Genomic DNA, 288,358 nt, shown 5'->3' on the forward strand with positions numbered 1-288,358 from the left:
GTTCCCTGAGAACAAAACCCTGGGGAATATAAATATCTGAGGGTGGGGCCGGGCAAGAGGGGTCAGGACAAGGACTGAACAGGTGTCTAGTGTCTGGCAAGTACCTGGCACATAGCAGTCCCTCAGCAAATACTGTTAAAGATATGAATATGTGACCTGGCCATCAGGGCCTGCAATGGATTGGGTGAGTAAACAGGCTCAACCCAAGCTCACCTTTCGGTCAGGGCTGAGTCCACCTCATAGGCCCTTCCTCCTTGATCTCATTCACACTTTCCTCTTCCTCATTTCTCCAAGATTCTGGCTCAGCTCAGCTCAGTGATCTATGCCCACCTGCCTTCATCAACATTCTCTTCAGAGTGGAGCACCTACAAAATAAAGCTCCTTTTACCAGTATAGATTGTCTCTCATGGCATAATTGGGTTTATTATTGTTCTAAAAGACCCGCTTCCTGCAGAGGGGTTGGGGATAAGACAAAGGAGATTTAGAGGATGGAGAACCCCAGTGAGAATGGGGTCGAATTAAAAGATGAAAGGGAAGGCAACCCCATTCTGTGACAAATAAAAGAGCAGTCTGAGAGGTAGAAAGAGAACCCTGAGGGAATGGCCTCATCAATACCAAAAAGCTGGATGCTTTAAAAATAGTTGTTGGTCAGCTATGCTAAATGCCACATGGAGGACAAATAAGAGAGGGGATAAAAAGTAAGCAGTGGATATGGTCATCAGTAGCTCCTTGATGCCTTTAGCAACAAGAATTCCCATTGGAAGGAAATGAGAGTGAAATCCAGGCTGCACTGGGCAGGGAGTCCGTGGGATATGAATGAGGTCATTGTGCCTTTCTCATCCACAAACATGGCGTCACCATCTACCCATAACTCAAACAAAAACCCAGCAGCCGTCCCTGGTTCTGCTCTTTCCCTTACTTCACAATCCAATCTTGTCTCCAGAAGAAACCCCAAATCTGACCACTTCTCACTCTGCCCAAGAATCCACCATTGTCTCTATCTGGTGACAAAAACAGCTTCCCTCCTACCTTACTGTCCTATAATCCGTTCTTCATACAGCAGCCGCAGTGGTCTTTCAAAGCCAGCAACCAGATCATATTCTTGCCCTTTGTAAAATCCTCCACAATGATCCCGTCCACTTTTTAAAAAAATTATTAGTTTCTTACCCTGCCATACTGCATGGTCTGTAGTTTTCTGCCTCTTCACCTAATATCATACTTTTCCTTCCTGTCATTGCACTCTACCACATTGGCCTCTATTCTGTTCCTTAGAATAGAATAGTTTGTTCCTACCCTTGCACTTGCTATTCTGTCTCTCAGGCAGGGCCAGCTTCATGCATGTGTGACCTATGCCCCATGCTTTGAAGGACTTCATGATTGGTTTAATGCTCTGTGCTTGTCATCTTGAAAGCCTTAAAAATTTCTGAACAAAGGGCTCTGCCATTTCCTTTTGCACTGGGCCCTGCAAATTATGTAGCCAGGTCTGCTTTCAGGTGTAGTGTTAGCTAGAGGTCCCCTGCTCAGAGAGGCCTTCTTTGGCCACCCAACCTTCCAAAGTAAACCCTCCCCTTCCAAATTACCTCCCGCTCACTGGAATGCAACAAGAGCTCCCAAAGAGCAGGGTGCAAGTATCTGTTTGGTTTCTGCCACATCCTCAGTGTATGGAACATAATAGGTGCCAAATATACACTCACTGAATAAGCTACTGGAAGCAAGAGAAGTAGTATTTGGGTGTAATGAAAATTTTAGTATCTATTTGGTATTTATATGCATTCTGATCAATAATTAAATTTATGTGATGCTGGTCTATACAAATAAATTCTGATTTCATGATGAGGCTAAGTAGGATATAAATTCCTCATATTGTATTCAAGCCACATCTTTTTCATGAAAAATTCTGAAGTCTGAATTCAATGCCTACTTTTGCTGCCTATGTTATATGAGCCTAAAATAATAATTTTAGTTTAGTCTGAATTTTTTAAAGAGGTTGTTGGTCTACCTTCCAATTACATTATGCTCTGTGGCTCAATAAAACATTTTCATTTGTATTAACTAAACTGACCTGTTCAGCAACGCTATAAAAGAGATAAGGTATCTGTAATATTTTATTTTACAGATCAATTCAACTCATTTACTACTATACTTAAACTATGATGAAAGTTGCTGGGAATAAGCAAATTATTATCACAGAACTTTAGAGCTGGGAGTAACAGTTGAGATTATTTCTTCCAATTATTTCTCATTTTTAAATGAGGGCACAGTACCATAGTGCACAGCATGGCAGGGATTTTTACGGAACCTGATCTCTTAAATTAGTGATCTTTATATTTCACCATTGGTCCTCTTTCTATCAGTGTGTTAGCCAACTTGGGCCTACAAAGGGGACACTTTTTATAAGAGAATTAACATTCCACTTCTAAAATTTTGCTTTTTAAGGTGAATCATGTCCTTCAAGTTTGTTAACTGAATGGCTGAATGAATAAAAATAAAGAATAAAGGAAGGAAGGAGGGAAGGAAAGATGAAAGGGAAGGAGATCTAATGAAATGAATTACTATTATAATCTACATGAATAATTTATTGGAGTCTTTAAGCTTTTGTCTTTTATTTTACTTCTCTTATGTGTTCCCTCCTTGATTTTCATTTTTTATTTTTTGGGGTGGGGATGCCACCCCATACTGTGGAGGGACTTCTGCCAGGATAGCACTCCTGTCTCTCACCCTCCCAAGCAGCAGTAAGTTATTTGACTCATGGGAGACTCCATTAGTCCATGGATCTCAACTGTTGTGGAGAATTTATTAGGGATTTTCTCTCTTTCCTTCCTTCTCTGACCTTACTGGTGCAAAACAGCAAACCCCAACTTATCTACAGGACATACGCAGGGCTCCTGGGCTGTACAACTCCCAGGGACCACTGACATTGTGTCCTGGAGTTGGGCTCCATGTAGGAAACAGCACAAATGGTAAAAGCGTCCTGGTCTGCTCTCTGCCAAGCAAGTGTTCCAATGGGAAGCCCAGAGATTCTCTGGCTAGGCCAGTGGTGGAAGGGGTAGGCGGTGGAAGGGAATCAGGGGTGACTTATTAGCAAGTCAATTATGCCACACGTCTAAGAAAGTCTGGTCAAAACTGAACTTAGCAACTTAACCTGACATTTTGAAGTCCATTTGCCTGACTCCTCTATTTCTCAATTGATAGCGAATGCATCTTCTTGCTGCCTTTCTTAACTAAGATGATTTTGCTTCTGGGTCTCCTTAGTTACCAACTAGATATTTATGATATTTTATAATCCACTTAAATCTTGAACATAATGATGTCATAATTATGAAAGTAACTGGATTTTTATGAAGTATTGCTTAATCTTAAGAACAAAATGGCAGCTGTGAAAATAGATGAAATAATTAGAGGAAAAAATTATTTCTTTTTGGAAGCTTCAAGATATTTTAAAAGTAATTAGTATTAGTTAGCAATAAAGTTCTGTTCTCAGAAATTACGCTTAAAGGGTAAACATGGGGTACAGAAAAAATCATCCTGCCACTAGAGGATGAGCCACTGGACTTCCTAAACAATTGGTTCCACTTTCAATGACATTTGGGTTTGTTGAAAAACAGCATGCAGATGTCAGCCATGAATGACCTCAAATGGGCCCAAACTTGGACAACAGCCAACTATTTAGCAAGGGTTGTCAGGATCAGAGACGTGCTGGACAATTTCCTATGACTGACTTTTTCAGAACAGTGTTCTCTCTTCCTGAGAAAAATACCTAAAATGCTGCTTCCTCCATTGGCCATCTCGTCACTTCTCAGTATAGGACTTATCTGTTTATAAGTGTGGATGGTAGTTGCTCAGAAGTGATGGTAGGCTACTTAAAATAATAGTTCAAGTTTTGCTTTGAGCTGATCTGTTTTCCAACAGCACCAAGTGGATTCCAATTAAAACAGAATTAGTGGGTAATCAAGAAAGCTGAAATGGGGTGTGGGCTAGACTTTGAACATGTCCTGTAATTGCCCATCCCAGTGCCCAAGTGGAGCAGACATATACTCCAGACTACTGGTTGCTCAAACACAAGGACCAACTTCTAAGGGCCCTTGAAAAGCAGGTGGACCAGTTCAGAACTGTCAATCTGACTTGCTTCGGAAGTACTGAGCGCATACTAAGTATTGACTGGCTAGTCTTTCCAAACCTTCAAAGGGGGCCCCAGATGGTCTTCAGATTTCAGTAGCCAGAGAGAACCATCACTGTAGATGCTATACCTGACTATGGTGACTAATAGCTAAGTTGTTTTTTTGTTGTTCTTCTTTTTGCTTTTATTGATTTCAGGTCTATAAAACAATGTAATAATTAGACATTTCACCCCTCAAAAGTGATAAGCCCCTTCCCCCAATCTACTACCCCTCTGGCATCATATATATATGTATTACAATTCCATTGACTCTATTCCTTATGCTGTACTCCATATCCTGTGACTATATATATATATTAAATTATAGTTGACATACAATATTATTCAGCTTCCAGCTAAGTTGTTTTTAAACGAATCATTGGGGAGCCACATTTTCAGTTCAACTAATAAATTATCAAATTTTAGTGAGCCTGAAATATTCATCTATTGCATTTCTATATGCTAAATTTTATCACTTTATCTAGTGAAAATGTGTTTGCATATAGTAAAACTACAATGCCAAACTATGCAGTCTTCAAAATGTTTTATCTAAGAGTTTACATACTCTATTTCATATTGTTACTTATGTTTCCAATCAAAGAAATTTTTGCCTATATAGGAATATACATATCATACATTTCAAATTGAAAAACTATTTTAAGGCTGTAACGAGTCCTATCAAAACATATTTCCATAAAATAAAGTAACCCGAGGTCATTGTTCCTGATCATGTGCACCGCCCGCCCTCTAGTGTTTCTTTCGAAACCCTGTCAAATTCTAAACCACACTCTTTAATCTCAAAATGTTAGGAGGTTAATAGGATTAAGAGCTGTGTCATGAAATTAACAGAACAAGGCTAATTCCCTGACACGGATGAAAATTAAATCAGAGAAAAGTGAAGGTCCTTTCAGAAGCTGCTGGTAACCTCACTGGAGACATACTGCAAAGTTAGTGGTAAATATATTAAAAAGTTTCATTTGGGAAATAGCGTCTGAATAAAAAGACAGGAGTTAGCTCAAATGATAGATGTATGTAAAATGTGATACCTTTGTACCTACTAGTGCCAATGTTATTTTATTATATTAAAAAGACATTCCAAATGTTGATTAAACAATGGAATTTGCCCCCCCCCCCAAGATAGCAAATTACATAAAGTAGATAAATTTGCTCTTTGGGAGGAGCGAAGATAATCTAACATTTTATAGATTTAATTTTATTAAAGCATACAGTTGTTTGAATTCATCTGACTTTTCTTAGTAGAGTTTTAAACGTTTTCATTTGGAATGTTTATAGCTAATATATATCAAATTAAATTTAAAAGGAAATTCATTATCTGAGAGGAAAAAATTTAATGGTTCATTATTCCTATATCTTGATGGGAGAAAATCGTGTGAGGTTGTTTGTTCTCATAAAAAAAAAATAAGTTGTAAAAATATAAGTAGTTAACTATCTAGGTGAAAAGTCACTTAAGGATTCAAAATTGGAGGGGAAGATATCCCTCTTGATATATTTTAACTAATTCTGTGTTGAGGGATTTTAGTGTTGACAAGGAAATAAAATGAAGTTTGGATTCTAGGGGGTTGTGAGCCACACTATTTGTTAACTCATATTTCAAGTACTTCAGCTGATGACCTTATTTAACTGTCATAAAGCATGTAAACAAAATAGAGACTTGGGTTGTCTTCTTTAAAAAAATTATATTCCAGGTTTCCTTATGTCTCAGGCCTATTAGCATGAATTGTTGAAAGTCATAAAGAAAAATTGACAGAAAAATGCTTGGGATCACCATGTGTTTTCGATTGGTGCCAACAGAAACTAACCTAATGGCAGGCATTTGATGCAGGTTTATTTTTCCTTTGCAGTAACAGCGGGAACATGAAGCTGCCACTCTTGGTGTTTATTGTGTATCTGCTATGGTTGAAAGATTGTCATTGTGCACCTACTTGGAAAGACAAAACTGCTATCCACGGAAATCTGAAGGGTATGTTTAGTTTCTTTATCTGTGCCATGTCCTGTTTGCATGTTTGCATGTCCTGCTGGCATTTACAGTGATTTACAGTTGAGAGATAACCACATTCATTATGGCCCTCTTGTTTCACGGTGAGACATTCTCTAGGCACTTAAACCAAGTAGACGTGACGCCAAACATCTGGGTAAAAATAGAAAATTCCAATCGAGTATCTGAGAATGTTCGCATATCCAGATGTTTGCTATCACACAGATAAAACTTGCCAACTTTTTCACTGCATTTCTTGGTATCATCCAGATGTTTGGTGTCCTCTGAGCACAATTTTAATGAACAGTGAAATTCTTTTCTAGCATTTGAAAAATTTAAACAATTAAAGTAATCTGTGCAGTTTCTTGAGATAGTGAAAGAATAGGTTATAATGACATTGAATCTGGTTGGTCTGTGCTCATTAACTGCTGACCTTGGCTTGATAGTATATATTTTGGGTACTTAATACTTAGAAAAATAAGTTAGTTAAAATGTTGCTTTGAGGGTCTATAATTAAATTTGGAGGCAAGAATAAGCTCCTTAGGAAGCCACACTGGCTATTGTGAAGAGAGAATGACAATACATTTTATACTCACTGAGGGCTTATTAAAGGTGTGTAAGAGATGTCCAGTAGGTTATTAAAGAATCTTGCGTTGTATGAGATTCTTTTTAGGTTTGATGCCTCCTGGGAAGATATTAAAGCTGAAAGAAAGGAAAATTGTTCGCTGTGTTTGATGTTCTCAGTTGGGCATTTAACATAAATTGTGAAGAAAATTCCAAATTTTCTCTAACATAAACACACTTAAAATTAGATAAATGAAAACAGGCCTTGAGGAAAATGGCAAGAATGAGGTCAAATGAACTCTAACTTGTCTAGGAGCTCGGCAGTGAGGAACAGAAGGTATCGTCCTTGTGGCAGCTGGGTTCATGTCACAGCTGACAGCTAATTCATTATGATCTGGTTTCAGAGTTTGATGCTATAAAAGAACAATTAAGCCTCTAGTTAGTAGACATGAAAAATCGGTGAACTCCTTGTCTTCTGATGCAGATGCAGATACATTGTAATCTGGTCAGATCTCAAAGACAAAAACTGCAACATATCTTTTAGGTTTTTCCAAGGCTGGGGAGATAGATATAGATGAAGAGGTGAAGAAGGCTTTAATTGGTATGAAGCAGATGAAAATCATGATGGGAAGGAGAGAGGAGGAACATACGAATCTAATGAAAACCCTGAAGAAATGCAGAGAAGAAAAGCAGGTACAGTAATTGAAAATAATGTCTGTTCTTAAACATATTTGATCCATAAGTATTGTACTTGTTAAGGCAATTGATGAATTATTTATTTTCCCTAATACTAGATTTTCTGGAGAGCAGCCCTCATTGGAAGAAAAATTTGAAGGAAATTGAAAATTTCTTCAAAGAACATATTCCTTGTAAAATAGGCCTTTGCAGGACTCCAAACCCAGGCATTTCAGGGATTCATTTCTGTTTGGGAAGTACTTCTTTCTTAAAAATACTGTATCCTTAGTCTCTTCTGAGTTAGGATATTGAGTTTAAAGTGTTCGGGGAGTTTTGGGCTAGATCAGTGGTCTCCAAAGTTTCTTGATCTCCTATCCCTATTACTAAAATATTTATTACTATTCACTCCTAAATGTATGCATGTTAATTTATTTATAAACTGGAAACATGAATTCTACCCCTAATAGCGCAAGGCACAAAATGCACTTAGGGTGAGGTTCGTGGTTAGCGAGGGTGGATGCAAGTCTATATTTCAAATCATCTAGGTATTTTGAAATTTTTTTAGCCAACTTGCCAGGTCTGATTAGATCATCATATTTTTACTCTGTCACCTGGCCAATAAAGAGCTCAGAATGACAAAGTGCTAGCTCTGCTGTTTGCTTCTTGTCTTCCTGAGCTGAAATTATTCATATTTTTCTAATCTGCTGGGGTTTTTTCCCAAGAATCTTTTTATCCTCCTATTTGGTGAAGGCTAGTTTAGTTAAAACTAGATAATAAAAGCAATCACCTAACCCAGTCCTCTTAAATGGCAATTCGTTGCAATCTCTGTAAGTGAACAGAGAGGGAGAGGCAGCCAGTGTCAATGCTTGTGGAATGTGGAGGGCCCCTCCCCCAGGGTCCCCATGTGCACTGGCCATGTGCAATGAACTGACACAAGCACAATAGAGCACCAGTGTGTAAGGAATAGTACATCAGCCTAATCACTTATTTTTTTAAATTCAAATACCTTTACTTAATAGCTGTAGTTCAAACTATGTATCTTACCAATGGAGAATACACATCATATTCAAATGTCCATGGAAGATGTTAAAAGTTGTTTATGTGTTATAATTATAAAGCTCAATACATTTCAAAATTACAGACATTTCATGGCTCATAGTTTAACAGCATTAACCATTAACATAACACTCAAAACAATAAAATTTTTTAAAATTATTTTCCAGTTTTACCCTTAAAGAGGAAATAAAACTGTAACAAAAATAACTTGGAAAATACTTTAAATTTTAACATTGAGAGTAAATTATTTTTAAAATTTATTTTCATTTAAAAATGTTTTAGTTGTGGTAAAATACACTTAAAATTTACCATGTTAATCATTTTTATGTGTACGGTTCACTAGTATTTTAAGTACATTCGCATTATTGGGCAACCAATCTCCAGAATTCTTTCCATCTTACAAAACTGAAACTCTATACCCATTAAACAACTCCCAATTTATCCTCCCCAAAGTCAATTTTTAAATTAAAAAATACAAATAGAAGTTCTAATATTTCCTCCCTATACCTATAAAGTTGGGGGCCACTGAGTTCCAAAAAGCTACTGGAATTCTCTTCACTTCTGAGTCCTGTGGCCTCTGAGCGTCCAGTAAGCAATTGGAGCAGACCTGTGTGACAGACTCACCACAAAGCTGTAGTAAGCCTGTCACCAGACTGTTTGATGTTACAATCACACCTACACTCTTCATAATGCAGGGTCCCTGGCACGGAGACGAGATTGCCTGACCAGCAACTGAAAGCCCTCCTCCCTTTGGGAGCAATCGAAAGAATTTCAGGAAATTAAAAATAAGCCTCATGGGGAAAATGTGGAAGGCCTTGAACTGGATTCTTCCCTGATGGGCTTGTCAGCCTGGCCACTGGGAATAATGACACCAAATATCATTTACAGGCCCTTATAAAACACATTATCACATGTAATCCTTCCAACATCTGGGTAAACCATTACTTTCATTTACAGCTAAGAAAACTGAAGCTCAAGATGCTAATTAACATGTTAACCCAACCAAGTCTGTAAAGAATGACCAGGGGGAGAGTCAGCTGGTGTGGTGCCTGTGGGACCCAGTGACTGTGTTTTCCTCACTTTCCCCAGCTACCTGCCAAGCCCCAGGTATAGTACTATGAAAAGAAGTCTCCAGTTAGGGGTGGGTCAAGTAAGCAAGTGTTGGTTTCAGCTCTGGCCCTGAAGAATCCTAGAACTTGTAAAATTTTTATTTTCCTTAAGAACCTACTTATTGTATAAAAATTCATTGAATCATACTCTTCAGGTCTGGATACTCAATTAAAAAGTTAATTAAAAAAAAGAAAAACCTAAGTCTCCCTCCCTAAAATTATTTTAAACCTAGAATAAAGGATACTTTAGACAAATTATCAAGTGGCAAATACAGGGTTGGCACACCCAATCTCCCAGTACAGAGCACCTCCCATCCTCAGTTGACCTGGTGTCATGATTGTCCCCCTCATGAGCCGTCCCTATTAATATTTAGTGAAAGCATCTGAAACTTTCTTAAATGGGAAACCCAAGAATGGCTTAACGTGATTTGCCCCAGTTCAGGTCTGTATGGCACTTTGATAACATGTAAACTATAGGAACAGATGTGGATGACTGTCAGTGGGTGGGATATTTAGGGGGAACTGTAAGGAATGGACAAAGCATTCCTAAACCGGAGACCTACTTCCTCCTTGGCAACATTTCATTACCAAACTTGGGATGCTTGATTTGGTAATGTTTTTTGTTATGGTCTGGAGGCCAGGGGAAGGAAATCGGAGATACTAATAATAATGTTAAGTGTCTTGCTTGCTTACCTTATTTAATACAAAACCTTAAAAAGTAGATCCTATTGTTATTCCTATTTGCTAAGGAAGAGACCGAGGCAAAGAGATGTTAGTAATTTGCCCAAGAGTACACAGTAAGTGTAGTTTGGAATTGGAAATATTGGGATTTAGTTATAATGTTGGATTTAATATAATATTGGATTTAAGTTAACAATGAGCAGAATATTTAAAACTGAGACTTGAGAAAATCTGGGTGGTATTGTTGCCTGCCAAAGTGAGGCAAACTTTCTTGAGAAGTTATAGGATTCCAGAATTGTTGTGCAAAACCTAAAGAGACAAGAACATTCTGTCTGGGTCACAAAGTGCATTTGGTAGGCTCGGGCCCTACCAGTTTTCTCACGTGGGTCATAGCAAACGCCACCTGGATTCTGCCATGAAGGCAGCTGAGCAATGCAAACCCAGAAAAGGAAATACAGAAGACTGTCAGTGCCCAGGTGTTTCTTTGGACTTAATATGACAAAAAGGGTGAATTATGTTTCTTTCACTAGGTGGAAATGCACACTAAATTGTTTTCAGAGAAACTTTGATCCCTCATGTAGTTTTCACTTAAGCGAGTGGCCACTAGCTCTGAGGCTGTCCTATGTCTGGGTCCATCATACCTTGTAGTTCCCCCGAACTACATCTCAGGCATGGAGGGAGCCTGTCTTCAGAAGTCCACACTTGCAGGGAGGCCAAGGGTCTAGGCAGGGGTTCCAGCCAGGAGCTCAGGTGACAGGGTTTAGGGATGGGTGTCACTTCTGTGGGGCTCCTTACCACAGATGGGAGTGGGACCTGGCCAAGTACAGCAAGGCACCACAAGGGGGAGTGCTTAGAATATGGACAGGAATAATGACGAGGCTCAAAAATACAGCATCTCTATAATTAGAATTAACCCAATGGGAAGATCTGATTTCATATATAAGAACTACACTTTCTTGCAATGTTAAAAACATTCAAAAATTAAAGTCAGCATAAATAAAAGAAACAAATGTGTCAACTTTCAAAGCCTTAAAACTACTTTCCACATCCCTTCAGGACTAGAAGTAAACAGGACAGACAAGGAACCAGGTTAATTATAGTCGTTTTCCAGAGTAGGGACTACCTCTGCATTGTTGGTTCACCCACGTCTAGTGTAATGTCTGTCTCACAGCAAGCACTCAATAAATACCTAGTGAATGAATAAATGAATGGATGGAGAAGATTTGCACAGTCTTCAATAGGGATCAATCAGTCCTCTTTTCTTAATAAAAGAGAAAGCTTTGGGATAGATCTATCAGCTGCTAGAGGCCTAAAAGAGCAATGAAGAAGTTGTTTAGAATATATGTATTTTTTAAAGAGTGAAATCAACTAAGGTACACATAGACTCATAGAATGGAAATGCGATGTTTTTTTCTACTTTTTAATTAGGAAGCCCTGAAACTTATGAATGAAGTTCAAGGACATCTGGAAGAGGAAGAACGGCTATGCCAGGAGTCTTTGACAGATTCCTGGGATGAACGCAAGTCTTGCCTGGAAAGTGACTGCATGAGATTTTATATAACCTGCCAACCTAGTCAGTCCTCTATAAAAAATATGGTAAGGGGAAAATAGAGCTCAAGATTTCAGAGTTCTTAAGGTACCCACTTCAGCGTACTTTCTAAAAAATTAGTTTATATTAATATTTAGAATTGAGGTACCTGGTCTGATATTGGCCTTTTGCAAACTAGAATCTAACATTCGTTCATGCTTATGTATGATTCATCTGTGTATATACAATTAATAAGTTAGAAGAGCCATTCAGTGTTTGTCCCTCCTTTTAATGCTATATGTATCTCTCTTATAAACACCCTGACTCTTTCTGCCTTGTATTTGTTATTTGTGAACATGTCCTCACTACATTGTAAGCTCTTTGAAGGCAAGGACCATATCTTATGTATCTCCATTAAAGCATTATAGCTATCCAATAAATGTTTGATGAATTGCATTCTGAATAATAGTATTATAGTCTCTGATTTCAACATGCTTTAACTTTTGTCTCTGGAAGCCAAACATTTGAAGACATTCTCTGCTTCCTAAAGCTCTCCTTCAGCAGGCTTGCCCTCTTATGGCAGCATGCACTTGCACTGCACACACACACACACATACACACACACACTCATGTCCCCTTTAGCCCTACCCATGCATGTCCTGTAGGACTAGCATGTTTTCTTTTTTTGCCCCCTTTGGCTATCTTCTGGGTGGAAGGAATCACAAAGAGAGGTGACCTGAATAGAATGAGCTCTGCCCTATAAAAGTCTCCTACTCTATTGGCCTGAATTTCCCTTCCCCTTTTAGAAGTGAACTGAGTATGAAATGGAGTGAAAATGTCCTCTCCACATTAGAGCACACACTGATTAGAGTATGCTCCTGGCTTGGCACTGCCATACCCAATTACAGAGAGACCAACCCTTAGGATGATTCATACGCCAAGTTAATTTGTCTCCACTGTTAATTGCATCTGCTCTATTTTTATAGCCACTGTCACTCTTTAATATACAAGTATATGGTGGAATAAGCACTGGCTGGAATTCAGGAGATTTGGAGACAACTCCTATCTGTGCCAATTTTGTGGCCTTATGAAAATATCTTGGGGCTTTAAAGTTTTGTTTTTGTAAATGGAATCAGGTAAACATAAGCTGTCATGGGGAGAGGCAGACAATCCACCCAGATTACTTTTGGAGAAAGGCATGAGTCCTCTAAAAATTCCTACAGAATTCTTTGAACAGCAGTGGGATGGTAGAGCAGTGATGTTCAGTAGTCATGTTTCTTAACACACAACATGGGCATATCCCTATCATATAACGATAATTATGTTCTGGCACAAACTTCAGTGTCACATAGATGAAATAGAGCATGGTGTGAGTGCTGCAAAGTCTTCTCCCAAATGAGTGGGGAATTCTGTAATTACAGCTTCATTCCTTTCACTAAATCCAAGAAGGGTTTTAAGTACTACAAATAAGTAGCCTATATAACTGTCTTAGGCATCTATAGTTCAGTGTGAAAATGTTGATGAGATGAGAAAGAGGAGAGCATAGAGGCACTAATTACATTCCACCGAAGGAAAACAAGAGAAGAGCGAGCTAAGACACTAAGACAAAGGTGAAAGACAAGAGCCTTACTTACCCTTTTCAGGCAATCTACACAGTGCCCTTTAGACCATGGCATGTCAACCACCACCACTAAATCAGACTGTGGCTTGTCAACAATACTGGAAATTTGGCCTTTTTAGGCGTTTGATAGGCAAACATACACCAGGAGGAATTTCAGATCCTATTTCCATAGTCAATGTCAAAGCCAGTACGAGAGTGTTCATAAATTATCTTAAATTGAATCACCTTTTCTTAGTTTGCCCAGAATTGTTCTTGATTTAGAGTGACTACTGTAAATTGACTTTAAAATTAACAATAAAATAGTCCAGACAGAAAATAAATTTGTCACTCCATTTCTGTCCCCCACTCCACAGATTGAACAGTTTTTTAGGAAGATATATCAATTTCTGTTTCCTTTCCATGAAGATAATGAAAAAGATCTCCCCGTCGGAGAAAAGGTCCTGGAAGAAGATGCACAACTGAGCCAACTAGAGCGTGTGTTCAGACAGCTGAGTGGGGATGTGGGATTGCTCTTTAACAGGAGTTACAACAGCTTCAAACAGATGCAACAAGAATTTGACAAGGCTTTTCAGTCATATTTCATGTCAGATACAGACTTACTAGAGCCTTATTTTTTTCCAGCTTTCTTCAAAGAGCCAACAAAAAAAGTAGATCTTGTGCAAAGTTGGGACATTCCCAGCTTCTTCCAGCTGTTTTGTAATTTCAGTCTCTCAATTTATCAAAGTGTCAGTGCAACAATTGCTGAGACGCTGAATGCAATGGAGGATTTACCAAAACAAGACAAAGGCAAGTATTAAAAGATCATTTTTACTTAGATGTCTACACTAAAGTCAAGTTTTATTTAGCTCTGGGAATGGTAGACATTTCCAAGTCATTGTACGATGCTTCTGAGAACGACACGTTATGGATAATCAAAGTTTCAGACCTTAGCGCCCAGTTTGGGAAGAAGCCTGGTGTCACGTAGAACCAGGTCACATTCAGTGCCCTTCACGGCCTCCTCTCGCAGCATCACTGTAATTCCTTAAATTATAACGTTTATGCACAAAACCATAGAAAATACTCATAGGCAAACACAAAACTATAGAAGCAGGAATTTCTGTAAAGCATAAGAATTGCCTTCTACCAATACCACTCATACCTATGCTGCTTCATGTTTTAAAGCAGAAGGAGAAACCTTCTTCGGGCTTCTGTGGAGTGGTTGGGACACAGCATCGCAGAAATGAGTGGCCATGTGGGTCAACTCTAGGATCTATGTTTCCTTGGACTTATTTCTTATTGACCACTAGGCCAGTGAAAGGCTGCTCCCCTCTGACATGAAAAGTAAAATGGGCTCCTTCTAAAATCCTGTCATTTGTGACATGGATGAACCTGGAGGGCATTGTGCCAAGTGAAATAAGCCAGTCGCAGAAGGACGAATACTACACTTATATGAGGAATCTAAACTAGTCAGACTCATAGAAGCAGAGAGTGGAATGGTGGTTGCCAGGTGCAGAGGAGAGGGGTAAATGGGGAGGTATTGGTCAAAAGGTACAGAGTTATACAAAATGAATAAGTCCTAGAAATCTACTGTATAGCACAGTGCTCAGAGTTAACAATACTATATTAGATACTTAAAAGTTTGCTAAGAGGGTAGGTTTCATGTTAAAGTTCTTGTCAATAATAATAATAATAATAATAATAATAATGGCAGTAGGGCATTTTTGGAGGTGATGGATAGTTTTATGGTATAGATTGTGAGGATGAGTTCATGGGTGTATACTTATTTCCAGACTCATCAAGTTGTATATACTAATTATATACAGATTTTTGTATGTAGGAAAAAAGAAAGACTCCTTCTAGCTGACTATATTCCAATTATACCAGTTCTAGTTGGCAACATCTGAATCAAATTCTCAAAATTGCTACAACATTGCATAACAGGCCTTTATATAGGAGGGGCTTACTTCGCGCTATCAGAAAATGAAGCCAGGAAACAATGCATTACATCCTTCCCGTCCCATTGTTTCATGAGCAGAACAGCCATCATCATTACTGGAATTGTCGTTAGGTTCTATTTCAGGGTCCGGTGGACTTTTCTTGTAAGTGAGGTGTTTTGTCTGGTATTCAGTTCTGAGATTTCAAATTCACCAAATAGTCAGGAAAAACATCAAGGCAGTAGACTAAATATATCAATGCTGGAATGATGTTGAATAATCTTTGTCTGATGCTTTAAACAGATATCAGTGTCTTGGAATAATATTCAGAACATGTTCATTAAAACAAAATTATGCCTCCTCCCACCCTATCTTTCACAATGTGTAGCAATCTTACACGCTCAAATGTGCATAGGAGTATTAGTGATTCAGACAGTTGAAATCTAACCAATTTCCCAACCATTGCAACTCCCTCTGACACCACCAACCACCAACTCAGAATACGTTGTTTTCACCAGTATACCTGAGGTTGCTCCCCATTCACACACCCCAGGACCCGCCCCTCATGCTCTGAGCTGGATCATGGTCCCCCTCTCCCTGTCCTCTCACCACCTTCACCTTGGTGATGACTTGGACACACATGGTCCCCAATAACTGCAAAAATTAAAAACAAACCAACAAACAAAAAAGTATGCAGGAAGCTCAACGGAGGAGAATTTCTCTTCCCAGATAAGCAGAAAAGGACTATTTATCAAAAATAAAGGGGCTCCAGGCAGGGGCTGGAGGATATTTGCATGTGGTTTCCATTACTTTTCTGTACAGGTGGTAGGTGAGGAATAAACCTACTGCCTCTAGAAAATCCACCTAATGAGAAGACATTTTGAGCTTTGCCTCTTGCGGTAGGCAGCATGATAGCATTCCAAAGATGTCCACATCCTAATCTCCAGAACCTGTGACTGTTAGGTTACACAGCAAGGGGAAAGTAAGGTTGTAGATGGGATTCAGGTTGCTAATGAGCTGACCTTAAAATCCAGAGATTATTCTGGATTATTCAGGTGGGCCCAATGTAATCACAAGGTTTCTTAAAAGTAGAAAAAGGAGGCAAAAAAGAATCAACAGAAATGGCAGCATAAGGAAAAAGAAATGACATTGTGTCTACTCCTTCAAAGTGCAGACTTCATGGCATTGGTATGTAAATCTGTGTTCCACAGATGCTTACCCTGTGCAGAACGAAGGACTGAGCGGAGAACTTGGCCGGAATTTCTCGGAATGTTTCCAATTTCATTCAAGATGCCAAGCCTGTCAGAATTACCTGTGGGAAGGTAAATAATTATTAGTTTTTCAGGGCTTCAGAGGTCAGAGGTCAAAATTACAAGCATTGTGGATCCCTTTGCTTCCCTTCAAGCACTTTTTCTGCGAGCTTATTTCCATCTGGGGGTACTCAGTGTAGGTTTATAAACTTTTATTATTTAAAAGCAGGTGAACTCACGTTCCCTTTCTTTAAAATTCCCTCCTTGTTCCTGTGAATTTGTTATGGTTAAAGGCCAAACAAACACTAACGTGTGCAAAAAAGAACCATGAACAAATTAGGGTCACTCTTCTTACTGCAAAGAAAAAGAAAACCCACCAATGAAGGCAATCTTCCTATTGTGTAAGCAAATTTTTAGCCAAGTGAGTTTTTGTTGTTGTTTCTTTAAATGGCAGTAACACTTTCCAGTTGGTTGGTTAATTACTAACTGGTATTTAAATAGGAAAAGTAGCTTCCTGTTGCAAGCTCCAAGCAGACTTTGTCCTCCCAGATCTGACCAAGAGCGGCCTTTCTGTTCTTTCCCCTGGTGAGAAATCTTTTCTCTCCACCAATCTCTTAGCCCTTTTCTAGCTCCCTCCCCTCAACTTCCCATAACTAAAGTTATTCCTTCCACCCGCTAGGGCCTGAAAGCACATTTTCTTACAAAAGCCAGGAAGAGCTGTTGATTTGGTGCCCTAAAGAAAGAAAATTCTTAAAAGTGTGGCTAAGGGCTTGGAGTAGGCGGTCCAATATAACCTGGACCTTTTAGTTAGAGTGGAAGGGGGTCTTATGTCTACTGAATGGTTAACTAGTTGGCTCCCTGCACCAGTTTCATTATTTCAAAAATGGGGTTAATATATCTACTTCTATAGGTGTCCTGAAGACTAAATGAAATGTCTGAAGTATTGATTCTCATTATTCAAATATTTGTCTTTTAAGTCACAGTTGTAAGGTGGCATACAAAAACAGAAGCTTTTATAAGAGAAAAATATACATTATTGTAACAATCACTTGTAAAAATAGTCCCACTTAGAATCTAAAAAACAAAATAAACGAACAAACAAAACAGAAACAAATTCATAGATACAGAGAACATTTTGATTGTTGTCCGATGGTAGGGGGGTTGGGGAGGTGAGTGAGAAAGGGGAAGGGATTAAGATGTATAAATTGCCTGTTGTAAAAGCAATCATGAGATGTTAAGCACTGCATAGGGAATATAGTCAATAATATTGTAATAAGAATGAATGGTGTCAGATGGGTACTAGATATATCAAGGTGATTACTTTGTAAGGTATATGAATGTTTAATCACCGTGTTATATATCTGAAACTAATATATAGTGTATGTCAACTGCAATTGAAAAATAATAAAATTGTTAAAAAATTGTCCCACTCAAACATCTCATCATCAACTTCCTTTCATCCAGTGAGAAGCTTTAATGAATAATCTCTCATTGATCATCATAATACAGGAGATGAGGGGAGAGGGAATCAGAGGAAGGTGGTCAAAAGTTACAAACTTCCAGTTATTAGATAAATAACTACTAGGGATACATTAGTACAGCATGGTAATTATAGTTCACATTGCTATATGGTATACATAAAAGTTGTTAAGAGAGTAAATCCTAAGAGTTCTCACCACAAAGAAAAAATTTTTTCTTTTCTTTTTATTGTATCTATATGAGATGATGAATGTTAACTACACTTATTGTGGGAATCATTTCACAATATATGCAAATTAAGCTATCATGCTGTACACCTTAAACTTATACAGTAATGTATGTAAATTATTTCCAAATAAAACTGGAAAAAGATAATACAGAAATAAAATCACATAATACAGTATAATCCATAGACATCAGATAATGCATCAGATACAGTATATGGCAGATAGCACAGTATTCATGCAATGTAAATTGTTTGCTGCAAAAGTAAAACGTAAAGGAAAAGATGTCCTAATATGCTCCCATACAATTTAAAACTTTTATTATAAAATGCATTTTCTTGTGAATATGTAAAGAATAAAATAATTTTAAAAACCATGTGCCTACTGCCTAGATTAAAAAATAAAAATATTACCAAAATAAATGAAGTCCCCACTGCGTCCCTTCCACATGACACTCTATCTCTAAAAGGAAACTGCTATTTTGAATTTGGTGTTTATTATTTCCTTGCATTTCTTTATCTTTTTATCATGTATGTTTACATACAGCACATACCATACATAGCAATGTTTTACGCTTTTTATTTTTATGTTGTCAAAGTACAATGTTTAAGCTTAAAAATATGACTCATACAAATATAAAATGAGCACATATTAAGATTAATTTATCCAATTAATGAGGGAACCAGCAAAGTGTTCAAGATGTTTCAGAAGAGTATAGGAGAGACCAAAGTATTTATAGCCAAAGATAGACAGAATGTTGAAGTGTGATTGCAAAATTAGATGCAAAATTAGTTAATGTACTAAAGGGTAATAAAACTGTAACTTTTGCAGTTATGTTTCCATCAGACCAAAATAATTTACATCTCCACTGGGCAAAACTCATTTGCAACTATCTGATCTATAATTTACATGGAACTGCATAAAGTCTGGTCCTAATCAACAGTAAATAGTGAATCCAAAAAGAATCATTTCCCTAGGGAATTAAGTAATTTTGGGGTGGACCTCTTAGCCAATGCTTTATAAGACATTGTAAGGACACACAGCCATTCTTTTGCCTTATTTCCAAGTTTTGGATAGTTTTTCTTAGCAACATAAATGTTAGTGCTTATGAATTGTTTGCAACTTGGCTTTTTATGCAGTACAGTTTATGAAATTTAGTCATGTGAATACCTGTTGTTCTAATTCCTTAATTTACTGTCATATGTTAGCTATGTAAGCCTATTACAATTTATTTATGCATTCTTCTGCTGAAGTATGTGTTGCTTCCAATGTTTTGCTATTACAAACAACTCCCATACATTTCGTCAAGCAATGATTTTGCCTCTTCATATAAACATCTCATTCCTTTTTTGTTTTAAGACTAAGCACATTATTAATTATAATCTTATATTTGGTAAATATAAGGTAAATGAATTATTTTCCAAAACATTATAAATCATTTTTTTCATTATTTACCATACATTTTTGATCCCTGTTTTAAGTGGATTCAATATAAGTGGCTCTTTTTTTCTTTTCCATACCAATTACTGGTCCTGGCTGTATTTACCCAAATTCAAAATAGTAGGGGTTTTTTGAGGGGATAAAAGGGTTGTGATGTGGAAGGGGCAAAGTGGGGGCTTCATCTGTTTGGGTAATATTTTATTTTGTAATATAGGTGGTAGGCACGTGGGATTTATTCTGAGGAATTTCTGTCTCTGGCCCAGTTTCTGTTATATAAGACCATGTAATTATCAATTGAACTGGATCTCTTAGGAAAGTGATGCAGGCAATATTTATAATTACTTGAGAACAACAGGCATAAACGGGTAGCTCACACAAGCAGAAGGGGACATATGCACAGAAGATTAAAAACAAAATGACCACAATATTTTGGAGCTCCTCCCATCAAGAGGTGGAGTCTGTTTTTTCTGTACTGAATCTGGTCTTGGCTGTGGGTCTGGCCTTAGCCAATGAGATATTGGCAAATGTGACCAAAGTGGAGCTTTGAAATGTGCTTATAAATCAAGGCTTGTCCTCTCTTGCTGTATATACCCAAGAAAGTCCAGGCTAGGCTTCTGGAAGATGAGAGGCCTCAGCAATCCCAGCTGAGGCCCCCAAATCTGAAAGAAGCCATCGTAGACCATCCAGCCCTAATGGAGCTGGCTCAGAAATAAAAATAGTCCAACCAAAGCACAGAAACATGAGAAATAATAAATATTTGTTTATTATGCAGCAACAGCTAATGGATACATATTGTCACTCTTCATAAGAGACACCTGCTAAGTGTGAGTTTTCTTTCTTCTCTTGACACACTCGTTCTTACATCTATGTGGTGACTAAAAAATGCCTTAAGGTGCCGTGGGTCCCACTGATCATATTAGTGTATTTTGAAAAATAACAGCTTTGATAGGCTTGATATACCATAAAAGCTCACCCTTTTAAAGTATATAATTCAGTGATTTTTAATGTCTTCACAAAGTTGAATAACCATCACAACTATCACATTCCAGAATATTTTCACCCCAAAAGAAACTCCATAACCATTAGCTATCACCTACCTTTCCCCCCAGCCCCTTGTCCTAGCCAGCCTCTGGCAACCACACAGCTTTATGCCTCTATTTTCTTCTACGAGGTTAATAGATTTAGTTTTTACATTTAGGTCTGACACATCCTTTTTTTTTTAATTAAAGTTTATTGGGGTGACAATTGTTAGTAAAGTTACATAGATTTCAGGTGTACAATTCTGTAATACATTATCATCTATGTCTCACATTATGTGTTCACCACCCAGAGTCAGTTCTTCCATCACTATATATTTGATCCCTTTTACCCTCATCTACTAACCCCCTCCCCCCTTACCCTCTGGTAACCACTAAACAATTGTCTGTGTCTATGAGTTTTTGTTTCTTCATTTGTTTGTCTTGTTCTTTTGTTGTTTTCAGTTTTATATACCACATATCAGTGAAATCATGTTTCTCGACTTTTTCTGACTTATTTCGCTTAGCATTATAACCTCAAGATCCATCCATGTTGTCGCAAATGGTATTATTTCATCTTTTCTTATGGCAGATTAGTATTCCATTCTGTATATGTACCACTACTTCTTTATCCATTCGTCTATCAAAGGACACATTGGTTGTTTCCATGACTTGGCCACCGTAAATAAAGCTGCAGTGAACATTGGAGCACATATGTCTTTATGGATAAATGTTTTCAGATTTTTTTGGTAAATACCCAGGAGAAGGATTGCTGGGTCATATGGTAATTCTATTTCTAATTTTTTGAGGAACCTCCACACTGCCTTCCATAGTGGCTGCACCAATCTGCATTCCCACCAACAGTGTCTGAGGGTTCCTTTTTCTCCACAGCCTCTCCAACGCTTGTTACTATTTGTCTTGTTGATGACAGCCATTCTAACTGGTGTAAGGTGATACCACATTGTGGGTTTTATTTGCATTTCTCTGATGATTAGTGATGTTGAGCATTTTACATATGTCTATTTGCCATTTGTATGTCCTCTTTGGAGAAATGTCTCTTTAGGTCCTCTACCCATTTTTTAATTGGATTGTTCATTTTCTTTTTGTTGTTGAGTTGTATGAGTTCCTCATGTATTTTGGATATTAGCCCCTTATCGGAGACGTTGTTTACAAAAATCTCCCATTCGGTCGGTTGCCTCTTTATTTTGTCGATGATTTCTTTTGCTGTACAGAAGGTTTTTAGTTTGACATAGTCCCTTTGATTTATTTTAGCTTTTACTTCCTTTGCCTTTGTAATCACATTCATAAAATGTTCTTTGAACCCCAGGTCCATAAGTTTAGTACCTATGTTTTCTTCTATGCAGTTTATTCTTTCAGGTCTTATGTTTAGGTCTTTGATCCATTTTGAGTTAATTTTGGTACATGGTGACAGATAACAGTCCAGTTTCATTATTTTGCACATGGCTTTCCAATTCTCCCAGCACCATTTATTGAAGAGGCTGTCTTTTCTCCATTGTATGTTTTTGGATTCTTTATCAAAAATAATATGTCCATGTTTATGTGGTTTTATTTCTGGGTTCTCAATTCTATTCCATTGGTCTGTCTATTTTTCTGCCAATACCATGCTGTTTTGATTGTTGTTGTCCTGTAGTACGGATGAGGTCAGGGAGCGTGATACCTCCAGCATTGTTCTTTTTTCTTAGGAGTACTTTGCCTATTCAGGGTCTTTTGCGGTTCCATGCAAATCTGATGATTTTTTGTTCTATTTCTTTAAAAAATGCCATTGGGATTTTGATGGGGATTGCATTAAATCTGTATATTGCTTTGGGTAATATGGCCATTTTAACTATGTTGATTCTTCCAATCCATGAGCATGGAATGTCTTTCCATTTCTTTTTGTCTTCTTCAATTTCTTTTAAAAATGTCTTATAGTTTTCAGTACGTAGGTCTTTCACATCCTTGGTTAAGTTTATTCCTAGGTATTTTATTTTTTTTGTTGCAATTGCAAAAGGAATTGGTGTTTTTATTTCTTTTTCTGAGATTTCATTGTTAGTATATAGGAATGCAATGGACATTTGTACATTGACTTTGTAGCCAGCAACTTTACTGTATTCATTGATTGTCTCTAATAGCTTTTTGGTTGAGTCTTTAGGGTTTTCTATATATAGCATCATATCATATGCAAAAAGTGGAATTTGACTTCTTTATTCACAATTTGGATGCCTTTTATTTCTTTCTCTTGCCTGATTGCTCTGGCTAGGACCATGTTGAAAAGCAGAGGTGATAGGGGACAGCCCTGTCGTGTTCCTGAACGTAGAGCAAAGGGCTTTATTTTTTTCACCATTAATTATGATATTAGCTGAGGGTTTGTTTTATATGGCCTTTATTATCTTAAGGTATTTTCCTTTTATACCCGTTTTATTAAGCTTTTAATCATTAATGAATGTTGTTCTTGTTAAACGCTTTTTCTGCATCAATTGATATTATCGTATGATTCTTGTCCTTTATTTTTTCTATGTGGTGTATCACATTGATGGATTTGCGTATGTTGAACCATCCTTGTGCTCCTGGGATAAACCCCACTTGGTCGTGACGTATAATCTTTTTTACTGCATTGTTGCATTTGATTTGCTTGAATTTTGTTGAGAGTTTTTGCATCTGTATTCATCAGAGATTGGTCTGTAATTTTCTTTTTTTGTGTTATATTTACCATGATTTGGTATCAGGGTAATATTGGCCTCATAAAATGAGTTAGGGAGCATTGTCTCTTCTTCAATTTTTTTGGGAGAGTTTGAGTAGGACAGATATTAGATCCTCTTTGAATGTTTGGTGGAATTCACTAGTGAAGCCATCTGGTCCTAGACTTTTCTTTTGGAAAGGTTTCAGATGACTGATTCAATTTCGTTACTGGTGATCGGTCTGTTTAGATTTTCCAGTTCTTCATGGTTCAGCCTTGGAAGGCTATATGTTTCTAAGAACTTGTCCATTTCTTCTAGGTTATTGAATTTGGTAGTATATAGTCCTTCATAGTATTCTTGGATGATCCTTTGTATTTCTGTGGTGTCCGTGATAACTTCCCCTCTTTGATTTCTGATTTTGCTTATTTGTGTCTTTTCCTTTTTTATCTTAGTGAATCTAGCCAAGGGTTTGTCAATTTTTAAAATCTTTTCAAAGAACTAGCTCTTTGTCACATTAATTTTTTCTATTGTTTTTTTCGTTTTGTGTTTCATTTCGTTTTTCTCTGATTTTTATTATTCCCTTCCTTCTGCTGAATTTGGGTTTCATTTGTTCTTCTTTTTCTAGTTTTTGAAGGTGTAATGTGAAGTTATTTATCTGAGATTTTTCTTGTTTCTTGAGATAGACCTGTAATGATATAAATTTCTTTCTTAAAATTGCTTTTGCTACATCCCCAAAATTTTGGTAGGATGTATTTTCATTCTCAATTGTTTCTATGTATTTTTTTATCTTGCCTCTTATTTCTTCTTTGACCCAGTCATTCTTTAAAAGTATGTTGTTTACCTCCACATATTTGTGGTTTTTCCTGCTTTCTTTTTTCAATTTCAAAGCCTTGTAATCAGAGTATGTGCTTGGGATGATTTCACTCTTCTTAAATTTGTTGAGGCTAGTTTTATGTCCCAATATATGGTCTATCCTTGAGAATGTTCCATGTACACTAGAAAAGAATGTATAGTCTGATGTCTAGGATGAAGTGCTCTATAAATGTCAATTATGTCCATTTCATCTAATGTGTCATTTAGGACTGCTATTTCATTATTTATTTTCTGTTTGGATGATCTATCCATAGTTGTCAATGATGTATTTAGATCCCCTACTACAATTGTGTTTTGGTCAATTTCTCCCTTTAATTCTGTTAGTAGTTGCTTGGTATATTTCGGTGCTCCGTGATTGGGGGCATAGATATTGATGACTGTTATGTCTTCTTGTTGTATAGTCCTCTTTATCATTATCAAATGTACATGTTTGTCTCTTGTTACCTTTTTTATCCTGAAGTCTGTTTCATCTGATATCATTATGGCTACACCTGGTTTTCTCTGGATACCATTTGCTTGGAGTATCAATTTCCACCCTTTTACTTTGAGTCTATATTTTTCCTTGTAGCTGAGATGTGTCTCTTGGAGGCAGCATATGGTTGGGTTTAGTTTTTTGATTCAATCTGCTACTCTGTTCCTTTTTATTGGTGAGTTCAGTCCATTTACATTTAGGGTGATTATTGATATATGAAGATTTCCTATCATTCTGTCTTTAGTTTTCTGGTAAGACCGTGTCTCCATTGTTTCTTTGCCTTTTTGTTGCTGTCTATTATTTCAGCGTGGTGGTATTCTATGATTTTTCTCTCTATTTCTTCTTTTATTATGTTATGTATTTCAGTTCTGGATTTTTTTTTGAGTGGTTACCATTAAGTTTAGGTAAAAGAAAGTTTCATATTTAGAGTATTCCATTTTCTTCAGCATGCTTACTTTCTCCATTCCCTTATACCAGCTCAGACCCTTACTCTTCCCCCTTTTATGTTTTTGTTGTTGCAAATTATCCCTATTTATGCTGTGAGTTGATTCCTGGGCAGCAGTAGCAAGTTGTCTTTTTCCTTTTCCTTTAAGTGTTTTTTTGTCTTCTTCTTTATTCTGTACGTTATGTTTACGTGTATAGTGTCTTATTTGGTGTAGGGTTGCCATTTCCTGCTTCTGTTTGTTCGTAATACTACGCATGTTTTGTATTCTTTTGCTTTTTTGTTTCAGGTCTAATAGCCTCCTTCAGTATTCCTTGTAGTGTAGGTCTTGTGTTAGAAAATTCCCTCAGCTTCTGTATGTCTGGAAAGGTCTTTATTTTTCCTTCATATGTAAAGGATATTTTTGCTGGATATATTATTCTTGGCTCATAATATCTCTCTTTCAATAGTTTGACTATTTGATTCCACTCCCTCTTGGCTTGTAGAGATTCTGCTGAAAAATCTGATGATAACCTAATGGGCTTTCCTTTGTAGGTTACCATCTTCTTTTCCCTGGCTTCTTTGTTGTTAATTTTTGACAGCTTCAATACAATGTGCCTTGGAGAAGGCCTGTTGGGGTTAAGGTAATTAGGTGTTCTATTTACTTCTTGGATTTGAGGATCCAGTTCTTTCCACAAGTTTGGGAAGTTCTTGTCAACTGTTTGTTTGAATACACTCTCTGTTCCCTTCTCTCTTTCTTCTCCTTCTGGTATGCCCATTGTTCTTATATTATTCTTTCTGATGGAGTCAGAAAGTTCTTGTAGAGTTATTTTATTTCTTTTAACTCTCAGATCTCTCTCTTCTTTGATCTGTGTCATTTCCACATTTCTATCTTCGATGTCACTGATTCTTTTCTCCATCTGGTCAGCTCTATTACCTAAGCTGGTTATTTCATTCTTCATTTCTTTTATTGTGTTCTTAATCTCCAGAAATTCTGTTTGGTTTTTTTAAAATTTCAATCTCTTTGGTAAAATGTTCATTTTGTTCTTTGATTGTGTTTCTGAGTTCATCAAACTGCCTGCATTTTCTTGCATCTTGTTGAGTATTTTCAGAACTACAATCTTTAGTTCTCTGTCATTTAAGTCACATATCTCCATGTCTTTTAGTTCATTTTCTGGAGACTTTTTATTTTCTTTCTGAGCTGCCTTGTTACCTTGGTTATTTATGGCAATTAGTGAGTTGTTATTTCTGTTCCTAGACATCTAAAGGAGTGGCTTCTGCAATAGGTTGGTAGGAAGAGGTCTTTCCTTTGCTCTCCAGTAGGTGTTGGTAGAATGCTTTATTTTCTTTCCATCTGCAGCCTTTAATTCTCTCTCACACTGTAATATTATATTTTCTGTGTACTGTTCTTGCTCGTCACACAATGGGTGGATTCCCTAGAAGGCAGGCTTCTCCTTTGTGAACAGGACTCCTTGGTCACAGGGCACTACCTCGTAGGGGGATGTGGAGAGCTTCTGAAGTTCCGAAGCTCTTCCTGCACCACTTTCAGGCCCTGTGTGTTTCAGTGGCTCTGTTTACTCCTGCAGGGATCCACCCAGATAGGTGGGGGCAGGGGCAGGGCCCAGTGGGTTGTGAGAGGCTGCTGTGAGCAATGGCAGCGACCACAACCCCAGCCAGGCCTGCACCCAGGGCTCTCTCCCCTTTGCCAGAACTAGTTGGGCTGCAAGTATGTTGCTGTGGGCTGCAGCTCTCAGAATTGCAAATATTCTGTTCTTTTGATGTGATACTGCTACTCTTCCACTTCTAGCACTGGGCCGGTGGGGGTGGGGCGAGCTCTGAGAGGATGGCAAGGGGGCAGCTAGGCTCCATGCCTATACCTCCCATCCTCTACTGGGCAGTGAGGGCTTAAACTGCTGTTTTCACCCTTCTTCCCTCAGTCTTTGCTCTGAGGTCTCTTCCGTGGGCATTGGGTTCAGCTGTATTTTATGCTGCTCCCTCAGGCGGAACTGTGGGCCATAAGCAGAGCATTAGGAATCTGAGTTCTTCCCTCTCTCACAGCTGCGGTAGCGCTGGAATGCAGAGAGCTCAGAGCTCAGAGCTCTAAGTTCTGGTCTGCATCCTGTGCCCCCGCAGCCCGCGTGTCCTCATTTCCTGCTTCCTTCCTCCCCCACTTGCCCAATTTGCCCACCTTTAGATGATTTCAGTTGCATGTCTGCTGCACAGGGAGGTCTTTGTGGAATTATAGTTGTTCAATTTGTTGTAAATTCCAGGGGAGATTTCAAGAGGCTTACCTCACGCCGCCATTTCTATGTAGTCTAATTCTGATACATCTTGCATTAGTTTTTGTATATGGTGTGAAGTAGGGGTCCAAAGTCTTTATTTTGCAATTGTCTATCCAGTTGTCTTAGTTCTACTTATTAAAGACTAGTTTTTTCTCTCATAGAATTTTCTTGCCACTCATGTTGAAAATCATTGACAGCAAATGTAAGGGCTTATTTTTGGACTCTCAATTCTATTCCATTTATCTATATGTCTGTCCTGTGCCAATACCAGACTGTCTTGATTGTTGTACTTTTTAATAAGTTTTGAAATTGGGACGTGTGAGTGCTCCAACTTTGTTCTTTGTATTCAAGATTGTTTAGGCTATTCTGGGTCCCCTGCACCTCCATGAATTTTGGGATCAGCTGGCTGATTTCTGCATAAAAAGCATTTGAAATTTTATTAGAGATTAAATCTGTAGATCAATTTGTAGAGTATTGCCATCTTAACAATATTAAGTCTTCCAACCCATGAACGTAGGTGTTTTTCCATTTATTTAACTCACCATTAGTTTCTTTCAAAGTTTAGTTTTCAGTGTACAAGTCTGGCACTTCTTTTTAAAAAAATTGTTCATACGCATTTTTTTCTTTTTGATGCTATGGAATTGTTTTCTTAATTTTATTTTTGGTTTCTTCATTGTTAGTGTATAGAAATACTATATTTGATTCATTTTTATATATCAATCGAGTGTTCTGCAACGCTGCTGAACTTTTTATTCGTTTTAATAATTTTTTTGTGTATATGTACTCCTTAAGACTTTCTATATACAATATCATGTCATCTGTGAATAGACATAGTATAGTTTTTCCTTTCCCATATGGTTGTGTTTTGCATGATGTTTTACCTTTGTTCTAGGGAAATCTTTTTCCTGGATGGCACTCTCAAGAGTAAATGAGTATCCCTTGTAGAATTCTGCTTGCCTAAGATCATGAGGGAAATCACCATCGTTTTCCTCCATAATTTAAAAAAAACAACTTTATATCATTATTCTAAAAGTTGACAACTGTGAAGTTGCAAATGAAGACATTTTAAAAGAATATCTGCACCTCCTTTCAAATATATGTTCTATCTTGTTAACTGTGACTCGCTTTGTTTTCAAAATGTTTTCTTGAATTACTTTTCAAACATATACTATTGCAAATTTGTTTACAAAGTTCTCCCTCTCCTGAAGATTCCAAAACAACAGAGTGTGAGGTGTCAGGAAACTTTGTATTATATCTATACATAAAAAGAACCAATAAATAATGTTTAAGACCCGAGATGAGGTAGTCACCTGGCTTCCTGTTGGTGGATTCTTCCCCACCCTTATCTTGCTGAAGGCATGTTTTTTTAGTAAACAGCAAAAGATATAATTTAGAGAGTCTGTGGTCTTTTTCCACAACAATCTCATGATTCTGGGTGCCCTAGCACATAGACATTTCCATAGTGTACAGATAGTCTTTACATAATATCAAGCTGCTTGTCAGCATAGCTATGTATGTTCCTGTAACCCTGTTTCAGTTTGATGGACTGTACAATAATAACAAAGAACTGCAGAATTTTAGTGGCTTGTAAACACAAAGGTTTATTTTCCACTCTACAACATGTCAGTTACAGTTTGAGTGAAGACTCTGCTACACATCTCCTCACTCAGGATGATGGAGCCTCCACCACATAGAGTAAAACTAGTTCCACTCTGAGGGGAAGGGAGCATGATAAATCCCAAACTGTTCTTAAAGGCTTCCTCCAGAAGTGAGACATATCACTTTGAAAAAGATCATGCTCAACTTCAAGATGGCAGGGAATTGTCATCCCCAATGTATCCAGATCAGAATATCAGTAAGTAGCTCTTCAGAGGCACCATAGAAAGGAGAAAAAGGAAAAAAAATGAAAAGTAACACTTGCTAAGTCTGTAACGTGTGCCGATCCTGTGATCAGGCACTTTCTATTATTTCATTCACATCCATTTTATCTAGTTGAAAACTCACTCAAGGTCAAAAGGCTGGAAATAGAAAGTTTTTTTTTTTTTAATTAATTTTATTGGGGTGACAATTGTTAGTAAATTTACATAGATTTCAGGTGTACAATTCTGTATTACATCGTCTATAAATCCCATTGTGTGTTCACCACCCAGAGTCAGTTCTCCTTCCATCACCATATATTTGATCCCCTTTACCCTCATCACCCACCCCCCACCCCCTTACCCTCTGGTAACCACTAAATTATTGTCTGTGTCTATGAGTTTTTGTTTCTCATTTGTTTGTCTTGTTCTTTTTGGTTTATATACCACATATCAGTGAAATCATAGGGTTCTCTGCTTTTTCTGTCTGACTTATTTCACTTAGCATTATTCTCTCGAGATCCATCCATGTTGTCACAAATGCTCCTATATCATCTTTCCTTAACGCCGAATAGTATTCCATTGTGTATATGTACCACAACTTCTTTATCCATTCATCCATCGAAGGACATTTTGGTTGTTTCCATGTCTTGGCCACCGTAAACAAAGCTGCAATGAACATTGGAGTACACGTGTCTCTGTAGAGAAATGCTTTTATATTTTTGGGGTAGATACCCAGGAGAGCGATTGCTGGGTCATATGGTAATTCTATTCGTAATTTCTTGAGGAACCTCCACACTGCCTTCCATAGCGGCTGCACCAGTCTGCATTCCCACCAACAGTGTATGAGAGTTCCTTTTTCTCCACAGCCTCTCCAACACTTGTTACTATTTGTTTTGTTGATGAAAGCCATTCTGACTGGGGTGAGGTGATATCTCATTGTGGTTTTCATTTGCATTTCTCTGATGATTAGCGATGTTGAGCATTTTTTCATATGTCTATTTGCCATTTGTATATCCTCTTTGGAGAAATGTCTCTTCAGGTCCTCTGTCCATTTTTCAATTGGGTTGTTTGTTTTTTTGTTGTTGAGTTTCATGAGTTCCTTGTATATTTTGGATATTAGCCCCTTATCAGAGGAACTGTTTGCGAAAATCTTCTCCCATTCAGTTGGTTGCCTCATTATTTTGTCAATAGTTTCTTTTGCTGTGCAGAAGCTTTTCAGTTTCATATAATCCCATTTGTTTATTTTAGTTTTTACTTCCATTGCCTTTGGAGTCAAATTCATAAAATGCTCTTTGAACCCAAGGTCCATAAGTTTAGTACCTATGTTTTCTTCAATGCAGTTTATTGTGTCAGGTCTTATGCTTAAGTCTTTGATCCATTTTGAATTAATTTTGGTACATGGTGACAGATAGCAGTCCAGTTTCATTCTTTTGCACGTGGCTATCCAATTCTGCCAGCACCATTTATTGAAGAGGCTGTCTTTTCTCCATTGTATGTTTTTAGCTTCTTTGTCAAAAATTATCTGTCCATATTTATGTGGTTTTATTTCTGGGTTCTCAATTCTATTCCATTGGTCTATGAGTCTGTTTTTCCGCCAATACCAAGCTGTTTTGATTATTGTAGCCCTGTAGTACAAGCAAAAATCAGGGAGTGTGATACCTCCAGTATTGTTCTTTTTTTTTAATATTGCTTTGGCTATTCGGGGTCTTTTGTGGTTCCAAATAAATCTGATGATTTTTTGTTCTATTTCTTTAAAAAATGCCATTGGGATTTTAATGGGGATTGCATTAAATCTGTATATGGCTTTGGGTAATATGGCCATTTTAACGATGTTGATTCTTCCAATCCATGAGCACGGAATGTCTTTCCATTTCTTTGTGTCTTCTTCAATTTCTTTCAAAAATGTCTTATAGTTTTCAGCATATAAATCCTTCACATCCTTGGTTAAGTTTATTCCTAGGTATTTTATTCTTTTTGCTGCAATTGCAAAAGGAATTGTTTTTTCTATCTCTTTTTCTGAGATTTCATTGTTGGTATATAGGAAAGCAATGGACTTTTGTACGTTGATTTTGTAGCCAGCAACTTTACTATATTCATTGATTGTTTCTAATAGCTTTTTGGTGGAGTCTTTAGGGTTTTCTATGTATAGCATCATGTCATCTGCAAAGAGTGACAATTTAACTTCTTCATTCCCAATTTGGATGCCTTTTATTTCTTTCTCTTGCCTGATAGCTCTGGCGAGGACTTCCAACACTATGTTGAAAAGCAGAGGTGATAGGGGACAACCTTGTCGTGTTCCTGAACGTAGAGCAAAGGGCTTCAGCTTTTCACCATTAATTATGAGGTTAGCTGAGGGCTTGTCGTATATGGCCTTTATTATGTTGAGGTATTTTCCTTCTATACCAATTTTAGTAAGTGTTTTAATCATAAATGGATGTTGTATCTTATCAAATGCTTTTTCTGCATCAATTGATAGAATCATATGGTTTTTGTCCTTTATTTTGTTTATGTGATGTATCACATTGATGGATTTGCGAATGTTGAACCATCCTTGTGCCCCGGGGATGAACCCCACTTGGTCGTGATGAATAATCTTTTTAATGCATTGTTGTATTCGATTTGCTAGAATTTTGTTTAGGATTTTTGCATCTGTATTCATCAGAGATATAGGTCTGTAGTTTTCTTTTTTTGTGTTGTCCTTACCAGGTTTTGGTATCAGGGTAATGTTGGCCTCATAAAATGAGTTAGGGAGTACTGACTCTTCTTCAATTTTTTGGAAGAGTTTGAGCAGGATTGGTATTAGATCCTCTTTGAAGGTTTGGTAGAATTCACTGGTGAAGCCATCTGGTCCAGGAGTTTTGCTTTTGGGAAGGTTTTTGATGACTGATTCAATTTCGTTACTGGTGATCGGCCTGTTTAGATTTTCCACTTCTTCTTGGTTCAGCCTTGGAAGGCTATATGTTTCTAAGAACTTGTCCATTTCTTCTAAGTTATTAAATTTGGTGGCATATAGTCCTTCATAGTATTCTTGGATAATCCTTTGTATTTCTGTGGTGTCCGTGATAACTTCCCCTTTTTCATTTCTGATTTTGTTAATTAGTGTCTTCTCTCTTTTTATCTTAGTGAGTCTAGCCAAGGGTTTGTCGATTTTGTTAATCTTTTCAAAGAACCAGCTTTTTGTCACATTAATTTTTTCTATTGTCTTTTTGTTCTCTATTTCATTTAGTTCTGCTCTGATTTTTGTTATTTCCTTTCTTCTGCTGACCTTGGGTTTCGCTTGTTCTTCTTTTTCCAGTTTTTTAAGGTGTAACATGAGGTTATTTATTTGGGATTTTTCTTGTTTCTTGAGATAGGCCTGTAATGATATAAATTTCCCTCTTAAAACTGCTTTCGCGGCATCCCAAAAATTTTGGTAGGATGTATTTTCATTGTCATTTGTTTCTATGTATCTTTTGAGCTCTCCTCTAATTTCTTCTTTGACCCAGTCGTTCTTTAAAAGTATGTTGTTTAATCTCCATGTATTTGTGTTTTTTCCTGCTTTCTTTTTGCAGTTGATATCCAATTTCAAAGCTTTGTGATCAGAGAATATGCTTGGTATGATTTCAATCTTCTTAAATTTGCTGAGGCTGATTTTGTGTCCCAATATATGGTCTATCCTTGAGAATGTTCCATGTACACTAGAAAAGAATGTATAGTCTGATGTTTTAGGATGAAGTGCTCTATATATGTCAATTATGTCCAATTCATCTAATGTGTCATTTAGGGCTGCGATTTCGTTATTTATCTTCTGTTTGGATGATCTATCCATAGCTGTCAATGATGTATTTAAGTCCCCTAGTATAATTGTGTTTTGGTCAATTTCTCCCTTTAGTTCTGTTAGTAGTTGCTTGGTATATTTCGGTGCTCCCTGATTGGGGGCATAAATATTGATGACTGTTATGTCTTCTTGTTGTATAGTCCCCTTTACCATTATGAAATGTCCATCTTTGTCTCTTGTTATCTTTTTCACCCTGAAGTCTGTTTCATCGGAAATCATTATGGCTACACCTGATTTTTTCTGGGTACCATTTGCTTGAAGTGTCAATTTCCACCCTTTCACTTTGAGTCTATGCTTGTCCTTGTAGCTGAGATGTGTCTCTTGTAGGCAGCATATGGTTGGGTTTAGTTTTTTGATCCAATCTGCTACTCTGTGTCTCTTTATTGGTGAGTTCAGTCCATTTACATTTAGGGTGATTATTGATATGTGAGGATTTCCTGTCATTCTGTCTTTAGTTTTCTGGTAAGGCTGTGTCTCCATTGTTTCTTTGCCTTTTTGTTGTTGTCTGTTATTTCTGTGTGGTAGTATTCTATGATGTTTTCCTCCGTTTCTTCTTTTATTACAGTATATATGGAAATAGAAAGTTTAACGGCTAGGATTTAAACCCACATCACCCAACTCCAAATTCCATGGATCTTTTCCTTTATCACATTACTTTCTTCTTTGCTAGACTGTCCTGATATACCTGAACTACACACAAAAGTAGATGAAGCCCTAAAATTGGTCAACATATCTAATCAGCAATACATCCAGATTCTCCAGGTGACCCAGCATCACTTGGAGGACACCACATATTTGATGGAGAAGATGAAAGAGCAATTTGGCTGGGTGACCGAACTGGCAAACCACACCCTGGGAACTGAGAACATCTTCAATTCCATAAAGGTAACGGAAAGACTCAAGAGCAGTTGAGATTACATGTGCATACACTGGTTTTTCTGCTAAGTTACTTAATAATTACATCTGAATTTGAAAACAAGCTGTAGGAAGATATTTATATTTCCAATTGTGATTGTGTTCAGGCTAACTCATTATAATGTATTAGGTTGGTACAACAGTAATTGAGGGTTTTGCAATTTTTAAACTTTTAAACCATAATTTAAAAGGTTAAAAACTTTTGCACCAACCTAATAGTTATGTGGTCTTTAAAGAACAAAAAACTCTCTAAAGAAAACCAATTTAAAACACAAAATACTTTCTAATCCAGAGATAGTTAATTCTGCTTAGTTATAGGGCTGTAACTGATACAGGTAAACTTGAAGAAGCCTGGCCAATGTAGTTTTTAAGAAAGAACAATTTCAGGTAAAGCAACTTGAGTTCAAAACCTGACTCTGAAACTTACCAGCTGAGTAAGCTTGCGAAAATTCCTTAACCTTTCTAGGCCTCAGTTAATCTTGGGAAATGGGAATAATAATAGCTGCTCTAAAGTATGCGAGTATATCTGTAAAGCAATTAGTGTAGGTTCCTTATACAAAGCAAGAGCTCTGTAAATCATAGCTCTTGATAGTTTTTGACACAATCAGCTGATTTACCTTCAGATTTAAACATACTTGTATATTAATCAATAAAAACATATTGCTGTCTTAAGTTGAACTTATACCATGTCTCTTACTTTCAATCAATAGCTCCTTTTGTGTAACGAAACTGACTGAATTTCCTTCCTGACCTCCTCCCCCGCCACACATATTACATTGATTGATATACAAATACTCCAGGCTAATGATTCCTGATGAGGTTAGTACTGGTGGGTTCCTAAAAAGACCTGACTACAAAAATCACTGGGCAGAGCAATTGAAGATGCAATATTTTGGGCAACATGTAATGTTGGCAGCCTACCCCGATCCCTGGGGATCCCATTACCATCTCCAGCTGCTGCTGGTGCTAACTGTTCAGCCCTCAATCTTTTCCAAAGGGTTGTCATTGGGACCACTTATGCTCCAGAGCTCTCAGCAAGATTAGGCTGAAGCTAGAGGTCACCCGAAGCCACATCCTCAGTTGGCTTCTCCTTCTTCTCTATTTTACTTGCCTCATGCCCTAAAAGTTTCCCCGGAAGTCACCCTTAATCAATCACTTGGGTCAGAATCAGGCTCTGCTTCTAGGGAATCTGACCTCTGACATTCTGTAACCTAGTTTTTCACCCTGTTACAAACTGCAAAGTTGTGGCCCCTGGTTTGACAAATACGTTTAGAGTCAGAACCAGCACATGAAAACAAAACAAACAAATAAACAAAATATGTGTCATGCAGGGTCTCAGCTCCCACTCCCCGCACCAGGACGCAGGATATGGGGAGACCAAAAACAGAACAACAGCAGAGCCATAGATATGGGAGTCATACCACTATGCTCTCGATGGCAGCCAGGCTGAAAACACAGGAAACAGCAGCACACGATCGGCAATCCGCCACCCACTTCTTTGCCAACCAACTAACCACCCAACCCCCTAGCCTAGCCACCACAGTTATATTAGTGGCTAATGGCTAACTGGTAACAGCTGATGGTCATCTACTACCAGAGCCAGCACCTTCCCACATGAGGCCAAGAGCCTGGAAACTGCTCTCTGGGACTCTGTCCTCAGACAGACTACACGAGAAAATATTAGAGGTCATTGTATTTAACATCATATGCATATGTCATGAAATTTTCATTTCCATTATGTGTGCATTTATATGTGTATATAAATATGTGTGTATTGGAAGACCCTCCCTACCCACCTTATCTGGCCCCCAAAGATTTCTTTCTTTATCTGAAGATAAGGGAAATATTGACATATGAGTGTTTTGAGTCTTGATGTGAAATGTATTTGCTACTGCAGACTACAGTCAAAAGGTTTTGAAAACCACTTCTCCAATCTGTGCTGTCTGATTCTATTACTCTATTAAATTATACCCTAGAAGGGCAAAATAATTCAATATAATTTATCATCCTCACAAATACAGACTTTTAGTTTAATGAGGAAAAGTTCTTATCTTGAAGAATAACATTTTAAGAAAAATTTTAGCATGCTTTTAATCTTTAGAAAGATATAGCTAATATCTAATTGTTTTTATCATAGTATTTTCCATTCTACGCTTCAATTTGCTTTCATTGTAGTGTCTCTGAGTAACACTAACATATTTATCTCAAATTCTTTATATTAATAACAAAGTCACTTCGGTATAAAAACCTCCATATAAAATAAAATTATGGTTTTCAATGATACATTTTTATAATAATCAACACTAAAGAGCACTTACTATGTGTCAGGCAATGTTCTAAGAACTTTTCATAAATCAGATCATTTAATACCCTCCATGATCCTATAAAGTAAGTATTATTGTTTTCCAAAATTTTCAGATGAGGCACAGAGAAGTTAAACAACTTGTCTGAGGTCACAAAGCTACTAAATGGTAGAACTGGGATTCAAACCCCAGTAGTATTTCTCCATAACCAATGGCTTACCCACTTTGCTGAACTGGCTATAAAAGTTATTTTTATCAAAACAACTCTTATTTCATCATGTAAAGAAGAGTGCAAAGCCATATGACAATAAATACTAAAGAGGAAACTTGTGTAAAAAAATATACAAATTCCAGCAGGTGGTAAAAGTTATGCTCCTTGGGTTGTAGTTACACAGGTGTTAGTTATATAATTATTTATTAAACTAGACATAAATGCTTTAGGCAGTTTTATATGTGTTATATTCACATATATATGAAAGGTGGACAAGTAATGTGAGCTATTCCTTTATAAACAGGAAATGAGAAATCACCAGTTTTTATTTGTGTTAATATTTTGGTTTAGTTTTTTTGATAAGGGAATTTATTTAAAACATTTTCAAAAGAGTTACCTTAAGGTTACGTCAAGTTTCACATCAGTAGTTACATTTAAAGTATAAAAAATCAAAGTATTTGCACTTGAGAATTCATTAAGAGTAACGTGCCTGTCAGATAACTGTCTCTTTCTTTACAAAAAAATCACGCACACAATCATAAATTGTAACTTTCCTAGGAAAACTCAGTGTAAAGCTTGGCGTGTCGCATTAGTATGTCTGGCATAAGCAGTAGCCCTCACCAAGTATTCCATCTGCTCACTCAGACCTTCCAGCTCCTCTTGCAATTAAGTGGTGCCATGTGGCAAGTTCTGGCCAATAAAATGTGAACAAAAACAAGGATTATTTCTAGACTGAGATAGTGAAGAATCTGTATGTAGTTATCCATGCTCTTTCTTTACTGAGGGCACAAAGAAAGCCATTGTGTTCCATAAGCTACAGCCATGAGATGATGTCCCTCATCAGCAAGGATCCTGAGTGTCTAGGTGGTACGGAGCCCATAAAGGACATGTAACATGAGTAAGAAATAAACTTTTCTTGTAGGAAACCACTGGAATATTGGAGCAAATTAGTTACCGCAGTAAACCTAATCTTGACTAATGTGATATTAAATTAATCTTTAGTGTGCACTGGGGTTTAGTAATCTTTTACTGTATGATCCTTCCTAGGTAGTCCCAGGTGTTCTTGACGGAAATTTTTCCAAACAAGATGAAACGATGATAGACTTCAACATCTTGCCTTCCCCCAATTTCACACTCAAGATCCCTCCTGAAGAAAATGCTGATGGTTCTAACTTCGTTAGCTGCATTCTGGCAAAAGCTGTACAGTATTTTAAGGAGCATTTTAAAAATTGGTAAGCAGAGTGCCTGGTTAGGAATGCTTTGTTGACACGTGTAGATGATTCATAAAAGGAGAAAGCAACAAAAACTGGTTTTAAAATATCTGGAAAATATGTTCAACCTCATTAATAATCAAAGACATGGAAACTAAGACAACATAGCATTTTTGCCGATCAAATTTGCAAATCAGAAAAAAATACAAAGGTCTGATAGGAGTGTGATGAAATGGGAATTCTTGTTATTATTGGTGGGGATATGAACTGTTTCTGTCTTTGAAAATCTACTTGATTATGTGTGTCAAGAGCCATAAAATTTCTTTTTGATAAAATAATTCCTGGAATAAATCTTAAGAAATAAATCTAAATTTGATTAAAAATCCCCGTATCCCAAGATCTACAAGTTTGCAAAAAGATTTACGATAGTAAAATACCAAAAAAAAATCTTAATGTCTAAAAACAAGAGAATGGCTAAGTGGATTATGGCTAAATATCTTCTCAATTAGTGGTACAATTAAAACTATATATATTCTCCTTTGGTAATATGGTCAATGCTAAAGAATAATTACATTTTAATTCTCAGTTATTACCATGTTTCCCTGAAAATAAGACCTAGCTGGACCATCAGCTCTAATGCGTCTTTTGGAGCAAAAATTAATATAAGAGCTAGTCTTATTTTACTATAAGACCTGATATAATATAACACAATGCAATGCAATACAATACAATACAATACAATACAATACAATACAATATAACATAATACCGATCTTATATTAATTTTTGCTCCAAAAAACTCATTCGAGCTGATTATCTGACTAGGTCTTATTTTTGGAGAAACACGCTATTCATAAGGGACCTTGTTAGTGGGTTACCATCAATGTATAATTAAGCTAGATATTACTGGATTTGCTGGCTCTCTCTTTACCTCTGAGTTTTGGAGAACTTTTTTCAACTTGTATCAAACAACCAATATGTTTTTGGCATCTCCTAAGGGAAGACACAGGACCCCAGGCACTGTGAAGGAGAAAATAATGAATTCAACAAGATCCTTTCCCAAACGAGCTTTCTATCAAGTGGGAGATGGAAGGAGTGTAAAAGGCATACACAAAGAATAGTAACACCAAGAGGAATTTAGTGAGTACTCAAGCGTGGAGGCCTCTGGAAGCTGAGGGGAGAGAGAGTCTTTCATTTTGCTGAAGGAGAGAAACTTCTCAGCTGGATATATTTCCCCTTTTCTTTGCCTTTGCCACTGGCTTTCTATCTCCTCTCTTTTGATTTTTCCCTTCCCTCCCACTTTCCCCACCCTGTCTTCTCCCTACCTTTCTTTAAAAAATAAAAAAATTATATATACATACAAGGTCAATTAAGTTTGTGAACTCATCCTAGAAAAAGTGCTACATACCCCACTGCTGAATATCACCTTCGGAGTCCTCCCCTTGAGAAGCTGTGCACTGATGCCAGTGCCTAGTCCACCCTTCAAAGCAATTTTGGAACTCTGTTTCTGAAATGGCCATCAGAGCTGTCGTCATATTACCCTTGATGTCCTGAATGTCATCAAAATGTCTTCCTTTCAATATTTCCTTTATCTTCAGTTAGAGAAATAAGTCATTGGGGGCCAGGTCAGGTGAGTAGGAAGGGTGTTCCAATACAGTTATTTGTTTACTGGCTAAAAACTCCCTCACAGACAGTGCCGTGTGAACTGGTGCATTGTCGTGATGCAAGAGCCATGAAGTGTTGGTGAAAAGTTCAGGTCATCTAACTTTTTCAGGCAGCCTTTTCAGCACTTCTAAATAGTAAACTTAGTTAACTGTTTGTCCAGTTGGTACAAATTCATAATGAATAATCCCTCTGATATCAAAAAAAGGTTAGCAACATCGTTGCAACAAGTTCACGAACTTAATTGTCCTACCTTCGTATGTGTACTACGTACTCTATCCATTCACCCACTGACGGACACCCAGGCTGCCGCCACATCTTGGCCATTGTAAACAATGCTACAGTGGATGCACACATCCCCCCGAAGCAGCATTTTGGGTTTTTTTGGATAAATACCCAGAAGTGAGATTAGGTCCTTCTTTTGCCTCTTGTCATAGCCTTTGTTTTAAAATGTATTTTGTCTGATGTACGTATTGCTGCTGTAGCTTTTTTTATTGTTTGTTACCATTTTCATGAAATATCTTTTTCCATCCCCTTTACTTTCAGTCTGTGTGTGTCTTTTAATCTGAAGTGAGTCTATTGTTGGCAGCATGTGTATGGGTCTTGTTTTCTCAGCCATTCAGCAATCCTATCTTTTAAATGGAGCATTTAATTTAATCCTATCTTTTAAATGGAGGATTCACATTTAAAATAATTATTAATAGATATGTAGTTATTGCCATTTTGTCATTCATATTTTTTACCTTGTTTTTTTTTGTGTGTGTGTTTTTTTTTAAATTTTTTTGTCTTAAAGTCCCTCTAGGAATCCTTGTAATACTGGTTTATTGGTGAGGAATTCCTTTAACTTTTTTTTCATCTGGGAAGCTCTTTATCTGTCTTTCAATTCTAAATGATAGCTTTGCTGGGTAGAGTAATCTTAGTTGTAGTTCTTTGCTTTTGATTACTTGGAATATTTCCTACCAGCCCCTTCTGGCCTGCAAAATTTCTGTTGAGAAATCAGCTGACAATCTTATGGGAGCTCCCTTGTAGGTAACTAACTGCTTTTCTCTTGCTGCTTCTAAGATTCTTTCTTTGTCTTTAACCTTTGGCATTTTAATTATGATGTATCTTGGTGTGGGCCTATTTGGGTTCATCTTTTTGCAACTCTCTATGCTTCTGAGGCTTGTGCATCTATTTTCTTCCTAGGTTAGGGAAGTTTTCCATCATTATTTCTTCAAATAGGTTTTCAATTCCTCTCTCTCTCTCTCTCTCTCTCTCCCCCTGGCCCCCCATGGTGCAAATGTTGCTATTCTTGATGTTGTCCCAGAAGCACTTTATACTCTCCCCATATTCTATGGACTTTTTTTTCTGTTTTGATTGGGTGTTTTTTGGTACCTTATCTTCTAAATTGCTGATTTTGATCCTATGCTTCATCTAAGCTACTGTTGATTCCTTCTAATGTATTCTTCATTTCAGTTATTGTACTCTTTATTTCTGACTGGTTCTTTATATTTTCTGTCTCCATTTTTATGGTTCCTATCTCTTTGTTGAAGTTCTCCCTGAGATCACTGAGCATCCTTATAACCAGTGTTTTGGACTCTGTATCTGGTAGATTGCTTGCCTCTATATTGTATAGTTCTTTTTCTGGAGCTTTGTTCTGTTCTTTTACTTGGGAAATGTTTCCTTGTCACCACATGTTGGCACCTCCTTTATGTTTGTTTCTGTGTATTAAATAGGGCTGCTATGGCTCCCAGTCTTAGAGCAGCCTTATGTAGTATGTGTCCTGTGGGGCCCAGTGACACAGTCTCCCTGGTCATTTGAGCTGGTGCTCTGGGTGTGTTCATTCTGTGAATTGTGTGTGCCCTCTTGTTGTAGTTAAGCCTTGGTTGCTGTTTGCAAGTCAATGGGAAGGATTCACTGTCAGGCTGATTGGTTGTGAAGACGCTGTGACTGTAGTAAAGGAGTTGTGGTGCAGAGGCTGACCCTATGGAGCAGAATTCACTTTAGCAACGTTCTGGTGCCTGCCCACTCTGCCCTTTGGGTGTGTCATCCTTGGAAGTGGCTGGGTGATGCTCCAGTTCAGTCTGAAGCTAGCCACTGGGTGTGCCAGCCCGGATGGTCCCTGTTAGGGGTCCTGCGACAGGCCAAGTTCAACTGCAGCCTGTGCTCTGCCTAGTACCACCTGGCATGAGTCACAAAGCAATCTGTAGATGGCTGCCACTCACACTGGGCTTGGAGGTACCTCAAGAGGCTAAGCTGGGAACCAAGGGTGGCTCCTGCTAGTGCTGGGCTTAGGGCTGCTCAGCCAGAAGTACAGGACATGCCAAAGCCAGATGCTGCTTGTTATCATTTTGTGAACCTTTGAGAGATTTTAGGAAAGTCTGCAGCATGAACCAAGGCTGGCCATTTGAAGCAGCTTGGATAGGCCCAAAAGTTGAAGGGGCAGTGTCTCAGGGAATCACCAACAAACGGTGTTAGTCAGGTTGATGGAGACCGCCTGTGTTTGCACACTGGGAGCAGGGAGGGCTCAACCAAGAAACAATGGCTTCGGGGCCCCTGGATAGCTCAGGCTGTTGGAGCTCCGTGCTCCTAACTCCTAAGGCTGCCGGTTCGATTCCCACATGGGCCAGTGGGCTCTCAACCACAAGGTTGCCAGTTCAACTACTGGAGTCCCGCAAGGGATGGTGGGCCCCGCCCCCTGCAACTAAAGATTGAACACGGCACCTTGAGCTGAGCTTCTGCTGAGCTCCTGGATGGCTCAGTGGTTGGAGCGCATCCTCTCAACCACAAGGTTGCCGGTTGGACTCCCTCAAGGGATGGTGGGCTGTGCCCCCTGCAACTAGCAACGGCAACCGGACCTGGAGCTGAGCTGCGCCCTCCACAACTAAGACTGAAGGGACAGCAACTTGACTTGGAAAAAAGTCCTGGAAGTATACACTGTTCCCCAATAAAGTCCTGTTCCCTTTCCCCAATAAAAATCTTTAAAAAAAAAGAAAAGAAAAGAAACAATGGCTTCCACCAGCTACTCCATCTGAGAGAAAACTGCCCCTCCATCCCACGCCACGCCCTGAAGACAGACAATTTGTTCCTCCCCATATGTCCCTGGTGCCTTTCAAGCTGCTGCCTCAGTGCTGGAACTGAGAGTGAGTCTGTCAGTGAGTAAGTTGTGTAGTTCCTTTAAGAGGAGCACCTGGGACTCCAGCACCCTTCTTCAGTTTAATTGAGCTCAAAATAACAAAAGGAAAATAAACACAGAAGGTAACTTGTAAATGGAAAATATGGGATATTTTCAGCCTGGGATCCTCCCATGGTTGGAAATGTGTGGAGACCACTTTTTGGTAGGTGTGGAGTTGGGGGAATACCTGCATTTAGTTGGTTTTCCTGCAGGCATGCTAAAACATTGAAATAATATGCAGGACAATTCCGTCCCTTTCCCACCCCTGTCCCACACCCCCGCCCCCCGCCCCCGTAAAGAACCATGCAGTTCCTGACCCACTCAGAGCTGCCCCTCCAGGTGACATTTTTGTTTCTTACACCCAGGGTCACTCTCAAACTAGTGCAAACACAAGTCCCCATTCCTGTCTAAAGCCTGCTTTTTGAGTTCAGGTTTTCTGACTCAGCGTCTGGAGACAGCCCACCTTATCCAAACAGTACAACACGATACTGGAGGGCCATCATTCCCAAAGGAGATACAGGTGACTTTTAAAATCTATTATTACACTAGCATGGGAGTGGGGAAGAGTGAATCTACATTGATCTGGGAAAGACCAGCCTAGTATTGTGATGGGTTAAATCTAAAATATCTGCTATCCTATAGCCCAATGTACTTCGGTGTACTGTGGCATTTGTGAGCACTCATACAACCAAACAGCAAGAACATGGACTTTCCAACTATGAGGTTTGTGACATGTTCCCTGAAACACTTCCTTAGTCTGTTCTTAGGGTTTTTCCCCCTTCAATTAACCCAAAAGGCCAGTTATTTTGTAAATTTTCTTTGATTCCATTTATCTTGTGTAATCTTTGTGCCATATAAAGGCATGCAACATTGTTTTTGCTGAGCAGATTAGGCAGAGCTGCAGATGAAAGGTATTACTTCCTCCCAGAATCAGTTTTTGTTACAAAAATGTTAACCTTGAGTTTGAGAGGTACTCTTTAGCAGAATGAATCCAGCAACTTGAACAGAGAATAAACATGAGATAACAAGGAAAATAAACTGACTTTATTGAATGGCAAGAAATAATGTTTCATATGTTTCAGACAGAGCCCACATCTTCTGCTTCATAACCCCAGACGTAGCAACAAAATATTTATTGAGCATCTACTATGCGCTCAATAAACAGTTGTTGATTCAAAAGACTGCTTGTTGTCTATACATTCGTACATTTTAAATTCATTATCAAATAGTTCCACCCACCAGTGTTTATATTCTAAACATTTCATTAAAATTGAAATTTTTGCTTTTAAAAACTTGAAAACGTCTGTTTGTCAATCATTTTAAAAAGCTGCCTTATTCCACCTGCTCCAGCTGCCGGCCTTCAGTGAGGATGGAGAGAAAATGGAAATGCAAATCAGTAGTTAGCAAGCACCCCTCCGCTGCAGGAAAACGTAGCTCAAACGACAGGGTTTTGTTTGTTTTTAGATTTTAGAAACACGTGGCGACTGCTCCAGGCTCTGCTTGCTTGATCAGCGAATGGCGCAGTCGATCCCGAAACTTTCCAACTAGAGCAGCCTTTCTTACCCAATGCACCAAGATACAGGCTTTAGGACTGCTTTCTAAAACAAAGGCTCTTCACTTTCTAAACGGGGTCAATGGGACCGGACTCAGGAGGCTAGTGCGCTCTTCCCGGAGCGCAGAGCGGCCACCCCCGCGGCGCCGCGCGTTTCCAGGACACGAGGGGGCGCGAGTGCCCGCGGGCTCCCGCGTACCCGACGTCTCCGAGCAGGAAGAGGCGGAGTCGCCGACCAGGCGGCGGGAAAAGAGGAGCTGAGAAAGTCCTTAACTGTCTTCCCACCGCGGTCCTGGTTCCTGCGACCGCGCTGGCGCCATGCCTGCCGCCGGCTCCGAGTTGTCGAGCTTGCCGTCGCCGCCCGCGGCGCAGGAGTGGGGCGTTGAGCCGCGGCCCCACGGGGAGCTGCAGTACCTGGGGCAGGTCGAGCACATCCTCCGTTGCGGGTTCAGGAAGGATGACCGCACCGGCACCGGCACCCTGTCGGTGTTCGGCATGCAGGCGCGCTACAGCCTGAGAGGTGACCGCGGCGGGGCCAGGGGCAGGGGAGGGCGCGCGCCCCGGTGGGCTCCGAGCTGCCGCTGGAGAGAGGGCGGACCTGCGGTGAGCCTTGCGCCCTAACCTCAGTAATGCCCAGAGATGGAGGACGCAGCCTTGGTCTTTCGTAACTGACCCCGAAGCCGAGACTCGGATTAGAGAGCTGATTTGCCTCGGGTCACACGGGCAAGAGTGACAGAACTGGGAGGTAAAATCACTCAGGTCCTTCTGGCTCTGAGAACTGCTCTTAATCACCCCATTATGCTGTCTTCCCCACAGCGGGCAAGACCCAATAGTGTTTGCCTCCTACTGGAGTGGGAGAGGATCTGCCTGCGCTTGACCCAGCATTTGGTCGGAGGTCCGGTTGTCGCCCCTCCCCTCCCCTCCCCCTGTTGGCGCGTTCTGCTTCGCAGTTATTTTCAAAATTGGAGGCAAGATTATGTGGGCGGGGCAACCCCGGCGGGAAGAGAAAGAACTGAGAGGGAACGGCGGGAACTTGTGGTTCATGACATCTACTGTCATGAACCAGCTTTCCTCTTAAACCTTGAAACAGGAGCTGGAGAGTCCGAGTAGAAGTTCTCGTCTTTTACTTTTAAAATAGATGGCTCCTGGGAAGAAGTGTCTCTTGGGGGTTGTTCCCGGCAAGCTTTCACAAGACAAAGGGGCAGGGTAGGGGTGGCCACAAGACATGCAGAGGGTGCCAAGAAAATGTATGCACATTTTAAGAAAAGAAAAAACTATTAAAGTTGTAATACTCAAAATATACTGATAACAAAAGATGAATACAAGTCACATTTGACTTCTACAATTACAAGAGGTGCTCAAAGTGGTTACCATCAGCGTTCAGACACTTCTGATTATGGCAAACTATTGCTTGAGCAATATTGGCCAAAGTGTGCACTTGTACACATTTTTTTGGTCCCCTGGCGCCCCCCCCCCCATATCCTTGACACAGGTTTGGAGGGTGGTTTTGAGTGGGCAGAACCACTATTGGTGAAGCAGGTGAAATGTGGTCAGGGGAGAAAGCCTCCACCTCCACCCTTTCTGGAGACTGGAAATTACCCGCCTGCAGCAGGTAAACTGCTTGGGACAACCTGCTGAGGCCTCCAATGAGCCACAGGCCTAGTTTTTACTCCAGCCCTTCTGCTTAGACCCTGTTACTTAATCTCTAGTCTTCAGACTTCCTATGTGCTCAAAATGGAGGAAATAATGTTCAGGCAATACTGATACAAGTAGGTGCTTGAAAAATCTATCCTTGTTACATGAATAGCAACTATTCTACTGAATAGGTGCCGAATTTAGAGATAAGTTTTTTCATTTATACTTCTCTATTGCTTGAAGCAAACTTCTGTATTCCCTCATGGTGTCTGTAAAGGAGATTGTAAAGGTGTCTCAAGGAGGGTTGTTTTGAGGATTAAATAGGATCATGCATATAAAGTGTTGAAACAGTTACTATTGTTGGTACACTTAAAACACAGAGGTTAATTTGCTTTGCAAATCTTCAAAAACTATTCTTCAGTTTTGTTAATGTGATATCTACCCCCAGGTCCTGAGCAAGTTTTACCTGGCAGGATAATCGTGGAATAGCCCTGGGAGCTTTCAGACTTTGTCCCGGGTACACTTTGTGTGTTATTTTCACACCTCTGCAAAGGGGGTGTAGTTCACTAACAGGATAGTTGATGGTCTCTGTTTCCCTGACCCCATGGGCATCCCTGCCTGGCCCCTGCCCCCTCCACTGTGTGGAATTCCTGTGTCCGGTGGGTGAGGGGCTCAAGAGGGTAGTTTCCTTCAGAATTGTATCGCTGACTTATCCTGCGGCTTGAGGGTTCCTCCCTCATCCAGGTTGCCCACTTGGCAGGAGTTTCCGGTTGTTCCTGTGGTCACTCCAGGACATAACATCCTGGGAAGTTTTCTTCCACAGAGAAAGTTGGATGGCATGTTCTATTTTCCCATTTGAAATTATATGGCAAACTATTTTTCAGATGAATTTCCTCTGTTGACAACCAAACGTGTATTCTGGAAGGGTGTTTTGGAGGAGTTGCTGTGGTTTATCAAGGTAAAAAAGGGAGGTTAGAGGATAGGCGCAAAGCCCAGGTTGTGTGGCACCATCGCCTGGCTTGTTACCATTATGGCGCATCAGACCTGAAGGCGCTAGAGGCCGATGGGGGTCTGTCCTTGACCTGGATACACAGTCAGGATACAGGTTACAATGACAACGGCCAAATCTAATAAGTTGAAATATGAGAAATAAACGTAAGGCTTGTCTGTGGCAAAAGAAAAACCAACCAACAACACCTTGACTGTGCAAGTATAGGTTGGGGTAAACACTTAATAGTGGCACATAAAAGATAATGTGACTGATCCATTTCCCAGAGAGCTAGTGCTGATTTGGCCAATCAGAAACATCCTTTATACCAGATCTAAGTAACACCAAACATCACACGTGAGGCACATTCACTCTGCGTATCACACTTGGACACAGAACACATTTGGTTAAGAATTATAAAACCACTAGATTGTGTGGGAATAGTTAAAGGGCTTAGAGGTGTTTAGTCTAGAAAATTTAGTTGAGGGGAACAGGAAAAAAGATTTGAGAGGGTAGTTCCACAGAAGGGATCAGATTGTCCTGGAGGACCTCCACAGTTTGGGCTGGGACAAGCCTGCTTAAAGACAGGACGTGTTAAGTGCCTGTCGCCAGTGTGTCAGCACAGTCCAGAAGCGGGTTTGGTGGGAGGCTCTGGGGGGAGGAGCCCTAATGACTCAGAAGTCTCCTGGATGAGTGAGTTCACCTGCGCTGCTCTCCCATGTCTTCTAGGGATCCACAAATGCTAAAGAACTGTCATCCAAGGGAGTGAGAATCTGGGATGCCAACGGGTCCCGTGACTTCCTGGACAGCCTGGGATTCTCCAACAGAGAAGAAGGGGATTTAGGCCCAGTTTATGGCTTTCAGTGGAGGCATTTTGGAGCAGAATACAAAGATATGGATTCAGGTGAGGAAACAGTGTTGCCTCACGTTCCTTAGCACCTGTCTTACTTTGCTCCATGGTTTCAAGCGAAGTGTGGAGGATAAAAAGGCAGTGTCTGAGGGGCTGGTGTATAACTTTGACCTTGTGAGAGGCTATTTCAGATTCAGGAGCCACAACTACACCTCATGGAGGTCAGGTCACACTCTTGGTGATTAGCATTATTGTGTGCTTGGTACTTTCCATGCCTTGTTTTGTTAGCACACACTGACACAGCTGGTCGTTATGTTGGGCAATAAGGTGAGAACGTCATCTAGGAGATGAGACGCCCAGGGATTGCCCTGCAAAGGCTTTGCTCTCCCTTTCCTTTTTAAGACCGAGCCACCCAGCACACTGTAGGTGGTGCTGCTGTGATAGCGCAGTTCTTAGTTCATCCTCCCCTCCCCCACCCTGCTGGATGGAGGAAGATGAAACATCTCGTTCCTGGATATCCACCTTCCTCTGTCACTCAGTGGCACCACTTGCTGAATGTCACAGAGCCTGGCCCTGGTCCTTTGACCCTTCCTGTCCCATCTGTCTGTAGGTCAAGGATTATAAAAGCAAATTTGTACCTTGGTTTTGTGTGTGTGTGTACGCGTGTACGTGCGCGCACACACACACAGGAAGTAACAGTTTGATGGCTGGGCAGAGACTAGCGACCAGAAGAGCACGAGTCTCATCTAAAGGGACAGTCACATCTTACCTCCATCCAGCTAGATGGATGTGGGGCTAATATCAGAATTCTTCAATAAAAGCCTAAAAACCTGCATGTTATGTGCAATCTTGAGATCTTTTGAATGTTGGTAACTTCATTCGGTTTTAAAATGCTGTGCAGACCTGGAATCGGCACAAATTCAGAGAGACAGAAAGTAGAATGGTGGATCAGGCACTGGGGAGGGGAAATGGGGCGTTGTTTAATGGGTACAGAGTTCCAGTTTAGGAAGATGAAAAAGATCTGGAGATGAATGGTGGTGATGGCTGCACAGCACTGGGAATGTGCTTAATGCCACTGACCGCACGCACATTTAAAAATGGTTAAAACGGTAAATTTTATGTTATGTAAACTTTACTGTAATCTTTAAAAAAATACTGTGTAGTCCAAACTATTTCTGCACGTAAATGTTCTGTCGGTTGTTAGTATTCAGCCTGACCTAGGACCTCCTCAGAATGTGAGGTTACTCCCTGCCTTGACTGTACCTTAAAGCCTGCCTAGAGTTCAAGTATTTGTTCTCCCTAAGGTGCCTAATTAAATCATGTCCTTAATTTAATGTATGACTGCTCAGCCGTCGGACTTCAATAGGAGAGGGGTTTTTGTTCATTTTTAAATTTTAATCTTTAGATAATTATAGGTTTACAGGAAAATGCAAAAACAAAAACAAAAAAGTAGAGAGGTCCGCTACCCTTCACTCAGTTTTGTCCAACTTATAACAACTTGTATAAGTCGACACTGGCAAAATCCACGGAGCTGACTCAGATTTCTCCCGTTTCACATGTATTCATTAGCATGCGTGTGTACGCAATTTCAGAGCATGTATAAAAGAGCTATATAACCACCACAATCAGGATACAGAACGGTTCCACCACAGTTCGTTTTTTAAAAAATTTTTTAATATTACCTTTTTTGGGAACTGATTGTGGCAAGTCTTTCCTCCAAAAAAATTAAGAAGTACTGGACTAGGACGCAGCCTGACACCAAAACCAGAGGAGAAGATGAAGCTCCACACTTCTCAGCTTCCAGTTCAGAAGGAAAGCAAAGAATTCAAGTTCAGAGACCAGGAACGGGAGAAACGTTCAAGTGGTGTAATAATTATAGAAGTTGCCTGATATTTACAAATCAATAGGGGTTTACCTGCTAAATTGTCATTTTAGGTGGGAGTGTTGGAAAGATAGTGTCAAGGTCCTAGAAAGGAATCCACAATCGTGTTAGTCGTAAACATGTATGGAATGGTATGTTCTATGTAAGACCTAGTACTTTCTGTGGGACGTGGGTAAACTAGATCATGTCAGTGAAGTATGACAAGAATGGTTGATGGGTATAGAGACTAAATCCTTTGTGGACCACTGAAAGAAACGGGTTGTTGAGATTGGGGAGGGGGAGGAGGTGACACCACGACTGACGACGGACTATTTAAAGGACTCTTATGTGGAAAAGAAAATAGACTTTGTTGTGGCTCCAGAGGACAGACCTAAGAACCTAGACCAGGCATTGATCTCAACATAACTCAACAAGATGTGAGAAGCACCTTGGATATCCTGTAACCACGAGCCAGAGGGGGTTGTGGAAAACAGTGTGATAGATAAGCTCTAAGGCCTCTGGAATTAATGTGTACATGTGTTCTCTCTTTTTGATAATTCCGTAGATTATTCAGGTCAAGGAGTAGACCAACTGCAAAAGGTGATTGACACCATCAAAACGAACGCTGATGACAGAAGAATTATCCTCTGCGCGTGGAATCCGAAAGGTTGAAAACACCCCAGTCATCCTCTGGTGTCCTAACTGTAGCACAAAGGGAAGCATCGTCCCTTTGTGGAGGGGCCTCCAGTGTGGGGCAGGCCCCGGGAACTGTCCCCAGCCTCGTGGCTGGTTGGGTGACCCTGGGCAGGTCACACTTGGCCACATTTTCACCTTCAGAGGATGGGATTGGACCCAGATGATCTTAACTTGTATGTTTGTACTTATTCTTACTCCAAAAAGGGCTTTTAAGTTGCTTGTAAAAATACATACAAGATTTTAACATTTTAAATTGGGGCCAATAAAGTTTCAGATCACTTCTACCTCGATGTTAACATTTAAACAACTATTATAAAAATTAAACTTACCAAGGTGTAGTAAACACCCAGAGAGGAATATGTGCATCTGTAAGAGAGACTTTGAATCCAGGAAGGTGTGCCTGAGACGTGAGTTTCCTGTGGTCCCTGCAAATGAATTCTTCCTGTACTTGTAGTTTGGTGCCATGAAGGTAGCACCGGTAACTAATTTCAGCTCAGGTTGGAGAGCGCTGTTTCAATTGTAAATGTGCATCACAGAAGCCTCCTGTTGGGGACAGCCCTCCGTCGGCTTTGTGCCACCCCTGGGACTGGAATGGTCTGCTTTTGCTGTGAGGGGAAGGTGTGGCTCATTCTCATGATCTCCACCGGATGACTTGGCTTCTGTGTCTCTCTGTTGTACTTTGCCTATATAGCTGTGTTCTTTAAAACCACCAGCCCTCATTTTCTTCTGTGCTGGCTCCTCAGATCTGCCTCTCATGGCCCTACCTCCGTGCCATGCCCTTTGCCAGTTCTACGTGGTGAACGGTGAGCTGTCCTGCCAGCTGTATCAGAGGTCAGCAGACATGGGCCTGGGGGTGCCCTTCAACATCGCCAGCTACTCCCTGCTCACCTACATGATCGCACACATCACTGGCTTGAAGGTGGGCTGCTCTCGGGAAGGGACAGTTGTTGCCACCTGAAAGCTCTGAACTCTTAGATTCTTTAACATGAGAAAGCTAACTGCAGAAAATTCTGATCCTTGTGGTCTATATAAACAGGTTTATATAGATTGTTTATAATACAAGCTAACTTTTATGAGTAAACTTTTCTTAAAACCAATGCTAGTTTAATTTTCTGAAAAGCTCTGAGATGTCTACATACTTTATGTAATGTTTTTACATGATGTGTTGTTTTAAAGGGATTGAAACTAAAACTGGTTTGCTTCCTCCCTTGTGATTTAGCCAGGTGACTTTGTACATACTTTGGGAGATGCACACATTTACCTGAATCACATTGAGCCGCTGAAAATGCAGGTGAGAATTCTGTTACACTTTGAAGTTTGGTCCCTTCTCTTGATAAAAGGTTGATTTATAGGACATCCCTCCTGTAATAGCATTCTTGACAGAAGATGAACTGTTCCAGCTGCAGGGCTTCACGTTAGGGACGGCTGGTGGTGGGTAGGGGCAAGGAGTCACGTGCTTCAACAACCATAGGCACCCAGTATGACAGGTGCTGTGGGGTACTAAGTAGCAGTACCACAGAGGGACAGCCACATTCAGAACAGGGCTTATGGGAACTTCCCAGAATATAAGAGTGTCTGTGTCACAAGAATAAAAATTTGGACCAATACTTCAAGATTAGACCCAGGTTTGGAAAGTTTCTCTTTTGATGGAGTTTGTCTGCTTTACTAGAGTGACGTCAGGGCTTATCCAGATGCTTCTCTCTGGCTACCTGCTCCAGTCATGGTGGTCAGAATAATTGGAGGCTGTCCATTGCCACTGGCCGCTCATCCCAGGAATCCTGTCTTGCGTCCCTTTGTGTTAATTGCGCTTTCTGACAGGAACAGTTGGGATAAGGATTATGGGGCTCACATAACCATTCTGAGTGCCTACTATGAGTTACAGATACAAAAGTAAAAAGACTGTGTCATGTCCTTAACAAATTTACCAAGAGCAATCAGTTATAAAAACATATCAGCTTGGTGAGCCACCAGGCTCCTGACACTGATTCCACAAAATACCCTTCCTTCTCCACATGTGTGACAGAATCAGTCAGTTATGCTCCAACAGTATTGCATAACCAGCAACAAGGTAGCTACAGTATTACACCCCTGTAAAATACTTCGTTGATCAAATACTGTGTACTTGTTTCATGAAGGGACACAGGGAGCAGAATTAAAGTAGGTTATACAGATATGGCAATATAATGGTCTTACATTGTTTTTAGCTTCAGCGGAAACCAAAGCCTTTTCCAAAGCTCAAAATCCTGCGCAAAGTTGAGACAATCGATGACTTCAAGGCTGAAGACTTTCAGATTGAAGGGTACAATCCTCACCCGACTATTAAAATGGAAATGGCCGTTTAGAGTGATTTTAAAGGAGTTGTTTGAAGAATACTGTCAGTCCTGAAGGGGTTAGACTGGATGCTCAGGTGAAAGTTCTTTGCTCTAAAGGAAGAAGGAACTAGGTCAAAACTCTTGGTGACTTATCAATTATTAACTCTTAACGCTGTGTTACCATTGGCAAGTATAACTGTTGGTTATCTTAGTAATAAAAGGCCCTGAGTTTTGTTCACACACTGAAAACGTATGAAAATGCTGAGATTATAAAGTCAGGAGATTAAGAATTTATATACTCTTAACAAAAACATGTACATGGTATTTCAATCCCATGTTTTTATGAAGGTTAGTGAATTTCAAGACGTATGTAAGCTATTCCGTAAATTTGAATAAGCTGAATAACATCAGTCATAATGATAATGTGTAGCTGATGTGGTTGTGAACATTTAAAGTTATATTTGTTTTATATGTTGCTTTAATAAAGACGTGTTCAGCATTCATCTGGTTTTTGTTTTTAATTCTCTATTGCCATTCTGCACAATTCCTGCCTAAAATAGATTAACTGAACTCTCCTAAATAAACGCGCTATATTCTTGTTTGGATACTGCCTCAGCCTCTGACCAAACTAAATTTTTCCCTGCTTTTGATTCATCTACTTCTGGCTGCATTTTATCATTAAAATATATTTGGGAAAAATGATTTTTTAAAGGGTTATAAAAAATAGTCTGAAGTAGCATTTTGCCCTTGTTAGTTTCAGTATGGTATGAATTCTGTAATAACGTACTTAGATTGAGCAGGAAAAGAGATGCTAAACCACTTCAGGGTTAACCGGTGGAATCTTTTTATCTTTGTTGCATACCAGATACCCCATGGTGCTGCAGAACTATTTTTATTCTGCTAATTTATGACAAGTTAAATAGAATAAGGAATTGTTCCAACAAATTATGCAACATGCTGCTTATTTTCAAAGTAGAGTTTAATGACTAGGTACCAGCACTTGATAGAAATTTTAACATCTTCCTGGACTTGGAATTAGTTCAATCTAAATTTAAGGATTAAGTAGGAGAATGTATGCTTATTTGCTAAAAGAATCAAGTAATAATGATTACTGAGCTGATTGCTAAGTTTAATGACTTACAGCTGAATTTGTTTTGATTGGTAGGGTGATTTTTTTACTATTTTTGTAAAGCCATACTCTCCAAATTTTAAGCCTGTTCACTTAAAAAAGAAAAGGGTGTTAGGACTGAACACTTAACTCCCTTGAGCAGCAAGAAGTTTCTTCCACACTTCACCATCTGGATATTGGTTTTTCTTTACAGATTCCTCCTTCATGTCTGTGGAATAACCAGCATCCTTTCAGAGACACACACACACACACACACTAAAGTGTTAACCCCTGAAACAACAACAAAAACATTTATTTAATGTATTTCTGTTGCTCCTAGAAATGCTTTGAAATCTAAGTCAGAGGCAACTAAGTATTTTTTAAATAAGTTTTCAGATTGTTGAAATGGAGAAGGGGGACACATTAGTGGCTATTTCCCAGGATTAGTTAACTAATCAAACTTCCTCTGATAGTTTCACCTCTGTGAAGATGAGCCCGATCTCTTGACCATGATGACGATAAATGGCCCACGTAGCACCACTATAGTCAAAACTTGTCAGTTGATTAATCTGCTAGATGGTCCCAGGTGTTTTTTTTTTGTTGGTTTTTGTTTTGTTTTGCACAAGGAGTGCACATTTTAGGGTCTCAACTGGTGAGAAAATGCTGGCATTTGAGACTTGTCAGGCAATTTCATCCCAACACCCTGACCTTCAGGCCTTGGGAATTTGAGGTGTACGAACTGAAGAGCCATTTGTTTCTAGATAGGAAAACAAACTCTAAGGAGTCAAAGCTCTGTGCTTGGTTCCAGCTCAAGAGAACAGGTACAAGGGCGGGCAGTGCTTGCTCGGGGAGGCCTCCCTGGTCAGGGTCACCTGAGGCCGCATGTAGGAAGCATTCCTGATGATCACGGTGTACTTGAAATGTTCATGCAGGTCGTTGACATATTCACACATTCTAAGAGGAAGGAATTAGGTGGGCAAGAATGTCTTAAGTCAGATAATTCATGTGGTGCTATTGAAGCAGAAGGGGTACCACTGTGAAGAAAGGGTGGTCTTGGTCAAGGCTTGGCTGATGCAACTTGTTTGCCAATCCTCAATCTCTGTGCTTCAAGTTCTTGTCACCTATAAAATAAAGAGATGCTAAACAATGTGGGGTCTTGGATGAAATGAACCATGAAGTCTTAGCTAAAGGTTTTATGACCCTAAAAGGCATTAATTTAGTATCTGGGATTATTTGGGTGCCTTGAGCCAAGTTAGATGGATAACTTAAAATCATCAAATGAGTTCCCTTGCAGCTATACGAATGATTCAGGAGAGCACAGATTTTAGGATCAGACCAACCTGTGTTTAAATCGGGTGTCAGCCACTTTCTAGTTTTGTGACTTGTGGCAAGTACCCAACTACTACCTTACTTAAATCATCAACTAATGAACTACTGCTGTGAGGGGCAGGCCCCGTGCCCCCTGCTGGGGATACACAAAGGAACTGGCAGGAGAGGGTCTTGTGGTTTCAGTGGATGTGGGTTCTAAGTCATTGATTATAATGTGGTGCTGTGTATAATCTATAAAGAACCAGGCCCAAGGGGGAGGACAGTTAGGCCTCAGAATGAACAGAACTGGCGTTCAATGCAGACAATTAAAAAGCAGATGAGGCACTGTGGTGTGACAGCACAGTGTCTGGTGGTTTTACTTGCAGAATGGCATTCCTGAGCAGTGAGGTCTGCTTTCAGGAGGGTGGCATGAGGCACTTTCACCCACCCCTGGGTGGTCATAGTGCACAGTGGGTCAGGGCTGACCTCATCCCTCAAGACCTGCAGGACCTTTCAAGGTTGTTTGGAACCCTCCTTTGGTGCTGCCTTCAGGAACTGAAATGAGGGGCAAAAGCAGAAAAACTTAGCAATGTTCATTTTTCATAGTTTAAAATATTTCGGGCATATGAAAAGGCAGTATGTGTCTACTCACTATCCAGCTTGGGAAAGAAACCAGTGCTTTACAATTGAAGGCCCCTATGTGCCCTTAACAGGTCCCATCTCTCTCATAGTCCTGATGTGTTGTTTACCCTTCCAATGCATGTTTTTATACTTTCATTATATACTTCTAGTGATCTTTCTGTGATACCACATTTAATTCCAGCAGGATAGAAAGCATAATAAAGCCGTATATGTGCAGACAACTGGAAGGAGATTGTCGTAATTTAAAGCTTACTTGGGGCTTATTGAGAAATAAGATGGAACTAAATAGTAATGATATAGCCAGATCAGGATAGATTCCAGTGTTACGAAGAGGAGTTTGGACAAAGCAGAAAATATACCTGTGATGGAAGCAGGGCTTTAGAAAGTCGAAACAGATGCTGGTTGACGAAGGAGTTCTGGTTTCCATCTGGTTGAAAAGTAACACACGTCCCCCTGCCACACACCCCCATGTACTTACAAAACAAAGTGAGTCAGAGACCAAGAACCTAGCCCTCCAAAAGAAAAAGGACTGTTATTCACTCCTGGGTCTCCTTGTTACTGCCCCATATGGAGAAGAGGAAGCAAAACGAAGCGGGCCTTTGAGTTACAGAATGTGCCAATGTGCAGGGTTCTTCATGCCTCTGGTCACAAGAGCCAAATTAAAAGGCCTGGCCTGAATTGAGAGACACTATTGAAGTTAATGCCACATTACTCAACTGTTTTCAAGGCTTGCAGAGATTGATACAAAGTCAAATATAATCAGGTGCTGCACCAATTCACAGAGGCCAACCCCACCAGCATGGGGGCAAACAGGAGCTAAGAATGAAGACAGGCTTCCATTGATTGCCAAGAGGAGGGCAGAGAGGGAGAGGTGAGAGAATGTGTGGCTTTTCTTATTACCCACAGGTGATTAAATTATGCATTAATGGGACGAGATTCCAGGATGAAAATCGTCAAAAATTCCCTGATTAATCCTAAAAGTCAGAAAAAAATAAAAATGGCAAATGACAGAGGGAACCCCAGGTATCTGATGGTCAGGGGAAGTGGAAGTTTGGTTTGCACGCTGCTGTGCCCTTACTTTCAAACTTTTTGGCCATCAGCAACACTGAGAGGTTTTCATTGACACTTCCCAGCCTGCAGCTGTCAATCTGGAGAAACTTCAAGGCTTTCGCCTGTAGGAGCTGCTTCAATATCCCTCTATTGTGGCACTAGAAATAGAATTAAAATAAAACCAACAGAAGAATCAGCTTTGGCCTTCAGGATCTCTAAACCTGTCAATGTGAGAATTCCAAGTCATTCATCAGTGACCCTCATGAATCCTGGATTCTATTTTATTCTTCATTGTCACTTGGCATAAGGCAAGTCCTGATAGTCTAGGCAGGGACGTTCCACTCACTTCTTTACAAATCTGCGGGCAGAATAGTGTGAGTCATGTAGAGTCACACCTCTCGCCATCTATTCAGAAGTAACTGTCATAGTGAAGCACAGCATCAGGATGAAATACGGTGCTGGCGATGAGCAGATGGCATGGACAACAAAACAACCACAGCCGAGCAGCGCTGCTCCTTTTGCTGGGGAAGCTGATAATCTGTTCCTTCTCACTGTTCTGCTCGTGGGCTGACTGCCGCAGGCTTTGGCAGGAACTTGTGCTTCGTTTGTAAGCACAAAAAGTGAACGCGGTAATGTTTACTCAATTTGGAAGCTGGCTTTCTTAAAACCACATAGTGCATTTTATGCCCTTGCAAAAGCAACTTTAAGTTGCTGCCTTATAAATTTCCATTAGCCACTTTGAAAACAATTAATGACTTTAGTCATATGAATTGTAGAAAAAGACAAACTTTTGACTATATCTGACTGCAGACCCTAATGAAGTGCTGTAAAACGGTCCAATTTCTAAGACTAAGTGTCATGCAGGGTATCAGGTGGGGTCTCAGCTCCCGCTCCCCACATAAAAACGCAGGACATGGTGAGGCCAAAAAGGAACACCCACGGAGCCATAGACAGGGGAGTCATACCACTATAGTCTCACTGGAGGCTGGGTTGGAGACACAGGAAACAGGATCCACATGATCTGCAACCTGCCGTCTGCTTCTCTGCCAACCAACCAACCCCACTTGCTAGCTGCAATCTGCCATGCTAACTGCAATGCGCTCTTGCAGGCTCAGCCACCATCTTCTTGCTAGCCCCCATTTTCTCTGCTAACGTAGCCACGGCAGTTATATTAGTGGTCAATAGCTCACTGGTTACAGCTGACAGCCAACTAGCCACAGCTGATGGACATCCAATCACAGTTGATGGCCATTTACTATCTGAGCCAGCACCTTTCCACGTGAGGCCGAGAGCCTGGAAACGGTACTCCTGGCTCTGTCCCCACACTATGAAAACCTTGTAACTCAAAATACAACAGGTGATGTAGCCTGACATCTGATGATGTTCTCAGTCAGTGTGGCCAGTGTATACTGACCCCAAGGCGATGTCACTTACCTGTTCTCCCGTGGCAATACCAATTTCTAATAGGACCAATGCCTATAAAATATAAGGCAACCTGGTGTTACTTTCCAAAGTTTTTGAACTGAAACTCCCAGTGTGTAATAATTCAGAGCTGCTTAACTATGTAATGTTTAACTATTTAGAGCTGAAGAAAGACACATCCCTGCTGTGGAGCCCTGTAAAGTTTCAGGATTGGTAGAAGGTGGGCGGTCAGGGGATCTGTGTGCTCGTGTCTGCAGAGGAGAAAGCCAGTGCTTGTTCATCCTGCTGCCATTAGCTTCCTTCCTGGCTATGGCTGCGGACTCTGTCTGGAGCCTGAGCAGGGTTGTGGGACTGGGAGAAGACACAGCCACTCAACAGTGGTTCATCAGACTTTCAGGGTCCAGCCTCCACCTGCCACCTTCCTATATAGGTCATCACTCCCTTTATTCCCGTCTTGTTGTCTCCCTGATGAGCCCCCTTCAGTGGTTATTCTAGAATCCTCTCCCCTCAAGCTCAGTGGGTGGCCTTAAATCCTACTTTACAGGTTGGGCTAGCTAGTGAGGTGCTAGAATCTTCTCCTTAACACAGTTCTGCTGCTCTCTGTCCTCCCACCTGAAGCTACTTCACTCCCCTCCCGTGTGGGCGTTAGGCCTCGCCCCTCCAGCCCTCAACACTCCAGCTCCTTTCCCTCCCTGGACTGTAGTGCCACACACACCCTTCAGGCATCTTTGGTTTCTCCCCTCTTGCCTTCCCATTGTTTAGGGAACAGTATCAATGACACTTTCTGGGCTCTTAATACCTGTGTGGCCTGTTCAAAACCCTGAGTGAACTGCCCCTCATCACAACTCACTGGGATAGGAGCCATCATTATCCCCATTTCACAGATGAGAAAAGATGCACAGCGTGAATAATTGTCCTGGATCACAACTCTAGAAAGGAGTGGAGCCCGGGCTTGAACTCTAGGCCAACTCCAGAGCCAGAGAGGCATCTGAATAACTAGAACAACTTCCCTGAAAAAAACACTTTAATTTAGGAGCCAGGTGTCCTCAGTTCCACTACTTGTCCAGCTTCTAACAGGATGCATGGAGTGGACCACCCAAAGCCCCGCCTTCTCGCCTGCAGGTCAGGAGTTAGAGCCAGTGGTCGGATGGTTGCTGAGGAGCCATCTAACACTAACAGCCTATGTTTCCTGAAACTTCTAATTTAAGTATGCTTCGTTCTTTATCTCAAAAGAAAATGGGTTGGGGAAGGAGGAATGTTGGAGAGATAAAGCCATTTGATTTACTCATTCTACTATTAAAGCATATAAATTTCTGGCACTTAACAGGTACCAAATTTTATTTTCTCCTTTTAAAAATTTCCTGAATCTGCTCTGCCCTATTCTCGCTACCCTCTACCTTCACATCCTCCACGCCCCCAGTACTGTGAAAGCCTCCCAGCTCCCATCCTAGCTTCCACTTTCTTTCTGCCCATTCCTGACACCTCTGTGTCCACATGTCAACCCATCCTACATGTTGCTACCAGTCAAATCATTTTTATTCCCATTCTCTCATTCAAGAACCTACAGTGGTTCACTGAGTTCAGCTGCATCTTCTGAGTAGGTGGACCCCAAAACTTGGCCCCAGGTGCCTGCCTTGCCCACAAACTCCACCATGCATGGCATTCTGTCTGGCACCTCCACAACCCCGCTGTGCTTGCTCTCTCAGCTTCCCCCTGCCTTGGTTCCTCTGTCCCCTCCCTCAGATGCCTCCGGAGGGGATGGCCGCCCCCATATAAACAAAACCTTGCAGGACTGAAGCCCAGAGGAGCTTCTGAGGAGATTCTCCAAGTCCCTGTTTGGACAAGTTGGCAGCCATTATAGCATGGCTACACCACAAGAACCCCAAGACAAAAAGTCTTGTTTAACCATGGCCCCTCACCAGGTTCTCATTTGCAATGATTACTCAAAAGGTTTCTGTTATGTTTAAATCAAAGGCTGTGGCTACTCCACGGCTCCTGTGGTTACTCCACACTGCAGCTATCCTGACAGAGTCAGGTCTGTCCGAGCTCACAGCCATCTGTCATGCAGGGCCTCTGGTCCATCTCCCTGCACAAGAACGCAGGATTTGGTGAGTCCAAAAAGCAACACTCATGGAGCCATGGATAGGGGGTTCATACCACTGTAGTCTCGCTGGTGGCTGGGTTGGAGATACAGGAAGCATGTTCCACATGATGTGCAATCCACCATCCACATCTCTGCCAACCAACCCACCACCGAACGTAGCCATGGCAGTTTTATTAGTGGCTAATGGCTAACCAGTAATAGCTGATGGCCATCTACTACCTTAGCCAGCACCTTTCCAGGTGAGGCCAAGAGCCTGGAAACTGCTCTCTGGGACTCTGTCCCCACATCATCTCTGCCTTCAATGACCTCCTTTCTACTGCCCTCAGCACTCAGGATCCCGGCCCCACATTCTACCTATGTATGTTTCACATATCTTAGTTTCTTTAGCAAGGCTGTAAAGTGCGGAGAGTGAAGGGCATTCCTTAAACGTGGGCTTTTGTAGAGTGTCCGACATAAAGAGATTACATGTTGATTGAGAGAAATGGACCCCACATCATAGTAGGATCTTTGACTTCATGTGGGACACATGAAGGTGTACCTCCTAGAACTTGGGACTAAGAACATCCTCACAGGGAAAATTTTAAGAGCAATACACAATGGGGGGGGGCGAGGAATGGTGGGGGGTAGTAGAGCAATGCCAAGTCACATCAAGGAGAAAAAAAGAGTTCCTAAGCTCCTAGGCAGGTGGGACCTGCCTCTAATCCAATTGAATGGACTAACCCAATGGCACAGTGTAGTGGGAAAGAGTTATCAGATGAAAACATAAAATGGGGGTGAGAGGCGTCTGTTGGCGGGGCCTGCACAAGCACTGACCAAGAAGGGATGAGGCTTAAGACTCGATATGGCTGGGGCCAGAGGCAGGTATATCTGCGCTAAGGAGATGGGTGCATTGGGTCATCTTGGTCTGATGCCATCACATGTTCAAATCCTATAACCAGTTTCTGCTCTGATTCTCACTCATCCAGCAGCCTTTGGTTTAATATGGTTACTCATGGAGGCTGCTCTGGTCAAAGGATACAAAAATCTAGCACTCTCACAAGTTACAGTTCTCCTTCTAACCTAACCAGCTGGCATTCTGGTTTTACATATCAGTGTTGTAAGCTGGGCTAACGGGAAACTCTCCCTGAGAAGTACAATATTTTTCAGATGTTCTGACAAATCACGTTCTTCCTAAACCTGAAAGGGAGAGAGATTGGCCCCCAGTTCAGATGGATTTGCAGAAGAGCCCTGGTGCAAGGCCTTTAGGGAAAGAGATAAGCAGCCTTCTCTTGGGGGGGCCTGACCTTGACAGTAGCTAAGCAAGCCTTTTCTTTCAGGTCATCCAGAGGAATCAACACTTTTTTGTTTCATTCAGGGTGAGTAAAATATTTTAATATCAGTCAAATTTCTATATTTACAAAGTATGAGAACCATGTTGTAGGGAAAGAATCCCAGAGAGCAGTTTCCAGGCTCTCAGCCTCATGTGGAGAGGTGCTGGCTCGGGTAGTAGTTGTCCGTCAGCTGTAACCAGTTAGCCAATTAGCCACTGATATAACTGCCCCGGCTGCGTTGGTTGGTTAGTTGGTTGGTTGGCAGGCAGAGAAGTGGACAGCAGGTTGCAGGTCCTGTGGAACCAGCCTCCAGTGAGACTATAGTGGTATGACTGCTCTATCTATGGCTCCGTGGGTGTTCCTTTTTGGCCTAGCCATATCCTGCGTTCTTATTTGGGGAGCGGGAGCAGAGACCCCGCAGGCCACCCCACATGACAAATGGCTGAGCGAGCAGGGTCTCCCGCATGACATGTCTATTAACCTTTGGATGATTGGTAGCCTTCCAGTTTTTAGCCATTTACTGTCTCTAAAATAAATAGAAATAAGAGCAATAGATAAGCTGAAGTGAGAAAAAAGGTGTCAGGTCTGCAATTCTAATACTTGTTACAAGTTACAATTATTTCAGCTACTTCATCAGGAAACATAAAGAGGAATAAGCAAAGGAATTTTAGAATCTGTCATGACCACTCTGTAAAACCAAACAAAAAACATATGGTAGTGGCAGCAGCAGCAGCAGTTTTTCTACTTTGGAGCTGGTGCATGTCCCAAAATGTCATCAGGGGAGGTTGGCTCCTCAATCCACAGTGGCCTGAACTCAGCCAGGTTTGACATCCACTCCACTGCCTCAGGCACATGCCAGCACTGGTTGGCATCCATCATCTGGAAGGAGAGACCCTTTGTGGTGAGGTCTGCCTGGTGCTGACCTTGCTGCAGGGCTGTGGCTCCCAGGGTGGAAATGCTGTCACTCAGTGCCACTGACTGCTGAGCAAGACTCCCATTTCTTCTTTGGCAGCCCAGCACACAGCCGTACAGCCATAACAAAAGGAGCCAAAGAGCAGCCACTGAGACCAGAACTTTGCCTCCAGATACAGCAGGTCCTCAAATAACATCATTTCATTAGAACACTGATGATCTGATGCCGTAGGAACTTAACTCTTGTTTATATCACTTAGCCTGTGGTAAAACTGGTTTCATTATACATCGTTTTGTTTAAAGCCACAGCACCTATCTACAATGTTAAGTGAGAACTTACTGTACTGTCTTTGGAGGAGATGGCAGTCATTCAAGGAGCTGCTGTCATGTCCAGAAGTGCCCTGGGCTAAGCCCGTGACAAGTGCTCACTACCCCAGGAGCTCTGGCCCAATCTGTATTTAGATGCCACCCAAATATATTTGTGTTGTAGTGTTCATTGTTTGTAGGAACCCTTTTGTCACATTCTGAATCACGCACAGCCAATATTGAGTTTGTTCAATGGTCGTTTATTGCCTACTGCCTACTATGTGTCTAGCACAATAATAAATAACCCAAACTCCACCATTAAATAAGCACCTATGCCACTAGGCATTTCAAGCATTCTGTCCCATTTAATATTTAGAATAACTCTATGAGGCAGATCATATCAACCCACTTTACAGATAAGAAAACCGACACACAGAGAAGTTAAGTAACTTACCTATGAATAATAAGTCAAGTAAATGGTGAGTTCAAATCTAGGCCTCACTCCAAGGCCCTGGCTCTCTGGATGCAGTGATCCTGCCTGGAAGCCAGAGGCCAGGCGTGCAGAAATTAACGGAGGGCCCTTTTATCCTGACATCACCACGCTTCGAGAAGACAGACACAGAGATGGCTATCTCTAGTAGAATGTGCTAAGTGGTAAGAGCCCTCGTGGGATGCTATGAGAACCAGAGCCCCAAATCAATTATTATCATAAATAATTTGGATGAGGATGACCTCATAAGACAAAAGTAGCATTAACTCATGTATAAATAATGGGACATCTGATCCTAGATCAAGGACTCAAAACTTTTATTTTAACTTAAGAAACAAATCTCTAAAATTTCATAAAAGCATCTATTGTGTCTTCCTTTTATGAAAATATTTTAGACATGATAAGAAATGTTTTCAAAATTACACAGTCAGGAATAACTGATTTTCATTTATCTCAAAGTTCCATCATTTCTTCACCAATGGCTCCTTGAGAGCCACCTTCCTGATGAGCTACAAGTCACTTGCAAATAACCCTGCAAACAATATCTCTTTACTCACATCAGGGTGATGACTGTAGATTACCTGCTGACTGAAGTTAAGGAACTAAAGAGAGCAGTTAGATCTTTAATAACATTAACTGAGTTGTGGCTGTGTCATACAAAAGTCAAGAATGAAAAAGTCACAGACTTGAAGAGTGGGGCTGGGAAGGGGAGCTGAGCTACTGGGGGGTGGGCGGGTGGTGGAAGGGAGGATTTGTTAAGAAGGGAGATTAAATGATTGACATACCAGGGTACCAATGGGAGACCTGTTTGCTCAGGTGTGTCCATATTAGCAAGAAGGAACTATACCTAATTCTGATCTTAACTAGTTCTGCAGAATACAAAAAATTAAGCCCCCTCAGTTGTGTGTGTGTGTTTTTTTAAGAGTTTGCCCACTACAAGACCATGAAGCTGTACTTCCTCTGACATTCAGGTTTTAAATTCGCAGTGTTCTTTAATCCTTGCTTGAAATGACTTGTAGTTTGGCCCTGGACAAAGGCTTCCTGTGAAGCTGCTTATGTCTCATTGGGAGGACAGGATATTTACCAAGGTCTTCTCAGGTCCAATTATGTTTCTGATGAATTGGCATCTACAGATGTCATCCTGGAGCTCAGCACCGACTTTTACCTTAAACTTATAAAATCAATTTGTTTTGAGAGTTTAGATCTGTCCCCTGACTTGGCAAAGATACTTGGATTTTCTGCAGAAGTGATAATCTTTGTCTATAATTCACAGATCACATGTTCTAGTAACTTCTTGCTCTTTCCCAATCAATCTTCAGACACGTCATTTGAAAATAACCTTGCAAACGGTATCTCTTTACTCACTATCAGGGCAATGATTGTAAATTTTCTGCTGACCTGAAGTTAGGAAATGGAGAGAGCAATTACATCTTTAATAACATTAGCTGAGTTTCTGCTGTGCTATGAAAAGGAGTCAAGAATGAAAAAGTCACAGACTTGAAGAAGAGAGTGTGGCTGGGAAGGGGGCCATCCTATATTATATCCTGAATGAAAAGAGTACAGTTGATAAAATACCTTCATCTGCATGATCCTTTACAAGAGGGATTCATCCTAAATCAACTCAGTGAGGGGTAAGCCACAGGGACCCTGGAGGAGTCTGAGGTTTGGGGATTAAAACGACTTGGTCACATAACTCGGGGGGGGGGGGGCAGCAGAGGTCTCCTTTGCATCACAGCTGGTCACTTGCAGGAGCTCCCTTAATCCTTTGTGGACCCAACTATTCTCCAGGCCCCTGTCTCTACACTATTCCCCAGGACTCTGTTGAAACTTTTCTTTTGTTTGTCAGGAGAAGCCTGGTTGCCCTGAGTGTGACACTGCCATGTGGAGGAGGCGACACCACACCATCGCTGGTGAGGCTGGCATTCTCTTCCTTGCTCACCAGCCTCATCACCATGCACACTTGACATTGAAGCTGTTGCTCCAGACGGAGCCTGAGGTCCTTCCTCTGCTTTCCACAATGCTCACCCTCTGTGCCAACTAAAAGCCCTGTTGCAGAATACGACGCACATTCAGGTACCCACTGCTGTTCTCTTCCCTTCGCTCAGTACTAAACACACTAAAGACGACATTTCTATCCCGGATGAGAGCTTCAGCTTCTGGATGCCGGGTTTCCTGTGCTGGAAGGCCTATGCAATCTCCCCTCAGACTTCTCTGACTCACCAGTTAGGACTGCTCCCGCCTTTCCTGGGTATTCAGAGAGGGAAGGTGCCAGCATTTACCGAGCACCTGCTATAAATGCTGACTATGCTGCTCCTTTTTAGATATGGCAACTTTGAAGAGAATCAGGAGTTAATATTATTCCCATTTTATAGACAGAGAAAATGAAGTTCAGAGAGGTTGAGCATTGTGATCATGACGACACAACAAGCACTTGCAGGGAAAAGAGGAAGATTTGATTCTGAACCCATCACGTCCCTCAGCCTCTTTCCACCTTTTCATGGTGCCTCCTTCAAGTTCTCAGTCCTCCACCCTTTATTTAGCTGAGGAATTCACAAGAATTCAGCCCACTCAGATGTAAGTGGCCACACCCCTCACCCCAGGGTCTTGTTAAAACGCAGATTCCAATGCAGCAGTTCTGGGGAGAGGCCCCAGATTCTGCTTTGCTCCAGGGACCACACTTTGAGCAGCAGGAAGTTGGGTGGCCAGAATAAGTAAGAGTCACATAGAAAGCAGGGTGATTTGAAAAGCTGGGCAAATATGCCACCTTGAGCTGCACTGATGGACTCACAGTGACCAGATCAAGAGATGATGGCCCCTCTCTGTCCTGCACTGCATCGGGATTCAGGGCCACTGAGAACCAGTTTATCCAGAGGAAGACCCTAGGAAGCCCAGGGTTTCATACCACACAGGAGGGAGACATGAAAATGGTTAGTTTGGAGAGGAGAGGGCCCAAGGGAAGAGAAGGGCCTGGAAGAGAAGAAGTGGAAGGGGAGCCTGGCTCTTGGGAACTCTACAGAGAAAAGCTGGGACCAGTGGCTGGAAGTTATAGGGAAACAAAGGGTTCACAACACTGAAGCTCTTTTTAACACCTGGAGCCCTCCAACAATGCAACAGTGCCTTACAAAGTTAAGCTCATTGCCTCCGGAAGTTTTCAAGAAGCTGAATCAGTGCTTGTTACTGATGGTAGAGTGGATTTCTAGTCCAGATTCATGCTTGAAATTGATGATTTCCACGATCTCTTTCAACTCTGATGTTCTGAGATTCTAGTGAGGACTCACATGTCATCTTTGGAAAAAGTCTGGCCTAGGCTGAAACTTCTCTTAGGTGTCCCTACACACCAGACTGCTCCTGGATGAATCCTGGCACCCTTGGGGACTTTTGGATCCTGGCTCCTCTCCACTGCTGAGCCTCTCATCTGCTGACTGGGAGAGTCAAGTTCATTATCATACAAAGAAGTTACCTGGTCCAGCTGTCTTTCAGTGCCTTCGTGCAGAGCTGCGGGGAGAGTGGCATGGTCATGACCATACATTGAAAAGCTCTCCCTCATCTAATGAACACCTCAGTCATTTCTGATTTGGTTTCACAAATGGCACGGCTGTAGCAGGCACCAGAAGAACAGCCATGTGTTGTTGAAATTCAGTGCAGAAACAGCTTAGCCAACAAACATAACTCTTTGTACTTGTCGGGTGACTGTCTACCCTCGTCTCTATGGGAACCAATTCTTTAATTGTCACAATACTCCTGGAGGGGAAATTTATATCCTTCTTTTCAAAGCTAGGATATTCTGGGACACCCACAGGACTAATGGATGTAAGAAACAAACAGAAACTAGGCTCTCTTTCTCTCAGCTGTGGGTGAGTACAGTATGATGGGAAAGCGTCATATGTCAGCCATACTCTGATTACCTGCCACGTGCCAGCCACTGTACTGCGAGCATTCCACAACTTCACTGCATTTATCTGGATCCTCAAAACCACCCACGAGATAGAGGTTATTTCCCCGTTTCATAGTGAGGAAACTGAGGATCAGCGCGGCTACCTGTAACATCGTACAAGGTTACGCTGTTGCCTCTGCCTGGGAACCAAATCCTTCCAGAACCCAATGTGGGGATCACTGGGCCCAGAGCCCTGTGTCCACAATGTGAATGCCTTTACTTTTGCTTGAGTATGAATACTTCCAGAATGAGGTCTTGGCGCCAGAATGACTTAGAAAGGTTAACAAAAAATATTAAATCTCTTCCAGGAAGCCAGGAACATAAAACCTGTCTACCAAACCAGGTTCAAATGCCCACCTGCTTCAGGGGGTCATCCAAGTACACCAGCCAGGCACATGACATGGTGTAGGCAGGGTAGCCATGCACCAGCATTTGCCCTTCTGTGGAAACACAACTCTTGTCAACACTGCGCTTTTCACGGACCTTCAGAATTAGAATTGCCTGTAGTTAAGCTGCTGCACCACAGAGAATCTCCTCTGATCCACTCTTCACATGCACCCAGCCCCTAGGATCGTGCAAATTCTGAGAATGTCAAATGGGGGTGGGGAGATGGTCAGGACACCCTCTAGGACTGGCCCACTAGCCTTCCTGTGTAGTCACACCCAGGAGACTTCTTTATCCAGACTCAACTGGCTGTGAGCCCCCAAAGTGCAGGACCACTCAAAAGTGGATGATGGGGGCCCGCCTAGTGGCTCAGGTGGTTGGAGCTCTGTGCTCCTAACTCCGAAGGCTGCTGGTTTGATTCCCGCATGGGCCAGTGGGCTCTCAACCACAAGGTTGCAGTTCGATTCCTCGATTCCCGAAAGGGATGGTGGGCTCTACCCCCTGCAACTAAGATTGAACATGGCACCTTAAGCTGAACAGCCGCTGAGCTCCCGGATGGCTCAGTTGGTTGGAGCAAGTCCTCTCAGCCACAAGGTTGTAGGTTCGACTCCTGCAAGGGATGGTGGGCTGCGCCCCCTGCAACTAGCAACGGCAACTGGACCTGGAGCTGCGCTGCGCCCTCTACAACTAAGACTGAAAGGACAACAACTTGACTTGGAAAAAGATCTGGAAGTACACACTGTTCCCCAATAAAGTCCTGTTCCACTTCCCCAATAAAATCTAAAAGATAAAATAAAAATAAAAGTGGCTGATGATGACAAAAATAGTGAAGGAAGTTTCCTCACAACCACCTCTCTCTTTTTTAACCAACTTGACCTTTCTGCAGTATTTCTGGAAAAATAAAAAGCATCACTCTTTTAGACAACAAAGTACACCACCACATTGTTTACACATCAGCATGTACCGGAAAGCTTCCAGTCCCATCACTTTCATGACTCACCTTAGGCTTCCTCCTCAGTCAGGACATCAGTGATGTACCTGAAATCTACGCAGGATAACAGCATCCTGGCGGCCTGGCAGGGCGACAGGAGTAGGGAAAGGCCCGAATCAATTCACAAGCAGATTATGTTTCTAAGTATCTGCTTACACTGATACATGGTGCTTATCCTTTCTGGGAAAGGACCTTTGGGATTTGTGTTACGTTGTGTGATTCCAGCATTCCTTGGTGTAGAGTCCTTCATCAGAGTGTCATGGCGGTCTCCTGCTGAAGTCCTCAGGCTATCCCTCATGCTCCGACCCCTCAATTCCTCCCTATCTCTCCCCTCCCTTGAAACGGAGGCTCCTCATTCCAGGCTTCTGGAAAGAGGGCCTGGTGTGAGGCAAGCACTCAGCACAAATTAAATGGATAGGTGAGCACCTGGTTTCACCTCCAGCTCACTGCTCTACACCTCAGAGCTGACTGGGATACTGAAGCAGCGTAGCAGAGGAGGAAAGAAGGCTGGTCTCAGAACCCGGACACTCAGGGTCAACCTGTGCCCACTGTTTATTAGCAGCATAACTTTGGGCAATTTCCTGTCCTGTCAAATAGGCACAATTCACTTCACTGACAGGAACAGAGTGGATTAAACGTGAGCGTGCCCAGCGTGCCAACTCCGGGATCATCACTGGCTGTACTCTCCCCGCCTCTTCCCACCCATGCTCGGTGCTCAGTCCTCTGGCTGAGACCTCCCCCACCCCAATCTAACAGGCACTTGGGAAGAAACTGGTAGCTCCATTCCCACTCAGGTTTTACTGTGACTCCATTCCCACTCAGGTTTTACTATATACTCCACTATAACTATTAAAAATTATAAAAGCTCTCTCAATGCTGAGATTCTGCTTCTTTTAAGGGTCCTGGCATTGAAATAGGAAACAGAATCCAAAAGAATAAAAAGTCCACAGGTGGGATTTCAGGCACCTTCCTAGTGGCCCTCAGATCATCCAAGTTATGGGGGCCACCTCCTGCTCCTTCTGAAAGGCTAGCCTTGAGCCTGAAGGTGGCTCAAGAGGTCCACGTCCTTCCCTTTCAGATGGTGCCCTCATGCCACCTGCAACCATGTCAGAGAAATGGTGTGATATCCACCTGTCTTCACTTTGCTCCAGAGAAGGGTCAATGTCTACTCGCTCAACAGTCTTCAAGGCCATGGTGTTCTTTGTTTTTCCTTAGTTGTGATGCCAAATAATAACAAGCGCCTTCATTTGTTGACCATCAGAATTTTAACAACCATTCAGGGCGTCACCCTGGGGCAGCTGACACTCAGAGAAGTTAAGTGACATGTCCAAGGACACCAGCCAGTAAGTGGTGGAGCCCAGATACAAAGCCAGGTCTTCCTAGGTCTGAAGTTCACTGCCCTTAACTTGCCCAGAGTTTTTTCCTCCTCAGCTGCCAGGTGTTCATCCTGGCTGTAAACAGGTCAAGGAGAAAGGAGACAGAAAGGTGGGTATCTTTAGACTTCTGTGTTTGGCTCCTTCCCTTATGGAATCGTACAGACTGATCCATCACGTCGAATCCGCATGGCTTTTGGGGTCAAAGTGACCATATAATATCTTAATAATAACATCTTGCTCTTCAGAGTTTTCTTTTCTCATTTGATCTTTAAACCAATTCGTTGAGGTTCCTAGAGAAGTTTTGATCATCCAATTTACATAGTTAGGAAACTGGAGGCTCCAAAAATTTGCATTACATATGAAAGCTCCAGTGGGGGAGGCGCGCCGGCCCTGCCTGTGGGAGCACAGCTACTGTTACTTCAAATATCAGACAAGGCAAATCTGACAAATATCAAAAACATATCAGACAAATATCAAAAACATTTCACTGGTGTTTTGCTTTTTCATCACTACAGCTATCCATAGGCAGTCCTGAGTATATTTACTCACCATCAAACAACAGGCCATTTATGAAATCTATTTCAGTTACAGAAACAATTATAACGTTAAAGAATTTACTTATCATGTCAACAGGTAACTTCCACAGAGGCTCAGAAAAAAAAAACACAAAACATTTTAAGAAACATTATGTGCAAAGTATGAAACTAAATGCAAACTCCCTCTATCAAACACTGGCCCACCTGCCCACCCGTCTCTAACGCTGCCTCCTAACCCCTCACCTTTACTGCCCACCCCCTTTCTCAGCTCTTTCTAACCTAATACAATTTCCGAACTACTGCTAGTATCGCTAAGGGAGGAAACAAAAATCAAACAATTGCCTGTATTTCCTTTGGGAGCCTGCTGTGTATTTGTCTTTCAGGCTGCTCGCAGGGAAGTGTTTCTTCCTCTGCACATGTTGTGTTGTTCCACAGAAGTGCTCCTGAGTCCATTACTTTTCCCTACTGCGTGGCCACAGGTCACACACAGCATTGAGGATGGCTGCTGCGGCCAGCTGCACACCACCTTTCTGGGGACCTATCTGATTAGGAAGCAGAACACACCACTTCTTAGAAATGAGAAAGATATTTAGGTCTCCTAGCCAGGGGCACATTTCAAGAATTAAAAGGTGGCAAAGGAAATTCACTTAAAGGCTAAGTTTTTTTTTTTTTTAATAGTTTCTAATCTACAGAAGAGTTGCATGAATAATACAAAAAGAATTGCTGTATATATACTTCCTTTCTGTGTCTCTCTCTCTCTCTCTTACTGTCTCTCTCTCTAATATATATATGAAAGTAAATGTAAAGTCCTGCTATCAAACACCTGCCTATCCATGTCTAACGCTGCCTCCTAACCCCTCACCTTTGCTCCCCCCTGTTCTCATTCCTTTCTAACCCTACTTCTACAATTTCCTAACTACTGCCAGTATTTCTAAGGAAGGAAAAAGTCAATATAAATAATAATTTATAAAAATAATATAAACAAAATTTATTTTACTGAATCATTTGAGAGTAAGTTGCAGATGCCATGTCCCTAAATACTTCAATGTGTAGTTCCTAAAAACAAGAACGTTTCTCTTACATTATCATAGTATGAGGGTCAAATTCAGGCACTAGAACACTGATAGAGTTCTATTAGCTAAACGGCAGTCCATAATCAAATTTCACCCACTGTCCCAATAACGTACTTTATTCACATGTTGCATTTAGTTGTCATGTCATTTTTGTCTCTTTTTATCTGGAAAAATTCTTTTTTGAAAAATATACATTTTTAAAGTGTACAGGCCAGGTGACCTGCATAGTGTCCCTCTATTTGGGTTGAGCTGCAGTTTCTTCATGATTAAATTCAGGTTACATATTTTTGGCACAAATTCTACGTAAGTGATATTATCACTTGTTTTTTTGTTAAGGCTTTTAACTTTCAGCACTTGGGTAAGTTAGTGTACATTAGGCTGCTGCACTGTGAGGTTACCATTTCTTCTTTCTAAGTAAGGAGATTAATATTGCCCCCACATTTTAGCATCCATTGATAATTATTGCCTCAAACAATTATTGCTACGATGATTACAATATGTTGATTGTCTAATGTTATCATTCCTTTTATATCAGTTTGTATTCTATTGTAATGACAATCTTTCCCTTGTTGTTTATTTGTTCACTCTTTGAATGGACTTATGGATGCTGATGTTAGTCAATGAGTTATAAGCCATTACGACCATATTTATTATTTTGCTGCTTGATTTGTCCCAGATCTGGCTGCTGGGAGCTTCTTCAAGAGGATGCTTTTAAAAGCAAATTTAACTTGCTTTGCAGAAGTTAAAAATGAAATCTGAGGCCGTGTGGAAGGGGCATTCTCTTGTACCTTTCTCAGAGCATGGATGGGAGCAGAGTTAGGAAAAGACAGAGCTGGTGTCAGGGAGCAAAGCCAAGGTCCTGGGTACTGGACTGATCTTACTTGATAGAATCCTTTCTCTAGGAACTCATTTTTTTTTCATGCCTTGAATTTAAGGTTCAGATAAGATCTACGCACATGAAAGGTGCTCTAGTCTCTATCTTCTTAATTTTGCTCTTATCTTCTGTTTCTGTCCTTAATCCAAAACTACTCTCATTATCTCTCCCCCAGAGACGTTGCCCATTCAGCACTTAATCGTCTGGAAAGTCTAGACCACTTCTTCCCATTCAAGGAGCTGAGATGAGGTCCAGAAGGGCAGAGACAGCTCTCAGCATCTAAATATGTCCAGATTCAAGTCTTACAGAAGGAATCAATAAAACACTGATTGTCTAAATGGTTCAAGTCCTAATTTATCTGAATAAAATGTTTTACCTCAAAATTGCCTATTTTCATGTGTTACAATCAAAGGACACCATAGACCTTAGAATCATTATTTATAGAAGCATTTTACAAAATAGATCCCTTACCCATCTGAGCTGCCCATCACTCGTGAGCTGCTTATAGAAGCCTCTGAAGCTGCCAACAATGTCCCTGAGGTCCTTGTTCAGCACGTGATGGCCCAGGGCATTCATAGCACAGACAACTGTTAAAAGAGGATTTAATTCTTATGTATGTTTTGGTATGAAGTCTATACAAGAAGACATGCAAGCACCACAAACAAACTAATGCTGGCATTTTATAATTTTAAATACAAAAGGTATATGCTTTTAAAACTCTTCCCACATATATCTTCTGTAGTTGTCATAGTAATAGCACCCAAGTAGAACCTCTGTTAATACAGACACTGAGCTTAATTTCTGAGTCGAACAAACACAGTTGGATTGGTTGCCATGGACTATAGATCTGCAAACTTAAATCATGTTCCCAAATTACTTTCTTGTTCATTTTGTAAAGTGTCTAGACAGTCAGATTCAAAACCAAACCTTGCTAGTTCATTGTTCCAAAGGAATAAGAAGACCAATTTATAGAATTAAAAAAGAGAAATGTCTTTTCACTATTGTTAAGTATGGAAAATAACTTGAATTCACTATTAAAGATGAAATGAAATGAATTTGCAATTAGCTTAATACATGTAAAATGTTAAAGTACATGAAAATAGTAGTCATAAACATTAAGTTGCTTACTATTGACATAATACACTACATTTTTCGTAAGTAATTTGAAGTTAAACTTAATTTGGGTAAGCATTACCACTGATTATTTATTTTTGGTGTTTTACTTAAAAAGTAAATAATACTATTGTATTATTTCAGATGAAGAACAAGTAACAAATCGAATGAGAATTTCTATTTCTTCTATCATTTGCTCAGTTACTATAAAACACTTAGTCTATATGCAAATAGCTGAAATAATCAGCTATGGGGGATGCAGAAGTAAAAAAACAAGTCTATCTCTAGAAATTTCTCAAACAGTTGGGAGAAAAAGCCAACACACAAGAACCAGGTGAGAACCACTAGGACAGTACAAAGTCACGTTCTGATGTGTGATTCATTAGAAGTGCTATAGAAGTTCAAGGAAGCAGAGCAAAGAAATAGGGGATCAGGACATTGGAATGGGCAAAGGGGCAGGTGAAGGCATGCAGGTAAGACAGCGATATGAAACTCGGAGTTCTTGTGAGACAAAGAAGTAAAAGGCCCATGAGGGTACTGGTTTGCAAGTGAATGAAGACAAGATTGGATGGGGGGTGGGGTGGGGGCAGATAGTGGAGACTCCAAAAAACCAGGCAGAAGATCTGAATGCATCAATAAGGAATATTGAAGAATTTTGCATAGGGCTATGACAATTTATTACTATTTTTGTTGTTATATAATATTTATTGTTCTGAGCACACTATTCTAAGAGCTTTACATGATTTAACCTAATCCTCATGACAAGAGTATAAAGTGCTATCTTCCCTCTCTTACAGATGAGGAAACTGGGTTTAAAGAGGCAGAATTTAAATCCCCGTGTTCAGAGTGAGGGAGGAGATGCATGTGATGGACAGGAGGTGTCAAGGCCCAGCGGAGGGCATTTGGTGTGATGCATTGCTGAGTATCAGCTGCACATCAGGACTGCAGGTTGCTGAGGGGCACAGACATGTCTGTCCTTGAGAAAGTTCCAGTTTAGAAGCCACGGTTACAGAAACTCTAATACTATGAGGAGAACATGGTAAGTCTCTGGGAGAAATGCAAGTGATGAAAGCCAGGCAGAGAGCACTATTAGCTGAATGCACTCAAAGCTGGGGGAGCTTTACGATGAAAGTAGAGTCTGAGCTGGTTGGTTGAGGATGGGGAGCTCTGCAGCAGTGGGGAAGGGGCATGGAGGATCTGGGAGGAAAGAATATCTCAGGTCAGGCGAAGGCAGTGAAGGGACAGAAAAGGGAAAGAATGGAGTGTATTTAAGGATTGGTGGCCATCCTGATTTGGCCTAACCATTTGGTTTCTGAGGGGGAAGTTGGGACTTAAGACTCAGAGGGAGAGTCCAAGAATTAAAGACCCATGGACATTTCTGGGCTATGTGGAGAAGAAGCAATGGAAAAAGAAAAGCTTTCACTGATGCCTTCTGTGAGGGTCAAAAGAGGAGATGCGCCGAGAGTGACTTGAAGCTTTTGAGACCTTGTGACTGGCAGAATGATCCCAGAAGGATCAGGATGGAGCGTGGGACAGAGAATGGAAGATGATGAGTTCATATTTTGATGGATGGTGTGAAGGTGAAAAACCCAATGGGAAGTGCCCAGATGGCTGCTGGACTTGAGGGGAGAGGTGAAGGACTTAAGGTGAAGTTCCAGAAATGGGATCTGGGCATCTTTGGCATAAAAGTGACACTGAAACCATGAATATGGAGGAGGTCTTAATGGGAAAGGCTTGAGGCCCGAGCCTTGGGGAGGGCAGAGGGAGTCAGTACAGGAAGAAAGTGCAGCCAGAGAGGCAGGAGGCCAGCAGGCAGAGACGGCAGAAAGAGGGGCAGCAGAGAGGGTGAATGAAGGACACTGGAAGCAGAAATAACAAGGGGATTCCAAGAGAAGGAAGGAGACAGAAGGCAACTTCAGATTAAGAGGAAGTAGATGTACAGGACAGAGGCAACAGGCATAGATCAGTAATTTAGTGTTTGGTGGGGCAAGGGGAGAAACAAAAGGGAGTAGAGAGGTGTTGAGGTCAAGTAAAGATTACTCCACAAGTGGGAAGCCCTGTCCAAATAGGATGGAGAAGGAACCACTGGAGAAGGAAAGCCTGAAGATGAAAATGCTAGAGATGGAGGGGATAAGAATGGGGGCCGGAAGGTCAAGAAGGATAGAAATGGGGACACAGAATACATTAGTTTGGGAGGATACGACTTACAGAATAAAAGAGGACAGGGTTGGTGTGGAGACTGGTATATGGAGACGGGGCACTTGTCTTCAGTCTTCTCGGGGATGCAGCAGGCAATGTCTTCTAACTGCTGCAGGTGCAGGAGTGGGGGCAGGAGGATGGAGAGAATGGTCTGGAACAGCTACTGCTCAGCAGACAATGAAGAAAGGAGCGGCTAAGAAATCATAGGAGGAACCCTTTGCTTGATTAGATTTGGGGGACAGTTTCAGGGCTCCTTCATGAAAATATCCTACTTGTGATCAGGAAGGCTCACTCTGCTGCGAAGTGCTGAATATAGCTGAATTGCCAGGTCCAGCATGTTGTGACGGCTTGGGAAGCAATCATGACAGTTATGGCTGTGCCACCAAGAACTGCAAAGTAGCTCATTCTATTAAGAAGGCACTTGAGAATCAGCACACAACACACACCATATCTCTGGGAGAGAAATACTTAAGTATTTACAAACTTGCAATACAGGTGTCAGACGTCATAAACCACTGAGCCCAGAGACAAATTCCATTCTTTGTTCTACAGTAATCCAGGCTAATTTTAACACTTCACAGATTAAAAATGGAGGAAAGTCTAGGTGAGAGCCCCTCTGCTTCAGTTTCCTCATACATAAATAGGAATTATAGCCAACACTTATTGATGGCCTTCTCTGTGTCAGGTTCTTCACAGGCATCTCGTCTACATGTATGAAGTAGATAGCATTATACCCATTTTACAGATGAGAAAACCTAGGCTTGGAGAGATTGGAGTGGTTTCTCCACAGCTGCAGCCTCTCAGAAGGGCAAAGGCAGTTGTACTAGATCAGGTGCTTGGATTTTACAAACCAGGACAATTTCAAACATTTATTTGGAAATCCACAAAGGATTGCCAGCTGGATGTTTTTTAAAGTGATTTGCCATGATATCATATAAGAAAAAACACATAAGGATTTTAAAAAGCAGGAAGAACTAATCTCAGAATAAAGGACATTCTTTTAAATGTAATAACTTTGTTTAGTTAGCATTTTTTAACAAGAGGCCTATTTTTATAAAATATTTCAGGTACACAAAGAGCAGAGGTAAGGTAACGAACATCAGTGTGGCCTCTACCCACTTAAGAAGCATATTACAATGTGAATTACAGCCCTCGGGGACCCATTCTCTTCCCTCCACATAGGTGACAGGTCACCATTATTCTAACATAGATGTTTCTCACTTCCCAGCACCTGTTCATACACTCATGGCATACCCATACAATTTTGTTTTTCTCGTGTGGCCACCTTGTGGGTGGACTGAGCAGAGCAGTGAGGATCCATTGGGTGACAGGCCTCACGAAGACCCTGCACAGAACTCATGTACTTGGATTGAAGGAACCATTGAACTAGACGATGGAGGTGGTGGGGTGTTCCTCTAACATTCTCTGTAAGCAAAATGCCTTTCAAGATATAGGTAGGAGTCCAAGTCTGTGCCTTTACTGCATCTCCAAAGACTGATAATTGCATAACTCTTCACCACTGTGAAGAGTTAGTCTTCTCTAACTACATTTTCAGGTAATTTCATGAGAGCCTCCTCTCACATGACCCAGAGGTACTACGAGCTTATTTGTCTGGTTTCCCTGCCAGACTATGTGACTCCTTCATTTCATAGGTGGCCCAAGAGGTCCAGAGAAGTTAGGTAGCGTCTTCTCAAGGTCACACAGTGAGTTGTGGCATAGGCAAGATCACCTCCCAAAACGCTGCCCAGCCGGGGCTTCCTGGTCTCCATCATCCAGAACTCCATCAACTTCTCAACACAGTAAGCCAGTGTTGTGTTCTAGGGTTGAGTTGGTGGGGTTCCCAACAAAACCATTTTGCTGTTGTTATGGATTATGCATCGTACCATTTCCAGCAAAGTGCGGATCATAAATGTAAAAAACAGGAAATATTAAATGCCAGCAAAAAAAAAAAAAAAAAGAAAGAAAAGAAAAAAGAGGGACGGCCAGATGGCTCAGTTGGTTAGAGTGGGAGCTCTCAACAGCAAGATTGCCAGTTCAATTCCCGCATGGGATAGTGGGCTGCGCCCCCAACAACTAAAGATTGCAAACGGTGACTGGACTTGGAGCTGAGCTGCGCCCTCCACAACTAGATTGAAGAACAAGGACTTCGAGCTGATGGGCCCTGGAGAAACACGCAGTTCCCCAATATTCCCCAATAAAATTTATTTAAAAAAGAAAGAAAGAAAGAAAGGCAGAAAGAAAGAAAAGAACAAGCCCCAGGAGGGTGGAAAGTTTCTGGATACTATTAGTCCCCTTCCCAGCCTCCTCCTCGACAAAACTCTCGCAAAGTTGGGAAGCACCCCGGGACCTGCCAGGGTCCTCACGGCTAAGCGGGCCTTGGCACCCGCGAGGCGGGAGGGCACCCGGAGGCCAGCGCTTTCCAAGGCGTCCGACCTGTGGCCCCCCGAGCGACGTGGAGAAGCGCACGTCGCCGACCAAGAGCCAGGAGATCCTGCCACACCACGTCGCAGCGCTCCCTGGAGCCGCCCTAGCTGCCAGCTCGGGTCTGCACCCTGCGCTTCCAGCAGGACGGAGACGGGAAGGGGGCCGGGCCGGCACAGCGGGCTCTGATTGGCCGCGCGGTCCGGGGGCGTGGCCGCACACGAGAATATGGCGGGACCCCAGCTGCAGGTCAGGCTCCCAGCTCCCGGGAGCCACCAGCCTTCCTGCCTCATTTCCGCCCGGCACTGGCCGGCGTTTCCCCGCGCGAACCGCTCAGGGTCGCGGCGGACCCCCGGTACAAGGAGGCCCCGCGCCTTGTCAGCGCCCCCGCAGGACCCTGCTCCGCCCGGGACTGGAAACTCACCGAGTGACCTTCCCGGGAGCTGCGCCCAGGAGGAAGAAGCCGGTTCTGACCAGAGTGTGATCTCCTGGAAGCAGATTCGGGCCACAGGCTCCGCTGTGAGTCCGCAGATCGAGGCCGGCGCAGCCAGGATAGCCGTGGGCTTGAAAATCCTAGGTGTGTTTAAGTGACTTGAGCCTCAGTTTGCCACCTGATTAATTAAGAGGCAAGTCACCACTTAATACACCCCTGCTAATGCAAAGTGCTTTCAATACATTAACTCTTATTTGACCAACCCTGAAAGTCATTTTCATTTTATTAGTGAAAAAAATGGGGATTCAAAGAGATCAAGTGATTTAAATGACTCGCTCGAGGCCACACAGCCAAGTGGCAAAGTGTCTTCCTGTAAACCCTGGGCTCTGTCCTCCAGATTGCAAGGACTTATTTTCGGAGCTATAGGATCCCTCTGAGAACATGGTAAAAGCTATGGACACTCCCCCCAGCCCCCAGCCCCCAGCGTTTGCACACGCGTTTAGTTTTTAATACCGTTTTAGAGGGTTCACTGAGCCTTTGCCTTGCAGTACAGCACACCACCTTTCAGTTCCTACCTCTGGGAAATGGTTTGAAGATTAAATGTTTGGGAAGCAATGCTACATACTATCCTATTACCATGTGTTCCTGTGGGTATTTTCAGGGACACCCGAGTCACCTCTGCTGCTCCAGGATGCATATAACCCTGTTGAATGAATTCTTTTGGCTTAAGGCTGACATGGGCAACTCAAATGCCTACAGAGGCTAGGCAAGCACCAGGAAGCAAAGGACTGAGGCAATAGGCAGCTGTGACTGGGGGTAAGGGCCTTTGCTCTTTGAAAGCGGTAGCCAGTTAGCTACCATTGTGGTCCTGTGGAAATTAGAGCCCTCGGTTGCTGCATCTTCTCATTTTCCAAGAGAAGTCTGAAATGCAAATGTTAACTTTTACTTTACTTCCCTAAATGCCACTGACACAAAGCTGTGTAAAGCAGGTTTGAAGGAAGGTTTGTGGTCACAGGAGAGCTGAGCAAGCATTTTACAGTATCAGATGTTTCTTAAAGATCTGTGGGCCATTCTTGCTACTAAGGAATTTTCACATTGTCTAACTCAGCTCTCATTGTTTTACTAATTTTTTGGATACTTTTTCTTCCATTTTCTCTTTTTCTTAGCTGAACACTCCCACCACCTCATTCCTATTCATTTATCCAATTCATGAATTGATTCATTCAGTTTTTGAATTGGGATGTAACAAGTAATCATTCTGTTTAATGGAGTTTTACCACATATGGTTTACCAATTTTTGAAAAATATAAATTTAATTGAAAAACTCAAAAGATTCCAGTTTTGAAATTGGGAGTATTAAATATGCTTAAAATTTGCTCTTCTCTCCAGTTAATAAGATCTTATGGTAATTTTACATTTAATACAATATTGTATGTTGCTATTATAAATTTTTAGTTTTGTATCAACTGTCACTTTGATGTAATGATGTAAATTTTCTATTTTCTACTGATACAGCTATTGGTAGTATGACAAACATCAGGGTCCCAACTAGAAACAGGTGGCACACTCAAATTAAGACAAATCAAGGATACTTAAAAAGGGACCACCAGCAAGACAGGGGTACCACAAGAATTAATGCAGTAACCAGTTAGAAGTACCCCTAAGGCAGAAGAGATAAGGGATGGGAGCTGTTATCAATCCCCAGAAAGAGAGGCCATATTGAAAGGAATCTGACTGAAGGACACAGCCAGCCCAACCTCACAATGGAACCAGGGGGATGGATATTTTGATCTCTTTTTCAAGATCTTTTGTTAGAGTTCCTCATTGGCTTAACCCAACAGGAAACCAGAGAGGGAACTCACAGTAAGTGCAGGTCAGCCTTCCAGCAGTATGGATGTGGAGCGGCAAATGGATGATGCCCAGCACCTGCTGCTTATTTTAATCAGAAGTATTCCTTTCTGTATTGGCAGTTTGAATGTTAATCAGGACTCTGGTTGTTGGTGATAGAAACTTAACTTGATGTCATTTAAACAAAAAAAGGAGAAAATGGAGAAAGGTAGGGGAGGTGTTGGTTTTAAGGAAATAAATGCTGTTGGGGCCCACTGTTTTCCTCATCTCTGCACTTTGGTTTCTTTTGTAACAAAGTGGGGACCTGCTCTCCAGCAGCTGGGATGGCATCTTTACAGCAGTTATCATCAGACAAGAGATGAGATTCATCTTCCAATGCTATAGACAAAAGTCTTGGAGAACTTTACTAAGAGATATAAATGAAGATTTGCATAAATGGGGTGGGAAGACATTTGAAATGTTAATTCTTACCAAATTAATTTATAAGAATAATGTAATCCTAACCAAAATCTCACATGAACTTTTTGGGAATATGAAAAATAAAGTCTAAACTTCATGAAGAATTTGCAGGAATAACAAGATTTAAAAATATATGTATCAAAGATAACTTGCTTAATTATTAAAATGCATTATCAAGTGATTAGTAATTAACCGTTATGTTGACGGAAGAATGGACAAAACAGATGTGTGTAGATATATGCATAAATAAAGAACCCAAACCAGTGAATGGGAATGAATTAACCAATAAATGGTGCTGGGAAAATTAACTATATGGAAACAAAAACCAGGCTAGACCCATAAGTCACATTTTATAACCAAAAACTTCAAAATGAATTAAAGAGAAATGTAAAAAATGAAAAGTATAAAATATAACAGATGAGACGAATATTTAATCTTGGGATGCAAAGGACTTTTTCAGCATTAAAAAGGAGATTTGACAATATACAAATGTACAAACTTAAATTTCAAAAATTACATGCAAAATTAAGAGCAACTAGCAAACTAGGAAAATATTGAGGAACTATTACTATACTGTATAAAAATATTTAATAAATGTTTACTAAATTATGTGTTTGATTAAATGTTACTCTGCAATCATTAGGGAACAACAAAGTTAATAATTTTAGATAATATAGTAAAAGGTAACTAATATTAATATCTTATTGAAAATAACAAATGCTTTTGATTGGCCATTCATAATTTAGTATAACTTTATTTTCATTATACTTATAGAAGGTAAAACACACACAGAAATAAGGCTCATGTATTTTTCATTGTTATAAAATTAAATCCCTCATGATGAAAAGTTATTCTATTTTATATTCTTCAACACAGATTCTCTATGAATAGCTTAACTCAAATCACTTATGTTTCTCTGTACAATCATTAACTGTAGTTGCTAGTATAATTTAAAAAAAACAAAACAAAAAAACTTGTAAAAATAATGTCACTCACCTGACAAGGAAAATTAACCACATAGAATGAGTTCAATGTTTTGGACTTGAGCAGAATTAAATCAATTCTTTATTAAGAGTTGTAAGTGAACACTTTTTTCCCCCCCAATGAAAGAACAAATTCAGAACATACTTTACTTTAAATACCAATTCAAAAAAATGGATGCGAAATTATGAATAGTAGCTAAAAAGATAAATGGGTACATTCAATGAGAATTTTTATTTCAATTATCCACAAAACAATATAATACTTTATAAAAATATTAAGTTTTAGGCTACCATTACTTATTTGAAAAGTGTGCTAGAAGATCATTTTTGCCAACTTTTTTTTGGGTAAGGGTTAAAGTCCACATTAAGATATTGAAGATGAAAAGCTGTTGGAAACGAATCTTCAAATGTACAAAGTTGTCTATTTTTCTTGGAAATTTAAAAATAACCATTTAAATTGAATACACATTGAGTTAGTGTTACTCCCTTACTATACAACTGATATTATAAGGAACAGCTCCATTCAGTTAAAACCTAATAAATACCATCAACTTTTTCTGGCTTATTTTTTTTGAACAAAATTAGTACATAAACATATAATTTTATTATCCTTTTTTAAATGATAGAAAAATTGTATCATAGTTCACATGAAGCCCTTTAAAAATCTGATGTCACAGGTTGCAGACGTTAAGGGTAAATGATGATGGCAGTCTTCGTAGGAAGATCCTCTTTGAAGAGGGAGTCAATACTAAGCAGGTTATGTAAACATAAGAAACCACAATAATTTTTAGTACCAGAACTGTTGCCAACTTACATGAAGTTTATCTGTCACATTTTAAAATGGTTTGAGTTTCAACGTAGATAAAATGGCACAGAATTTTAAACTTAATGATTAAATCAGGTAAGTGATGGTAGGTAAAAATTATATTCCTAAAATATGGGGACCTGATATATTGCTTTAGTTAAAGTGTGACTATAAGAGTATTTTAAAACAAATACTAGACTTATTTTATCAGATTCAGTTCCTTTGCTAAATCCTTAAGCCGGTAATGCTATTCAAATTCACATTTTAGAATGTCTTTCTGAGTTAGTCATAAAAATCAGTCTTATTTTGTATGTTTAACTTCTGTACTTTAAAAGGGCAAAAACTGTCCCCTCTTTTTACCCCCGTTATCATTCTGAATAAGTTTTACGCTCCATATCAACTAAATTCTATAAGGGAAAAAAAATTTATCACCATTAAGTATATTTAAAAAGTAAATGTAGATTCAACACAGATTTGAAAACTGGAATTTTAAAAATGTTTGGCATAAAAGCTGTATCACTGGAATTAGCGGAGAGCCTTAACTTATTTTAAGGCTATAACATTCATTTAGTGTTTATTGTAAGATTTGTCTTATAGTCATACCTTGTAACTCTTAAAATTTCACAAAATAGGTTAAGTGAGGAACTACTGACTGCCAGCAAAGCCACTTTGTCACTCCGTAACACCAACATTAAACAACATTCCATCCCTCTATCTGTAAAACTTTCACATTTTCTTTTTTCATATTTCTTTTAAATACATTTTCCTCTCTGTTAGTGTATCTGCAATAAGAGCAAAAGTGCATTCAAGTCCCTGACCTCGTGATATTTTACATTTGTGGCAACTATCACCGTAAGTTCATACTTAGCAATATCTTACACCACCAGTCTATTTTTTTAAAAAGGACTACTTAAACATGGGGACTTTACCCCCGTAGATTGGATAGTACAAATTCAATTATATATTGCCTTTAAAAAAAAATCAATGCAACCTTATAAAAGATTAAATCACTTTCTAGTTACCTTCATTATTCGAAACTGAGCTTTTCAGAAATGACTAAAGTGAAAAGTTTCTTCTTCTATTTTCCAGTTCCATGAGTTTGAGTGTTAACATAGTGCATTATACTTTCAAATCCCACTGTCATTAACATTTAATCAAGTTTTAGATGTTGTTTGTATTCCTTTCTGCTGCTAAAACCTTGCTAATTTCCATGCAAGGGAGGCATATATTAAGATTGCATATTAACTGTTCAACATATAAAAAAAACTTTTGAGAATAATGAATTGAAGAAAATTTTAGAAATGGAATGGAATTGTTTGGTCCCATGAAGTTCCTTGATTTTAGATTTTATTATGGTATTGTTTTGATCTCCCCAATTTTTTCTATAATGGTAAATAATTTTGTTAACAATTTTGAGTTTGGGGAACAAAAGAAAGAAGTGATTTATAAACAGTAGCCTTGTTGCTCTTCATTGTCATGCTATCGAACTATCATCAATACCTTAGCTATATTTTTCTTTGGACCCTGAAATAAGTTGAAAATTCATCATTGGTACTTTACAGTTTAACACTTGGAAAAAAAAAAGTGGTTTTGTGCAACCATATCTGGAATTCCAGTTTACCATTAAAAACATGCAGAGTGAAGATTTTCTTCTTTCGATTCTTATACGTAAGTGAAGAAGTCTACGTAAGTTTTTACATTTTGGCAGGTTTGTGCATATAAAATAGGTGACTTGGATTATAAATTTTCCCCTGGCTGGTACTGTGGCTCTGTAGCAGTGAAGTAGTCTTCCAAGAAGGACTGGGCATATTCAAATGTTGGTCTTTCATCAGGGTCCTTCTTCCAACAATTATTCATTAAATCATGTAGGGATTCTGGACAGCCCTGAGGGCAAGGCATCCTATATCCTCGTTCCACCTGTTCCAGCACTTCACGGTTTACCATACCTAACACACGAGATTCAAACATTAAACAATAACAATGCCAAACACCACTAGTATACAATGAACTTACTGTGGTAAATTTCACAACATATATGTAACTCAAACCATCATGCTATACTCCTTACTTATACAGTGATGTATGTCAATCATTTCTCAAAACTAGAAAAAAAAAGAACAGAATAAATCCCCTAGCCATGAACTGATTCAAAGTACAGTAAGTTTACTTAGTAAAAGGTTATTTTAATGAAGACATAAAGTAAATTTTCAATGTCAAAGTGTATCAAGAACTTAGAAAATGCTAGCCTCTTTCAACATGTCTAATTTTTTCCTTCCACCTAAACCCTTTCTTTTAACACTAATGCCTTCAAAAGCCAACTCCATTTGATTAATGAAACTTTAGGACGCTACTCTGAGGTACTGATACTTTCTGATAGTACCAGTTATTAATGACCAAACTTAGGCTACTGAGGAACAGTGACAAGATAGTGTCTAAAATGACATTAAAACAGAATTCAGAAGAAAGAGTTCTAGTCCTGGTTTTGCCAAATATCCCTACTATGTAACGTCATGTCAAATCACTCTCCTGAAACAGTTTCCTGATCTAATATCACCTGTTTGATTTTCTTCAAGTTATGACACAGTTCCTTTCTGGTGTTTCTTTGTAACCCCCTGACCCCACCTGCAGGTCACCTGTGTTAGTTATCACAGGCTGGGGTTTATCATCTGAGAGAATAGCAGAGGTAAATGGCTCTTTTGGAAAATGCCCTACGGGAAAAAGCTGAGATGAATGTGGGGCACACCTCAGGTGCTTGCCCTAACTCAAGGATTGTGACTCTCAAAGGCTGCTGTCCACCCAACGCCAAAATAAAAAGAGAAAGGAAGGGCAGAAAAGAGACAGACAGAAACAAGAAATGAAGGCCTTTCTCTCTCCTCTTGCATTTCTGCTCCTAACAAACTCGAGTTAAAGTCACTGATGGGATAACCAAGAGCTAATGAAATGAAGCTTACCTGGATATGGCACTCTGCCCTTTGTTACCAGCTCTGTCAGTAGAATTCCAAATGACCATACATCGGATTTTATGGTAAATCGACCATATAGTGCAGCCTCAGGAGCTGTCCATTTGATTGGAAATTTTGCACCTAAAACAGTATTGACAATCTCGCTTAAGTAAATTGTTTTTAAAAATCTATTTGTGTAAATATGGCATAAGGAGGGCTAATTTTTTTTGTCAATATCTTTATTGTATGTGTCATCAGTGTTACATTTTTCAAAAGTATAAGATATATGGAAAATATTTTATTATTTAAAATTTGTATTAAAATAAATCACATTTATTCCTGGTAAGATATTCAGTGATATAAAAAAAAGTATTGTTGGTGGGGACAGAAAACCATTAAAAGAAAAAACAGAAATAGAAACTGTAATAACAAGCAACCAAAAACATGGATTATAGAACCTTTAGCTTTTAAGTAAATCATCTAGTAGCTATAACTAACCTTTGGGTGAAGAAGGCATATTCTGTTGGGTTCTAATGTCTACTGTTTTTTGACCATAATCTCTTTTATTATACTATTTTTGAAAGTCTATATTATTTATTCAAATATTTAGTATATGCTTTTTATGTACAAGACATTATGCTCATTGTTATGGCGGAAGACAGCCTTTGTGAAGCTTATATACTTAAAGTGGCGATTACAGGTGTCTCACATACTTCAAGTTATTTCTATGTGTACGTATACAGTGCTGTAAAATAGTTCTTTAGATGTTCTAACAGAAAATCAATTTTCACTAGTACAATCACAAAAGGTTTCATTAGAAAAGGGGCTAAGTTAAGCTAAGTTAAGTCTTAAAAACTGGTTAGGCTTTTTAAAGGTAAAGATTATAGTAGAAGAATAGAAAGATATTCTAGCTGGAGGGAACTGCACAAAGGTATGGAGGTTGAAAAGAAAGCACTGCTGAAGGCAGGGTCTCTCAACCTGGCACTACTGGCATTTGGGGCACGATTATTCTTTGTTTGGTGGGGGACTAGTTTCCACATCGTAGGATGTCCAGCAGTACATCTGGTCTGTACCCACCAGATGCCAGGAGCAGCCTCCCACTTGTAACCACCAAAAAGTCTCAAGACACTGATATTAATATTACCAAATGTCCCTTAGGAGACAAAATCCCCCCGATTGGCACCTGCGGTTTAAGACAACAGTTCCCAATGGTTTGTGTACCAATGTAGTCCCTGTCTGATAAAAACAAACAAAAAATCAGTCTGATTAAAAAAAAAGAGAGGAAAAGGATTACATTTCAATTCAGAAAGTTAAAATTATTAATTTATATGTATGTCCTTTATTCTGAGATTACGTCCTTCCTACTTGTGTAGTGCTAAAATGCTTTTATGCAACAGTAATAGGAGATGGTAACAGATAGATGAAAAACATTTGTTTTTTGGTGTGTCTACTAAATAAACCTTCACTAACCGTTATACTGGGTTTACTAGTCTGTTCACAATTCGTTCTCAGGCATTAGTCAGTGAGCTCCTTGATAGAAGAAACCATGCCCTCTGACAGCTGCGCCCTGCGCTTAGCACATGAAGGGACTCAAACATCCGTTACAGGAGAAGTGGAACTATAGAGCAGGAGACGGTGGTAAAGGACACGCCACATTTTTTTGTAGGTGTGGAGGATCACTGAAGGCTTCATGCAGGATGAACCACCTATGTGGTCGTGTGTATTGGACCTTATTCCATCTGCCTGTCAGTGACACTCTCTTCAAGGTCCTGCTCTCAAGCCATCACCTGTGTGAAGTCTTTCCTGTTCTCTGCTTTCCCACAGTGCTTTCCACTTTTGACATTAATTACACGTAATGACTATAGTTATTAACGACATTAATAACTATAGCTTGCTTTATAGTTATTTATATATAGGTCTACTTTTCCCATTAAAATGTAAGCTCTGATATTTACGGAGCATCTACTATGTTAGGTAATGTCAGTCACTACATGTCTATTACTTCATTAAAGTTTCACAAGAATCTTGAAAAGTAAAAATTACCATGTTGTCTTTATAAGTGAAGAGACTGAGGCTCAGTCAAAGAGCTTTGATAATTTGGTTGAAATTTCTGGACTAACAAGAGATGGAATTGGGATTAAAAAACCCATACTCTTTCCATATGCATATATTATGTGTGTTCATTAAGTGTGTACTAAATGTGTTTAGAGACAGACGCCAAAATAGAAGAATGAGCCTATGTTAATTTCACAAGGCCCCTTCCCTCTCTCTTTACAGACTCAATCTTCCAAATGTTTTTAACACAATTTTATATATAATAAAGAACTACTGTAAATCTGGCATAGAAATGGTTTTCAAAACCTTTATAAAATTGTATGCTATTTCTTAATATAGCTTCGAATACACCTTTTCTGCTCCTTAGTGTAATAAAATCTCAATGATTCTGAAGTTTATTACAAAAGGAATTTTAAAATGTCTATTTGTTGGCATGCCACAAGAAGTGTAAAGAGAAATGTAACGGGAGTATAAAGGGAGCTCTATTTAAATGCAAAGAACATCCTGTCAAGTTCTTCTTCGAGGAAATAACTACCAGAAAGTGATGGTATCATGTATTGCATATAAGTTTATGAATAAAATCAATATTTCTTTGACTCTTCTGAGAGGATCTAGAGCTATTCTTATTCTGTAAAACCATGTAGATTCAAAAGAATGATAAATAAGAAAACCTGTTGAACCTTAGGCTACAAGCATTTATTAAAAAGTAATTTTACCTTGTCTTGCTGTATATTCGTTGTCTTCAATTAACCTTGCTAAACCAAAATCTGCTATTTTGCACACAAGATTTTCTCCTACAAGAATATTAGCAGCTCGAAGATCTCGGTGAATATAGTTCATTCTTTCAATATATGCCATACCATCAGCAATCTTGGAAAGAAAAAAAAAAGTATGATATAAAGGGAAAAGGGAGAAGAGGACGAGAGGCAGGGAGAATGAGAGGGAGAGGGAAGGAGAGGAGGGAAAGAGAAGGAGAGGAGGGAAAGAGAAGGAGAGGAGGGAAAGAGGAGAGGGGGAGGAAGAGAAGGAGAAACAACAGTGACTATGTAGCCTACAAAGCCTAAAACATTTATCTGGACTTTACAAAAATTGTTTGCCGACCCTTACTATTGTTTATGAGCCTTGAATTCAGGTATGTGGACTAGAATTGGCATATGCTAAAGTCTTACATATACATTTTCTTAGGATAAAGTTTCTCTAAATTTCAGCCTATACTTTTAGATTTCCAATAGTACTATTTTCTTTGGAATAGCAATCATTCATTGTCTTAAAATTTATCTTTTGTAACATAAATATGCATACATGCAGATTTTATATTTGTGGATACATATGTTTCTGAAAGTCTATATGATCAAGACAGAATTGTAATGGGAGTTACATGCCTGGTTCTAATACTAAAGTTATATGAATTTTAGATACCTGTTGGTTTTGGAAACTATACTACCTGTAATATAAGGAGATCAGACTAGATTACCTCTAACATCCCCTCCAGCTTTACAAATCCATGATTTCATTATATAAACAATCATATTCTACTAAAATTATTTTACGTTTTTACTATAAACTTTCAATTTAAATAGATACACGGATACACAAGTACCTGAGCAGCCATATCGACCAGTTGTGGGAGCTTCAAATACTTTCCATCTCCCTCCTTCAGGAAATCTAATAAGCTCCCTAGAAGAGACAGCAAGACATTCATAGCAAATCTCAAATTAGGATTGAAAACGTTCCCCCACCTCTAAACAAATCACCACATCACAACACAAAACTTCAGCTTTTCATTCTTTAATATTTTTTTGCAGCTCTGGCATTTCTAAATAACTACCTTTAAGATTTTAGAAGAGGTCCCTAATCTGAAATTTTATAAATTTCTCCCAATAACATATGAAAAAAGGGAAAGTGCAATAACCTCACCAGATTATAGGCATTCCACGCTCTGATCAACATCAACAGTCCCAATTTTGATTCAAAAAGTAGTATTAGATACTTATATATTTTTAAGTCAACCTGAATCAAGAGCTCAGACAACTGGGAGTATTTTGGGTACTTAAAACTAAATCAAAGTGGCTGAGATGACATGGAAGTGTTAGTCCAACTAATGTTTCTCAATTTTAGCAGAAGATATAGAACAGCAAAGTACCATGAGAGAAAGGCTAGAAAAGTCTAGCTGCTAAACTTCTATTACTGGTAAAAAATTTACCATATACCTGAATTTAATCAGGAGAAAGTATCAAACAAACCCAAATTAAGACACATTTTATAAAACGGTACTGTTCTCTTCAAAAATAACAATGCTATGAAAGACAAGAAAGGCTGAGGGGCTGCTCCAAATTATAGAAGACCAAAGAGAAATTACAACTAAAAGAAACCCATGACCATGGATTGAATACTAGATCAGGGAAAAACTGCTATAATTAAGGACATCATTGGGATGACTGTTGAAATCTGAATATGGACTGGTAGTAGATAACAGAATTATATCCATGTTACATTTCCTGAATTTGATCATTACATTGTGGTTATCTAAGACAGTGTTTTTGTCTTTAGGAGACAAACACTAAAGTTATTCAGAGGTAAAGGGAGCATAATGTTTGCAAAGTACTCTTAAATGGTTCAGGAGAAAACTGTTATATTTTATATACTGATAAATATATCTAGTTAACAATTGGCAAATCTGGCTGAAATACATATGGGAATTCTTTGTATTATTTTTGCAACTTTTCTGTAAATTTCAAAGTTCAAAAAAGAAGTATAAGAAAACAAAACAAGATAAAGAAAGCTCCTTCTATGTTGACAGGATTATGAAACAGGAAAAATCATGACTTAGTTTCACTTATAGAAATTTAAAGTCAGAGAATATCTATATTTCTTCCGGTCTGTCTACTGTAGGGAGAACACATTATTGTTTGTCCATTTATCTGCCCATTCAAATATTTATTGAAGGTCATGGTAGACACTGTAAAAGTCATAGAAGATACAAAGTAAGTCATGGTCTCTGCCCTTGAAAAGATCTTGGTCTAGTATGCAAGCATAGACATAAAATATATGCAAACAAATATTGTACAGTGGGTGTTATAAAAGTAATTGTAGAAATGACAGTGGACACATAATGGATATAGTTAATTCTATGGACAAGTCAGAAAAGGCTTCACAAAGGGAATGCATTTTAAAGGAAGAATGAGGGCAAATGGAATTACAGGAAGAAGTAACAAGCACAAAAGCTGTAATCCATGAAACAGCACAGTAAGTTCGGGGAACTGAAAACAGTCCCTGTTATGTAAGAACACAGGGTCCAAAGATGGGAACTAATGAGAATGAGGCTGCAGAAGGAAAGAGTTGGAACACAGAAGGTAATGCATAAATGGACTTTATCCTTTTTATATGAAGTTTTATGCTGAGAAGTAATATGATAGGATTCAGGTTAAAAAAGCAGTAACTCCAATGGTCATATGAAGAATGAAACTGGGCCAAACTGCATAAAAGGAGTAAGTTTAAATTCTGTGCAGTAGTCTAGGAAAGAGAGACTATTATGTTAAAATCTAGCAATGATAGTTGGAACAGTGAGAAGGGGAAATTTTCCAGAGAGATTTAATAAATGGGACTGATAGCGTCAATGGACTATTTACCTAAGCGGGTGGAGAAGTGAAGATTACTGGGCCTCATCCCAAGTTTGCATTTCTAACAAGTTTCCATGTGATGTTAATGCTGTTGTCAGCCAACGCACTACAGACTCTTGCACATGTGCAAAGCGAGGCAAGTACTGAGGTATGATCAAATAATACGGTGAATGTTTAAACTTAAAAAAATTTATTACAGTAAAAAACACATTGTCATTAATCCCCCCTCAAAATACTCTCCCTTGCTTCAAACACACTTATCCCATCGTTCTTGCTACTTCCTGAAGCAGTTCTGGAAGTCCTCTTTCGTAAGTCTAGTTGTGCTGTCCTGGATGTGCTACCTGGATGTCCTGAGTCATTTTGACTTTGGGGAGGAGGTAGAAGTCGCACGGTGCCAAATCCAGTGAATAAGATGAATGAGATGAATGAGGACACACAGTAATGTTTTTATTTGACAGAAACTGCCATACTAGAAGCAATGTGTGACATGGAGAGCTGTCATGATGGAGGATGATTTATGGCACACTTTAAAACACACCTTCTCTCAACTGTAGCTCACATCCGAATGCACCGAACAAGTTGAAACTTGTCAAACAATGTTACTAAGGTTCAACTCACCACCTCCCGTATTGAAGAGCCCTGCCTTTCCATTGGATGGCACTCGGAAGCAGCATTCACTGTATTTTTTGATCACAGTGGAAATGCTCCGTGTGACACATTGCTTCTGGTATGGAAATTTCTGTCAAAACATTACGGTGTGTCCTCATCCACCTCATTCACTGAATATGGCACCGTGCAACTTCTAGCTCTTCCCCAAAGTCAAAATGATTCAGAACTTTGAGGCAGCCATGACAGAGCAAATAAAGACACTCACGAAAGAGGACTTCCAGAACTGCTTCAGAAAGTGGCGAGACCAATAGGATGGATAAGTGTGTTTGAAGCAAGGGAGAGTATTTTGAGGGGGATTAATGGCAATGTGTCTTTTACTGTAGTAAATTTTTTTATTTAAACATTCATATTTTTTATCACACCTCATACATGACAATGCAGAATATATAGAAAGCAGAAGATACAGTTCTTTGATCAATACACTAAGTAGAACAGCATTCAGTGTAACAACAGATAAGTGCTAAAATAGTGCAAAAGCTGCAAAGCATAGAAATTCAAGATTAGAATTTGTATCATTTTGACAATTCCTCTTCTCTGATTTTTAACCAATCACAACAAATCCCATCCCACTTCAAATGTTTCAAATTTATCATAGAATGTTTTAGATCTTATTAAGTGGTCTTTAATCTTTTTTTGGTTCATGTGTTATTTTGAGAATCTGATTAAAACTATGAACTCTCTTTCCAGAAAACATACATAAGTATACAAAAGCTGATACATTAACTTCAGAGGAAGATCATGGACCCTCTGAAGCTCATTCCTGACCCTGGCAGAGAGTAGGTAGTCAATAAATAACAGTGAAATCGATTCAAAGCAATCCTTAAGTTTGTCTCATGTACCTCTCTAGCCTCATTTCCAACTAGTTTCTTCTACTACTTCTGTACTTCCAACTAGCCATGGCTTTGTTACCCATTTCCTCAACCCTCCTAGCTTTGAAAATACCTTTATCTACTCTTCCCTTCACCCTCCCTTATCCTTCATAACCTTAAAGGGCAGTTCAAGACATCTTTTCTAATTTTTCTCTAGTCCAGTCTGTGTGATCTCTTCCTCAATTCCTATTATACTTCCTGACTGTGTCAAACACCTGGAAATTCATTATGCTTTGGCCTGTAATTTTGTTTGTTTACAGTGAACTGTTGTTTACTTTTATACTGAAAATTCACTCTTCAGAAGTTTCGGTCTTTTCTCTCCAAATTTAATGTAAGTTACTTGAGCAGCTTTATGTCTTTGATACCTTATAATAACTAGCAGTACTTTGTACATTACAGGCATTCAATACATTTTGGCTGTTAATGATTTCTAGAGTAGTTGACTCTAGAAATCTAATAAAGATAAAAGCATATAATGATAAATCTAATAAAGATTAAAGCATATAATGATCATGGCAGATTGGGATATTAACAGAAGGCTTCTAACACCTGACTTAAGTCCAATCTGAAAGAAGTATAGTTGACAGACTGGTCAAGAGACAGGGAAACCAAATTCCAGGTAAGGAAATTAACATGAACAAACTCATGGAAACAAGGAACAAGAAGACCCATTTGGCCAGAAACTGGGTTTATGTGGAAGCACTTGAGGCAATGAGTTTGGATGGATTACATAGAGCTAACTGCTAAGTACCTAAATAGCAAAACTGGAAATTACAGAGTTTTAAAACTAGAAGGGACATTTGTGATCTTGCATTCTGTATTTCCCACCTAGAAATAATCCCAACCCAGCAACCTGACAACACAGACGTCTACCATGCTCCCTCAATTAAATAATTCTTGAAATCAATATTATGGACCATTAGTTTTACCTCCATTATATTGTTATGCTATCAATATTGTGATTTTAAACTTCTTCTTCATTGTCCCTTTTCTTTCTTCCCTTTCTAGTTCATCCAATGTACTCTGAAATGGAGTATTTGGCAGTGGTTTGCAGTACAGGTTCCTTCCCCAAATTGCCCTGTGCTTTTGGGCTTTACGTATGTTTTGGTTATCAATTAGTAGGCTATGTCTGTTAACCTTTTAGTTTTTCTGTTGGTTTCCTATAGCGAGTGTGTAGCTTGTAGTTGGCCCTGTCACCACTAGATGGAACTGAATCATTGGCCAAGATGGACTACTGAAGAGGGATGACATACTCAGTGTTAACTATGGATCAGTGACGTGTTAAGAGTAAAAAAAATGTAGATAAAATTCAAAAAGGTAAAAAGCGAATCTATCAGCATATTTTATGACTTACTGGTTCCATGTCTAAAGCATCACTTACAAAGGAAAAAAGAGGGAAGAGAAACCTTCCCTTCTCTATCCTGGCCCTAACCAACCCTGTTACTAAATATCCCACCTTGGAGTCTGGGGTTTGGTAGAATGCGAGACATTTCAGTTGATAGTAGAAATATAGAAAAAGAAAGTTTTAGCTGTCCTATGATGATTATGTTTATATTGAGATAAAATTAACTTACCTGATTTCTTTGCTTTAGTACTAATGATATAAATCTTTTGGATTGCAATATTTTAATTCAATTTGTACAAGTACTTTTTTTTTTCATTTTCCTAGCTACTCCACTTCCTTTATGGTTCCTTTCAAAATAAATTCATTCTGCCTTATTTTCTTTTTAAACTTTGTACTATCCCTTGGAATAACAGCAGCAAATCACTTCTGTTAAACAAAATGTCATGTTTTCTCTTTTTAAATGTCTATATTAAAATCTTAAATTAGAAAACACTATAAAATAGGGGCAGCCGAATGGCTCAGTGGGTTAGAGTGTGCGCTCTGAACAACAGGGTTGCTGGTTTGATTCCCACATGGGCCAGTAAGCTGCGCCCTCCACAACCGGACTGAAGACAATGAGCTGCTGCTGAGCTTCTGGAGGGGTGGCCGGATGGCTCAGTTGATTAGAGAGTGAACTCTCAACAACAAGGTTGCCGGTTCAATTCCCACATGGGATGGTGGGCTGTGCCCCCTGCAACTAAGATTGAAAACGGTCAACTGGAGTTGGAGCTGAGCTGCGCCCTCCACAACTAGACTGAAGGACAACGACTTGGAGCCGATGGACCCTGGAGAAACACACTGTTCCCCAATATTCCCCAATAATAAAAAATAAATAAAACACTATACAATAAAAACCTGTATGCATAAAAATAGAAACGAAAACTTGCTTTTTAAAAAATTTATTAACATGGATACCCTAAGAGATACCAATATACACATACCTTTTGACATAAATTCAGTGACAATGTAAATTGGTTCTTCAGAAACAACAGCATATAGTGGAACAAGTTTATCGTGTCTTAATTTTTTCATTATCTGAGCCTCTTGAAGAAAAGCTTCTGGCATCATTGTACCTGGTTTTAGTGTTTTGATCGCTACTTTTGTGGTTCCATTCCATGTTCCTAGAGAAACAACACTTTTACCATTTTAATATACACTTAAAGAGACTTTAAACCAAACTCCAATGAGCAGTAGTTACCTTAAATATTTCAACATAGCTTACCATAAATTGTGGCTTTTAAATCTATGGCTAAACAACAATAAAAAAAAAAAAAGTTCAGCCTTCTTACCCATCCATACTTCACCAAAACATCCTTGTCCTAGTTTAACTTCTAGTCGCAAAGATTCTCGAGGGATTTCCCAAGCATCTTTTGCTAGACCTTGAGTCTGGGGTTTCACAGTTGGACATACAGTTGTTAACTTGTGGCATAACCCATCAGCGTGTTCTAGATAAATGAATAAACTACACTGTAAAATGAATTGGTTACAAAAATTACGGCACATATAGTATCAATGTTTTAAAAAGTTTAAATTATAAACAGTCAAAACAAAAACATAATGTTCTATCAGTTTTTTCATATAAAAGCACAAATGCAAAAAGGGAGTTGTATAGCCTCTTCAATAAATGGTGCTGGGAGAATTGGAAAGCCACGTGCAAAAGAATGAAACGACTGCTATCTGTCACCATGTGCCAAAATTAATTCAAAATGGATCAAAGACCTAAACGTAAGACCTGAAACAATAAACTGCATAGACAAAACATAGGTACTAAACTTACGGACGGACCTTGGGTTCAAAGAGCATTTTATAAATTTGACTCCAAAGACAAGGGAAGTAAAAGCTAAAATAAATGAGTGGGACTATATCAAACTTAAAAGCTTCTTTCTGTACAGCAAAAGAAACAACACCAACAAAATAGACAACCAACCAAATGGGAGAAGATTTTTGCAACAGCGCCTCCGATAAAGGGCTAGTATAAAAAATATACAAGGAACTCATACAACTCAACAACAACAAAAACAAACAACCCAACTGAAAAATGGGCAGAGGACCTGAAGAGACATTTCTCCAAAGAGGACATACAAATGCCACTGCTTGGCAACATTTCATCAATGTCAACATTGGTGGTTGACTTGACAGACTCAGTTTGCAGCTAGCTGTCACTGAAGAAGACTGCCATGGAAACTTCCTCTCCCCTAGTATTATTAATCATTTAGAGAATTGCAGATGCATTCATTTATCCAACTGGCAATGACAAATTTTGAGACAGAAGACTCTAGTATTGAATACCTTTCAAAGGCCCTTGAAGTCTGAAGAATATATAATTGCTACCAGTTAATTTTCCAGGAAAAGAAAAATGCATCTTCATTGGATTTATTTTATTTAATAAATAAATCTTATTTGGATTTATTCTTTAGGAAGTCTCATATAGCCCAGCCCTTTAACAGCTTTACCTACTTAATAAGTGTCCCTAAATAAGAACTCAAATGATGATAACGTGGTTTTAACACATCATCCAAGAATCCAAGTCAGGTAATAAGTATTACCTATTCGTCATTTAAAAACTAGAATACAACAGATACCTAGTGAGAACATGCCGCATATGAAGTAGCGTGCTAAACCTTAACTTGGCATGAAACTTGGATTCTGTCATTATAAAATAGAACATAAGGAAATAATTTTCACCTTTGAAATAGTCACATACCTGTGTAGTGCTTTACCAATTTCTGCAGAGTCTCAAATTGTGCTCTGGTTGTGATATAGTATCCACCATTGTCGAGCTTCCTAATTTTGTAGTGTTTCACATTGTCACCCCTCACTTCATCCCAGTCACGAATAGAGAGGGAATAAGCACCTGGAGGGGCAGGGGAATGAAACTTTTTACTTTATCTTTCTCAAAATACTGCCTAAGAAAATTTTTATACTTTAATTAACATCATTTTTATACCTTTAGTAGTTTCACTCTCTCTTACTAAAAAGATACCTCGTTGATTCCCAGGATTCAGAAGTAATCTTTCAGCATCTTTTCTCCCCATTTTACCAAAATACCATCTGGAAAAAATGAATAGTGTTCTGAGTTAAAGAGGTGTAAAGGTAAGAAAAATTGTAGGTAAGCATTAGTAAGAATGGAGTGGGTCAGGGAGGATGACAAAGCACAGCTGTAGAGAACATAGCTTAAAAATATAGAAAGACATAATGAAGGCTCTTTATTAAATAGGAATGTTATAAATAAACATTACTGTTAGAATATATTATGTCATAGTATTTCTATGTATTGCCTACTCAACATGTCTCTTAAACTCCACATGACAGTCACAGGAACGGTACTCAATGGAGAAGGAAAAGCAACAATGACAGACAGAGCCTTTCAATCTAACACCATAGTAGGAAAAATAAAAGTGGTTCTCTGGCAACAGTGTGATCACGTGTATTCAGCAGGATGCAAGTGAACCATATCCAAATTATTAGGAACTCTAAATTAGTTTAACACAGTTTTGTGAATAAAAATGAGTTTCTGCTGTTGAGGAGCTCACAGAATAGCAGAGAAAAAAGACAAAACGACAAAACAGAAAGTAACAAGTAACCAGTGCCAAAGCAGAACAGAGCTATGAAGACAAATTACATACCCTCAATCAAAGCAAACGATCATTGACAGAATACCTACCATGTTTCCCCCAAAATAAGACCTAGCCGGACAATCATCTCTAATGCGTCTTTTGGAGCAAAAATTAATGTAAGACCCAGTCTTATACTATATTATATCAGACTTGGTCTTATAGTAAAATTTTTGCTCCAAAAGACGCATTAAAGCTGATTGTCCTGCTACGTCTTATTTTTGGGGAAACACAGTATTATATCCAAGGCACTGTGTTAAGTATGTGAAAATAAAGTAGCATTTATGGGTCCCAGATAAACTTGGTTTGACCCAAAAGTAGTATGTCCTTGAAGGTGAACTTTAACTTTTTAAAAGTTGCAAGAATAGCAGACAGAAACTCCCAGATACCCTCCACCCAGTTTTCCCAACTGTTAACATTTTGCTTTGTCACAGTTCTCTTTCCCTGTGTAAGTGTAGGTGTACGTGTATATTGTTTTCTGAACTGATTGAGAGTAAGTTGCAAACAGGCTGAATCATTACCCCTAAATACTTCAGTAGGTACTTCCTAAAAGACAAGGATACTCTCCCACAGAGGGGCAAGCACCTAAGTCAAGAAATTAACAGTGATATAAATACTATCAGATGGTAAATTTTTGAAGTGAGCATGAAAATACAAAAAGGGCTAATATAATTTTTTTAAGGTGGAAAGGTAAAGGCATAACAGTAGTATTAATGCAGATTCATTTATGACCCTACTGTTAATAGTATGGCATTAATTATTAATTTTCAAGTAACATCCCCTATTAATATGATACATTAGTTTTATTAAGACTGATATGTAATTGTGTGTGTAAAGTTGTGGCTAAGTAGAATGTGCATTAAAACATTTTAAAAATGAAAACAATAAATAAAATATGAAGTAGCGCCATACTCTTCTGCCTGAATGGAATCTGCAGGGGCTACATAATTGCTAGGGATGTAGCCATTCTTTCCTGTAGCAATCGATCTTGCTTCCCACCAGTCTCCTTCCCTGCAACACATAAAACAACAATCACCACAGGGAGACTACTGCTCCGGCGCCACCGATTACAGCTTGGTCTTGTATTTGAAGCAGACAGAAGATATTTCTTCCATTTTTTATCCATGCATTAATTTGATCAAGAATCAAACTCAAAAGAATACTAAAAAGTAGATTTTATGAATTAAGGGAATAAGGCTAAGCAAAAGCACAACTGCATTTCTGCTCTACACCAAATTAAAAAAATTACACTTTTTTAGTTACAAGATTGCTTTTTACATAACATTTTCAACCTAGGACAATAAACCATACTGAATAAAACAATTCAGGAGGTAAATCTTTCAAATTACTTAGTTTTGATTGTTTTCTTTTTTAAAAGTTTATTGAGGTATAATTTATATACCATAAAATCCCCCCTTTAAGATGTACAATTTAGTGGGTTGTAATATATTCACAGAGTTGTGCAACCACTACCACAATCCATTTTAGAACATTTTCATCACCCTCAAAAGAAACCCCATATCCATTAACAGCTACTCCCCACTCCCTCTCCAAGCCACACCACTGCCAACCATTAATCTGCTTTCTGTTTCTATGGATATACCTCTTATGGACATTTCATATAAATGGAATCATATAATACGTGGCCTTTTTGACTGGTTTCTTTCACTTAGCATAATATTTTCAAGGTTCATTTATGTTGCACCATGTTTTAATACTTCATTGTTTTTTAGTTGCCAGATGCTTTTCTTTTTAACAGTGCATAAAATTACAACGTTCCTCTTTAGTTGTTTTAAGAAAAAAAACAGGATGCCCTAGAGCTTCTGTTACATTGGCCAAAATATTATCAATGGGCAGTAACAATAAAAAAATTAATTCTTGGAATAAAGTATATACAAAAATGTTATCCTAAATATCCAAATAAGACTAAAAGCAATTTAGAACTATATGTAGTTTGTAATACATAAGGCTTGACTTTTCTAAAATTAATGTGAGAGGAGCGAATATTATCAGTCTCTAATGAGGAAGATACACATATAAGTTCTGCTACTATGTTTTGCTTTACCAAAGAGAAGTATTAAAAGTATTTTATCTAATTAAATGCTTGAGATACATTTGCTTTCTAGAAAATGGAATGAAAATCCTTTTGTAATTCAAGTATTTACAAACTCATACACTTGGTTTGTAGTTTCCTAGTATACATTAAGTACTTTCATATATACAAACTGATATACAAACTGAAAACTTTGCATTTGATCCTGCTAACCATTCACTGATTCTTTCAAATATTTACTGAATACCTTTTAAGTGACAGATTTTATGACAGGTGTGCTGGAAACAGGGTAAAAAGACAGTCCTTACTCTCAAGAAACTCACAGTTTAGAGCAGAATTTCTCAACCTCGGCACTAGTGACACCTTGAGCTGGATAACTCTCTGTTGGGGGTGGAGGAGAGGGGCTGTCCAGTGCATCGCAGGATGCTGAGCAGTGTCCCTGGACTCCACCCACTACATGACAGTAGCAGCACCCTCACTGGAACAACCAAAAATGTCTACAGACATTGCCATATACCCCTGGGAAATTTTGCCTCCGGTTGAGAACCACTCATCTAAAAGAAGGATAAGCTTGTGATAAATTATAATTCAAAATTGTGATGGCAGCTATGATTGAGGTTTGCACAGGTTGCTATGAATATGTAAGAAACATACTTAATCTGGCAGGAGGTAGGGACTGGGCCAGGTGAGAGAGGAAGAAAGTCAAGAAAGCTTCCTTGAGAAAGGACATAGGAATATATGTTTTGAAAGACGAGTTTGGTTGGCCAGATAAAAGGGAAAAAATGGAGACAAGAAGTTACATTCCAGAAAAAAGAAGTTGCATGTGTGAAGGCATAGAGGTGAGAAAGCAGTGTTCAGAAATCTGCAAATAATTCAACATGGTTGGACAGTGGAGAAAGCGGAAGAAGCTCAATGAATGATGCCAACTGTCATCGTTTTTCTTTATCTTGATGGCAACTGGTAGCTACTGAAGGGTTTTAAAACAGAGACATGAACATACTTTATGTTTTCGAACAATAACTGGTAGCAAATGGGAATAAGAATGCAAGGAAACGACTGGAAGCAAACAGGCTATAAATACACATTTTGAGAAGATACAAAGTGGTTGCTATGCCTGCTAATGAAATTATGGGATCTATATTCCATAATGAGCAATGAATTTTCTATGGTGGGTCACTAAATGACAAGAGTCACATAAGAAAAAAGCAACTTAATTTGGTCAATTTGGGATTGCCAGGGGTTCTTTATCTAGCCTTTTTCCTTTGTGTGTGTGTTGTTGTTTTTTAAGAAAAAGAGATATTTAAATCATCTAGTACTCAGATAAATAGGAATATAGAATTTTCTTTATAAAGATTTTTTTTAAGTAATGTTTTTTGAAAGTAATGTTACTTACTTATACTCCCTCAATCTTCGTTCTTAAATCTTTACTGTTTATGGCAGAACCACGGCAACACAATTTGTAGAAGTAACTTCTGGCTACATCAGTAGTGTTCTACCACGTGTCTAAAGAAACCAAAGGCATCATCCAACCCAGTAGGCAGAGATCCATGCCCCACCACTCTCATCTCTGAATCATCCACCAGCCCAATGGTTTTAGTGTACAGAGTAGCTTACTATCAGTATTTCTCATCCACAACACTTACGTATTGTTAATTATTTGAAATCTTTCACCCTTCTTAAATGAAAGGTCTTCTGTAGTTCTAGCTTCATAATCATATAAAGCCACAAATATAGTAACACCACCTATCGGAGGAAAAAAGACCAAGGTAAATTATATAGATAAATTAACCAAAGACAAATAAAAAAACCACTGCCAGCTAAAAAAGCTTAAGCATAGTTTTTTTTTTTTTTTCCTAGTCTCCAGAGTCTATTTTTAAAAGTTGGAGATTTGGGCAGTTGGCATTTTCAAGTTAACAAGATGCTCTCTTAAGACTTCTGTGAAAACACAGTACTCTACAAATTCTAAAATTCTACAGACCCAAAGAAACAAATTTAATTTTGATTCACAGTAGTAACATCTCTGGCTTGAAAGCCAGTCAATATTCAAATAAATTCTTTGACAGAAAAAGCATTAACAAGTACTATAAACTACTGACACTGATTGTCTAAACTTCTTATAAACAATGAGTGAACATTTTGATCCTTAAGACTAATCATTAACAGTAATAACTAGGGTTTTAATAAGACAATTTATTATGTTTAACATTCATATATAAAAACATGTTTTTCTTAGCAATTAAATGGTATGGCTGATAGGAATTACAAATTCCAAAAATAACTGTGTCATAGAGAGCATTGTGTGTAGATACTTAAGAGATTAGCACACTTAAACAGCCAAACTATTATCTGCAAACAGAAGAAAGAATAAAACAGATTATCTCATTTATCTGGCTTCTGTGAAGTTCCAGTCACATATTAACTACCTGACATCTCTACTTCAATGTTTAACAAGCATTTAAAAGGTATTAGACACTACAAAACAAAGGTGTTGATTTTTCTCCTCTAACCTGTTATCTAAGTCTCGCGCACCTAAGCCAATGGCTCTACTAAATCAATCAAGTATTCAAGCCAAGCCCATGACCACCACTGTCAGTTCTACTACCTCTAAATTATCTCCTTTCTTTTCCATGTCTACCGCGGCCACCTTAATCCTACTCCTTATTATCTCTCACTGGGATGGCTGGGTCTATTGGGAGTAGTACCATGTTTCCCCAAAAATAAGACCGAGCTGGATCATCAGCTCTAATGTGTCCTTTGGAGCAAAAATTAATATAAGACCTGGTATTATATTATATTAATTATATTATATTTATTATATTATAGATCCAATCTTATAAGAAAATAAGACCAGGTCTTGTATTAATTTTTGCTCCAAAAGACACATTAGAGCTGATGGTCCGGCTAGGTCTTCTTTTCCGGGAAACACGGTAGCCTCTTAACCTATTTCTGTATCTGCTCCCTACATCCATTCTCCACACAGCTGCCAGAATGAGTTTTTTTGGTGTGGTTTGTTTGTTTTTTTTAAGGAAATTCAATCATGCAAATCCTTTACTAAAATCTCTTCAATGGCATCTCTATGGCTTTGAATAAAACCTAAACTGCTTACCAGAGTCTATGAGGTCCTGAGTAATCCTGCCTTTTCAATCCCACATCATACAACTCTATCCCCTGCCCACACTGACATCCTTCCTTACTAGTCCTCAAAAACTGCCAAGTCCATCCGTACTTCCTAACTTTGTATTTGTTATTCTCGGTCCCCTAAAAGCTCTTTTCCCAGTTTTGCCTACGTTTAAGTCCTTTTTATTAACCAAAACCTCAGAGGCTCAAGTGAATTCTTCTCAAGTTGCCTTTCCTTGATCATCTAAAGAGCTTTCACCAATCTACTGGTAAGTTCCTTCATAGCACTTAAGAACCATTAATCATACTGTTTAATTGTTTGTATCACTATGGTCCAACCCTCACTCTAATGTAAACTCCATTAGAGCAGAAACCCTGTTTCTCTTGCTGATACCGGGCAGACACTCCCTATATATTAATAAATGAATACTCGTGAACAGACTATTTCACACAAACTGCTTCAGGTAACTAATGTGTGTCTTAAAGCATAATATTTACTTTAATCATTTTGGATTAATATCTTTCCCAAATATAGATTCCTGAAAATTTAAACTCTTGCTGATGACTGAGAAATACCATCTAGGGCATCTATCACTGAAGTATTTAGAGTTAGGGGGTTGGAGTTAAGATTGTAATTGACTCTTTGAAGTCTGTAACTCCCCAAATGAACAGTGTAATAGAATTAGTATATGACATTCCTCTGGTCACTATTACTGGTCCAGAAGTGAGCAGACTAAAGGGACAAATTTATAGTCCCTGATTGTAGAAGAGATTTCTCTCTTGTCCCCATTGGTTGTTAGTATGGACACATGTTGCTCAATTTGATGCTGGCAGCTGTTTTGTCAAGTCTAAAGATAACGTGGACACTCCAAGGGCTACAGGAAAGAGATCAAAGAAAGTTGAGCTGTTGACGACATGAAGGAACTGCTGAATCAAGGAATCCTGGAGCTCATCCTACCTTTTTAAGCCAGTTGTGTTTTGTTACTCAAGGGAAAAGCATTCTGACATGGGACCTTTTGTAAAAGAACTCTCTCTCTTTTTAAAGTTTCTGACTACTTTTTTAGAGTATTTCTGGCTCCATTAAAGGTTGTCAGCTGTCACTTTTTGTTCTCTGAAAGGATATTATGACAAATAATGGAGTTCTGGAATAGGTCATTTAATCTGGGCTCTCCAGCTTATTATCTGTGACTAAAAAAAAAAATCATTTAGACTCTGAGCCTCAGGATTTTTTAAAAAATCAGTAGTACCTAACTGAAAAATTGTATTATCATCATATTGCCATTTAATTAACATTTATGAAGTAATTACTATAATATTTCTTAATAGTGAATAATACTTTATAATCCTGAGAAATCGTAACATTGGAGGGGTATATTTTTTTAATTTATTTTTTAATTACAGTTGATATACAATATTATATTAGTTTCAGGTGTACTACATAGTGATTAGACATTTATATATCTCATGAAGTGATCACCCCGATAAGTGACACAGTACATAATTATTGACTATATTTTCTATGCTGTACTTTACACTGTTTCAAATCTTTATATCCCTAGTGGCAGCCACACAATAGGCACTCAATAATTATTTGAAAAATGAATTAATGAAATACTAATGGTGTAACTCAGTACATAATCACCATCACATTATCAAATTTCCCAGAACAATATTCATGTATATAATAAGACTTTAATTTTTATGTTAAGAGACTTTAATTTTCACATAAACTTATTTAAAGAGTCCCCCATTAACTTATTTTTCTTACAGCAGGCAAACCTTATGTATGTATTGCCCAAGGTCACGTTCTCCAACTGACGACGGAATTGTCCATTTAAATCTCACCTGTTAAACCAGCAGGATATGAACTTGGCACCACTGAGAAGGAGGAAGATGCTCCTCCAAAAGGTGTCACCCCTGAGGATCCTCCAAATGGTGTCATGGAAAGACTGCTAAAATTAACAGATGTTCCCTTTGCTGAAGATGACGGTGTCGCTGCAGTGTGCTCTGCTCCATAATGGCTGACACTTGTAGTGACAGGTTCTGGAGTGTTTTCTGATGTATATTTAATGGCTGGACTTTTGTTCTCTTTACTTTTAATGCAGCCCATTATCAAATCTAGAAAAGTAATAAGGCAAATACCTTCAGAAGCAGTTAACATAAAAGATATTTCGAAAAGATGCAATTCAAAAGTTGACATTAAACAAGGCATTTTTCACCTGCAAAAAATTAACAAAACCAACAGAATTAAAAACCAGATAGCTAAAAATGAAATCTCTTCCCCTCATTTATCTTTATTACAACTCTGCTAAAGCACCAGTCCAATCATGTCATTCTCCAGCTCTACTACCTTTCATGGTCCAGTGACAACACGCCACAGTGTGCAGGGAAAATCATGGGCTCGGAAGCCAGAGGGACCTAACTTTGAATCTTGGCTTTCTACTTATTAGTGGAGTGATTCAGGCATGTTGATTAACCTCTCTGCACCTCAGTTACTTGAAAAAGAAAGACGATAATATCACCTACTTCATAAGGTTTTCTATGAGGATTAACTTAAGTTTATGACAAGTTCTAGACAATACCTGGCACAGAGCAGGTACTAGCAAATACTGGTTACATTCCTTCTATCTATACCAGCACTGTGTAATAGAAATAGAACCCAAGCCACAATACAATTTAAAATTTTCTACTAGCCACGTTAAAAAAATAAAAAGAAACAGGTAAAATTAATTTTAATAATATATTTTATTTAACCCAATATATCTAAAACATAATTATTTCAACATAACATAAAAATTTTCAGTGAGACGTTTTATACGTTTTTTTGTACTAAGTCTTCAAAATCTGGCAAACTTACAATACATCTCAATTTGGACCAGGCACATTTCAAGTGTCCAATAGCTGTATGTGGCTAGTGGATGCCACTTAGGACAGTGTAGGTCCACATCTTGTCCCTTCCCTATTGATAGACACACCTCCAATGTTTAACAAATATGACCCCAATCTAGCTTTCCAACTTCATCTATTTTTTCCTCATACTTACCCTATGCATGCAAGAAAAAAAAAAATCCCATTTCCCCAATACCTATGCCCTGTGTTTTCCTATTTCTGTGTGTTTTTTTCCCTCCTAAAAGACCCTAATACTCTCCTCACATCTCTCACTATCTGTAAAATTTATCCATTCATTCATGAGCATCACAAATGTTTTCCATTTAGGCTTTCCTGTAATTGGTAAAACACATTTTTCTTTAAAACTTCTAATGTACTTTTGGGAAGGCTTTTGTATGAGACTCTCACCTTATTCTATTTTGTATTTTGTGGTTTTTATTGTTTGTTTGTTTTGTTGTTGCTTACTGCCCTAATTCCACTCTACCGCCAAATTACTGGCAACACATTTTTAAAAGCAAGAGTTACTTATAGCTTACACACTATACAGCCTACCAGTGTGATATACACAGTCAGTTTACTAATATCATAAAATCTACATTATTCTATTCACTTCCTGAAGAAGTACTAATGAAGATTTCATTAATTCACTTACTTTTAAAGGTCATTCTTATTTTTCAGTTTTTCCCTTCTTATATGACATTCAAAAGGAAGTAAGTGATGACTGCCTCATAAATTCTGAAAGACTGAACATTCACAACCTTGGCTATGTAAGATTAATTTAAAATGTAGCTATAAATATTAACATAGAAACAGTCTCAGAATTTCAGAGTTGGAAGGTTTTCAAATCACTACCTTAAATGGGTATATTCTGAAGATGTTACAGTTAAGCACAGCATTGAAACATGACGGACTAGAAATCTAAATATCTACTAAAAACACTTGAGAATTACAAGCTAAATGTATATAAGAGAATTGCTTCTAAAAGTGTCAGAAGAAACAAAAGGTAAGTCATTTCATAATCTAGTGTTGCAAAAGTCTTAAAACATAATGTAAAAGTAGAAATCTTAAAGGAAAAGACTCTTAGACATATAATTATTTAACTTACATGTGGGGAGCAGGAGTGGAAACAATAACTCTTAAGTGAAGTTAAAGATATGAGAAATAGGGAACGTATCTTGTATTTGCTCATGCCCTTACTTGCTCTCAACACACACAAAAATGTACACATATGAAAATTGGTTAAAATTTTTAATATAGACAACTCTTACACATGAAACACATACACGTGAAAAAAAAGATAGCCTCTCAGAAAAATAGAAAAGCCTATCAAGAGGCGATTCACAAATGAAATATGAAAGGCAAATTAGCATATAAAGATATGTCCAACCTTCCCAGTCTTCTAATAAATGCAAATTTTAAAAAAAACCTTTTCTGTTTATCAGATTGGCAAATTTTGACTTAATACTCAAGGTTGACTTTTAACCAACAAACAATATATATCCCGAAAATAAGGAAAGTACAGAAATATTTAAAAATCCATACAAAGAATCTTCAAAATTACCTGTATCCAAAATCTAAATATTAATAAAACGTTAACTATATAAATTAGACTTTGAAAGAACAGCAGTTGTATGAAGGAGAAAAAAATTATGAAAGCCAGCATAACTGCTAATTTATTTTAAATTTAACAACAGACTGGTTGAAATACATCAAATCATAACAGGGGTTACTATAATTATTCACCCACTCTCCATTTTCATTCCCAGCTTCCTTATTTTCACCTTCTTCTCCATACAGGAGAAGACCTAAGCAAAAGACCTAAGACCTTGCTTAGGTCTTTTCTCCCAGCAAGACATTACTCTTAACTTCTCTTTCTTCAAAAGTCACACCTTTTTTCCCTCACCTTAGTTTTCCATTATTACTCTTAACCTGTCCTCCAGCCTGTTTTTCTTAACCTAAAATCTTCAGTCCAACTTTTCACATCCATCCACTTACCCTTTTTCTAGCAGCTCCAAGACAGACCATCATTTCCAGTCTAGTTCCACTAGCACCCCAGTATCAATACACAGAAGCCATCACTGCTGCCACCTCCTTTAGAAACATTAGTATAAACGTAGGGCATGATTTACAATTTAAAGTAAACTTGAGGTGCAATGACTTAAACAGATTTTTATGGGTTGTCTTAGAAACATAACATCATTAAAAACATTTATACGGGAAAATCTCATTTTAAGTTCCAAGCTACTAACGTACAGATATATATTTATTAACAACACATATTTATTAGACACTATAAAGGAGCTAGGGATAGTAAGAAATGGTCCCTCTTCTTTAAATAAGGTTACAAATGAGGGTAGAAAACAAATACAGCATTGTAAAATGTGGAAAATGTTGAGTGGAAAAAAAAACATGTTAGAGTGGAGGCATGTACAAAACACCATGAGACTACAACAGAAGTTATCAGCTCTGCCTTGAGTGCATTGGAAAGAAAATTTTGCAAAGACATTGGCATCTGAGCTAGATCTTGAAGAGATGGAGATTTAGGGAAAAGGAAATAAAATATTCCAGGAAGAATGAAAAGTATGCAGAATTGCTCAGATGCTTCAAAAGGCATGGTGTATTTGGGGAACAGAAAACTCTGTGGCAGTAGTGTAAGAGGGTGTTTTTTGAGAATGATGAGACAGATGGCTAGATGTAGGACACAATTTACACATAAAGAGGATTATTTGCTATGCAGTAACTTGTAGGCCTTATCCAGGGAGCACTGGACTGGGAAATTATTTAAGATTTTTTAAAAGGTGAATAGCAGAAGATAGGAATTTTAGAGTAACCAACTATGGCAGTAGCAGGAATTATAGACTGGAAAAAAAAGATAAAATGATGGCAGTTAATCAAGTTGTAAAACTACTGCAATAACCTATATGAGAAGGGACAAATGCAGGAACACTGTGGGGCAAAAGATGAGAGGGAAATGAGAAGTACATACGAAGTATAATAACCAAGTTGAAACGATCAGTTGAATACGGATAGAGCAGATATGAAGAAAAAGGAGTCATTCATTCACTCCCCTGTATTTTATTGAACAGTTTTAAAGTAGATACTGTGTGTGTTAAGGGCTGGATAACCCCAACATTTCTAGTTTGAACTGAGTAGAACGCCATAACTGAAGAAGAGAAGAAACAGGTTTTTCTGGATGAATGAGTTCAGTTTCAGATGTTAGGTTTAGGTGCCTGTGGGGCATCTTGTTCAGTCCAATTGAGAACTGATAAAATAAGTCTAAAGCTCAGAAAGAGGCAGAAACCAAAGAAAAATTAAAACAAAAATATTTTCAGTTTAACCACACCTTTTGGAGATAATAAAACTCACCCAAGGTACAGCTTAGGAGGGGTGTGAAGAATACAATGTTGTAGGACACCTACATATAATGAATAGCAAGCAAATAAATTAGGAAGCAGCAATTCCAGTTGGGAGTACTTCCATAAATAGAAAACATGGTTAGAAAAGATAATCATCAATTTAAAGATAATGGAATGGATTGGGGAAGAATTCCAACGATATCTGCGGCATCTTTTATTTCCTTAAAGGAAACATGAAGCAAACAGAGAAAAATATTAATGTGTTAAATGTGGGTAATGATATAATTATTTTTGTTTGTATTTTATAATATGTATTTAATAAGAATTAGTATAATGGGAATAAATACAGACTTTCAGGAAGAAAATGGCTAATAATGCTAAATACCAAAACAAAATCAAGTGGTATTTAAACTGATTTACACAGCCACTGGATCAGTAATTAGGAGCTCACTGGTGACTTTGGCAAGAGCATTTCTTAGCATCCTGAAGATAAAAGCTAGATCGCATTAAGTTGAATAATAAATTAATGAATAGGCCATGAAAATATGGGGAATTTTTGGAATGCAATATCTTCGTAAATTGGGAACATGTAACTCATCAAAAGGTTTTCTGTGATTTATTTTCTAGTTTACTGATCCTCTCCTTCAGTCTTTGTGTAATCTAATACAGCAGAGCCACCATTCTCCCCGCTTTGAAAAAAGAACGCTGATTTTCTTTACCCTCCTCCCATTTGCCAAATCCTTCACCTGCCCAGCCCTAGGTAGTACATAATAACTTCTTTAGGTCACTCGTGTGTTCTTATTCCTTTTGCCAATTAACTGTGTAAGCCATGGGCATGGGCTTCTGGGAAGTTTTCCTCATTTGTGAAAAGGAATACAAGACAGGAATGTTCCTTTCCTTCCCTAGATGTTATCTATGATGCCTAAATCTGAGGCAGCCATCCAGAGAAGCTACAAAGCACCTATCTGAAAAGAGAACACCAACATACTGAAAATGGTAGGGCAGAACGATGAAAGGAACTTCAGTCACTGATGATGTTGCTCAGGCATTAAATTATATAACTCTATAATAATGCCAGAACACACTTTGCTCCAGAAATCTTATTCTATGTGATAACAAATGTCTACTGTACATTAGCCAATTCTAGTTTGGTTTTTTGTTACTTGCAGCTGAAAGGATCTTAAATAATAAACTATTTAAATCATATGACAATGGTTAATATATTAAATGGCTTTTCAACATATAAGGATTCAATAGCTTAACAAAAATACAGTCATGCATCGCGTAACGTTTTGGTCAATGATGAAGCGCATCTAAGACAACGGTCCCATAAGATTATAATTGAGCTGAAAAATTCCAACCACCTAGTGATGTCATAACGTCATAGCACAATGCATTACTCATGTGTTTGTGGTAACGCTGGCGCCACCAGCCGTCTAAAAGTATAGCACATACAATATGTACAGTGCACAATACTGATAATGATACTAAAGGACTATGTGACCAGTTTATGTACTTACTAAATTACACTTTTTATCATTATTTTAGCGAATACTCTCTACTTATAAAAAGTTTGCTGTAAAACAGCATGCCGGCTGTACCAGCAGCAGCCTCATACGTCCTGTGTTCACAGCATCTCTTGAGCGCATCATTTTCTCGTGCTTGATTTAATCTTGTGTTGTTTGTACAGTAACATGCTGTACAAGTTTGTAGCCTAGGAGCAGTGGGCTGTAGCATAGAGTCTAGGTGTGTGGTAGGCTGTACCATCTAGGTTTGTGTAAGTCGCTCTGTGATATTCACACAGCTATGAAATCACATAATGATGATTTTCTCAGAACGTATCCCTGCTGTTAAGTGGTGCCTGACTGTATATCCCAAACTTACCTTATTTACATAAATCTGAGATATCCTTAAGACTGTAAAATTCATCCTATAAAGGCAGAATTAAAATTTTCAGCAAACTATTCATACTGATATTTGGTGGAGCATAATGTGCACGAATATTTGCTGAAAAACAAGGCTTTAATTTGAATACTACTTATTTAAAATTAAGAAAGCTTCTTCTCTTAGACACTATCGGAAATACTTTCCTAAAATGTTCTTTTTTAAAATCAACTTTGAAGTGTAAGTTACATACAACAACAAAAATGCACACATTTACAGTGTACAGTTCAATGAGTTTTGGCAAATACCTATAACTGTGTATCTACAATCACAATACAGAATATTTTAATCACACCCAGAAGGTTCTGTTGTACTGTTTTCCCAATCAATCCCTAACCTCAGACCTAGGCAATCATTGATTTGTTTAACTAAAGACGTATCTTTTCTAGAGTTTCATATAAATAGAATCATAGTATATGTAGTCTTTTTTTGTGTGACTTTTTTTTTGATAAGCACTGTGTACCTGAGATACTTCCACGTTGTTGTATATATAGGTAGTTCATTAATTTTTATCGCGAAGTAAAATTCCATCAGACGGATATACCATTATTTGTTTACCATTTACATGTTGATGGGTATTTGGGTTATTCCAGTTTTGGGCTATTATAAATAAAGTGGCTATAAACATTCCTGCACAAGTATTTGGATGGGTAGATGTACCAGGTCAGACAACTAAGTTCGCGAAGTAATCCTAGAAAAAGTGCTATATACCTCATTGCTGAATATCACCATGCTCATCTTCAAAGTACTCCCCTTGGGAAGCTATGCACCGACGCCAGCACCTAGTCCACCCTTCAAAGCAACTTTGGAACTCTTTTTCTGAAATGGCCATCAGAGCTCTCGCTGTATTGATGTCCCTGAATGTCATCAAAATGCCTTCCTTTCGAGATCAAATATATGGTGATGGAAGGAGAACTGACTCTGGGTGGTGAACACACAATGGGATTTATAGACGATGTAATACAGAATTGTACACCTGAAATCTATGTAAATTTACTAACAATTGTCACCCCAATAAAATTAATTAAAAAAAAAAAAAAAAAAAAATGCCTTCCTTTCAATATTTCCCTTATCTTCGGGTAAAGAAAGAAGTCATTGGGGCCAGATCAGGTGAGTAGGTAGGGTGTTCCGATAGTTACTCATTTACTGGCTAAAAACTCCCTCACAGACAGAGCAATATGAGCTGGTGTATTGTCGTGATGCAAGAGCCATGAATTGCTGGCGAAAAGTTCAGGTCGTCTTACTTTTTCATGCAGCCTTTTCAGCACTTCCAAATAGTAAACTTGGTTAACTGTTTGTCTAGTTGGTACAAATGCATAATGAATAATCCCTCTGATATCAAAAAAGGTTAGTGACAAGTTCATGAACTTAATTGTCAGACCTCATATGTCTCCCTCTCCCCTCCAACACCTAGGAATGGAACTGCTTGGTCATACAAAGTTAAGTATACCCGTATCATAAGAAGCTGCTAAACTGTATTCTATGGTGGCTGCACAATATTCCATCTGTACAAGCCATGGATGTAAATTACTGTTGCTCCACATTCTCTACAATACTTTCTAAGTCTTTTCCTTCTCAGAAACCCATCATACGTTTACTTGGGTTTAGATATGACCCAAATATTACGTACAACTCTTTTACATTTTATCCTAGTTTCTAAAAAAGCTTTTACAATTGCAATCTACACCAAAAGGTAGCTCACAATATAAAATTCATACAGCTGAGTTGATGTTACACACATTTATAACACAAGTATAATAAAAATCATGACAATTGCAGACAACCACTGATTTCTAGTTCACTAACAGAAATGATGGTCAGGACCTAGGTAACTACAGAACAAAACATCTTGATCACCATTTAATTTGCCAAAAGCTATCAAGAGCATTTCAACAAAGCCCAAAATTATTTCTACACTTAGGTTAGAGTCAATGGCAATCTAAGTTAGACTGCGAAGTTACTAAGACACCATGATAATTCTTCCATATCTGAAATGTTTCAATGACTCAGTATCTCACTCTTTTTAAATCCCATTTTAAAATATAAGGCATAAATATACAAGATTCACCCTTATTGGGGTCCAGGTATGAGTTCTGACAAATGCATATAGTTGTGCAACCACCACCTCAGTGAAGATAAAGATCAGTTCCGTCACCCCTCGAGAGGCTTCCATGCACTTTTTTGTAGTCAACCTCTGCCCCCAACCCTAGGCAACCACTCACCTACTTTCTGTTATAGTTTTACCAGATACCATACAGTATGTAGTTTTTTGATTCGGGCTTTCTTTTTTTTTCACTACGCATAACGCATCTGAGATCCACCCATGTCTTTGCAGGTACCAGTTCATTCCTTTTGACTACTGAGGAGTATTCCACTGCATGCATATGCTGTCGTTCATTTATTCATTCCCCAGATGAGTGGTTTCCACTTTTTGAAAATCACAAATACAGCCACTATGAACTCATACACATAGCTTTTTATGTGAACATAAGTCTTCATTTCACTTGAGTAAATACTTAGGAGTGAAACGGCTGGGTTGTATGGGAAGTGTATATATTAACTTTAAAAGAAACTGCAAAACTTTTCCAAGGCAGCTTTAACATTTTGCATTTTCACCATCAAAATGAGAAGTCCAGTGACTCCCCATCCTTATCAACACTGTCACTGTAAGTTTTTCTAGGTGTGTAGTTCTATTGTTGTGGGTTTAGTTTTCATTTCCCCAATGACTACACATCTAATGTTGTGGGTTTAGTTTTCATTTCCCCAATGACTACACACCTACCTTGGCTTCTTTTCATGTGCGTATTTGCTACCCATATCTACTTTGGTACAGTATCTGTTCAAATCAGTTTTCTAATTGGGTTGTCTTCTATTATACTCTGTAAACAAGAATATTTACTGCTATAATACTCTACATATTCTAGACTCAAGTTATTTGTCAGATATATGTATTGTAATATTTTCTCCCAGTCTACAGGTTGCCTTTGCATTTTTATAATAGTATCCTTGGACATGTGATGAAGTTCAACAGAATTTTTTATTTTATGGTTTGTGCTCTATGTGCCCTACTTGAGAATTCTTCACCAAAAAAGTTTCTCCTACGCTTTCATCTAGATGTTTTAGCTCTTTACATCAAGCCTACTGAGTCATTTTATGGGAATTTTTGTATATGCTGTAAAGTCTGAGGTTCAATATTTTAAATATTTTAAAACTGGATGTATAGTTCTTCAACTACTAGCTGCTAAAAAGACTGTCCGTTTCCCACTGAATTATATATAGTACCTTTGTCAAAAATCAATTAATCATATATTAATTGGGTCTATTTCTATACTATTAGTCCATTGTTTTATATGTCTATGCTTGTCAAGTATCACAATGTCTTCATTCTAAAGGTTTACAGTACATCTTCAAATTAGATAGTTTAAATCCTCCAGTCTTTTCATCTATTTCAAAATTGCTTTGAATATTCTAGGGCAGAAGGTCAACAAATTTTTTTCTGGAAAGGGCCAGAGAGTAAACATTTTAAGTTTTGCAGAACAAACGGTCTCTGTCACAAGAACTCGACTCTGTCATTTTAGTGTGAAAGCAGCCATAGTTGTCTAATTACGCATTTGTCTAGTTGTCTAGTTATGCATAAATGCGTAAATGTGGCAGTATTACAATAAAACTATTTCCAAAAACATGCAGCGGGCCAGATGCGGCCTGCAAGTTGCAGTCTGCCAAACCATGCACGAGGGTCTTTGTATTTCCACACAAAGTTTAGAATCAGTTTGCCACACAAATTTTACAATCAGTTTGCCAATCTCTACACAGAAAAGCCTGCTGGGATTCTGACTGGGATGATACTCTATCTATAGATCAATTTTGGGAGAACTGATATTTTAAAAAATATTGATCTCCTGATTCACGACTTTAGTAGTCTATTTATTTATTAGGACTTTAAAATTTTCTCTCAGCAATGTTTTGTAGTTTTCAGTGTATATGTCTTGCCCAATTTTTGTTAACTTTACCTCTAGACATTTCATGGTTTTTGAAGCTATTGTAAGTGGTATTTCTAATTATTTATTTCTAATTGTTAATCACATACAAATAGATATTAATAATATATATACAACCTGATACTTACTTATGCCTCGTATCTTATGACCCTACTCATTAGTTCTAGCAGCTTTTTTGTAAGTTCTGCAGGATTGTCTACATTCAACATCATGTATGCAATTAAAGACTGTTTCACTCTTTCCTTTCCAAGATGAATGCCTTTCTCCCCCTTGCTTTACTGCACTGGCTAGCATCTCTAGTACAATGATGAATAAAAGTGCTGAAAGGGAATATCTTTACCTTGTTCCTTATCTTAAGGGGGAACACATTCACTCTGTCACCATTAAGTATATTAGCGGGTTTTTTGTATCTGTCCTTCATCAGGCTGAAGAACGTTCTCTTCTAATTCTTTGTTGAGAGTTTTTATCATGAATGGGTGTTAAATTTTGTTAAATAGTTTTCTGTACCTACTTATTTAATTACATGGATTTGTCAATTGACATGGTGAACTACACTAATTGCTTTTTTAAATATTAACCCTCCTTTGGCACTTTTGCTTTCTTGGAATAAAACCCATTTGGTAATGATATTACCCTTTTTATTCCTGAAAACTAATATTTTGTTCAATACATTTATGTCTAAATAGGCATATTGCTCTTTAGTCTTCTTGTAATTTCTTTGTCTGCTTTTGGTATCAGGGTAATGCTGGGAAATTTAAATAAGTTGGGAAATGTTCCCTTCCTCCTTTATTGTTTTAAAGAGTTTAAGATCAGTATTACTTCTTTTTGAAATGTTTGAAAGAATTCACCAGTGAAGCTATCAGGGCCTGGAGCTGTCAATTACAAATTTAACATCTTTAATATCAGGGCTACTCATAATTCTCATTTTTCTTGTTTATTTTGGTAACATGTGTCTTTCAAGATTTATCTAATTCATCCAAATTGTTAAATTTATATTATCATAAAGTTATTCATAATATTCCCTTATTAACCTAGTTTAATACCATGACCCTTCGGGAGTGTGTATTAAAGTTCTGAGTGATCAACAAGGAATTTTCTTCTAGCTAGAAAAAAACTCAAATTCCTCCCAGCTCTCTGTGACATCTCAGGGCCAACTAACATCCACCTGGTTGCTCTTTCCCTGGCTTTTAGTTTCCCTCTATTGCATGTACATTGTGAAATTTAGCAAAAAAAATCAGAGACTCCGACTCAGACTTTCAGCACTATTTTTGTACATAATATCCTTCTGCTGAAATTTTACCCTGCAACGTCCAGCTGCCTCAGCTTCCATGAATGTTGACCTCGGTTTCCTCCACTTGTTGAGACCACTGTCCTTTGCCCAAGATCCCTGTCCCTGCTCTGCAATTCAGACTGCACCTCTAGGCAGAAAGCTGGAGTCATTAGGTGACCATCCAGCTCACCTTGTTTGTTTCCCATCTTCCAGGAATCATTATCCCGCATTGCTGTTGTTCAGTATCTAAAAGGAGTTATTTCATATATTTTGTCCAGATTTGCAGTGTTTGGGGTTTTTTCGGGGGGCTATGGGAGGCAGAGATGGTAAATCCATCACGGCCACTTGAAATGTTCTTACAAGTTAATCCCTAGAAAAACATTTCTTTCCTTAGTTTTAATATCATTAAGTCCAGAGGATACTAATTTCTACATACATTTATAATTCAGTTTATGTAACAGGTAAAGGATTTATTCCTTAATAATGACCATTTTTAAACAAATTAACATTTTAAGAGTTTTACTGTCATCAGTTAAAGTACTCTTATGGCATTTTTCTTTTAATTTCTAGACTCTGGGTGATGAACACACAATGTGACATACAGATGATATATTACAGAATTGTACACTTGAAACCTATGTGATTTTACTAATAAATGTCACCCCAATAAATTTTAATTAAAAAAAAAAAGAAAGAAAAATAATTTTTAAAGTATCATTTCCGGGAGGTGGCAGTGGCATTAAGAGTTTAATATATATTGCTTTCTGATTATGAACAGACTGTAGTTATATGAGGTCTGCCAATTCGAGAACTTACCCTTGAAACAGTGTTACCTACTTTACTGCTGAATATCACCATGGTCACCTTTGAAGTACTCCCCTTGGGAAGCTATGCACTGATGCCAGTGCCTAGTCCACCATTCAAAGCAATTTTGGAACTCTTTCTGGAATGGCCATCACAGTAGTCGTCATATTAACCTTAATGTCCTGAATGTCATCAAAATGGCTTCCTTTCAATATTTCCTTTACCTTTGGGTAAAGAAAGAAGTTATTAGGGGCCAGATCAGGTGAGTAGGGAGGATGTTCGAATACAGTTATTCGTTTACTGGCTAAAAACTCCCTCACAGACAGTGCCGTGTAAACTGGTGCTTTGTCATGATTCAAGACCTCCTTCGGGACCATTATTGCACACACCTTTCTCATGCCAAGATTTTCAGTTAAGATTTTCCTGTTTTCTCTATCTGCTATGTTTTTCATAGTTAGCTGACGATTTTGGCGCACAATTTGATAAGTTTTTGCAACGTTTTTGTCAATTCTGCTCTTACTGGCCAGCCTGACCTCTCTTCATCAGTGACACGTTCTCGCCCCTCAGAAAAACGTTTAATTCATTTTTACACACCGTTTTCTTCATGGCATTATCCCCATAAACTTAGACTAACATATCCCTGATTTCACTTCTACTCTTGCCAAGTTTAACAAGAAATTTAATGTTTGTTCACTGCTCTAATTCAAACTTAGGCATTCTGGTGACGGCACACAAAAACATTAAAAACAATAATGAACGCCACTCAGCAAGACACCACCACATGTTGACGCGAACACAGCTGTAAGACACTGATATACCAAGGTTATGAAACTTTACGGAGCTGTTTGTACAGTGCTGCCAATGTGAGCTCATGGTGGCAAGTTCGCGAACTTAATTGTCAGACCTCGTACAATAAAGAGTGCCAAAAAAATGTATACACATTTTAAGAAAGGAAAGCACGTGATAAAATTGTAATGCTCAACATATACCAAAAACAAAAGACGAATACAAGTCTCATTTGGCTTATACAATTACAAGAAGTGCTCAAAGTGGTTGCCATCAGCATAATTAATACAGTTTTTTCCTTTCTCAAAATGTGTATACATACCTCTGTAAATATTCATATTCCCAGAAAGAAAAGAAGGAACAGAAACTTTACTTACAGAAATAATGGCTGAAAACTTTCCTAACCTGGGAAAGGAAACAGACACCCAGGTCCACAGAGAAGCACAGAGAGTCCCTAACAAGATGAAACCAAAGACGTACACCAAGACATATTGTAACTAAAATGGCAAAAGTGCTCGCGTTGGCAGCACATATACTAAAATTGGAATGATACAGAGAAGATTAGCATGGTCCCTGCACAAGGATGACATGCAAATTCATGAAGCATTTCATTAAAAAAAAAAGTGGCAAAAGTTAAGAAGAAACAATCTTGAAGGAAGCAAGGGGAAAATAATGAACTACATACAAAAGAATTCCATAAGGCTATCAGTTGATATCTCAGCAGCAACTTTACAGGCCAGAAACTGCAGAACACATTTTTTTTTTCAAGTGCACATGAAACATCCAGGATAGATCACACATATTAGGTAACAAAACAAGCCTCAATCAATTCAAGAAGATTCAAATCATAACTAACATCTTTTGCGGCCATAGTATCATGAAACTAGAAATCAACTATAGGAAAAAGCACTAATAAATGGAGATTTAATAACATGTTACTGAACAATCAATGGATCAAAGAGTAAATCAAACAGAAAATCAAAACCAACCTTGAAACAAATGAAAACACAACTTTTCAAAGTATGGGATGCATCAAAAGCAGTTCTAAAGAGAAATTCATAGCTACCTCAAGAAACAAGAATAATCCCAAATAAACCATCTAACTTTACAACTAGAGGAACTAGAAAAAGAACGAACAAAACCCAAAGTAAACAGAAGAAAGGAAATAGTCAAGATAAGAGTGAAAATTAACAAAATAGATAAGAAAACAACAGAAAATATCACTAAAACTAAGGGCTGGTTCTTGGAAAAGATAAAGAAAACTGACAAACCTTTAGCCAAACTCATCAAGCAAAAAAGAAGAGCCCAAATAAATAAAATCACAAATGAAAGAGGAATTACAACCAACATCACATAAACACAAACATTAAAGAATACTACAATTATATGCCAACAACCCTGACAATTTAAAACAAATGGATACATTCCTAGAAGCATAAAACCATCCAAGACTGAACCAAGAAACACAAAATCTAAACAATTACTAGCAATGAAAAAAAAAAAAACACTCCCAACAAATAAGTCCAGAACCAGACGGCTTCACAGGTGAATTTTATCAAAAATTCAAAGAATTAATACGTATCCTTCTTCAACTATTTCAAAAAAAAAAATTGAAGAGGAAGGAACGCTACCAAATTCATTCTACAAAGCTAGAATTACCATGGTACAAAATCAGACAAAGACATTACAAGAAAATTACGGACCAATATCTTTGATGAACATACATGCAAAAATTCTCAACAATGTACTAGCAAACCTAATTCAACAATACATTAAAAGACACCATGACCAAATGTGATTTATCCCAGGGATAGAAGGAAGGTTCAACATCCCTAAATCAACCAAGGTGATACATCATATTAACAAAATAAAGGATAAAATCGTATGATCATCTCAATAGATGCAGGAAAAGCATTTGACAAAATTCCACATCCTTTTATGATAAAAACTCAACAAAGTGGGTATAGAAAGAACATATCTCAATATAACAAAGGTTATATGTGGCAAACCCATAGCTAATATCATACGCAAGGGGAACAGCTGAAAGCTTTTCCTCTAAGGTCAAGAACAAGACAAGGATGCCAAATATCACTTCTACTCAACATGGTATGTATTGGTAATCCTAGCCACAGCAAAATCATACAAAAATAAATAAAATAAAATAAAAGGCACCAAATCAGAAAGGAAACAGTTAACTCTCATTATTTGCAGATGACAAGATACTATGCATAGAAAAACCCTAAAGACTCCATCAAAAAACTAGAATAAATGAATTCAGTAAAGTTGCAGGATACAATCAATATGCAGAAATATGTTGCCTATCTATATACCAATAACAAATTATCAGAGAAGAAACTAAGAAACCAATTTCATTTTCAATTGCATCAAAAAACATAAAATACCTAGGAATAAATTTAATCAAAGAGGTGAAAGACTTGTACTCTAAAAACTATGACATTAAAAAAGATGCTGAAAAAGATACAAATAAATCGAATGCCTTGCTCATGAATCAGAAAGATTAATATTTTAAAGTATCCTTACTATCTAAAGCAATATTCAGATTCAATGCAAAAACCCTATGAAAACATCAATGGCATTCTTCTCAGAATTAGAACAACTAATCCTACAATTTATATGGAACCACAAAAGACCCCAAACAGCCAAAGAAAATTTGAGAAAGAACAAAGTGGGAGGTATCATACTCCCTGATATCAGACTATATTATAGAGCTACAATAATCAAAACAGTATGGTACTGGCATAAAAACAGATATACCAGATCTGGCAATTAGATTCGCGAACTCATCCTAGAAAAAGTGCTACATACCTCATTGCTGACTATCACTACGGTCACCTTCGAAGTACTCCCTTTGGGAAACTATGCACTGATTCCAGCGCCTAGTCTACCCTTCAAAGCAATTTTGGAACTCTTTTTCTGGAATGGCCATTAGAACTCTCATCATACTACCCTTGATGTCCTGAATGTCATCAAAATACCTTCCTTTCAATATTTCCTTTCTCTTCGGGTAAAGAAAGAAGTCATTGGGGGCCAGATCAGGTGAGTAGGGAGGGTGTTCCAATACAGCTATTCGTTTACTGGCTAAAAACTCCCTCACGAACAGTGTTGTACAAGCTGGTGCATTGTTGTGATGCAAGATCTGTGAATTATTGGTGACAAGTTCAGGTCATTTTCATCTAACTTTTTCACGCAGACTTTTCAGCACTTCCAAATAGTACACTATTTTGTCCAAATAGTTAACTGTTTGTCCAGTTGGTACAAATTCATAATGAATAATCCCTCTGATATAAAAAAAAGGTTAGCAATATCGTTTTCACTCTTGATTTGGACTGACGAAACTTTTTTGGTCGTGGATAACTGGCTGACTTCCACTGTGCACTTTGATGCTTTGTTTCAGGGTTGTATTGGTACACCCATGTTTCATCATCAGCGATAACATGACCCAAAACATCATGTTGCCTATCCAAAAGGCCTTGGTAAACTTTGACTCTCCTTTGCTTTTGTTCATCAGTGAGCTCCTTCAGGACCATTTTTGCACACGCCTTTCTGATGCCAACATTCTCTGTTAAGATTTTCCTAACTGTTTCTCTATCGATGTTTACTTGGTCTGCTATGCTTCTCACAGTCAGTTGACGATTCTGATGCACAATTCGACAAATTTTTGCAATGTTTTCATCAGTTCTGCTTGCTACTGGTCATCCTGACCTCTCTTCATCAGTGACGCACATGTTCTCTCCCCTCAGAAAAAACTTTTCATCCATTTGTACACTGCTGTTTTCTTCATGGCATTATCCCATAAACTTGGACTAACATGTCCCTGATTTCAATTCTACTCTTGCCAAGTTTAACAAGAAATTTAATGTTTGTTTGTTGCTCTAATTCAAGCTCAGAAATTCTTGCAAGGGCACACAAAAACACCAACAACAATGAATGCCACTCAGCAAGACACTGCCACATGTCAACACGAACACAGTTGTGAGACACTGATATACCAAGGTTATGAAACCTTACCAAGCTGTTTGTATAGTGCTGCCAATATAAGCACATGGTGGCAAGTTCATGAACTTAAATGTCAGATCAATGGAATAAAACAGAGAGCCCAGAAATAAGTCCTCACTTATATGGTAAATTAATCAATGACAAAGGAAGCAAGGGTACACAACTGGGTAAAGACAGTATCTTCAATAAGAGGTGTTGGGAAAACTGGGCAGATACATGCAAAAAAACAAAAAACAAACAAACACAAAAAAATCCCAAAAAAACAGACCACTTTCGTACATCATATACAAGAGTAAACTCAAAATGGATTAAAAACTTTAAGACCCGAAACCATAAAACTCCTAGAAGAAAACATAGGCAACAAACTCTTTGACATTGCTCTTAGTAATATTTTATTGACTATGTCTCCTTGGGCAAGGGAAACAAAAGCAAAAATAAACAAATGGGACTGTATCAAACAAACTAAAAAGTTTTTGTACAGCAAAAAAATACCATCTTGTCTTTTTTTTGTTGATGGTATTTTATACTGAATGGGAGAAGATATTCATCAACGATGCATCTAATAAGGGATTAATGTCAAAAATATATGAAAAATTCACACAACTTAACACCAAAAAAAAAAAATCGAATTTAAAAATGGGCAGAAGACTTGAATAGACGTTTCTCCAAAAAGGACATATGAACGGCCAACAGTCATATGAAAAGATGCTCAATACCACTAATCAGGGAAATGAAAATTAAAACCATAATGAGGTATCACCTCACACCTGTCAGGATGACTATCATCAATAAATTAACAAATAACAAGTGCTAGCGAGAATGTGGAATAAAGGGAACCCTCATACACTGTTAGGTGGGATTGTAAATTAGTACTGTCTATGGAAAACAGTATGGAGATTCTCCCCAAAATTAAAAATACAGCTGCCATATGATCTAGCAATTCCACTTCAGGGTATTCATCCAAAGAAAACAAAAACACTAATTTGAAAAGATACATGCACCCCTACGTTCATTGCACCATTACTAGTAATAGCCAAGATACGGAAGCAACCTAAATGTCTATCAACAGATGAATGGAGAAAGATGTGATGTGTACATATACACACAGAGAGAGACAAAGAAATATCATGCAACAATAAAAAAGAATGAAATCTTGCTATCTGAGACAACATGGATGGAACTAGAAAGTATTCTGCTAAGTGAAACAAGTTAGACAGAGAAAGACAAATACCGTGTGATTTCAATTATAAGTGGAATCTAAAAAACGAAACAAAACAAAACAAAAATAGACCCACAGATATAGAGAACAAGCTGATGTTTGACAGAGAGGAGAAACTGGAAGGGATGGGAATACAAGCAAATAAAAAATAAAGTGTCATTTCCTTATGTACCCACTTGGTAAGTGTTAAATTTATACTCAGCTTAATGTTAGGCTCTTTTGGACTCAAGATAGGGTTTATTCTAAAGATAACTGTGGTAATAGCGAAGCGGCAAGAACATCATAAAAATCAGAAACTACAGAACAATCGGATCATACACATTAATTCCAAAAGGCTGGTGTTGCAATGTAAATGTAGGTCTTAATAGTAGGTAATCGTTGCTTTATTGTTAGGAGCTTATTGCCTTCCTATCACAATATAAATTCAGTAACTCTATTTCTGTATGCCTGATCCTTTAACCAACTACTTCACTCTCTCCTGGGATAGCTGTTCTTAACTTCGTAACTTCTTCTTACTTATAATTTTGATTTATTTATGGTCTATTCCAGGTTTCCTTAATCTTCCACAGTCACTGCCTGATTCACCTGGCATGAACAAGAGTAAAAGCAAAGCACTGGCATGAACAAGAGTAAAAGCAAAGCAAAAGAACACAAACTGCCATATAACTGCCCTAACCTGTTAACCAGTTATGGTTTGGCTATCAGGTATTCACACTATGGTCTCCTTAGGAGACTGTGGGCCTAGAAGGTACCATGGTGACTGGTATGTTGAGCATAAGCTCTTGCATTAACAGCTAGTGTAGATACACATTTTAGCAAAATGTACTAAAAGTGAAAATCTTTCTAACTGAAACAAATTTTTGCGTTAGATTTTTGTTTTCTTCAATGAAGATGAACTCAGAGGTCTGGAAGATTAGTTTAACTCTGACCTAGCCCCACTAAGTCACTTGCCATTACCAAAAGGTAGAGTCAGGTTAATATATGCAAAGTTTTACCTTGATCCCTCATCACACCCGAACCACTTTCGCATCTTCCCTGGATAATGAGCAAGAAAAGGTAGAGTGAAAGTAAAAATATCAAGAGCTTTGCTGATGGGGTAAACTTTCAGGAGCAGAGAAATAAAATGGCCCCTTTACTATTTCTAATACGGCTGTCTTGTCATCCCCCTCCCCCAAAATGTAAATTATTGTACTTGAAAACCTGGACCATTACATTTACTTTTCTTTCAAAATCCTTTAGAAAATGAAAGATTAACAGGGTAGTGACAAGAAGAAGAAATGTTACCAGGTATTTAAGATAGTCATGCATTTTTTTCAAACTTCTGGGCTTTCATAATCCTATCCATTTCAAGTTTCCCACTTTTCTCCTTTCCACTCATCACACTTATTTTAGAAAAATTTATCCCAACTTTCCCATGTTTCTCATACTTGCTCAAAATATAATCTGAATTTTCTTGATTTTTCACCTTGCTTCCGGCTTCCACTACATTAAAACTGCCCCATTATGATCCCCAAATTGCTAAATCCAAAAGTCAATTTTCAGCCTTCATCTCACTTGACCTGTCAACCACGTTCAACACAGGGATCAATTCCTTTTCCTTAAAATGCTTTCTCCACCTGGTTTCTAGGATGCACACTTTCACTTTTCCCTGTCTTACTGAACACTGCTTCTTCCCAGTCTCTTTTGCCTCCCTGACATCTAAGAACAGAGTGCTATAGAAAGAACTTTTCTATCTACACTTCATTCCTTTGGTGGTATCGCCAGTCTTATATCTTTAAATACCATTTTTACATCGATGATTATCAAATTTACATCTTTATGGATTTCTGGTTATCTTACTTGAATTTCAGATTTTTTTCTAATTTTTATTAAAATACAGCTAACATACAATATTCTATTAGTTTCGGGTGTACACCAATTATTCAATATTTATATACCTCAAGAAGTGATCACCATAAGTCCAGCAACCACCTGACATCGTACCACGCTACCACAATATTACTGACTATATTCCCTACGCTGTTCATTACATCCCCATGACTTGTTTTATACACGGAAATTAGAACCTTATTCCCTTGACCTTTTTAATTTTTCAATTAGTGTTGACATTCAATATTACTTTATATTAATTTTAGGTATACAGAAGACTGCCAGACATCTATAGTTTAAGAAGTGATCCTCCCAGCTAGTCTAGTACCCATTTAGCACTATACATAGTTATTACCGTATTATTGACTATATTCCCTATGCTTTACTTTACATCCCCATGACTATTTTGTAACTACCAATTTGTACTTCTTAATCCCTTCACCTTTTTCACCCTACCCCACAACCCCTATCCCATCTGTCACCCAGATAAATCTAGTACCCATCTGACACCATAGTTGTTACAATGTTATTGACTATATTCCTTATGCTACACCCTACATCCCCATGACTACTTTGTAACAATCAATTTGTACTTTTTAAATTAAATTTATTAGAATGACAATGGTTAGTAAAATTATATAGGTTACAAATGTCCATTTGCATAATAATAATCATCTTCCTCTTTTTCACACACCCTCCTAATCCCCCTCCCATCTGACAACCATAAAAATATTCTCTGTATCTAAGAGCTTGTTTCTACTCTGTTCATTTTGTTCTTTAGAGTCCACATATAAATCAATTTGCATATATCTTAGTCTGTCTGACATACTCCACTCAACACAATTCCCTCCAGGTCCATCCATGCCGCAGCAGATGGCAAGAACCCATTCCCTTCCTGGCTGAGCAATATTCCATTGTATATATGTACCACCTACTCTTTATTCTTTCATCCGCTGAGGGACACCTAGGTTGCCTTCACATTTTGGCCACTGTAAACAATGCTGCAATGAACATATTGGTGTACATGTCCCCTCAAAGTATCATTTTGGTTTTTTCAGATAAATACCCAGAAGTGGGATTACTGGGTCCGTCTCTTGTTATATCCTTCGTTTTAAAGTCTATTTTGTCTGGTATAAGTATTGCTTCAAGTTTAAGTTTGTTTCAATTTTCATGAAATATCGTTTTTCCCTTTACTTTCAGTCTGTGTGTGTGTCATTTGATCAGAAGTGAGGCAGATCTTGTAGACAGTAAGGGTCTTGTTTTCTTATCCATTCAGCCACTTTGTCTTTTGATTGGAGCATTTAATCCATTGACATTTACAGTAATTTCTGATATATACAATATCAGAGTAGTAGACTGGGGGAGTGGAGTTCTCACTTTGTGAAGGCTGTAAAGATCTAACTATTATATTGTTTGTACACCTGAAACTGATAAAAAATAAAAAGAAATCAATAGCAACAAAACAATTGTTGACAGATATGTACTTATTGTCATTTATTATTCATATTTTTTTCTTTCTTTTTTTCCCCTATCTTAAGTCCCTCTAACATTTCTTGTAATACTGGTTTGGTGGTGATGAACTCCTTTAGCTTTTTCTTGTCTGGCAAGGGTTTTATCTGTCCTTCGATTCTAAATGACAGCTTTGCTGAGCAGAGTAATCTTGGTTATAGGTCCTTGATTTTCATCACTTTGAGTATTTCCTGCCAATCCCTTCTCGCCTGCAAAGTTTCTGTTGAGAAATCAGCTGCCAGTCTTATGAAAGCTTTGTTGTCAGTAACTGCTTTCTCCTGCTGCTTTTAAGATTCTTTCTTTGTCTTTAACCTTTGGCATTTTAATTACGATGTATCTTGGTGTGGGCCTATTTGGGTTCATCTTTTTGCAACTCTCTATGCTTCCAGGGCTTGCGCATCTATTTCCTTCTCTAGGTTAGGAAAGTTTTCTGTCATTGTTTCTTCAACTAAGTTTTCAATTCCTTGCTCTCTCTCTCTTCTTCTGGTACCCTTATGATGCAAATGTTGGTATGCATGAGGTTGTCCCAGAGAGCCCTTAAATTACCCCATTTTTTTGGATTCTTTTTTCTTCTTGCTGTTCTGATTGGGTGTTTTCTGCTACCTTATCTTCTAAATTGTTGATTAGATCCTCTGCTTCATCTAATCTACTGTTGATTCTAACGTATTCAATTATTGTATTCTTTATTTCTGACTGGTTCCTTTGTTTTCTATCTCTTCTTATGTTTCCTATCACTTTACTGCAGTTCTCCCTGAGATCACTGAGCATCCTTATAACTAGTGTGCTGAACTCTGCGTGTAGTAGATTGCTTGCCTCCATAATGTTCAGTTATTTTTCTGAGCTTTATTCTGTTCTTTTATTTGGGATGTGTTTGTCTCCCCATTTTGGCTTCCTCCCTGTGTTTGTTTCTATATATTAAGTAGGACTGCTATGCCTCCTGGTCTTAGTAGAGTGGTCTTATATAGTAGGTGTCCTGTGGGGCCCAGTGCTGTAGTCTCCCTAGTCACCAGAGCCGGGTGCTCCAGATGTGTCTGTCCATTGTGTGGGTTGTGTGTGCCCTCCTATTGTAGTTGAGCCTTGGTTGCTGTTTGCACGTCAATGTGAGGGATTCACCCTCAAGCTGACTGGTTATGAGGACTGGCCCTGACTACAGTGGAGGAGCTGCTGTGCAGGGAGCTAACCGTACTGATGAGAATTTGCTTTAGCAGGGTTCTGGTGCCTGCCAAGTCTGCCCTTTCAATGTGTTGCCCTTGGAGGTGGCCAGATGATGCTCCAGCTTGGTTTGAAGCGAGATTCCAGGTGTGCCAGTTCCCAGGGCCTCCCAGGAGGGGCCCTACCACAGGCAAGTTGAGCCACAGCCTGTGACCTGCCTGAGGCCACATGGCATGAGCCATAAAGCAATCCACAGATTGGACACCATCGTGCTGGGCTTGAAGGTGCCTCAAAAGGCCCTGCCACAAACCAACAACGGCTTTGGTTACTGCCGAACTTAGGGCTGCTGAGCAAGAGTTATGGGACACGCCGAAGCCAGATAATGCTTGCCTGGGTTTTGTGTACCTTTGAGAGATTTTTAGGAAAGTCTGCAGCATGAGCCAAGACAGGCTGTTTGTATGGAAAAGCCACTGGAAGCAAGTTGGGTGTGCCCAAAAGTTCTAGGGACAGGATCTCTGGCAATCACCTCAGGCAGGGCAAATGAAGTGTTAGCCAGGTTGATGGAGACTCAGATATGGTGGCCTGCATTTGCATGCTGGGAGGGAGAGGGCTCAACAAAGAAACAATGGCTTCTGCCAGCTCCTCCATCTGGAAGAAAGCTGCCCCTCCAGCCCTCACCCTGAAGACAGACAACTCAATTCTTCTCCATATGTCCCTGGTGCCTTTTGAGCTGCTGCCCCAGCACTAGAGCTCAGAGCGAGTGAGTCTGTCAGTGCGTTCACGTGAGGGCCCTTTAAGAGGAGCACCTGCGACTCCAGCTGCCCTCATCTCACTCAGCCACAATCTCCACTAATTTCCACAGCCAGAAGTTATGGGGACTTCTCTCCCTGGCACTGGAACCCTGGGCTGGAAAGAGAGATCCCTGGGGCTGGGATACCTCACTCCTCCGCAATCAAGATATTCCTCCCAATTTTTAATGGTCACATAAGGGTATGGGACCAGCCCATTCCGTGTCTTCTCCACTCCTACCAGTCTCGAGGTGGCTTCTTCTGTATGTCCTTAGTTGTAGGGCTTCAGTTCAGCTAGACTTCAGGTGATTCTCAGTGATGGTTATTCTGTAGTTTCATTGTAATTTTGACGTGGTAGTGAGAGGAGGTAAGCGCAGTATTTACCTACTCCATTATTTTGACGAGAAATCCTTCAGGTTAGTTTTTTAATATCTACTCAATATTCCCACGTGGATGTCTAAAAGCATTAAACTACTGCAATAGCCTGAATGGTCTCCCCTGTTCCTACATTTGCACCCTTTACAGGTTTTTCTCAAAGTATCGGAGTTATCCTTTTAAAACATAAATCATTTCACATCACTCCTCTGCTAGAATTTTCCCAAAGACTTCATATTACACTTTCAGTAAAAAACCAAAGTTCTCACAATTCCCTTTAGGATGCTACTATGTAGCCCCCCCCATTACTTTTCTAACCTCATCTCCTACTACTCTGCCCTTACTTGCCCCTATTCTGGAACATGGCCTTATTATCCTTCAGACAGGCCAAGCATATGCCCATCTCTGGCCACTGCGTTTTCCTCTCTCTGCCTGTAAAGTTCTTCTGTAAGATACCTGAACGGCTCATCCCCTCAGCTTATTTTTAAGTCTTTGTGCTACTATAGTACCTTCTCAATGAGACCTTCTCTGATCATATAAAGCAGCAGTACAATATTCCTAGATCACTGCCTATTCCCCTTTAATCTGCTGTATTTTTCTTCACACATTTTTTCACTATGTAAAACATGAGGGTTGAGAGCACAGACTGCTTTGTGATTTGTTTACTGGATGTACAGCATAGTGGTTAAGAACACAGACGTTAGGGTTCAAAGTCTGAGTCTACCACTTAGTAACCAGGTGAGCTTTGTCAACTTACTCAACCTCTTCTTTGTGGCTGTTTCCTCACCTGTAAAATGCTAATAATGAAAGTAAGGCTAAAGAATTGTTGTGAGGATTAAATGAGAATATATGTAACACACCTACAGTGTCCAACATACACTGATGTCTGCTCTGATGGTGATGACTTTGATAATGATGTCTCTCTTTTCCAGAATGTAAGAATGGGCAAATTATATTTTCCAATTTTATTAAGTATAACATATAGGCAGAAAACATACCAGATGTACAGCTCAATGAATTATCACAAACTGAACACCAAAGTACTCACCACTCAGATCAAGAAACATACTATTACCAGCAACCATTGTACTAGAAATACACCTTGCAGTATAGACTGCTGGCTCACACAGTATGCACCTCTGAACAGTTTTCCAGGGAGACTGTGCCAGTTTATATTTCCATCAGCAAAGTATGAGTTATTCTTTCACATCTTTACTAATGCTTGGCATTTTCAATCTTTAGAATTTATCTGTTCTGGTGGATGTGTGGTGATCTCTTATTGTGAGTTCAATTTCATGTTCATAATTACTATTATAATAAAGTGAGCACCTTTACATGTTTATTGGCTATTCTCTTTCGTGAAATGTCTGTTCAAGACACTCATTTTTTCAAAGGGTTGTCTGTCATTTTGTTATTGATCTATATGGCATTCTCTATGCTTTCTAAATATCAGAGGGATAGGCTTTTTATCCCCTTCACTCCTGTATCCCCAGAACCTAGAACAGAGCTTGTATTATAACATAAGCATCAATAACCAATTTTTAAATAAATCAATGCTTACTCTGTTTTTCTTCAGATTCTAATCATCTGTTTCTACAATTCTGCCTCATAATTTGATGACATATGGTGATTTTCAACCTATAATCCAATCCAGGGAAGTTCTAACATGTTCACTGCCTAATAATCTTTATAAAGTAAAACTCTGTCTATAACTCCAGGATAAATCTTTCAATGGCTTCCTACTACTTACAGAATAAAATCCCAGCTCCTTCAACTGCTATTTCAAGTTAACTTCCCCAACCTACTTTCCCTATCACCTGCTAATCTTTCAAAACACAGATTTGGGGTCGGGGAAGACAAGCCAATTAGACACTGACTATGCAAATCAGGGGGCTGAGAGATAGCAGAATATTCAAAAGCCCATAGACAAGAGGGAACAAAGTGGGCTTTTAAACCATAAGAACCCTGTTTTCGCGAAAATAAGACCTAGCCGGACAATTAGCTCTAATGCATCTTTTAGGGCAAAAATTAATATAAAACCCCGTCTTATATTACATTATATTATATAAGACTCAGTCTTATAGTAAAATCAGACTGGTCTTATATTGATTTTTGCTCCAAAGATGCATTAGAGATGACTGTTCAACTAGGTCTTATTTTTGGGGAAACGTAGTTCGGTGTTGAAGTACAACATGAAAGAATAAGGAGGGGAAAGATGATGCCATAATAGGTAGCAATAGGGAAAGAATCTTATACTGTGTTTCCCCGAAAATAAGACCGGGTCTTATGTTTTGCTCCAAAAGACACATTAGGGCTTATTATTCAGGGGATGTCATCCTGAAAAAAATCATGCTAGGGCTTATTTTCCGGTTAGGTCTTATTTTCGGGGAAACACGGTATACTTAACACAAATTGCTTTAGATATATGGGCATCCATTTAATTTTTGTTGGAAGAATAAATCACTGAATTGTAACTTGATTCTGACTAATTCTTCCCAACAACCTACTTAATATTTGTCCCCAAAGGGCCAAGCATATCCAAGAGTTCTAGAAATACTTGTAGGTTTTCCAACCATTTCCTAAATTATCGATTCCTTAAGTCAAAGAAAAGTTTTTCAACTTTATATCACATGGTCATTTCAGAATTACCCTATACTGTATCATACCCTGCTTTATAATAGTACATTTAGAAGAGCTGGAACAAATCTGAAATAATTTTTTAAGAGCACTAGGCTCAATCATTAACAGATAACACTTTACACTGTATGGTGTGTTAAAGGTCTTTTGTTTTAAAAAATATTTTATACTTTGATGGTGCTTTGTTTCCAACATATTTATTATTGGATTTGATCCCGTAATAATCTTAGTATGCTAGCAGGAAAAGAGTAGGGATAATCTCTACATATTATACATATTTAAAGAACCTGAAGCCTGGGGAGGTTAAGTCACTTGCTCAAGTAGATGAAGTTAAAACGAGCAAAACTAGGGAGCTGAGTCTTCTGAGGTCTATGCTGCATTATTCCTGTCACCCTACAGCCTCTAGAGAAGCCCTGTATAAGATTTCCTGTTCTTTGATAAGTTATTAAATATTAGCCCTTCAGAATATGTTACATTACTGGCACTTGGCTTCACTGCTCCACCTAGAACATAAATCCAACTAAAAATTTGGATCCTGTCCCTTTCCACCCTGACCATGTTGCCTAATCAGTCGTACATGATTCAGAATTCTCATGATTTAACATACTTTTGAACTCTTAAAAAAAACATTTAAATGTACATTATTTCTATAAACTAACTCTAGCAAGATAACTAATTGTACCACTATTTGTTGTATCCAACAGGGGGAAAAAAGCCCTAATTTGGCATTTTGCCCAATGGCTCCAATTTACAACTACAAGTTTTAAATCTTTCAGAAATTCTGGAGAAGTAAATTTATAGACTTCATTTCATAAAATACAAGATGATCAATCTACATAGGTCACGGTGCTCTATAGGCCATAAACTTGGCCAATGGTTTTTCTCTAACTTTCATTTTTAAGTCCCCTCCCTTTAGCATAGAGCACAAAGAATAAGCAGGATCATGAAAGAATAGAAAACACAGCAGAGAGGAGGAAACAGCAGACTAATAAAGGGCGTGCACTTTGTCTTGTAAAAGCAAACAAAGAACTTAATTTTCCAAGAGTCAAAGAAGAATAGAAAATGTGAGCAATGGAAAACTGAGCTTTCAGGGCTCACTGATAGTAATTTTCTACCATCTTTTTTTTTTTCTTTCTTTCTTTCTCTCTTTTTTTATCTTTTTTTTTTTTTTTTTTTTGCATTTTAGATATACAAGCAATTGACCTTAAAGAAAAAGTAAGCCAACTCATGCTGAATTCCTGGTGGTTCCTCATGGTTTCTTCGGTGAAATCTGGCATAGAATCAGCCATATGAAAAAGGATCTAATGTAAAAAATATGTAAACAATGCTTAAAATGTATTGTTAGAAGTTATAATAAAAAATAATCACTTACCAGCCCCAAGATTAAAAAAAAGAAAATGTAGAACAACTGAATTATGAAGATCCCAGGTAAAAGTTAATTTTGGCCAATTTAGGCAGTTATTAAAAAGTTTGTTGGTAGAAAGGCACTTATAAAATATTTATTAGGCATCATTCCCTCTACAAATTCAATCAACTCTTGAAAAAAATAAACTGATTTTATACCTATTTAAAAATTTTTTATCCTCTCAGACTTTCACAATTTACCTATTGTTCTTTATCAAGATTTTTGACCAGCAAATCACAGTAAACAATTAGATACTTTCAAGTCCTTAGGTCAATTAAACGCTCCTCTGACAATTATGGATTCTTCTTTAGTTGTAGTTTTAAACCTTAAAAATATACAAGCAATTATTTCTATAATAATGTACATATATGTTCCTTCTGTTTTTATCTCTTTAACACTAAACAGAAGAAATAATATATATACACATTTTTAGAAACATCAGCTTATAAAATTGACACACAGCTCTTTGATTTTCCCCAAATTCCTGGGGTATTTATTTCCACCATGCTTTTGCTGTAATATCCTGAGTTGCAATATACATTTTAGTCAACAGATATCAAACTTAAAAGTTTAACTGGTATATAGTCAAATACACAACCCTAAAAATTAAATTAGTGCAGAACATTTGGAGAGAGGGAGTTTTTGGCAATAGGAGCAACAAGCAAGGAATAATCAGGTGTATTGGAAAAACCAAAATGAGTCACATGATGGAGAACATGGCTGGAGATGAGTTTAGGGAAGCAAGGCAAGAACTAAATCAGTTTAATCTGTTACAGCTCTCAGAGGTTAGGAACCTTTTTGACTTCTGGTATCTTTTGAAGCAAGTATTGCAATGTTAAAGCTAAGCCTCTTCTCAGGAATTACAGAAGCTGTATCCTCACCTCTCAGACTCAAACTACTATTTCTAGTAATAGGAGTAAGAAACAAGTTTTTAAAAATAAGTTCAGATTGGTATCCAAGAATTTAATTGTAACTTGTGTATATTATGTATGTTCAAAACCACTTTCTTTTTCTGTTATAAAAAACTTTATTTTGAAATAATTTTAGATATACAAGAATTACAACCATTTTCTTTTAAAACACTGTTCTTTTTAGCTTATGTTGCTACCTAATATCCTTTTACAAGCAAAATGTTGTATTACTACATGAAATAGTTTATTTTGGTTTTGTTAGAATTTAAGTTTTTAAATGCTTATTTCAAAATTTTAATTGCCAAATACATTTTTTAAGTATTTTTAATTTTTAATGTTAAGAAAATTCTGTCCTGTCATCAATAATTTAAAAAAAAAGCAGAAAGCTATGGTTTGGGCATATATTAGGTACTTAAATGTTTATTATTCAATTATCTTAGCTTTTGTTTCATTTAAAATCAATGCCAATATAATTCTCTGGATATCTACTATGTAAAAAGATGTACTAAGTACCAATTTTGCCTTTAAATAGGCCTGTTTTTTTCTTCTAAAAATAAAAGTCTACAGAATAATGGTACTTATACAATAGAATGGCAAAGACAAGAAATACTTTCTAGCAATTTGTTGGAAGAGAACATGATTTTACTTTTTACATTAACGGAAAAGTCTCTCAGATTAGATTTTCTAAAATATCAACTTAGTAGACATTTACAGGCATTCTTTTCCAGAAGCATAAAGGGTGAAGATGAAAGATTAGTTCTCATTTTTTCAAAATATCCACTCACTATAGAAGGTTCTTTTAGCTGGTACAGCTATCCACTGGGCATCCACTGGAATCCAGGGATCTCAAATTTAACCACATCCAAAAGGAAACATGTCATGTTTCCCATCAAAACCTACCCTTCCTTCTCTGTCACCCATACCTCAGTGAAAAGTACAGTGCTCCCCACCTACCTTGCTGTCTTAGTCAGAAATCTGAGTCATTTTTAACTCATACCCCTCCCATGTCCCATACATTCAATCAGTCACCAAGACCTGATCAGACTACCCTGTAATCTCCAAAACTCTTCCACTTCTCCCTCAACGAATTACTACTTCCTTTGGCTACTACTCATTTATTGTCTGGATTACTGAAAAAGTTTTCTTAACTGACCTCTATGCCTCTGGTGTTACAGTTTCTCCAGTCTTTTCTTGCTGTATTGTGAAGAACGCGTTTTCTAAAAAGACAATCTGTTTAAGAGTCTTCAATGGCCCGGACTTCTTGCTCCCAATATGAAGTTCAACTCTTCAATATGAAATAGAAAGCCCTGCATGATTTGCTTTATTTCCCTCTCTTGGATTTGCTTTATTTCCCTCTCTTTCCTTTCACTTCCTTGCATTCTATGCCCCCTGCATAATGCATTTCTTTTAGATCCTCAAACACACCATGTTCTTCTCATAGTTAGCCTAGAAGACATTCTGTAATATTCACTACTATAAGAACGTCATTAATAAATCGTCATTATCATGACTTCGTATCTGCATATTAGCCTCCCTGCTAAGATTTATTTGTAACCTAAATCAATGCTCATGGCACTTTTTTTAATTTTTAAAAATTTATTTTTCAATTACCATTAACATACAATATTCTATACTGTGTTCGTTTCAGGTGTGTACAAAGGAACGTAGTGATTAGACATTTATATACCTCAAAAAGTGATAACCCCAATAAATCTATTACCCATCTGACACCGTACATAGTTATTACAATATTATTGACTGTATTCCCTATGTTGTATTTTACATCTCCATGACTATTTTTCAATTATAGCTGACATTCAGTATTATTTTATATTAGTTTCAGGTACTTTTGTGGTCACTTGCAGACATGCATAGAACTGTGAAAAATTTGAGTTGCCAGATCCACACATCCCCAGCTCAGGTCAAACAAGCCTCTGATACTGTAAACAAGTGTCCTTCCTGCAATCTATCTAGTGCCACTTTTTGTTTGCATTTTTGTGCTTTTTGTTGGTGATGTCACTGTTTAAAATGGTCTCCAGGTGTTAGTGCTGAAATGCTGTCTAGTGTTCCTAGTTCAAGAAGGTTGTGATGCGCCTTTCTGAGAAAATCCATGTTAAATAAGCTTTATTCAGACATGAGTTATAGTGTTGTTTGTGAGTTCAGTGTTAATGAAGCAATAATATATATTAAATAAGGTTTCTTTAAACAGAGGCACACACGAAACAAGATTATGTACTAGTCAGTTGATGAAAATGTAACCAGAGATTCGTGGGAATCTGACCTTGCATTTTCTGTAGGTGCAATGAATGGTTCAGTATTCACTAACTCAGTGTCCACAGTGACTTTCCAGAATTTGACTATCACAAATAATCAGAATCGACAATATATGAATATTTCAATAATGACAGATTTCTATAAGTGAAAAGTTTGCTTTTTAAAAATTATGATACATACTCTCAAATTTCCCTAATGAATTTTAAAGAAAAAAATCTAAACTGTTATACTTTTTAAATGTTTTTAAGTGTAACTTTTATTTTAAAATTATATCCTTAAATGAATTAATAAAGCCCGACGATTTCTATATCACTTTTGCTTTCTAAGTGAATTAAAATTTTCTCAAATGAAGTTATATTATCTTGCCCCAAATAGAAAAGTACTGAATTTACTAACCAGTTATTTAAATATCAATTACAAAATCAATAATCAATAACGTGAACAAACAGAACATGTAGTTATGACATTCATATTTTATATATCTAATATTGTACACATTCACTACATTTCAAAATGCTTTTGATAAATAAATGAGTAAAGGAAGCAACGAAACACAAAGTAATATACCAGGAAGTAGTCTGATTAAGCATGTAGGATAAAATAACGAATGAATTGAATTAAAATCTGGTAATAAAAATATATTTCCTTAATTAGGTGATAATAACTACAAAAACAGCAGCTAACATTTACTGAACAATTACAATGATATAGCCACTGTGTTTAGCACTTACGCAAAATTATCTCATTCAATTCTTAAAATATCCTAAAAAGCAATTACTTTCCTCATTTACAAATGTAGAACCTGCTACACAGAGGGTTAAGTAACTTGTCCAAGGTTATACAAGTGAGGCACTTAAAGACTCCAGAGCTCCAGGGGTTAACCACTGTGTCAAACTGACCATCTTTAAAGTTTCAAGTTGTAGAAATGTGTAATAGCTTGAGGTATTTATTAAAAATGAAGATTCCTGACTCTCAGTCCAACTTTACTGATTTAGAATTTCTGGAGGTAGAACTTAGGAACCTACATTTTAATAGACATCCTAGGTGATAAGCAGCCACAGTGAAGTTTGAGAGCCACCACTTTTAAGTATATGACCCCTTATTCCTATGCTCAAAGCACAGCTCCTGACTAGATATAACCAGAAAGCATCTTGCCTTCTCCATCCGCTGTCTTTGTTCATATTATCAGTTCCCCATATAATGTCCATTTTATTTATCTTTCAAACCCTACTACTCAAATCCCACCTCCACCAACCCTTTCCTGGATGTGCATTTCTCTCTTGATCTGCCATTGAACTTTAAACCTCCAATACAGTATTTCTCTCTGGTTATCTAAAGAGCTAGTATACCTAATTGATAAGCAGGAGAGAACAGAATTTCCTTTTTATCTCCTAAAAGTTCAATTAATATTGTGCCTTGTTGAGAGTAGATGTAAATTTTTTTAAAAAAAGTTGAATTAAAGAATTTGAATTACAGATCCTTTTCCTCATCAGTGTTTAGAACTTGACCCAAAAGATAAATATTAGTCAACAAATTGACATATGCACTTGGCTTCTTTAACTAAATGGAGTGGAGACAAAAAGACTAAGTAAAAGTAAATTTAATCCATAGTAAATTAACATACATCAGAATAATTTACTAGTTATCTATATCTCCTTTAAGATATGAAGATTTGATAATGCTTATGACGGATGACTACATAAAGATTTCATGGTACAATCAATACTCTTGTGTCAAAAAGGAAACATGAAATTGTAAAACAACTGTCTACCACATCAATGAGCTACAGAAAAGGCTATATTGAGAGCAAAATCCACAGCTTTATACACCTATTACTAAAGAGAAAATGATACAAGGGAAACACAAAAACCAAAGAAACCCAAAAAGAAGATTTTTACTTATAAATCATTTTGAGTTTTTTCCTGCTGTTTCTAATTCATTAATTTTTCTTTTAATTTTCTTTTATTTCATTATAATTTAAAAATTCCAATATGATTTAAAAACAAAAGTCAATGAAATACATAAATCACAACATTTAATCTTGAGAAACAAAAGGGAGAATACATAGTATTAGGTGTGAGAAGAGTGCTGGAACCATTGAGAATGTGAAAAAGACTATAAATGGAAACTTTGTATAACTCTCTGATAATAAAGTTTAAACTAAATGGAAAGGATGCCTATTTGGGAAAACATAAATAAAATTAACTCAGTGAAAAGATAGGAGACCTAGATAAATCAATGAGCGTGAAAACAGTTTAAACCGTATCAAAACAGCCATCAAAAAAACACTAATGTTATATATTTCACAGGTAAATTATCCAACACAAAAAATAAATTAATCCTGTCCTCATTAATCTCTTCAAAGGCATAGAGGAAAAAGTTTCTTATTTTTTTACTGACAGCCAAATTCTGACAGAGTTGGTTTGGGGCGTCTATGGAGCCGAGAAGTTAAGGGAACAAGGGTGAGCAAGGCGGTGCTCCTCTGAAGCTCTGGACAGAATCCTTCCTGCCTGGCTTCTGACTCCGGCTGGCAACCCTTGAGGTTCCTTGGCTTGCAGGGGCATCAGTCCAATCTCGGCCTGTTGTCACATGGCATTCTCCTCTCATAAAACCACTCATATTGGATTAGGGTCCACCTAACTCAATATGACTTCCTCTTAACTTGATTAAGACCCTATTTCCAAATAAGGTCACATTCACAGGTAGTGGGGGTTAGAACATAAACCATTTTGGGGGAACACAATTCAAGCCACAACAACTGTATATTTGATAACTGTATTACAGAAATGTTAAACTTCCTGAATTTGATAACTATTCTTTGGTAGTTTAAGAAAAATGTCCTTGTTTTTAGGAAATACAGGCTAAAGTACTTCAGGGTACAGAAAAACAGTGTTGCAACTAACTTTCAAGTGGAGGTGGGAGGAAAGGAACACTGATTCACATATGCACAAGGAGGGAGTGAAAAAAATCAAATGTGGCAAAATATTAACAATTGGTAAATCTGGGTGAAGGGAGATCTAGTAATTCTTTGTACTACTCTTGCAACCTTCTGTAACTTTGAAATTATTTCTAAATAAGTTTTTTTTTAAACCACACAGAAAATAATATCTATGAATAAACTGAAGAAAAATATTCCAAGTCTATATTAAGAAAATAGAACTCTGCAGGGTATAAAGAACCTCAAGAAATGGAAACATATCACTTAATTTTGAACGATAAGATCCATTATTACGAAGATGTCCACTCTTCCTAAATAAATTTAAATATTATTTAAATCAAAATCACAATAAAGTTCATATGGAAATGTAAATGCATAGAAGTAGTTAAGAAATTTTTGAAAAATAAAAATGAGATTTGTCCCATTAGTAATCACAACCTCAAGGTTAAGAATATAGGCTCTGGAGTCAGGGAGCTGATTACAGTCTTAGTCTGTAACTTGAATAAATGTAACTTCTCAAAGCCTGTAAAAATAAAGATATTAAGAATACCTAACTCAGGGCTTGTTTTGGCACGTAGCACATATACTAAAATAGCAATGATACAGGGAAGATCAGTATGGCCCCTGCACAAGGACGACACGACACCCAAATTAGTGAAGTGTTCCAGATGTTTTTTTTAAAGAAAATATTTTCATTAAATAAAATGGCTACATGCCAGAACTCTTAAGCCAGATTTTTCTTTTTTTCAAAAGAAAAAGAATAGCTAACACATAGGGTTTTTGAGAGATGAATTGGTTACAATATGCCACAGTATTTATCACTGTGACTGGCAAGCAGGTAACATTTAATACACATTAGCTGCTGCTCTTTCTATTGTTATGGTCAAGAACATCATCGTCACACAGAACCTATGTGATACTGGCATAGGAATAAACAAGTAAATGTATGGAAAAGAGAGCCCAGAAACATGCCTTACAGTAGAAGAATCTGTAAATGTTATAAATGGGAAAAGGATAGATTTAATAATTAATGAAGACAAAATTGGATGCTTATCCCACAATATATATAAATACAAATTCCACAAAAGCTAAATTATTTGCAATATAAGACAAAAACCTGTACAAAGAGTTTTTAAATGACCATCAACTATGAAAAATATTCTTAAAACACTAAATCCAGAAATGATAAAAGGAAAATTTTTTTAAGATAAAAATATTAGACAATCACTTTGTGAGGGGTGTGTCTATTACATTGTTTTCTATACCTGAAACTAATAAAAAAAATTAGATAAAACAAAGACAAGCAGAGATATGAAGACAAATAATATCCATGCTATATGAAGATTCCCTAAAAATGTTTAAGAAAAAGACAAATAACCTAATAGCAATATTGGCAAAGGTTATGAACAAGCAGTTTACCACATGGAAAAGTAGCCTTCAATGAAAAAGCAAACTGACCAGAGGGTAAAGGGGTAGGGGGTGGGGGAACAAATGAGGATAAACAGAATCAAACATATGGTGATGGAAGGAGAACTGACTCTGGGTGGTGAACACACAATGTGATTTATAGATAATGTAATACAGAATTGTACACCTGAAATCTATGTAACTTTACTAACAATTGTCACCCCAATAAAAAAATTTTTTAAAAAAGCAAACTAAAATAACTTTAAGGCATCTTTATTCATATATATAACAAAAATAGAACAATGTTCACTGAGATTATAGGATAAATATGCATGCTTATATATTCCAGCTCGAGCGCCTTTTTTAAAAATCTGAAAATACATAAAGAGTTTAGAACCTGTTAATATCCCTGCCTCTGAATATGATCAAAAAGATTTTTTAAAAAGTCTATCACGCTATTAGAAGACCTAATTACAGAAAAAGGAAAATGAAAGAATTAAAGTAGAAAAGGAATCACTGATCCCTACTCTTAAAAAGAAAACTAAGCTTATGGGATTCGACTACTCACCCACAGGAACCTCACAGGTGGGTTCGATGATTCAAGAAAGCACGACTGGACTGTTAAAAATTACCTTTATAACCTTCCAATTGTTTGTAAATGGTAATTGATTAATAAACTGATATTGAATTTTGTCAGGAATTAAAGGCAACTTTCAGTGTCTGCATTTATTATCATTCATTTTCTAAGGCATCATTTAATCAGTTTTCTTTCTTCAAGAGGTCTACCTGTCCCCATGATTTCCCTATTACTGGTGGGGCTCTGGGAATATCAGAGATGTTTTCCAGAACCTTCAGACAGAATTCTTCTGGACCCAGACACTTAACATCAATTAAAGCTTGATGCCCTCTTACTATCTACTATCTAATTTCTTATTCTTTTTCTCTAGCTTTGCTAACTTAAAGAGTATCCTCTTGTACAGAAATTAGGAGGTAAAAAAAGAAGACATGCTATGTGTTCCCTGTTATCTATTATTTCAATTTTCCTAAACTGTGGATCTGTGGCGGCCCTCTTACTTCTAGATGTGAATTTATCCCTAAGAATCATCTATGTTGTCATTAGTTTCTCCTTCTTCTAAGCATCAATCATTCTAAAAATCCTGTTCATCCTCTGACAATGTCCTAAGAGGTTCTTGACCCTCTCTTCCACTTTGATCTTTATTACAAGGTCCTCCTTTTGACTTAATTGCTACTCATTTTTAATTCAAAAATAAAAACTAAGCCCCAGTTGGAATGGCTAAGGGAGAAGGGGGGGAAGCAGAGGTGTGAGGTGAGATTGGGGGGCCTTAGCTCCATCATAATTTCCACATGCCACTATCCCCACCAAATTGTTTCACATGGCTAATTAGTGCCTTTTCTTAATCACTAAAAGTGCTATGTAAATGCAGATACTACAATCCCCATTCTACTCTGATGTGCTCCGCCACCAAAGTGCTTCCTAAGCTTTTCATATAAAAAGTTTGGGGTATTTTTAGACTTTTTATTCCTTTAGGTGGTATACTGCCCATTAGAATCTTAAATCACAGACTCTGACTGGTTTTCTAATGTTTCCTAAACTCTAGGACAGGAGTGTCCAAACTTTTTTCAACGGTTTTCACCAAGGGCCATATGCGATAAAACACACAAACAGCCGGGCCACTCACTCAAGGTGAAGTACGTATTGCCTCACCTGGTTTAAGTAAACTAAATATATTTTTGGAATTTGCTGCGGCCCAATTAACAATGGATCACGGGCCGCAGTTGGCCTGCGGGCCCCAGTTTGGACACCCCTGGTCTAGGACATACAACTCCTTAAAGTTCAGAATTACCTTTCCTGTTACTTTTAATATAAACCCACAACAACATGGTCCCTATCTCCAAAGGTTCTTTCTAGAATTTACATATCACTGTTTTTTCTATTAGTCCTAATTTAGTTCAAAATAGCAAATACTTTGTTGTTGTTGGTTTTCTGTTTTTTATTATAGTTGAGATACAATATCATACTAGTTTCAGGTACACAACACAATGCTTCCACATACATATACCTTACAAAGTGATCACCACAAGTCTAGGAACCCTTCTGCCACCGTACAGTTATTACGGTATTAGTGGCTATATTCCCTATACTGTACATTATTACATCCCTGTGACTTGTTTTATAACTGGAAATTTGTACCTCTTAATCCCCTTCACCTTTTTTGCCCATCCCCTCAAACTCCTCTTCTCTGGCTAAATTACTGCCTTCTCTTAATCACTAAAAGTGCTATGTAAACCATCAGTTTGTTCTGTTGAGCCTTGTTTTGTTTTGCTTGCTCATTTGCTTTGTCCTTCAGATTCCACATGTAAGTGAAATCATATGATCGTCTTTCTCTGACTTATTTCACTTGGCATAATACCCTCTAGAGCCACTGATTTTTTCACAAATGGCAAAGTTTCATTCTTTTTATGGCTGAGTAATATTCCATTGTACATACACATACATCTTTATCTGTTCACCTGTCAATAGACACCTAGGTTGCTTTCATACCTTGGCTATTGGAAATAATGCTGCAATGAACACTGCCATGCATGTCTTTCTGAGTTCGTGGTTTTCATTTCTTTGGTTAAATACCTAGAAGTGGAATTACTGGGTCATACGCCTGTTCTATGTTTAATTTTTTGAGGAACATCCATACTGTTTTTGATAGTGGCCGCACCAATTTATCATTGCACCAACAGTGTATGAAGGTTCCCTTTACTCCACATTCTCACCAATACTTATCTTGTGGCTTTTTGCTAATAGCCATTCTGACAGGTGTGAGGTCATATCTCACTGTGATTTTGATTCGCATTTCCCTTATGATTAATGATGTTGAACTTCTTTTCATGAGTCCACTGGCCAGTTATATCTTCTTTAGAGAAGTATATATGCATGTACAACAGCACATATCTTTATAGCTTCCTTCACTACCATGTTTCCCCAAAAATAAGACTTAACCAGAAAATAAGCCCTAGCATGATTTTTCAGGAAGACATCCCCTGAACATAAGCCCTAATGCGTCTTTTGGAGTAAAACTTAACATAAGACCTGGTCTTATTTTCAGGGAAAAACGGAACCTAAAACATGAAATTTAATTTTTCCAGATTCTCTGTTTATATTAAAAAAAAAAAATTTCCAAAAGGGGTTGCAATTTTTTACATTTTCCATCATAACTAGTTTACTTACGTACTAGTATTCTTGCCTTAAATTAAGATACCATCTATGTCTACACCTTTCAAATAAATATTCTAAACATGTTTATACAACCAAATAGTGTATTTCTATATAGATGTCTAACTTGTTTAACTATTGGTTTGCTTCCTTTCCCCTTATGTGGCAGAGACAGCTGCTACCTTCCCACTAAAAATTCATCTTCCCCTCCTATGGTTGTCACTGGAAGGTAGCTGCCCTGCCAAGGACTGCGGGCCCAGCTCTACTTACAACCAGATATATGCATATGACTTCCTTACATTAATGTAATGTAAGGACTATTAACATGTTTCAGAGTTTTTAAGAAGCATAGTTGCTGGATATATTTAGAAAATAAGATATAAAGGAAAGGAACCCACTTACTGTAAGTACATACTTTTGTTACTGCTCTTTAACATTTACAAGTCACTGCCAAATCAAACCTCAGGATCTCCATCAGATTAAAGTAGAAAGTTTATTTGAATTTATCCTGAGTGTTAATGCCACTAGTTTAGCACTAGGCCTGCCACTCCCAGAAGCCTTGAGGAACAAGCATCTGCAGTTAATGCATGAGTTTTTAGTGAGCAGCTAGCTATTTGCTGACATTCCTCTCTCCTATGCCCAAGTTAGGCAAAAACTGCCAGCAGACAGACTGGTGCACTTTCCTACATTTAAAAATATTTAATAATTGTCTACTATGTGCTATTGTTCTAGATGCTTGGCATAGCTTCTGTAACCAAAACAAAGATCCTTACTCTCATGGAACTTACATTCTAGTGGCAGCCACTCCTATCATTTAGACTTGGCACAAGAGCTTAACACCTATCTGCCAACCCTTACGCAGACTTAATACACATGGGCAATGATGGAGCTGTTGGAGTAATGTGTGAAGGAGTTATGCTGTAGATATTGCATAGGAGATAATAATGCTACAACATCAAGTTAGTGTTCCCACCAGAAAATAATGCTCCAGCTTATTAGAGAGGACAAATGGTGCACTCTTAGATACGACTGAAAAAATGAAAGGAAGCCAAAGAAGAAAAGGCTTCTAAGGTGGTGAAGGAAATCATTGTCAATGGAATGCGACATAGTGGCAAGAGCAGCAAACAAAATTTTCATTTGGAGTTTTAGATGAGACTCTTCATCCAGAGAGAAAGAAATTCATGTAACAATAAGATTTATAGGAATAAGCCAGTATAGAAGAACACCACTGTTTCCTCCAGAAGGAAGTGAAGTTTTGAATGGTTGATGAATCTGTACCAAGGGATATGAATTCCATCCTACTGACAGGTAAAATTAGTAAGTGTGCTCTCTTTCTTCAGCATTTGTCTAAAATGTAATGGAGAGCCATTTAGACAATGCAGACCTTCCCTCTATTTCTACTAACTCATCTAAGAACAAATGATATAATTAGTAGAAATGAAGACAATAGTGTACAGAAATTTGAGCCAGCCTTTGAGTCAGAAGACTAGATGTGAACATCTGAGAGACAGAGAGAGAGAGTGAGAGAGAGAGAGAGAGCAGAAGTGAGGGAGGAGGAGAGAGAGGGGTTGACTACATAAATACAGACTATGTATGTACTTTACAAACCCAAACTTACAAAAGGCCAGCATTTACTACAGTTTAGTGTAATAACCCATCTTTTGCATGCTTTCTTGTTCTTTTGATGAATTAAATTCAGACAGAAAACAAGAAACCTGATTGGAAAAACACCAGAACACTGTCTCTGTTAATCTGGGACTAACATATTACTTTATAAAAAGATAAGGAATGTTTTGAAATTAGTACATCAATTTTCCATTACAAACCCAAACCTACAAAAGGAAAGCATTTCATTTGCTACAATTTAGTTAGCGTAATAACCTTCTTCAGCTCATATAATGTCTGACCTTGACATCTATTAAGAAATATGCACCAGAAAACTCCTTCTACAAAAAAAAAGTGTTGTGACTGAAAATTTCTAGCCCCAATACAAATGTACAATTTAACGGAGAGAAAAAAGACAGGAAATCCTCTTTCCAGCAATGCTTCTTATTCCTAAAGAAGTTGTCTTACAGGGAACAGGCCTGCTGTCAGCCAGCCTTAAATTCAAATTCAGTTCTACCCAAATCACTAGTCATGTGACCTAGCAAATTATATATACTTTCTAATCCTATTTCTTCGTGTATAATAAATACCTATCTCATCCACGGTTTTTCTGTGTACTTTGGAAAGGCATTTCAAAGATTTAAGTTAACTTGACAATGCATATGAATGTGTGGCATGACACTTGTCAGAAAACAGGCTTTCTTCCTTCCTTACCCAATGCTTAAAAGGAGTAAATTAGTGGCAAACAGAAAAAAGGACACAAAAGTGAAAATCACAAATTCCATATTACACCCACTCCTCATTTTCCCAAGCCCTTTTCTACTTTCCCCATTTTTGTTTCTCACTCCCAATCTTTTGAAGCTTTCTCACTCCTCACACTGTTCTATAGGTTTAGGGTACGAGGCAGGCTTCAGAGTTCCTTAGCAAGCAAGTGGGAAAACCTAGCGAGGCTTCTGTGCTTAAAATTCAGCTTAACAGCAGTGCCTCACTGGATGAGTCCTAGCATCTGAATATGAACTCACAACAAAGTGAGTTTTAAGTAGTGAGGAGCTGGGAAGGTGGGGAGAGAGGGTGATTAGCAAGACTATGGGTTCATTCACTATAATCACAGCATCTAGTAGACTGAATATTTTATCTGTTCAAGAACTCAGCAGATTTAAAAAAAGCAAACAAAACCTGAAAATCAATTAGAATACATTTACACTGAAATACTGTTAAACCTGTTAGATTTTTACACATAAACTCTAATGGGCTGCCTATAAATATAACCAAAAAGGCTAACCTTACAGAAAAGACTTTTTCTGGAAAAAGATTTTGATTTTCAAACAAATGATTGGCAAACTTTGGGAACACAATCTACTTATAATTTTTGTTTGTTTTTATCAAATCTATTTTGCAAACCTTAAAAAGCAAACTATTTTCCAATTCCCATGCTTATTCTATTCTAAATATTAACTACATATGTTAAAGGAAAATACCCAGAACAATTACTCTGCATTTTTGTCAATTAAAAAGTGAAATGTTTTAATGTAAGTGGCTATTTTCCTGATACAATGTGGCAAAGCTGTCATCCAAATAGTCATGATTACTGTTAACCAACATCACAACTATCTGCTTCAATGAATAAATTCTTACTTTTCTAATTTTTACCACAAAATAAATCTGATATTTTTTAAAGCCTTGCTTTCAAATTTGTCTTCTTATAGTAAAACTTCTATGTAGGTATTGTGGAGCCTGTGTATATGAGTCACAAATACCTGTAATGAACTAATGTCTAGAAAAACATCAAATGAATTGAATCAGTTTACTTGAGGCTAAATCTATCTGGTCCAAAGGGTTTTATTAAATTTTCACAGGCATCACAAACTAAAATCACCAAAAACCAAAGAAGTATTGTAATGTATTATCACACTAAAAAGATCTACCAATCTACAAAATTTATAACAGCCTCATAATCATAGCCAGTTCCACCGAATGTGCATTCCTAAAAGGGAGCAGTCATGCTGCAATCATTTTCATAATATCAAAACTAGCATAGTATTTTTCACACCACATGTTTAATAAATGTCCACTTAATGAATGGAATAACACTGCATTTGCTTGAGAAAATTCAGTGCCAAGTTTATGGGTCAGTTTTTTACTGTAACTTTTACTTACCTGATATCTATTTTATTTCAAATTCTAGATTCTGAAATATTTTCTTAAATTTTTATCAGTATAAAAACTTCAACTGGGGCAACCAGTTGGCTCAGTGGTTGGAGCACAGTGCTCCTAACACCAGGGTCACTGGTTCGATTCCCACATGGGCCAGTGAGCTGCGCCCTCTACAACTAGATTGAAAACAACAACTTGACATGGAGCTAATGGTTCCTGGAAAAACACACTGTTCCCCAATATTCCCCAACAAAAATTAAAAACCAATTAAAAAAACCCTTCAACTGTAGTAGAACCACACATTTATTTACATAAGGATGAAAGAGTATTAGAAACCAATTGGCCTAACTACCTCTTGTTTCAAATGGTGAAACTGAGGCCTAGGGATTTTACTGAATATACTAAGGCCACATAGCTCTTCAGTGTCAGAAGTGAAATTAAAATATAGATGGTCTTCTACCATTTAGTCTTTTCCTATTACACCACATTGCCTTCTCTGCTTCTTTTCAAATGCCTGTTATTATTTTAAAAGTATCCTTATCTGTAAAACACTAATTGCATCAGACTAAAAGTTAGAAATCAATAAACTTGCTATGGAACAAATATAAGCATTAATACGCAGCAAAAGCCACCAACTTTCTCCACCCCACCTCAATTTCTACTTAATGCTAAAAAATTGAAAATTATATTTAAAAATTAAATAAGTGACTAGCCTCTGTAATTAATTTTAGGAAACCTAGAGTTTACATATTGCTAGGAACAGAGGCTGAATGAAACCAGACAATCTTTAAGTTTCAGCGGCCAGGCCTTTCCTCAGTACTTCCTGTCTCCAACCCCCACTCCCAATAACCAGCAGACATATCCTATGAACTATGCATTCTTTTACACACATTACGTCAAGAAAATCAGGACTTCTTTTTCTTTGGAATATATGAACATGAGTCATAATTATAATATTGTCAGTAGTAACATGAGAGGATACCAAATGTGTTTTAGAAAAATCTAGGATTTTAAAATCATAAAAACATTAAAAAAAAAACTTTATTAAAGATTAGTGTAACCTCAACTACAAAGAGTTTCCAGTTCACGTTAGAAATATCAAAATGACCTTTAAATTCACAGTTGCAGTTGTTTAAAGTTTTATAAAATCATTTTCTAGAACAAAACTTTGAGAATAAAAAAAATGTCTAAAAAATTTGTTTTAACATTAGCTTATGAAAAAGCACTAAGCTAGTTTTAGAAAATTTTGGTAGAGGTGTTGTGTTTGGAAGAAGTTTGTTATCCATAGAATCATACATATATGCAGAACCATGTCCTTATATACAATTCAAAAGTTATGAGTCATTTATTCTACTAGGGACTGTTCGCTAAGATTCATGTAAAAGAGTTCCTTGCCACTGTGAGTGCTAGATCAAGTATATCATAGTCATGGAAAGACATAATTATAATGCAAGGAGAAATGTGCTCTTAATTAGAGTTCTGTGGGAGCAGAAAGAGGTAGTCAATATACCAATGTCTTGCTAAGTATGTGCCATAAAGACTGTGTACCCGTTAATGTCCAAGAGTACAGTCGTCCATACATCTCCCTTCCTTCTCATCATACAAGTTTGAGTGCTCCTCCCAGTATGCTCTATCCCCCATCCAAAATTAGCCAAACCCTGAACCACCAAGTTTCAAAGCCAGGATTAGTCAAAGGAATTGTTTCTGTAGATTTTCCAACAGTAGTGGTAAAAGGGTGGACAAGATGCTGTGCTCTTTGCTCGGCATGTTTATAAACAGCAACATTTTAGCAGCAGCAAAAATTGCTTGTGGCATCTTCCAGTCTAGGGCTTGCCATATTTAGATGATACTGTATCTATGTTTATTGATGTACATCTTTTCTCACACCTCAGGAATAAAGGAAGAACAGGAAAAAGAATCTAGCGTTCCTACTTGCGAAATTCAGACAGCCACAGAGGATGTGCCATATGCAGCTAGTTCAAAAATGATCCCTCTTGAAGGTCTCCCATTTCCTGGGATAAAGTAGAGATTCCAAACAACTTGCTTGCTTATAAGCTCTCCTGCCACCCCCAAACAACAGTAAGAGCAGCAGGATTTCTAAGGGACACAGCTTAAAGCAGCATGGAGTAGATGCTATATGCTTCAGGGAACCTGCAGTAACATACTCGTGCGACATACACTCAAGGAAAACCAAAGGGCATTGCTATCCAGGGCAGAGGCTTATAACTCAGTCCCAAAGTACCTCATTGGTACCTCATCTTGTATTCTGTTTCCTGGAGTGAGATTCAAGGTCTTAAAGCGTAACACCAGGTAAACCCAATCCAAACCAGTCTATGATGCCATCAAATCTGCTAGTTCCAAGACAACAGTAGTGCTGCTGCAGCCAAGGATTCCTCGGCATACAGACATGTTAAAATGATATTGGCAGCGGGGCCAGCTCTTCCCTCTCACCCTCTGCTGTTACTATAGCTCCTTTTGCTAAATCTGCCTCTGAGTTTAGACAGGAGCTGGATGGTTCATAATCACCCAGCAGCTGCAGCTGAGCAATACTCAGCCTAATTGTGGCACTGGAGCAGCTGAGAGGAGAAAAGCGACGCGATACATCGCCTGCCACAGCCACACACAAACTGCCGTACGCACTACCAATAAGATACCAAGATACTTTAATAGGAACTGATTATTTCCTTTAAAGAAAGGCAGTTTTACTTCACTAAAGGAACTTGTCTTTGTATTCCAGACCTGTTTGAATTGAACTGAAGGTGACCTAAGCCATGTTGGGTTCTGAACAATGGAGGATCTTAACTAAAACTTCCTGTAAATATTCACATTATAAAGCCAGTACCACAAACATCACCTTTATAACATGATTGAAAGTTCCTGTGACATAAGAATTTAGCAAAGATGTGATCTCTTCTTCAACTCTACATTACAAAAATGCAAAGCAATTAAAACAGCAAGTCTTTACATAAAGCAAGTTAAGTAGCATAATGCAATGATTCTCAGCATTTTCTAAACTCCTATGCCATATTGTCATTTGCTTTCTTTTGAAACAAAACACTCTCATTTTACAACACAGCTTCATAAAACTTAAGTAAACAAAAACTTATTTTATGCGGAGAATTTCATTACCTCCTTAATAATATCAAAAGTAAGGCTGAAATTACTGATCTAAAGAATTACTGGTCCAGAAAATTGAAAATGGATAAAAGTCAAGACTTACTACCTTGGTGCCATAGTTAATTTTGAATTTTAACTGTCATGTTACATAATTTTCTGAAAAAAATAGGGTATATTTTATACTTGATGACAGAACGGTATCCATTACTTTAATAAACTTTTTGATTATTTTTTTGTCACTTGCCATATAGAAGCTAAAGAGGATTTAAAGTTAGTAAAACCTGCTGTCTTCCCTCAAAATCTTAACAGTTAACATGTTATTTATATGTCAAAATAGTTACATACACAGCTGTTATATGATAATTATGATATAGTAAGACTAATCCTGTTTGCAAAGGACAGCCCAGGCAGTGTTCTAAAGTCAGTCACCAAATACTAAGTTCTTTATCCAAGCACCTTACATAGTACATTAAACACAAGCTTCTTTAAAAAAGAAAAAAAAAGTTTTATGTAAACTGAAACACAGATACACAAAAGCACACAGAACAAACGTATGGCTTAATGATTTATACTAAGGCCAACACCCTTGCAACCATCATCAGGTTAAAAGAACTTTGCCACCACTTCAGAAGCCAGATGGATCCCTATCACAACCTCCTCCCTCCTCCCATCTCTTTATTTTTATAGAAATCACTTCCTTGCAGGTTTTTTTTAATATAGTTTTATCACCCAAGTTCCCACACAACAGAACGTAGTATTGGTCTTTTAAATGTTTTCATATTGGGCTTTTCAGTATAATGCTAATAGGAACTAATAAATGATGCCTATACTGAACACTAGATTGAGAATTAAATATATTTATAAAGAAAAATCACATTAATAAACTATTTACTGTCTAAAAAGGTGCAAAGCTGAACTTTGTATAAAGAAATCTTACGCCATGGGTTGGTAATATTTCACTTATAGTGAGTCACTGTTACTCTTTTAAAATATTTATTCCTTAAACATTACATACCTTGAAGATTTGCAAGGACATTGATTTTGCAGCTTGAGAATTTCCTGAATTAAAAAACTACTCAAACCATGTATTAATAATATACTTCAGCCATAAGACAAATTCCATCTATCCCAGGAAGATTAAGTCAAAGCCGTAATTTCACTTTCGGTTGAACAAAAAGGAGTCAAGTTTGTGGTTTATGAAGTCAGCAAAAACGTACTGTAAAATTAAAGCTATTATAACATTATGGTGGTTATAGCAGAGACATATTTTAAGAGCCCTTTTATCTTTTATTCTGGAAACACGGATATGAACTGTTTTGTGTTCAGATTCAGATCAAAGGCAACTTTTTTCTTTCTTTCAAATTTAGGACCCTATGAATTGTCAACCAGTATTCAAAATCTCCACTGAGGTTTAGCTAATGTCCAAAAATTAAAATATAATTAAACTTCCTTTTCTAAATGTCAAACGATAGCATGGGTCCTATATATTAGTAAAACAAATGTATGGCTTAATGAAATACAACTTTTTTAGATACGAAAATCATATATATGAAATGTATGAAAATCATATATGAGGTATACTAGATCCTTGGCCTCTAAAAGAACACACTCCTCCATTACCTGTCCATTGAAAATGTTTCCTGTCCACTGTGTGCCAAACACTGCAGTAGTTAAAACATTAGATCTACCACATACTTGGCCTTAAATGCAGTCACATGTACACGTTTAGTAACATTTTCCTCAATGTGTAACTTAACTTTAGCAATTTAACAAGATGGTTTAAATATACCGAGAATTACCAAGCTACCTTTGGCACTGTAATCCTACAACTATAATGCACGAATATACTGCAATCATATGCAGCACATGTGAAATCATCAATGTGAAAACACACATCAATGTAACATACATACATAACAACTGGCATGAACATAAAGTTGTGATTCCACTAGAGACTTTTCATTTCTCTACCTTAATAACTTATAAATTGTTAGAGTGTTATTCCATGCCTTTTTCAATTAATTACGCAGAAAATAATTCAACCAACTTCAAACCAATCCCACTCACCACAATACAAAAATCAAAGCAGTTCCTACATCGGACTTGATTTTCGAAGAGCTTCTTAAACCAACGCTGTCCCATAAAGCAGAGCTGGCAGCAATTATCAAGTATAAAAACACATTTTAAAACAAAACTGTCTGTAATACAAGTGGACAGAGAACCGAACCCATGGGGAGGCAGTGGCATAATACTGTAAAAGTGGATGGTAAATGCCTATTTCCCAACCCCCAACACAAAACAAAGGAAAACTTGAGCATGTTGTGGTTTTCAATCAAACCAAGTGAAGCGTGAGGCTCACCCACTCGTCCCACACACACACCCTCGGTCGCTCTCCCCGCACGGCTCACAACCGGCGTAAGCAAACACTGACCCCCAATCTATGGGACAGACAGGGAACGCTGCCCTCGCCTTTCCCTTCGGGGAACGAGCCAAAATAAACCTCGCCCCCGCCTCTCCAGGTGGCCCACGAGACCTTACGGACGCGGGTGGGGAGGGGGGTGTCCCAACGATCCTAGTACCTTAAGTCGGACTTGGGCGGGACCGGGAAGGACTGGACGGGGCGGAGACGAGTCAGGGGGCGAGCAGGTAGCGCCGGGAAGAGGACACGCCCGCCCGGCAAGCCGGGCCGGGGGATGGGAGAACTTTTTCCCCAACTTCCCGACTCGGGGCCGGCGGGGGCGGGGAGCGGCGGCGCCTCCAGGGGCGGGCGGGCGCCTGGGCCTAGCGCTGCCCCGCCGGGGTCGGCCGCCGCCGCTCGCGGGGCGCCGCGGGGTCCGTACCTGCCCTCGAGTCGCGCTCACATGGGTCGCTGCTGCTGCGGCTCGGGGTGGTGGGGGGCGGAGGCGAGGCCCTCAGGGCCCTCTCCCTCCTTCCACCTCCTCGTCCCGGGAGCCCCGCGCCAGCGCCGACCGTACAGCCGGCCCCTAACTCGTTACTCCAGGAGGAGGGAATTCCCGGGCTCCCCCACCCCTCGGCCTCCCTCCGCACCTCCCCACCGCTCCGCGCCCGCCCTCACTCCTGGCTCCGCCCCTCCACGCGGGGGCGGGGCGGGGGCGGGGGCTGCGGCTACCTGCGCGCGCTGCCAGCCGGCTCACCGGAACCGGCGCCGCGCCCACCCGGGCTCCAGAGCCCCCAGCCTTCCTGCGCCGGCGCGCGCCGCCCGGGGCTGCGGACCACCCCTGTCGCGGTCCCCCTAGGTGGCGAGTTCGAGGCACTGATCCCGACCCAACATGGCGGCGGGGTCCGGGGCGGATTCCCGGGGTGGCGTAGGCTGAGGGGGCGTGAAGAGAAGGCTCTGCTGCACGCGGAGAGCCGGCCCACAGCGCCCCTCCCCACCCTGCGGACCCCGCCGCCGCCGACCGGCTGCGGCAGGAGCTGGAGCTGGGGGCGCAGATTCCGCCCCCGACGCCTTTATCCTTTCCCTTCCACCGGCTCTCTGTCGTGCGGAGGGCTTTGGGGCTTTGTTTGTTTCTGTGGGGGAGGACGGGGTTGAGTTGTTTTGGTTGGCTGTTTGCTTCTCAGTACTCTGCTTCCTCACCCATTGGCGTTGATAGTAAAACCTCAGCCCGGCTGCAGGAGCCAGGGGTGCGTTACGGACACCCTCATCGCAAGCCTGATCGCCGTCCAAAAACGCTCGCGTCTGGCCTCCTTCCGAGGCTGTCCCAGCCCAGGAGCTTCCTGTTGACTGTAGGTCGAACCAGCCTTGTCTGTAGAGGGAAGCCGAGTTTTGTTGGCGACTCTCCCAGCGATGGTGGCTTTGGCTTATCTTGGGACAGAGTATTTTTACACGACCCTGGCAACATCCCAGGGAGGGACCTGAGACAAGTATTATTCTGTTTGACAGCTATGGAAACTGAGGCTGCGACCCTGAAAGTGGCGCAGCCACAACGAGAATCCTGCTGATCTGAATCCAAGCACCTTTCCTATTTGCCTTGTCGCCAGTCGCTGCAGAAGAGAGCAGGTCCAGAGGGGACTGGGATAAAGATGAGGGTTAGTCAAACGGGCTGAATAGCGAGGCTTTTCTGCTGAAATCACTCCTGCCCTGTTACACTCTTAGATTAACTTCCTCTTTATATTTCCTCTTTGGTGGGGCTATCAACTATTAGTGTGGGACTTGGTTTCCTTTGTCTGTGGTTTTTAGCGAAATTCAATCATCTTCCACATACGAAATAGTACAATCATGTGTCAGTATTCTGGTATTCTAGGAACTCAGGAAATGCATATAAGGGCTTAATGTTTTTCTTCAGCTCACCAAATGAACAGAAGGTTGGCATAGGCATTCACGTTAACAAAAAGGTGCCCATAACAGGGAACAGTGCTTTATTTGATTTAGCTACTGAAACTTCATTTGCCATTGACTTTATTGTAGGCATTAAAATTTTCATGTAGATTTGTATTCAGCTTTTTTTTTTTAACTAGAAAATAAGTTCCTTGGGCTGTTTCTAAACTTCTAAATTAAATGTGTTTGTTGTTCTAAACTCTCAACCTCAAAAAATCAACTCTCAAATGCTAGTTTACCCAGTTTAAAGGGTAAAGTGGCTTTGAAGATGTTCTGTATGTAGTTTTTAAAGATGGGAGAGGGTGTCAAAATCTGTCATATATGTTATAGGTTGTATTAACTTACTGAGTTTTCTTCTCTCCACCCTCATTTTGATTCTTTTTATTAGCTCATTCTCTGCTTTCTTTTTTGGAATATTCATCATACAATCCCAAGCTTAAGTCTTTAAATAACCTGGAGACTTTTCAATCTTAGACTCAATGGCTCACTTATTTCCAGGAATATTTAAAAGACCATAAAGCAGAGAGCTAGAGCGAGAGAAAGAGAGAATCGTTAAAGTCTCACTGAATTTGGTAGAATAGAAATTGCTTTTAAGTAAAAATCTGTTCATTCATGAACTGTATTAAAAAAAGCTCATCCTTTTCCCTCGCACACAGCATAGAGGTTTGGGATTTTATGTGTTAAAGAGTGATAAGGGACCTAAGTCTTGGATCCATGGAAGATTCTTCTGGATGTAAAAGCTAGGGGAAAGCTTGAAACAATGAACGAAATACGTTAAGTGCTTACAAAAGTGAAATGCATCATCATGTATTTAAGTTTATTAATGGTTACAGTTTCTTGAAAGTTTAAAAAATTTGGGATATACTTGCTCTCACCCTGGAACATGTGATTTTGCCAGGAAATGATTGTGTTTGGGATAAACTTCTACCTACTGTCAGTAATCTGCTGCTGCTGCTTCCCTCACTGAGGCTGTGATGCTGGTTTTCTCTTCCTGAAAAGCAGAAAGCCTGCAGTCTTACATAGGTTGCATGCACTGGTTTCTGCTCTCTAATAACCATCCCACTCCCCAACATACCTTCCATTGGACTTGTGCTAATGGCTCAAAGCCTGGATCTTTTCACTCCACTCAGTGCCTAATGTTATCTGCACCACCATAGCCTTGCCTCCTCCACGTGGCTAAACTGCTCATAGGCCCAGTTAGGAAAAATATGAGAAGACTATGAGGGCCCCTCTAAGCAAAGATTTGGAGGATCAGGCAAAAGGAAAGTATTCATCCTTGACCATTAGGCTCATTGTGCTCAGGTTAGTGGAGAGGTGCAGCAACCCATCAATTTCTGAATTTTCCTGATGCCTTCATTGCCTCAAGGGCTGGTCATTGTGTGTTACAGATTTTACTCCCCTCAACCCAGCAAGGACTGTCTAAGACATCTAATTCATTAGATGTATAATGACACATCCTACAATGAATAGATGTAACAAATGTCAATCTTACATGAACTTGAGCAATTCCTGCCCATGTTTTTGCTCTGTTTTGTTACACTCTCTAGCTTCTAGCTTCTAGCTCCTACATGGCTAGCTGGTCTACAATCTTAGAAGTCCACCTGTGCCTGGAGTGCCTCCCTAGCTCCGGGACTAGTTTTTGGATGTCTAGTTTTTGCTATTGGAATCTACTTTTGGGTCATCTCTTGGTTCACTTCTGACTTCAGTTCTTTCTGATTTTCCCACAATTTGGTTCCATGCCTGTTATATCTAGTAAAGTCCCTGGTTTCAGTTCTTCCTGGTGCCTATTTACCTACCCCTGGGCGGCCTTACCCATAACTTCAAACTTTCATACTCTCAACTTGGTTCCTCACTCTTCTGGGACAGCAGTTCCTAAGCTGGATGGTACTGGGCATCGTCTCGCATGCCCTTCACCTAGCAGAATATAGCATGCAGTGGACACCTTTTGAAGATGTCTGTTTAACCCAAGTTCCTCTTCTCTGAGAATCGATGCTCTACCAATCGCTCAATTGCAGCCCTATGGTCTGAGTACCGATATGCCCAGGAATTTTGAATTTTGAGGGAGTGACACAAAGGTGACTTGGAGATTATTCATGGTGGCTGTGGTAGAGTTGAGAGGCCAGTGGCAGAAGGTGAGTGTCCAGAGTAGGGCAGTCCAGTAGCAGTAGGCAACAAGAGTTCCGTGTTGATGGTGCCTGCATCTAAGCCTACCATCTCTGTGGCAAAACCCGGACTTCCCCTAGCCTTCCTTGGTTCCTGCCTGAGCCTGCTCCACCAATCTTCCTGCCCATTTTCTGAACTTCTTCCATTAAATTCTTTTTCAGATCGAATCGAGTAGAGACTCTGTTGTTTACAATGAGAACCCTACTTAGTCTCTACTACTACCTGCACTGCGTACAGTAAACGCAGGTGATGTGAAGGCAGCATCTCCTGCCTCGTGCACAGAGTGGGGGTGGGTATGGGATCGGGGGAGCCATTTTTCAGAGAGAGGATGAAACAATGCACAGCAAGAAGCGGTGATACAAGATGGTAGACCCCAACACTGGAACTCCAGTTGCCTTGAGCCATATGTAAGACTCTGAACCTAGAACAGAGCTGGCCAATCAGTCCCTCCTGCCTTTTCAGGGAAGTCATTGTTTTTTAGACCACAGCATAGCACACTTTCTCCCAGAGCACTAACTTAATCCTTAAAATTCTTAACAATGATTCAGGCAATAGCCACCTAAAATTGGTGTTAGATGTTGAAACCCATTTGGTATCTCAGCCCTATAACCTTGTTTTCACCCAAAACATATATTTGCAATTCCTGTAGCCATTACCAAGTGTTTGGCCTTTACTTTTCTGATATATTAAACTAATATGCGGTCATAATATGTCAGCATCTGTGACATTGAGTTTAAACACCACTAAAATTGCTACCAGATTGCTACTTCCTGGAAATCTTTACAACTGGGTTATGAAAAGTAGAACATAACTTTGCTTGAAGGCAAAAAGTTAAAGTTAGAATGTTTACCTACATCAAAGGTTTAGAACTGACATCAGATCACGAAACAAACAGTTGGTATTAAAGAACTTTTTATTAGTAGATATTTTGCAAGCTAACATTGTGGCTGGGGATTAAAGAAATGTGTTTAGAATAAATCTATGCTTTTGAAAACCTGTTTTGTTCTTTTTCAAGCTAAACCTTTTTATATTTTCAGTAGTGTAGATCATTATTTTTCACATTGTGTCTGAACAAACTAAAAGCTGACCAGATCTTATTATGTGATGTAAACCATAATGTATTTAATTCTTTAGCAAAGTATATCTATGCTTCTTTGACTTGTATATAAACAGATCTTTTGATTGCTTGAAGTAGCTACCTAATTTTTCTTCTAAGGGAATAGCATATGCAACAGATATCTAACATAAGATCCATGCTTTGACAAAACTTTTTAGGTTGTCTGAGTGAATTAATGAGACTGGCAGTACAGATACTAGGATTGATAACAACAATGGCTGCCTTTTCTTGAGTCCTCACCATTTCCCAAGGGCTTTACCAACATCATTCACCAAATCCTCATAATTGCCTGGGGGTTGGTGAGATTATCTGCATTTACAGATTGGATTCCTCAGGGTTTGGAGAGGTTAAGTACGGAAGTCATTGTGATTACAGAAATTATTTTTAAATATTATTTCAATGGCCATGTAAAATAGCATTTGTTTGTCCAAATTCTGGAATAATTGCAATTGATACATTGTCTGTATCATCAGCAATATATAAAAAAGAAACATGGAATTCGACAAATTTATAGAAAATTCTTTTATAATTTATATTCCCTTAAGAAAGGGTTGCAGCAAACTTAAAAAGATGCTTGAGACTAGACTAAAAAGAATGAATTCAATTCAGAAAAAACAGCAGGTATTAAATATAACACTTGACATCTGTCAAGTCAGTCTTCCAATGACACCTCCCCTAAACCATTATCTTTAAAGAACCAAATATCTGAGAAATAACTATCTGTGCAGCATAAATACTTGCCTTGCCAAATACAACACATCTGTTAAGGTTTATATTTTAACCTGTCGTGGCCAGGTAATTGTAATTAAGCCTTCCATGGTAACCATAAATCAGTGCTTAGATTCATTAAACAGTTAATAACCCAACACTAGGTAAGGTTATTTATATTTTTAAAATCAGCTTATTTATTCATTCATAAAACATTTATAAAATATCACCTGATAGATGATGCATATTTTAGTTTTTATTGTATTGAAAGGGATATGACTTCATTAACTGGAAAACGAAATTAATGGCAGGACACTTTGTTTTAAAATACAAGGAATGTAAAATACATTTTCAAGAATTTTATTGGGATTTTCTTTTCAGAGAAAAGGAATTCATATCTTACCAAATTAATGTTAGAATATAAATATATAGTATTTCTTCTGGAAATTTAAATTAGAAACTAATACAATCAATTATTACAGTTTATACTTAATTTTCTTTTCTTTTTGTTTTTACTTAAAAGAGCTATATACTAGTTTTAAAAAATTATCTCTTAGCTTAATTGTCCTTATCATCATTTTCATTTCTTTCATTGGTTAACTAGTCTATAACCATTTCAAGTGATTTGAGTCCTGAGTTCTGGTCATTAATTAACATGGGCCTATGTCCTTATAAATACTAGAAACCATGTTTACTAAAGAATCAACAACCATGCACTGAAGAATAAAGGTGTATACAATGACTCACACTTTAGAGGATGCTAGTTAAATAATCCAAATGTGACTAACTTTAAAGAAGAGATTTTTCTTTTGGAGGCCTGGTAATTTTGGCATAAAATTTTTTTAAATTGGCACTTATGTTTATTTTATGTAAAATTAATTCCAACAAATTAAAATAGAAATAAAGCTAGACAACAAGGAATGGATATTTTGAAAATCACGGACTGGAAATTTTGGGTTATGTTATGGTGACAAACTTTTAAAATTAATTTGAACTCCTATTCAGGAAAATATTTAGGTTCTCCTTAGACATCTTAAGGACATATTGTCTAGTTGTAGATTTTCTTTGAAAGCCCTGAAATAAAAGTAAAGTTTTTCTGCTAAATGACACCTGCGGCTTTCACCTTCTAAACACAGCAAACCTGAGCCTTCAAGGTCAGCTCCTAGGATCAGGGGGCTGGAGATGACTCTAGTACGAACTGCACCTGGCGTGTTCCCGTGCAAGAACCGGAGGAAACCCAGCACTGCCCTATTGAGTCCCTCTCTGGGAAGCTATTAAATTGCTCGTGTTTATTTTTCAAAAAATAAAAAAAAATTAAAAAATTAAAAAATAAAGTTTTCCTTTTGTAAAAGGCTTCAGAATAAATAACTTCTTTGAGATTTTTTTCTAGGGAGGACAGGTGGCTCAGTTGGTTAGAACATGTGCTCTCAATCACAAGTTGCTGTCGGAGTTGAACAACAGCGACTGGACTTGGAGCTGAGCTGCGCCCTCCACAACTAAGATTGAAAGGACAACAACTTGACTTGGAGCTGATGGGTCCTGGAAAAAACACAGTTACCCAATAAAGTCCTGGAAATACACACTGTTCCCCAATAAAGTCCTGTTTCCCTTCCCCAATAAAATCTTTAAAACATATATATATATATATATATATGTTTTTCTAAAGTCTCACATAGTCTCTGTGAATATTACCAGTCTCATTTCCTTTGAGATGATGAAGAACAAAGAACATCCAAAGAACAAAGTTTTCCTGAGTCTGTTTAGAGTACATAAGATCTGTTCCTAAGTGTTTGCCATGTACCCTCAAGAATCTAGTAGATACTTAAAAAAAGAATTGTATACAGAAATTTGTAAAAAATCTTGAGATGGTTAACAGCACAAAGATGCAAAGTACTAGCAAGTGTTTGATAATTATTTAGACATATAAACATTTAGTACACTTTACTTACCGTAAGATAAACAGATTGAAAATCCATGTAAAACTATGACAGTGGAGAGATCTTTGGATTGGGAGTAAATATTAACTCTGACCCTACTTCTAGTGGATATGGGGTTTCTTTTTGGGGTGATGAAAGTATTCTGGAATTAGATATTAGATATTAGAATATTGTTGACGGTGATGGTTGCACAACTTTGTGAGTATACTAAAAACCACTGAATTGTATTCTTTGAAGGGGGAATTTTATGGTATGTAAACTATATCACGATTAAAAGAAAATTCTGGTCCCACGATTTTATGCTCTTATGTAGCTATGTAATCTTTTTCTTTCCAGCTTCATTGAGATATAATTGACATATAAAATTGTGTAAGTTAAAGCTGATGATTTGATACATGTATATATTGTGAAATGATTACCACAATAGGGTTAGTTAGCATATCCATCACCTCACATAATTAGAATTATTTTGTGTGTGATGAGAACATTTAAGATCTACTCTGTTAGCAATTTTCAAGTGTATAATACAATATCATAAACTATGCTTAATATTAGATCCTCAGAACATACGTATTCATCTTATGATTGGACCAACATCTCATTTTTCCTACCTTCCAGCCCCTGGCAATCACCATTCTATTCTCTATTTCTATGAGTTTGACTTCTTTTTTTAGATTCCACATATAAGTGACATCATACAGTATTTGTCTTTCTCTGCCTGTTAATTATGCTAATTTCACTTAGCATAATTAACATAGCACCTTATGGTCCTTAGCATAGCACCTCATGGTCCATCCATATTGTGGCAAATAGCAAGATTTCAATCCTTTCTGTGGAGGTGTAATATTCTGTTGTATATATACACCACATTTACAAAAAATGTTTTTATTAGTTTCAGGTGTACAAAGCAATGTAATAGTTAGACATTTAAACCCCTCATAAAGTGATAACGCCCCCCCCCAAGTTACTACCCCTCTGACATGTCATACAGCTGTTACTATACCATTGACTATCTTCCCTATGCTGTACTTCACGTCCCGTGACTATATATACCTGTATATTTAATTATAGTTGACATTCAATATTATTCTACTTCAGCTTCAGGTGTATAGTGCATTGGTCGGGCATCTACACAGTCTATGACGTGATCCCCCTGATAAATCCCATGCCCATCTGGTATCTTACAAGACCTTTACAACATTGTTGATTATATTCCCCATATTGTATTAACTACAAATTTGTATTTCTTAATGCCTTCACCTTTTTCACCCTGACCCCAACCCCATTCCCATCTATCACCCTGATAGATCTAGTACATATCTGGCACCATACCTAGTTATTACAATATTGTTGACTATATTTCTTATGCTGTACCCTACATCCCCGTTACTGCTGTGTAACAACCAATTTATACTTCTTAATCCCTTTCCCTTTCACCCATCCTTAATGCCCCTCCCATCTTAAAGAAGTCCCTTAAAGAAGTTCCTTCTAATATTGGTTTGGTGGTGATGAACTCCTTCAGCCTTTTTCTTGTCTGGGAAGCTCCTCATCTGTCCTTCAATTCTAAATGACAGCCTTGCTGGGTAGAGCAATCTTGGTTATATGTCATTGCTTTTCATCACTTGGAATATTTCTTGCCACTCCCTTCTTGCCTACAAAGTTTCTGTTGAGAAATCAGCTGCCAGTCTTATGGAGGCTCCCTTGAAAGTAACTAATTGCTTTTTTCTTGCTGCTTTTAAGATTCTCTCTTTATTTTTAACCTTTGGCATTTTCATTATGATGTGTCTTGGTGCTGGCCTCTTTGGGTTTATCTTGTTTGGGGCTCTCTGTGTTTTCTGAACTTGTATGTCTATTTCCTTCACTAGGTTAGGGAAGTTTTCTGTCATTATTTCTTCAAAAAGGTTTTCAATTCCTTGCTCTCTCTCTTCTTCTGGTACCCTGTCGTGCGGGGCGGCCTGCGGGGTCTCTGCTCCCGCTCCCCACATAAGAAAAGGAACACCCACGGAGCCATAGCTAGGGAAGTTATACCACTATGGTCTCACTGAAGGCTGGGTTTACACGACGTGCGACCTGCTGTCCGCTTTGCTGCCAACCGACCGACTCTTCTCCACTCTCCACTCTCCTCAGCTTCCCTCCATAGCCGCAGCAGTTATATCAGTGGCCAATGGCTCAACGGTTACAGCTGACGGCCAACCAGCCACAGCTGACGGCCATCTACTACCCTAGCCAGCACCTCTCCACATGAAGCCAAGAGCCTGGAAACTGCTCTCTGGGGCTGTGTCCCCACACTCCACACCTACAGGGTCTCGCCTATAATCTACGCAACAAGCGTCTTCCACGAGGGTCCCTGTGCCATATTAGCCTATTGACACCTACGGACGAAAAGAAAAGGTAGTCTTAGGAACCAACAATGGCAAATCCCTTCCATCTGGGAGGATACACGCTGGTTTTTTGTCCTGGGAAAGGAGGGTCGCTGCCACTGGCACCTTTCCCGGTTTGTGGTACCAGACCTTTATGGCAGTGCTTGGGATCCCTTGCATAGTTTCAACATGTAACAGAACAGGGGACCCCATAATAGGCCATAGTGAGAGCACATAGTTTCCCTGCAAAATCTTCCCTGTATCGGGACCTCCGTATACTACAGTCACTTGCGGTGGCCACTCAGCCACCACCCCTGGCGTCACTTGCAAATTATGACTCAAACCGGCCCCCCCATGGTGCTATCAGGCCCAACCATCGACAGTGGGGGCTTTTTACCTTCCAGGGCCAAGTCCATTGCTGCCGTTTCCCTGCTTTCAAGCATGTGGGTGCTGGCAGCAAAATGTTTCCATTTCTGCCCTAGCCTGGCTTTAACAGAGTCTCACTGGTGGTAACTTGTAATTGAATGGGAGCAGCTGTTCGATGTAGCAGAGCTTCTACTGGTGCGGGCCCTCCCTTCCGTGGTCTCTCATTCAGGACTCTCAGGACGTCCAGTAGACGCGAGGCCCAGTCACGCATCGTGGGAGGGTGTTTTGACACCCGGAGACCTTGCTTCCAAAGGCCATTATAGCGTTCAATCATGCCAGCTGCTTGTGGATTATATGGAGCATGAAACAACCATTGCACGTCCATCCTGGCAGCCCAGCCCTGCACTTCTTGCCCGGTAAAATGGGTACCCCTGTCACTTTCAATAACTTGGGGGTGCCCATAGAGGGCACACAGCCGTGTAAGAGCGACCACTGTATGCCGCTGATCCGCGGCCGGACACGGCCAAGCAAACATCAACCCCGTAGCTGTGTCCACTTCTGTAAATGCGTATATCGCATTGCGGGCCTTAGGCAGGGGTCCAATGTAATCCACTTGCCAGCAAGTGAGGGGCACCCTCCCTCGTGTAATCTGCTGTGTCTCCCAGGGGAGCCTCCGCCTCTGGGGGCTGTCCTGGGCACAGATGGCACAGTCATAGCAGGCATCTGCTATCTCCTGCCATTTCAAAGGCAGACCCCAGTGTCTGCTCACCTGCCACATGGTTTGGCTTCCAGTGTGCTGCAATTTCCTGTGCAGCCAATGGGCCACATCAGTGGCAGGAGCCCGTTCTAACTATCGGACCCATGCTAGAGCATCTGCTTCATCATTACCTGGGGACACTAAAGGGGAGTGACCTGTGACATGCATTAGGGTCACTTCCTTTCTCTGTCCTAGGTCCCAGAGATCCTGCCACATGGCTTGATCCCACAGTGGACGGTGTCCTACCAACCAGTTTTGGTGTTTCCATGTAGGGAGCCACAACGTTAGGCCCCGGAACACCGCCCAGCTGTCAGTACAAATAACTAGGGGCCCAGGCTCGTGGCTGATTACCATCCACACAGCCCGTAATTCAGCCCACTGGCTACTCTGGCCCATCCCAGTATCAAACCAAATGGTGTCTGTTTTGGGCTGCACACCAATAGCCGTCCAAACAGCTGCAGCCCCTCAGCTAGAACCATCGGTAAACCAGGCATCCTCAGGTACTGGGGACTGTCCTTCTTTGTACGGTGAGGGCTCCAAGTCCTCCCCTCTAGGCAGAGCGCTTGGCTCAGCCTGGGCTACAAGCTCCACAGGCCCCAGGACCTGTTGTAGCTCTGTGCTCAAAGGGCTTGAGCTAAGGGTGCTATGTTGCTCCAAGTAGGCACCCACTTGGCGAGGGTGGTGGTTTGTCCCACCCCCATTTTGGTTCCCTGGGTCCACGTACGGACCCACTCCTGGACAGGGTAGGTTGTTTGAACCAACACCTGTGCCATTCCTGTGATGGCTTCTGTGGCCACTAGGGCTGCGTACACAGCGGCCAGCTGTTTCTCTATTAGAGAGTAGCGGACCTCCGCTCCTTTCCATAATTGGGACCAAAATCCCACTGGTGACCAGAGATGCTCCTGCCGTTGCCAGAGGCCCCATCCGTACCCCTCTTGGGTTACGTGAACATCGAGTTCAAATAGGTGGCCGGGGTCCACTGCTTGCAGAGCCTGTGCCTTCTGTACTGCCCGTTTCGTGGCAACGAAGGCTTGCTCTATAGCCTCTGTCCAATCCCATGGGGCCCCCTTTTTTTATCATATTATACAAGGGCCTTGCCATTTGTGCTAAATGGGGTACAAATGTCCACCAATATCCTAGCAGTCCCAAATACGTCTGCGGTTAGGAGACCTTGGTCGGCCGGGGAAAGGCTTGTATCTTATCAATAATTGCCTCAGGTATAACCTTTGTCTTACCCGACCACACAACACCCAAAAACTTGACGGATAAGCCAGGGCCTTGGACCTTTTCCTCATTCACCGCCCAGCCACGTGACTTCAGGTGGCGGAGAAGAGAGGGAGCTGCTTGCTCTAAATCAGAAAGAGAATCTGATGTTAATAGAATCTCATCAACATAATGAAACAAGGCCACAGAGGATGGGCGATCCCACTGTGCCAAATCCTGGGCCAAGAGCCCGTGGCAGATAGTGGGGCTGTGCAAGTATCCTTGCAGAAGGACTTGAAAAGCCCACTGCTGCCCATCCCAAGTAAAAGCAAACTGCTCTTGATACTCGGGTGCAATGTCAATGGAGAAAAAAAGCATTGGCCAAGTCCACTACATAGTGATATGTCCCCAGGCAGACAGTCAGACGATCCATTAAATCATGTATTGAAGGCACTGCAGCATGCAAGGGTGGTGTCACCTTATTTAACTCCCTATAGTCCACAGTCATTCGCCAAGTCCCATCTGGCCTCTTGACAGGCCATACTGGGGAGTTAAAGGGACTGTGCATTGGCCTCACAATATGTGCCTTCTCCAATTCCAATATTGTGCGACTAATCTCCTCCTGCCCTCCTGGCAGGGGGTACTGTCGCACTGTAACCACGCACCAGGGCTGTGGCAACACTTGAGGAGGGTGGTGAGCATGCCCACGTGTCACCGCTTTCACCACCCAGATCCGGAGATGGAACTCTCCTACCGATGTCTGTAAGCTGAGGCCATGTAACACGTCCACCCCTAGAATACACTCTGGAACGGGGGAGACATACATCTTGTAGGTACCAGGGGGAAGTCTTCCTATACCCAGTGGTAAGGAAACAGCTTTCACAGTCAGTCTTTCCCCCGTAGCCATCAATGCAGATTGTTGGTCCGGGGAACAGTTCCGGGTTCCCATAAACGAGACTGCAGTCTGTGCCAGTGTCAACTAGGGCCAAAACCCTCTGCACATTAGAAGGGGACCAATGTATGGACAGTTCCACATGGGGCCTCCGGTCCCTGCTTGTCCCCTCTGACCAGGTACCTTGGCCCCACCACTAATCAAGCTGAAAGGAGTCGGCCTCAAGTGGCTGCATGAAGTCCTGGAGGGACACGGGTCGTGCTTTCCCAGACTTCTCCTTTATGCTTCTCCGGAATTGTTGTTCCGGACACAACTGTTTCCAAAGTTCCAGCAGGAGTGCATTGGGTTTTTGGTCTATTTTCTTCCGATCGACCCCTGCTGCCACGAGATCACGCCACATCTGTGAGCGTGTTACTCTCTGAGGCCCACAACCTCACCCCTTTACCTTTGGTTTGGGCTTCTAGGTCTCAACTGTGCGGACCTCCTGTCTTAACTTTCTTCACCTCTGGCTTTCAACATCCCCTAGGGTGGCCATGGCAGTTGTAACTTCATGGATCCGCTGCCCCACATAGGGCATAAGAATAGCAACCAAGGATCCAAAAGCACTCACAGGTGCCTTATCCAAAACCAGATCTCTCATGCTGGCTGTAAAAAGCTCGTCATCCGGCCCCTGCATGTTAAGGTTAAAAATAGCATTTCTCATACCCATTTCATGGATGATTTGCATGAGTTCCGTATATGACTGCCATTGACTCACAGTGTTTGGCAGCTCGCCAGCCTGTCCCCATACTGTGCGTACTGCAGCAGTGAGCCACTCCAGTAGAGAATGGTTGCTCTGGTCATGGGCCAACCTATGGCAGTTCTGTAACCTTTGTCGCAGGGACAGATGCACTGTCACAAAGGCTAGCTTTTCCATCTCGCCTGGGGAGCAGAGAATGTTGTCTGCTCCCTCATCCCATAAATGTAATAGCCAGGCCGAGACTGGCTCTCCAGGGCTCTGTCTGTACCACCTCCTCAGCTCCTGCAACTCAGTGGGAGTGTAAGAGGTGTAGGTTGTGAACTCAGTTACAGCTGGGTTGCCGGCAGCAACGCCCCCGGCGCCCAAAGGTTGCTCACGTTTTACCCTTTGCTTCAAGATTGGCCGGGCTTGGGGTTTGGGAGCTATATTGTCTCCACTCGCTTCCACTGCCTCTGCCCCAGAGTCTCCACTGTGGGGCCCCTCTTCTAACAGGCAGACCTGAGCTTCCAGCACTTTCAACCGGGACACCTGGTCTGGCACCTGGGCCATTTCATTAAGTGCATCTTCCGTGTTGAGACTCAAGGCCGTGAGGAACATCCAGGCTACGTGGCCAGCTGTAGCCTTCTCCTCCTCTGGCAACCGCTCAGCCAGAGCCTGCAGTGTTCTTTCCACACTGGCCGGAGAGCCATCCATGTCCTCCCACCCCTCCTTGGGGGTCCAACTCCTGAGAACAGTGGCCACCGGACACCACACACTGTGCGGGGGCCACACGTCCTCCTGCCCAGAGTCAGACTCCATTCCTATATGGCCGGAACCTTGCTCACCGTGCCAGGTGTCTGAGTGGGTGGAGGCCTCCTTATAAGATGTCCACAACCCTCGGAGCCTAAGGCCGCAGCAGATCACCAAACTGAAGGCAACGCCGTCCATGGTCGAGAGGGAGGTGTGCTGGCTGGAGGCTTGAGTCTCCCATGCAGACCGCGCCTCCTGTTCCTGGTGTCGCTCCTCATGGACCTCCCGAAGCTCGGCTCTCACACGCACAAACCGCTCTACCATGCTTTGGTAAGTTTTGGCTGGCACCATTCCCTGTTTATGAAACTGAGCTTTTATATGTGTAAACTGTTCCAGTACATTCCTTAGAGTTTAAGCCGACACCATAGCCTGCTCGCTGTGCCATTTGTCGTGCGGGGCGGTCTGCGGGGTCTCTGCCCCCGCCCCCCACATAAGAACACAGGACATGGTGAGGCCAAAAAGGAACACCCACGGAGCCATAGGTAGGGAAGTCATACCACTATGGTCTCACTGGAGGCTGGGTTTACACGACGTGTGACCTGCTGTCCACTTTGCTGCCAACCGACCAACTCTTCTCCACTCTCCTCGGCTTCCCTCTATAGCCACGGCAGTTATATCAGTGGCCAATGGCTCAACGGTTACAGCTGACGGCCAACCAGCCACAGCTGACGGCCATCTACTATCCTAGCCAGCACCTCTCCACATGACGCTGAGAGCCTGGAAACTGCTCTCTGGGGCTTACCCGTATAAATGCGAATGTTGTTATACTTGATATTGTCCCTGAAACCCCTTAAACCTGCCTCAATTTTTTGGATTCTTTTTTCTTTTTGCTGTTTTGGTTGGGTGTTTTCTGCTACCTTTTCTTCTACATCACTGGTTTGATCCTCTGCTTCATCTAATCTGTTGATTCCCTGTAATACATTCTTCATTTCCATTATTGTGTCCATTATTTCTGACTGTTTTTTTTTCATGGTTTCCATCTCCATTTTTATGCTTCCTATCTCTCTGTCAAAGTTCTCCCTGAGATCATTGAGCATTCTTATAACCAGTGTTTAGAACTTGCATCTGATAGATTGCTTATCTCCATTTCACTTAGTTCTTTTTCTGGAGCTTTGTTCCGTTCTCTCATTTGGGACATGTTTCTTTGTCTCCCCATTTTGGCTGCCTCCCTGTGTTTGTTTCTATGTATTACGTAGGGGTGCTATGTCTTCTGGTCTTGTACAGTGGCCTTATGTAGCAGATGTGCTGTGAAGCTCAGTGGCACAGTCTTTCTGATCACCTGAACCATGCTCTCCAAGTGTGTCCCTTGTGTGTGTTGTGTGTGCCCTCCTCTTGTAGTTGAGCCTTGGTTGATAATTACACATCAGTGTGAGGGACTCACCCTTGGGCTCACTGGTTGTGAGGACTGGCCTCAACTACAGTAGAAGAGTTGTGCAGGGGCTGATCCTACAGAGCAGGATCTGCGTCAGCAGGACTCTGGTGTCTGCCCAATCCACCCCGTGGGTGTATTGTACTTGGAGGTGGCTGGGTGATGCTCCAGCTCATTTTGAAGCTGGCCACTGAGGGCACCAGCCCTAGGACCACCTTGGAGGGGATCTGCTGTAGGTCAAGTTCAGCCACAGTCTGTGCCCCACCTGGGACCACCCAGCAGTAGCCACAAAGACATCTGCAGATGGCTGCTGCCCATACTGTGCTTGGAAGCACCTTGAGAGGCCAAACCGCAAACCAAGGCCGGCTGCCACTAGCGTTGGCTTACAGCTGCTCAGTCAGAGATAGAGGACATGTTTAAGCCAGATGCTGCTTGTCTGGGTTCCGCGAACCTTTGAGAGACCCTAGGAAAGTGCAGCTTGAGCCAAGGCAAGCGGTCTGCATAAAAGTGCCACTGAAAGTGACCTGGGTGTGCCCGAAAGTTGGGCTGGGCCGGGTCTCCAATCGCCAGGGCGTACCAACAGTGGAGACTCAGATATGGCAGCTGCCTGCATCTGCAAGCCAGAAAGGGGGAAGGCTCAACAAAGAAACAATGGCTTCCACCAGCTACCCCGTCCAGAAGAAAGCCCCCTCTCCATGCCCTGTCCCAAGCCAGACAACTCAATTCCCCACTATTTGTCCAGCTGCTGTCCCAGTGCGGAGCTCAGAGCAAGTGATTCCATTGGTGGGTAAGTATGTGCACAGTCCCTTTAAGAGGGGCGCCTGAGTGTAGTCATATTCAGTCTCACTCAGTCACAGTCTCTGCTGGTTTTCACAACCAGGAATTATGGGGACTTCTCTCCCCAGCACTGGAACCCTGGGCTGGGGCTGTGATCTCTTGCTCCTCTGGGGATTGGGGGGACCCCCACAGCTGAAGTAGCCCTCCTGATCTTTAATGGTCACATGTGGGTGTGGGACCAGCCCATTCCGTATCTCTGACCTTCCTACCAGTCTGGAGGTGGCTTCTTCTGCGCATCCTTAGTTGAAAGGCTTCAATTCAGCTTGATTTTAGGCCATTCTCGATAATGGTGTTTTGTGGATTAGTTGTAATTTTGATGTGGTGGTGAGAGATAGTAAGCACAGTGTTTACCTACGGCACCATCTTGTTTGTCCATATTTCCTTTATCCATTCATCTGTCAAAGGACACTTGGGTAGTTTCCATGTTTTGGCTGTTGTGAATAACAATGTAATGAATATAAAGGTACAGATAACTCTTTGAGAGAATAATTTCATTTCCTTCCAATGTATACCCAGTGGGATTGCTGGATTATATGGTAGCCCTATTTTAAATTTTTTGAGGAACCTCTATACTGTTTTCTATAATGGCTGTGCCAATTTTACATTCCCACTAACAGTGCACAAGAATTCCCTTTTCTCCACATCTTTGCCAACATTTATCTTCTGTCTTCTTGATGATAGCCGTTCTAATAGGTGTGAGATACTATGTCATTGTGGTTTCGATTTTCTTTCCCCCTGATGATTAGTGATGTTGAGCATTTTTTCAGGTATCTGTTGGTCATCTGAATGTCTTCTTTGGAAACATGTCTAATCTTTTCCTTGGCCCATTTTTAGTCAAATGATTATTATTATTATTTTGCTATTGAGTTGTTTGAGTTCTTTATATATTTTGGATATTAACTTATATGATATATAGTTTGCAAATATTTTCTCTTATTCCATAGGCTGTCTCTTTATTTGATTGATTGTTTCTATTGCTGTGCAGAAACCTTTTATTTATTTATTTATTTATTTATTTATTTATTTATTTATTTATTTATTTATTTATTTTGAGAGCCCACTGGCCCATGTGGGAATCGAACCGGCAGCCTTTGGAGTTAGGAGCATGGAGCTCTAACCACCTGAGCCACCGGGCCGGCCCCAGAAACTTTTTAGTTTGATTTAGTCTCACTTGTTTATTTTTACTTTTATTGCCTTTGCTTTGGTGTCATATTCAGATATCATTGCCAAGACCAATGTCAAGGAGCTTTTTCTAGGAGTTTTATGCTTTCAGGTCTAACATTTAAGTCTTTATTCTACTTCGAGTTAACTTTTGCAAGTGGTATAAGATAGGAGTCCAATTTCATTCTTTTGCATGTGAATATCCAGTTTTCTCAAGAGCATTTATTTAAAAAATTATCTTGGGGGCTGGCCCGGTGGCTCAGATGGTTAGAGCTCCATGCTCCTAACTCCTAAGGCTGCCGGTTCGATTCCCACATGGGCCAGTGGGCTCTCAACTACAAGGTTGCCATTTCACCTCCTTGAATCCCACAATGGATGGTGGGCTCTGCCCCCTGCAACTAAGATTGAACACAGCATCTTGAGCTGAGCTGCAGCTGAGCTGCCGATGGCTCAGTTGGTTGGAGAGCATCCTCTCAACCACAAGGTTGCTGGTTTGACTCCTGCAAGGGATGGTGGGCTGTGCCCCCTGAAACTAGAAAACGGCAACTGGACTTGAAGCTGAGCTGTGCCCTCCACAACTAAGATTGAAAGGACAACTTGACTTGGAAAAAAGTCCTGGAATTACACACTGTTCCCCAATAAAGTCCTGTTAAAAAATAAATAAATAAATAAAAAATAAAATAATAATAAAAAATTATCTTTTCTTTATTGAATATTCTTGGTTCAAATTTTAGTTGACTGTATATGCATGAGTTTATTTCTGGGCTCTTTATTCTATTTCATTGGTTTGTGTGTCTGTTTTTATGCCAGTACCATGCTGTTTTGATTACTATAATTCTGTGGTATAGTTTGAAATAAGGAAGTATAATACCTCCAGCTTTGTTCTTTTTTCTCAAGATTGTTTTGGCTATGTGGTTCCATACAATTTTTACAACTGTTTTTTCTATTTCTGAGAAAAATTCCATTGAAATATTGATAGTGATTTCATTGAGGGCATTGGATAGTATGGACACTGTAATTATATTAATTCTTCTGATCTATGAGCATAAAATATTTTTCCATTTATTTGTATCGTCTTTAATTTCTTTCATCAATGCCTTATAGTTTTCAGTGTACAGATGTTTCATCTCCTTGGTTAAATTTATTCCTAAATATTTAATTGTTTATTTATACTTTTTAAAATGGGATTGTTTTCTTTATTTCTCTTTCAGATATTTTGTTCTTAGTATGTAGAAATGCAACTAATGTTTATGTTGATTGTTTTTTAAATCATGCAACTTAACGGAATTCATTTATCATTTCTAACAGTTTTTTGATGGCGTCTTTAGGGTTTTCTATGTATAAGATCATGTCATCTGCAAAGAAAGACAATTTCACTTCTTCCTTTCTGATTTGGATGGTTTTTATTTCGTTTTCTTGCCAAATTGCTCTGACTAGGACTTCCAGTACTGTGCTGAATATGAGTTGTGAGTAGGCACTCTTGTCTTGTCCTTGATTTTAAAGGAAAAGCTTTCAGCTCTTCACAATTAAGTATGCTGTTAGCTGTGGGTAGGTCACACATAGCCTTTATTATTCTTTCTATACTTAATTTGTTGAGCACTTTTATCATTTAAGGGTGTTAAACTTTGTCAAATGCTTCTCTGCACTCATGGAGAGGATAGTATAATTTTATCCTTCATTCTGTTAATGTGGTATACCACATTTTCTAGCAATGTAATTTTAAGTAAGTTTCCCATTTCTTAGACATTAGTTTTCTCTACTGTAAAGTGATTTTATTATATCAATGTTTTTTAAACTGCGGGTTGCAATTCCTTATGGTGTGGCAAAATCAATTTAGTGAATGGCAACCATCATGTTTTTAAAAAATGAAACAAAGAAATATTAGAGTGTATTTCATATAAGTATTATTTTGCCAAACTCTTGTTTCCCTTATATATGTGTATATCTGTGTCATGTCTACAACTGAGACTGAAACAATATGCACGAGAGATGAGAAACAATTTAGATGGATGGCTAAAGTCAATGCAATTAAAAATACAACAACAACAACAAAATACCCAAATCTCTGCCTCTCTATCTTTTTTTTTTCTCTTTTTGATGATAGCTGTATTCTGTGGCACACACACTAATTCAACAAGCAGAAAAATTATTTTGACATGGTCCCTGCTTCTCAAGGAGTTTCTAATCTCTTGGCAGTAAAAATTCTGAGCTATAATTTGTTGAGTGCTTGTTCTTACCAGGCACTTGCCCTGGTTTATATGCTATAATAATGAATTTAAATTAGTCTTTACCACAATCTGTGAAGTTATCTACTCCTCCACCCTCACCCTATCCTTTTTTTTTTTTTACTGTGAGTACACTGAAACTCAGTTAAAATAATTTGGTATCAAGAAACCCAGTTTGAGATAAGCACCAGTTTCTCTGAGCCAAGCCTGGAGGTTTTTCCTACTGCATGGCTCTGAAGTGTTGTTTTGTCCCCAAATGCACCCCATATGCAGGAAACATGTACTTAGCATGTTTTCTAGTGTTGTAATTATTTGAAATAAATGAAATATATCTACCCAGATATTTCCATTCTTTAATTTCCATCTGTCCTGAAATCTATATTTTACTATTACAGAACATTTAGAAGATTTAGTTTAACCACAAGGACTTCTGTTCTTTTACCTTTGATTCAGCTCAAATCTTGAGTATTTCCTTTACATTTAACAGTCACATATAAATGTTTCACATTTCCTTTTGAATGCTTCACTATGAATTGTTAAACTTAAATCCTGCTGATAATGCCTAATGGGTCAAGAACAATGTAGCAATTTAGATAGAATTTTGCAAATTCATCGTGGAATTTAAAAAGGAATAGAGACCTCTGGTTGAGTGAGGTTTTTTTTCCCCCCTAAAACTATAATCCTATCCTTGAAACAGTTCTTGAGATAATGATCTCCACAAAGAATGTAAATGATGTCAAGATAAAAGCATTTGTAGAAAGCATAAAATGAGAGATGAACTTCTAATCTGTAAAACCTATTTTGGAAAAATCAGGTTATAAACTTCTTAAAGGCGTAGGAAGAACACATTTAACAGATTTTAGCCAAGTAGGTATTAATGAGGAACCAGTGTGAAGAACTTACTAATGTGAGGGATGGTGGGCTGCGCCCCTGCAACTAGCAACCGCAACTGGACATGCAGCTGAGCTGCGCCCTCCACAACTAAGACTGAAAGGACAACAACTTGACTTGGGAAAAAGTCCTGGAAGGGGCCGGCCCAGGCGGTTAGAGCTCCATGCTCCTAACTCCGAAGGCTGCCGGTTCGATTCCCACATGGGCCAGTGGGTTCTCAACTATAAGATTGCCAGTTCAATTCCTTGAGTTGCACAAGGGATGGTGGGCAGCGCCCCCTGCAACTAACATTGAACACGTCCCCTTGAGCTGAGCTTCCACTGAGCTCCCAGACGGCTCAGTTAGTTGGAGCACGTCCTCTCAAACACAAGGTTGCTGGTTCGACTCTCCCAAGGGATGGTGGGCTGTGGCCCCTGCAACTAGCAACGACAACTGGATCTGGAGCTGAGCTACACCCTCCACAACTAAGATTGAAAGGACAACAACTTGACTTGGAAAAAAAAAAAATGTCCTGGAAGTACACACTGTTCCCCAATAAAGTCCTGTTAAAAAAAAAAAAAAAAAAAAAAAAAAAAAAAAAAAGAGAGAGAGAATCCTAACCTGAAAAGGACAATTTTAAAAAAACAAAAAAGAACTTACTAATGTGATTAGCCACATACAAGCTTTCCGACCATTTATTTTCTAAGGCAGGTACTATTTATTTCACAAATACTCAGTTCCAAGCAAATTACTAGTACCTTACATTATCATAACTCATTTAATCCCTCACAACAATCCTATAAATTTAGGTATCAATGATGTTAAAATCTCCTGAGTCAGAAATATTCTTTTGTGATGAATATCTTTTTCAATTTATACCAAATAAAAAGATAGAGAATAAAATTCTAATTTATTAATTTTTAAGACGAGGAAATTAAGACCTGGCAAGGCTAATGTGTCCAAGTTTGTGCAGTTATAACACGTGGCATCACAATTTTTATCTGATTCTGATTCATAATCACTTTCCTCCTCTGCCTCCATAAATTAAAAAGTTACTCTGAGCCCTGTCCTTTTTCTTAGAGAGCTCAGTTCTTTAACCATATATCAGCAAGTTTCAACTGCAAGTTGTATATGGCTTAGGCATTTTTCAAAAGTGAAAATTTAATTATTAATTATAGATTACAATCCTTACTGTTGATGTAAGAAACATCCAAAAATTTAGAGAATTTTTATGAGTTTATTTGAGCCAAACTGATGACAATTACCAGGAAACAAAATCTCAATAAATTGAGAAAATGCTCTGGAGAATGGCAGTTTTGCAGCTTATTTTATATATTAGAATAAAAGGAGAAGTTAGGAGGGTTACATGAAATCCATTAGTCGCAGAATAAGGAGGTTGGAAAAAGCAAAGTGGGAAAATCTTTGGGATTGGATAAAAAGTAAAATGGAGAGACATATACTTTTTTTTAACATTGGTGGGTACAGGGTAGTTAATAATTAACATTTACAGCACATAGGAATGGTATGTGGGGAATAAAATAATAATGAGTTCTGTGGTTTCCTGTTCTGTGCAGGCAATTGTGCCCTGAAGGGTCTAGAACAGGAGATTACTCTGAGATTTCAAAGGTATGTTATCTTAGATGCAAAAAGACAGTAGACAGGCTCACTTAAAGCAAATACTGACCTTTGTCAAAGAAGCTATAGGCCTAGGACAAGACTCGCTTTTCATTAGGAATATTTATGTTCAGACTATCCTATGTGGTTACTTTGAATCTCTGAGTTTGTAAGGCCCACCATGCAGGCTTCCTTTGAGCTTGTCAGGTTTAGTATGTGGCCTCTTTTTCATCCACATTACATGATGGAGTACTTTTGGATGCTTGTCATGAACAGAAAATATTTAATCTCAGTAATAGATATTGATTAATTTCCTTATAATGACATTATAAACAAATAATGTCAACCTCTCTCTCATAATGACATTATAAATGAATTATTATATTTGTAACTTGTTTTATTTCATCATTCAGAAACCGAGAATATTTTACATGGAGTTTCCATTATCAAGTATTTTCTTCATCGTGTAGCTTATGAAAAATCAGAACATTGAAACCTAGGAAAGAATGAAGAAACAGAATGTAGTCTCCATAGCTGAGCTAACAAAATTACTTAAATTAGAATGGGCTGAAACATGAGGAATAGATTATATTTTACATTAGCCTGAATACTTAAACTTTTGAACTTTTCAGTTGTGCATCATTGCCTGGAGATATTTATAAATTCTACAGATAACCCTCTGAAGACTTAGGAAAGAATGTTCACATATGCAGAGCTCCTGACATCTGGAATATCACCATCTCAGACCAATCCAGAAGCTAAGAATGCAGAATTGATTCTTCTCAAGAATGTACTTTTTACTACAAGAACGGTCAACTTTTCTCTTTTCTTAAGAACACTCTGGGTATTACCTGGCAGTGTTGGCATATTTGCAGATCTTAAGACCCTCGAATAAATGTTTGTCATTTAATTCTAGGGAAGCCTCCTGATTCATTTATGCTTGGTCACAAAATGAAGTGATTTCCCAGTTTCTCTTTTGAGTCAACCATAGAAAATTATATTGTTACTCAAGAAATGCTTACTGTACTGAGTGAAACAAAGAAATGTAAAAATATATCCTACTTTTAGAAAGTTAAGAACTGGAATATTATATACAAGGATAAACAGCTCATATTTGGTACATGTTAATAAAAAGCATAGAAAATAAAATCTTTGGGAATTTAGATTAGATGGAGATCTTAGTAGGCTGAGGCAGTTGAAAAGAGCTTTGAAAATGTAGTGGGACACAATTGGGAAAGACAAATTCATAAAGAAATTCTCAAAAAGAAGGTGATGGCTTAGGTTGAGTTTCAGGGCCCAAAATATCCCTGAAGAAAGAATGCTAAATGATGCTAGAAGTAGAGGGTTTGTGCTGGGGTAGTGTAGGAGATAAAGATACCTGGTAATCTAACATTTATAACTCTTGAAAAGGTGAATTTTTCTATCAAATGCCTCCAGCTGTCACTCTACTGAACTTTTAAGGGTGGTGCCTTTTTCTTATCTACCCTGATATTTTTCAGTGCTTCACACAGTACTTTCAGAGCCTGGCACAGCAAAGGCATTCTGTAAGTATTTGTTGAATGACTCGATGAATGAATGAATGAGTCTTAGAGGGATTAAGTGAATTACTCAAGATCAAACAACTAGTAAGTGATATATGACTGGAACGAACCATTTGTTTTTACCTTATTCAGATGAACTATTATATATATATGTTATATATATGAAAGAGAACTATAAAATATTACAGAATCATTATTTCTCCATTCTCCTTAACCTTTGGAAAATTTCTTGGGTGGACCTTAAGAAGCTTGTATTAGTAAGGCTTCTCCAGAGAAACAGAATCAACAGGCTGTGTGTATGTGTGTGTGTGTGAGTGTGTGTGTGTGTGTGTGTGTGTGTGTGTGGAGAGAGAGAGAGATTGATTGATTATAAGGAATTGGCTCATGCAACTATGGAGGCTGACAAGTCCCAAGATCTGCAGGGTGAGTCAGCATACTAGAGACTCAGAAGCGCCAATGATGTACTTCTAGTTTGAGTCTGAAGGCCTGAGAAGCAGGAAGAGCTGATGTTTCAGTTCTAGTTCATAGACAGAAGAAAGCCAACATCCCAGTTTGAAGGCAGTCAGGCAGGAGGAATTCTCCCTCACTTGGGGAAGGGTCACTTTTGTGTTCTATTCAGGCCATCAACTGATTGGATGAGGCCCAGCCACATTAGGGAGGACAATCTGCTTTACTCAGTCTACTCATTTAAATGTTAATCTTATTCAGAAACACCCTCACAGACTCACCCATAATGATGTTTGCCTAAATGTTTTGGTATCCCATGACCCAGGTGGGTTAACACATAAAATTAACCATCACAAAGCTTTACCATTAACAAGTAATGTGACCAAATCTATTCCATTAAGACATCATACTCTGTAGTTCTAAATGTGTAGTTACACAAGTGCCTTTTGTTGAGGTTGTGCAGCATAGTGATGAGCAACACCTCTGCTCGGGTTCAAATTCCAATTCCCAGATTTGTGAACCTGACAAGTTATTTCTTTTACTGTCAGTTTCCTTATCTATGAATTGGGAATAATAATTTGCTACTATTTGTGAAAAATAATATAAACGGAGCCACTTTAAAATGGATTCTGAACTGCCATCCCAGAAGAACTGCCTTACACATCTTATGCTTCAAATCTTCAGAATGTTAAAATAGGGCCAAATAACCTTTTGGGTTGGGCCTAAAGTAGCATTGTGTCCCTGTGTTTGAAAGGTTCGCAAGAAAGCAGGTATTATGACTACTGGACTAATGACTACTGGACTGAGAATTAAAAACATTGTTTAGAATTAGCATGACTATGTAACTTTATCTACACCAATAGAAATGCCTTCCTTCTATTGATGTAATTGTTCCCCTTCCCTTTCTCATAAATAGCCCTTGCCTTTGTCTCTTAATTAGAACACTATTTGGGTTTCTACCTGAATCAGTGCTTCCTGAATAGCTGTCCTTTTTTTTTTTTTTTAATTGAGTAAATGCCTGTTGCCTCTCAGTTGAGGTAATTTTAAGTTATCGTATTTCATAAGAAATATTAATAAAAATGGAATGAATGTAGCTTACGATTATTTCTTTGATTCTATCACATACTCATTTAAAATATCAAGTTATGTTTTTAACTTTAAACACTCAAGAAAAATAATAATACTCTTCCATGGCAGGTACCTTTCGTTTTATTTATATTTCTACCTTTTAATTCTTAGTATAATGCTTGATACATAGTAAGCACATGATACAAAATTTAAAAATACTTAATATCATTGTGTCAGAAAAAAAAATTAATTTAGGGTATTTGAATCTTGTAACACTAAAAATATACAAATTTTGGGAATAACTCCTTTTTTCTTATGCACAAAAACTTGATTTGAAATGAAACATTTAGAGGAGTTATAAAAACAGAGGCAGATCTTTTTATTTGCTTAACATCTGTTAATTATGTTGCTATGTAATCCTGTAAGTCTAAAACAATTTCTATAACTAATATAATATTGTATGTCAACTGTAGTTGAAAAATAAAAAATTATTTAAAAAATGAAAGTTTCCGTAAACAACTAAAGATGACATGAACTTTTAGTTGATTCGATCAATAAAGTATGTAATTTGTTTGCATCACAACATCTTTAAATCTCAGTGGTATAAATATAATGATAATGCCTTACATTGAATACTTTACACTTTTCAAATTATTTCAATATACTGTCACATTTGGTTCTTATAGCAATCTATCTCCATTTTACAGGTGAGGTAACTGAGGAATGAGAGATTTAAAGTAGTATGCCAAACACAAGCATCAAATTAGTAACTGAGCTAGAAACTTTTAACTTAGTATGCTTTCTAATACACAAAATCTCACTAGACGAAATTCCAAAATCCTAAGTAAAAATATTAGCAAGGTCTTCAATTAATAAGTGATTGTCCTTCAATATACATGATTATTAGGCAGTATTTATCCCATGTTAAAGTCTCCAAATTTTACATTAATAGGAATGCAAAATGGACCTTGTATAAATCACATCAATACTAGATTATAATCACAGTAACTAATTTTGTACTTTTCAGTTTGAATAATATCGTATACGTTAGATGATAGCTTTTCTCATATTAAAGTTCGAATCTTGGATTTGACACACCTATCTTTTTCTAAGTTACTATAACAAATTCCCCCTGTTGATAAGATACTCTTTACCGTATTGTCTTAAACTCACTAAAAAGGTTTTTTTTTTCTTTTTTTTTTTTTAGTAGGAGTGTGATATGTAGTAGAAATAAGAACAGTTTTTGTAACTTGGCGTAGGATTCATATCTTTAACACCAATTTAAGATTCAAATCTTTTTATATTGATGTTACAATCTTGACAAGATGAGGAAAGGATTAGAATTACCCCAAGGCTGCCACTCTGATGTTTGTTATTTCGTATCATTGAATAATTTTCTCCTGCTAGTTCATCCCCTTAGTCTTGAAAGAAGAGTAAATTCCAGTTGGTTTCCCAAAGCCCCAACTTAAATGGCTTCCTGGTAATTTTGAGTGTAAGGAGCATGTCTTTCACTTCTTTTACATTCCCTCTTACAGTACCCAGAACAATGCCATGCTTGGAGAAAAGGTGCTTAATATGTTCTAGAGCAAGGTATATATACTTGAAGTTGGTTTCGAAGAGAACTGGGGAAGTCTGGGATAGAGGAATGGGAATACTCTCTTAGTTCGAAGTACAGATGAATAGGTACTTCAACACTGGGGCATCAATAACAATGTTGTGTAGCAACTGGCGAGAAGAAGCAGGATATAAGGGGAAAATGCAGTAGAGGCAGGCACAGAGGCAGTACAAAGGAAATGAAGGCAAATTTTGACCATGAGACAAGGGCGAGTTAGGGAAGAGAATGATGTCATCAGAACAACAATAGAGGAAGACAGTTTTGGCAGCAGGTTTTGAATAGTCTTTGAAGAAAAAAATTAGAGAGAGGGGAAAAAGGAAACGGGAAAGGGAAGTCTGCTCAGAACTCAGAGTGACATTTGGAGTGGGTGGGGAGCTTCCTGTCACAGCTTGATGTTTGGAACATCTGGTCACCATTTATAATGAGACCTTCGAAACTTCAACTTTCTCAAGTGATCAGGTTACAATAGGTTTGGATTCCATGGCTTAACAGTAATTGGTAGTAAACAGACAGGCATATCTGAAGGAAGAGAAAAATACAGATGGAAAACAAACTCTTACACGGAGAATACTCCGACTAGTTTTCCAATGTAACTATTCATATTTGTAAATGTATACAAATGCTTCACGTGTTTCTTGAATTTATTCGTTTTGTATTAAAATCAAAGTTGTACTTTCTTTTAATTCAGTGATCTCAAGTGGTGAAATGGAGATAATAGATTTACAGAGATTCCATATCTTGTTTCATTTACAATACTGGCTAAGTTTTCCACAACACAATTGTGCCCTCTAGCGTGCTTAGTATTTAATGAAGGCTATTTTAGAGTTAAAAAGTGGTCATCGGTGGAACTGACTCTCCCAATGAATAGGGAAACTAATAATGCTTCCTACTTTATCACCTGTAGGCTACCCACTGTATTAGTATAAGTGTTGCTGTGTTATAGTAACCAATAAACCCCCGAATCTCAGTGGCTTAAAAAACAAAAGTCTTTTTTTCAGAAGGTCTTGTGCAGGCTGGCTGGGTCTGTCTGTAAGCAGCAACTTGGGGATCCAGACTTCCTGAATTTTGTGATCTTTATCACCTACTCACCTGCCAAAGTCACCAGGACAGAGAAATAAAGAGATGGAGAAGGCACAATGGCTTTTAACGGCTTCAGTCCAGAAGTGACACATATCACCCGGTTACTTTCTACTGGTCAGAACTAGTCACATGGCCCCAACCCAGTAGCAAGGGAGCCTGGAGGATGTGTAGAAGCACAAGGCTGTTCTGGGGATGCTAACTGCCTTTGCTAATGCTTCTACAAGAGCAAGTGGGAATGAATCTATTGGACATGATAGCTTTAATATTTTTGATTTAAAGTTTTCCAGTAGGAGGTTATTCAATCAAAAAGATAATACAGTAGCATTTTTTTTTTCCCTTCTTCTGCCTCTGCCCCCCACCCCACTCCAGTTCAAGCTGGTATTTCTCAGTCTAGTTGTGTAGGACACAGCTCCCTGGCCCATGCTGGTGGTATTATGAGCCTTGCACTCCCCACAGTTGAGGCAGTTGTTTGCCAGTCGTGGGTCATCTGCTCACAGCAGCCCGTGGCACTCACACTGACCTCTGGCTGCTCACCGCAGCCGAGCTCGAGGGAGAGCTGTTGTTCACAATCTTAGCTATAGAGGGAACAGCTCACTGGCCTATGTGGGAATAGAACCGGCAAGCTTGGTGTTAGGATCATGGTGCTCCAACCACCTGAGCCACTGGGCCGGCCCACAGTAGCAATTTTAATATTCACAATTCTTCATTTTTTGGTATGACACTCAAAATTAAATAGCCCATTTGTATAATGGCAGAAATGTAGGGACAGATATTTATATTAGAATTTCTGTTCTGATTGACTTGTATAAAATGAAGTGCCATTTATTTCTCTATTCTTTAAAAGAACTATCCTCTTCCTCCTGTGTGTTCCTTAGATGTAACTTTTAATTTAATTTTTAATTATTTTCTTCCAGCTTTAATTTGGATATAGTTGAAGGCTATTCCCCAAACTGTTCTTACTGATATTCCATCCTGGAGAAGTATGGTATATTTACTTATGAAATTTTACAAATTATATTTATTAGTAGGGAAATATATATTTAAGGAAACTTTATAGTCATCCAATAATTATTGAGATTAATGGCTCTTATTTTGACTTTTTTTATTGAATTTGCCACTTTAACCATTCTTAAGTGTACAGTTCAGTGGCATTAAATACATTCACATTGTCTTACAATCGTCACCATTATCCGTCTCTGGAACTTTTTCATGTTCTGGAACTAAAACTCTACATATTAAACACTAACTCCCATTCACCCTCCCCTCTATTCCTGACAACCATCCTACTTTTTGTCTCTGAATTTGACTACTCTAGGTACCTCATAGAGGTGGAATCATACAATAAACTGGTGGTTCTTACTCTGGCTGTGCAGCCAAATCACCTGAGGAGCTCTGAAAAACTACCAATGTCTGGGACCCAGAATGAGAGGTTCTGAGTGATGTGAGCTGAGGTAGAGGTCAAACTTCTGCACTGGAAAAACTAAGTGAGAACATCTTCTGTGGAAGGAGAAGGCCAAAGGAGAGCCTCGTGTAAGCTAAAGGAGGCAGGTAGAGGGTGAGGGGAATCACTCGCTAACAGGGAAAAAGTACCTTGGGAGAGGGTTAGAAAGGGATAGGACTTTGGAATAGCCACCCGGTTTGGCAAACAAGGTTTTATCAGAAGTTTCAATGGGGCAGTTTCAGTAGAGGGATAAGGAAGAATAATTGGCAGAACAAGTCCTCTGGGACACTGGGGAAATTGGGATCAAAATTGTGGGTAGAAAGGGGAAGAATTCAAGGATGAGTGGAGATGCAGATAAATGATGAGATAGAAGAGATGGAAATGAAGAGACTGGGTGCCTGCTAGTCGCAATTTTCTAAGCGAAGTTGCTGGCACATTCATGGGAGACCACAGCACTGGGGATGAAAAGCACAAGATTTAGAGCCAGACTGCTGGGGCTCAAATTCTGGCTCTGCCATTTCCCTGATCTGTGAACTTTGTGCCACAGGTTTCTCATCTGTCAGTGCTTTAAATACTTTTTCTGCTCTGTAGGGCTGTTGTGACAGTTAAAATGAGTTAGTACATATAATATTCTTAAGGCAGCCCCTGGGGTCTCAGGTTTAACAGCCATGGAGATTGGGCTTGATGGTTGGGCTGCCTCTGAGGGGAATAGAAAAACATGCCAACTGGAGCTGAAAAGAGGTTGCGGATCAGTTATTCTTTGATTTCCTTGGTGGCATTCAGCAGCTAGAAGAGGCAAAGGTAGGCCATCAGCAAGTGACAGGGTGGAAAGCCAGGGGCCCAGAGTTGCAAGTGCGGCTGTGACTGGTTCGACTCTGGCTCAGGCTAGAGAATAGGAGGACTTAGGATGTCTGAACTCTGATGAAGGTCCAAGAGGTTTATTCGCTCTGAAGGAGTGGAAACAGGAGGGAAAGTTATGGTTCAGGAGAGAATGTCAATCAACCAATCATGTTTTAGGGCTCCTACTTCAAAGTGTATTCCACATCAATAGTTTTCAAACTCACCTGAGACCAGTGGTTCTACAAAGATGCCTCAGGGACAATTCTTTCAATTAGGGAGACTCCATTTTTATTTGTCTAGACAAGGAGGAGGATGGGGGAAAAGGTGTGGAGGGGTGGAAGAAGTATGTATTCTTTGTAAAACTTCCTTGGACTAAAAGGTGTTTCTGTTTGCTTGCTTGTTTGTTTTGGTTTGAAAACCACTGCTCAGTGATGGAACGGTTGGTTTAGGATTGACAGTGTGGACTTTGATCCTGCCTTCATCAAAGCAGGTTTGGGCTAGGTCGCTTACCTTCTTTGGGTCTCAGTTTTCTCACGTGTAAAACGAGTGGGTTGCTCTACATTATCCTTTTCTGTTTTAACACTGTCCTCCGGGCTCGCTGAGGACTGGGATTCAGCAGTGCAGTCGCGTAACGCCTTTGGGGTTTTGCAGGCGCCACCTTGTGGTAGGAATGGATAGTGCTGTCACCAGGCTGTGAGAGACAGAAGACCCAGGGACCCAGGTACCTTTTTAGATGGGCTTTTATTTATATACAGAAAAATCTTTCCAAGGACAGGGGGCCCTATCCAGGATAAGAGTGCTCTCTTGTTAGAATAAATTGAGGATGAGCTGGACGTGACACAGTAGCCAGAATCTCATCATGGCAACCAGAATAACTCATCAACACACGTGAATAATTTATGACAAGCTCAGCCTGTTCCAGAGAGAAGGCCAGTAACATTAGCCAAAACTTAGTTGGAATAGGCTTACTTCAGTTCGATTTTTCTTTATTGAAACAGTGACCTTGAAAATGACTCCATGTTCATATTCAGGCCTATCTCACGAGTTTCCCAGTATAGTTGTAAAATTGCTCTCTGTGTGTGTTTTTATGTCACGGTCACTCTACAATGACCCACAACAACCTCCTTTGTCTCTAAATAAGTTTTTAAATGACTGATTAGTAATACTGGAGAGCTAGGTGTATGATTCAGAAAGGTTATTGGAACAAAAATCTCTGGGAATGGCCTTGGTATGAAATTTCCTACCCATGGGCAGAAAGGGTGTCTGCAACAAAGGCTGTCGGGAAACAAATACAATAAAATGATAATACAGCAGAAGCCAGAGGGAGTTTTTCTGTCATTGTGCTAATCCTTGAATCCTTGAAGAAGGAGACACATGACTCCAATTTTTAATTGCACATACCTACTCCCTGGGTTTAACCCATTTTCTTTTTCCAGCGAAGCTTCAGACTAAAATTTTACCCTCCAAAGAGCTAGATCCAAAAATTACTTGCTCAGTTGATTGGAGTGCGAGCTCTCGCGAAGTTGCCAGTTCAATTCCTGCATGAGATGGTGGGCTGTGTTCTCTTCAACTAAAGATTGAAAAGGGCGACTGGACTTGGAGCTGAGCTGCGCCCTCCACAACCAGATTAAAGGACAACGACTTGGAACTCATGGGCCCTGGAGAAACACACTGTTCCCCAGTTAAACAAACAAACAAAGCAGTTCTCCCATCTTAAAAAAAAAAAATGCTTGGAAGAGCTTCTGTTTCTTTATATTTAGGGTCATTTTATTTACTCTATGAAGAAATTTGTGGATTAAAAACTGTATTATCTAAAATTTGTTATAGACTGATATTAAACCAATCACCCACTTTTATAATTCTATAGGGCAATCCTATAATCCTACCCTTGAAGTCCTTGCCCTTCAATCCCTGATCAAACTTCTCAGAGCAGTATAGTACAGTACAGCATGAGAAATTTAAACTCTCTACTCCCATCCTTAAAAGTTGATGATATTTATACTCATTCATATTTCCGTCTCATTTTATAACAAAAGGTTTGTCCCCTCCAGTCATATTCTGAATCCTACGACTTCTTGACTCCTGCCTTGTGTACCAACTATCATCCTTTTCTGTATTTTCCACTTTCCCTCCTGAACATATAATCATGTGAAGTGATTCACATCTTTAAACAGAGATGCAAACTTGATCTCATTCTCCACTTCAGTTACTGTTTTGGATCTCCTCATCCGGTCTGAGCCTCTAACAGAGCGGTATGCTCTGTTTCTCCATTTCCAGATCTCATAATAATTCCTCAAATGATAGTAACAAGGCTTCCAACTCAACCAGGCCACTGAAACTACTCCTCTAAAGGTACTGCTGCCAGATGCAATGGATGTTCTTTGGACCCCTTTTACGTACTTGAATGTAATGACGTCAGAGCAACCAGATCCTCATGTTGTGATTTTCTCTCCTGAGGACACTGAGATCATTTTCTTTAGTAATTACATGTCTCAGAGGAGTGATCTGATATCTCTAATGATATCTCATTAGGGAAGGCCAGAGAGTCAAATGTTAATTACTGGGCTAGATGTCAAAATGTAGAATTTAGCTTAAAAAAAAAAAACAACCCCACAAATACCTCTCTGTGGCATTTAACACCATTGACTACCTTCATCTTTTAACTTTCACCTCAACTGGCTTTGGTGACACCATTCTCCCAGACTCTGCTCTTTCCTCTTTAGAAATTCCTTCTCGGTTCCATCTTTAGGCCTGTGTGTGCACACGTTTGAAATTTATTGAGTCTCTACTAAGTGCCAGGCACCATAATAATTCACACACATTTTCTCATTTAATCCTGAAACAACTTTATGAGGTAGGTATTTTTAATCCCCATTATATATGAGGAACTCAAAACTCAGAGAGGTTTAATAACTCTCCAAGTAACAGATTCACAGCCAGGGTCATCCATCTTCAGAGGTCAAGCTGTTACCACTGATGTTACAGAACTTCATCCAGTCTTAAAGTTTAACATACCTGAGGGCACTGTCCACAGTTCTCTTATTTTCCCCAGGGAGTATCATTTCCAGCTGGGAGTCAATGACTATTTTATGCTAATACGTGTGAAGTCACTTTGTGCATTGTCATTCCACACAAATCACTGCTTCCTGGGCATACCTAAATCCATGTCCCACAGGCTCCTCAGTGTCAACTTGTTCAGTCTTTTAATCGTTAAAAGAACACATAATATGAGATTTACCCTCAACAAAATTTTAATTTTATGTTATATGTCAAGTATATCTCAATAAAACTGGGGGGAAAAAGAAATTCCATATGTATGTATGTATATGTGTATATATATATATATTTTTTTTTTCTGGCACCTACCGCAGTGCCTGGCACACAGTAGATAGTCAATAAATATTTATTGAGTAGATAACTGAATACATGCATGAATCAGTAATAAAACAATTTAAGTGTAAATATGTTATCGTTGACTATAGTCAAAGTCTTATCGAAGCCCACAGAGTCGTATAGGTGGGGACCTTACCACTCCCAACCTCATTACATCCTGCTCTTCTACTCCCTCACGGCACTCCAGCTACACCAACTTGCTTTCTGTTCTTCACATATGCCAGACTCATTTCTGTTTCAAGGCCATTGCACATGCTACTCTCCTTTACTGCCATGTTCTTACAGCGGCTTATTTCACAGATGGCCTTTCTTGTACTTCATGTCTCACCTTCATTGCCATCTCCTCAGAGAAATTATCCTGACCATCTTATCTATAGAAGTCTTTCTCTCTGAAGTTTTTCTCAATCACATCATCCTCTATAGCTATCTTGTGCTTGCTTGCCACTAAAACATAAACCCCTTGAAGTCAATTCACTGGTCCAGGGCCACCGTGAACGTTAGTACAGATTGTGCACTGTACATGGGTGCCTAGCAGAGGTGGGTGAGTGGGCTAAAATCTAGTCTGCCCTACTTACCCACAAGAAGAAATGTATTAAACAAAATTGTCCCAAGATATCATCCAGGCTGGGGGTGGACATGATGTGGTCTGCCTTGTTCAACAGTTTATTGTTCAGTGACTGATATATATTGGATTCTCATAAAACATTTATTGAATGAATGGGAGGGAGTTATGTAGCTGCAGGATAGGCTTATACTAATAAATAACCAATGAGTTCTTAACATTTAAAAGTTTTCTGATGGGTTCCATTACATGCAGAGTAAAATGAAAATTCATTACATGGCCCTTTGGGTTGGGCATGCCCTGCCTCCAGCCTATATCTACAGCCTCATTTCATACCACCATCCCCCTTGACGGCTATGATAAATTGTGATAGCTCTTACCCACTTCACAAAAGACAACTCCCTTCCCCAGATATATTTTGATAATCAAACTCTGATTATAAGCCCAGAACCCAAAAAAACACAAGGAATGCTGTTTCTTGCTATGTTTCAACTTACATGAAGGGATAGTTTCCATTTCGAGACTCAATAGACAATGCCTTGAATACTTGCATTTGCCCCCCTACCGTAGGATGGCTTTTGATGACACTCTTCAGCAAAAAACTGCCTGGTAGCATCAGTTGCTTCAGCTCATGTGAGGCCAAATTTCCCCAAGAATATTTCCTTGTAATTTTTTATTTGAATACCCATTTAAGAGGGAATTCTGTACCAATTCTGAAATTTCTTTGACATATTCTTGGATAGCTATCTCAAATCACTTTGTCCCTTAAAGTAATCCCTCCTTAGGTTTTTGCCTTAACTTTCTCTTTGTGAATGACCCCGCTCTTCTACTAGATTTTCACCCTCACCTAATCCCATTTCACTGGTCATATAACCATCTGCTTCTGGCTGACTTCTTATTGAGTCCTTTCCCTTCTCCATTTTCACAAGTGGTGGCCAACCATCCAGGGGAAACCTCTGATCCTGGTGGTAATAGTAACATAGTAACAATGGAATCATTTCCTTTCAAGCTCCCTGGACAAGTGATGAGTTTTCTTTCTGGTTATGAGGGCGATTGAGAATTCATTTCCTAATGTCTCAACTTCCCCTTTGTGATTTGAAAGGCAGAGAAACAAAGGCAAAGAGCCTGACCTCTAAAGTCCCTCTTGGGCTTTAATAAGATGTGTTTACAAAGGAACTATTTTAGAACACCAAACCAAGCTAAACAAAATCCCAGGTTCAAAGTTAGATTTTTCCTTATTCACTCGTCTGGAAAAGTGCTGATGGTGGTGGGGATGGCCAAAACGACCATCGTCAACATCAAGAATATGTGATTTCTCCAAGGTCATATTTCTGGTTAGCCCAATTTGGACTGCTTTAACATGCACATGCTCTTACTGCTGTGCATTTAGAACCCTCAGATCTCTGGAACAAATGTGATGATCTCCTAAACTCTCATTAGCTTGCTTAATAATTTTAGGAAATTTGGGCACTGGAGCACTTCAAGCTTCAACCATAGGAAGACTGGTGTAGAGAGATGCTTTCCTAGGGGTCATTTCTCTGGGAGTACTTATCTGAGCCAAAATGGAAACTATCTGGCCAACTGAATTTATTGTTATGAGCTAATAACACTGTATATTTATATAAAGATTTAAAAGGATAGATTTTTGAAATAAAATAATCAGCCTTAATAATCAGCTATTCTTTACTTATTTCAGTTTGAGGTAGATATTTTAGATCAAATTAAAAGTGATCACTTTCCTTTTTAAATGCATTCTGCTCCTCAATATTGTTGCTTTTAATTTTTTTAATTTTATTTTTTTAATATGCAAGCAGGGTTTATTAGTAATACATTCTCAGGGAAGAGAATGGGCCTAGCCGAAATGGGGGAGAAGGTGGAGAAAGAGGGAGAGAGCTTGAGGGCCAGGGAGCTTGAAGGCCAGACAGAGACAGACTACTGCTGCTTTTAAAAAGTGCATCTGACCATCCTTAATTCATGTAGTAAGATAATGATTATACAAATGTTAAGAAAAAGTAATTATCTTTCCCTTCTCTGAGAAATTTTCAACCCAAAGTGATTTTGGCAGAAAATTTCATTTTATACAGTAACATATTTTAGACAGTCTGGAAACAGTCTAGATTACTTGATGTACTAACTATCAGTTATTAAGCACAGAACATATGCCCTGAAGCGTTTCCAGAGGGAATTCCAGTTCGTTCTCAGGAATTTTTTTTGCTTTCCCATTCCCGAATCCCAAGATATAAACTGTTTTCTGTTTTCCAGGATGAATCGTTTCCACAAAGTGATGGCGGATACTACAAACCACTTGGGTTCAAGAAGCCGATTTTCCCAATTTCCCGACCAACTTTTCTCAGGATTCAGGAATGGGAAAGCAAAAAAAAAAAAATTCCTGAGAACGGGCGGGAATTCCCTCCTGGAAACACTAAGCCCTGCTAAGTGTATATGCTAAGCACTTTACATGTGATATTATCTCATTAAATCTTTAAATTATAAATTATAAATAGTGTAATTATTACTTTTATTTTATAGGTAAAGAAACTAAAACCCAGAGGAACTAAATAACCTGCCCAAGGCATGACAGGTGTTAAGCAGCAAATTGGGACCTGAACTCAGATCTGTCCAATGCTAAATACATAGTCAGAAAGCTATATACAGTATAGGTAACTGTGTTTATTTTATTTCTTGACTCAAAATTTCCAGGGACTTAAACTCTAAATTGTGAAATCATTCCTCAAATGGTACTTAGGTAAAGTAAAACACTTTCAAAGTTCTGATCCTTTTAAAAACAACTTATTATTCTGGAAAATTTGATTTATAATGAGATGATTTGAGCTTAGTTGTCAAGGATAATACTCTGTGCATATTTAGGCAACTGTTACTCAGGTCCAGGCCCATCCAATAAATATTTTGGAAACACAAGTCTTTTTGTTCAGTGTAGAGTCCTTCTATTCCTTTGGCTATCTCTCTGTATTTGGTAGATTCCAGGGTTTTCTTTTTTTTCTTTTCTTTTTTTAGCTGGAATTCAGAAAATCCATCAACTTAAAAATACCAATCAATTAAAATAAGATGCAAAAGCCTCTGAAGGAGTTCCCTTATAGCCAAAATTGTTTCAGTTGTAGTTTATAGTAGTCTGAACTATTCGGTTATCATGACAGATACCCAATTCAAATAAGTATAAAGAAAAATGTTAATTTTCAGGCTCATGCAGCTGGCAAGGATTCTGGACTGAAAGGTATTGCAGCAGGAACATGGGCTTTTGGTCCTGGAACTGGGGCTCAGTGCCACGAGGTCTCTGCATGGATGTCTAGCTTTCATCTCTGCCATCTCTACTCAGTTTCCTTCTGCAGATAGGCGCTCTCTACAAGATGAGAAAGGGGATCACGGGAAGCCTTAGTTAGCCTCCCAGCTTTGGGAAAGATGTTGACCTGCCGCTTGGGAATCTCCTTCCATTATTGTGTGCAGGTGCTGAGATTGGCCAGGCTTCTGCCCCTGGGTCCAGGAAAGGGTTACCTGACAAAGAACAATGGGGCAAAATGTGCTGGGCAACAGAAAGCAAAAGCAACCACAGCTCATTGTGTGCCCTGTGAGGTGCACCATGTTCTTCACCAGACTAATTATTAGGTTGTTTCAAAGGTCATTGCAGTTTAATAATTGCAAAATTATTTAAACAAAAAGTTTAAATAATTGCAAAAACCGCAATTACTTTTGCACCAACCTAATAATTTAATCAGATGTAATTCCTTCAGAATGGAATCTTTTTTCAAATCATATTAGTATTAAACATTTTATTATGGAAATTAAAAATACATACCCAGAGCAGAGATCATCATAATTAATACAGAATTTCAGTATGAAGATCTATAATTTTTGAAAAATCAGGATACAGAATATTTCCATCACCCCCAGAAGTTCTCTTGGACTTTCAGTGACTTCCTGACACTCTGATTTCTATCACTATAACTTAGTTTTGTTTGTTTTAGAACTTCATGTAAATAGAATCATGTACTATGACTGGCTTCTTTCATTCAACTTAATGCTTTTGATATTCATCCCAGTTGTTGCTGTATTAGTAGTTCATTACTTTTCTTTATTGATGAGTGGTATTCCATTGTGTAGATATACAAAAAATTTATCCATTCATCTGTTGATGGACATTTGTGTTATTTCCAGTTTTTAGCTATTACAAATAAAACAGCTCTGAATACTGCTATAAGTCTTTTTGTGGACATGTTCTCATTTTTTCTTGAGTAAATAACTGTAAGTGGAATTGTTAAGTCATAGGGCAGGTGTACGTTTAAATTTAAGAAACAGTTAAATAGGTTTTCAAAATTGTTATACCATTTTATATTCCTATTCGCAACCCACTTCTAGTTGGTTCACTTTTGGCCAACATTTGGTATCATTAGTCTTTTTAACTTTAGTCATTATAGTGTGTGTGAAGTGGTATCTCATGGCAGTTTTAATTTGTATTTCCCGGAAGACTTTTGATCATCTTTTCATGTGCTTATTAGCCATTTATTTATACACTTTTATGAAGTATCTATTGAAGTACTTTACCCATTTTTAAATTGGATGTTCTTTTTATTATTGATATGTAGGAGATCTTTGTATATTCCAGCTATAAATCCTTTATCAAATACATGTGGAACAAATATTTTTTTCCCCAGTCTATGGATCGCACTTTCATTTTCTTTAAAAGATTTTATTAAAATATAGCTCACATACAATATTATATTAGCTTCATGTGTACACCAGAGTTATTCAATATTTATATACCTAAAGAAGTGATCACCATAAATTCAGCAACCATCTGACACTGTACCACGTTATCACAATTTTATTGATTATATTCCCTATGCTGGACATTACATCCCCATGACTTATTTGTTTTATACCTGGAAATTTGGACCTCTTGTTCACTTTCATCTTTTCCCCTTTTTAATTTTTCAATTACAGTTGACATTAAATAGTATTTTATATTAATGTCAGGTGTACAGCATAGTGGTTATACATTTGCATAATTTAAGAAATGATCCCCCCGACTAGTCTAGTACTCATCTGGCACTATACATAGTTATTACCATATTATTGACTATATTCCTTATGCTACACCCTACATTCCCATGACTACTTTGTAACAACCAATTTGTACTTCTTAATCCTTTCCCCTTTGACTCAGCCCTCTCATCTAGCAACCATCAATATGTTTTCTGTATCTATGAGTTTGTTTCTGTTTTGTTTGTTTATTTTGTTCTTTAGATTCCATGTATAAGCAAAATCACATTGCATCTGTCTTTCTCTGTCTGACACTCCACTCAGCACAATAACCCCCAGTTCCATCCATGCTGCCTCAGAAGACAAGAACCCATTCCCCTTCCTGGCTGAGCAATATTCCATTGTATATGTACCATCTCCTCTTTATCCATTCATCTATTGATGGACACCTAGGCTGCCTCCACATCTTGGTCATTGAAAACAATGCTGCAATGAACATATGGATACACTCATCCCCTCAATGTAGTATTTGGGTTTCTTTAGATAAATATCCTAAAGTGGGATTCCTGGGACCTTCTTTATCTTTTGTCATAGCCTTTGTTTTACTTTATTTATTTATTTATTTAAAAATATTTTATTGGGGAATATTGGGGAACAGGGTGTATGTCCAGAACCCATCAGCTCCAAGTCAAGTCGTTGTTGTCAATCTGGTTGTGGAGGGTGCAGCTCCCTGGCTCATGTGGGAATTGAACTGGTGACTTTGGTGTTATGAGCACTGCCCTCTAACCAACTGAGCCAACCGGCCGCCCAATATAGCCTTTGTTTTAAAGTTGTTTTGTCTGATATAATTATTGCTTCCCCAGCTTTTTTGTTGTTGTTGTTTTTTTTAATATTTATTTCTATTTTCATGAAATATCTCTTTCCATTCTTTTACTTTCTGTCTGTGTGTGCCTTTCAATCTAAAGCGGGTCTATTATAGCCAGCATATGTAGGCGTCTTGTTTTCTTATCCATTCATTACATCCTATGTCTTTTGAGTGGAGCATTTAATCCATTTATATTGAAAGTAAATGTTGATAGATACATAGCTATTGCCATTTTATTATTCATAATTTTTATCTTTTTAAAATTTCATCTTTAAAAAGTCCCTCTAAGATTCCTTATAATACTGGTTTGGTGATGATTAACTCTAGCTTTTTCTTGTCTGGGAAGCTATTTATCTGTTCTTCAATTCTAAATGATCGCTTTGCTTGGTAGGTCCTTGCTTTAAATCACCTTGAATATTTCATGCCAATCCCTTCTGGCCTGCAAAGTTTCTGTTGAGAAATTAGCTGACTATTTTATGGGACCTCCCTTAGAAGTTACCAGTTGCCTTTCTCTTGCTGCTTTTAGGATTCTCTCTTTGTCTTTAACCTTTGCCATTTTAACTATAATGTGTCTTGGTGTGGGCCTGTTTGGGTTCATCTCGTGTGGGACCCTCTGTGCTTCCTGGACTTGTAGGTCTATTTCCTTAGGAAAGTTTTCAGTCATTATTTTCTAAATATGTTCTCAATCTCTTGCTTTCTCTCTTCTCTTTCTGGTACCCCTATGATGCAAATGTTGTTATGCTTCATTTGTCCCAGAGGTCTCTTAAACTATCCTCATTTTTTGGATTCTTTTACTTTTTTGCTGTTCTGATTGGGTGTATTCTGCTTACCTTGTCTTCCAAATAGCTGATTTGGTCCTCAGCTTCATCTAGTTTGTTGACATTTCCTTCATTCTTCATTTCTGTTATTGTATTTTTCACTTCTGAGTGGCTTTTTAAAAATGGTTTCTATGTCCTTTTTAATGCTTGCTATCTCTTTGTTGAAGTTCTCACTAAGTTTCTCAAGCATCCTTATAAGCATTGTTTTGAACTGTGTCTGGTAGGTTGCTGGCCTCCATTTCATTTAGTTCTTTGTCTGTATTTTTCTCCTGTTCTTTCATTTAGGATGTATTTGTTTCCTCATTTTGGCTGCCTCTCTGTTTGTTTCTAGATCTGCTATAAACCCCAGTTTTGGCCGGGTGTCCTTATGTAGTAGATGTCCTATGGGGCCCAATGGCACAGTCTCCCTGGTCACCTGTATTTGGTGCTCCAGGAATGCCCCTTGTGTGGTTCTGAGTGCCCTCCTGTTATAGTTGAGCCTTGGTTGCTATTAGCACATCAGTGAGTGAGCTTGCTCCTCAGGCTGATTGACTGTGGGGTTTTGCCACTTCCACAGCTTATAGGCTGCTGTGCAGGGGGCTTACCCCACTGAGTGGTATTCACTCCAGCAGGCTCTGGTGCCTGTTGAGACTGCCCTTTGGGTGTTTCACTTGTGGGCTAATTGGGCAGTGCTCTGCTGTGGTCTGAAGCCAACCTCCAGATATGTTGGTTTTGGGGCCTCTTGTGATGGGCTCTGGTGCAGGCCCAGATCACCCACGGCTTGTGACTGGCTAGGGACTATTTAGTGGAAGCTACAAAGTGATCCGTGGTTGTTCATTGCCTTGAGAGGCCATGCTTTGAACTGAAGACAGCTGGCACCAGAACCAGGTCTAGGGTAGCACTGCAAACTAGGACACCCTGTGGCTTGCTGACACCTGCTGGCTCCCTTAAGGTTCAGTCACTGATTATGCTTCATACTGTACACAAGTTGGTTGAGACAAAGTCTCAGGGAGTCATTAGAGTGGGAAGAGTGTGGTCACAAGGTTAATGCAAATTCTGGTTTGGTGCTAGTGCTGATCCTGAAACTACTTAGCAAAAGTCTCTGAGTACACAAAAGCCAGCTGCTGCCCATCTAGGGTCTGTCAGACTCTGATAGTTTTCCAAGAAAGAGTGCAGTATGGGTTGGCCTGGCTGCTCTTGGAGAAAGTACCTCCAGCATTGGGGGAGTTGGGTGGGTTGGGTTCACAGTGAGGCAGCAGGGCAGAGCTGTGGAGCTCTCCAGACCAATTGTATTCAGATTTGGCCATGTGGGGGATGGCTCAACCCAGGAAAGATGGCACCTGCTCACTGGCTGCACAGGAGGGGGACCTCCTCACAGGGAAATGCCAACTGTCCTCCAGCCCCCAACCCAAAGCAACACAACTCAGTCTGCCCTCTATATGTCTCTGACACCCCTGAATTACTGTCCCTCTGCTGCAGCCCAAAGTGAGTGCCTGGGATCAAGAGTCTGTTCAAGAACAACTGGGTTTCCCACTGCCTTCCATCCCACTGAATGGTCAGAATCCCCACTGTTTTCCACAGCCAGATGCTGTAGGGGCTTCTCTTCCTGGCACCGGTACTCTGGGATGGGGAGGCTGGTGTCGGGCTGGGGTTTCTCACTCCTCTGTGAGGAACCCCTGGGGCCAAGATATCCCTCCCAGTCATCACCTGCCTCATGGAGGTTTGGGTTTAGCCAGTTCCACATCTCTGCCCGTCCTACCAATCTTGATGTGGCTTCTTTATATCATTAGTTATAAAACTTCTGTTCAGTGAGACTTCAGATGGTTCTCTAGGTTGATTGTCCTATAATTTAGTTGTATTTTAATTTGTTCATGGAACAAGCAGGCACAGTCTCCCGCATTTTTTTTCAGAATGGAATCTAAGTAGCTTTGTACCAGTTAGATTATATTACATGATGTTTCAAAATAAATAACTCTAAGCTCTTGGTGGCTCATGACATCAAAAATTTATTTCTTCCTCGCATCATCTGTTGGTGAGGTTCAGCTCTATGTTGCCTTCTATTGAGTTTCACACACAACTAGGTATATTGTTATACATTTCTGATGGTTACCACCAAGAGTTAGGGTCATACTCCACAAGTTAGTGGATCAGTTCTCCATAAGACAGTCATTATTTCAGACACTGGACATACTTCTGGGGTCCCAAGACCACCCTTCTGACCAACTAGATATAAATTCAGGGGTTTCCACAACTCTCAGGTATGATAATTTGTTAAAATGACTCATAGAACTCAAGAAAGTGCTACCCTGTTTCCCTGAAAATAAGCCCAACAGTCAGTTCTAATGTGTCTTTTGGAGCAAAAATTAATATGAGACCTGGTATATTATATTATATTATATTATAAGACCCAGTTTTATATTGTAGTAAAATAAAACTGGGTCTTATATTAATTTTTGCTTTAAAAGACGCATTAGTGCTGATTGTCTGGCTAGGTCTTATTTTCAGTGAAACACTATACATTTATGATTACAGTTCTACTATAAAGGGTACACATAAGACAAGGTCTGGGAGGGGGTACAGACTTTCCTGCCTTCTCCTTGGGGAGTCAGTTCTTGTCCTCTCCTGGTACTTCACTGTGTTCACCAACCAGGAAGCTCCACTGAGCTTCATTGTCTTGAATTTTTATTGGAATTTCGTTGTGTAGTCATGACTGATGAAATCAATGGCCACAATTTCCGAGAGGTTGGGCTCCCCAAAGTTCCAACCCTCTAATCACATAGTTGATCTTTCTGGTAACTAGGCCCCATCCTGAAGCCTACTAGGAGACCGCCACAGTCACATCATTAGCATAACAAAGATACTCCAGTCATCTAGGAAATTCCGAGGGTATCAGAAAACCTGTACCAGAAACCCTGGACAAAACCCAGACAAATTCTTTATTATAACACATCTTCAGTCAAAGATTGAGGCTGAGGGAGCAGCCCATTTATGCGACAGTGAGGAAGGGAAAAAATGATGGTGGAGCCTTGTGTTGACTCTTGAAGCTTCAGCTTGCAAATGGAATAATTTACTTCTATTCAAGTATCCTTGGCTCACATGAGTTATGTGCCCAAGTCTAACATCACTGAGGTGGGAAGATATAATCCCCCTACAGAGAGGGGCAGCAATTATTTTGAACAGACTATACAGTATACCACAATTTCTTTCACAGAAAGGTAAATCTATATCACTGAAATGAAATTTTGTTAATTTGACAAATCTTTTAAAAACTCTTTTCTTTTGGGTAGGAAATCAGAACTTACACTAAATGCCTACAGTATGGTACTTGCTTTCTATATGCTGTACAATATAATTATTATACTGATTATATAAGGTGCGTATCATTATGACCATTTTATAGATATGGAAACTGAGTCTCAAATATAATATTACATAATGATTGATTGAATCAGAAATCCAGATCCGTCAGATTCTACAGCCTCTTCTTGGAAGCTGTAAGATGCACAATCTCAGGGCCCCTTCCCCTACTCTAACCTGCTGAATCAGAATTGCATTTTTGCAAGATTCCCAGATGACTAGTATTCACGTTAATGTTTGGAATTAGATTACACAGATTTTGGAAGTTATCTGAGGTTTTATGTCCTCCTGCCCTGTGTTTTCCCTCTAATATGTTAAAATTTCCTAGGAAAAATATCTGTTTAGTTGCTATCACTCACCAATATTCCACAAACACAATTTCATTTAAGCCTCATAACAATTCCATAGTGTCAATATAATCACCCCCACTATGCAGGTAAGGAAATTGAGTCCTGGGGAGATCAAAGTACTAATGTAGGAATTGGAAAAGATAAAAATAATTCCATTTTGCTGAAATTTAATTTCAAAATGGTATAAGATATGGTTGCTTTTGACTTTCTTTTTAACTAATATTTAATAATCAAATAAATCTGATCATGACAGTAATAACGAAAATTGTAGCTATTTATTGAGTGCTCACAATTTGCTGAGCACTATACTAATTGCTTTACCTTATCTCAATGTGTAAAACTATTATGTAAATGGAATTTATTCTCTCTGACCATAACAAGTAAAAAATGTCTGAAGAGTGTAAATGAATCAGGAGACTTCACTGGAATGAAATGACAAAGTTTGATTCGAGGAGCTTAAGATTTGCAAAACAGAAAACACTACCAGGTAACCCCCACAGTGTTCCAAAGAAAAGAGAAAAGTTTAGAGTTCTTATACTAAAAAGCACATTCTTGAGAAGAATCAGCCTTGCATTCTTAGCCTTTAGATTTTTTCGAGATGGTGATCTTCTAGATGTAGATACTCTGGATAATGAATATCAGGTGGTCTGGATAATGGATCCAAATGGTCTGGACATGTGAACATTCTTTCCTAAGTTTTTCAGAGGGTTATCTATAGAACTTGCACATAGAGAGAGGTATTAATGCACAACCCAAAAGTTTAACTCCTCAGGCTAGTTGAAGTAAAATAAAATCTATTCCTCATGTTTCAGCCCATTTTGACTTAAGTAATTTTGTTAGCTTGGCTATGATGACTCCATTCTGTTTTTTTACTCTTTCCTCAAAAGACAAATATTGTGAAAGCGTTTGACTTGTTTATCATAAACTAACAGCTTCAAAGAAGGGATAATAACTGTTGATTAACTATTGTCAGCAAGACCATCTAACCATCAGCCAATGATTCTTAGTCATCTGTGAGGTACCACCCAAAGGACATTTGAAACCATATAGGGGCACTTTTTGTAGTCACAATGAATGGGAGGTACAATTGGCATTTAGTGTCTTGGGACCTGGGATGTTAAATGTTCTGTTAAGTATGGGATCCCAGCACAACCAAATATGGTCCCTTTCCAAATGCCACTGGTGCTCTCCTTGAGCAACAGAGAACTTGCCACAATTTTTGTATTTATAAGACATGTTTCAACCTTGAAGAGAAAAATACTAATTATTTCCACCCCAAAGATTTAACACATTCAGCTACTAAATCATTTTGGTAAACCCACAAGGACACAGATATACTGAAATCCCAGGGGCTTTGAAACAATCAGAAATCCTTCAATGGGCAGAGGGACTATCAGGATAAAGTCCATTTCCCGCTACCTGGAATTCCACTGCAGCTCACAGATGAGAGACAAGTAGTCTCTCCCTCTCTCTTCTGGGAAGAGGTGTGACTAGTCTGATTGTGAGCCTCTGATCTTCACTGAGGCAGATTTTACTATTGGGTGGGGTTATCATGCCTAAATTCATGCTTTTGCCCTTCCTACTATAGGAGTTCCTGCTCCAGCCACAGGCTAAGGCAGAGGTCCTTTAGGAGCAGGGCCTAGGCCAAAGGAAGGCAATGGACTCTTATAGGCTGTTTTGTCGTTTGCTCTGGCTTTAGGGAATGAATGCCTTTTGGATTCATCTTTTCTTGTGAGGCAATATCTACTCTTGGATTTGTAGGTAGGTAAAGCAGTTGGAAGCGCTACTCTACCCTCAGGCCTGAGCCTTTCTCTAGTCCCACTTTTAACAGAATTTATGTTAAGAGCTTGTTCAGCTTATTAATCAACAAAGAGCCACGGTTTTTCCTTTTGTGTTCCTTCCCACTGTGCATGTTCTGTCAGTCAGCCTGCCCAAAGAAGCTAGAGAGAAGGGGACTGGAAGGAGGAGGGTTCTGCAGAAAAGGGGGGCCTGGAGTGAGGGGGAGCTGGAGAGAAGTGTCTGTAGAAAGGGGTTCTGGAGGATGGAGGGGGGCTGAACCTTGAGCACATTCAGTAGCATCATTAGCTGCCAGTGTAAGCACAGTGCTTACACTGTGCTGAGCACTTTATTTACATTATTTTCCTTATTCAAAACAACTCTACGAGAAGGTATCCCTGAAGTGGAAGCAGAAGCTTTGAGACATTAGTAACTTGTCCATGGCTACTTAATTAGTAGATATTAAAGTTGGAATTAGAACAGTTTTCTGGACTTCAAAGATTATACTATAAACATTTTAAAAGACAAAGCAATTTCTTTCATCTTTTATGGTACAAATTTATCAACAAAGCACTTTTTTTTTTTAGTTTATGAGTAGATCCAAAGCTGTTTTCTGAGGAAAAATCATGTGGTTCTGGTAGCTTCCCTGTGAAAGCAGGATATGCTCTGTCTCTGGCAAGAATATAAATCAAGTTCCTAAATTTTCCCAACACTTTCAACTGTGCCATCTGGTTGTCTGAGATCAAAGCATATGTCATTTCTTCCCCTCAACAACACAGAAGACTGGCATTTTAGCCATTTGTCACTATGAATTGATTACAATCCAGCACTTGTCAGAAGTTTTTTGTGACGTCTGATAAAAGATAGAGAAAGAAGGAATGTGAAAAAAGATTTGTGGGAATTATGTTTATTTGTTCTCCTAGGGTCTCTAAGTTATTGACTATATTATATTAGGTGATTAGAAAATAATGTTCTTGAGTGTGTGTGTGTGTGTGTGTTCATAGTTCCCTTAGAAATATCTTTATAAGAGTAACAAAACAATACTGTTAGGCTAATCTGTCATTTTACAAATTTCTAGGGCTGCTTTAATTAAACTTGAAAGAATGACAGGTGTGACTTGTTTTTCTCACAGTTTAGGGTCTGTTTCATAAAATTGGATGTTTGATGGACTTTCTTTTCAGGTACAGAAGGCTGGTTCTTCAGTCGCGGTATAACAATGTCTGGTCTTTCATACTCATTAGAATAATTACCCACTATATTATTCAATGTATTTATATAAGCACCCCTGTGAGAAATCCCTGCGGGAGCCAGTTCACCTTTATGGGAGAATTTATGTGCCCTTTTCTGTTTGGAAGTGAGGTCTCTTACTAAGTGTTTTTGCTTTATTGTTTTGGTTACCAGAAAACTAAGGGCCAAATAAGTGCTTACTTGCACTGCTTAATTCATTACAGATGCTAAGATGCTAACAACATTCCATATTGTTCTTAAAAATATTATAATTAAAAATTTATCAAACTGTGTTTTCATATTTTGTAAGTTACCTAAAACACACCCTCCTACTTTATAATTTTTATGCATAGAATTATGCCATTATTGCTTGCTAGCTGCCAAGGGCAAAAGTACCTTTAAAAAAAGGATAGATCTGACTTTCACCATGCCAACACAGTGATTAATAATAAAATTATTAATAGTAAGACAATCACACATTATGTCCCTCCTGATATACAATGTGATGCACGTTACCACTTTCCAAAATGTTAACCTTAATGTAATTAAATCTCTAGGCCTTACTTCCAGTTCCTGTAAATATAGACACACAAGTTAAACAACATCAAAGTCAAATTTAGAATGTGGGAGATTGTATAATACAACCTGATAGGTGTCTGAAAAAACTAAATTTCATGAAAATAACTGAGGAGGTGAAGTCTGTTCTAGATTAAAACAGATGGGAGGAGTTTCAGAAACTAGATCAGCAGTCACTACCAGTGGGCATGTAAAATAGTCCAGCCATTTTGGAAAACAGTTAACAAGTTAAATGTAAATTTACTATATGATTCAGCAATTCTATTGCTAGGTATCTACCTAAGAGAAAATATATGTCCACACAAGAACTTGTATATGAATGTTCATAGCAGCATTTTTCACAATGGCTCCAAACTGGAAACAATCAAAATGTCCATCACATGGTGGGTGGCTAAACAAAATATGATCTATCATACAATGGAATATTACTCTGCCATAAAAAGGAACAAACTACTGATACATGTTACAACATGGATGAACATCAAAAACATTATGAGTTCTAGGTGGTGAACACACAATATGATAGATATATAGATGATGTAATACAGAATTGTACACCTGAAACCTATGTAACTTTACTATCGTCATCCCAATAAACTTTAATTAAAGAAAAATATGCTAAGTAAAAGAAACCAGATGCATAAGACCACATATTGTATGTATTCCATTGACATGAAATGTCCAGAAAAGACAAATCTATAGAGACAGTAAGTAAATTTCAGTTGTAAGGAGCTGAAGGTAGAAATGGAGATTTACTATAAATATCATGGGGGGTCTTTTGGGGATGAAAAAAATTTTAAAACTGGATTATGGTGATAGTTGTACAGTTTTGTAATTTTAATAAAAATCATTGAATTGTACACTAAAATAATTGAATTTTATAGTATGTAAATTATACCTCAGTAAAACTGATTTCAAAAAGAATGTGGCAGAAGTAATACATTAACCTAGACCTTAAGAGGCCTTGCAGCTTTCACCTTGTGCCTACTGAATCCTGCCTGAGACTGTTGAGGAGGAATACTGAGACATCCAGCCAACAGCCAGCACCCACCACTGCAACTTGAGCAAGCCCATCTTGAGTCTTCCAGCCCAATTGACCTTCTACATGACTGCAGCCAAAAGAGATAGCCCAGGTGAGGCAAGCAGAAGAAACATTCAGCCGATCCACAAAATCATGAGACATAATAAATTGTTGTTTTATGCTACTAAAATCTATGTATAGTTAAATAAAAATATATATTGGTGATGTCATATGGCAAAAGGTTAATAATTGTATTTATATGGTAAGTATATTACTATTATATACTATAACTTATAATAGTTATATATAACTTAATATTTATATATTATAACTATTTATAGGGCTATTTCTATATTCTGTGTGCTTGAAAATTTTTAAATGAAAAGTTAAAATAGGCACATAGGAGAAATAATGCCTAGAAAGGGAAATGCATGCTTGGGGTAGTTATATTTCCTTCCCTAAATTTATGTCTGTACTTCCACCCATGACATTCTTGGATATTTGAGATAGGTATTGAGTGAGTAGTCACTGAGAGAGAAGCAGAACAGATTCTAATCAGAGGAAAGAGCAGATGCAGAGAGATAGAAGCAGGACAGGGTTTGGTTCATTTGGGGCTTACTTATTTATTTTTTCAACAGAAATTAGCATCTGCTATGTGCTCAGCCCTGATAAAGGTAATGGGGATGCAGTAGTGAACAAATTGGCCGAAAGTCCTGCCTACTCAGAGTTTATATTCTAGTGCAGAAAGACAATAGTAAATAAACAAGTGAAAAGTATATATGGATTATCAGATAATCAGGAGTGGATCCAAGTTTATGAGGCCTGGAGCTTATACAAATTTGGAGCATTCATTAAAAAAAATAGAAACAAAATTATGCTTTCTGGATGAATTTTACAAAAACATGATGTGTGAACACATTTCTAGGGCCTTTCCCACGTCCCTCAAGGGGCCCATGTAAGTAAGGGGCTCCGATGCTGATGCTTCATTAGCTTTGTGGTAAATCTGCTCAAGTGTCTCCTTTCGGATTTCCCCTGAAGAGGAACTGGGATGAGAATTTGAGTGTCAGTGGTTGATACGGGAAATAATTTCAGGAAGTACTGGTAGGAGATGGGAGCGTAAGACAGGGAAGAAAATAAGTCAGTGAATGTGTTTACTCCTACCCAGGGAACTGGGAAACAGTCTAGAACGTGAAGCTCAGAGTTATCTCACGTGAAGGGCAAGGAGACTGGGGTATAGTTATCTACACAATAACCTGTCAGTCACGGGTTGAGGCTTGCTCTCAGGGGCATTTTTTCTGGGGCACTTCTGCCTTGTGTTGGGGCAAAGTGGGTGCTAGCAGTTGGAAGTGGGACTGGGTGCACTGAATTACTGAGGGGGAAGACATGGGCACTGTATCAAGGGCATCGCTACCTTTCACCACTTCACCACTCTGATCCATTCATGCCCTGCCCTAGGTTCATAGCATCTCATCACCAATTCTTCTAGATTGGCCAGTCAAAATTTCTAAAGATAGACTTACAACCTGGTGGTTGGAAGCTCATGATACAGGTTTCTCTGCTGCAGTTTGTCTCCAAACTGTAACTGATATTCACCATCTCCTTCATCAGCCACTCATTCTAGACTCTTATCATCCTTGGCCCATCTTTCTGCTGATCTAGGTTGGAAAACCCAGACCATTTACTGGAGGGGTCTGAGCCCTTAATTCCTGTGCTCTTTTTTTTTTAAGATTAAAAAAAATATAGCTAACACACAATATTATATTAGTTTCAGGTATACATCATAATTATTCACCATTTATATACCTAAAAAAGTGATTACCATAAGTCCAGCAACTATCTGACACTGTACCATGCTATCACAATATTATTGACTATATTCTCCATGCTGTCCATTACATCCCCATGACTTACTTTGTTTATACTGGAAATTTGAACCTCTTATTCCCCTTCACCTTTCCCCCCCTTTTTTAAATTTTATTTTTTCCAGGAAGAATCAGATAGGAGCAATCAGGGTGTTGCAAGACCTGATTACGCAGAGACGTTAATCACGAATCATGTGAACTCCAATCATTACGTTCTAATCTGCCCTCCGAAGAGGAACAGGTAAGGATTATCCTACCTGATGATAAAATTTTTAATTACAGTTGACATTCAATATTATTTTATGTTAATTTTAGGTGGTTAGACATCTATATAATTTAAGAAGTGATCCCCCTGGCTAGTCTAGTACCCAACTGGCACTATACATAGTTATTACCATATTATTGACTATATTCCCTATGCTTTACTTTATATCCCCATGACTATTTTGTAACTATCAATTTGTACTTTTTTATCCCTTCCCCCCTTTTCATCCACACCCCAACCCCCTCCCATCTATCACCCCAATAAATCTAGTACCATCTCACACCATACATAGTTATTAGAATATTATTGAGTATATGAGGTCTGACAATGAAGTTTGTGAACTTGTTGCCATGATGTTGCTAAACTTTTTTTATATCAGAGGGATTATTCATTATGAATTTGTACCAACCAGACAGTTAACCAAGTTTACTATTTGGAAGTGCTGAAACAGCTGCGTGAAAAAGTTAGACAACCTGAACTTTTCACCAACAATTCATGGCTCTTGCATCATGGCAATGCACCAGCTCACATGGCACTGTCTGTGAGGGAGTTTTCAGCCAGTAAACAAATAACTGTATTGGAACACCCTCCCTACTCACCTGATCTGACCCCATCGACTTCTTTCTTTACCCAAAGATGAAGGAAATATTGAAAGGAAGACATTTTGATGGCATTCAGGACATCAACAGCAATATGATGACAGCTCTGATGGCGATCCCAGAAAAAGAGTTCCAAAATTGCTTTGAAGGGTAGACTAGGCGCTGGCATTGGTGCATAGCTTTCCAAGGGGAATACTTTGAAGGTGACTATAGTGGTATTTAGCAATGAGGTATGTAGCACTTTTTCTAGGATGAGTTCATGAATTTAATTGTCTGAACTTCATATTCCTTATGCTATACCCTACATCCCCATGACTACTTTGTAACAATCCCTTCGCACTTCTTAATCTCTTTTCCTTTTTCACCCAATCACAACCCTCCTCCCTTCTGGCAACCATCAAAGTATTCTCTGTATTTATGAGTTTATTTCTATTTTGTTCGTTTGTTTATTTTGTTCTTTGGATTCCACATATCAGCGAAATCACATTGCATCTGTCTTTTGCTGTCTGATACACTTTACTCAGAATAATACCCTTTAGGTTCATCCATGCTGCCTCAGATGGCTAAGCAATATTCCATTGTATATATATACCACCTACTCTTTATTCATTCATCCATCAATGGACACCAAGGATGCCTCCACATCTTGGCCATTGTAAACAGTGCTGTAATTAACATGTGGATGTACACATCCCCTCCAAGTAGCGTTTTGGATTTCTTCAGATAATTACCCAGAAGTGGGATTACTGGGTCCTTCTTTGTCTCTTGTTATAGCCTTTGTCTATTTTGTCTGGTATAAGTATTGCTTCAAGTTTAAGTTTGTTTCAGTTTTCATGAAATATCTTTTCCCCTTCCCTTTAATCTCAGTCTGTGTGTGTCTTTTGACCTGAAGTAAGGTTATTGTAGGCAGCATATGTAAGGGTCTTATTTTCTTATCTATTCAGCCACCCTATCTTTTGATTGGAGCATTTAATCCATTGACATTTAAAGTAACTGTTGATAGCTATGTAGTTATTGCCATACATATATATGTACATATATACATATATATATATATATATAATTTGTCTTAATGAAGTCCCTCTAACGTTTCTTTTTTTTTTTTTACCAGTTCAGGCATTTAATTAGGTTCTTCATAATTAATTTCGAATACCAGTTTGTGAGGATAAGCCCCATTTGTGAGAGCAAACACAGAGCAGAGGTAGCCCTGAAGCTGAGGAACAGCTTTGATTTTTGGCAGAATTTGCGAGTCCATGGCTTTCTGATAAATTTTGTGCTGCTCTGTAATCTTGTATTTCTCTTTCTCTATGTTGAAGATCTCCCTCTCCTGGTGTCTGGGCTTACGCAGCTTCTTCTTCTTGAAGTAAGCATCAGTGAGATGGTTGGGGATCTTCACACCACTGATATCAATTTTGGTGGAGGTGACGACGACAAATTTCTGGTGTGTTCTACACAGAGGAACTCGATTGAGGAACAGAGGTCCAGTCACAAGTAGCAAGTCACTGCTCAGCTGCTTCAGGAAAACCACGCTTTTGCCTCTAAGTCGCCCAGTGAGGATGATTAGAATGGTCCTGGGAGTGATGCTGGCCTGAAGTTTTCTCACGTGCTTTCTTGCCATGGCTCAACAGCTTTCTAGGCACATCTTCAGTAGGATAGTATCTAGGCATTTTGCAAAGTTTAACCACTCGGGTGCCACCATTCTTGTCACCACCAACTGGTTTTGTGACAGTAGCAAGAACCTTTTCCTTCTTTTTCTTTTCAATCCTGGATTTAGCTGCTGAATACTTCCTCTTGTACATGGCCTTTTGGGAATACATAGCTGATCGGGAACATCTGCCGATTCCTCTGATCAGGACAGGGTTTCGGCTACAGTGGGGCTTCCCCTTTTTAGGTGTTTTGGTCTTGAGATTAGCCTTCTTAACCTTGCCACCATCATCAGCCTTCTTGGCTTCAGGTTTCTTCTCCTTAGTGTCCAGCTTCTCAGGTTTTTCACTCGCCATCTTGCGAGTTGGGAAAAAGCTAACATTTCTTATAGTACTGGTTTAGTGGGGAGGAACTTCTTTAGCTTTTTCTTATCTGGGGAGTTCTTTATTTGTCCTTAATTCTAAATTTTAGATTGGTTGGGTGGAGTAATCTTGATTGTAGGTCCTTGCTTTTTATCACTTTGAGTATTTCCTGCCAATCTCTTCTGGCCTGCAAAGTTTCTGTTGAGAAATCACCTGACAGTCTTAGGAGAGCTCCCTTGTAGGTAACTGACTGCTTTTCTCTTGCTGCTTTTAAGATTCTCTCTTTGTCTTTAACCTTTGACATTTTAATTATGATGTGTCTTGGTGTGGGCCTCTTTGGGTTCATCTTGTTTGGGACTCTATGTATCCTGGGCTTGAATATCCATTTCCTCCACCATTAGGGAAGTTTTCTGTCATTATTTCTTCAGATCGGTTTTTCCATCCTTTGCTCTCTCTCTTCTCCTGGTGCCCTTACGATGTGACTATTGGTACGCTTGATATTTTTCCAGAGACCCCTTAAACTGTCCTCATTTTTTTGTATTCTTTTTTCTTTTTGCTGTTCTGTTTGGGTGTTTTGTGCTAACTTATCTTCTAAATTGCTAATTCTATCCTCACTTCATCTAACCTACTGTTGATTCCCTTTAATGTATTCTTCATTTCAGTTATTGTAGTCTTTATTTCTGACTCGTTCTTTTTTTGTGTGTGTGTTTTCTATCTCTATTTTTATGTTTCCTACCTCTTTGTTGAAGTTCTTCCTGAGATCATTGAACATCCTTGTCACCAATGTTTGGAACTCTGTGTCTGATAGATTGCTTGTCTCCATTTTGTTTTGTTCTTTTTCTGGAGCTTTGTTCTGCTCTTTTATTTGGCAAATGTTTCTTTGTCTCCCCATTTTGGCTGCCTCCTTTGTTTGTTTCTATGTACATCTGCTGTATCTCTAGGTCTTAGTAGAGTGGCCTTATGTAGTAGGTATCTTGTGGGACCCAGTGGTGCAGTCTCTCTGGTCACCAGAGCCCAGTGTGTCCCTTGTGTGAGTTATGTGTTCCCTCCCATCGTAGCTGAGACTTGATTACTGTTGGAATGTCAGTGGGAGGGATTGAGTCTCAGGCTGATTTGTTGTGAGTACTGGCTGTGACCACAGTGGAGGAACTGTTTTGCAGGGGCTGTCCCTACAGAACAGGGTTTGCTCTAGTGGGGCTTGTGCCTGCTCAGTTTTTCTTTTGGGTGTGTTGTCCTTGGAAGTGTCCAGATGATGCTCCCGCCCAGTCTGAAGCTGGCCACTGGGCCTGGACATCCTGGGGCCTCCTGGGAGGGGATCCTCTGCAGGCTAAGATCAGTTTCAGTTTGTACCCTGCCCAGGGCCACCTGGCATAAGCCACAAAGCAATCCAGAGATGGCTGCCACTGGCACGGTGCTTGGAAGTGCCTTCATAGGCCAAGCCATGAATCAAGGTCATCTGTCACTAGTGCCAATCTTAGGGATGTTCAGCTAGAGGTATGGGACTCACTGAAGCCAGATGTTGCTTGTTTGGGTTTTGTGAACCTTTGAGAGATTTTAGAAATATTCACAGCATGAGCCAAGGCAGGCTTTTTATACAGAAAAGCCATTAGAAGCTGTGTGGATGTGCCTGGAAGTCGAGTGGAGTGTGGTCTCAGGGAATCACTAGGGTGGGGCAGGCAAAAGGTGATAGCCAGTTTCATGGAGACTCAGATATAGCATCTGCCTGTGTCTGCATGCTGGGAAGGGGTAGGACTCCACAAAGAAATAATGTCTTCCATCAGCTCCTCCATCCAGGAGAAAGCTGCTCCTCCATCCCTCAACCTCAAGCCAGACAACTCAGTTCTTCCCTTTACGTCCCTGGTGCCTTTTGAGCTGCTGCTCCAGGGCTGGAGCTCAGAGCCAGTGAGTACATCAGTGAGTCTGTGCCTGGTCCCTTTAAGAGGAATGGCTGGGAGTGCAGTCACCCTCTGTCTCACTCAGCAACAATCTCTGCTGATTTTCACAGCCAGAAATTATGGGGACTTCTATCCCTGGCAGTGAAACCCTGGGCTGGGACTCCTTGCTCCTCAGGGGTGGACCTCTGCAGCTGAGATATTCCTTCTAATTTTTAATGGTCATATGCATGTGTGGGCCCAGCTTGTTCCACGCATCTGCCCCTCCTACCAGTCTCGAGATGGCTCTTCTTCTGTGTTTCCATAGTTGTAGGGCTTTAGTTCAGCTAGACATCAGGCTATCCTCAATAATGTTTGTCCAGTGGTTTACTTGTAATTATGTAGTCCTGAGAGGAGATGAGCACAGCATTTACCTACTCCATTATCTTGACTGGAAAAAAATTTCTGTGCTCTTACCAGGCATGGTTACTGTTATGAAAATGGTAACCCAATGAATCCCTAAGTTCCAGACATATTCTTCCCTGCACGCATTATGTAGCAGTAATTTTGTTTCCTCACAGTATCTAGGTCAATTACTCACACCAGTAGTGTCTCCGCTCTGTTTTCTAATCCCTTAGCACAAGAAAGCCTAAATGGCAGTCATAGCTTTATATTCAGTGAAACTCTTGCTTAGTCCCTTAATAGAAGTGTACCCTCTCAGGGAACAAGAACCTATGGAGAAGGAGAGACTAAAATTGAAGACACAGGAACTACTTTCATTCCTTGGTTCCAAGACCTGTGTACTCTACCTAACAGAGACACAGCACCACATCATGGCCATTGGTTCACAGCAATTTTACCCTTTCAACGTGACTAGGGGAGAAATACTGCAAAAGCCCACTCAGATAAAAACAGGTGCTTTAAAAGGGGTAAAACAGGCTTAAGGAACTCTGCGTCAGGAACTGAGGTCAAAACCAAATATTAGTACAAAATATGCTCCTAGTGCTCTTATCACTTAGGAAATCACAAAGGGGTTTAGGAGCTGTCTGCCAGGAACCAGGGATAGAGACCAACACACACATTTTCCATGATAACTGGGTCCAGTTTTTACTGGGTGCTGTGTTTCAGGTCTCACAAGGCTGAAATCAAAGTTTTGGCTAGGGTTTCAATGTCTACTGGAGATTGGGTTTTTCTATGCTCACTGGTTGTTGGCAAAATTTAGTTCCTTTCAGTTATAGGAAGAGGTTCTCACTTTCTTGCTGTTGGCCAAGTGGGGACCCTTCTCATACCTGAGATGCTGCCCTTCTTTCCTGACATGTGGTCCTCTCTCTAGCATGGCAGTGTGCCCCTGTGAGGCCAGCAGAAGAGTCTCTCTCATCCTCTGACTCTCTTCCTTCAGGACCACCCAGTGATTTTATGAGCTCATCTAATTAGGTCAGGCCCACCCAGAACATTTCCCTTTTGATGAACTCAAAGTCAACTGATTAGGGACCTTAATTACATATACAAAAATCCCTTCTGTAATCCTGTGATATAATATAATCACAGGAATAACTATCCCACCAGAGTTTCAAGTCACACCCACACTTAAGGGGAAGGGATTGTACAGAGTGCATATCACAGGGGACAGGAATCTTGGGGGACATCTTAGAATTCTCCCTATCATAGCACCCTATCTGATGTTATGTGATAGCATTTCTTCTCACTGATTACCCACACCAACTTTTCTGTCTATTCCATAAGCACATTTGTATTTAGAACTTGAGGAATTTCATACCAGACTTTAAATGTTATCCTCTGGGAAAGGAAAAGGGCAGTACTGAACAGAATGGAGTAAGAATATTTGGAAAGGACCCCACAATGAAGTGAGGAGGATCAAGATTAAGACAAGGAGCTCAGTGCCTTGTGTTCAGGGTGGGATTGACAGCCAGAGCCAATGACACAGTCAGACTGTAGCTGCTCTATTAATTGCACAGATGAATAGCTTTTCATTAGGTGTCCTCATTCAAAATTGAATATGTTTCTAATCTCTTTAGGATCTTTGGAAAATTAGGTTTCTGAGTTATTTTATAAAAATTTAAATTACTTTTTTTTAATGATGACAAGAAGAAGGAAGAGAAATTACTATAGAATTTTTAATAGGAAAAGTAATGTCAGCATTCTTTTGGGGAAGTACTTTTGATCATAAGTTATGCAGAGTTCCCATGATTATTACTTCAAACATGAACCTGAGTTAAAAGAAGAAAGATTTTCTGATTTTTATATTTGAGATTTGCATACCTAAGGTATAGGGAGTGTTCAATTTATTTGTAATACCATAAATTATGCATTAGATTAACTTTTTTGTGATTCATTTTCTTATTAATGTAATGAATACAATTTTTCAAAGTGAGGTTTGATGGTGAGTAATGAATTCAGTGGTAGCAAGAATGAGGCAGGCCTATTGATCCTGGGTTAAGTGAGAACACCTTCATTTTCATAACTTAGAGCATTATACCGTTTATAGAGAGATTGAACTAAATGCCATGCTTCCTGTATTTGCCCAGAGAGCTTATCAGGATGGTTTGTTAAAGAGGAAACATTTTGTGTTTGGCTGAAAGTAGCAACTTAGAAAAAATTTTCAGAAATGGGTATTATTTTCAAAGAGGGTATCAGCAGATTTGCAGTTCCCAGAGGCAGAGGGTTAGGGTGGGGGGTGGAATTGATTAAAAGTGGTGAAAAGGTACAAACTTGCAGTTGTAAGATAAATAAGAGCTAGGATGTAATGTATAACACTGCTCTATGGTATATTTGAAAGTTGTTAAGAAAATAGATCTTAAGAGCTCTCATCACAAGGAACAAAACCTTTTATTTTATTTTATTTTATTTTATTAGGGAAGGTGGACTTTATTGGGGAACAGTGTGTACTTCCAGGACTTTTTTTTTTTCCAAGTCAAGTTGTTGTCCTTTCAATATTAGTCGTGGAGGGTGCAGCTCAGCTCCAGGTCCAGTTGCCGTTGTTAGTTGCAGGGGGCGCAGCCCACCATCCCTTATGGGAGTCGAACCGCCAACCTTGTGGTTGAGAGGACGTGCTCCAACCAACTGAGCCATCTGGGAGCTCAGTGGCAGCTCAGCTCAAGATGCCATGTTTAAACTTAGTTGCAGCGGGTGCTGCCCACCATCCCTTGCCGGACTCGAAGAATTGAACTGGCAGCCTGTGGTTGAGAGCCCACTGGCCCATATGTGGGAATTGAATCGGCAGCCTTTGGAGTTATGAGCATGGAGTTCTAACCACCTGAGCCACCGGGCCAGTCCCGGAACAAAATCTTTTTTATCTTTTACATTTTTTTGTACCTATATAAATAATGTATGTTAACTAATTACTGTGATAATTACACAATATATGTAAGTCAAACCATTATGCTGTACACCCTAAATTTATATAGTGATCTACAAAGATCTGACAATTAAGTTTGCAAACTTGCCATTGTGCGCTTACATTAGTAGCATTATACAAACAGCTGGTAAGGATTCATAACCTTATTATATCAGTGTCTCACAGCTGTGTTAGGTCGATGTGTGGTGGTATCTAGCTGAGTGGCATTCATTATTATTGTGTGTTTTTGTGTGCCATTACACAAAAAAAGAATGTCTGAGCTTGAATTAGAGCAATGAACAAACATTAAAATTCTTGTTAAACTTGGATGTGAAACCAGCAACATGTTAGTCCAAGTTTATAGGGATAATACCATGAAGAAAATGGAGTGTACAAGTGGATTAAATGTTTTTCTGAGGGGAGAGAACGTTTCACTGATGAAGAGAGGTCAGGGTGGCCAGTAATGAGCAGAACTGACAAAAACATTGCAAAAATTCATCAAATTGTGCATCAAAATCATCAACTGATTGTGAGAAGCATAGCAGACCAAGTAAACATTGACAGAGAAACTGAAAATCTTGGCATGAGAAACGTGTGTGCAAAAATGGTCCCGAAGGATGTCACCGATGAAGAAAAGCAAAGGAGAGTTGAAGTTTGCCAAGACCTTTTTGGATAGGCAACATGATGTTTTGGGCCATGTTATCACTGGTAATGAAACATGGGTGTACCAGTACGACCCTGAAACAAAGCATCAAAGTGCACAGTGGAAGTCAGCCAATTCTCCACAACCAAAAACGTTCTGTCAGTCCAAATCAAGAGTCAAATTGCTGGGGCACCTCATTTGGGACCCCCTTTTGCTCGGGAGCTCTGACCCTTTGCTTTAAATAAACTATACTCTTTTTTAAAAAAAAACTCCTCGCCTCTCCTTGGTCCATGCTTCCATTCTTCTGTCTCACGAGACATGATCCGGGCACTTACTCAAAAATCTCCCACATCACCAGGGGAGGCTGGGAGTTGGAGGGAAACTAGGAAGTGAGGGATCCTGGCAGCCAGGTGCAGACAATGAGGCCACTGGAGAGAACCCAGATTGGGTGGGGTTGGATGGATTGGGTGTGCAGTTTTGCCATATAGTGAAGCAGAGAAAAGATGGGTGGAGCAGCTAGAGAGGTGGGACCAAGAGTTTGGAGTGGGTGAGGGGCTCAGAGCAGGGCACAGTGTATAAGAAGCTGTAGGCACAAAAACAAACAAAAACCCAATGTTGCTAACCTTTTTTCATATCAGAGGGATTATTCATTATGAATTTGTAACAACTGGACAAACAGTTAACCAAGTTTTCTATTTGGAAGTGCTAAAAAGGCTGCATCAAAAAGGTAGATGACATGAACTTTTCGCCAACAATTCATGGCTCTTGCATCACGACAATACACCAGCTCACATGGCCCTGTCTGTGAGGGATTTTTAGCCAGTAAACGGATAACTGTATTGGAACACGCTCCCTACTCACCTGATCTGGCCCCCAGTGACTTCTTTCTTTACCCAAAGATAAAGGAAATATTGAAAGGAAAACATTTTGATGACATTCAGGACACCAAGGATAATATTACGTTGGTGCAAAAGTAATTGCAGTTTAACAACAGCTCTGATGGCTATTCCAGAAAATGTTCCAAGATTGCTTTGAAGGGTGGACTAGGGACCGGTGTCAGTGCATAGCTTCCCAAGGGGAGTACTTCGAAAGTGACAGTAGTGATATTCAGCAATGAGATACATAGCACTTTTTCTAGGATGAGTTCGCAAACTTAGTTGTCAGACCTCATATGTCAATTGTACCGTAAAACTGCAGGAAAACAAAGGGAACCAGATAACATGAGGTCTAAAGGACCCTCCTTTAAAACTCTTCAAGAATTGCTCTGCCTATTTTGTACCACAACAAGTTGTTGAGTATGTTTCTCGATGAATCTTCTATTTAACACATAAAATTCATGAGTTACTTGATTTCTCATTTATTTTTCTTATGCTCATTATCTTTCACATGATGTTCTCATAGCAGTAGCATGCTCTGGAACAGTTGTATCTTATTACTCTTTTGTTTTGACATTTTAAGCTTTTTAGGGATTAATTTCTTAATTTATAGTCCAATAAATAAAGTCTGTATAATATAAATAAAGAGAATTAGCATCATAATAATTTTTTCTTCTCCTTTCCTTTTCATTTTGTGTGAAATTCCTTCTTGGGCCATGATAGGTATCAGAAAATTAAACTGAAGTTACCAGATGGTTAGTGAATTTTTGCTTTTCAGACAGTCTGGTTAATTCAGTTTCAGTTTCTACATCACTTTTAACAGTGTACACATTGTAAAAATTCTAGCACTAGCTGTAATAATTCCAGTTTTGTGAGTTAAGCTCCAAAACTTGATTTTTTATTAAGATTGATTTTTTGGATTCCCAGAATAATTTTTTAACAATCAGGGTTTGTTATGCCATCTAAAAGCATTACACCATTTAAAAAACTACACTCAGCTGTAAGAGAAAAAATATGAAAGAGGCAACCTCATTGTAAAATTCTAATCAGCATTCCTAACCTTTTGTCAAGGTCCCTTTACATATTTGTTGTGAAAAGGTATCCTTAGCAACCAAGATCACTGGCTTGTTATATAAAAGAGACCCCAGACCCGTCTTCTAACATCTAAAGACTCAACTGCTTGACACTGGGTTTGCTTTTCCTTCTCAGTGATAATAAGCACACAGATGGTAAGACCTGACAGCAAGAACACACAGGCCAAAGCCTTTGAATAAAAAGTGGGATGTGCTTTGGGCCATGTGCACAGTGGTCTCCCCTTCTCTGCATTCACTTCTGGTCTTTCAACAGATTCACTTCTAGCAAGGCTGACCCACAAAAGGATATCTGGTATTTCATTATGACACTAGGGAAAACTAAGGGAAAATAAAATGCTCACAAAGCATTCTAAAAATCAAAATGAAAATAGTCATATGGAGTTCCACTTGAAAGCAAAATATATATTCTTATAAATTGTCATTATTGAAGAAAGAATGATAATGAGAAAAAAATGATGATCCCCAAGGATGGTCATATTTGGGCATGCTTGAGAAGAAATACATGGAGGCTTTCTAAGTTTTATTCAGAAATTGGTGATTTCTTCAATCAAAGGGAGTTCCCCTGTTCCTATGGTAGTTCTTTCTCCAAAAATTAGGTTGGAAAAATTTCAGTAAGAGGCTATTATTTTCAAAATTACTTTGAGATATGAAATGTCCTTCCCCTTTTCTATTGAAGAAAACTGAAGCAAATGCCTCAATTTGAGACCCAAACGAAAGCAATGGTGTTCCCGACTATGGGCGGCTTTCACACTAGTTAATTCCCAACAGGTCAGAGTTACCTAGTAATTTTGTGAATGAGGAAAGTGGGAGATAAACAATGATAAACAACCAAAACCCCTCCTTCTTTGGCCCTCATGTTTCGGTAGCCATTTTCCACCTCTGTTTGGGTTCTCTTTAGCTTCTGTTTAACTACAGAAATGTTTCCTAGAATCGGTCGTTCATACTTACGTTAGAAACCGGTGCTGACAAGGTTTTTTTCAGCTTTTTTGGCTGACTGACAAAATTTACAATTCAGTTAATGCTTTTTGTCTAGATTGAATAAGGTCGAGCAGATTGGGAATCTCATTCTGAACAAGGCTGATGGCAGTGTTGTTTGCACCCACGGTTTTGGTTTTTAAACCTAGACACGATTTGCTGGATTTCTTTCTTATTAATGAGTTCCCCTTAAGGTAGTAACTCATACTAACTCAGGCAGTTTTATTAAGGTACAAACTCAGGCAGCTCTATTGTTTTTCTGTCTGAAATGAACACATTCACTCTTACATTAACAAAGTAAAGGCTGTTACAAGTTTACTTTATGGTTTTTCTCCTGTGGAAATTACCCCTTAGAGAATGGCGAACTTCTTTTATCTATCTATCTATCTATCTATCTATCTATCTATCTATCTATCTATCTATCTATCATCTATCTATCTATCATCTATCTATCTATCTATCTATCTATCTATCTATCTATCTATCTATTTATTGGGGAAGGGGAACAGGACTTTATTGGGGAACAGTGTGTACTTCCAGGACTTTTTTCCAAATCAAGTTGTTGTCCTTCCAGTCTTAGTAGTGGAGGGTGCAGCTCAGCTTCAGCTCCATTGCTAATTGCAGGGGGTGCAGCCCACCATCCCTTAAGGGAGTCCAAATGGCAACCTTGTGCTTGAGAGCCCACTGGCCCATGTGGCAATCCAACCGGCAGCCTTCGGAGTTAGGAACATGGAGCTCCAACAGCCTGAGACACAGGGCCGGCCCCGAACTTCTTTTATTTAGAATAGAATGCATACACTACCCAGAAGATAAAGTGTGTAAAGCAAAGTATCTTAGCTGTGGACTTGCTATCACCATGCAATGAAGGCTCCTTCAGGCTGCTTCCCTCACCAATCAGCCCTTAAGGGCAAGGGGATTCAACTTCTTAAATGTTATTTTGCTTCACATCAAAAGAACATGAGCCTAAGTAAACACACAGCACAAGAGCAAGTGCTCAAGTTCAATGTCAGCATGCCCTTAATAGTCAAGTCAACCTGGAAAAAAAATCTGATTTTCTCTCTTTCCTAATTACATTTAAGGATAATCAAGTGCCTCCTTGTGGCTCAAAATAATAACTTTGGTAAATACATAAGTGTAATATATATTCCCATTTCATTTTTGTGTTCTCTTTTCTGTCTCATTGAGAATTTCTGTGAAGTAGGGCACTTCAGATTGCTGCTGTCAATTTCAGTTTTTTGCCTCCTTTTACTTCGGTAGCGGCTGGAAAAGAAAGCATAATTTAAATAATTGAGATAATTATTTAAAGTGAAAGATATGAAGACTGAGATTCCTGTTCACCGATTTCTGACTTCAGTTGGCTTTATGACAGATGGTTCCTATTCGCTAGATGGATTGTAATCCGTGAATCAAACGATTTCCTGTAATAAGGTAGAAGTAATTTCAGGATCGCCAACCCAGAAAGACCGAGGGCTGTGCTTTCCGCAGCGAGAAAGAGTCCTTCAAAAGGGCCAGTAGGTGGCGGTGCTGCACCGCAAGTACTGGGACGCCACCCGCCCTCTACATTTCAAGGGCTGAAAATATTTCTGTGGAGAGAATTCTAATCATTGATGTTTGTGCCCAGGAGCAATTAGAGTGGCCCAAGCAGATGTGCTTTTTATATAATACATATTGGTAACCGAATTTTCTGTTAAGCTTTTGTTGAGGCTGTGAATCATTAAGTCAACAAACCATTGTCGGTCTAAAGGCCATCAAGGCTTTAAAAAAATTTGAAAAGGAGCTTGAAGGCAAAATTTAGAATTTGTCGAGATTATTGGTAAAATTTCTCTTTTCATTAATTTATGTTTTCCGTTGGGTGATTAAAATTTTTCTGAGACTGAAGAGTTTTGAAGACTGAATGGAAAAGTCAAGAACTGATGGCCAGAGTGGCATCAGGTGGCAGGATCGGTGGGTTCTGAATAAGGAGCTGGACGGTCACTGTGGGAGACACTTATTTGCTGGGCCTGTTCTCAGCTCTAATATGAGAGATTTGGATTGGAGACTGCTGAGGTCCGTTCTGATTCTAACAGTCAATGATTATCTGATTATAAGCAATTGCCAAGTGTAGGAGCTCCTGAAAGCCGTTTAATTTGATTCCAGTTTACTGTTAAGGCATATGAATGTTCATAATATTGTATATATGTGAATAATGCTCTTGTGTAATGTCAGAAGTAATGTCTATGCTTGGAATTCCAAGATACAGAATGAAAATTTTGAAGTTTTAGTTACAGAGATAATGGAGTTTTCTATTACGATGTTATCTTAGTGCTTTATCTTTGCTATGTCTTCAAAACCACTGGCCTATTTGCTACATTTAAAATCACATTAGAAAGTCAGACAGAGAAAGACAAATACTGTAGGCTCTCACTATATGTGGAATCTGAAAAAGCCGAACTCGAAATAGAGAGTAGAATGCTGGTTTCCAGGGGTTGGGGGAAGTGGGAAGATGCAGGTAAAAAGGTATAAACTTCCAGTTATAACATAAATAAATTCTGGGGATCTAATGTATAGAATGGTGACTATAGAAATAATAATACTGTTTTTAATACACTTGAAAGTTGTTAAGAGAGTAGATTTTAAAAATTATCACCACACACACATAAAGGTAATTATATAAGGGGATAGAAGTGTTAACTAACATTATTGAAGTAATTATTTCAAAATATACACATGCATCAAATCATCATCTTGTACAACTTAAACTTACATATGTTACATGTCATTAATATCTCAATAAAGCTGAAAAAAAAATTACAATTTTTGAATCACAAATCTAACATTAAAGAATTATACAAAATTTTATCTTAGGAATATGATATATTTTGCATATGTTATATATATTTTCTTTGAATTAATGTATTCACTAATTTTCTTTTAAATAATTTATTCATTTATTGAGGGAATCAATAATGGGCTATACGTTCAAGGAGATTATATTTTACTGGTCAGTTAATTGGACAAGCATGTATGTTAAGTGATTTGAGTGGAGAGAGAGGATTTCTGAGAGAACAAAGCAGTAGAGATGAAAATTACTATCTGTAGCAATTCCACAAGGAAAAAATGAATATTAGATTAGATTATACAGGGATGTTTATAGAAAAATTAATCCTTTAACTGAGAAAACAAAAAAACATTGTAGGTCTGTATTAAATACTTTTTTATGAAAATAAAATGAAAACATATGTAAAATTATTTAAATACTTTGCTCATAGGCACTATATAAAAGCTATAGAAATAATTACTAAAGGAATATTTTTCTTTTTGTTTTCAAGTCACATAAACAGTTCTATCTGGGAAAAAAAAACTTTAAATATCAGTAGTCTTATCTATTCTCTGTGAAACTTTTTTCCCTCCTGTTGCTCATATCCTGCCTTTAGGAGAATTATGATCCCTTAATTAGAACTGCATAGTTACCCAATGTTTGAAATTAAGATGCAACAATTTGCATTTGCCATATGGGGTATTTCAGGTTAATGGCAACTTTTGCTTATGCAAGAAATAAACACACTGAAATCTGTCATTTATGCTGTGAACAAAACAAAGAGAAAATACTCATAGAACCAATGATTCATAGTCATTTTGTATGGGTGAGAAACTATCTTTTAAGAAGGACAGTGGTTCAATGAACAAATGCCACAGTGCATGGGATGACACAGCTACACTCATAGCTGAATGGAGGAGGAAGAAAGGTTTTTTTTACAAGGCCAGTTTTGATTCAATTGAAACATTAAATTTATAAAACCCTAGTCATTGTTGATGAGTAATCTGATTTTAAGGATGATCCTTTGTTTGAGATACATATATTCCGACAACTAATTCCCCTTTCCACCTCCCAAATAGAATGTTTGAAGTTTGATATTCTTTATTAATGTTTTCTGTACTGCTCCCACAACTTGGGCTCCACATACAATTCTAGCAACCAGAATGTATCATAACCCTTTCTCCCAGGGACAATTTTCAGGGTGTTTATATTGAATCAGAGACTGTTAGGGGTGGACATGACTTTAAAGACCATCTAACCCCTTATTTTACAGATGAAAGATTAAATCTTGAGTTTAACTACATATATGATAGGTGGTGGAGTTCCAACTAGAACTCAGAGAAGAGGAGAAAATATGAAGGAATTTGTATGTATGAAGAATTTACTGTGATAGCCGTGGAATTAAGCCTTACTTAATTTTAGTCCTTGAGGCTAGGAAAATCAAGGATACCAGTCCAAATCTGAGTTTGCTGGCTTTTCACTCTCATTCACTCATCTCACTTACTGATTAAAAAATATCTATAGAGAGGCTATCTGTGTTAGGCTCTGTGCTGAGGATACAAAGGTGTGCAAACATAGGTGGATTCCAACCTTAAGTTGTTTATGGTTCAGCTGCAGAGACAGGCATTAAACAATCACACAATACAGGTAAAATTACACTGACGAGGGTTGTGAAGGACATGACAAGTCTTTTGTCATTGTGCAATTTAAGTTTTTTTTCTGTTTTGGTGACATCTTTCCAGATGCATTTACTTGCAAATATATGCAACTACTTATTTATTTATTTGTGAAAATGAAATCATACTCTATAAACATTTTCATGGCCCTTTTCCCTCTTAGCACTATATCATAAGCATTTTAAGTTCAATTAATACAGTTCTTAATAATAGTTTCAATGGCTGCAGGGTGTCCATTGTAAGAATGTGCCATAATTTGTTTAATTAATATCTTTCGTTGGGTACAGTTTAGAATTTCTTTATTCTCATCAACTTTGCTGCAATGAAAATTCTTGCATGTTTACCTTTGTGCACTTGTCCATCAGTTTCTTTCTGATAGATCTCTAGAAGTGTAATTGCTGTATTAAAGGCTTTTGCTATACACGTATGCTGCCAAACTGTTGTATTTCACAAGGTATATCAATTTACGAGTATAATACCAACAACAAAGCATGAGATATGTGTCTCTCACTGATTCCCTGCCATAATAACACTAAACAATACCAGTAAACATTTTTTTTAACATTGAAAACTTTTTTTTATATATTATTGACTAATTGCTTTTCTTATTTTGTGAATTGCTTGTCTATATCCTTTGGCCAATTTTCTATTGAGGTGTTTAGCTTTATTTTTTGTTAAGGCCTCTTTATATAGAAAGGACATTTTCTGAGTTCATGATTTGTATTTTGACTTTGATAATGATGTTTTTGAGTTACAAAATTATTTGATATAATCAACTTTACTCCTTCCTTTGTGGTTATTGTATCTGCTGTCATTCTGAGAAAAGACTTCCATACTCTAAGTTTATGAGGTCTGACAATTAAGTTTGCGAACTCGTCCTAGAAAAGTGCTACATACCTCATTGCTGAATATCATATGGTCACCTTCAAAATACTCCCTTTGGGAAGCTATGCACCAATGCCAGTGCCTAGTCCACACTTCAAAGAAATTTTGGAACTCTTTTTCTGGAATGGCCATCAGAGCTGTCATCATATTACCCTTGGTGTCCTGAATGTCATCAAAATGTCTTCCTTTCAATATTTCCTTTATCTTCGGGTAAAAAAAGAAGTAATTGGGGGCCAGATCAGGTGAGTAGGGAGGGTGTTCCAATACAGTTATTTGTTTACAGGCTAAAAACTCCCTCACAGACAGTGCCGTGTAAGCTCGTGCATTGTCATGATACAAGAGCCATGAATTGTTGGCGAAAAGTTCAGGTCGTTTTCATCTAACTTTTTCACGCAGCCTTTCAGCATTTCCAAGTAGTAAGCTTGGTTAATTGTATGTCCAGTTGGTACAAATTGATAATGAATAATCCCTCTGATACCAAAAAAGGTTAGCAACATTGTTTTGACTCTTGATTTGGACTGACAGACCTTTCTTGGTCATGGAGAATTGTCTGACTTCTATTGTGCACTTTGACGCTTTGTTTCAGGGTTGTATGTTTCATCACCAGTGATAACATGGCCCAAAACATCGTCTTGCCTCTCCAAAAGGTCTTGACAAACTTCAACTCTCCTTTGCTTTTATTCATGGGTGAGCTCCTTCGCATACACCTTTCTCATGCCAAGATTTTCCTAACTGTTCTCTATCAATGTTTACTTGGTCTGCTATGCTTCTCACAGTCAGCAGACAATTTTGATACACAATTTGATGAATTTTTGCAATGTTTTCGTCAGTTCTGCTCATTACTGGCTGCCCTGACCTCTCTTCATCAGTGACGTGTTCTCTTCCCTCAGAAAAATGTTTAATCCATTTGTACACGGCTGTTTTCTTCATGGCATTATCCCCATAAACTTGGACTAACATGTCCCTGATTTCACTTCCACTCTTGCCAAGTTTAACAAGAAATATGATCTTTGTTAATTGCTCTAATTCAAGCTCAGACATTCTCTGGACTGCACACAAAAACACGCAACAACAATAATGAACACTGCTCAGCAAGACACCACATGCATCGACACTAACACAACTGTGAGACACTGATATGAAACCTTACCAAGCTGTTTGTACAGTATTGCCAATGTAAGCGCATGGAGGCAAATTTGGGAACTTGTCAGACCTTCGTATATAGTTGTATATTCTACATTGTTGTTCCAGTATTTTATCTTAAAATGCTTGGAACCTATCTTGGAATATGATGTGTATTAGGAATATAATCTTTTGTTCCAAGATAATAGGTTATTAAAGAGCCATTACTGGACTATTTTATTTCCTCTTTGACTTGAAATATCATCTTTGTCATATACTAAATTCGAATATATACTGAGATCTGTTTCTTGGGTTTCTATACTGGTGATTAGTCTGTGTGCAAGTGAAAACATCAATATTACATCATTCAGATTAATATAGAGTTTAGGTGTTTTTTTGCTATTTTAAATTGTTATTTTATGTTATGTAAAATATACATAATATAAAATTTACCATTTTAACCATTTTAAGTGCACAATGCAGTGGTGTTAGCTACATTCACAATGTTGTGCAACCAGCATCACTATCTGTTTCCAGAAATCTTCATCGTCCAAAGAGAAATTCTGTACCCATTAAATAGTAACTCCTCATTCCCCCTCCCTCCAGCTCCTGGTAATCTATTCTACTTTCTGTCTCTATGAATGTGCCTATTCTAGTTCTGAATATAATTGGAAGGATACAATCAATATTTGGCATTCTGTGTTTGGCTTTTTTCACTTAGCATAATGTTTTTAAGAGTCATCTATATTGTAGCATGCATCAAAATTTCATTCATTTTTATGACTGAATAATATTCTGTTGTACGTATATACCACATTTTGTTTATTTATCCTTCTATCAATGGATATTTGGGTTGTTTCCTCTTTTTTGGCTATTGTGACTAATACTTCTATGAACATTGGTATATAAGTATTTGTTTGAAATACAGTTTTATAATATCCTTAAATATCTGGTAGTGTATTTCCACCTTATTATTCATCTACTTAATTTTTTCCCCTAAATATTCTTGCATGTTTGTCTTTTCTGGTAAATCTGAAATAATTTGGTTGGTTTCCTCTCTCCAATTTCAAATAATTTTGGAATTTTTGTTTTGTATTATATTAAATGTATACATTAATTTTGGCAGAATTGATATTGTTGCAATATTTAGACTTTCCATTCAAGTACTATGGCTTGCTTCTCTATTATTCAGGTTTAAATAATTATGCCCTTGGTACAGTTTTGAGCTTATTCGTGTAGCTCCTCTGAGTTTTTTGTTAAGCTTATTCTTAGGTATTTTATAATTTTTATGGTTATTTATTTATTTTTTTTAAAGATTTTATTGGGGAAGGGGAACAGGACTTTATTGGGGAACAGTGTGTACTTCTAGGACTTTTTTCCAAGTCAAGTTGTTGTCCTTTCAATCTTAGTTGTGGAGGGTGCCATTCAGCTTCAAGTTGTTGTCCTTTCAGTCATAGTTGTGGGGGAGCAGCTCAGCTCCAGGTCCAGTTGCCTTTGCTAGTCGCAGGGGGTGCAGCCCACCATCCCTTGCGGGAGTTGAACTGGAACCTTGTGGTTGAGAGGACGCACTCCAACCAACTAAGCCATCCAGGAACTCAGTGGCAGCTCAGCTCAAGGTGCTGTGTTCAATCTTGGTTGCAGGGGGCGCTGCCCACCAGCCCTTGTGGGATTCGTGGAATTGAACTGGCAACCTTGGGGTTGAGAGCCCACTGGCCCTTGTGGGAATCGAACCGGCAGCCTTCGGAGTTAGGAGCATGGAGCTCTAACCACATGAGCCACGGGGCTGGCCCTTTATGGTTATTTTTAGTAGGATAGTTTCCATTTTATTTTCTACTGCTTATTATTGTTACAAAGTGCAAACTTGAATAATCTGTATATAATAAACTTTAAATGGTTAGTTAATATTTTAAATTGATAGTGTGCTTGGAATCCTGTCTCCATGATTGCTTTTGTAGTTACAGTGTTTCCGCGAAAATAAAACTTAACTGGACAATCAGCTCTAATGAGTCTTTTGGAGCAAAAATTAATATAAGACCAGGTATTATTTTACTACAATATAAGACCAGGTCTTTAATACAATACAATACAACACAATACAACACAACACAACACAACACAATACAATACAATACAATACGATACAATACCAGGTTTTATATTAATTTTTGCTCCAAAAGATGCATTAGAGCTGATTGTCCAGCTAGGTCTTATTTTCGGACAAATAGGGCTATTACATTGTTAACGGGAAGAAATTTTGCTTTAAAAGATGAAATTTTTGCTACACATTCACATTATAGGGAATAGCAGCATTTATCTTAAAGGCAGACAGATGTTTTCTTTAGGAAAAAATCTTAGTGGATATTTTGATCATGGAGATCTAGATTGGTAAAGGTTGAAAACAGGAAAATGAAACTGTACTACCTGGTAAAATAATAGGAGTATTCCTAAATTCCTCTGCTAATTCCTCTTTCCTAAAGAGGAAAAGTATGGGGAACTCAAGGATGAGAAGAAAAGAAACCATGTGAAGTAATGGCCTCAGTGGGGAGAGGAGTCCTATGAAAACATAGCTGCTAAAAAATTCCTTGCAAGGGGACAGCTAAGAAACAGTGATGTTTAATAATACATTGTAAGTTGCTTCCTGTTCTGTGTGTCCTGTTATGATTTGTTCTAGAATATATTGTATTAATAGAAAATGTGAGGTATAGTGAGGCCAACAGATCAACAACTGATTGTCATTGAAAAGATTGTTACAGTTCCCAAGAGAATTGGGCATGTTTTGCCACCTGGAACCACATGAGGAAGCAGGTTAGTCACGGCACAGAGGAAAGGGGAGGAAATATGGGCAAGAGTTTATTGTGTGTGTGTGTTTCTGGGAAACAACAGTCAAGGCAAGGTAAGCAGGCTTAGATTGCTAGTTTGAATAATTTTAGCAGGCTCTAGAACATAGGGGCTGTCCCTAGTTGTCTGGGGTGATTAGGGCAGGTGGATAACGGCCAAGAGTATGGGAGTGTGGACTTTACATTGTCTTGTTTTTGAAAAATGTATTTGAAAAGCATGCCCCCAAGAGGAGGATTCCTCTTGAAGGGGCATGGGCAATGAGGGAGGCAGGAGGTCAAGGCAAGGTGACTCAAGCATATTATTGGGTTGTCCAGAACAAGGCAAGTCCAGCATATGCATGTAAGGCAGATAAAGCATTAAGTTTACAGAAGCTAAACCATGGTTAATAATATATGATCCTTCTCAGTTTTTCTAAACCTTCAGTAAAGTTCTGTTATATGCAGCTGTTTTATGTTAATAGTACTTTGGGGAATAAAGGAAACGGGGGTATTTTCCATGTTGCGAATGTTGGTACAGGAAATGAATAGAGTAAGAAATCAGAGTGAGAGGTGACCAGGAGAAATATAAGCTCCCCCTACCAAGAATTCTCAGAAATACTGAGGCTCATGTGGGCTAGAGGCTTAAGTCATCTTATTTGGAAAATAAACGCTTCAAAAAGGCTGGAGGAGTTGGAAGGACCCAAAGGCAGGCCCTTGGATTATAATGGCAGGAATTATAATTCTGGAGGCTTTAGGGAGTGGTTTAAGGGCTGGTCTGTTCCTAGAGAAGGGCTCCTGTACAAAAGGCATTCTTAGGGATTTTAAGGTTTATGGTCATGGATTTTAGGAATCTGATGAAAATATGTATTCTCTCTCCATAAAATGTACAATTTTTATGTTACTTCAGAAGCTTAACAGAAGTCTTAGAGCACATCTACAGATGCTGGTCCATAAACCTTGCATGAGATATCTGTGCCTTGGAAGTCATAGTAAAAGAAATAAACACTACATGCTCTCCTTGAATTGGTCGTGACACACTTGGTCCAATTATGAATCTTTGATAACCTCACATGTTAATTGAGAGAACTACTTTTTCTTTATTCATCTCTACTGTTTGAGTCCTTACTTATAATGTGGTGTAAAATCAGGTTTATTTAGAATGATTACAGGTAGGATTTTTATCATAAATGCGAGGACGGTTTTCTAGTACCTATTACTAACACTAATGTTTTCTCTCTACAACAAGTCAAGAACTCTTATACCCTTGTTTCTAAGAGTGTGGATCACATCAGAAAACCTAGTTCTTTGTGGTTCAGAGTAGAAGTGAAGAAATATTCGTACCAAAAAGGAGCTTTTTTACCTTTAAATTATTGAAAAGTTTTTTGATTAGTTCAAAGGAGAAATAAAAATCACATAATGGAATAATGACATTTTTCTTAAAATTTTAATGAGAGGTAATTTGATAACTTACTGCTGGCTAATACCTGCCTGGGGACCACGAATTAGAAGTAATTCCACTGGTAAAATGATACTTAAAGGAAATAAAACAAGGCAATCTCTAAGTGTTTCATAAGATACATTTCAAGAGTCTCTATCTACTTATCTATTTTAAGTTGCAGTAAGAAGGTTGTGTAATAAAGAATTTGTCTGGTCTTTGCTCTAGGTTCCTGGGATGGAGATTTTAATCACTTGGTACTTTCACAGTGATAGAAGGGACCATTATTCATGGACAGCCCCTCAGACCACATCTAAGTTTATAATGGTGAGGTGACTCCTGGCCAGCCCCTACATGGTTTCAGGATAGGGGCTAGGCATGCTGGAAAGATCAACCATGTGATTAGACGGTTGCAGTTTTGAGCCAGATGATATCAGCCCAATCTCTGAGGAGAGGAGAGGTGCTGGAGATTGAATCTAATCACATGGCTTATGACTCAATCAGTCATGAAACCCCATGAACCCCCAATAAAAACTCCTAACACCAAGCTCAGGTAAACTTCCCAGTTAGTAACATATTCTGATTGCACAGGGAGAGGACATGGAAGTTCTATGTCTGTGAACTTCCTAGAGCTTACCCTACAGGTTTCTTCTTTTCTCTGGTCTGGATTTGCACCTTTTATAATAAAACCATAATCATAAATATACCAATTTCCTGAGTCCTACAAGTCTTTCTATTAAATTTTCAAACTTGAAGGGAGTAGTAAGAACCTCCATGTTAGTCAGTTGGACAGAAGCGTGGGTCACCTTGGAACTCTAGAGCTTGTGGCCAGTGTGTGAAGTGAGGGGGCGCTTGTGGAGGATTGCCCTCTCAACCTGTGAAGTCTGTGCTAACTATGGGTAGTTGGGTAGTTAACATCTAAATTGCATTGCAGAAAGAATTCAGGTGGATATAAGTAGTCTTCCTTTAGTTAGGTAATAAGACATTGGAACGGGCTACACACTAAATAGGTGATCATCTGTCTTGTTCAAAGTGTGTCTTAGTTAGATCTGAGAGACATGGACCATTAGACTATAATGACATTTTACCTGACTGGGTCTGAGATTTTTTTTAGCTAGCATAGTTAAGGATGTACCATTTTTTGTTTTTAATTAAAGATTTTTATAAAGATTCAGTATCTAAAATTGGTAATAAATTTATGCAATTATGTCAAATGAACCCATGAAGGTCTCTACAATAGAAAAATGTCTCTACAGTAATTTTGAAAGGACCAGCAGGATTGAGGAAACACTTATTAAAAAATACTGTGTGGTATAGAGATGGGGTTCCTAATCTTAAATACGACAAGGTTGTCACAGATCTTCTACTATTTACACACAATTTTCTTGGTATTTGTCAGTAGTTATTATCATGAAAAAGTTACTCTTTAAACATATCTATCCTCTAACAAAAACAAAAATTTAAAGAAATCTTAAGATTTGAGTATTCGGGCATTCAAACAGAAAAACAAATATCCAGTTATTCTAGACACCCCCCCCAAAACAAATAAACAAACAAACAAACAAAAAACTGAGGAGCCATGGAGCAAAAAGAATCTCTAGAGATTGCCATGAATGCTAAGCCAGCTCTAGACAAATATGAAGTAAGTAAAATTTATCTTCAGTGCCATTTCAGGATCCAGTCTTCTGGCACACCACCTTTCTACCTCTTTTCAGTTTCCCAGTACTATCATACTATCCAGGTAGACCAGAACTTCTGTTGGGTATTGGTTTGAAATGATTTCAAATCCATTTGTTTATGACAAAAATGAAGTTGTTTTCAAGAGTAAGGTTTTTTGATGTAAGAGTGAAGTAAGCTGAGTCTGGACATCATCATCTCATCAGCTGTCGTGGATAATAAGCACTCATTAACTTAGCTGCTGAAGGGGCTCATCAAATAAAATATGTGGAGAAGCAACTCTGCTGAGAGGATGTTTAGAGTATAAATACAGCAAGTTTGTGAGGACTCACTGAGAGTGTTTTGTCTGGGCAAGGCTACCCTTTGATCTAAATACCCCTCTGAAGACTTTTGGGCATTGACTCCTGCGGTGGTAAAGGCGGCTATTTTACCATCAGCAGTCCTGCAAAGAACATTTTTCCTGTCAACACCAGTGCCGTCATTCCCTGGCAATGTGCTCTAGCAACAAGGGACTTTTGCTCCGTTAGCTGGATATCAGCTCTCATTGGCTAAGCTATCCTTCCAGAGCACCAACTCATATAAAGTTACACCTCAACTAAATTTGGACTATATTCCTATCATCTCCCCTTGCCTGGAACAATAGTGTGATTAATCTATCATTGCCTTAGAATATGTTATTTCTTTATTGGCTTATTAAGAGACATTACCCTTGTGCTATTGTGAAATTATAATTCCCACAATGAACCTGTGTTAAATAAACTATTGGCCAAGACAGTCTCAATTTCTGAGCATAATTTGCCACAAAACAAAATAGCCTGTCTGAGTGGGTGGTGTCCCAGGGGTAAGGTGTCTGTGACTCAGGGAGCTAGAAGAAGATGCGTGGAGCCGAAGGCAAAGTAGGCATGCTTTATTTCCAGGCTTCCTGGGACACAGCCGGGGTTTCTCACTGCTGCACACAACTGGATATTCTCAGGTTACCACCCGCAGCCAGCAGCAGTCTCATAACTCATCAGCACACAGTAGCAGCAGCCCTCCCCCATCCCGTAAAATGGCCAGACCCTTTTATATCATACAGAGACAAAAGCAGCTCACAGCCAAGGTGCTGACATTGGAGTATTTACAGTAACATTTTCAGGATGGACTGCACCTGCATAGCATTCCATCTTATCAGACCGGCAGGCTGCTCAGGGTCAGTAGCTGGCCAGGGGAAGAAAGCCTGACTGGCCCTATTTTCCCTACGCAGCCTCTCAGACTGTCTTCCCAACACCAGAACACTTTCTCCACTTCTCCCAGCAAGTATGTTCTCAGTTATCACATGGAGAAGGTCTGATAAAGTTATACTTTCTCAGCTGTTACTCATTGATAAGTGTAAAATGTTATTCCTCCATAAGAGTGTTTTCCCAGTCTCTTGTATGGTGTAAGTTGAGCTATGAAAGGAAATTTGTCCTTTTTCACCACCTGATGTACTTTCTCAATCCCACCGTTAACCTATTTCCTGGGATTTTGACGTTTTTTGGTCTCTAATTGACCTCTATTAAAATATACTATAAAAAATCTCTCAGCCAAAGTCAGAGAGTTGAAGGGGTAGAAATCAAGTAGGGGCTAAAGACTGGAGGTTGGAGTGTGGGTTATTATCAGAAAGTGGGTTTCTATTTGGCTGTAGGGTCTCGGAAGTGCTCTGGAAGAAGAGGTAAAAAGCTGCCTTGTCAGATAGAATTAATTTATAAAACTCTAATTTTAGGGCTTAGACATAACTGTGTGAAAGAAGATCTGGAGAAAAATATACACATAGCTGTGTGACTGCCTCATCCGCCTAGAGGAAAATGGTCTTAGTCAAAGTTCTAGAAATGGAAAAGCAGGTCAAGTCAGTGTATAGTTCAGGAGACAATGACACACAGTGGGAAAAGCCTGGGCTGGTTCTAATCTCACTTTGCCATGGGGCAGCTCTATGAACTTGGTCCAGTTATTTAACCCTCGTAGGTCAGTATCTTTATGGATAACAAAAGGAGCTCAGAATAGATGACTGATTTCTAAAGCTCTTCTGGCTCTAATGTTTTCATCTAGAACCCCACTTTCTGATAATCTTGAATGTATTGAATGTGATTCACTTCTTTGTGAGAAGAAAAAAGATACAATACAATACAATACAATACAAAGAACTCCTCCTCCAGTGAAATCCCCCATTTCTTTAAAAAAAATCCCATAATTCTGCTTCTATTATTAATCACATCCTCTTCAAGAGTCACCATACTTATCGTATATCATCTTTTTTTTCTAGTTTGGTAATAATCTTTTTTTTTCTTAGACCTTTCAAATTCCTCTTGTTGTTTTTGGTTTTAAGTTCAGGAATACAGCTTTCATGGGTCATTTCCCATGGTAAGGAGATTGTGGATAGCAGTGGATCCTGGAAACAAGGTTCAAAGCAAGACTGAAATAGCAGAGGTGAGTCAGGCTTAGTTTAAGAATAGATCAAGTGATAACCTCAGCTTAGAGGTGAAAAGCAAGTACCACATCAGAAGCAAGCACAATATCCATAGATCACGGAACCTCCAAACTACAGAAAACTTCTAATATAATCCCAGATGCAACAGGATCCAGTGTTTCCCTTTTCCAGGGCATGGTCAACCCAACACTTAAAAACACTGCTGTTATGTAGAAATTTACCGTTCTTGGCAAATTTTGCTCTACTGGACTTGAAATGGAATTATAGAACAGATATAATGAACATGTATTTGTGTGGGAAAGGGCAGGGAGTAGTGAGCGATTAGCCTAAGAGGTTAATCAGTCCTGAATAGTTAGATATTAAAGTATCTTTAAAAACACCCTGGAAAGGTGATTATTTTAACATGACAATCTTACCACTATTTAATCTACAAAGAAATTTAGCTTTTATACAATAAGTTTTGTTGAGATTGTGCGAACTGGGACTTTCAAATTTTGCCTAATTGGATTAGGGCACCAACATTATCCCTTGTTATCCCATTTAGCTCTCACATAACTCCATGAGATAGGTATGGAGAATAAGGAAATGAGTTTCAGAAAGGTGAGGTAACTTGTCCAAGACCAATAAGATAAAATTTAATGGACCTGGGATTCAAATATAAACCTGTCAGACATCCTAAAACCCAAAGAAGCTTCACTACCACGTATACCATGGTCAATGTGGAGCAATAATGGTTTCTCTGTTAGAATATTATAACTATAGTAGCAGGAAAGGCTAAATCAAGTTTCCCTCCACTTTCATTTTTTGTCAAAATTCTCAAATCTTTCGTATCAGTGGAATTTTGTTACTTTTGGCAAAGGGTGGCACAGCCAAAATAAAAATAATCTTTATAAAAAATATCCTTGGGATTTCTGTTACAGTGAAAATAGATTCACTCGGGCAAGAAAAGTCTGAGTACTGAAGCAAAGGTCTGTGCACATACTACTCCCCCATCCAAGAGGATGAGCTAGTGGGAAAATAAGTTTTTCAGTGATAGCTGAGGCTGCCATGAGTCACCTGCAGACCCAGAGGAGTGTAGAGGGCATTAGAAAGTTTCCATGCTCTGACAAGAGGGGTAGGATAGGCTGAGAGAAGTCTGATGGGTTAGAGATGGTCTCCAGTCATGAATGAAGGGAAGTCATGATGAAGGGAAACAGTCAGCCGATGCTACATGGACTCTCTGAAGAGATGGGGAAAGATACCCACCACTAAAGATCCAGCGAGTTGAGTTTTATCTTTGTGGATTACCCATGGAAGACAGAGAACCATCAAGAACTAGACACCTCACCTATTCCAGCACAGGCATTTCCATAAGTTCTCTGTCACTTATGTCCCTGGGTAAAGATGGAACTGGGGTCCCTGGGTTTTACTGGTAAAAAAAATTCTTGAATGGACTAAAAACATGGAGTGATTGAGCAATCATTGATTCGACTGAGTTTAGCTAGAAATTATTAGGTTAAACTTTCTGCTATTACGCAGTAATGGAAACTTAGGGCAGAAATTAAATTCAGTTATAGAAAAATAAAATACAATTTTGCATATTTGAGTTTATGACTGTAAAAATCCATTCCCCTTTATATAATAATACAAAACAAATCAGACTATTTCCCATCTGCCCCCATGTTTTTCCATTGATTTCTCTCCTATTTCCTCCCACATAGGCTGAATTGCTAGGCTATCCCTGTCAGCTTTTTCAGATTTAGAGGACAGGCGCTCCAGGGGACTTGGAAGACGTCAGGTTGTTAGTTATTATTGTAATAACTGTTCAGTTAAATAAAAACTGTATGAATTTGTATATTGAAAAATTTCAGATAGTTTCTATTTATTTTAGCTTTGTTCATTTTGCAATAAAAGCTTTCTATTTAATTATTAATTTGGCTGTTATTTCTGGCAATTCTTGGCTTAGTAGTTTCAAAACATAATCCACAAAACACGAAGGGTTTTTTTCCTAGTGGTAGGGCTGTTATATATAAAATTATTGACTCTGTAAGTAGTGTTTAACCATGAATAAATACTATTAATGTAAGTTAAATTTAAATGATAATTTATGATTTTGGAAGGACTTGGAACAAAGAACACAATTTAGACAAAACTTGTTATGTTTTGTTGTGATCGGATGACCAAAGGGATTATGTTATTTGTTAATTATAATGCAAGCAGAAATCACTATTAGAGATTGTGATGGTCAGTTTTATGTATCAACTTGGCTAGGCTATGGTACCTAGTTATTCAATCAAACACTAAGTCTTGCTGTGAAGGTATTTTGTAAATGTGGTTAACATTTATAATTAGTTGACTTTAAAGGAGATTATGCTGGTAATGTGGGTGGGCTTCATTCAATTAGTTGATGGGCCTTAAGAACAAAGCAGGTTTCCCTGAAAAAAAGAAATTCTGTCTCAAGACTGTAGCATCAGTTCCTGCCTGAGAGTTTCCAGCCTACCAGCCTTCCTACAGATTGCCATTCCCCACAGTCCTGTGAACCCATTCCTTGAAATTTCTGTCTTCCTGTCTCTCTGTCATATATATTATATAATATATATAATATTACATATAATACAATATTCTATACTCTATATAATATTTTATAATATATATTATATGTAATAATATAACATGATATATATACCTAATATAACAATATAATATATATTATATATATTATTAGGTTGGTGCAAAAGTGATTGCAGTTTAAAAGGTTAAAAATAATTGCAAAAACTGCAATTACTTTTGCACCAACCTAAAATATTTAATGTATATATTGGAACCTCTAGAACCATTCTTTTTTTAAAAAAAATTATTTTGCTCTTTTTTAAAAATTAAATTTAAATTTTTAATATTAGTTTCAGGTGTAGAACCACTCTTGGTACCAAAATCTGTATCAGTCATATAGTACAAAACTGTGGACCTCAAATCTCCTGTTGCTTCATGTGCAGCAATATATATATAGTATTACTGTGTTTAGATTTTTATATATCTGAGTTTCTTTAACTGAAGAGTTGGGATGTTTGGTTTATATTTTGGAGTGGGAAGCTTACTCTTAAATGTAAAGATTTCTCAGCTTTAGTCTACAGTAAAAGAGAACAGGTAAAAACATTTCCCACTCTAAAAAATCTGTTTATCCATATAGCAGAGGCATTTGGGATGAAAGAGTGAGGCTGACTTTATAGAGAGTTCTGTCACTGAATCCAGTACCTATGCATCTCAGGGTACTCTGGTGCTCCATTTGAAAGTTCCCATGGCTTCCTTCTTTTGTTCTCTGCCTATTCCTCTGAATAATGCAATTTTCCTAAAGAGATTTTATTTATTTAGCAAAAATTTGCCTTCCTGGGACAGCCTTATTTACAAGGTGTCTGCTGTGTGAACCTCTAGGGAATGGCTATCACACATTGTTGCCCTAGTGTATGTAATACAGACAGCTCTATACAGATCACTTTGTCTGCACACCCTGCCATGAGCTGGTGCAATAGCTTGTTATTTTAACAGAGCAGTGAAGCGTCATAAGATTGCAAGCCATTTAAAAAGCACCGGATGAAGTTAACAATTGCCTTAATCTATTAGGTCCTGATGCCCCTTCTGTTTAGCATGTTTATTGTGGCTGTTGCTTTACCTGTTTCTGTTTTATTTATGTACTCCCTTCCTTTTCAAAATGCTTCCCAATATGCTTTAAGTATTAATTCTGTGCAATAATCCTGTGAGGGAGACCAGATTTTGATCCCTGTTTAAAGATGAAAAATGACGGCAAAATGAAAGTTGAGGGTGAGGGTGTACGCATGTATAAGAGAGGCAAAGGTTTTGCCTGGACATGCAGGCAGAAGCAGAGCCTCAATTCTTCATAACTAGCTTTACAGCAGTGCATTAGAAGGCTCTTCAGTATTTCCAAGCATCCCTTGTGAATTACCTTCACTTTTTTTTTTTTTGGAGGGGGTGATTATACCACCTGTATGAGTTTCCTAGGGCTGCTGTAAGAAAGTATGATAAGCTGGGTAACTCAGATAAACAGAAATTTATTGCCTCAGTTCTAGAGGTTAGAAGGTCAAGTCAAGGTGTTGGCAGGGCCATCTTCTCACTGAAACTTGTAGGGGAAGGAGCCTTGCTTGCCTCTTCCAGCTTCTGGTAGCCACAGACATTTCTTGGCTTGTGACAGTATCATTCTAATCTTCACATGGCGTTCTCCCTATGTCTCTTCACATAATCTTCCCTTTGTGCATATTTGTGTCCCAGTTTCCTCAGTTTACAAGGACACCACTTATACTATGTTAGGGTCCATCCTAATTACTTCATGTTAACTTGACTATACCTGTAAAGACCCTATTTTCAAAAAAGGTCACATTCTGAGCTACTGGGTGGGGGGGGGGGTAAGGACTTTAACATATGTATTCTGGAGGACACAATTCAATCCATAACACCACCTCTTGCAAATTCTATCTAATAGCCTTAAACATGGCATCTAACCAAGCCAGCTTGCTAGATGTTGTTTGGCCCTGATAACGACTACTAGCCCCGAAGCCTGGCATGAAAAGAATATACTTCATGGAGAAGAGATGGGGGTCAGGAGACTAATCAGATGTATGGACCTCCTTAGTCCCACAAAATGAGACAACAGACTTGGATCATAAAGGAGCAAAATTCTACATAAACTACAGCTAGATGATCCACCCTGAATTATGTAGGATAATGCATACCTCCAAGATACAGCTCAACCTCATTCAGCACAGATTTGATTTAACATTCAATTAATCTTATCAGTAATGATTTGTACACAAGAAGATTCAATATGTACATAGGTAATGACCACTCTTGATGGCTGCACTGCTTGGCTCTCCCCTCTCCTGTGTTTATTCTCACACCTGCCTTTGCTAAACTTGCTTCCTGGATGTATTGCCTTGGTTCTATTCCTTCTTCTCTCCCAGTTTGTCTTTAGCTTTCCTTTCAAGTGAAGGTCATGGATTAGAATGATGAAAAAAATCAAATAGATGCTTAGCTCAGTATAAGACAAAATAAGTTTTAACAAAGAAGAAGTACATATTTATTGGAAACGTGATAAAGAAAAGCCGTGCATTATATTTAAAAATAAATCTCATATTTATTTTTCTTATTATAAAAAATATATATTCATTAAAAAAACTTTAAGGTAAAATGGCTAAGCATAAAAAGACAATAAATAGAATCTATGATAGCCTCCATAATTCCAACACCGGCTATGAACATTGCCAATGTTTTGGTATGTCTTTCCAGGTGCACATGTATAAATGCTTTGTTTTTACAAAATTGGTATTGTATTGTAAATGAGTGTTTATAATCTGTTCTCTACTTTTTAGCAACATATTATACACATCTTTTGTGTCATTAAAGATTTTTTTAAAGCATCATTTCATTTCATCATTCTACAATAGAAATGATATTCCATTGTAGGGATGCACTAAAAGAAATTTAGCCATTTCTCTAGTCCCATACTGATTTTCAAATGTTCTTTATAATAATCAGAGGTGCTATGAATAGGGGTTGTAGTTAATCTTTGGATAGAGCCATATTTATTTCTTTAGCATAGATTCATAGAAGTAAAATCAGTGGGTAAAATTAATCCATAATTGACACACTGCTCTCTCAAAAAGTTGGATCAATTTACACTCATGCCAGCAGTGCTTGAGAACACACATTTCCTGGCATGCTTGACAGTACAACATAGAATATAAAAATTATTCCAATTTGGTAAATTAAAAACTACAACATTTTAATTTGCATTTGTATGATTATTTATGCTACATAGTATAGATCAAAGAAACAAATATAAGAAACATAAACATAAGGTAATAAAAACTATTATGTAATTTCCAATGGAAAGAATTGGATACTGGGACAACTGACTATATCCACTTGGGAAAAGAATTTTGTGCAAATTTATTTGCCATTTATGTTTCTAATTTTGTGAATTGCCTGTTTATGTCCTTTACCAACTTTGAATTTAGGTGTGATTGTTCTTTATGGATTTATAAGTGTTCTTTGTATTTTGAAGATGTGAATTCTTTATTTTTCATTAACAATGTCAACTTTCCCACAAGTTTTCATGTGCCATTTAACTTTATGGATTTTCTAACACAGAGAAATTTAAAAAATGTTTTAGTCAATTTATCAATCTCTTTTTCTGTTTTTTTTTAAATCATTAGTCTTAAATTTTCCTTTCTAATCTTCAAATTATTTATATAGATTTTTAAGTATTTTTGTGATTTTCTTTTACATTAAAATTTTTAACCCACTTGAATATGTTTGATGTTGTTCTAGGATATGAAGTAGTGATCTAATTTTTTTCTTTCCAAATGGATAGTCAGTTGTCCCATTATTCTACTCTTTTCATTGGAAGTTACATAATAGTGTTTATTTCTTCACATTTATATACTTGATATTTATTCCTCTGATTTATTATTTCACCACCACCACATTGTTTTAATTGCTGCAACTTTATCATGTTTTTAATCTGCAAGTGCAAACTTATTTATTACTTATCTCTTTTAAAATGTTCTTAAAAATGATACTTACACATAACCTCCTCACTTATTTTAAAATGTCAAGGGAAAGCAAGAAGAATTGTTCATACTATTGCCTTGAACTTATGTGTTCAAACTCATAGAAAAATAGATCCGATTTGTGGTTACCCGAGGTGAGGTGGGGACAGGGGAAATTGGATGAAGGTGGTCAAAAGGTACAAACTTCCAGTTATAAGATAAGTAAGTACTAGAGATGTAACGTAGAACATGATGACTACTAACACTACCGTATGGTATATATGAAAGTTGTTAAGAGAGTAGATCCTAAGAGTTCTCATCACTAGGGAGTATGTATACAAATATATATATATTTGTGTGTGTGTGTATATATTTAATGTTTGAGATGATGGGTATTAACTAAACTTGTGGTAATCATTTGACAATATATGTAAGTCAGATCATTATGTTGTACACCTTAAACTTATACAGCGCTGTATGTCAACTATGTCTCAATAAAACTGTTTTGTTAAATAATCAGCTTTTATGAAAGCTCATCTTTCTTTTCCCTTTAATAACTGCCATTATACAGAAATAACAAGGAGGCCAAATGGTAGGAGAAAGCGCAGTAACTTTGGAAACATCCAGTCCTGGGTTTGAAACCTGACTGTCATTTGTTAGCTGTGTGTCTTGGGCAAGTTAATTCACTTTTAAGAGTCTCAGTTTATCCATCAGTAAAAATAAGAATAATAGTACCATATCTACCTTCCAGAATAAGAGTATTAAATGGGACATTTTTTGTTAACAAAGAGCATGTCACTGCTATTAAAAAAGGAGCTCAGTAAATGTTAATTTCCCTTTCCTTACACTGTTCTAGAATCTATTGCTTATAAAACATTTTTATATACATCATCTCTTTGACTCACAAAACTCTTGACTCACTGGCAATCATATGGTTTCTGTGGTATTGAATTACATGATGATTTAATAAGATATGGTGATGACAATGGCTATTAAATAGTGATCTTAGAAAATAATGCTTTTTTCTTAAACACATCACTGAAACTTTTGCTACATTCTCAAGTATAAAATCATTTTTAAAAAATGACATAGGATGGCAATATTTTTTACCTTTTCAACAATTTGATATATGTAAATAAGAATATGTGCACTATTAATCACATATTTTTAGAAGCATATCTATTCTATAAAACAAAGTCCATAGTATGTGATATGTTTGTAGTCTAACTTAATCAATTTTTACAGTAGTAATAGCATTTGATTCCTATTAAACATAATTTTTAATTTGAAAATTAATAAAAAAGAAACCTATTTTCTTCTCAGTTGAGTCAAGTCACAGATTAAAGTGCATATTAAATTAGTAATTTGTATTTATAACAACTCTAGAGAAAATAAATTTGTAAAGCAGTATAATACACTACGGTTGTTAAGACTGCCTGGAGTCATTGGGACTTGAATTTGAATATCTACATTACAATGTGTTAATAATAGCTGTATGACTTTGGGTAAGATGCCTAATGACTTTGAGTCTCAACTTCTCATCTGGAAAATGGAATAATAACAGTGTCTAGAAAGAAGATAGTCTGAGGGTAAAGGAAATGACTCTAGTCAAGTATTTAACACAGTAATTGTTCACTAATTATTATTATTGCTAGTTATTATTGTTGTTGGTGTTATTAACTAGAGAGTAGCAAAGTCATGCAGCCCCATTGGAAAGAAGTACTTAAGAGAATTTAAAGAAATAATAATTGAAGTTTTCAAATAGTAAACACATGGCAAATATAATTGTATTCCAAGTAGATGATAGCTTTTGTATATATATGTATATAATACCTGTGTATATTTGGGTGCAGTGAAAGGTTATAAAGTATTTGCAGTTGTTATTACCAAAAAGTGCTAGCAATAAGTATAATAAAATGGCAAGTCTCCAAAATTGTTACAAATAGACCTATATTCACAGATAATAAGGCTGGGTCTGAACCCAGAGGACAGGAGTTTGGAATGTTATGTAGAGCAATACCCTTTTCTGACTTACACATTGAAACCTTGTTTTATTGTGCACAGAGATCTTCCTTCCAATATTTTCAGAAGCCTTCACAAAAACTCATTTAGTATATTGGATTTCCTGAACCTTCTCCAAACTTTTCTTCCTGTATTTAAGCCCTTATATGAGCAGAGGATTTAGACTGAATTAGAGAGAGGACTTTCTTCTCCTTGGCTTTTCAGAGAACATGTTCTGGAAATCTCAGGAGAATTTTACAAATGCTGTGCAGCAAAGTCTGGGGTATATATTTTTGGTACCCAAAATATTTCAGAAAACATAGCCTTGGGAGAATCATATATGTAAGATAGTTGAAATCACCCAAATCTGCAGTAAATGTTAGATCCTAGTTTTTGCTTCTTGGGTATCTGCTTTGTCTTAAATCAATGGACAAAATCTCTTGGCCCTGTGAACATACAATTCTGTGCTTGAATTAGAGAGATGCTTTGGCTCATGTGGTTTGGAAGGGCTTTTTTTGCAGGTTGTTTTTAGAGTGTGTGAAGCACTACATTCTGAAGGTCAGAGAAGTAAGTCATGACACATTATGTGTAAGCTCCTCAGCTCCTTACTTCATAGTGAGTTCAGAAGGGTGTGATGCAGTCCAGTAAGTGATGGTCATGATGTTCTGCTGCAGAACATTTGGGTTTCCCTACAGGTGCAATCTGTATGAAGTGAGTCATTAGTCATCACATTTTCTGGAAGAGTCAGAAGAGAAAAAGTTTAGAGTGAAATTGAAAACAGTGTTGTAATTTACTTTTGTCACTCATATGAGAGGATAATGTTTTGCATCTAGCTTGAAAAAGCTTACTGTAGCCTGGGTCTTATGCTACACACTGACTAGAAATGAATAGAATGAGAATATAAGACCTTCCCAATCTGATTTAGTATTATTTGTACTAGGAATGTATGAGTATGTGTGTGCATATTCATACAGGATGTTCTTTCATATGGTAAAAAACCCCAAAAAACTGAGGGTGGTAGGTGATTGGAGTGGTGGTGTTACAGGCAATGGGGAGAGCTACATAGCCAAAAAAGGAAAAGTGAACACATGGAAAGTATGTGTAGGATGGATAGCGAGGCCAGAAGGAAATCTCCTTACCCTGGGAGCTGAGTCTTGTCTATGCCAGATATTTGTTAATGCTGGGAAGGCATTCATAAATTTAAACTCTCAGTGAATATACTAGACATGTTCTTCCTGTTTGAATACAAAAATCTACTTTTTCAAGGGCTGAAGAGTTTTTTGAATCGAATGTTGATTGAAAGTTCAACGTTTGAAACTGCAGGGAAGACAAATGTATCCGTGACCAGATAAAACAAAACAATGCCAGAGTTTAAGCTAACATTCCCTATTTCATAACCAAAAGTTCTGTTTTCATATCTTCAGGACAAACAGGTTAAAAAGGCGTTGCTGCATTAGGGGCTTGAAATTCAGCGTCTTTATCATTTCCAACAAATATTTCCAAACAGCCTCGTTTGGGTAGGCTACTCCTTAGCTTGAGATTGATGTCTTCCATCTGTCCCTTTGCCTTACAGAGGACATGGGCAAGACCATCCATTCTGAAGATTTCCATGGTTCCACTAACTTTTCTAACTGAACATGATTCCAGTTACATGCCATTCTACACTTCCATATCCTGGAAAGAAACTTTTCTGCTTGGAGAATTCTTCTACTTCATCTGGTGAACGTAGGGGGAAAAGGTAAGAGGGACTGTTGGATAGAGAGCTTGAAATTTGTTTGCATTTTCTCTTTGGCCCCTTTATATCCTCCCTCTTTCCCCCATGTCATTTTCAATCATATATAGGAGATACGAAGGTTTCTTTCTCACTCTTAACCTGGGTCACTTTAGGAAGATGTAAAAATCCCTTTGGGAAAGAAGCCGGCTAAGAACAGGATAGAACTGGAAAGTTCTTCCCCCTTGCCCTGCCTCTCCCAATTATCCTCTCACTCTCCCTCTGCTTCTCCCTTCTCCTCCCACAAAGGGTTCATTAGTTGAGGTCCTTGGGGTCCGAGGCCCAGGCCCCATCCCTCACATCAAGCCAGGTTGGCGCCTGCATTTGTAACGAACGAGTGCATGCCGGCCCTGCCTCTGGACACCTCTTCAGTGCACGCCGGGCCTCTGCAGCCCGGCATTTTGGCCCGATGCATCCTCTTCCCCGCCGCTCCCATATGAAAGTCCCACTGAAAACAGCGTTAATGTTCGAGTTAGAACGCCCGGGGAGAGTAGAAGCAAATTCTTACTTTCGAGGGGCACTGGGGGTCGGTTTGGTTTCTGAGACCTCGATTGCCCCATATATTCCGCTCCACTGAATAGAAAGCAGAAAGGGCCTGCGCTCAAGCCTGAAGATTTGCCGAGGCAGGGGTGCGGCCCCTGCTGCCCGCAGTTTCCGACTCCCCCCGGCCCGGGGCCCAGGGCCATAACTTTCGAGAATAGGAAAGCTTCCTTGCCCTCGGGACACCGAACTCGCCTAATCGGAGACAGTCAATGGCACTAAAGATCTGCAGGAAGATCCTGTCTGTGGTTAGATTCCCCCAAGTAGCTGTGTGCTGGGGCGGGACCGGTCTTTAGATTGTGCGGAGCAATGAATGGGTCTCCAAAGGTAGCTTTTCTGGAGTTCAGTGACCAAGAATCTCGAATTAAATTATCTGCTTAGTCTTTCACTTCTCTGAAGAGGTTCACGCCTTGAGGCTGGTAATTTTGGAGTGCGGGCCCCCGAGTTCCGTGTTGCAAGTGCTTACGCGGAGTAGAGGGGAAGTGGAAGACCCTTGCTAACCAGAGGCGCAGGTCAGTCTTGCAGGCCTGTAGAGCCAGCAGTTCCACCATCTTCCCCACGAAGTTAATGGTGTTTGTGGTTTTCCCCCTTTAATAGGCCCTGAAGTCAACAAACTCCCCACATGGTGGCTCCCTTTACTAAAGTTGAATAGGGAATTCGTACACGAGTCGTGGAAATTTTCAAGTATTTCTACAGATTGAACTCATTTCAAAATACTCGTGGGAGGAAAGAGTAAGGATTTTAATCGGGTTCACCTTTGACGTGAAGCATGGCGGAAGACAGGAAAACCTGAGTCGGTAATAGCTTTGGGCGCTTTAGTAAGAAAGACGTCTCTGCTTGATTATCTGGTCGTGTTCACCCCGGGCTCTTTGTGTGCGAGCTTACTCTAGAGGCAGAGCTGAACATGAGCACACGCATGTAAACACTCCAACATAAATCAGCGAACATATGCAGTGGAGACAAAGAGGTAATCCCCATATAGATGTGGTCTGAAGCTTTATTGCAGGCAAGCTACCTGGAGCATCCCCAGGAACAAGCTCAGAGAAAGAGTTTCTGGCCATTCATGGCCAGGAATAAGTGAAACTTAGTCTTCTTGGAGGACGTATTAAATCTCAAATAGGAGAGTGGGAAAGGCATTGAAATGAGAAGCATTATAATTTTATCTTAGAAAAAGCATGCAGAACCAATATAGCTTACTTAAATGTTAGATCCAAATCATAGTAACAGGAAGCACTCCCACTAAATTGTCATTTCCTCTAATTTTTGTTTAAGGTCTAATCCAAATAATTAACACGCACACACTAATGGTTATCGATGACTCTATTTCCTTTTTGAAAGAAATAGACCCGAGAGAGTTCTTTTACCGGAGTAGAGATTTACAAATCTTCTTAAATTCCCCCGGGACTTGGAAGCCTCTGGGTGGATGTGGTCTTCCCTTATAGCTTTCCTCTTCCCACATAATTTTCAGTTAAAAAAAAAATTAACTGTTCCCAATAGAGGGATTCCTGTTAGAAACCCTCAGCAAGTGAACTTGTACTGGGAATCCTTATGCTTTCCAGTCTGTCTGTATTTTCCTAAGTAAAGCTCAAATTGGAAATAAAGGGGGAAACACATTTCTCACTCCAAAGTTCTTAAAATTTAAATTTTTTGTGGAAAGCACAATTTGTTTCAATTTTTCAAATCAGTAAAATCCACAGAAAGTGTGAAGGTGTCCAAATAGATCATCTAGAGTTCCAAACTCCAGGACTGAAGGGAGACATAGAATGCTCTTTATTGAAATCTAGATGGGCTGGACGCTTTTCAGCTTAAAAACCATTCAAGAACACTGCAAGCAGGAACATATCTGAACAGTGGGGTGACTTGTGCAATAAATTGCCCCATTAATGGCACTACTGCCAAATCCTGAGATTTAGAGGCTCTGGTGAAAAATTGAATCGGGCAATTTTCAATGTTTGTAGCATCTGTGACCAAACAGGTTCAGCACTCAGGGTCTGGAGAGTTCCACAGGCCAAGCTCTGGACTTACGTTTTAACTCTAAATCAATCTACTCATAGCCAGACTGTCAATGGCAGCCAGACTCATTAGCAATTTACTGATAATCCTCCAAGACCTCTCTTTAAAAACAAAATGACTTCCACATTTAATTGTCTATCTGAAAGAACATACGTAAGAAATTAGGTGATCTAAATTAAATTTATTAATAGGAGAGCTTGATGGTGCTTAATTCCAGAGACTAGAGCTCTCATTGCTGGGGCTTGATGAAAAGTAAAGAGAAATAATACGGATATAGTTAAAACCATGACTTTTACCATGTTCAAAATTCTCTGACTTCTTCACCGATCTTTGAGAAATGGGTAAAATTGAAAACCATCAAAATAATTGGACTTCTTACAAATTGGATTGTATGAGTGAAAGGTGTTTATGAGAAGTGGATGACTCCGGATCTTATCATCCAAGAGGACAGCACAGAATAGTTAATACGTTCCTTGAGGGACTAGGATGCTGACGTCTTTTTCTGATACCCGATCATTACGTGACTGAGAAAAAAAAAAGGAAGTCATTTCATGAATAAAAATCGGAGCGCAACAGTGCAACAAAATATTCTGTACTTAAAGGCCATAGGCAGACAGATGTTGACAAAGAAGGCTCTTCTAAAACCATGTTCGGATAGGTTTCTCTTAACTGCACATATAAACAGGAGCACAGGGCCGGTCACCTCTGTACTCATAGGCAGCAGCAGAAGAAGCCGAAGCTTCAGACGCAGCCAGAAGGACCTCAGAACAGAGAAGGCGCTGCCGACTTCCACAGCTGTCTGACCGGGCGGTTCCCACAGACGCCAGCTGAACCTCGGCCCTGTCTCCTTCCTTCCTCTCTCCTTCTTTGACTTTTCCTCTTTTCCTTAATCACTTACTACTTTCTCCCGGTGGACTTAGGCCACTTTGTCCTCCGCCCCCCACTTTAGCACATTGCCTACTCTTTCTTCCTTCTACATCTCTCTCTTCGCCCCCTTCTCTCGGGTGTCACGCTCTCTCCTAGTCTGGGCGTCTACAAACTTTTCAACAGAATACTGGCCTCAGCAAACAAGTCCTCCAGCTCCTCCTGCTGCTCCTGCTCGTTCCTGCGGCTTCTCCTCAGGCACTAACACCAGACGGTGATGCCTTTTGGGTTGTGACTCCAGCGCAGAAACTTGGAGGAGCCCTTTGCCCGCCGTCCTACTTGGCAACAAATCCTCTCCTAGCGGCGGTAAGAGTTGAATGGTAAGGGGGAAAATTCTTACCAAAGCAAACGGCTCACCTGACTGCTGATTCTTTCGCCAGCATGAAGGTACGAGTTGGCTTTCCTTGGTACCAGGTCTGGCGAGTTATTGGGCACTCGGTATATACATATATATATATATATATATATATATATATATATATATATATATATATATATATATTAACTACGTATAGCGAGAGGGACGTGGCTGGGTGTGCGAGGTCTGTCACTAAACGGTATTCAACACGGGGAGCAGGAGCTTTGTTCTGTTCCTCCCCCAGCTCCGGGAGTTTCTTGGGGTTGGCGCGTGGAAGGCCAGGGGCGTTCTGACGGCTGTGTGCCCTCTTTCCCGTCCTGCGCAGAATGACCATGTGTAGCGGAGCAAGGCTAGCCCTGCTGGTCTACGGGATAATAATGCACAGCAGCGTCTACTGCTCACCTGCCGCGGCTGGGCTCCGGTTCCCTGGGATCAGGTAGGTGTTGGCCACGCGGGCTGAACTGAGGCTGAGGCTTCCCTTCCCCAGGTCGTCCTCCTGCAGTTCCTCAGTTCCGACTAAGACAATCTCCCCATGCTCCCCAGAGCGCCGCCGCCAGCTTGGGTCGGGCCGCGGGACCCTGGCCCCGGCTCAGTCCGAGGGCCGGGCAGGCTCGACTTCGCCTCGGCGTCCTTCTCTGAGCTAGCGGCTGCTTAGGGGCCCCGGTGGAGCGAGTGCGCTTCAGCGGGCTGGAGAAACCTACCCTCCTCCAGCCCCGCCCGCGGGAGGGGGCAGGGCAGGGCCCGGAGCTTGACTTCTTTTCCCTGTTCTCAGCAGGAGTTAGAACTTTGGCTCCCAGAGCCAGGTTGGGGGGGTTGAGCGTTATGCTCCCAGGGACTTTGCTTTGTTACAGCTTGTTCTGGACTGTCGCGGAGGGGTCTCCCTCACCTCAATTCAAATTCTTTTCCCTGGAAGACTTTTCTCTCCAGTGATAACGTTTTCCAACTGTATTTTGAGTCTCAGGCTGTCCTGGGGAGGAGTGTTGGTTGGGTATGGTTGAGGAAAAGCTATTTGAGAGAAGAAAAACAAGAATGAGTCTGAGAGGGAGGGGGAGAAATGGATGCAAGGAAGAAAAGAAAGCAAGCAGGCAGGCAGGACCAGGACAGCCCTGTCCGCCCCAGGCGGAGTTACCCTGGGATTTTTCTGAATCTGGTTTCTGATCGGTCGGGTTCCTTGCCTCAGCCCGAGTCCCTGGCGGGTCAGACGCAGAGTGGGAGCTAGCTTTGCAGCACCACCTCCTCAAGCCGCAGCGCACCCGGCTCCAGACAACGAGAAGCGGGAGTTCCGCCTGCAAAGCTGCTTCTCCGAGCCGCACCCAAGAACGCGCCTTAGGGGCCGCTGACCATTGATATGGCTCGAGAGATGGGTTCTGGCTTCAGCATTAGGACGCCAGCATCTGGGTACAGGGCAGGGGTGGAAGCGGCCAGAGAGACCCGGGGTCGCCCGTCAGCCAGGCAGAGGCGCGTCGCCTGGGAAAGGCTGCTTTCGGGGCCGGCGAAAGGATGTGCTAGCCTTTACCTCTCTCCAGGGATGGAGAAAAGGCGAGCGGAGTAACGAAATGTCTCCCTAATCCCTCCTAGAGAGCGCGACTTGTTCTAGGCACTTTCCGAGTCTCTCTGGCGGCCTAAAGCGAGGAGTTTTTGTGTTTTAACCCACCTCTCCCCGTTCTATACAGAGGAACAGAGGCGGTAGGCAAGGGCGACTGCGAGGCCGCTGCGCTCCTGCTGGCCTCCGCTGCCTCTTTCCCTGATCCCCGGGGTTGGGATGCAGTCTCCTAGCCTCGCCTTCGCTAACAGATTAGCGGGAGTTATGTAGCGGACTTAAAAACCCTATTTCACCCCTAGCTATTTTTTTTTATGCCCCGTGTGCCTGGCCTTTTCCCCGGGCGAGAGGCAACGGAGGGCGCGGACACGCCACCGGATGAACCTCTGCCAAACCCACTAAGTTTAGGGGCATCTATTATTCATGTTCCTGCCAGATCCTCTCCCGCCCAAAATAGAAGTCGGTGGTTCTCCGTGACCTACATCTGTGCTGGGAAGGGCTCCCCTGGGCTCAGAGGCTTCGTGGGGGGTGGGGTGGCTGCCGAAGTTGGCCGCCGCACACCCCATCCATCCACCATCTCTGTTTCGCTCCCGGTCTCCCCCACCAGGTCTCCGTGTTGGCCAGCGCCTCGACTCCTAGAGTCTTTCTCGTCCCCGCCCGTTGCTTCTTGCGCGGGGAAGCTCGGGCGCCAAGCCGGGAGCGGGGAGGGCCTTTTTGGTGGCCAGGTGTGTTTGTTCGGAGGAGACACTTCGGCTTCCCAGTACTTGTTGGGGCCGCGGCCCTGCTGGGCGACCCGTCACCCGCGAAAGGAGGGGTGGGAGAGCCGCCTCGCGGGGAAGGATTTCATTTGGATGTAGTTTCCTCCTCGTTACCTCTATCCCTACCCCTGTCGGGGAAGAAGAGGCAGGTGTCCGTAGGGGACCTTTAGAAAGGAGGAAAATCAGTGCGAGCCCATTTCTTTGGGTCCTGGCAGAGCTGGGGAGGGACTTGTACTGACCACTCCTTCTGTCCCGGCTACCATTGCAGGCCAGAGGACGAAGTTTACGACGAGGACGGAAACCCGCTGCCGGACTCGTACGATTCCGACCCGCCAGGCGGAGGGAGCCCCGCCTCCGCGCTGCGCGACGCCTACGCGCTCTATTACCCCACGGAGAAGAGGTACAAACCGTGCGGTTTCCGCGCGGCCCCGGGACTGAGGTGGTGGGAGGGGCACGGTAGTGTCCCGCCCAGCAGGTTCTTTTCCATGAAAGCCTTCAAGGCTCTTTTCTCCCTTGGCTGGTTCCCACGACAGCGACAGAAAGTTAGTGGCGGGTATGTCTGTGTGGACAGGAGGGCCGCGTGGTGACCTAAAGGTCAGTGGCCGAGGAGTGGGACTAGTGAGCGCCGCGCCGATGGAGCAAGCGCCCTGACTCCTCACCTACCACCAGAGTTGCAGGAGGAACTTCCATTCCTGGCAGTCACTCGCGGGAACATCTCAACAGAGTTACCCCCGAGTTCTGGGCTTCTGGGTGTTTCCCATCAGCCTCTCGGAGTGCCCAGCGTGGGGTGGGGTGGGGGCTGTGGCGGCTCCTTGGGGACAGAGTCAGTGACACTAGGCGCGATTGCTTTCCCGTTAGAGATGTCGCCCACGGGATCCTTAACAAGGCCTACCGCAAAGTGCTCGACCAGCTGTCCGCCAGGAAATACCTGCAAACGCTCGTGGCCAAGGGTGTGGGGTAAGAGTTTGCGAAAGAGTTAACGGGTGCGTGACGGTGCGCGCGGGCGCGCGCCCGCTGGGGTGGATGTCAGTGTGGTGCACGCGCGGGGTGGGTGGCGCGGCTTCTACGTCCTTGCGTGCACGTGGGGCCGAGGGTGCGTCTGCGCTGCGGGGTTTGCGAGGCCAGCCCCCGGCCTCGGGTGAAGATTCCCAGGCGGCCCCTGAAGTTTGGCGAAGAGAGCTGGCGATCCGGGGACAGAAAGGAGAGCGCAGGAAAAGTGGGGAGTTTGATCCGTTTTGAATAAGAAAAAAGAGAAATCAAACAAATCCCTCAGTCATGCAAAGCCCTTCAAACTTCGCATGACGATTTGCTATAATTTCCTCCAAGTTGGATCTTTTTTTAACGTTTCTTTTACTAATTGAAACCAACAAATCCTCAAATTTGGACTCTTAGGGAAACAGGTTTTGCTCGTGCCCGACGAACCCAGAGCACAGAGCTTGCGTGGAGAATCAGCAGAAGGCAACATTTTAATAAAGCCCACGGGAAAACAGATTACATTTTTTTTGCCATGAATTATTCATGCGATGAGAAATATTGCCTACAGCCTGTCGACTTGTATTATTATCACGTTTTTCAACTTAGCGTGCGGAAGGAGAGGAGTGCTCGCGTCTGACTAGGAATTACGGGGTCGTTGTAAACACCACAGCAGCAGCCAGAGTGGCGTTTGGGGCTCGTTGGTTATTTTCTCTGTACGTGAGGGGGAGAAGAACAGTTAGGACAATTCAGGGCAAACGCGCAGATGGGATGGTCATGTCCCACGGGGACAGGTTAGGCTTAAATCATGTGCCCTTGGCCCGGACCTCATCCTGGGTCCCTCTGTAAGGACCAAGACATCCTCGGTGGGGAGAGAGGGATGAGGAGTTTCCGTCGCAGCCCTCCCTCCGGCTTTTACCCCCAGAGGAAGGCGGCGCAGTGCGCAGTGAGAGCCCCTGCGCTCTCCGCAGGCTCCCGAGTGGGGTGGGGCCCGCCTGCTCCCCGCAGCTATTGAATCTGTGTCTCCCGCCCTGCAACCCTCTTCCCGACCCCTTTCCTTGCAGTGGGAACCTAGGCGACGGCGGGGAGGATGACTCAGAGCCGCTCTCCAAGCGCCACTCGGACGGAATCTTCACGGACAGCTACAGCCGCTATCGGAAACAAATGGCTGTCAAGAAATACTTGGCGGCCGTCCTAGGGAAAAGGTATAAACAAAGGGTTAAAAACAAAGGACGTCGAATAGCGTATTTGTAGCGATGAGTTACCGGCTACCCTGTGTATACAACCCTGACACAATGAAAAGTCATTTTCCCAACTAACTGAACAGTCATCGCTCATGTGTTCCATTCAAACATGTATTTATGTATGAAGTAAAGCCATTAAATGAATATTTTGATAATAATAGTTTTTCTTTTTACAAAGCACTAGAGAATGCACAGATATACTTTGTGGACCAATTATTGATATATATTATAAATATATATATTTAGGAATATATATAAGTATAATAGAGAGCAGTTCATATAAAATGTGCACAAGGATTGAAAATTTGCCTGAGCTGTTTATGTTTTTATATAAAATAAATAGAAAAATAGACAATCATTGTTTTGAATATTACTCCTATTTTTGTAAACCAGAATTAAAAGGACAGTATTTTTATCCACGACAGACCTGAAGATATTAATACCGACCATTTACTACTGTACATAAACAATGACGCCCTGCTCCAGGGAGATTTTGAGGTAATGATTTGGGATAATTGCTGTATGGCATTCTTTTCCAGTGAGTCTCTAGGGCAGGCTGCTTCAATCCCAGCCCAACTCAACTAGGCACTGTCCCCCTCACTTGGGTGACAATTCTAATACTTCTGCTTTCTTTAATCCTACTTTTATGTGTATTGGTGTCTCTTCAGACTCTCACCCCAGAAGGACATTCTCCTGATAAAACAACAGCTCGATTTAAATTGTGCTTCTCCCCAGAATTCACACCACTCCCTGGGGAAGAATTGGGGGATTGTACAGAGAAGGGAGGTTTGGAAGGTTAGGAAGCTCCCTTTTCTGTACTTTCAGGAAACCAAATATCTCAAGGTTTAGGGCTATTGGAACAAAGTGAAAGAAGTGTAGGTTTATTGGAAGAGGCAGAGCATAGGGCAGTAGGAGGAGGACCCTGGAGAGGGACTAGTTTGGAGCTGCCCTAGGTCTGGAACACTGAGGGTAAGCCGAGTCCCCACCTTAGGTCCCCAGCCTGACTGACTTTGGGCGCTGGGTATTGGAAATAGATGCAAAGTACAATGTGTTTTTCTCCAGTGCTGTCCATGCTTCTTATTTTGTGAAATGGCCAGGATCCTTCTCTTTGAACCCTGCTCTGTAGGAGCCACCCTTTTCTTTTGTGGTTTTTCTGAAAACCCCTCCTTTCAACCCTCTTGCACTGTTTAAGTACTGTTTACCATTTTTCATTCACTCTCTTAAACTTGTGAATGCGGTTACCTTTTGTTGTTGTTGTTTGATGCAAGCACTTATTGTAAAGTTTAGGAACCCTGTGTAGTTACCACTAAGTAATTATGCACTAAATATGAACCTTTTGTTTCTTGTTTATTGAGTTTGTAGGTAAAATGTATTTTTCTACGTTATGGCTTATTGCTTAGTAAAATTTATTTCATAAAACCAACCTTTGTCATATTAGAATGTGTAGTGTTCACATGTTGCTCAGTTTTACTAACTGATAAATCATTTAAACCTCGTCTTCATATGTATGAGTACTATCTTATATTTGTGGTCAAGAATAAGGTAAGCAAGCTCCAACCGACACAGAGAACCTTCCTTTGTATCCTTTCTTGGCTACAGAAAGCATGTCTGTTTCCTATTAATTCCTTGAATATATTGAGTAATCTCTATAAACAAAAGAACCTTCACCCAGCAATCAGATCAAGCAACAACAGGCAAACCAGCCAAACTCCCAAATTTCAGGCACAAATTATTTTGAAAAAAAAAAAAAAGAAGAAGAAGAAGAAGAAGAACAAGAAAAGATTAAACATTGGCTTGTAAGTTTAAACGACCTTTCCTTTTCCTTTACGGATTTGATCGGTATGAAGTCATAAATCAAAGAAAACAGAATTGGATTTGCATTCCCAGGCGGGATGGATGCTGCCAGGAGATCACATTGCAAACAGTGAAAGCACAGAGGCATTCGATCTATGCCTGAGTCCTGTGTACGGGATCAATCTTTCTTTAATTCTGCAGTCTCCTCAGGCAATGTGACATGGGACACAGTTTGCAGCTTTAGTGCCTTTCTTCGCCTTTTAAATCGCCACGAATCACAGATGGCTATTTAGTGGCCCTACAATGCTGCAACACATCGGCTTGCATTTTAGTCTTAATTATTTGTTTCTTGGATAATGGGCAGAGTTTTCTGTATTTGTGTCAGCTGTTAGTGGTGAAATAGGGCTCTAGTTAACCTTTATTTATGAAGTCTAATTTAGTGTTCCCGTGGCTAGTTGCAAGCATTTACAGTGATCACCCAGTTTAATCTTTTGTATACTTTTTAGAAATGCCAAGAGCCTTACTAACCTGGAGCAGATTTATGATGTAGTGATAATTTAGGTAGATGATAGTTTTGAAGCTCTTATTTTGTGTGCAACTGATTATAAAAACATCTTAACCAAGTATTATTACACACATGATATCTATAACTAGGACTTTGATAACTGTTATTAAAGTGTGTAAAATTTGTATGAATAAATTTTTGTAAACAATGCACCTTCGTCTAATGTTTGGAGAAAAAAAGATATGAGGAAATAACTACCTTAAAATCTCTTAAACTATTATATTTTCTTTAGCAACCATAAGAATTTTTATGTCTGGAATATCTATCTATCTAAGCATCCATGTATTTTTATAAATGTACTTTAATATCTGCTTGATGGGATACTGGAGTCAACTAAAAATTTAAAGTAGCTACTCAGACGAGATGCCTAAGAAGGTATTCAGCTCATAAATAGGCACTGATGTTTGAACATTTATAGGATGTACAATTTAGATGAATCTCTCTCCCCTACTGTGTATATACATTGCTCAGTATTCAGAATTGCTATCCAGAGGTGGGACATAGTACCTGGGTATTAGTTACATTTCTAAAATATCAATCTAACATTTTTTTTACAAGTAACTCTGCACACTAAATTGGTCTTGATAAAATTCTGTATAAAAATGATTTAAATAATCAGTTTTGGAGGTTTTAAAATATGTTTAGAGATAAACAGACAACTATTTCTGATTAAAATGCTTTGGGTAAAAGGGAAAAGAACATGAGTGAGCAGAGAGTTAATTAAATATCTTTAAAAGAAAACGTACTTTGAAGCGTAAGACAAAATGTGGGAAGTTATTTATGAATTATTTGTTTTATTAATTCATATTAACAAACTTTAAAGCAAAGCCTTCATGTGAAACTTCCATAAAATTTTCAGTGGTATTTATTTGTGAAACCCTTGATGATTTCTGGGTTAAAAAAATGTATTGAAAGTCACTTATAATAAATCACATACCGTTTAATTTAAATTGCCAGATTTTCATCTTAAAATTAATGCAGTCAATTAATAAATCAATAAATATGTCACAACAGTACTAAAGGACCAGCAAAGATAAAAACATCAGCAAAGAGTAAAAAACTCTTCAGAACTGAGCTCAGTATTTAAGGCCCAGAATCGTATAGGGAGGAGCTTTGGATCTAGAGATCCCATTTGTAGTAAATTAAAAAAAAATACAGTATAATTCATATTTACATTGGATCTTATTAGATATGAAGTTTTCTTCATCTTTAAACACTGTCCCCATGGACACACACACACACACACTCACACTCTTTTGAGTTATCCTTCATAACAGAACAGCAAGTTGCTATATACATAAATTTCACTTAAAGTCAGCCTAGTCTGGGGATTACCTCTACTTTCTGGATAAGTCATTAGCCCAACCAAAAATATTTATCTTGAATTTTTCCATTTACCACACACGATACATATATATATATACATATGTATGTATGTATATATATATATGTATCGTGTGTGGTAAATAGAAAAATTCAAGATAAATATTTATACATAAATGTGTATGTGTATATATATAATATACATACATATATATACATACATATATACATAAAATATACAGTTGGCAGTAATTCTGCAGATCCAGAAGTCCACTTCCAATTGCGTTATATTAAAATTTGGCTTGAGCGTGTCCCCCAACTTTTTACAAGATGATTTCACTTGATGCCCTGCTATGACTTCAAACTCGACCCTCCTGTTGACACTGTTACAAGACTGAGAAACAAGGTTAAGTCTGAGTTCTTCCATTTCATTGTAACCCTTCTTTGAAGAAGGGAGATGGCCTGTTCCTCTTGCTGTTGTCCATGGCCTCACCACTGGCTTCCTACATTGGTTTGTAACTGGTCAACCTGCTATCGGTCACTCTCCCTTCAACCAGGTAGTTTTAGTTTCTTATCATATCCCAGCATATGTTCCAGGGTAGCCTCCACTGTCACAGGGTTCAAAGTTCTTCATACTCTGGACTCGTTTTGTAGCTAGTGTTTCCTGCCAAATGTTACCCAACATGGATCCCCTTTCTTTAGGAGAGGTTCTTATCAGTCTTTCAAACTCAAATGCTTCTTTTCATCTTTTGTCTCTCAACAATCCCTCCATGCCCAGAATATCCTTTCTCTACCTACCTAATCTAAATATTCTATAAAGTCCAAGTCAAGCCCACCTTCCTCAGTCTCTCAGAGTAACCACATCTTCATTCCCCCACCACCGTCCTGGTACTCCTTTGCTGTGACCCTTACTCTCTGTAGCACTGTGTCGTGTGATCTTTAATTTCACTCTGCTCTGCCCTGTCCTGAACTGTTTTGAAAGTGCAGGGCCCGTCTCCCCAGCTAGATGACCTCGTGAAGGGCATAGATGATACATTGCACTTTAATGCCCACCGCACTTCTGGGAACATAATGAATATCTCTCTTGAATGATTGAAATAACGAGAGGACTTGCAGAATTCACTGTGACATTTCTCCCTTACAGGACAGCTACAAAGCATATATAGGAAGTGAAATTAACTTATTAATTAGGTGTGCATCATAAATCAAACTAGATCTTACAGGAAAAGTTACATAGAAAAGAATGCCAAATTAATTAGGTGGGTTTCTGCCATAAGATAAAATGAACTTTAAATTCACGTGTAGGCAAAAGGCTGCAACAGACTCAAGCCACTAGGCCTTTAGTTTTTCATTCTGGTAAAGGATTGTATTTTCAAACTAAAGAGAATTCACCTTATGCCTCAAGACACTAATACCTTTTCCTAGAATAAAGGAAAAAGGATTTCTTGAGATGTAGACTGGGAGGTGGATTGCCCTCAAAGTGATAATTTACAGAGCAGTTATCCGCAGCTGCCAAAGAAACTTCTCCCATCAACAGAAATGTAATTTGAAACACGAGTTCATAGACAGGAAAAAGGACAGAATGAAAATATTTTTTAACAACAGTGGAACATTATAGTAGGTGATGTCATCTGGTCTAAGTTTATTTTTTTCTTAGCTGTATCTTTGCTATGTATTATAGAAACCTAATTCAAGGAGGGATATTATCTATAAACCAAAAAGAAAATAGTATGATGTTTATTTGTGCATTTTCCCCTTCTCTTATTAAATATCCTGAGTTTTGCTCTCTTGACAACATGTCCCTTACGCAGGACATGGCTTTTATAGGATGTTAACTCCACTTCTAGATAATAGTCAGAATAATAATTGCACTGCCTGACCACAGTTTAGGCTTGACATGTGATCCATTTTAGGATAGTGGGATTAGAGAAGATTTTTTTTTCTTTTTCTGGAAGTGTCTGGGGAAGAAGTTCTTTCTTTCCTTCTGAATGGTGATGTATAATGTAATACACTATATAAAAAGCCAGCCTCACGGTGGAACTGATATTATAAAAGACAGGATCACAGGAAGAAACATGTCCTTAAGAACATCATCGAACCCTGAATCACAGGAATCCTGAAGCCTGAACTTTTGGAATTTTTTTGTTAAACAAGTCAATAAATTCCCTTCATTGCTTAAGCCAGTTTTTGTGTTTGTTGTTTGTAATATTGGTTAAGACCTGTGTTGTGAGTGATGGAAAACCTAATTCAAACTGGTTGCCGTGTTCCCCCCAAAATAAGACCTAGCCTGACAATCAGCTGTAATGCATTTTTTGGAGCAAAAATTAATGTAAGACCCGGTCTTATTTTACTATAATATAAGACCGGGTCTTATGTAACATAATATAATACTGGGTCTTATATTACTTTTTGCTCCAAAAGATGCATTAGAGCTGATTGTCCAGCTAGATCTTATTTTCGGGGAAACAGGGTAGGTATCTTTAGAACACAGAAGACAGTATTAAGACTGGTCTGCAGAGGTTCCAGTCAACAGGGAGTGTTACAAGTTCCAGTGCCCCAGTGTTATAAAGACTTCACATATCCTACTAAAATTTTACTTTAACATTTTAATATTTAAATATTACAAAACATCTAGAAGTGAACCCTTGTAACTGCTTTTAACTGTAGTAAGAACTATCCTTTGAGGAGCCCTGACCATCTTTTGCCATCAACTATGCTATTGTTTGAACCACTAGTGGCTGGAACTGCTCTGCTCTGAAATTTTACTTTGTTGTTGTTGAAATTCTGCCCTTCCCTACCTCTATGGAACTTGTGGTAAAACTCAATAGAGAGCCACTCTGGAAGACAGTTTGGTGGTTGCTTATACAAGTAAACATACTCTTACCATATGATCCAGTAATCAGGCTCCTTGGAATTTATCCAAAGGAGTTGAAAACATGTTCACACAAAAATCCTGCACACCTATATTTAGAGCAGCTTTATTCACAACTGCCAAAACTTGGGAGCAAACAAGATGTCCTTCAGTAGGTGAATGGGTAAATAAACTGTGAGACATCAGACAATGGAATATTATTTAGCATTAAAAAGAAATGAGGTATTAAGCCACGAAAAGACAAGGAGGACACTTAAATGCATATTACTAAGTGAAGGGAGCCAATCTGAAAACACTATATACTATATTATTAGAATTATATGATATAGTGGAAAAGGCAAAACTATAGAAATAGTGAAAAGATCAGTGGTTGTCAGGGGTGGGGAGGGAAGAGAGAGAAGGAGAGAGCTGAATAAGCAGAGCACGGGATTTTTAGGGCAGTGAAAATACTCTGTATTTTATAATAATATACTTTTGTCCAAGCCCATATACAGTTGACCCTTCAATAACACAGATTTGAACTGCACGGGTCCACTTATATGTGGATATTTTTTTTCAATACAGTTGGTCCTTCGTCTAGGCAGGAATTGCATTTGCAGAGTCAACCAACCTGGACTGCAAACAATATTTTTGCATTCTCAACTGCAGTTTCACAACTGTGGATTCCCATCTGAGGATGGAAAGTACTGTTTCGATTTGCGGTTGGTGAATCTGCGGATGCCAACATCTGACTGTAGAGTCAAAAATTATATTCAGATTGTTTGGCTGATGCCACTAACACCACTCTTTCCGCTCCCCACTTCCTCCACCACACCATGGTGTTCAAGGGTCAACTTGTGCCCTTGTACCCAAGACTGAACCCTAAGGTAAACTATGGACTTTGGGAGATTATGATGTGTCAATGTAGGTTCATCCTTGTACCATTTTGGTGAATGATGTTGATAATGGGGGAGGCTATGAATGTGTGGAGTAGGAGGGATATGGAAAATCTCTGTACCTTTCTCTCAATTGTGTTGTAAACCTGAAACTGCTCTTAAAAAAAAAGTCTTAAAAAATGATAAAACTCAATGGAGACTCATGCCAGTCTTCTGATGCCCTGCCATCCATTTTCCCAGTCTACTTGCCGCTTTTTTCCTTCATTATCTTCTAACCCATATTGGATCAGTTTAATGGTCTTCTCCAGGCCCACAAATGCTTTCATTCCCTAACTATTTTTGCCAAATTCACATGAACACTTCTCAAACTTGTATCAAACCAACCATGTGTTTTCTCCTGGTTACTGAGGGCTATTGGAAAAATCTTGGATTTGACTTTTTTTTTTAATTAAAGTTTATTGGGGTGGCAATTGTTAGTAAAGTTACATAGATTTCAGGTGTACAATTCTGTAATACATCATCTATATCTCACGTTATGTGTTCACCACCCAGAGTCAGTTCTCCTTTCATCACCATATATTTGACCACATTTACCCTCTTCTAGAACCCTTCTTCCCCCTTCCCCTCTGGTAACCACTAAACTATTATCTATATCTGTGAGTTTTTGTTTATTTGTTGGTCTTGTTCTTTTGTTGTTTTCAGTTTTATATACCACATATCAATGAAATGATATGGTTCTCGACTTTTTCTGTCTGACTTAATTTCACTTAGCATTATAATCTCAAGATCCATCCATGTTGTCACAAATGGTCCTATTTCATATTTTCTTACTGCCGAATAGTATTCCATTGTGTATATGCACCACAACTTCTTTATCCATTCATCTATCAAAGGACATTTTGGTTGTTTCCATGTCTTGGCCACTGTAAATAAAGCTGCAATGAACATTGGAGCACATGTGTCCTTATGGATAAATGTTTTCAGATTTTTTGGGTAGATACCCAGGAGAGGGATTGCTGGGTCACATGGTAATTCTACTCGTAATTTTTTGAGGAACCTCCACCCTGCCTTCCATAGTGGCTGCACCAATCTGCATTCCCACCAACAGTGTATGAGGATTCCTTTTTCTCCATAGCCTCTCCAACATTTGATACTATTTGTCTTATCAATGATAGCTATTCTAACTGGGGTGAGGTGATATCTCATTGTGGTTTTTATTTGCATTTCTCTGATGATTAATAATGTTGAGCATTTTTTCATATGTCTGTTGGCCATTTGTATGTCCTCTTTGGAGAAATGTCTATTCGGGTCCTCTGCCCATTTTTTAATTGGATTTTTTGTTGTTGTTGTTGTTGAGTTGTATGAGTTCCTTATATATTTTGGATATTAGCCCCTTATCAGAGGCGTTGTTTGCAAAAATCTTCTCCCATTCAGTTGGTTGCCTCTTTATTTTGTCGATGGTTTCTTTTGCTCCGCAGAACCTTTTTAGTTTGATGTAGTCCCGTTCAGTTATTTTAGCTTTTATTTCCCTTGCCTTTGTAGTCAAATTCAGAAAATGCTTTTTGAACCCAAGGTCCATAAGTTTAGTACCTATGTTTTCTTCTATGCAGTTTATTGTTTCAGGTCTTATGTTTAAGTCTGATCCATTTTGAGTTAATTTTCATACATGGTGACAGATAGCAGTCTAGTTTCATTCTTTTGCACTTGGCTTTCCAATTTTCCTAGCACCATTTATTGAAGAGGCTGTCTTTTCTCCATTGTATGTTTTTGGCTTCTTTGTTAAGAATTGTCCATTTTTATGTAGGTTTATTTCTGGGTTCTCAGTTCTATTCCATTGGTCTGTGTGTCTGTTTCTCTGCCAATACCAATCTGTTTTGATTATTGTTGCCCTGTAAAACAAGTTGAAGTCAGGGAGAGTGATATCTCCAGCATCATTCTTTATTCTTAGGATTGCTATGGCTATTTGGGATCTTTTGTGTTCCATACTAATCTGATGATTTTTTGTTCTATTTCTTTAAAAAATGTTATTGGGATTTTGATGGGAATTGCATTAAATCTGTATAGTAATTTGGGTAATATGGTCATTATAACTATGTTGATTTTTCCAATCCATGAACATGGAATGTCTTTCCATTTCTTTGTGTCTTCGATTTCTTTTAAAAATGTCTTATAGATTTCAGTGTACAGGTCTTTCACATCCTTGGTTAAGTTTGTTCCTAGGTATTTTATTCTTTTTGTTGCAATTGCAAAGGATTTGTTTTTTTTTTTAATTTCTTTTTCTGAGATTTCATTGTTAGTACATAGGAATCCAATGGACTGCCGTACATTTCGTACCTTGACATTTGCAAATTCACCAACCACAGATCAATTTTAATTTTTTTTAATTAAATTTATTGGGGTGACAATTGTTAGTAAATTTACATAGATTTCAGGTGTACAATTCTGTATTACATCGTCTATAAATCCCATTATGTGTTCACCACCCAGAGTCAGTTCTCCTTCCATCACCATATATTTGATCCCCTTTACCCTCATCACCCACCCCCCACCCCCTTACCCTCTGGTAACCACTAAATTATTGTCAACCACAGATCAATTTTGTAGCTGACAACTTTACTGTATTGGTTGATTGTTTCTAGTAGCTTTTTGGTGGAGTCTTTAGGGTTTTCTATATATAACATCATGTCATCTGCAAAAGGTGACAATTTGACTTCTTCATTCACAATTTGCATGCCTTTTATTTCTTTCTTTTGCCTGATTGCTCTGGCTAGGACTTTCAATACCTGGCCCGAATTCTAGGTGATAAGGGCCAGCCCTGTCGTGTTACTGAACCTAAAGCAAAGGGCTTCAGTTTTTCCCTGTTAATTATGATATTAGCTGAGGGTGTGTCATATATGGCCTTTATTCTGTTGAGATACTTTCCTTGTGTACCCATTTTATTAAACGTTTTAATTATAAACGGATATTGTATCTTGTCAAAGGCTTTTTTTGCATCTATTGATATAAACATATGATTTTTGTCCTTTATTTTGTTTATGTGGTGTATCACAATGATGAATTTGTGTATGTTTAACCATCCTGGTGCCCCTGGGATGAACCCCACTTCGTCATGATGTATAGTCTGCAATGTTGCATTTGATTTGCCAGCATTTTATTTAGGATTTTTGCATCAGTGTTCATCAGACATATTGGTCTGTAATTTTCTTTTTTTGTGTTATCTTTACCAGGTTTTGGTATCAGCATAATGTTGGCCTCATAAAATGAGTTAGGGAGCACTGTCTCTTCTTCAATTTTTTGGAAGAGTTTGAGTAGGACAGATGTTAGATTCTCTTTGACTGTTTGGTAGAATTCACTAGTGAAGCCATCTGGTCCAGGACTTTTGCTTTTGGGAAGATTTCAGATGCCTGATTCAATTTCCTTGCTGATGATTGGTCTACCATGTTTCCCCCAAAATAAGCCGGACCATCAGCTCTAATGTGTCTTTTGTAGCAATAATTAATATAAGAACAGGTCTTATTTTAATATAAATGGAGTCTTATATAATATAAATAATATAATGTAATGTAATGTAATATAACATAACAATATATAATACCTAGTCTTATATTAATTTTGCTCAAAAAGATGCATGAGAGCTGATGGTCCAGCTAGGTCTTACTTTCAGGGAAACACTATATTTAGATTTTCCAATTCTTTGTGATTCAGCCTACGAACGCTGAATCAACTATAGGATTCAGCTATATGTTTGAAAGAACTTGTCCATTTCTTCTAGGTTATTGAATTTGGTGGCATATAGTCCTTCATAGTACTCTTGGATGATCCTTTGTGTTTCTGTGGCATCCGTGATGACTTCCCCTCATTCATTTCTGATTTTATTTGTGTCTTTCTCTTTTTATCTTAGTGAATCTAGCCAAGGGATTGCCAATTTTATTAACCTTCCAAAGAACCAGCTCTTTGTTGCATTAATTTTTTTCTATTGTCTTTTTGTTCTCCATTTCATTTAGTTCTGCTCTGATTTTTATTATTTCCTTCCTTCTGCTGACTTTGGGTTTCATTTGTTCTTCTTTTTCTAGTTCTTTAAGGTGTAACATAAGATAACTTATCTGGGATTTTTTTTTGTTTCTTGAGATAGGCCTGTAATGATATAAATTTCCGTCTTAAAAATGCTTTCACTGCATCCCAAAAATTTTGGTATGTATTTTAATTGTCATTTGTTTATATGTATCTTTTGATCTCTTATTTCTTCTTTGATCCAGTCATTCTTTAAAAGTATATTGTTTAATCTTCACATATTTGTGGTTTTCCTGCCTTTTTTGCAGTTGATCTCCAATGTCAAAGCCTTGTGATCAGAGACTATACTTGGTATGATTCCGTTCTTCTTAAATTTGCGGAGACTAGTTTTAGGTCCCAATATATGGTCTATCCTTGTGAATGTTCCATGTACTCTAGAATCGAATGCATTGTCTGATGTTCTAGGATGAAATGCTCTATAAATGTCAATCATCTTCATTTCATCTAACGTGTCATTTAGGGCTGATATTTCTTTATTTTCTATTTGAATGATCTATCCATAGCTGCCTATGATGTATTTAGGTCCCCTACTATAATTGTGTTTTGGTCAATTTCTCCCTTTAGTTCTATTGGTTGTTGCTTGGTGTATTTTGGTGTTCCCTGATTGGGGACATAAATATTGATGACTGTTATGTTTTCTTGTTGTATAGTCCCCTTTATCATTATGAAATGTCTGTCTTTGTCTCTTGTTACCTTTTTTATCCTGAAATCTGTTTCATCTGATATCAGTATTGTTACACCTGATTTTCTCTGAATGCCATTTGCTTGGACTGTCAATTTCCACCCTTTGACTTTGAGTCTATGCTTGTCCTTGTAGCTGAGATGTGTCTCTTAGAGGCAGCATGTGGTTGGGTTTAGTTTTTTGATCCAATCTGCTACTCTGTGCCTTTTTATTGGTGAGTTCAGTCCATTTACATTTAAGGTGATTATTGATATGTGAGGATTTCCTGTCATTCTATCTTTAGTTTTCTGGCAAGACTGTGTTTCCACTGTTTCTTTGCCTTTTTGTTGCTGTCTATTATTTCAGTGTGGTGGTATTCTATGATTTCCCCCCGTTTCTTCTTTTATTATGTTATACATTTCAGTTCTCGATTTTTTTTTGAGTGGTTACCTTTAAGTACGTAAAAGAAAGTTTCATATTTAGAACATTGCATTTTCTTCAGCATGCTTACTTTCTCCATTCCTGTATTCCAGTTCAGGCCTTTACTATTCCCCTTTTATGTTTTGATTGTCACAAATTATCCCTATTTATGCTGGTCAAATAGCCTCTTTCAGTATTTATTGTAGTGCAGGTCATGTGTTAGAAAATTCCCTCAGCTTCTGTATGTCTGGAAAGGTCTTTATTCCTTCTTCATATCTAAAGGATATCTTTGCTGGATATATTAGTCTTGGCTCATAATTTCTCTTTCAATGGTTTGAATATTTGATTCCACTCCCTCCTGGCTTGTAGAGTTTCTGCTGAAAAATTTGATGATAATCTAATGAGCTTTCCTCTGTAGGTTACCGTCTTCTTTTCCCTGGCTGCCTCGAGGATTCTTTCTTTGTCATTAATTTTTGACAGCTTCAATACAATGTGCCTTGGAGAAGGCCTGTTGGGATTGAGATTATCAGGTGTTCTATTTGCTTCTTGGATTCGAGGATCCAGTTCTTTCCACATGTTTGGGAAGTTTTTGTCGACTATTTCAATATACTCTCTGTTCCCTTGTCTCTTTCTTCTCCTTCTGGTATGCCCATTATTCTTATATTGATCTATCTATAGCTGCCAATGATGTATTTAGCTCTTTCTGATGGAGTCAGAAAGTCCTTGTAGATTTCTTTCGTTTCCTTTAACTCTCAAGTCTCTCTCTTCTTCGATCTATGCCATTTCCAGATTTCTGTCTTCCATGTCACTGATTCTTTCCTCCAAATGGCTATTTCATTCTTTATTTCTTTTACTGAGATCTTAATCTCCAGAAATTCTATTTGGTTCCTTTTTAAAATTTTAATCTCTTTGGTAAAATGTTCATCTTGTTCTTTGATTGCGTTTCTGAGTTCATTAAACTGCCTGTCTTTGTTTTCTTGCATCTAGTTGAGTTTTTTTCAGAACTGCTATCTTGAATTCTTTGTCATTTAAGTCACATATTTCCATATCTTTAAGTTCATTTTCTGGAGAATTTTCATGTCCTTTCTGAGCTGACTTGTTATTCATGGCGATTAGGGGATTATTATTTCTCTTCCTAGGCATCTATAGGAGTGGGTTCTGCAACTGGTTGGTAGGAAGAGGTCTTTCCTCTTCTTTCCTGTAGGCGTTGGTAGAATGCCTTGTTTTCTTTCCAACTGCAGCTTTTAATTCTCTCTCATGGTGTACTGTTATTTTTTTTCTCTGCACTCTTCTGGCTTCTCACACAATGGGGTATTCCATGCAAGGTGGTCTTCTCCTCTGTGAGCAGGTTGCCTGGGTCTCAGGGCACTGCCTCCATTGGGGGTTGTGGAAAACTTCTGAAGTTCCGAAGCTCTTCCTGTACCAGATTCAGGGCCTGTGTTTTTCAGTGGCTCTGTTTGCTTCTTGTCATGAAGGGTGTCATGTGGGCTGTCATGAGGGGTCTCAGCTCCCGCCTCCCACATAAGAATGCAGGATATGGTGAGGCCAAAAAGGAACACCCATGGAGCCACAGATAGGGGAGTCTTACCATTATTTTCTTGCTGGTGGCTGGGTTGGAGACACATGAAACAGGAGCCACACGATCTGTAATCTGCCGTCTGCTTCTCTGCCAACCCACCTCACTTGTTAGCTGCAATGTGTGCTTGCTAGCTTAGCCATGGCAGTTATATTAGTGGCCAATGGCTAACTGGCCACAACTGATGGCCAATTAGTCACAGCTGATGACTATCTGCTATCCGAGCCAGCACCCTTCCAGGCAAGGTCGAGAGCCCGGAAACTGCTCTCTAGGACTCTGTCCCTACAGTCCACCCCTACAGGGTCTCGCTTCACAATCTACACGACAAGTGTCTTCTGTGAAGGGTGCTGTGTCAGGAACACAGCTCACGAGAAAAAGTTTCAGTCCAGTTTAAGTAATGTCCCAGGGGGTGTCCCTCAATGTCCACCCACCCTCTGGGCACAGACAGGGCTTCTCAGGCACAGTCTTTCTGGACACAGCCAGACTTCCTGTGCACAGCCAGGGTTCTCAAGGTACCATGCTGGAACAATAGTGGCTCACAGCCAAGGTGCTTATATATTCTCGACTGCGGCCGGTTGAGACACAGGAAGCAAACATCCGCCAGCACCCCAACATGGTGGTATATTCCCAAGCAAACAGTCAAGTGGTCCATCAAATCAGGGATGGAAGGCAATTCCCCACAGTCCACAGTCATTCACCAGGGCTGTGCGTTGGCCTCACAATGTGTGCCCTCTCTGCAGGGTGAGGGCTCCAAGTTCTCCCCAATCTGGGGGTAAGGAACGACCTTGACCTCACCTGCATCTTCCACCAAGGAGTCAGCAAGCGTTTCCTCCTGGGATTACAAGTCCTGCATCTGGGCTGCCTCAGCGAGCACTTCCCAGTCCACACAGCCACAACGACCTTCGCTTTCTCCGGCCTATGCTGGTTGGAGAACATCCTCCCAACCCTCCACGGGGGTCCAGCTCATGAGAACAGTGGCCACCAGGCATCCCACACTGTGTGTGGGCCACATGTCCTTCTGCCCAGTGTCAGACACCATTCTTATCTGGCCAGAATCCTGCTCGCCGTGCCAGGCATCTGATTGGGTGGAGTCCTCAGTGTCAAATGCCCACAACTCTAGGAGCCCACGGCAGCAGTGGACCACCAAAAGGAAGATGACTCCCACCATGGCCAACAGGGTGGCGTGCCATCCAGAGGCTTGAAAGACCCACCAATTCACCGAGGGGTAACATTTCTCCCAAGCAGATCGTGCCTCCTGTTCCTGGTTCCACTCCTCACGGGCTGCCTGAAACTGAGTTTTCATACATATAAACTGCTCCATTACCGCTTTGAAAATTCTGACCAGCACCATACCCTGCTCCCTGTTCCATGTGTCATGCAGGGTGTCATGTGGGGTGTGATACAGGGTCTCAGCTCCCGCTCCCTGCATAAGAACACAGAATATGGTGAAGCCAAAAAGGAACACCCCCGGAGCCATAAATAGGGGAGTCATACCACTATATTCTCGCTTGTGGCTCGCTTGCGGCTCGCTTGCGACTGGAGACACACAAATCAGGAGCCACACGATCCGCAATCTGCTGTCTGCTTCCCTGCCAACCAACCTCACTTGCTAACTGCAATCCGTCGTGCTAACTGCAATTTGCCGTCTGCTTCTCTACCAACCCACCTCATTTGTTAGCAGCAATCACACACTTGCTAGCTTAGCCACAGCAGTTATATTAGTGGCCAATGGCTAACTGGCCACAGGTGATGGCCAACTAGCTACAGCTGATGGCCATCTTCTACCCTAGCCAGCACCCTTCCATGTGAGGTCGAGAGCCCGGAAACTGCTCTCTGGGACTCTGTCCCCACACCTCTGCAGTGATCCGATGAGATAGGTGGGGTCGGGGGTGGGGTTGGTTGTGAGAGGTGGCAACCACCAGTATAGCCTGTCCTGCACCCAGGGCTCCCTGCCCTTCCCTGGAACTCGTTGGAATGTGAGTCCGTGGATATGAGTCCATGGCTGCAGGCCGCAGTTCTCAGAACTGCAAATATTCTGATTTTTGATTTGACACTGCTACTGTTCTGCTTCTAGCACTGGGAGAGTGGGGGTATTGTGAGCTCTGGGAGTGTAGGGAGTGGTTGGCTGGGCTCCGTGCCTATCCCTTCCGTCCTCTGCTTGACAGTGATGGCTTAAATCTCTGTTTTAATCCTTTTTCCCTGAGTCTTTGCTCCAAGGTCGCTGCTGTGAGCATTGGGCTCCGCCGTATTATATGCTGATCCCTCACGTGGGACTTTGGGCCATAATTGGAGCCCTAGCAGTCTGAATTCTTCCCTCTCCCACGACGGTAGCTTGGGAATGCAGGGAGCTTGGGAGCTCTGAGCTCCGGTCTGAGTCCTGCGCCAGACTGCGCAGCCTGTGTTTCCACACTTCCTGCTTCCCTCCTTCCCCGTTCGCCCACTTTGCCTACCTTTAGATGATTTCAGTTGTGTGTCTCTTAGTCTTACCTGTCTGCTGCGTAGGGAGTCCTTTGTGGAATTACAGTTGTTCAATTTGTTGTAAATTCCAGGGGAGATTTCCAGAGGCTTACTTCATGCCGCCATTTCTATGACATCATCTTTGGATTTGATTTGATCCATCTCTAGTATAAATTTGTGATTACCTATGTCTATTGGCTCTATAATGCATTCCCTTCTAAGTTTTGTTTTCCATTTCCTAAATTTGGTCTTTTCACTTTTCAAGATCCTCAATCCATCCTGCTCTTTAACTTCATTGTTGACTTTGACCCCCATTTTCCGAAGACAGGCAAAAACAAAACTCCCCCAGTTTCCTTCCTTCTACTTTCACATGTTTTCTCATTTCAAATTCCAATCTGAATTCCTTGCTGTCCGTATTTCCCCTAAAACTTTATTAAAATTTCTTTGTATTTAATTGTTCTGTGTTTTTCAAAACCATTATGTTAACGTAGGTTGGAGACATCCTATGGTAGCTCTCTTTTTAAAAAAAAATTTCAATTGCAGTTGACAGTCAATATTATTTTATATTAGTTTCAGGTATACAGTATAGTAGTTAGACATTTATATATTTTACAAAGTGACTCCCCTGATAAATCTAATACCCACCTGGCACCATACATAGTTATTACTTATTTTATTTTATTTTTTTTACTTATATAAAAACCCACCATAGTTATTACTTATTGACTATATTCTCTATGTTGTACTTTACATCCCCATGACTACTTTGTAACTACCAATTTGTACTTTTCACCCCTTCACCTTTTCCACCCAACCCTGAACGCCCCTCCCATCTGGCAACCATCAGTTTGTTCTCTGTATCTATTGGTCTGTTTATTTTGTTCATTTATTTTGTTCTTTAGATTCCACATGTAAGTGAAATGATATTTGTCTTTCTCTGTCTGACTTATTTCACTGAGCATAATGCCCTCTGTGTCCATCCATGTTGTTGCAAATGGTAAGATTTCATTCTATTTTTTGTAGCCAAGTATTATTCTATTATATATATGTGCCACTTCTTCTTTATTCAATAGTCTACTGATGGACACTTAGGTTGCTTCCATGTCCTGGCTATTGTAAATAATGGTGCAATGAACATAGGGATGTATATGGCTTTTCAAATTAGTGTTTTGGATTTCTTCACATAAATACCCAGAAGTAGAATTGCTGGGTTATAAGGTAATTCTATTTTTAATTTTTCGAGGAACCTCCATACTGTTTTCCATAGTGACTACACCAATTTGCAATCCCACCAACAGGGCACGACAGTTCCCTTTTCTCCACATCCTCACCAACACTTGTTTGTTGATTTATTGATGATGGCCATTCTGACAGGTGTGAGGTGATATCTCATTGTAGTTTTGATTTGCATTTCCCTGATGATTAGCGATGTTGAGCATATTTTCATATGTCTGTTGGCCATTTGTAAGTCTTCTTTGGAGAAATGTCTATTCATGTCTTCTGCACATTTTTTACTTGGATTGTTTGTTTTTTTGGTGTTGAGTTATATGAGTACTTTATAAATTTTGGATATTAACCATTATTAAGTTTATCATTGGTAAATATCTTTTCCCATTCAGTAGGTTCCCCTTTTGTTTTGTTGAAGGTTTCCATTGCTGTGAAAAATCTTTTTAGTTCAATATAGTCCCATTTGTTAATTTTTTTCTTTTGTTCACCTTGCCCAAGGAGATATGTCAGAAAAAATATTTCTAAGGGTAATGTCTGAGCGTTACTGCCTATGTTTTCTTCTAGGAGTTTTATGGTTTCAGGTTTTTCGTGAATGTCTTTTCTTCATCCTCCATCATGACAATGCTCCGTGTCACACATTGCTTCTGGTGTGGCAATTTCTATCAAAAACATTACAGTCCTCATCCACCTTATTCACCAGATCTGGCACCATGCAACTTCTGGCTCTTCCCCAAAGTCAAAATGACCATGAAAGGAAACAGTTTTGAATTGATTCAGGACATCAAGGCAGGCACAACAGCACAACTAAAGACACTCATGAAAGAGGACTTCCAGAACTGCTTCAGAAATTGGCAAATACAATAGGATAAGTGTGTTCAAAATGAGGGGGAGTATTTTGAGGGGGATTAATGGCAAAGTGTCTTTTACTGCAATACATTTTTTAAAATTTAAACATTCACTGTAGTTTTTGATCACATCTCATATCTGTCCAGTTTTCCCAACACCATTTATTGAAAAGACTATCTTTACCCCATTGTATATTCTTGCCTCCTTTGTGATAGATTAATTGACCAGAGAGGTATGGGTTTATTTCTGGGCTCTCTTTTGTGTTCCATTGATCTACGTGTCTATTTGTATGCCTATAACATGTTGTTTTGATTACTATAGCCTTGTAGTACAATTTTATATTAGGCAGCATGATACCTCTAACTTTGTTCTTCTTTTCCAAGAGTGCTTTGGCTATTCAGGGTCCTTTGTGGTTCCATATAAGTTTCAGGATTACTTGTTCCAGTTATGTGAAAAATGCCATTTGTATTTTGATAGGGATTGAAATGAATCTATAGATTGCTTGGATGGTATGGACATTTTAATGATGTTAATTCTTCCTATCCACGAGCATGGAATATGCTTCCATTTATTTGTATCTTCTTCAATTCTTTCTTCAATGTCTTATAATTTTCTGAGTACAGGTTTCATCTTTAGAACTGTGTGCATTTACTGGATGTGTATGTCTATTTTCTTCACCAGGTTAGGGAAGTTTTCAGTCATTATTTCTTCAAATAGGTTTTCAGTCCCTTTCTCAATCTCTTCTTCTTTGGTATCCCTATGATGTGAAAGTTGATATGCTTGATGTTGTCCCAGAGGTCCCTTTAACTATCCTTATTTTTTTTTAAATTATTTTTTTCTTTTTGTTGTTTCAATTAGGTGTTTTCTGGTATCTTATCTTCCAAATTGCTAAATAGATCCTCTGCTTTATCTAATCTACTGTCGATTCCTTCTAGTGTATTCTTCATTTCAGTTATTGTGTTCTTCATTCCTGACTGGTTCTTTTTTGTGGTTTCTATGTCTTTTTTTATGCTTAATCTTTGTTGAAGTTCTCACTAAGTTCCTTGAGCTTCCTTATAATCAGTGTTTTGAACTCTGTATCTAATTGATTTCTTGTCTCCATTTTGTTTAGTTTCTTTTTCTGGAGTTTTGTCCTGCTCTTTCACTTGGGACACATATTTCTTTATTCTTCATTTTGGCTGCCTCTCTGTGTTTGTTTTTATATATTAGGCAGATCTGCTACTTCTTCCAGTCTTGGCAAGGTGGCATTATGTAGTAGGTGTGCTGAGGGGCTCTGTGTGCTGTAGTGGTGTCATCTCCCTGATCACCTGAGCTGGGTACTGCAGACATGTCTTTTATGTGGGTTGTGTGTGTTCTGTTGTAGGTTGCCTTGACTGCTGCTGGCAAATCAGTGGGTGGGTTGACCCTCAGACTGACTGGCTATGAGTATTGGCCATGACCACAGCATATGTGCTGCTGTGCGGCAGCTGACCCCATGAAGCAGGATTCAACCCAGTGGGCTCTGGTGTCTGCCAAGACCACCTTTTGGGTATGCCACTTTCAGGACTAATCAGATGGTACTTTACCTGTCTGAAGCCAGTTACTGGGTGTACTGGTTCTGGAGCCCGTTAGGAGAGGTTCCAGTGTAGGCCAAGGTCAACTGCTGCCTGTTACCAACCTGGGGCTAATACGTAGGAGCTACGTGGTTGTTAACTGCCTGTACAGGACCGGGAGGCACGTGAGAGAGGCTACGCTATGAACCAAGGCCAGCTGCTATGAGAACTGTGACTGGGGCAGCTCAGCAAAAGACTCAGGGCACCTGATGCCTGCTGCTACTTGCTGACTGCCTATAAGGCTTACCTACTGAGATAGCCTCAGGTATACTTGAGTTGGGTGAGATGAGTCTCAGTGAGTCACCAAGGTGGGGCCAGTGGTATTCACCAGGTTACTACAGATTCAGATTTGGCATTAGTGCTGAGGCTGGGGTCACTTAGCAAAAGGCATAGGGCACAAATAGGTCAGCTGCTGCCCACCTGGGCCTGAGGACTTTTGAGAGTTTTTTAAGAAAGACTGTGGCATGGGCCAAGTTGGCTGCCTGCTGTGGGAAGAGCCTCTGGTGTTGTGTGAATCAGGTGATGCGAGGTCTCGGGGAGTCATCAGGGTTAAGGTAGTGGAATTCACCAGGCTAATAATGTACATTCAGATTTGGCCATGTAGGGGGAAGGTTCAACACAGGAAAGATGGTATAAGCCTGTCAGCTGTGTGGAAGGAGGGTACAACACAGGGAAAATGGAGGCTGTCCCTTCAGCGTTTGGTCTGAAGTCACACAACTCAGTTTCTCCCTTTACGTCTCTGATGCCTCCTGAGCCGGGGCCCAGGGTGAGTGCCTGTGAGTGAGTCTGTGTATGGGCCATTTAAGAGAACATCTGGGTTTCCCCAGAGGCTTCCATCTCACTTGGTTGGATAGAATCCCTACTGATTTTCACAGCCAGATATTGTGGAGGCTCTTTTTCCTGGCACTGGTGCTCTGGGCTGGGGAGCCTAGTATGTCACTGGGACCCCACACTCCTCACAGAGGACTTCTTCTGCTGATATATTTCTCTTGATTCTCAACTATCCCATTTGGGTGTGGGGCCATCCTATTCCATGTCTCTGACCCTCCTACCAGTCTCCACGCTGTGCCTTCTTCTTTATATCCTTAGTTATAGGACTTCTATTCAGTTAGCCTTCAGATTGTTCTCCAGATTGATTACTTTATGATTTAGTTTTAATATTGATGTGGCCATGGGAGGAGGTGAGCACATCATTTACCTACTCTGCCATCTTGACCAGAACTGCCCTATGGTATCTCTTTATAGCATCTCCTAAAACTTTCTTTTCACTTGCCTCCAGGGACTCAACTCTGTTGTTTGTCTTTTTTTCTGCTTCTTTTCCCAATCTTTTACATTGCTTCCTCTTTCTTCTTAAATGTGGATAGCCTAAACTTCTGTCCTCCCCCCTTTCTCCTAAGGCTCTACTTTTACCTTAGATGATCTCATGTATGATGGTCTGATAACTTCTAATCCTACAGTTCTTGTTACAGAGTTCAAGTGTCCAACTGATATATTCACCTGGATGTCCTCGCTCCTCAAGCACCTTAAGCTCAGTATGTTCTGAAATGAAATCATTATCCATATTTATTCCTTCTTTCTGTTTTTGGCATTGTTATCCAACATGCTATCCAATCTAAATACTTAAGAGTATACTTCCCTTTCCTCTTCTTTACTCCACTGATTTAATCAGCTGCTAAGTCTTACAGGTTTTTCTGTCCTATTTTCTGCAGAACTCCACATTTACATAATCTTTTGCTGTATTTACAACAGGATTCTGATACTTTGGCTCTAGTTATTCCTTCCTCGTCATTCTCCTCTGCCTCCAGAATGACCTATTGAAAATAAGACTCTGGTCTTGTTGCCTCCCTATGTTGGCTTGAAATATATTTATGATTTTCTGTGACTAATTAGGTGGAGTCCAGTCTTTAGCATGTCTTTAATAATTTCCCTCCAATCTACCTTTCTCTTCTCATCGGCCACCTTCTATTTGTGGCTCCATTTTTCTAAAATGCTCTTCTATTCTTTTTTTTTTTCCTGGTGAACTGCTACTAATCTTTCAAGGAAGGACCAACTCCTTTTTTTGTTTCCCTGCTGCATTTCTTCATACTACTAGTTTAGTATTTCAGTGGCACACATGTTTTTGCTACTAGGTTGAGAAACTAAGGACCATAATTATTCAAGTTTCAGTCCTTCCATCCTGTAGTTTCTAGCACATAATGGGCACTCAATCACTATTTGTTAAATTGAAATTAATTCCATGGAAATTGGTAAACAATTATTCTCCACATGGATACTAGGAAAAAATAATTTATGGTATAACATGAAGGATTTTGGTTAGACATTAGGAAGGATTTGGGCAGCAACAAATACCTTATGAGTAATTGAGTCAAAGCTTACCCCTTTGAATACCTAAAGTGTTTGTGTGTCAAGGTTGTCTGAATACTGGAGAATTTTCTTCTTTGTTTTTCTTATTCTCTTCTGATCCAAGCAGGTGATACATTTTATGCTTTCAGGTGACAGGTGGGAAGAGTAAGATAGAACTTACACAGTGATTGTTCACTGAAAGTTGTATATTTACTAAATTAATTTGTTTTATTTATTTTTTTAAATTTATTGGGGTGACAATTGTTAGTAAAATTACATAGATTTCAGGTATACAATTCTATATTACATCATTTATAAATCCCATTGTGTATTCACCACCAAGAGTCAGTTCTCCTTCCATCACCATATATTTGATCCCCCTTACCCTCATCCCCCCCACCCCCACCTCCCTTACCCTCTGGTAACCACTACACTATTGTCTGTGTCTATGAGTTTTTGTTTCTCATTTGTTTGTCTTGTTCTTTTGTTGTTTTTGGTTTATATACCACATATCAGTGAAATCATATGGTTCTCTGCTTTTTTTTTTTTTAAAGGGGAATAGGACTTTATTGGGGAACAGTGTGTACTTCCAGGCCTTTTTTCCAAGTCAAGTTGTTATCCTTTCAGTCTTAGATGTGGAGGGTGCTGTTCAGCTTCAAGTTGTTGTCCTTTCAATCTTAGTTGTGGAGGGTGCAGCTCAGCTCCAGGTCCAGTTGCTGTTTCCAGTTGCATGGGGCACAGCCCACCATCCCTTGCGGGAGTCGAACCGGCAACCTTGTGGTTGAGAGGACGCACTCCAACCAACTGAGCCATCCAGGAGGTCAGCGGCAGCTCAGCTCAAAGTGCCCTGTTCAATCTTAGTTGCAGGGGGCACAGCCCACCATCCCTTGTGGGACTCGAGGAGTTGAACCAGCAACCTAGTGGTTGAGAGCCCACTGGCCCATGTGGGAATCGAACCGGCAGCCTTCGGAGTTAGGAGCGTGGAGCTCTAACCGTCTGAGCCACCGGGCCCGGTTCTCTGCTTTTTCTGTCTGACTTATTTCGCTTAGCATTATACTCTCAAGATTCATCTATGTTGTCACAAATGTTCGTATATCATCTATTCTTACCAGTTAATAGTATTCCATTGTGTATATATACCACAACTAATTTATCCATTCATCTGTCGAAGGACATTTTGGGTGTTCCCATGTCTTGACCACTGTAAACAAAGCTGCAACGAACATTGGAACACAGGTGTCTTTATGGATAAATGTTTTCAAATTTTTTGGGTAGATACCCAGGAGAAAGATTGCTGGGTCACATGGTAATTCTACTCGTAATTTTGTGAGGAACCTCCACACTGCCTTCCATAGTGGCTGCACCAATCTGCATTCCCACCAACAGTGTATGAGGGTTACCTTTTTCTCCACAGCCTCTCCAACACTTGTTACTATTTGTCTTGCTGATGATAGCCATTCTGGTTGGGGTGAGGTGATATCTCATTGTGGTTTTTATTTACATTTCTCTGATGATTAGTGATGTTGAGCATTTTTTCACATGTCTATTTGCTAGAGAAATGTCTAGCAAATGGAGACATTTTGGAGAAATGTCTCTTCAGGTCGTCTGCCCATTTTTCAATTGGGTTGCTTGTTTTTCTGTTGTTGAGTTTCATGATTTCCTTGTATATTTTGGATATTAGCCCCTTATTGGAGGCACTGTTTGCAAAAATCTTCTCCCATTCAGTTGGTTGCCTCTTTATTTTGTCAATGGTTTCTTTTGCTGTGCAGAAGCTTTTCAGTTTCACATAGTCCCATTCATTTATTTCAGCTTTTACTTCCTTTGTCTTTGGAGTCAAATTCATAAAATGCTCTTTGAACCCAAGGTCCATAAGTTTAGTACCTATATTTTCTACTGTGCTGTTTATTGTGTCATCTTATGCTTAGGTCTTTGATCCATTTTGAATTAATTTTGGTACATGGTGACAGGTAGCAGTCTGGTTTCATTCTTTTGCACGTGGCTATCCAATACACCCAGCACCATTTATTGAAGAGGCTGTATTTTCTCCATGGTATGTTTTGTGCTTCTTTATGAAAAATTATCTGTCCATATTTATGTGGTTTTATTTGTGGGTTCTCAATTCTATTCCATTAGTCTACGTGTCTGTTTTTCTGCCAATACCATGGTGTTTTGATTATTGTAGTTTTGTAGTACAAGATAAAGTGAGGAGTGTGATACCTCCAGTATTGTTCTTTTTTCTTAAGATCGCTATGGCTATTCGGGGTCTTTTGTGGTTCCAAACAAATCTGATGATTTTTTGTTCTACCTCTTTAAAAAATGCCATTGGGATATTGATGGGGATTGCATTAAATCTGTATATTGCTTTGGGTAATATGGCCATTTTAACTATGTTGATTCTTCCAATCCATGAGCACGGAATGTCTTTCCATTTCTTTGTGTCTTCTTCAATTTCTTTTAAAAATATCTTATAGTTTTAAGCACATAGGTCTTTCACATCTTTGGTTAAGTTTATTCCTAGGTATTTTATTCTTTTTACTGCAATTGCAAAAGGAATTGTTTTTTGTATTTCTTTTTCTGAGATTTCATTGTTAGTATATAGGAATTCAATGGATTTCTGTACGTTGATTTTGTAGTCGAAAACTTGACTGTATTCGTTGATTATTTGTAATAGCTTTTTGGTGGAGTCTTTAGGGTGTTCTGTATATAGCATGATGTCATCTGTAAAGAGTGACAATTTAACTTCTCATTCCCAATTTGGATGCCTTTTATTTCTTTCTCTTGCCTGATTACTCTGGCAAGGACTTCCAACACTATGTTGAAAAGCAGAGGTGATAGAGGACAGCCCTGTCGTGTTCCTGAACGTAGAGCAAAGGGCTTCAGTTTTTCACCATTAATTATGAGATTAGCTGAGGGCTTGTCGTATATGGCCTTTATTATGTTAAGGTATTTTCCTTCTATACCTATTTTATTAAGTGTTTTAATCATGAATGGATGTTGTATCTTGTCAAATGCTTTTTCTACATCAATTGATAAAATCATATGATTTTTGTCCTTTATTGTTTTATGTGATGTATCACATTGATGGATTTGCGGATGTTGAACCATCCTTGTGCCCTGGGGATGAACCCCACTTGGTCGTGATGAATAATCTTTTTAATGCATTGTTGTATTCGATTTGCTAAAATTTTGTTTAGGATTTTTGCATCAGTATTCATCAGAGATATAGGTCTGTAGTTTTCTTTTTGTGTGTTGTCCTTACCAGGTTTTGGTATCAGGGTAATGTTGGCCTCATAAAATGAGTTAGGGAGTACTGACTCTTCTTCAATTTTTTGAAGAGTTTGAGCTGTATTGGTATTAGATCCTCTTTGAAGGTTTGGTAGAATTCACTAGTGAAGCCATCTGGTCCCAGACTTTTGCTTTTGGGAAGGTTTTGGATGACTGATTCAATTTCTTTACTGGTGATCGATCTGTTTAGATTTTCCAGTTCTTCATTGTTCAGCCTTGGAAGGCTATATGTTTCTAAGAACTTGTCCTTTTCTTTTAGGTTATTGAATTTGGTGGCATATAGTTTTTCATAGTATTCTTGGATGATCCTTTGTATTTCTGTGGTGTCCGTGATAACTTCCCGTTTTTCATTTCATTTTGTTAATTAGTGTCTTCTCTCTCTTTATCTTAGTGATCTAGCCAAGGGTTTGTCAATTTTGTTAATATTTTCAAAGAACCAGCTCTTTGTTACATTAATTTTTTTTATTGTCTTTTTGTTTTCTATTTTATTTAGTTGTACTCTGATTTTTGTTATTTCCTTTCTTTTGCTGATTTTGGGTTTCACTTGTTCTTCTTTTTCTAGTTCTTTAAGGTATAATATGAGGTTACTTATTTGGGATTTTTCTTGTTTCTTGAGATAGGCCTGTAATGATATAAATTTCCCTCTTACAACTGCTTTCGCTGCATCCCCAAAATTTTGGTAGGATGTATTTTCATTGTCATTTGTTTCTATGTATCTTTTGATCTCTCCTCTAATTTCTTTTTGACCCAGTCGTTCTTTAAAAGTATGTTGTTTAATCTCCATGCATTTGTGTTTTTTCCTGCTTTCTTTTTGCAGTTGATATCCAATTTTAAAGCCTTGTGATCAGAGAATATGCTTGGTATGATTTTAATCTTCTTAAATTTGCTGATGCTGATTTTATGTTCCAATATATGGTCTATCCTTGAGAATGTTCCATGTACACGAGAAAAGAATGTATAATCTGATGTTTTAGGATGAAGTGCTCTATGTATGTCAATTATGTCCATTTCATGTAATGTGTCATTTAGGGCTGCTATTTTGTTATTTATTTTCTGTTTGGATGGTTTATCAATGTTTTGGTCAATTTCTCCCTTTAGTTGTGTTAGCAGTTGCTTGGTATATTTCGGTGCTCCCTGATTGGGGGCATAAATATTGATGAGTGTTATGTCTTCTTGTTGTATAGTCCCCTTTACCATTATGAAATGTCCATCTTTGTCTCTTGTTATATTTTTCACCGTGAAGTCTGTTTCATATGATATCAGTATGGTTACACCTGATTTTCTCTGGACACCATTTGCTTGGAGTGTCCATTTCCACCCTTTGACTTTGAGTCTATGCTAGTCCTTGTAGCTGAGATGTGTCTCTTGGAGACAGCATATGGTTGGGTTAGGTTTTTTATCCAATCTGCTACTCTGTTCCTTTTTATTGGTGAGTTCAGTCCATTTACATTTAGGGTGAGTATTGATATGTGAGGATTTCCTGTCATTCTATTTTTAGTTTTCTGGTAAGGCTGTGTGTCCATTGTTTCTTTGCCTTTTTGTTGTTGTCTATTATTTCTGTGTGGTGGTATTCTATGATGTTTCCCTCTGTTTCTTCTTTTAATACAGTATACATTTCAGTTCTGGATTTTTTTTTGAGTGGTTACCCTTAAGTTTATGTAAAAGTAAGTTTGATATTTAGAGTATTCTATTTTCTTTAGCACTCTTACTTTCTGCATTCCCATTTTCCAGTTCAGGCCTTTACTCTCCCCCTTTTTATGGTTTGGTTCCCACAAATTGTCCCTGTTGATGGTGGTCTAATAGCCTCCTTTAGTATTTCTTGTAGTGCAGGTCTTGTATTAGAAAATTCTGTCAGCGTCTGTATGTCTGGAAAGGTCTTTATTCCTCCTTCATATCTGAAGGATATCTTTGCTGGATATATTATTCTTGGCTCATAATTTCTGTCTTTCAATAGTTTGAATCTTTGGTTTCACTGCCTGCTGGCTTGTAGAGTTTCTGCTGAAAAATCTGATGATAATCTAATGGGCTTTCCATTGTAGGTTTCTGTCTTCTTTTTCCTGGCTGCCCTGAGGATTCTTTCTTTGTTGTTGATTTTAGACAGCTTCAATACAATGTGCCTTGGAGAAGGCCTGTTGGGATTCAGATAATTAGGTGTTCTATTTGCTTCTTGGATTCGAGGATCCTGTTCTGTCCACAAGTTTGGGAGGTTCTCATCAACAATTTGTTTGAATATATTCTCTGTTCCTTTCTTTCTTTCTTCTCCTTCTGGTATGCCCATTATTCTTATATTGCTCTTTCTGATGTAGTCAGAAAGTTCTTGTAGAGTTCTTTCATTTCTTTTAAGTCTCAAGTCTCTTTTTTTTTTCCATCTGTGTAATTTCCAGGTTTGTATCTTCGATGTCACTGATTCTTTCCTCCATCTCGTCCACTCTACAACCTAAGCTGGCTATTTCATTCTTAATTTCTTTTATTGAGTGCTTAATCTCCAGAAATTCTATTTGGTTCTTTTTCAAAATTTCAATCTGTTTCATAAAATGCTCATGTTGTTCTTTGATTGTGTTTCTGAGTTCATTTAACTGCCTTTTTGCGTTTTCTTGCATCTCGTTGAGTTTTTTCAGAACTGCAATCTTGAATTCTCTGTCATTTAAGTCACCTATTTCCATGTCTTTAAGTTCCTCTTCTGGAGACTTTTCACATTTTCCCTGAGCTGTGTTGTTGCCTTGGTTATTCATGGCAATTACTGATTTATTATTTCTCTTCGTAGACTTCTACAAGAGTGGCTTCTGCAACAGGTTGATATTAAGAGATCTTTGTTTTGTTTTCCAGTACTTGTTGGTAGAATGTTTTATTTTCTCTCTGACTGCAGTCTTTTTTTCTCTCTCACACAATAGTGGTATGTTTTCTCTGCACTATTCCTGCTCCTCACACAATGGGGGGAGCTTTTTCTCTGGGAGTTTTTTCTGGGAGATGGGCTTTTTTTCTGGGAGATGGGCTTTTTCTCTGTTAAGAGTTCACCTGAGTCACAGGGCGCAGTGTTTGTGTGGGTATGCGGAGAGCTTTTGAATTTCCAAAGTTCTTCCTGCACTAGATTGAAAGCCTTTATATTTCAGCACTTCTGTTTACTCTTGCAGGGATTCGTCCAGGTAGGTGGGACCAGGTGCTGGGTGAGTTGTGAGAGGTGGTCCAGAGCAATGGCAGTGACCACCACCACAGCCAGTCCTGCTTCTATAGCTCCCTCCCCTTTGCCAGAACTAGTTGGGCTGTGAATCCGTGTCTGTGGTCTACAGTTCTCAGGACAGCAAATATTCTGTTCTTTTGATCTGATACTGCTAGTGTTCCGCTTCTAGCACCGGACAGGTGGAATCGGGGCGAGCTCTGGGAGGGTAGGGAGGCTGCGGCTAGCTTCAGTGCCTAAGTCTTCCAGTCTCTGTGGCAGTGAGGGCTTAATCCACCATTTTCAGCCTTCTTCCATCAGTCTTTTCTCTGTGGTTTCTGCCATGAGCATTGGGTTCAGCCGTGTTATGCTGCCCCCTCAGCCCTGTGGGCCATAAGCGGAGCCCTAGCGGTCTGAGTTCTTCCCTCTCCCGCAGCTTCGGTAGTTCCGGGATGCAGTGAGTTTGGAGCACTGAAGTAGGTCTGTGTCCTGCGCCCCCGTGACTCCATCTCCACACTTCTCCCTTCCCTCTTCCCCTATTTGCGTGATTTGCCCACCTTTAGGTGAATTCAGTAGTGGGCCTGTTCGTCTTGCCTGTTGGCATGCAGGGAGTCCTTTGTGGAGTTATAGTTGTTCGATTAGTTGTAAATTCCAGGGGACATTTACAGAGGCTCACCTCACACTGCCATTTTGATGACGTCTCTTGAATTTGTTTTCTAAGTAAACAAAGACTACTAATTTAGAGCCCAAATTCCTTGGAGTTGGTCAAAGGCCCCAGGTATATTTGAACTTGTGCATTGACTTGTGTGTTTTTCAAACTTTGACCAGAAATGAAAAAAAACAAACAAAGAAAAACGGCATTTGAATAATTGACACAAGATCTTCTTTAGTCATTCAGAATTTTCAGTCTTACTTGTAGATGCAGATGTTCTTGGATGATTCCCTGCTATGATCTTTTCTGGCTATTTCACTTTGAGCTTAAATGGGGATCATCAGAGAAAGGCAGTCTGACTTCCTACTGTCATATACTCTTTTACCCATGGAAACCAGATGCTCAGTCTGACAGTGAACTGGGAAAATAAATGATGCTCTCAGTATTAATTAGATGGAAGCTATCTTGGGATTCTGATGTTACAGGGGGCACATCTTGCTAACATAACGTTTATAATTATGTAAGTAGCTGATGATCCCATTTGCAGATTCTGTCTTCTGATCACAAAATTGTTTATTGTGCTTCAAAGAAAGAGGGAAGGAGAAGAAACAAAAATATGAACCAGTTCAATTTGATGATTGCTAGGCATGTTGGTGGAAAGGCTGGTGAAAAAGGATATTGAAACTGCCAAAGCAAGGCCTCTGGATTTCCCATAAATCTAATCAGTGCATGCTTCCCTCTATTATTATCAGTAATGGAGAGAATATCCTGTCTGTTCTTATTTGGATATTGGTTTGAGATGTAGTGTGGGAGAACTTCTGTTTGTTTTTTTAACAGTTTAAAGTTAACAATTAGTTTATCTTAATGAGTAGTTTATGTCCCTGACATTATTATGAAAGGCATTGTACCACAGGAGGGAAAAAAATCAACAAAATTTATGGAGTGTTTGTCTGATTAAATCTTGAAATAACTAATTTTTAGTTATTTTTAATAAATTATCTCTAAGTAGACTAAAGTCATTCAGACTTTAGGCTTAGTTTAATTTTTCATTCATGTTATCTAAAAACTATAGGCAAGTTGATCATCTGGTTGCTGCTGCAAGGATACTCAACTCAAGTCTCTGAAAGTATATATATATATATGTATATGTGTGTGTGTGTATATATAATTTTAATTTAATTAAATTAATTTATTTATTTTTGGTTCCTTTAGATGACCCTCAAGAAATCCTTTAGAGAACTGAGCTGGAGGATTGGGAAAATGAGCACTTGGACAACTACATATTGTAGAAGTTTCCATTATTGTTATAAGCACAAATGATTTTTTTAGCAAAGTATATCAGAAGATATCAGGCTTAAGGAGGTTTGATGAGCATGGTTTTCCAGGTTTCCCCAGTTCCTGGGGGTAGATACACTCAGGAGGATAGCAATGGTAATTTGCCTGCCCAGTGGTAGGTCCTATCAGGTAGAGGGAAGACCAAAGTAAGAAACTTCCAAATCTCTTTTATTTCAAACTAAAATGCCCCAACTGCCAACCTATCTACTTCACATGGTTACAATAAGTGCCTTTAGAAAGCTACCTGTGTCTAACACACTGATATATTTTCTTATTTTAAAACCTTTGCCCTGTTGTGCACAGATTATATAAAAATTGGACACCACCACTTTGTAGTCAGAAAGAATGAATTAATGTAAGGATGACCAGTATGTGAATAGACACAAACAGGACTAGTTACATAATTTGTGGAGCCCAGTGCAAATTGAAAATTCAAGACTTTTTAAAAACTATTATTTCTAGACAATAGCAGTGAAGTATTAAACCAAGTGCAGGCCTGTTCTGAGCTTGGGGTTTGATGTGACTATACAGGTTGTATAACCATGAAGCTGGCTCTGGTTCTAGATCTAAGAGTGCTGAATATAGCAAGCTTGCCAGAGCCTACCCGAGACCTTATCTTTGTTCTTTTTAAAATTAATTTTTATTAAATTTTTTGAGGTGACATTGTTTAGTAAAATTATATGTTTCAAGTATACATTTCTATAATACATCATCTACATATTGCATTGTGTATTCACCATCCAGAATCAGTTCTCCTTCCATCACCACATATTTGACCCCCTTTAACCTTTTCTGCCACCCTCCTTACCCTCTAGTAACCACTAAACTGTTGTCTGTATCTATGAGTTTTTGTTTCTTTGCTTGTTTGTTTTGTTCAATTGCTGCTTTCAGTTTTATATGCCACATATGAGTGAAGTCATATAGTTCTCGACTTTTTCTGTCTGGTTTATTTTGCTTAGCGTGATAATCTTAAAATCAATCCATGTTGTCACAAATAGCAGTGTTTCATCTTTTCTTATGGCTGAATAGTATTCCATTGTATATAAGTACCATATCTTTATCCGATTATCTATCGAAGAACACTTTGGTTGTTTCCATGTCTTGACCACGATGAATAATGCTGCAATAAACAGGGGTACATATGTCTTTACAGATAAATGCTTTCAGATTTTTAAGTAGATACCCAGGAGAGGTTGCTGGATTGTATGGTAATTCTATTCTTAATTTTTTGAGGAACCTCCATACTGTTTTCTACAGTGGCTGTACCAATTTACATTGCCACCGGCAGCCTCTCCAACACTTGTTATTACTTATTGTGTTGATAATAGCCATTCTAACAGGTGTGAGGTGGTATCTCATTGTGGTTTTGATTTGATTTCCCTGATAGCTAGTGAAGTTGAGCATCTTTTCATATATCTGTTGGTTATTTGTATGTCTTCTTGGGAGAAGTGTCTGTACAGGTCCTCTGCACATTTTTAAATTGAACTGTTCATTTTTTTGTTGTTGAGTTGTATAAGTTCTTTATATTTTTTGGATATATATATATATATATATATATATATATATATATATATATATATCCAAAAAATATAACACCTTTATCAGAGGTGTTGTTTGCAAATATCTTTTCCCATTTGGTTGGCTCCCTCTTTGTTTTGTTGATGTTTTATTTTGCTGTACAGAAGCTTTATAGTTTGATATAGTCCCATTCATTTCTTTTTTGCTTTTACTTCTCTTGCTTTTGAGGTAGGTCAAATTCATAAAATCCTCTTTAAAACCAAGGTCCATGAGTTTAGTATACATGTTTTCTTCTATGCAGTTTACTGTTTCAGGTTTTATGTTTAGGTCTTTGATCCATTTTGAGTTAATTTTGGTATAAGGAGACAGATAGTAGCCTAGTTTCATTCTTTTGCACATGGCTTTCCAATTTTCCCAGCATCATTTATTGAAGAGGCTCTCTTCTCAGTTATATGTTTTTGGTTCCTTTGTCACATATTATCTGCCCATATATATATATATATATATATATATATATATATATATATACATACATATACACGGGTTTATATATGGGTTCTCAATTCTGCTTCATTGGACTGTGTGTCTATTTTCTGCCAATGCCATGCTGTTTTAATTATTTTCACTTTGTAGTATAAATTGAAGTCAGGGAGTGTGATACCTCCAGCCTCGTTCTTTTTTCTAGGGATTCCTTTGGCTATTCAGGGTCTTTTGTGATTCTATACTAATCTGATGATTTTTTGTTTTATTTTCTTAAAAAATGCTATTGGGATTTTGATGGGGATTGCATTAAATCTGTATAGTGCTTTGGGTAAATGGCCATTTTAACTGATTCTTCCTATCCATGAACATGGAATATCTTTCCATTTCTTTGTGTCTTCTTCAATTTCTTTTAATGTGTTATAGTTTTCAGTGTATAGGTCCTTTACATCCTTTGTTAAGTTTATTACTAGGTATTTTACTCTTTAACTTGCAATTGCAAAAGGAAGGAATTTTTTTCCATTTCTTTTTCTGAAATTTCATTGTTAGTATATAGGAATGCAATGGAATCTTGTACACTGGTTTTATAGCTGGCAACTTTACTGTATTTGTTTATTGTTTGTAATTGTTTTTTGGTGGAGTCTTCAGGGTTTTTTATATAAAGAATCATGTCATCTGTAAAGAGTGACAATTTAACTTCTTCATGCCCAATTTGGATGCCTTTTATTTCTTTCTCTTGCTTGATTGCTCTGGCTAGGACTTCCAATACTGTGTTGAATAACAGTGGTGACGGGGGTGAGGTGGGGGGACATGTTTGTCTTGTTCTTGATCTTAGAGGAAAAGCTTTCAGTTTTTCACCATTAAAGTATGATATTAGCTAAGGGTTTGTCATATATGGCCTTTATTATGTTGAAGTACTTTCCTTCTATACCAATTTTATTAAATGTTTTAATTATAAATGGATGTTGTATCTTATCAAATACTTTTTCTACATCTACTGATATAGTCATATGATTTTTATCCTTTAGTTTGTTAATGTGGTTTATTGCATTGATTGATTTGCATATGTTGAACCATCCTTGTTCCCCTCGAATGAACCCCACTTGATCATGATGTATTCTTTTTAATGTATTGTTATGTTTGATTTGATAGCATTTTATGATTTTTGCTTCTGTATTCATCAGAGATGTTGGTCTATAGTTTTCTTTTTGTGTGTGTTATCCTTACCAGGTTTTGGTATCAGGGTAATGTTGAACTCATAAAATGAGTTAGGAAGTATTACCTCTTTTTCAATTTTTTGGAAGAGTTTGAGGAGTACAGGTGTTAAATCATGTTTGAATGTTTGGTAGAATTTAGTAGGAAGCCATCTAGTCTTAGATTTTTGCTTTGGAGAGATTTTTGGCCATTGTTTCAATTTCCTTACTGTTATTCAGTCTATTTAGATTTTCCAGTTCTGCATGTTTCATTCTAGGAAGGTTATACATTTCTAAGAACTTGTTAATTTCTTCTACATTATTGAATTTAGTGGCATATAGTCCTTCATAGTGTTTTTTTTTAAAAAATAGTTTTAGATGTGGAAAGCAACTTAATAGTTAAACATTTACACCTCTCACAAAGTGACTACTGACCTCCCCCAAGCTACTACCCCTCTGATATCTTATACAACTGTTATAATACCATTGTCCATCTTCCTTATGCTATACTCTACCTATCGTGACCATACACACACACACACACACACACACACACACACACACACACACACACACACATTTTCCTGTTATAGTTGACTGTATAGTGTTTTTGTATGGTTCTTTTTATTCCTGTGGTACCCATCGTAGTTTCTCTTTCATTTCTGATTTTGTTTATTTGTGTTTTTTCTCTTTTTTCCTTAGTGAGTCTAGCCAGGCAGTTGTCAATTTTATTAGCATTTTCAAAAAACCAGCTCTTTGTTGCAGTAATGTTTCCTATTGTCTTTTTATTCTCTATTTTATTTAATTCTGCTCTAATTTTTATTATTTCCTTTCTTCTGCTGACTTTGGGTTTCATTTGCTCTTCTTTTTCTAGTTCTTTAAGATGTAGTGTTAGATTTTTTATTGGGATATTTCTTGTTTCTTGAGATAGGCCTGTAATGATATAAATTTCCCTCTTAATAATGCTTTCATTGCATCACAATAATTTTAATATGATGTATTTTCATTCTCATTTGTTTCTATACATATTTTGATCTGTCTTTATTTCTTCTTTGATCTAATTGTTTTTTAGTGGCATGTTGTTTAATCTCCATGTATTTGTGTTTTTTCCTGCTTTCTTTTTGTAGTTGACCTCCAATGTCAAAGCATTGTGGTTGGAGGATAAGCTTCATTGATTTCAATCTTCTTAAATTTGCTAAGGCTAGTCTTATGTCCCAACATATGATCTATCCTTGAGAATATTCCATGTGCACTAGAAAAGAATGTATAGCCTGATGATCTAGGATAAAGGGCTCTGTAAATGTCAATTATGAAGTATAACAATGAAATTCATGAACTCATCCTAGAAAAAGTGCTACATACCTCATTGCTGAATATCACTATGGTCACATTCAAAGGACTCTCATTGGGAAGCTATGCACCAATGTAAGTGCCTAGTCCACCATTCAAAGCAGTCTTGGAACTCTTTTTCTGGAATGGCTATCAGCGCTGTCATCATATTACTGTTGATGTCCTGAATGTCATCAAAATGTCTTCTTTTCAATATTTCCTTTATCTTCGGTAAAGAAAGAAGTCATTGTGGATCATAGTATGTGAGTAGGCAGGATATTCCAATACAGTTACTTATTGACTGGCTAAAAACTCCCTCACAGACAGCGCCGTGTGAGCTGGTGCATTGTCGTGATGCAAGAGCCATGAATTGTTGGCAAAAAGTTCAGGTCGTTTAACTTTTTCATGCAACCTTTTCAGCACTTCCAAATAGTAAACTTGGTTAATTGTCCAGTTGGTATAAGTTCATAATGAATAATCCCTCTGATATCAAGAAAAGTTAGCAAAATCATTACAACATGTTCACATATGTAATTGTGAACCTTATATGTCCATTTGGTCTAAGGTGTCATTTTATGGAAAATATCCAAGGCTGATATTTTCTTTCTGAATGATCTATCCATAGCTGTTTATTTAGGTCCCCTACTATAATTGTGTTTTTGTCACTTTTTCTGTTTAGGTTTGTTAGTAGTTGCTTTATATATTTTGATGCTATCTGATTGGGAGCATATATGTTGATAAGTGTTTTGTCTTTTTTTGTATTGTCCCTTTTATCATTAAGAAATATTTATCTTTGTCTCTTGTTACATTTTTTTATCCTGAAGTCTGTTTCATCACATATAAGTATGCCTATACCTGCTTTTCTCTAGATGCCATTTACTTGGAGTATTGTTTTCCAACCTTTCACTTTGAGTCTATATTTGTCCTTGTAGCTGAGATATGTCTCTTGAAAGCAGCATTTCATTGGATTTTATTGTTTGATCCAATCTGCTACTATACCTTTTTGTTGGTGAGTTTAGTTCGTTTATATTTAGGGTGATCATTGATATATGAGGATTTCCTATAGCCATTTTATCTTTTGTTTTCTGGTAACTTGGTGTTTTCTTTGTTTCTTTGCCTTTGTGTTTCTGTCTGTTATTTCAGTTTGCTGGTATTCTAGATTTTCCCCCCTTTTTTCCTCTTTTTTTTATGATATGTATCTCAGTTCTGGATTTTTGTTTTGTATTGTTTTTGAGTAGTTACCATTAAGTTTATGTAAATGAAAATTTTATATATACAGTAATCCTTTTTCTTCAGCCTGCATTTTATCTTGATTTGTTTTGAAAATTCAGACCTTTATTCCCTCCCCGTTTATATTTTTGTTGTCACAAATCATCCCTATCTCTGCTGTAAGTTCATTTCTGAGTTGCAGTAGCAAATTGTCTTCCTTCCTGTCTTTTTTTCTTTTGTTATGTTTTTATCTTATTTAGCCTTTATGTTTTGTTTAAGTATATAGTGCTCTATTCTGGGTAGGGGCTGCCATTTCCTGTTTCTGTTAGTAATCTTACTCATAGTTTTTTACCTTTTGTCTTTCTGTTCACGTAGAATGACCTCCTTTAGTATTTCCTGTAGTGCAGGCCTTTTGGTGGAAAATTCTCTCAGCTTCCATGTATCTGGAAAGGTCCTTATTCCGCCTTCGTATCTAAAGGATATCTTTGCTGAATTTATTATTCTCATCTGGTAATTTCTCTCTTTCAATAGTTTGAATATTTGATTCCACTCCCTCCTCACTTGTACAGTTTCTGATGAAAAATCTGATGATAATCTAATGAGCTTTCCTTTGTAGATTACCATCTTCTTTTCCCTGGCTGCCTTGAGAATTCTTTCTTTGTCATTAATTTTTGACAGCTTCAATACAATATGCCTTGGAGAAGGCATGTTAGGATTGAGGAAATTAGGTGTTCTGTTTGCTTCTTGGATTCAAGGACTCAGTTCTTTCCATAGGTTTGGGAAGTTCTTGTTGACTATTTGTTTGAATAGGCTCTCTGTGCTCTTCTTCTTCTCTTCTCTGTCTGGTACACCCATTTTTCTTATATTGCTCTTTCTGATGGAATCAGATAGTTTTTATAGAGTTCTTTCATTTTTTTTAACTCTCAAGTTTCTCTGTTCTTCCATCTGCATCATTTCCAGATTTCTATCTCGATATCACTAATTCTTTCCTCTATCTGGTCAACTCTATTTCCTAACCTCGCTTATTCATTCTTCATCTCTTTTACTGAGTTCTTCAGCTCCAGAATTGCAATTTAGTTCCTTTTTAAAATTTCAATCTCTTTGGTGAAGTATTCATTTTATTTGTTGATTTTATTTCTGAGTTTATTAAACTGCCTATCTCAGTTTTCTTGCATCTTGTTGATTTTTTTCAGAACTGCAATCTTGAGTTCTCTGTCATTTAAATCACATATTTCCATATCTTTAAAATAATTTTCTGGAGATTTTTCATTTTCTTTCTGAGTTTACTTGTTACCTTGGCTATTCATGGAAATTAATGGATTATTTTTCTTTCTGGACATCTACAGGAGTGAATTTTGCAGCAGGTAGATATAAAGAAGTCTTTCTTTTGCTTTTTGGTAGGGAGCATTTCATTTTCTCTTTTCCTGTTCTGGTTTCTTGCGTGGTGGGACATTTTCTGGGGAGGTGGGCTTCTCCTCTGTGACCAGATCACCTCGGTTTCAGGGCACCCCCTGTGGGAGGATGGCATGGGTGATGGGGTTCTGAGCCCCTGAAATTCCAGTGCTGCCCTTGTAGTCAGATGTAGAGCTGTATGTCTCAGCAACCCTGGGTACA

General features: G+C 38.9%; 6 protein-coding genes and 1 pseudogene across 12 annotated transcripts; 4 read left to right on the forward strand and 3 right to left on the reverse strand.

Annotated features, from left to right (window-relative positions):
* Positions 1-7,160: 7,160 nt before the first annotated feature.
* On the forward strand, positions 7,161-38,128 carry CLUL1 (clusterin like 1). Of its 2 annotated transcripts, XM_081078669.1 has the most exons (7): positions 7,161-7,409; positions 7,511-9,554; positions 11,666-11,833; positions 13,740-14,172; positions 16,511-16,621; positions 33,781-33,995; positions 37,587-38,128. In XM_081078669.1, the coding sequence occupies exons 3-7, from the start codon at positions 11,681-11,683 to the stop codon at positions 37,773-37,775; spliced, it is 1,101 nt and encodes a 366-aa protein (XP_080934795.1). In that variant the 5' UTR covers positions 7,161-7,409; positions 7,511-9,554; positions 11,666-11,680; the 3' UTR covers positions 37,776-38,128. The 2 variants fall into 2 exon arrangements, with proteins under 2 accessions (XP_080934795.1, XP_080934794.1); XM_081078668.1 differs by lacking the exon at positions 7,511-9,554.
* A 6,204-nt stretch (positions 38,129-44,332) lies between these two features.
* TYMS (thymidylate synthetase) lies at positions 44,333-52,962 on the forward strand. Its single transcript, XM_081078670.1, has 7 exons — positions 44,333-44,638; positions 46,638-46,711; positions 47,471-47,645; positions 50,018-50,119; positions 50,892-51,067; positions 51,368-51,439; positions 52,353-52,962. Exons 1-7 carry the CDS (start codon positions 44,437-44,439, stop codon positions 52,488-52,490), a joined length of 939 nt encoding a protein of 312 aa, XP_080934796.1. The 5' UTR covers positions 44,333-44,436; the 3' UTR covers positions 52,491-52,962.
* A 752-nt stretch (positions 52,963-53,714) lies between these two features.
* ENOSF1 (enolase superfamily member 1) lies at positions 53,715-76,292 on the reverse strand (the record flags this gene model as incomplete). Its single annotated transcript, XM_081078381.1, is given in 19 exon segments — positions 53,715-53,816; positions 54,441-54,522; positions 56,235-56,334; positions 56,597-56,726; positions 58,003-58,044; positions 62,150-62,157; positions 62,160-62,283; positions 64,197-64,284; positions 66,573-66,607; positions 67,404-67,486; positions 68,282-68,294; positions 68,296-68,321; position 68,431; positions 68,435-68,503; positions 70,420-70,446; positions 70,790-70,797; positions 70,800-70,875; positions 72,752-72,867; positions 76,229-76,292. Coding segments are annotated over 19 exon segments (1,194 nt in total).
* Positions 76,293-78,240: 1,948 nt separating this feature from the next.
* Positions 78,241-88,259, forward strand: LOC308509717 (uncharacterized protein). Its single transcript, XM_081078194.1, has 2 exons — positions 78,241-78,590; positions 86,996-88,259. Exons 1-2 carry the CDS (start codon positions 78,242-78,244, stop codon positions 87,007-87,009), a joined length of 363 nt encoding a protein of 120 aa, XP_080934320.1. The 5' UTR covers position 78,241; the 3' UTR covers positions 87,010-88,259.
* YES1 (YES proto-oncogene 1, Src family tyrosine kinase) lies at positions 81,166-154,011 on the reverse strand. Of its 3 annotated transcripts, XM_081078192.1 has the most exons (13): positions 153,355-153,582; positions 107,749-107,844; positions 104,710-104,982; positions 101,391-101,490; positions 98,607-98,705; positions 97,028-97,131; positions 96,785-96,934; positions 95,370-95,525; positions 95,022-95,201; positions 89,139-89,215; positions 88,255-88,408; positions 85,493-85,624; positions 81,166-84,487 (listed from the first exon to the last, which is right to left on the reverse strand). In XM_081078192.1, exons 3-13 carry the CDS (start codon positions 104,972-104,974, stop codon positions 84,279-84,281), a joined length of 1,626 nt encoding a protein of 541 aa, XP_080934318.1. In that variant the 5' UTR covers positions 104,975-104,982; positions 107,749-107,844; positions 153,355-153,582; the 3' UTR covers positions 81,166-84,278. The 3 variants fall into 3 exon arrangements, with proteins under 3 accessions (XP_080934318.1, XP_080934319.1, XP_080934317.1); XM_081078193.1 differs by lacking the exons at positions 107,749-107,844; positions 153,355-153,582 and adding an exon at positions 153,645-154,011; XM_081078191.1 differs by lacking the exon at positions 107,749-107,844 and having other exon boundaries at positions 153,355-153,600.
* A 52,746-nt stretch (positions 154,012-206,757) lies between these two features.
* On the reverse strand, positions 206,758-207,637 carry LOC308509854 (large ribosomal subunit protein eL6-like; annotated as a pseudogene). The gene has a single exon. The product of its transcript is annotated as a large ribosomal subunit protein eL6-like (transcript).
* A 36,814-nt stretch (positions 207,638-244,451) lies between these two features.
* On the forward strand, positions 244,452-253,719 carry ADCYAP1 (adenylate cyclase activating polypeptide 1). Of its 3 annotated transcripts, none has more exons than XM_081078871.1 (5): positions 244,452-245,482; positions 245,779-245,889; positions 248,020-248,151; positions 248,610-248,708; positions 249,788-253,719. In XM_081078871.1, the coding sequence occupies exons 2-5, from the start codon at positions 245,780-245,782 to the stop codon at positions 249,975-249,977; spliced, it is 531 nt and encodes a 176-aa protein (XP_080934997.1). In that variant the 5' UTR covers positions 244,452-245,482; position 245,779; the 3' UTR covers positions 249,978-253,719. The 3 variants fall into 3 exon arrangements, with proteins under 3 accessions (XP_080934997.1, XP_080934996.1, XP_080934995.1); XM_081078870.1 differs by having other exon boundaries at positions 244,452-245,415; XM_081078869.1 differs by having other exon boundaries at positions 244,453-245,401.
* The last annotated feature ends 34,639 nt before the right edge of the window (positions 253,720-288,358 follow it).

This window comes from Rhinolophus hipposideros, assembly GCF_964194185.1.
Source record: "Rhinolophus hipposideros genome assembly, chromosome: 17".
In the NCBI taxonomy this organism is placed as follows: Eukaryota; Metazoa; Chordata; class Mammalia; order Chiroptera; family Rhinolophidae; genus Rhinolophus; species Rhinolophus hipposideros.

Excerpts from the sequence above, each read along its gene's own strand:
- CLUL1 (XM_081078668.1), top strand. The coding sequence starts at position 7,320 with ATGAAGCAGATGAAAATCATGATGGGAAGGAGAGAGGAGGAACATACG. Across the intron at positions 11,834-13,739 it reads AGTCCTCTATAAAAAATATG|ATTGAACAGTTTTTTAGGAA; the intron begins GTAAGGGGAAAA and ends CCCACTCCACAG. Across the intron at positions 14,173-16,510 it reads TTTACCAAAACAAGACAAAG|ATGCTTACCCTGTGCAGAAC; the intron begins GCAAGTATTAAA and ends TGTGTTCCACAG.
- TYMS (XM_081078670.1), top strand. The coding sequence starts at position 44,437 with ATGCCTGCCGCCGGCTCCGAGTTGTCGAGCTTGCCGTCGCCGCCCGCG. Across the intron at positions 46,712-47,470 it reads AGTTGCTGTGGTTTATCAAG|GGATCCACAAATGCTAAAGA; the intron begins GTAAAAAAGGGA and ends CATGTCTTCTAG. Across the intron at positions 47,646-50,017 it reads ATACAAAGATATGGATTCAG|ATTATTCAGGTCAAGGAGTA; the intron begins GTGAGGAAACAG and ends ATAATTCCGTAG.
- YES1 (XM_081078193.1), bottom strand. The coding sequence starts at position 104,974 with ATGGGCTGCATTAAAAGTAAAGAGAACAAAAGTCCAGCCATTAAATAT. Across the intron at positions 95,202-95,369 it reads TTTTGGTGAAGTATGGATGG|GAACATGGAATGGAACCACA; the intron begins GTAAGAAGGCTG and ends TTGTTTCTCTAG. Across the intron at positions 89,216-95,021 it reads CACTGAATTTATGTCAAAAG|GGAGCTTATTAGATTTCCTG; the intron begins GTATGTGTATAT and ends TGTCTCTTCTAG.
- ADCYAP1 (XM_081078871.1), top strand. The coding sequence starts at position 245,780 with ATGACCATGTGTAGCGGAGCAAGGCTAGCCCTGCTGGTCTACGGGATA. Across the intron at positions 245,890-248,019 it reads CTCCGGTTCCCTGGGATCAG|GCCAGAGGACGAAGTTTACG; the intron begins GTAGGTGTTGGC and ends CTACCATTGCAG. Across the intron at positions 248,152-248,609 it reads TATTACCCCACGGAGAAGAG|AGATGTCGCCCACGGGATCC; the intron begins GTACAAACCGTG and ends CTTTCCCGTTAG.
- LOC308509717 (XM_081078194.1), top strand. The coding sequence starts at position 78,242 with ATGGCGGGACCCCAGCTGCAGGTCAGGCTCCCAGCTCCCGGGAGCCAC.